Genomic DNA, 250807 nt, shown 5'->3' with positions numbered 1-250807 from the left:
GATCAAATTCAGGTCTCCCACATAGCAGGTGGATTCTTTACCAGCTGAGCCACAAGGGAAGCCCAAGAATACTGCCCATCTGATGGAGAAGTCATCTCTTTTTCATATTTTTTTCACTTAAAATTTTTTTAAATTGGAGGATACCATATAACAATGCAAATCAGCTATAAATATGTATATAAACACATATATTTATAGCCTCCCTCTTGAGCCTCTTCCCCCATCCTCTTCCACCCCTCTAGGTCGTCACAGGGTGTCAGGCTAGGCCCCCTGTGTCTAACCCAGTTTTTATTATCTCAGTTTTATTATCTCACTCCTCAGCTTAAAAACTTCTAAGGGTTTTGTTTCCGCAACAAATCCAAACTCCTTCACTTGGCTCATGGGTTCTCGGTGTCCTGCCCCTTTACTATCTGTCCACCCCATCTCTAGCTTCATTCTGTGCTTCAGCGTTGCGCAGTCTCTCAGTGTGTTGCAAACCCTTGTTTCTTAAACCTTCCTCCCTCCCTCTTTCATCATTGACTCTCAGTAGTCAAACATGTTAACCATTTAAGGCCCTCTGCCTTCTCCCTGGAAAAGCATGTCTTATTAACCTGGGCAGACATGGTTGCCCTTGCCCTGCCCATCACACACAGTTTGGGGCACTTCTAATATCTGTTTATGTTACAATCACTTGTGAAGGTGTCTCCCTTTTCTACTAGGGCAGAGCTGTCTGACATTTCTGACCCTCTAACTCAGTGCTTGGCATAAAGGGTGTTTCCCCAAATGAAATGCTGGTGGAGAGGGTCTGGGTTCTTGGAAAAAGGGCCATGGGAGTGTTGCCGATCAATCTTTGCTTAAGCACCCTCTACTCCCCCTTCAACCTCCCATTAAAATGCTTTCTAGAAACTTGTCTAGTGCACTTATGGGCCCTTATATCCACAAAAACAGCTTTACGCAAGCTGTCGTCAGTGGAGCCTTGGCTACCTTGAGAGGCTCTCTGCCCAGATAAGGTCACCGGCTCTGTCCCTAGCAAGGGGTAGGTGACTTTTCTTTCCCTTTCTGGCCACTCCCCTACACATCCCCAGGCTCCAGCCACAGGCCAGCCACTTCTGGGTCCCTTCCCTGAGCTTTCACTTCCCTGCATTCTTTGACTTGTCCTAGAACCATGTACATTTTGTCCTTTGCGCCTCAAAGACTCTGCCTGCTTCATGACAGAGTTGTATTCACCCCTCACTGCTCAGCTTAGGCAGAGGCTTCTTGCTGCTCTTTCTGACCTCACTACCTGACACAGAGCTCCCTCACAGGGCTGTCCTTTGTGACTTGTATACATTTTACAGATCAAAAAGTTAGATCCTAGCAGATGCACTATGAAATCAGAATTTCCAGGGGAGAGGCTTGTTGGCCTCTCTAGCTCAAACACAAGCCTGAGGTAGTTCTTTTTAGACACCTTAGGGAAACAACAGCTCTAAACCGATATCCTGATCCATAATAGTAACCTAAAGTTTGAAAATTTTACTAACCTAAAGTTTGAATTCCCCAATGGCAGGGCTTAGGAATGTGGCCCAGAGAGGAAATTGGGGTTTAGTTTTAACAAGAAATGAGCAGGGCTTGAAACAGACATATACCAAGCACTGTGAAAGCCCATAGAAGAATGAAAATGCCCTAGCTGCAATCAGGGAAGGCTACCTGGAAGAGGTGACCCATAAAACATAACTAGGACTTAAAACAAGGTGGGCTCCAGAAAAAGCACAGGACAGGAAGGAGTGTGTAAAGAAGGAGACAGCAGGCTTCTCGTTTTCCTTGACCTCATCCCTGTCCCCCAGCTTTGCTTTTCTCCCAGTCACATCTCTGAGCAGAGCCTATGGCCCCTGGTAGCCCTCAGGGCTCAGAACATTGTTGACCTTGGGGTGGAATCCTGGGACACCTTACTTTGTATCCAAGTGACACATACTTGTGAAATACAAACACATTTCTATCTGGCAAGGGCCGAGTCAATAAAACAACATCAAACATTTGCACAACAGTCTTTGAGTTTTCCAAGCAGTGACGCGATAGCTATTCCCTCTGGTTTTCATGTAATTTGTGTGCGCAGGGAAGTCCTGTGACCTGCTTAAGTTTAATAGGTATCAAGAGGTGAGGCTGGGCAGCACCGCCTCCCACTATCTTTGAGAACAGAAGCACTGTTGAGTAGCTGGTGCCTGGCACTTGGGGAAGAATCTATGGATGGTGAGCTGCAGAGCAGCGAGCAGACTGGCCCTTCACCCAGGATGCTCTAATCATAAGGCACCTGAGTAGCTTGTTACCAACACAGGCTCCTGGTGCCCGTCAAGACCTACTGGCTCAAACTCTCTCAAAAGAAGGGCTTCAGTTCAGTTCGGTTCAGTTCAGTTCAGTTGCTCAGTCGTGTCCAACTCTTTGCAACCCCATGAATCGCAGCACGCCAGGCCTCCCTGTTCGTCACCAACTCCCGGAGTTCACTCAGACTCACGTCCATCGAGTCGGTGATGCCATCCAGCCATCTCATCTTCTGTCGTCCCCTTTTCCTTCTGCCCCCAATCCCTCCCAGCATCAGTCTTTTCCAATGAGTCAACTCTTCGAGTTTCAGCTTTAGCATCATTCCTTCCAAAGAAATCCCAGGGCTGATCTCCTTTAGAATGGACTGGCTGGATCTCCTTGCAGTCCGAGGGTCTCTCAAGAATCTTCACCAGCATCACAGTTCAAAAGCATCAATTCTTCGGCGCTCAGCTTTCTTCACAGTCCAACTCTCACATCCATACATGACCACTGGAAAAACCATAGCCTTGACTAGACAGACCTTTGTTGGCAAAGTAATGTCTTTGCTTTTGAATATGCTATCTAGGTTGGTCATAACTTTCCTTCCAAGGAGTAAGCGTCTTTTAATTTCATGGCTGCATTCACCATCTGCACTGATTTTGGAGCCCCCCAAAATAAAGTCAGCCACTGTTTCCACTGTTTCCCCATCTATTTCCCATGAAGTGATGGGATGGGATGCCATGATCTCTGTTTTCTGAATGTTGAGCTTTAAGCCAACTTTTTCACTCTCCACTTTCACTTTCATCAAGAGGCTTTTTAGTTCCTTTTCACTTTCTGCCATAAGGGTGGTGTCATCTGCATATCTGAGGTTATTGATATTCCTCCCAGCAATCTTGATTCCAGCTTGTGCTTCTTCCAGCCCAGCATTTCTCATGATGTTCTCTGCATAGAAGTTAAATAAGCAGGGTGACAGTATACAGCCTTGACGTACACCTTTTCCTATTTGGAACCAGGCTGTTGTTCCGTGTCCAGTTCTAACTGTTGCTTCCTGACCTGCATATAGGTTTCTCAAGAGGCAGGTCAGGTGTTCTGGTATTCCCATCTCTTTCAGAATTTTCCACAGTTTATTGTGATCCACACAGTCAAAGGCTTTGGCATAGTCAATAAAGCAGATGTTTTTCTGGAACTCTCTTGCTTTTTCGATGATCCAGCAGATGTTGGCAATTTGATCTCTGGTTCCTCTGCCTTTTCTAAAACCAGCTTGAACATCTGGAAGTTCACGGTTTGCGTATTGCTGAAGCCTGGCTTGGAGAATTTTGAGCATTACTTTACTAGCGTGTGAGATGAATGCAATTGTGCGGTAGTTTGAGCATTCTTTGGCATTGCCTTTCTTTGGGATTGGAATGAAAACTGACCTTTTCCAGTCCTGTGGCCACTGCAGAGTTTTCCAGATTTGCTGGCATATTGAGGGCAGCACTTTCACAGCATCATCTTTCAGGATTTGAAATAGCTCAACTGGAATGCCATCACCTCCACTAGCTTTGTCCGCAGTGATGCTTTCTAAGGCCTACTTGACTTCACATTCCAGGATGTCTGGCTCTAGGTGAGTGATCACACCATCGTGATTATCTTGGTCCTGAAGATCTTTTTTGTACAGTTCTTCTGTGTATTCTTGCCACCTCTTCTTAATATCTAATGCTTCTGTTAGGTCCATACCATTTCTGTCCTTTATCGAGGCCATCTTTGCATGAAATGTTCCTTTGGTATCTCTAATTTTCTTGAAGAGATCTCTAGTCTTTCCCGTTCTGTTGTTTTCCTCTATTTCTTTGCATTGATCGCTGAGGAAGGCTTTCTTATCTCTCCTTGCTATTCTTTGGAACTCTGCATTCAGATGCTTATATCTTTCCTTTTCTCCTTTGCTTTTCGCTTCTCTTCTTTTCACAGCTATTTGTAAGGCCTCCCTAGACAGCCATTTTGCTTTTTTGCATTTCTTTTCCATAGGGATGGTCTTGATCCCTGTCTCCTGTACAATGTCACGAACCTCAGTTCATAGTTCATCAGGCACTCTATCAGATCTAGTCCCTTAAATCTATTTCTCACTTCCACTGTATAATCATAAAGGATTTGATTTAGGTAATACCTGAATGGTCTAGTGGTTTTCCCTACTTTCTTCAATTTAAGTCTGAATTTGGCAATAAGGAGTTCATGGTCTGAGCCACAGTCAGCTCCTGGTCTTATTTTTGCTGACTATATAGTGCTTCTCCTTCTTTGGCTGCAAAGAATATAATCAATCTGATTTTGGTGTTGACCATCTGGTGATGTCCATGTGTAGAGTCTTCTCTTGTGTTGTTGGAAGAGGGTGTTTGTTATGACCAGTGCGTTCTCTTGGCAAAACTCTATTAGCCTTTGCCCTGCTTCATTCCATATTCCAAGGCCAAATTTGCCTGTTACTCCAGGTGTTTCTTTGGAGAAGGCAATGGCACCCCACTCCAGTACTCTTGCCTGGAAAATCCCATGGATGGAGGAGCCTGGAAGGCTGCAGTCCATGGGGTCGCTGAGGGTCGGACACAACTGAGCGACTTCACTTTCACTTTTCACTTTCATGCATTGGAGAAGGAAATGGCAACCCACTCCAGTGTTCTTGCCTGGAGAATCCCAGGGATGGGGGAGCCTGGTGGGCTGCTGTCTGTGGGGTCGCACAGAGTTGGACACGACTGACGTGACTCAGCAGCAGCCAGGTGTTTCTTGACTTCCTACTTTTGCATTCCAGTCCCCTCTAATGAATGGCACCCCACTCCAGTACTCTTGCCTGGAAAATCCCATGGACGGAAGAGCCTGGTAGGCTGCAGTCCATGGGGTCGCTAAGAGTCGGACACGACTGAGCAACTTCACTTTCACTTTTCACTTTCATGCATTGGAGAAGGAAATGGCAACCCACTCCAGTGTTCTTGCCTGGAGAATCCCAGGGACGGGGAGCCTGGTGGGCTGCCGTCTATGGGGTCGCACAGAGTCGGACACGACTGAAGCAACTTAGCAGCAGCAGCAGCAGCAGCCCCTCTAATGAAAAGGACATCTTTTTTGGGTGTTAGTTCTAAAAGGTCTTGTAGGTCTTCATAGAACCGTTCAACTTCAGCTTCTTCAGCATTACTGGTTGGGGCATAGACTTGGATTACTGTGATATTGAATGGTTTGCCTTGGAAACGAACAGAGATCATTCTGTCGTTTTTGAGATTGCATCCAAGTACTTAGAAAAGAAGGGCTTAGGAATTTGTATTTTACAAGAGGCCTGAGTGAACTATATGAGGCAAAGGTGGGACCCACTGAAGTAGATGTGGCATGTTGCAAGATCAGCAGACCCAGGTCTGAGTCCTAGACCTACACACCTACAGACCAGGTGTGCACAACGTGTAGGGCACACACAGTAAGCCCCCGTATATGGGAACTGTTATCATTGTTATGTCATTTAACAAATACTTATTAAGCACCTACTATGTGTCAGGAGCTCTCCTAGACCTCTGCTTGTGTGGTCCACATTCTAGTGGGTGGAGACAGATAAATAATGAACATGATATGTGTTTAATAAACAGTCAACACACTGCATGGATTTGATGCTTAAACAGTAAAGACAATAAATGTGATATGATAATTAGTTAAATGGTAAACACAACAGCTGCTTATTATTTAAATAATATAGTATGTTAGCATTAATTCAAATACATAAAGATGGGACAGCAGAAGATGCAGAGGTAGAGAATGAAGAGAGCAATTTTGGACTTCAATCCGGATAGGAAAATGATCTTGAGCACTGATCCTTCATGATGTTCAGTGGTGCTGGGGCACTTTTCATTTGTAAAGTGGGCTCCTCTGTCACCTCCTACAGGAAGCCTTTCTAGAACCCCAGACCCTCTTTCCTTTGAATTCTGTGGCTGTATTGAACGCTGCCTTTGCTGAAAGCACACCTTGTTCTCATCCTAGCTGATGCTGTCTGTAGGTTGACGAAAGCTAAGACATGTGAACGGTGTTTATCCAACACTGCGTGTAATCTTTGCAGTAACCCCGTGAGGTCACTTCTCATGCCACTTTACCATGGAGAAAATGGAAGCTTCTTACACCTTGCTCAGGTCGCACAGCTGGAAAGCACAAGAGACTGGGCTTCAGTTTCTGTCTGTGTAACAGGCCAATTGACATGGAGCTGCCTTCCCGTCCCGCTGAGACTGGCTGCAATGTTGAAGAGAACCACATGAGGGCGCCAAAACCACACTGGTGACATCCTGCCTCCCAGTCAGCATGGTCCCTTCAAAATTGTCCTCCAAAGCCAGAGATTATACTAGTAACGGCAGGCTGGGACGCTCCCACTCAGGAGGGAGCAAGAGACAAGGAACCGGCTCACACACTGTCCTAGAAAAACCCCCACCCCTACCCCAGTCTTCCCAGAGCTGCTGCACCAGCCAAGGTAACGCTCTGCGCTGGCCACCCTCAAACACCCATGGCATGGGGCGATGGACTCACTGTGTGCTCTGAGCGGCCTCCTATCCCTCTCTGAACCTCAGTCTCTGGCCCTCGATGCTGGTCCCTGTGCAGAAATGCAGGGGGGCAGGCGCCAGGTCGCCCACCATTTCCTGTCGACTAGTTAAGGAACATGTTACCTGGACTCACCTTGCTCCTGCTCACCAGCTCTTCCCAGGCCCTGTTTTATTCTCAATGTTTGTTAAACTGAACCAAAACAGAAATTTAAAAACTCCCCCAAACATGAAATGGGCATTTAGAAGTGACCATCAGAGACATTTTCTCCTCTCTTCTGGAAATATCCCTGGTTTCAGAGCACTGGTGTTTGCCAGTGTTGGGCCCGGGAACATGCCAGGGCTTTGCCCTCCCTTGAACATGGGCCTCCTACAGCAAGCCGTGTGTGTGTGTGTGTGTGTGTGTGTGTGTGTGTGTGTGTGTGTGGTGGGGAGGGGTGTGCTCTGATAGGCTCAGGAGTTGGACCTGAGGATTGGAATGTGGAATCAAGGCCTGAGACCTGGGGGAGCAGTGGTGGAGGAAGCAGCCTGATGGGGGACAGAGGGCCACACCCTCGGGAGGGAGGGAGAGAGAGGCAGGGAGTTCCCCGGGGCCAGGTCGGGGTGGGGCTCCACTCCAGAGCAGGCTTCCAGGCGAGCTGGGGTCGGGGGTATGGGGTGGGGAGGTCCCTGTGCCTCCTCAGGTGCTGACCTGTGAGGGAGGAAGGAGCTCGGGCTGCAGACCCTCCTGGGCCTCCGTGTCTCAGGCTGCGTAAGGACATCATCATGATCATGACAGGGGAACAAACAATGGCAGACTGTATGCCAGTCGTATCCTACCTGCCTCTCCCCGGAACGCAGAAAGTGCAAGTGTTAGTTGCTCAGTTGTGTCCGACTCTGTGACCCCATGGATTGTAGCCCGCCAGGCTCCTCTATCCATGAAATTCTCTAAGAATACTGGAGAGGGTTGCTACTCCCTTCTCCAGGTGATCTTCCTAATCCAGGGATCAAACCCAGGTCTCTTGCATTGCAGGCAGATTCTTTACTGCCCAAGTCACCAGGTAAGGCCTCAACGGGCCAGCACCTCCCAGTCTTCAGGAAAACCAAGAATGGCTTCCTGCCACAAGCGATGAACGCCCCTCTCCTTGCCTCCACAGGATGAAGCCCTCAGAGGCCCAGAGACCTCGCCATCTCCTACTATGCAGGCTGTGCTACACTGTGACCCCCCAACCTGTTACCTCTGCTGGGAGTACCAGGCTTTCAGGCTCCCGACTCATCCTCCAAGGCACAACTTTCCTGACCGCTGCAAACAGACTCAATCCCCCCTCATCTGCCCCCACCCTGGCCCGCCTCTATTGCATCACGTGGAGTTGCCTGTTTTCCTCCACACTGGAAACTTCCTGAGGGCAGGGCTTGGGCTCTGTTCTCCTCTGTAGCCACTAGGCTCAAGGACTCAACAAATGTTTGCTGAACAAATTAATTTGTTTTCACTTAACGAGCTCATTAGGGCTCTAGCTTCCTCCTAATTATGAAGCAGGAAGTTTCCTTTTTTTCCATAACGATCCATCTTTGGGGAATGATGGCAGAACTTCAACTTCGGCAAGAAGAAGGCAATCAAACTAGACCCCTGGCACACGTTTGCATTTGAAAGAAAGAAAACATGCAGGCTCAGTGAGGTACAGTTTAAACAAAACACGTGTATATTAAAAGCTTCACATTAAATATACATTATCATACAGTTCATCACACAGAATTAGATCTTTACAGGACACTTTCAGCAGGAGGGGGTGGTCACAAGGCTCCTGGCAGTGACACAACAGCCCCGAGGAGAAGGGGAGAGACTGGGGGCTGTCCATGCCCAGGGGGTGCCTGAGTGTGTCTCTGTGGGGTTCTGGAAGGTTCTCCTGCATCTGGGCTCTGGGTTGTGCTCGTTCCATTGGACAACTTGCCCCATTTGTCTCTGTCAGTAATCGCTGGTGGAAGGTAAAAGACGTGGCAGCTTGCCGGATGATCATCTGATCCCGCCAGGACCCTTCACGGGCATCGATGGGCCGCTCTAATCGCCAGCCTGCCCTCTCTGCCCGTTTCTGCAGGCACTGTCCTTGGGGTCTGTGAGAGCACATGGGAAGCCTGGCTGTCTGTCCCTGCTGGGCCCTTGATCAAGTGACATCAACTGCTGCCCTGAGCGTGTATTGGAGAGCTGATCAGAGCTCGGTGTTCTGAATCTTAAAAAGGCAATCTCCGGGGCCTGTGACTGCAGAAGCAGAGCATCCACCAAGGGCTCCACCTGTTGTTCCCAGGCCCCTGCTGGAAGTTACGTCAAGATGGCCCTCTGCCTGCCCACCAGAGCCGCTCTGGGAGGGGAGGCACAGCTCAGCTGGGATTGGCCCAGCCTTCGGAAGAGGGGCCTTTTCACCTCTTTCTTTAGAAGCGCTGCTCTGTGAGCCTGTCTCCTGACAGGCAGGTGGGCCCTCTCTCCCCACAAAGCCTCCTTTCTTTCTGGGCCGCCATCTTGTTCTGGAGGGGCTGCCCAAAAGGCCTTGACTCCTTGGTGCTCAAGGACATTACTGCTGAAGTGGTTGGGGCATTATGGTCAATAATGAAGCCAGCAATGGAGGGAAAGAAAAGGGAAAAAAACCCCAACAGTCCTGTGGCTCTGAGCAACGCAGCCTGTTAGGGGTTGGAGGCTGTGCTCTGAGACAAAATGCTGAGGCGGGATATTGTGTGGCAGGGAGCTTTTTTTTCCCTCTAAGAAATCCAGCTCATTTTCCCCCTCATTAATTGGCAGCAGATGAAAAAAAAAAAAAAAAAAGCCAAAACAAAACCCAAACCAACGCCAATAACCTGAATGTGAGTGTTTCTGAAAGGGAAAAGCTGTTTCAATTGTTAGATGTCCAAGAAAACATGAATACACGCCGCCAGAGGAAATGGTCACAATTAGAGGAAGAAGAGGGAGAGGTTCATAAAATTAAGGAAAAAAATTCCTTTTAGTGGCTCCCATCCTGTAAACTGGCTCCTCTGCCGACCTCAGTCCCCAAGGGGAGCTGGAGGTTGGGCCTCCCAGGGAAACTTCAGGAAGATGGAGGCAGGGCCCAGGAATCCCTTAAAAGAGTAAAGGCAAGAACAGAGGATGAAGCAGCCCTGTTTTTCCCTCAGACCATGGGGCAGAGCCTTTTCTGAGGAGAAGTCTGTTCAGTGAGAATGGTCGTGGGCTCCTGTACTACCTGACCTGTGGTTCTTAGGAAGGGCCCTGTAGGAAATCTGGATTTGCTGGTGGAGGAAGGGCTACTGTGAGGTTCATCCCAACGGCCTACTCCGCGGGCTACCTCCCTGTCTCCAATCTCTAACTGGGTCCTAGGGATCCACTCTCCTTTGGCACCTCTGTTTGGACAAGTGCCAACTTCACTCATTTTCTCACTCACTAGGAAAAAAAAAAAGAGGAAAGCGTGAATCACTTTAGGTACTGTAGCCTCAAAGGATGTTTTGGAAACAGCAAAGGAAAGGTCAGGATTGAGGTGCTGGAGACTAGGCCCAGGTCACAGGCAATGAGGCAACCATGAGGTGGATGGACCTGTGGGATTCATGGATGGGGGGGGCTGGGGCTGCCCGGACTGAGACAAGGACTCAGGAGACTGACCGGATTGGCTAAACTGGGCAGGAAGCAGATGCTAAGGGAACAGCTTTAGCCATAGCCTGCTAAAATCCACCAGACACCTAAAGGGACACAGCTGGCTTCTAGTCCTGCTTTGCACTGGCTTAACGGGCAACCAGGGCAAGTCCTCTCCTCTCATGAGGCCTCCATCTCCTATCTGAACAGTGAGTCAGGAGCATCTCGAAGGCCTGGCAGGGCTGGTGATGTTCAAGCTGAATTCAGCCCCCTCCTACTTGGGACGATGGTGACCAGACTTCCATTCCTCTCAGCCCACTGGCAGGCTGGACGACATGGGCTTGGTGAAGGTGCTGAAACTCGTGATGTATCTGGACCCCTTGTACCTCCTTCAGTAGGTGAAAGCCATGCCTTTCATGCTATTCCATGAGCTTCTTTTGTTTCTTCCATTGCATTTAACTGTGGTATGGGGGTGGGTGGGTCAGAGGAAAAGGAAAATTAAGAGTAACTGAGCGTCTGCTCTGTCAAGAAGGATCCAGCTCCTGTGAAGGGCAGGGGCAAGATGGCGGTGGAGTGTGGGTGTGTGTGCAGATGTTCCTATCTGTGTGGAGGTAGTGCAGATGACCAAGAGGGCTCCATGTCCCCCGAGAGGTCAGGATTTGCCTTCCTCCAGGAGCAAGGTGGCAGCAAGAGACAAAGAACTGGCCCAAGAGTTTCCTCTGCTTGTGGACTGTGTGAACTTGGACAAATCACTCTCCTTCTCTGAGCCTCCCTTTCCCCACATGTGAAGTGCTCATGGGGTAGCACTGACCCCAGTTAATGGTGAGAGCACTTTATAGACCGCCGGGTGCTGTGCACCTGTGGGGTTAACACAGATTTGCCATCACAGGGTGGCTGTATGCAGAAGAGGGAACGTGGATGCTGGGTCAACATTTGAGGCTACCACTGCTGGAGCCTGAATGCCCCTTCTTGTAGGTTGACTCTCAAGGGGGCAAAGAAAACCCCTCTGCCCTGAGCTGGGGGCTCTGCCTCCTTCCCATGTGCCCAGAGGAGTTGCACCTTGCTCTGGGAATGAAACTCGCAGGTAAGGACTTGCCCCCCTCACTGCAATGTATTAAAAAAAAAAGGGATAAGAATATATATTAAATGACTATTTTATTTACATACCCTATTCATAAATAATTGAATCCTTTTTTGACTGCACAATGATCCCTTGGAGATCTCCTAATGATTACACTGAGTGACTAGAAGTGGATTAGTGGGCTTACATCTGTGTGTGGTCGTGTTCTTCCACCAATATGCTCGCGCGCGCGCACACACACACACACACACACACACACACACTGACACGCACACACCAGAAGGGAGGTGGGACTCCGGGGCCTTCTGAGCTCTTAAAACACCAGTACTTGGCTCCCAGCACCAGGGGGGCCCCGGTGGGGAAAATTGCGGCCCGGTACACAGGTGTGAATTCCTGACGGCTGGAGAACAAAGAGCCGCGACCCGGGAGCTGCCGCCCCGCCCCTCGGAGCTGCTCTCCTTTGTTCATCCTGGAAGGCATCTCTTTGGATTTGCAAATATTTTAATTCACAGAAACTCGAGGAGGGGGGTGGGGGGTGGGGGCTGGGGTGGCGCACTGGCTGTCCTTCAGTCTTTATCCAGGCCTTCTCCAGCCCCCCGCGAGTGGCGACAGCATTCTAAGACATGCAGTGGTGTGCTAGTACCATACACACGACACAAACTGGACACGGCTGGCAACAGCGGCCGGGGGCCACCGGCTCCACGTCTGCGCCCCGGCTCGGCGGGGCGGGGCTCACAGGGTCCGCACAGCCACGGGGTAGAGGAGGGACAAGTGCTCGGCGCCTTTGATGGGCAGCTTCCTGGTGGTGTAGTAGTGGATGACCTCTGGGACACTGTCGAACGGGGGGCTGTTCTGACCCAGGACGTATTTCTCTTTGGTTTTGGCCAGTTTCATGTGCATGAAGCCTTGGTTGCTCCTGTGAACAAAGCGCAGAGGTTGTTAGGATCCGCAGAATGAGGAAGGCCGAGGCCGCCACGCTGCTCGGGAGGAGGGAGGGGGTGGGAGGGCCGAGGGTCCCTCAGGAGAGCAGTTCCCAGAGAGCCTCTCGCTTCTGCTCTGAACCAGTTTGTCATGAATTCACACTCATTACCCGAGAGAGCTCTCCCTCTGGCCAACCTCCTGTTGAGGTGTGGAAGACTCCTTGCTGCCTGGGACAGACAAGAAACAGCCCTGAGCTGCCCCGCTCCCAGCCAGGAATGGGGCCCAGGCCCAGCTGAAATGTGGCCTCACCCGAGAGCCTTTCAATCCTAGCAGCAGACACGGCTGCAGGAGAGTCGTCAAAACTCAGAAGATTCGAGGGACTTCCTCAGGAAAACAAGCAAACCCCCAAACTTGGCTCCTCTCCCTATTACTGTGCAGAGAATTTAAGCCTTGCCTGGCAGGCACCGTGCTTAAATCCCCAATGCCCTGACAAGTGGGCAGGGCAGCGGTTAGCACCCCCAGTTTACAGTGTGGCAGGATGACAGGTGAATTGTTTACAATCTCCCTTCAGTAATAGGGAACTGTCAGCAGGAAGGGGCTGCTCAGCCTGAGACTACATTTCCCAGCCTCCCTTGCATCCCCTGCTGTCATGTGACTAGTTGTAGCCAATGGAATGTGGGGAGAACGTGTGCTCCCCAGCTTTGCCCCAACACTGGCAGTCTCCTCTTGGTGCTTCCTCTCTCTGCTCAGTAAACCCTGCCTGCCTCCTCCAAGGCCCAGCCTGAATGTCTCCTCTGCCAGGAAGTCTTCCAAGTTCCCGCTGGCAGAGCGCCTTCCTTCCTCCAACTGCACCGAGGATATAATGCCTCCATCAGCACTTGCCTTCCTGAACTGTAATTACTTATCCATCTTCTCGATTCCCTTGGGAGCTCCAGAGCAGGGTGCAGGCTCTGTGCCCACCGTGCTTGGCATCTGCTGAAACGGGCAGTGGGTGGGTTCCTCGGAGATCAAAGCAGAGCCCTGAGCCTGTGACATGCATGCTGGGTGGGGCGCCACTTCCGCCTGGCCCAAGTGGACTTCTCCCACCTCCCACTGAGGACTCTGACCACATCGGGTCACTAACCCCCAGTCAACCCACCTTTGCTCAGACTGCCCTTTCCCTGCTCACTCAGCTCCAAGCCTGGCCTAGCCACCACACCTGTGGGTGCCTGGTTTCCAAAACGGTCTAAATTTACTGTGTCGCTTAGTGAGAAAGCTGGGGCTCTGACCTCCTGCGCCTTCTCCAGAGCCCATCCTTTGTGAGCAGCCCTAGGGGCCGGCTTCCAGGAGACCGAGCCCATCCCAGGCGAGGCTGAGAGCGCTGTGTGGACGCAGGTGTGCAGCCTCCAGCCCTTCTGAGCTTTGGTTCTCGTTTCAGCTGCTCCCACATCTCTTCCATCCAGGACTGGGTTCTCCTCCCTTACCGGTGCCTGCTCTATTAATGCATCAATTTGGACTCCAGGACCATTTTCAAATGGGCAGAGCAAATGCTTAATGAAGTGCAGGCACTGAGTAATACATCTGCTCATAATAATGTATTTAGAGATGTCACCCTCAGCTTAAAGGAAATCGTTCGGAGAGCAATTATGTTTCAAGAGAGAATAATTCCTGTAAAGAACTGAAATTTAAATCAAGATTTTTTAAGGCTGACAATGTTCTAATTACAGAGCCTGTGGCAAGCTTTGCTCCTCAGTGAAGGGTCATTTCACTGGAGAATTACCTCATCTGAGAAGCAGGAGGCGCACTTGCTTAAGCCGGCGCATGCTTTAAAATACGAGCAACTCCCTCTGAGCCCAAGACTCAGCTACCTGCTACCCACCTCCGTGGAGAGACGGCAAATCTGTGCTGGCCTAGAAGAGTCTGTAACTGCTTGAATTCAGGGCCGAAATTGTATGGCTAATAAAACTAGGGACAGTTAAGAAGCCTTGTAGTCTTGGAGGCCACGTGCTCAGTTTTACCTGGAGAAGGGGTGGGTGGGTATGGGGGCAACAGGGCTGGAGCAGAGGTGAGTGACCTGGGTGGGTGGGTGTGGCCTCAGACACGTCATGCCCTCTGCCTGGGTGATATTTTGGGCTTTACAGCTGGTGCTGCAAAGCACAGGATGTGTTAGATCTCAACAACTAGCTGTGAGCTGGCCTGAACGCCAAAGCTTCCATGGCATTGTGGGTATGAGGTCGCTAGGGGAACTGATTTAGTATCTAAGGAGGTTAAAGAAAATAACTCATATGGGTTAACAGGATATTTTCACACCAGTTGTTGTGAAAACATTCAGTGAGGGAAGTGGGCAGGGATGCTGGCAACAGGACAGAGCCAGAGAAGGAAGCTGAAGCTCTTCTGTTCCCAGATCGAAGGCTCTCAAGGTTACCACATACTAGGAACTCCACACTGATGTCTCCATCTCAACAGACATGGGCAGGCACTGGGACCTCCCTGCAGTCCTTCCTGACTCTCCAGGCCCACTGGTTTTTCCTCTGATGCTGGTATTTCAGTACATACTAGTTTATAACCCTGAGCTGGGCTATGCTGAGGGGGCGGGCGGTCACAAAGTTCAGAGCTCAAGGCAGAGAACTCAGGCCTGTGACCCTGGAATCCAGGGCCTGACTATCCCCCGCAGAGGGAGAAAGGCCCAGGAGCTGGCCCTCAGGCTGGAGTTCTTGCAGGAACGGCCCTTCCCCTTGGGCTCATGCACTGCACCCTCTATTTCTCTGGACCTCAGGCTCTCCTTGGGCCCTACTGGGCTCTGTCTCTACCCACACTGGACCCACGGTAAGGCTAACTGCATGGCCTCTGAGGGCTCTTCTAGACTTAAGGTCCTAGATTCCACGTCTATGAGCATCATCTGCTGCCCATGAGGTGAGGGCTTCCTGCAGGAAGGGATCAAGTCAGCCTCATGCCCCCTCCACTGCTGCTCTTGGCCTCCAGTCCCACTCTCACAGGGCGTTGGCCTGGATGGCTCTCAGGGCTGATGTTTCCTGGGCACTTCCTGTGAGCCAGGCCATGTGCCCAGCACTGAAGCTCCAGACGGGAGGTAGCTGACTGGGGGTCACGTAGCCATCAGCTGCTGTTGCTTCCCTCCCTGGGGGCCTTTCCCAGAACCCATGCTCCTGACCTCAGCGCCATAAGCTCCAAGAGAGGGCCCAACCTAGTCCCCAACACTCCCCATGAGGCCAGCCGGGGGGCGGGTGAGAGACATCAGACTCTGAGCAGGTGACTTCTTGACTGCCAGCCTCAGTTCCCACGGCACCCACCCTGCCGGTAACAGTGGATCAGAGCAGCACAGGGGCTGGCAGTAAATGGCCGTCCCGGGGACCAAGGATGGTGTGTCCTGACCGGTGCAGTCCCCTGCCCGGAGGGACCATCATAGAGTTGGTGGGCCCCGAGAGGTGAGCGGGGCTTTCTTTCTGAGACAATCTGTCAAATCCCAACTTAACACAAACGATGGGCAGAGCCTTGTCAACACACACGCAGGAGGTGTGCTGCAGAGATATATCCTGATCGGTCACAAGGTCCCTATGAGTGAGATGCCACCTAACGACAGCTGAAGATTTAAAAACGGCTGCCAGGGATGATTTTAATAACTGCCAACTCAGAGGAGGAAATCCAGCACAAGATTAAAATTTTCGGAGAATGGAGGGTACATCAGATACCCAGCATGCACAGGGATGTGTGGGGCTTTAGGAGCAGGAAGTAGCCTAGGCACCATGCATCCAGGGCCGGGTTCCAGGCCTGGCCACCTCCCCGTCATGGCTTCTGAGAAAGCATGGGTCCCCGGGGAGCTCAGACAGGCTGCCACCTCCTGCCAAGCTCCTGCGTCAGTCCTGTCTCCTTTGATAGGACATCCTATGAGAGCTAAGTCACAATTAGGGGTGTCTCCAGCGGGTGACCTGTCTAATGAGTCTTGTAAGGCTGGTGGAGGCTGGGGATGCTGGGGCTGTCAGGGTGTTCAGATCGCTCATTACCATCACAAAAAGCACCTCCTTGTAACCGGGATTATCAAACGTGCCTGGCGCGTCAGGCCTAATAACAGGCCCCACCTCGTCTCATAATCATGGGCTTTAATAAAACATCACTCAGCCCGCAGCTGCTGGCCCGAGCAGGGTGCGAGGCCTCACCTCACGCTTTTAGACCTAATTGCTTGATGCATATTTCATGAAGAATCTTGGGTAATAGTTATGTTAAATCGCTTCTTTTCATGATGAAATGACTTAAAAAATACTTGATATAATATTTATGTGGGAGAAGTCGAGGAAATTGTCCTTTGGGATTAGTGTGTAGGACCTGGTTACAGGAATCCACGCTCAGAGGTGTGATCTTAGGTCTATCTCTTTTGAAAGGTAGTTGGGGAGATGTTCTCTTCATGGAGATGCTCCAGCACATTGTCCCTCAGCTCAAGACCATCCAGGGCTGTCCTTGGGACCCTGCAGAATAAAGGCTGAACCCCACCGTGCACCGAGCTGCTGCTACCGGCTATCTCATTTAAGCCTGCAGCAAGGCTGACACTTTGCTTGGTGTAACTACCGTTGTTGACAGATGGGGAAACCAAGGCTGAAGGAGGCTGTGTGCCTCCATGGGCACCTTGGGGCTCACACGACAGGTACTTCCTGTGGCAATGCTGCCTCCACAAGCAGATGGCTCTGATTCAGCACATCTGCTCTCTGACCTCCAGGGAGATGTCTACAGAGAAAAGTGTCTACAGAGAAGACGTTTTTCCTCCTCATCACACCTCTGAGCAAGCCTCTCCAGAAACACTTGTGAGTGTCTGCAGAGAAGCATGCTCCAAGGAGCTGCTGTGGGAGAAATCACCCAGACCTCCAGTGATGGGGGCCTTCAGGGGAAAGGCACTGGGGTGACATCTCCTGAGGACTTTGCCCGTGCAGGCTGGACCTGCACAAGCTTTGAACTTCCCTCTTGGGGCCTGGGAGCCTGGCAGAACAAATGTGCACAACATGATTGCCACTGCTGCCCTTGGTTGGTGACTGGACCAACCTGTGGCTTCACAAAGAAGCTGGGAGTGCTGACATTATCTGCAAGAACCCCAAGGGCCAGAGGGAGAAGCAATCTGCCTGAATCGAAGGGAGAGGACACCAGGGCATTCTGAGTCCTTACAGCCATGTGGTGGGGTTCTCCAGCTGTGCCATGCATGGGTGGGGGGCATGAAGGCCCCTTCCAGCTGAGACGTTGTAGGGGTCGAGGGAGCTGGGGGAAGGGGTTTACAAGGTCACACGCCTTCTGAAATCGCCTTCATGGGGACAAGCCAAAGACACATGCACCAAGTTATAGAGCACAAACATCTAAATGTGAACACTGCTGAGCCAAATGACTTGATTTACAACCAAATAATCAGACTTTCAATAAATGCATTGGCAGCGACTAGCCTCCCCAAGAAGCCCAGGCATTTCTCAAGCTCTAAGTTGGTGGCTCAGGGTAAGATCTTCAGTAAATCATGATGAAAAGCCATCTCCAGGGGGAAGGAGCGGAGAAGGCAATGGCACCCCACTCCAGGACTCTCGCCTGGAAAATCCCATGGATGGAGGAGCCTGGTGGGCTACAGGCCATGGGGTCACTAAGAGTCGGACATGACTGAGCGACTTCACTTTCACTTTCATGCATTGGAGAAGGAAATGGCAACCCACTCCAGTATTCTTGCCTGGAGAATCCCAGGGACGGGGGAGCCTGGTGGGCTACAGTCTATGGGGTCGCACAGAGTTGGACACGACTTAAGTGACTTAGCACCAGCAGCAGCAGCAGGGGGAAGGAGAGCTGGCCGATGCCTTTTGCAGCAAGGGTTGTTTTGTGCCACAAAATGCAGCAGGTGGGTCAGAACGAACCCATCGGGGGCAATTTTCTCAGGAGTAGACTAACAAAGTGTCAGACAGGAGGACTGCAATGATCCAGACAGCTGAGGAAGTGAGCCTCACATCGCTGGAGGTGTGTGACTGGGATGGTAATGTGCTTGATGACTTTTGTAATTCTTCTGGTTGGTGTCCCTACATAAGCTTCAGCAAGAGCACACGAAAACTACAAGGGGAGATGTGCATGCAGAGCGAAGGGTGATATGTGAAATGTTTCAGAGTTTTAGGAAGAGGAAAGAGGACTTTCCTAGGAATACAAAGACCCTTTTGTGTTTGAAGCACATGGGGTTGATGGTGATGGCTGGACTGAAGTCAGATGCCTGGGTCCAAACTCTGACCCCACTTATGTCATTGGCTGGGCAGGTCCCCTCTCCCTGGGCCTCAGCATGCTTGTCTGGAAAAGGTAGAGGGGGTTCCTCCAGCGCTGAAGTTCTCAAGCCAGTGAGAGACGTCATAGGGGCATGGGAGCTGCAGCAGCACTGCCAGTGGGACTGGTATACTCACACAGGGATAGCCAGTTTCCGGGCTTGGGGACAGCACAGTGGCAAAAGCAGGCTTTTTAGCATCTGTGCCAATGGGATAGATGCCAATGGCCTGGGGGGTTGGGGGGGGTGTCTCCTTCTACAGGACAAGCCCCTCTCTACCCATACTCTCCTTGGGGCACTGATTATCAACGGGGCAAGTTTACCTCCTTCCTGGGGACACTTGACAATGTCTGGAGACAGGGGAGCCGCTGGCATCTCTAGGTGGAGGTCAAGCATGCTGCAGAGGACAGAGCCACAGCATAGAATAACCCAGCCCAAACTTCAACAGCGGCAACTCACGGGTCACCAGTGCCTCAAATCCTTCATGTGTGAAGTGGGACTAACAAGAATAGATGTGAGGCAGAAGCGAGAATGTGTCTGTGAAGGAAGCAATAACACCTGATAAAGGTTAGTTGTCCGGCTCCTCATTCAAGGGCTGAAGATGTGGCACAGAATTTGCCAAAGGGATGCACAGGCTCCAGGCTGTTTGCAAGGACCAAGCGCCCCCCAACCCCCCGTCACTCCAACCAGCAGGTGCAGGGGGAACATGAAGCACCTGAAGGCGGGTCCAGAACAGGGGTCGGGCAGGTGCTGGACAAGGGCAGTTGTTGAGGCAAGCACCAGCTGCCGCGGAGAGGACTTGGAGGGCACAGTGGTTTTCATAGGCAAAAGGGGAGCTGGAAACCTGAGGCCGAGCCAGGTGATGCGGAGAGGGAGATGAGGGGAGCACTCCGGGGTGAGGAAGGTCAGACGACGGCAAAGGGATCACTGCCTGCAGGTCCAGAGGGACCCAGACCTGAGTCTCCCAGGTCTGAGAGTCTCCCAGACTGCCACTTCTGAGCTGTGCCTCTCTGAGCCTCAGTTTCCTCAACTGGAGCTTTCACTGCCCACGCGCAAGGACTGTCCTGAGGTCCCAGCTGGGTGGGGCATGGCTTTGTTTGCATCCACACACTGCAGGAGCCCTCATAGAAGGTGCTGCCCAGGCTGAGCACTAAGTGTGCCCCCGCTCTGCCTGGTCTGCCGTTCGTGGCCGTGTTGGCGGCAGGCCCACCTCCTGTATCGGGGCAGCCTGCCTGGCTGAAGTGGGAGGTCTGGGTTCTGGCCCCAGCTCTGTCACCAGATGACAGTGGGCATGGTGTTTACATCCCTGAGATAGATTTTCCCAAACATCGAGTGGTATTTCTCAACACTCTCAAAAGCTCATTGTTATACACCGGGGTCCATGTGAAAACAGAATGGGAATGATGAGGAAAGAGCCTTCTCTCCTTAAAAAATGCTGGTCTAAGGCAGTACTGTGGGTAGTGCTTTGCAGTCAACATTTCTGATGGACACAAGATGCCAAGCAGAGGCTTTTGAGGCCATGTCTTTCCCTGACTTTACTTTACAGATGACATGAGACCCAGAAAGGGGTGGAGGTTTGCTCCCATTCTCCAGTGAACCCAATATGACCCCCACCTTGTGCCATCAGCCATAGGGCACTACCCATAGCTTCTGTATGCTCTGAGAAGGCAGTGATGCTATACAAGGTGCAGGGTGGAAGTGGGCATGCAGAGAGCGGGAGAGACAGCAATCCACCTATACCCCAGTTCTCACCTTCGTCCTTAAAGCAAGGTGCTTACCCTCATTATCCTATGGACCCAACTCCTTTCCTGGTGGGGCTTTCCTCACTAACTGAGCAACTGATTCATTAGCACAGCAAAGAAGGGGACTCGCCCACAAAGCATCTGATCCAACTCACAGTTTTACTTAAAAAAACAAAAACAAGTAAAGAAGGAAAATCCAGAAGGGTCTTTAAAAACTGCAGACTAAAACAGATCTATTTGCTCAACAGCCCTGCCTCTAAGCTGAGGATCCATTCTTTCTCCCTGGAATTTCAAAGGCACACACGTGACTCTAAGCCAACGTGGCCCTGGCCAAAAGCCTTTTGCAAATCATGTGAAAGACAGTGATCGGTGGTTTTCAGTGGAAAAGCTCCCAATAAGCCTTGGGGATCTGGGCCACAGTCTCTTCATCTGTGAAATGGGGAGATCTTTATGACGTTCCCTAACCTCACTGAGAGCAAGGGAAAAGAGCCTTGAGCAGTAAGTCGAGACCTGGTCCCACCCCTGGTTCTCGCCCTCTTGGGCCTTGGTTTTCCCATCTACACAACAAAGGGAGAGGCCGAGGTGATCACTGAGGTCCCACAAACTTATAAAACTTTGAAACTTAGCACATAGAAGATGCTCACACCATGTGATCAGGAAAGAATGACTTCAGATATTAAACAAAACGATTGACCTTCACTGCAGATGCCCCAAGAGTTCCAGGGCTGGAAGAGAAGTGCAGGTTTCTCAAACACAGAGTTTCTTCAAATGTGCCCCGGAATGCCTACATCAAGGTCCCCAGGGATTTTGCTAAGCCTGTGGCTTCCTGGGCTTCTCTGGAACTAGAATCAGCCTTTAACACGCTCTTCAAGAGATTCTGATGCACATTCAAGTTTGAGAGCCACCATTCTAGTCCTTATCTGGTGATGCAAAGTCCACATTCACATCTCACATCCAGCATTTTCTTTTTGCTCACCTACAGCGCTGGGCTAGCTCACTCCTTGCAGGGACAACCTTTTTCAACCTTTGATGGCTCTCCCCATGAGAAAGTCCTTCTATGTTCTGAGCTGAATTGTGACTTAGCACAGTCCTGCAGGCCATAGCTGCTCCACCTGCCCTGGGAAGGCTCGCCTGAAGAGCGGGGTATAGAGCAGGTACAGACCTGAGGCTGCTCCTCTCTCCAGCTGTCCTCAGAGGGCAGAAGCTCCTATCCTTTCCCATTCTGGTCCCCCCTGCTGCTCACAATCTCTCACATGCTGGGGCTGCAACTGGACAGTGTCTCCCGTGGGTCTATCCCACTTGGCCGTTAGTCCCACTGTCTGGACATGATTCCATCACCACATGCACACCCCAAGCCTTCGCTGCACTTCCTTCTGGTGTCTACTGACCTCCAGAGTCCACTCTGTCTTCCTCCTCCTCCTGATCCCAAAAGACAGGATCTCATTGGCTTTAGAGTGTTAGTGGGTCAGACAACATGCACCTCTTGACCCAAACCAAAAAGGGCACCAGCCCAAGAACACAAAGAAGCAAATGCCCACTGGCTGTAGCCACACTTGGAAGGTTTGCAAATGTAATTTTGAAAGGTCACTGTCAGCCCTTCGTAATTTGGGCTCTGGAGGGCGAATCCTCTCATGTTGGGCATCCATTCTGGCAGCTTCTCGACAACCTCTGTCCACAGGGTAGAGCGTTCTCTCAAAATTAAATTGCTGGCTCTTTGCTCCCTAATGAAATTGATTTCTGCCTTGATACACAACAAAGCTTTCATTTTATTATTTGGCTAGGGTTTGACCACATTAATTACAGTTTTTTTTCAGCATGGCTGCAAGTAATTGAGTTCCCAAAAGTGACTGACTATTGGAACTGATGGCTTTTTAAAAGCATAACTACCACAGAAGTCAAACGGTCAACTCTCATTTTGTCACAGAAGATTTCTGGGGGGTAAGATTGGAACAATTCAGGACAGGAAGAAGCATTTTTCTGGTTTGAAAATCTGAACTCAAAATGGGATTATGCTCACATTTGGAGACTGCTTTTGAGATGCGGGTGTGCCCGGCACATACTACCTCACGCATTTGCTGCCTCAGTGGTTTGATCATCACTTGTGTCAGAACTCATAAATTGCCCCAAGTTTTTAATCATTGTTATTGGCACAAGTCTACCTACCTTAGAGGATACGCTGTGGAAGCCTCTTCGAATCAGTTTCTAACACCAGGTACCAGGGATTGCAAAGTGCCTACCTGGTCCTGTGTAAATGCGTTTTCCCCCGGGAGGCTGTGTTCAGCCAGGGCGGGCTATACACCTTAGTGTCAGGTGGAAATGATGGGCACACAGCTACTCTGAGCAAGTTGAGGGGTGGGAAAGAATTGTACAAGACAGAAAGGACCAGAAATGCAGAAAGCTGCGGGGAGAAAGAAAGAGAGCTGACCAGGACTTCAGAGTTTATAAGGCGCATCTTTGTCCACCTGGGCCAAATGTTTAGTCGCCTTGGCCAAGGGGGGCTGACATGGTGGGGACAACTGAAAACTCAAGTTGCACCACAGGAAGAGGGGACACTGCAGAGACCTCTCCTCTAATGCCAAACCTAATCATCCTTCTCTCTTGCTGTTACTTCCCAATACGTTATCATCCTTCTAGGCCCTGCTCACACGCCACCTCCTCCAGGAAGCCTTCCAAGATGCCACCAGTCAGACTCACTTTCTTCTTCCCTTATTTATTCCCTGCCACACTTCCCTCTACCACAGCCCTCACCTATTCTTGTCCCTCTGTCTCCCTATCCAGCTGGAGGCCTGGTGCCCAGCGGGAATGCAGCAGTGACACCTAGGCTGCTGACCTGTCACCCCTGCCCTGAAAGTCTGTGCTGAGAATGTGACAGGCTGATCCCCAAACCGCCTGGAGCTGTGAGCAGCGTGTGGATTTTCAAAAGGAAAATAGCAAAAAAAAAAAAAAAAAAAAGTTCTAATTAAAGCATTTCTAATAAGCCAGCTTTGCCAAAACCAATTGTTTCTTATATTCCTCCTGGGTGAAGCGATCCTTTTTTTAAAAAGGCATTTATAGTGGCAGAAAGCACCCTAGGCTGGAAGGAGGTCGGCGGCTGCTCACTGTTGGGGGTGGGTGTGCTCAGCAAAGGACGGGTTTGAGGCACAAAATATGTGCATATGTGAGTGTGACACACGCTCAGACACAGCAAAACATCATTTTTATAGCTTTAGAATTTGAACTGTGGGAGCAAAGATGAGAGCTATAAAATCTGACATCCCATTTTATAAATCTGCCGCAAATACCAAGAACGTTTATGGAGAAAATGAGAGAAGAAAATATAGTGCTATGGGGCTTCAGAAGGGTAATAACCCTGGATGGGAGTCGAGACATCTGGGCTCCACCAGCAACTCGCTGCGGGACCTTGGGAAGGTCCTTTTCTCTTCCTGCGCCTGTTTCTCTCATCCGAAAGCCAGGGTTTTGACCTGGATGATTCAAGACTCTTCTGGTTGCAAGGGCCTGAGGGTGTGGGGAACAGGAAACCTTGAGATTTTACTGAATGAAGCTGGGTGCTTCAAGCCCCACCAGATGCCTCAAGGAGAGAGCTGGTTATATTTCCTCTGGGGAACATCCAGCTATTTACTTAGCTATTAGCAAAGTAAGACCCCCAGTTCTTCCCCGGGGAAGGCACAAGTTTCTATAAATAACCCCACCTGCATTTATACAGCCACTCGGGAATTTACAAAGAGATCTCCCTTCCGCTGTGTCCCTGAGCCTCAGGGGTGAGGCTCAGAGACATGAAATAATTCGCTGGGTAACCCCCACAGCCGGTGGAAGCAGTGGGATTCAGGCCCTGGTCCCCTGGCCCCTGACTGAGTCCTTCTCCATGTTTCTGTCCCTTCTCTGATGGCAGGTACGAGGTCTGTAATCTGTCACCACGGCCTGGGCCTGTAGTACCCACGTGTCCTCCCAAGTTCCCAAACAAGCCATTCCCAGATGGCTTTTGCAAAAATATTGTTAAATAAATCCTATTAACAAGATGTTAGAAATGTGACTGGAAAGAAATGTTTTTCACATTTTGAGACCAGTGCTTCAGAAAGGAAGCTGTCCCAGGGCATGAGAGGCTTCCTGGCAATGAATGGGCATTTGGAACCACCCCCCGCCCCACCCTGCTCCCCCTCTGCCACCCGGCAGGCGAGCCACACAGGCAGATTTATGTGGCTGATACAAGATAATTAAAAACCAGCTGGAAATGTAATCGGGGTGGCTCAGACACTGCACTAGGGAGCTCTCGGGGGAGTAAAGGGCAATGCTGTGTGCCTGGCTGGGAGGGGAGACGTGGCAGGTCAGGAAGGGAAATCCCAACCCATCAGTGGGCACCTTGGGCGCTGCCAGGTTGGCAGGTGCTCTGGACAACAGGCTGGCAGTGTGAGTGCAGGCACCTCTTGCCTCTGGGTTTGGGGCAGCAATTGGGGCAGGGATGAAAACTCGTCTTGAGTTATGATGAGTTTCCTGGGTTTTTCAAAACTGAGAGTTCCAGGTCTGTGTTGCAGCTGGCGGAGCCACCACTTACCCGGCCGTTCAGAAATCGGAACGAGGCCCCAGGCTCCTTGCTCTTTCTCATCCTCTTCGATTCTACCAAGACATGACCTCTGTTTACTCCCACTGCCTGAGTCCTTCGCTGAACTGTTGCAGCCTCCTCAGCAGCCAGCCCTCCATCCTGACCTGCCTTCCAGATTCAGCGACCATCAGTTGGGGCTTCTGAAAACCTCTGTCTCTAAAGTTCACTATTTTCATTTCATCTCCTACACAGAACGTTTGAGGAGCCTATTGTTTTGCCTACAGCAGTAGCTCCTAATTGCACCATTTCCTTTAAACCTTTTAGAGAAGGCGAAAACATGCTGTCCACTAATTGAGCAGAAAGTTCATTTTCCCTCCATCAGCCCTGAAAGGATGTGAAACCCTCCGTGTAGCAAGAGCAAAGATGCAGACACTCCCCTCCAACTTGCTCTTTGTCTCAGGCTGACACAAATGCTGCCCAATCTCAGGGCCTGGCTGAGAAGCTAGGAGGCAGACAAGCGTCTCCCTCTCTCTGGCCTTAGTTCTGCATGCCTGTTGAGGTGGTCATCATCTTCAGGAGCTGATGAGGAACTGGCAGATCAGAGAGGTTAAGTGACTTACTCAAGGTCACACAGTCATCAAGAGGGCAGCCTGGATTTAACATGAGCTCTCAGCTCTCAGTGATTTGTCTCAGTCATAGTAGCGCAGGATTTTCTCAAGTGGCAGCCTGTATGAACTCTGAGATCCTATCACCGTAAAGGGGAGTGGATGTGGGCATGGACAGTCAGGGCAGGGGACTGAACCACACCCAGCTCTTTTCTCAATAACCTATGGCTGTAACAAAGTCTGTAACAAAGACAGTGAGCTAAGTGGCAGAGCTGAGGTTCAAAAGCCCATGCCAGACTGATCCAGAGCTCATGTCTTCTGCTACACTGAGCTGCCTCTATTCTGGGGAGATGGGGAGGATGTTAGTGATTGGATCTACTGAAAACTGGGTTGGAAAGTAGGCAGCTTCTCTCCTCCTGGTCTGCTGTTTCCTCAGCATGGGCAGCTCCTTACTCTGCCCACTCCCAACTGTCTCAGCCCTCCTCATTCCCCAAGGCCCAGGTCAAAGCCCTTCCTTACCCCACCCTCTCCTGCCATCGCTGTCTGCCTGGAATCAGCCAGCTACCTTGTGCCAGTTTGCCTGACCCCCGCCTCTCTTTCTTTGGTATCCCCCCTCCTCCAGCCCTCACACCCACCTGGCAGCTCAGAGAGGTACAAAGTAAGGGGGGCATGGGGGCAAACAGCCAGGAAACTAGGGCCCCGGTCATCGGAGCTGGGCAGTGCCCCAGGCGGTACATACCTGCCTTTCTTGAAGCCCTCAAGGGCAGGCTGGGGAGGAGGGCAAGTGGGTAGGGAAGCCTACCTGTGGGGCAAGAGTCCCACATTCTAGGGCAGGAGGTCATGCTGGGTAGGGAAGCCCAAAATGGCTTGGAAGCCTCCACTGTGGTCTGGGAGACCACTCTGGGGGCTCACCCATGGGAGCAGCCATTGTGGAGCTAAGAGGACAAAGCCTCAGACGCCCACTCAACAAGGGGTGCTCAGATGGCAGAAGGAACTGGAGTCCGTGCTCCCTCTGATGATCGAAGGGTGAGCAGTCTTTCCTCGTTCCCCCACCTCTCCCCACCCCACAAACTGTTATTATTTCTTGCTCCTGGCTGTCAGCAGCAACAAACTAAGATTAATCACTTGCTCGCCTGCCTAGACCCAGACATGCCTACTGTTTGAAAACTCTCTCCTTTACCATATAAATCAATGAAGGGAGAGGAGAAGGAAAAACAACCCTAACAGAAATGTGCCCCCCGCACCCCTGGAACACAGCCCATCGTCTGCTCTGGCCCCGCCACACGCACCACCCTCCCAGGAAGCGTCTGTTGGGTGAAGACTGGCTGCCCAGCAGTCAGCACAACCTCCCAGCTCCAGGTGGGAACCTGAAGGGCCTCGTTTGGCAATCAGACCAGGAGGCATTTTCTTGATAAATCGTTCCGCCCCCTCCTCCCCACCTGAAGAAGGAGGTGGGGCCTTCCCACTGTCCTTAGGACGGAGCAGAAAGAGAAGCTCGTCCTGACCATGGGGACCTTGACCTGGAAGCAAATTTATGAATCAAACGCTGGACCCTCTTTCTATGGGCACTGGGGGTGGGGACAAAGACACCGGCACAAGTCATCCAGAGGCAGCTACAGCCCAGACACACCCCCAGGGTGTGCGACCCGGTGCAGCCTCGTCCACCATGCTGGCTCCGTGGCAATTTCTAAAGGCTCTGGGAAAGCTGGGAGGAGTGGAGACTGCATATACCAAGTACTTGCTGTCGGTCGGGCCTGCTAGGCTGCGTTAATTTTTATAAGAAGTTCATGAGAGTGGCCTACATAGCTTTCCAAGTGATGATCAGGGAGGTAAATTCATGTGGCTAGAATCACACAGCAGTTAAGAGTGGAGCAAGGATTCGAATCCATGTATCTCACTGGTTGCAGAGCCCATGCTTTTCACTCTTATATCTTTACTTTTTTAAAAAAACAAATTTTGGCCACACTATGCAGCATGTGGGATCTTAGTTTCCGACCAGGGATTGAACCCGAACCCTTGCATTGGAGGTGCAGAATCTTAACCACTGGACTGCTAGGGAAGTCCCTCCCTCTACATCTTTAAAAGTGATCTCCCACGGGACTCCCGCCCACTTCTTGGACTGTGCTAGCTTTGGTGGCATGTCTGTGGACATGCGAGGGCACAGGGAAGCAGAGTGATGTTCCACCCAGTTCATGAATGGTTCTAGAGCACAGCTCTGGGGACATGACTGCAACCCTGCTCAAAACCCTCAGGAATGCTCCCTGATGTACAGGATAGAGCCCCAATTCCTCAGCTGGATGACCAGTGCCACCTTTCTCCTTGGCTCCTGCCAATGTTACTTGTTATTCTCACACAAGCTCTGCATTTTCCTGTCTCTGTGCCATCTTCTCTGCCTGGCTGTCCTCTCTGCCCTGTCCACAGGGCAGCCTTCCAACACCCTCTCTTCTGGTTCCTTCCCTCTTTCACGGACCTGAGCACTTTCTGCCTTGAAAAGTGAAAAAGTGAAAGTGTTAGTCACTCAGTCATGTCTGACTCTTTGCAACCTTATGGACTGTAGCCCACCAGGCTCCTCTGCCCATGGAATTCTCCAGGCAAGAATACTGGAGTGGGTAGCCATTCCCTTCTCCAGGGGGTCTTCCAGACCCAGGGATTGAGCCCAGGTCTCCTGTCATCTGAGCCATCAGGGGAAGCCCACTTTCTGCCTTAGGTAGCCTTAAACATGTTCCGTGAGTATCTGAGTTACCAGTATAAATGCCACTTCTTCCCCACTTGGGCTATGAACTCCTGGAGACTGGAGCCCAGTAATTGACAAGAAACTGAAGGGACAGAGCTTATGGGCTGAGGAAGACTCTTGAGAGATTGGGGCTGAGTTGCAATCTGATGGAAAGGTCAGAAATGTCTCTTGAGGTCAGAATCTGGGCCACGTTTGCAAGGTTGTTGCGCAGTTTGCCTGTGGGGATTTGAAAGCTGAAGGCACCTTTCGAGGCCTCCCTGGGGCTGTGTACCCTACTGGGGATGGCAGCTCAGGGCCTAAAGAGAGCTGGGCTGGGCCCAGGTCAAAGCAGCAGGGGCATCTCTGCTGAGGCCAGGAGGGTCACTCTGTCTGTCCCTGTTCCCAAGCATAAGAGGAGGCCCTGGTGCTCTCCTACGTCCCAGCTGTAAACCCTCCAGTCTTTGAAGTCCTGTTTCCCTCATCTTGTCCAGATTCCTTTGTAAAAACTCATGAAACTAGAACTTGCAAAGAGTCATTCATAGTCCAAAGTGCCTAAAGAACCCTTTTAATGAGGTTTTGTTTTTTTTTTTTTTTAAATCCCTTTCTCCCACTGCTTGCCTTTCCAGACAGGAAACTGTGTAAGAGGGTGATGTTTTCTTGCCAACTTCTAAGAGCTCAACCTTTTGCTTTCCTGAGGCTAGAGTGAGTGTACCAGGGGTCAGTGGTGTGTGCTGGCGGCCAGTGGCCCAGTGCCCTGCTGGGTCAGGCTGGAGATGGGAAGACGGAGAGGTCTGCAGAAGGGGTTGAGGACAATGTTGAAAAGTGACAAGGCAGGACCTCTGTGAGACTGCGTCATGGTGGGGGCCGCTGCCACGGAGGGATGTGAGAAACTGAGGAAGGCAGGCACAGTCTTGGATTACCATGGGTGCAGGGAAAAGCTTTTGGTGAAGGGGCAGGTGGGTGGCTGCTTGGCCTGGTCCAGGGATCTGACTGGTCCCCACAGTGGGATGCAGACACCATCTCTATTGTCTGTGTGGTCACTTGCAGCTGGGTAGCTGGGTCAGTCGTGAGTCCCCTCTGGGTCTTGGCCTCCTTGGCCACAAAGCCAAGGGACTGGACCAGCTGGGCATCTAAGGTCACTAGAGGCTCGACACTGATGATGAGGGTGGTGATGTCTGCCCTGACCACCCCATAGGGCTGTCCCGACATCAATATGCAGGTTTTCTAAAACTGTGAAGTACTGCGAGTACTCAGGGTGGAAGTGAGGTTTAAGCACATGGCTGGATGCCTGAGGGTGGCCCCATCACTAAGAATTGAGTATCAGCTCCTCTGCGGGGCTTGAGCCCTGCCTAGGCTCTTCTGCATCTCCAGGGCTTTGTCTGGCGTGTCCCCTCTACCTGAGATGCCCACCAACTGTCCCTTCCTAGGGAATACCTACCCTCTCCTTAAGGTTCAATGTACCTCTGCCCTGCCGCTTTTCCAGACCCTCCCACCCTTATGCCAGCTCCGGCCCCCAAGCCCTCTGCAAGCAACAAGGCCCAGACTGGGAGCTCTGCTGCCTAGGCCAGACTGTCCTCACCTCTGCTCCCGCCTCTGCACAGCCTTGTGCCTGGTACCCAGGGCTCTGATAAATATCTGCCAAGGGACAGATGGATGAGCTCTGTCCTCTGGCGTGGAGGGGTGGAGAGCCCTGTCCTCTGGGGCCACAGACCCCAAACTCTCTCTCTTCCCCAGAACACCCTCACAGCAGGACCCAAGGCTCACATGATAACATAGCCAGAATTCCAATGTCAATATGCACTGCAATCCTGATAATGCCACTCCCCACCCCGCCCCTGCCAGGCAGCCTTCAGCATCAAAGAGACCCCAAACCTCCATGGTGGCTGGCAAAGCTGGCACCTGCCCCAAGCAGCTGGGACATTCAGTACCAGGGCAGTTCCATTTGGGGTTGAGGTGATGAATGCCAGGTGTCTCTCCCTGATTGGCAGCCTGGCTGGTTACTAGGGCTGCTCTGGAAAACAAGCCCAACTTCCCTTAGTAGGTTGCCCTGGCCCAACCCTCCTCCCCAGCCTCCTTTGAGGGAAAGCTGACCAGGTAAGACCACCCCTCTGGCGTTTGGGATCTAATGGCTCTAGACAAGCATGCAAAACTAAACCCTCTACCTTGGCATCCGTGGGCAGAGACCAGTCATCCAGACTGCACTTCCTGATAATGAGAACAGACAGGACGGGTGCAGGAAGACAAACCCGGGCTTGATGGCAGAGTGCTCTGGTCGAGGTCCCAGCACAGGCCCCCCCTGAGCTGTGCCCCCCACCTTCTCCCCTTGCCTGGGAGGTGCAGGGGATCCGGCTACAGTAAGCCAGGGGAAATCTGGAGAGCCAGGGACACTGATGGGCCTCTCTGTCTATATGGAGAACAGCATTGCCTCTCGTGCACAGGTGAGGACACAGGCTCAGAAAGGTGACACGGCTGCCGAGGCCACGAGGTCAGGGAATGGGAAAGCCCGGCCCCTGGACTGTAAGCCTGTGACAGAGCAGGAGGGTCGGGGAAGGGAGCAAACCTGGGACGAAAAGGGAACTACGCCCTTAGAACCGTGACACGCACACTCTTCTGAAGACCCACCTGTGAGCCAGCATTTGCCTCTGTCCGCATGACGGATGGCACGGGCTCAGGATGCTGGGGAGTGGACCCTTCGGGCCCTGCTGGTGTGAGTAGTTCCCACCCCTGGTTCAAGATCCCTCGTGTGCTCCCAGTGAATAAACAGAAGCGAAATGGGTCCCTGACACGTGCAGGAATGACTGGGCTGGAGTGGGGCGCCCCCACCCCCTCCTCTGTGCCTTCAGCCAGTTCTCTAGGGAAGACGCCTCTGGCCTGGTCCCAGATGACGGAATTCCAGGAAGAGTGAAATACACTGAGGAACTCAGAGACGGCCAGTGTGATGAGTGTGTGGAAGACCAGGGAGTGGGCAGTCTATCCGGGTCAGCAAGGAAGGATGGATGGTGATATGGAGTCCCATCTCTGATGTCACTCATCTCTCTCACCTCCTGCAGCCCAGAAAGGCACAGTTCACCTTGAGGCAGGAAGGTGAAGATCTGGAAGCATCATTCATGGGCACCCGGTTGCTAGGTTACCTCGAACAGTGGGGGCGGGAAGAGGCAGCATGGAGCAGTAGGGAGTTCAAGACCCCTGACCCTGGCAGCACAGCAGCTGTGTGCACCTCTCCCTGCTGTTGCCCTCTCCCCTAGGCAGGGACAGCCCTTTGACTTTGGCCGCCATCAGCCCAGCTACAGTTTAGCATACTGAATTCTCCTTGGCTGTAATAAAACCGGCCTGATTCTAAGCTGTCAGGCCTGACGGTGGACAATGAAGTATCCATGTGTCGCTTGCCCTGAGTGCCCTCCCAGAGGCTCAGAAATCCCCTCGACATCCTCCCTGGCAAAGCAGTTGTCCAGCTCCTGGTTGCACATCCCCAGTGATGAGACACTCACCACCTTCTGAGGCAGCTCTGATTCCTGATAGGCTTGAAGGGTTAGAGAACCGTACCTCTTGCTGACCTGGAATCCACCTGCCCATAACGCCCCATCTACCACTTCTGCCCTGATGTCCTTGAGAGACCTGTGGTTCCTCCATGTCCCCACACATCCTCCCTTCTCCAGGCAGACTTCCGGTGCCTCTGTTTCCGGCCCAGGCTCCGCTCTGCAGTTTGTCACGGTCCCTTGCAGGTGGGGTCAGTCATGAGCAGAGAGCCCAGGCCAGTCTCTCTCTGCTTGTGTGCACCGACCCTACTGACCTCATAGCTGGCCTGCACAGGGCTCTCCTGATGCGTCCTGGCAGTTCTCTCTGCATCACCTGGCCTCGAATAACAGCAAGCTGAGTAGAAAGAAAGCAGGCAGCTGCTTGCTTTCTGGTGGTCTGCGCTGGCTGACCATTGCTCCCAGTGGTCTGTGCTGGCTGAAGGACCTGGGTTTATATCTCAGTTCTGTCATTAACTCTTTAAATCCCTCCTCTCTCCCAGTCTCACTTTTCCTATCTGTAAAATGGGTTTTAGTCAATATGTTGGCTTCCATCCAGCAATAGCACTGAAGGATGAAACCCTCAATCAAAAAACCCTTTTCTTATTTCAGGGTCACCTATCCTGAAAGCAACATCTTGTGGATCACAAAGACCCAATAGTTTACAAAGCAACTGCAGGTGATCATGTCAGCAAGATTCTTCCTGGCTCTCTGTGGGGTTCCTTACAACCTTCGTGCGACACAGAAAACAGAGGCTTTCCCAACAGTAGCCAAGAACATAAGGAAAAGGTGGTTCCCACGGGTGCAGCAGGAGCAGTGGGGCGTCAAACACCGGGCCTTGAGTGCTGACCCAGCCCGCCTCGGGTCAGCCCTGGTCCCTCTCTGAGCCTCAGCTTCCTCATCTGCACAATGGGGACAAGATGTTTCTCCTCAAAGGGCTGTTGTGAGGTTTGAAGGAGGGACGAGGCACGCTAAGTGCTTCTACAGTCCCTGGCTCACGGCAGATGTGGAAGCTATTCTTGGATATTTAATATAAATCCTAGGAAAATGCCCCTCCTCTTCAAGGGAGGCAGAAATGGAGAATATAAAAACTTCTCTGTGTCCCAGAAGAATTAGATCAAATTGGAAAAGCAAGGCGTGAAATAACTCATGCTGGAAGTTTCCCCGGGGGGACACTGGCGGGTCTTTCTGCCTCAGACAGCCGGGCCGGATCGCACATCACGGGAGGCTGCCAAGGGCCAGGGGTGGCCGAGGTTACTCACTTCAGGGAGAGGGAGTAGTCATGCCTGCTGGTCTGGCTGTTCCGGACAAGGTAGCTACACTCCTTACAGAGGCGCAGCAGGTTCTCAGCGTCGCCCCTGCTGATGGCTCCGTGATACCATCTGCGGAGAAGAGATGGGGTCAGAGTTCAGCAGGGATAGACCCCCACCATTGACATCCTGAAACCCATCTGCCCCGAGGAGGCTCAGCCCCACTGGAGGGCGGCTGTGGCATCCTGGGCCTCGTCACTAGGCCGCGTCCCTGTGCGTGCAGATGTCACGTGTGCCTGTGCGCGCGCGTGTTCAGTCACTCATTAGACATGCACAGTGCCTGCTGCATGCAGGTCTTGGGGAGAGTGTGGTACGCAAACCTGGCCTCCACACCGTGAGGCACACAGTCTAGTGTGGATGCCACGAAGGACACGGAGCAGGGTCACCTGGCTTGGAGCTGGCGGGAGGGACTGCTGTCTTAAGCAGCAGCAAGGGAAGCCTTCTGCAGGGGGTGACATTTCAGTATGGGCCTGAAGGAGCTGAGGGAAGATGCCACAAAGGAAGAAGCTGGAAAACAGCCTATTTGGCAGAAGAAAGGCAGCCAAAGCAGGATGCCTGGCATGTTTTGGAAACAACAAGAAGGCCAGTGACGGCTAGAGTGAGACAAAGGGGCGGTGTGGGCGCTGAGGCCTCAGAGGCCCCGTGGCAGGGCTGGGTTGGGGGCCTTGTGTACAAGGGGACTCTGGTCTCTCTGAGAGACACAGAAGCCATCAGAGGGTGCTGACAGGCGGGACACATGCTGGCTCTGAGACATCTGCGGGACAGAGGGCCGGTGCTCGTCACTCAGGAAAGCAGGCGGTGGGGTGGGGTGGCCAAACCAGTGCTCCCGCCAAGTGCATCTGGCATCGACCGGGCACGTGGGAACCCCAGCCGTTCTGCTTCCGGGCAGCACGTGGTGAGTGGCAGAATCTCATGGGAGGGGCGCCATGGCAGATGCCTGGCTAAGGCCTCGAGTGCAAGACCAAAGGGGGACGTGGGTTTTCAAGATTGGAAAAGTTGAACTTTAAGTTTCAGTGGCAGAGTGAAGATCCTAGGACGCTGGTCAGTAGGTGTACTCAGAACAGGTCTCTACTTACTTACATTATGGTCTCTGAGGGATCGGGTCAGTGGGAAGATGGCCAGAGATGTGGTTAGGAAGGGAACCAGAGGTGCCAGTGGTCAAGGATAGATCATGCTTTGGCCGCGGAGGCACAGACCTGGCTCTGCCACTGGCCAGTTGGGAGTCTGGGGCAAGAGGCTAAATCTGAGTGCATCTCAGTTTCCTAACTTAGGGTCACTCTATTCCTGTTTGGGGGTTGTGAGGATTAAACAGAATGATGCACTGAAGGGCTGATGGAGAGCCTGCAATGGGGTGAGTTTCAGCAACTGGCAGCTACCAGCATCAGCCAAAAGAGAAGTGAACTTGCAGACAGCCAAAGGTCACTTCCCCAACTACCAGTATTTCAGGCTGCTGCTGTGTAGACTGCATTTAATTTTATACCTCCCCCAGGTGTATGGCAATGGCACCCCACTCTAGTACTCTTGCCTGGAAAATCCCATCGACAGAGGGGCCTGGTGGGCTGCAGTCCATGGGGTCACTAGGAGTCGGACATGACTGAGCGACTTCACTTTCACTTTTCACTTTCATGCATTGGAGAAGGAAATGGCAACCTACTCCAGTGTTCTTGCCTGGAGAATCCCAGGGACGGGGGAGCCTGGTGGGCTGCCATCTATGGGGTTGCACAGAGTCAGACACGACTGAAGCGACTTAGCAGCAGCAGCAGCAGCAGGTGTATGGAGGAGCCTGCCTCTGGGACCTGGCCCAGGAGTGCCCTGTGAACAGTACCCGTGAGAGTTCTGGTGCAGACGTCCTGTGTGGAGAAAAGCATCACACTGCCTTTCTCTGCACGTTCTGCCATTTATAAGGCAGTGTTCTAAACAGTTAGCAGCAGTGAAGATGACATAATTATAACCTAAAAAAAAAAAACCCAACTCAACCAGCTCTAGGAAAGCAAGGACTGCAGAGTGAGAGAGACGTGAGTATCCCCATCCAATGAGCTTGTGACAGAGTCACTGATGGCCCAAGAGGTGACCACTCACAGGTCAGACCCGGGGCTGGACATCTGGAGGGGGACTCGCTGAGGGAAAAGGCGAGAGGAAGTGTACACTGCAGACCCACCTTCCTGTCTATACTTAAACAGAAATTAAGAGGATGTGACGCTAGGAACTGCATGGGTTGCCATAATTACAACACTCCCAGAGATGTGACAGGCCAGTGTATGTTTAAGAAAAGATATGTGAGACGTGGTTAGACAAGGATGGAGCTGACTTTAGAGATGAGAGTTAACAGTTTGGCCAAGGTTGTTTTCCAGGAAATTTCACCTGTGTAACACAGCCCCAGTGAGCTGACAAAATGCTGTTCTATTAGCCAAGCAAGTTTCAGCTATTTGAAGCACAGCCGTCCTCAGGGAAGGCCAAGAAGTAGTCTCCAGGGAGGCGCTGCCTGAGTCCAACTCCCAGAGCACAGGACAAGTGGCTCTAAGAAAGGCGGTGGCAGATGGGCCTCGGGGGTTCTGGATCCTCGTTAAGGGTGATCCCTGGTGGGTAAACAGGATAAGCTGCTGGTTCCTTCCCCAGCTGCTCCAGCCATTCCACATGTAGAGAAAGGCAGGAGACTTGGGGTAGAGGATCAAAGGAGAAACAGGAGGAGTTGGGGAGAGAAGAGGCAAAGGACACTCAACTGGGGGATGGGGAGAGGGCAGACTGTCAGGATGAGGATGGCTACCAGGAGACAGGATGGGCCTGGCTGGCAACCCCTGGGCCCAAGGAGGACCTGCCTGAACTGAAAAGAGAATCCAGGCAGGAGGCCATCTTGGGGATGCACTGGACTTTGTAGAGCTGGCCACTCAGGCCTGAACCATGGGAATTAAGATTAATTAATTAATCTTAATTAATTAATCTCCAACACCCATGAGATCATCCAGTTATTTACTCACCACTTACTATATCCTTGTTCTCAAAGGACTGATGCAGGCAGATAGAAAGTCAACCAACAGATTCAGGAAACAATTTCAGATAGTGACAACTGCTATATAGGAACGCTGGGTTTGTGATAAGGCAGTGACTGGGGTGAGGGAGGTACCTACTATGGAATGAATGGACAGGGGGGCAACCCCGAGGAGATGACATTTGACCTGAGAATCTGCACTGAGAAGGAGCCAATCATGTGAAGAGCCAAAGAAAACACGTTCACTGCAGAGGCAGCACCAAGTGCAAAGGTCCAGAAGCAGGAATGAGCTTGGGGTGTTCACAGAGCAAAAAGGTAGCAAGAACAGTTCAGTGCTGTGACTGTGGGAAGTGGGACAGGATGCGGGTGAACAGGAGGCGGGGCCCAGTTCCCCGAGGCCGTGTGGGCCACAGGAAGAAGTCTGATTTCATTGTAAGCATAGGGAAGGCAATGAGAGTTTTAAATAGAGATGTTAAGAGATACTTGCTCTGGACAATTTTACAAAAGGGTAGACAGGCTACCCTGAAGAATGGCCAGAGGGGAAGTGAAGCAGGAGACAGGCGAGGAGGCTTCTGCAGTGGTCCAGATGGGAGGACCTGAGATGACAGGAATGGATGGATTCGGGATGTGTTTGGATGGAAAACTGGAAGTTAGTAACGTACTAGATGCTGGTGTGACACCAATAAAGGAATCACGATGACTTCAGGACTGTGGCTTGGGCAACGTGGTAGATGTGATGCTGTTGGGGTGGGGTGGGGACGGTGGGCAAACTGGGGAGCAGCGGGTGTCCAGGAGATCAGGAGTCCGGTTTTGAACGTGTTAAATTTAAGATGCCCATTCGTCAGCCAAGTGGAGATGCCAAGAAGGCAGCTGGCTGTAGGAGTTAGGAGTTCTGGGAGAGGTGTGGGCTGGGGATGCGAACTGGTGACTCACCACCAGCATCCTGAGGAGACTACCCAGGGAGAGCACGTAGCTGGAAGCCGAGCCCTGGACAGTATAACCTTCAGGTCAGCTTGAGGTGAGGAGCTGGCAGGGGAGGCAGAGGAAAACCGGGAGCAGAGGGCGTCTTAGAAGGAGGGAGCCGTCTAATGTGCTGGCTGCCACAGGGGTCAGAAGAGGTCAGCTGGTTACCCAGGCAGAAAAGGGAAGCAGATTGGGGTGGATGAGAGAATGGGAGGTAATGGAAGGGAGAGCGAATGCACTGACAGCTCTGTGGGGACTCTGTTCACCGAGGGGACAGCTACCTATTCACCAAGCACCTATTATGTGCCAGGCACCAATCTAGGCACTGGGCACGCAATGGTGACCCAGACAAGTTCCTGCCCTCATGGAGGTTACATTCCCAACAGGGGCTGGGGTCAGATGGGGATGTGTAGTCAAGATTTATTTATTTATTTGTTTTAAGAAGTTCATAAAGAAGGCTGAGCACCTAAGAATTGATGTTTTAGAACTGTGGTGCTGGAGAAGACTCTTGAAAGTCCCTTGGAGAGCAAGGAGATCAAACCAGTCAATCCTAAAGGAAATCAAGCCTGAATATTCACTGGAAGGACTGATGCTAAACCTGAAGCTCCAAAACTCTGGCCACCTGATGTAAAGAGCTGACTCACTGGAAGAAACCCTGAATGCTGGGAAAGACTGAGGGCAGGAGAAGGGGGTGACAGAGGATGAGATGGTTGGATGGCATCATCGATTCAGTGGACAAGAGTTTGAGCAAGCTCCAGGAAATGGTGAAGAACAGGGAACTCTGGAGTGCTGCAGTCCATGGGGTCACAAAGAGTTGGACATGACTGAGTGACTGAACAACACCACCAAGAAGTTCATGACTAGGACACGTTCAAGTGCTGATGGTAATAATGCTGAATGGAGCGGGCGGTGTGCTGCCTCTAGGAGGCTGGGGAGCAGTCAGCCCTTAGTACCTGAGCAGCCTTTCCACTGTCCCAGGAGGGCCAGCGAGTAGTTTGGGTGCCTGGGCAGAAGTGTGACTGCCCATCCCTAACAACCCTCTAAGACTGGGGCACCTGCTCAGTGCGCCTACCTTCCCTCTCCCCTGCACTAGGGTGGGGAGAAGTCGGGAATTGGAAGTGCCTACTAAATTCCGAGGCAGCATCAGCCTGGGTGGGATACAGTGAACCTCTCGGCCTGGGTCCTGGGTCCTGGGTCCTCGGGCTCTGCTGGAAGTGGGATCTTACCTAAGCCCACCACCCTACCTCTTGGGTGATGAGGCAGGCCTCTAGCAAGCTGGAATAATCCCAGGGAGATGAGATGATGGGGAGGAAAAGCCAGCCATGACTCTGGATTTGGCTGAGGGCCTTTTGGGTGGGAACAGGAAAGGAAAGGCAGACCTGCCCTCACGGGGCTCATGAAGTTCCATCTGGGTGTGGGCAGAGGGGAGGTTGGGCCGCTGACCACAGGCAGACCTGGGTCAGGATGCACGCTGAATAGCTCCCAGGCTTCTCTGGATTATATTTTGTTTGTTGATTAAAAAGCGCACAGTCTGATCAGAAATAAGCAAAACCTGCCACCCAATCTGTGTGGCTGTGAGACGTAAGAGATTAACACGACACCTGCTGGAGCCTACCCCTCCCCCCTCCCCCCATGTGCTCTGTGCAGCAGGCGCAGGGCTGTCACAAAGGAGGCTGCAGCACACGCTTAAAAAAGGGCACACGAGCGCATGACATCATTCGGAAAACTCTGCATCCTGCTCAGCGAGGGAGCATTTCCTGTGAGGGATGCACTGCCGGCCGGGCGAGACCAGAATCCCCTGGGTGGAGACTAATATAGTGCATGATGCACTCGACAAGGTCTCACAAGGAACCCGCTGGGTGTCAGCTAATCTCCTGGCCTTACTGAGTGCCTACTCTGCGCCGGTCACGTGCTAAGGGTGAGGGAAAATTACATACAAGAGGGAAGTGAGAGGAAGGTGTGGGGTCAAGTCACAGAATTCAAATCCTGCCTCAGCACTCTGAGCCAGGAGATCCTAGCCAAGGCTCCACATCTCTTGGGGTCCCGATTTTCTCATTTTGCAGTAAGATGATAATCCCACTTACCCCACATTTACTTGTGAAGAGGGCAATACACCTGATGGTATGAGCATGGGATCCAGGATGTGCTTTGTTAAGTTCCAGGAGACACTTACTCTAGGGCAGGTATGTGGAACAATTCACAAAGTGAGTGGCAATTCTGGGAGGTGGGATTTTATCCTGGAGGCGATGGGGAACCATGGAAGGTTTCAGAGCAGAGCAGGGACCCAAGACCCCATCAGAGAAAGGAGATGACCATCTCGGTCAAGAGGATGGAGACAACACTGACCAGAATGTTGCGGAGAAGCAGGGGGGCAAGGGGCAGCAGGGATGGGACTCGAATGCTGATTAAAGCTGGGAACTCTCTGGGGGAAACCCAAATCAAGAGTGCCAAGGTCTTGCCCAACTAAGATCAAGCAGATGTGGGGCAAAAAGATCATTCCTGCTATAAACTAAAGCTAATAGGCAGCAGGATTTAGCATGTGTATGTGTTAGTTAGTTGTGCCCAACTCTTTGCAACCCCATGGACTGTAGCCTCTGTCCATGGAATTCTCCAGGCCAGAGTACTGGAGTGGGGAGCTATTCTTTTCTTCAGGGGATCTTCCCAATCCAGGGATCGAACCCAGGTCCTGTATGGCAGGCAGATTCTTTACCACCTGAGCTTCCAGGGATGTGGGGCAAAAACATCACTCCTGCTATAAAATAAAGCTAATATGCAATCAGGCAGGAGGGTTTAATATACATTTAGCTTTTTAAAAGCTCACTTGCTGCATGATGAAACTAGAAAGGAGGATACAAAAGTAAGCAGAACACCATGTGGACGATCCCACTGTCCTTCCTACTAGCCATCCGAAGGCAGGCAGGTGATACAGAGGAGAGAGAGGAAGCACAGGGCCAGGAGTCAGGAGAGGTGGGCTTTAATCCTGGCCGGACAGACTTGACAGCGGCCTCGGCCTTCTATGAGCATCGACAGTGACTCCGTGAACTGGTCACTGAGACTGAGCTTTGCTCCCTGAGGACTTACATTTGCTTCTCCAGTGGCACAGCAGGATCCACTCTCTCTCCCAGGATCCCACAGAACTCAGGGCTCCCATGTTTGATGGGCTTGAAGCCCCCTCCGGGAGCTCGAAGCTGGCGCCGCCGGTCCCGGGAAGGTGAGGGGGATGACTGCCGCTTCTCGCTGCCATTAAACTGGGCTGTGGGGGAGAGAGAAACAGCACGGTTACCTGGTTACCCAGAGCTCAGCCCAACAAGTCACTGGCGGCACATAGTGGGGCCAGGAAATCAGCATGGTTGGTTGATGATTTACAATTTGCAGGCAGAAGAGCTCCAGGCAATGAACAGACATGGCTCAAAAGTTGTGGGCTTCCCAAACCAGGATGTGAGGAGCCATCACAATCAGATGGTGCAATCGAGGGGCTGGTTGAATCTCCAGAGGCCACTGAGCTCAGCCTTATCCCCAAAGGAACCCTCCCGCAACCTCCATCAAAGGGGCCATGGTACTCCCAGAGGGGGCTCTGCTCCCTAGACAGTTGTCAGGGGCAAAGTTTTTCTTTTTTTTGTGCCAAAAACCTGCCTCCAAGTGGCTCCTCTCCTCCTCCATTCTCCTACCTTCCCCCCTGACACAGGGCTGCACTGGCCACATCTGCCCCCTTCCTCCTGGGACAACCAGAGAGTTCCAGTCGAGGGGTGTGTTGCATCACAGCTGTCTGCTCCTCTATACTCACCCCACCATGTGGGCCCTCCACACAGCCAGCCCCGTCCTGGACTAGCCCCCAGGTGAGGCTGGAGTAGTGCCCAGCACAGTGGGATGGGCCCTCCAATGTGCCTTCTTTCCAGCCCTGGACCTGCAGGAGCATCCCTTCACCCCATGGGCTGGGGAGGTACCTTTGGAGGGCAGGACCCTGAAGACACCCCACAAAGAGTGGAAAATACTGAGCTAAAACTGGAGTTACCAGGACATCCCTGGTGGCCCAGTGGTTAAGAATTCACCTTCCAATGCAGGGGATGCAGGTTTGATCCCTAGTCAGGGAACTAAGCTTCCCACATTCCTCGGGGCAACTAAGCCTGCATTCTGCAACTACTGAGCCCATGTGCTCTGGAGCCCTTGTGCCACAATGAAAGATCCTGCATACCGCAACTAAATAAATATTTAAAAACCAACAAAATTGGAGTTGCCAGAAGTGTTGGTAGAGACCAGCAGTCCACCTTGCAAGTCATGTCTATGGGCTTCCGGTTGCCTCATCTGAAAACTAGGGATGATGACCGTACCCAACTCGTGGGGCTGTTGTGAGGAGTCTGCCAGGGGATGAACAGCCATCTTAGCAGAGCGCCTGATGTGTAGCTAGTCTGTGCTCAGTAAATGCTATCATAAAGGGTTGTTTTCATTACTATTATCATGCCTACTCAATATGGACACATACTAAGTACTTCACAGAAGCCTCCGAACTGCCCTAAGTCCCCCTCTGAAGTTGGCCATGACCTGCTGTGTGCCTTGGCTAAGCCACTCCACTTCTCTGAAGCCCTATTTCTTATCATACTGACTGCTGTGGGAATCAGATGAGGGATTACATTTGATTGGCCCAACATATACTGAGTGCTGAGTAAACTGGGCCAGGGCCTGCGGAACCGTGTACCCAAGGCCACATCCAGCTACAGGCCCACAGACACACAATGCTGGAAATCTCCCCAGCCCCACCCAGCAAGCACGGACGTGGCGAGTCATCCTCCGACCCCAGCTACACAGCAATCAACCTCATGTTCACGGAAGGTGGTGGGAAACTCCTGCCCTGACGGTGGTGATGTGCGGTCTATGGACCACTGAGGATGGTGAATGAACTCGTTGTGCGTCTCAGCCACGGAGCCAGATCATCCATCAGGGCAGCGAAGCATTTCCATCCCTCTGAGACAGGCTGCTCTATTAATCACTACAGAAAACAGCTGGGAGGGGGGTTCCTGCCAACGGAAGGCTCGAGACAGGTTGGACCCACGTGTTTGGTCACTCTCGTGACTGCAGCAGGGTCTGGCAGGCTGTCCCTTCTAGACTCCTGTTCACGTGGGCCAGGCTTAGTTCACAGTTGGGGAAAACAGCACTGAGCAAAACAGAAATCCCCACTTCTGGAGTTCAGGGTCTGAGAGACAACAAGTAAAGTAAGTCAGATCCACAACATACCGGCTGGGGCTAAGTGCTCAGGAGAAAAGGAAAGCAGGACAAGGCAGGCCTCTCAAAGCACAGCATCTGAACAAATGCCTGGAGGAAGGGGGCAGAGCAGCGTGGACGTCTGGGGGAAGGACATTCTGGGGAGAAGGAAGAACAGATTCAAGGCCCTTGACTTTAGGAATGGGCTGAGGGTGACTGAGAAACAACACAGCCCAGGGCAACTGGAGTGGATTGAACTGGGTGGGATTTGAGGCCCAGGGGAGTGGGAAGGAGCAGGACCACATGGTTGGGGGTTTTGTGGACCCTGAGAAGGACTTTGGTTTTATTCTGAGAAAAATGAAGAGCCATTCTGACTTCTGATGGGGAAAGCTTTCGACCTGGTACTCTTTAACAGGACTGCTGGGCTGAAAAGGGACAGAGAATGTGGGTCTATGGGAACTCTCCATAATTTCATCTCTATTTTGCTGTGAACCTAAGACTACTCTTAAAAAAACAAAAGTTTGTTAAAAAGAGAGAGAGAGTGAGATGGACGAGGAGCAAAGCCAAGCAGTGAGTAAACTCCTGTAGGATGGGCTGGCATTGGAGAGGTGGATGGAAGTGACTGAGAATCGGACTTGTATATGTCTTCAGAATGGAGGGAGAGAGAGACAGAGGGTCAAGGTCACTACTGGCTTTAGGCCTGAGCATTGGAGGATGGGGCTGGCAAGTCCAGGTGAAGAAGGCTCACAGAAAACCCTAAGCTCTGTGAGAAAACACGACAGAGGCCAAGCCCCAACCTCCAGACGCCCACAGCCTACGATGCCAGGACTGGGGCAGAGTGAGGACCCGCCTGGAGGCTCCCTGCCCTCTTCTCTGGCTACAGTTCTGTCCTGTGTCCAACCACGGGGACAGACAGCCAGGTGGCAATGACCTCAAGGCCCTTTTAGGGGACAGGTCCTGCGGTTGGATATCTGAGAAACAAACATCCTCCTCCATCCAGCTGATGAGCTGAGCTTTCACAGTGGTGATAAAGGGGTGATGTTCAGAGCGGGGGCCCCCACACACATGTCACCACGGGCCTTCCCCCGGCTTCCCAGTAGCCCAGCTCCCCAGTCAGAGCTTGCAGGGAGCCACACCAGCCCTCAGGGCAACCGATCAAATGGGGTACCGTCCTGGGAGGGGGTGTGAGAGAGAGGTAAAGCAAGTTCTGACCTGAGCCACCTAACTTGCAAAGCCCTGGATGGGTGACGTTGGGCAGGGGCAAGCACTGGGATCAGGTAGACAGATGAGGGTCTGGTCACCTTTCTAAAGAGCTGGGACTTGATCCTATGAGTGGGTTGAATCAAGGAATGCCATCCTTCAGACTGGGCTTTAAAGACCTCTCTGACTGCTGATGGAGAGAGGGTTGAAGGGTGACCCTGGAGGCAGAGAGATAGGGAAGGTGATGGAGGCTGAATCCCTCAGTGATGACAGGGACATTGGAGATGACTCCAACAGGACTTGACTACTCACGGGGCAAGTTGGGGAAGACTCCTGTGCAATACCGCACTGCGATGGAGATCGGGGCACAGTGGGAGGTGGGGTCAGGGAGAACGGGACCAGTGTGCACTTTCCCATGAAGCCTCCCGTCTGCTAACTTTCTGGTTTGGAGGAATGGAGAGAATGGAGACAGGGACAGTGCAGCAGGCCTCTGGCCCCAAGTGGTGAACGGTGCCCCAGGGGTAGCAGAGTGGGGGTGTGGGAAGGGGTAGGTGGGAGACAAGGTTCTAGGCTTAGTTCTGCCAGAGGCAGATAAGAGTGAGGGACTAGATGAACTGTAAGGCACTTTCACCCAGGACAATCTGGGTGCTCCACTGGCTAAATCGGAATCTGGGAATTTCTGCCAGTATAAAATCCTACTACACACCTCCTGGCCCAGAAGGTAAGAAGAGAGGCATGGAGCATGCAACATGATCATGGAAGGAACGCAGGTTCTCAAGACCAACAACCTGGCAACCTATCTAGTCTCAGGTCTCACCATGCCGCCCTCCAGGCTGTGTTCTTTGTGTGAATCATTAGAACTCTTGCCTTTCTCCTCATCCACCTGACTGACTCCACTTGTTCTTTAGGAGTCACCTCTTCCAGGAAGCCCTCCCTGGCTTCACCCCCTTCCCAGACTCACCTTGATCTCAGCCTCAGTTCAGTTCAGTAGCTCAGTTGTGTCTGACTATTTGTGACCCCATGGACTGCAACATGCCAGGCTTTCCTATGTATCACCAACTCCTGGAGCTTATTCAAACTCATGTCCATTGAGTCGGTGATGCCATCCAACCCTCTCATCCTCTATTGACCCCTTCTCCGGGCTTCAATCTTTCCCGGCATCAGGGTCTTTTCCAATGAGTCAGTTCTTTGCATCAGGTGGCCAAAATATTGGGAGGTTCAGCTTCAGCATCAGTGCCTCCAACGAATGTTCAGGACTGATTTCCTTTAGGATCAACTGGTTGGATCTCCTTGCAGTACAAGAGACTCTCAAGAGTCTTCTCCAACACCACAGTTCAAAAGCATCAATTCTTCGGTGCTCAGCTTTCTTTATAGTCCAACTCTCACATCCATTTATGACTACTGGAAAAACCATAGCTTTGACTAGATGGACCTTTGTTGGCAAAGTAATGTCTCTGCTTTTTAATATGCTGTCTAGGTTGGTCATAGCTTTTCTTCCAAGGAAAAAGTGTCTTTTAATTTCATGTCTGCAGTGATTTGGGAGCCCAAGAAAATAAAGTCTCTCACTGCCATTGTTTCCCCATCTATTTGCCATAAAGTGATGGGACCGAATGCCGTGATCTTAGTTTTCTGATCTCAGCCTATGGTACCCTAATGGCCAGTTTCTTTGTTTGGCTCCCCATGAGCCCCTCAAGAGCAGGGGCTACACCATATTTTCCCCCATTCCCCCAGCCTTAGTACCTGACCACAACATAATAGGTGCTCAAAGAATGACTGAATGAAGAAACTTAATGAGCTGCTGTTTCATTTTACTGGGGAAAAATATCAGTTTTCATACCAGATAAATTGGATAAAACCTAATAACGGCCCAGTCAACACTGCTATTCCCCACTGAATTAATTTATACATTCGCTTGCAAGCTTAATAATATAGGCATATATTTTAGAGGGAACAGGTGGTGATGAATGACAGGCTTAATTAGGCAAATCATTCCACCTAAAATAAAAATATACAAACTCCAAGCGCAGTGATTCAGCAGCACAAGGGAAAAAAAAATGTTAAGAACAAAAGCTCCAAACACAACTGCTTTCATTCCTTCTAATTAAGTTTCTCTTTAATCTGCAATTTTAAAAGGCAATTCTTTTAATTTAGTGATTTTCTGTAAAAGATAAAGGAAGACACAGCCCTCAAAAGAATATCTGCATTTAGAGAAAAAATATACCACCCCTGTCCATTGTTAGAATGACAGTATCTAATTAATTCCACCTATAGGCAATTAGAAACGGAAGTCAGGGTTCTGCTGGAGGGAGGGGAGACTCAGGCGGGCAGGACCAGGCCTCTGGAGCCCTTCGTATTTGGTGCGATGACGGGACCAGAGCCCTGGTGGCAGTGGGAGAGGTGGTCCAGTTAACGGCTCCACCAGCCTCTGTCTCCAAGGCAGGTGAGGTGGCCCTTCATGATGCCCTAGATGTCCTTCCAAAGCTCTGATCTGATGAGATCTTTAAGACCCAGCTCAGATCTCCTGGGAGGCCTTTCCTCCACCCAGGTTAGCCTTTGCTGTTGGTGGTCCCCTTCCTACTTGTATTATAGATGTTATATCAATTAGTCCTGAAGTTGGGTCAGTGTTAACAAGCACCCATGCTAGCTCTAACCCTCACGACAACCCTGCCATCCTATGGGTGAAGGGAGGGGGTTACCATCTGGGTCTCAGAGCAAAGTGACAGGGCCGGCCAGGCAGGCATTACATTTCCCTCATTTAGTCTTTGAAATGACCACCAACTGTATGATGTCTAGAAGCTTCCAAGGTCTGGCACAAAAGCCTGCCTTCCACAAAACCTCCCCATCCCGCCTTCTGAGAACTTCCCTCCTCCAGTACAGCTCACAGCACTCCACCCTTCTCTTGTAGTTCAGCAAGCCCCCAGCCACTCCTCCCCTGGCAGCCCATGGGGTTCTCTGGGGGACAATACCTATGACTTATTTTCCTCTCCAATATCTTGTCAGCCCCTAAACTGAATACAGTGCTTGGCATAGAGGTGGTACTTAGTAAATGTTTGCTTAGATGAAATAAATATGTTCCTTCTAGATCTGGCTCCTTCCTGTTTATCATTCAGGGCTAGCCAAAGAGATCAGGTTCCCAAATTCCCATAAGCCTGTAAAGCACAGCTCTCTGGGTCCAGAAACCCTTGCTAGCTCCTAGGTCCCCAGGACAGGAAAGGACAGAGAACTCACTCTGGTGCTTGAGGCCCTTGGTGACTTGGTGACAACCCTTCCGGGTTTCACACCCACCCCTCGGCTCCGGTCACAAAGAATAGCTGGTCCCCCATCCCTCATCTCCCTGCTTCCAGGCTTCTGCTCTGCTGTGTCTGCCCTGGAGAATCCCTTTCTTCACTATCTCTGAGTGCAAAAATCCTAGCCATTTTTCAAAGTTCAGCTTTAATGCTGCCTCCTGGGGGCAACTTTTGTCAAGACCACCCAAGGTGGAAGGCTTCCCCTATGGCGCTAGTGGTAAAGAACTTGCCTGCCAATGAAGGAGACAAAAGCAACATGGGTTCGATCCCTGGGTGGGGAAGATCCCCTGGAGGAGGGCATGGCAACCCACTCCAGCATTCTTGCCTGGAGAGTCCCATGGACAGAGGAGCCTGGTGTCACAAAGAGTCAGACAGGACTGAAGCAACGTACACGTACGCATGCCCCGGGAGAAAGGAATGCCTTTCTCCTTTCCTGAACCCCGCCTCCCTGTCTAAGGCATTGTCTGATATGATGCAGTCCATATGATACATACATAGGTGTCTTCTCAGAACCAGATGGAGATGAGGCCTCGTGCCTTAGCCTCTCCTGAAGTTCTCTGTGCCTGACACGCAGTCCATGGGCTGCAACAAGGCCAGAGGACAGAAGAACCGCAGCAGCTCAGCGTCATGGAGAGGGTATGGACTCTGCAGTTAGGAAGATCCAGCTTTGAATCTTGCCTCTGCCACTACTGTGTGACTTTGCGTAAGTTTTCAAACCTCTCTGAGCCTTAGCTGCCACTTCTATAAAACAGGGCTGACAAGGCCTATACCATAAAGGATTATGGAGGTGATTAGTAAGAGAGGACATACCAAAGCCCAGGCAGGGCCCCTGTACATGGTGGTCCCTTCTCCCCATGGCCACATCCATGCTCAGAGCAGCTCCTTTTCATTTACTCAGGAGGATTGAGTGCCTTGTATCAGAAACCACTTTCTCCAGCCTGCGCTGAAATTCTTAAGGTGGAGGCTCCAAGAAGACAAGACATGTTCTGTTTTTTTAAAGCTGAATTCCCAGTGCCTAGGATAGTGCCTGATGTCAATGCTTAGACTCTATTGAGTGAATGAATCTCCACCCAAATTTATGGTCAGCAGGTCCAAAAAAAAACCTCATTCATCAATCAAGAAAGGAAACTTAGGAGCTGGACTCCCTCCTCAAATCATTTTAAAATAGTTTTGAAAAATGACTTGACCTTTACTGAGCGCTTCCTGTTCACAGGCAGGCATATGTGAGGACCTGATGTGACATTCTCTGACCCTCACAACAAAATAAGGAGGTTGGTGGGATTTTATGTTTTTATGAACGGGGCCTGGACCGGGCAAGTAGACTGCCCAGCAGAGAGGAGCAGGCCATCATGCCAGGCAGGGGGCGCCAGCCCCCAGCCCCTGACGCTCTGCTTTGGGATGAAAGCCTGGGCAGCCTCCCCTCACCTAGGGGTGCTCTAGGAGTGCCTTTCTCTAGGCCAGGCAGGGAGAGAAGACTTGACAGCCTGCCAAACATCCCTGAGTCCTCCGGGCTGACCATGAGTATGGATGTTGGCCCCTAAGGATGATTCACAGGGAATTGGAAGGAAGTGAAGGGGACCTAGGGCCTTGGGTCCCCAGGTGGGGCCTGTGGATCAGTGGCTGCATCTTTTTGGCTGGCCTCCGGCCTCCCCAGTTCTCTAGCACAGGACAGAGTCCCTTACGCAGGGGCAACAAGGATTAGAGAACTGAAAACAAAACTCTGTGCACAGAGCTTTCATGTGCTGAAGAGGCCTTTTAAGGCCCCATGAGGATGAGGAGGGAACAAATACGGGGCTGACAGGAGAGGCCTGACGGTGTTCCAGGTCTGGTGTTTGTTCATGGATATCCTATTACTTTGAAAACACAAGGGCAGAGAGACCAGAACGAAGGTGCACGCAGCACCCTTTCCACACAGTCTAGGGTGCTGATTCCTGCACACTGCTGGCCTTGGCTCTGGCCGGTTTTTGGTAGAGGGCACAGGTGTGGAGTGGGGAGGGCAGGGGTGAAGAGGCATATAAGGGGCTGCAGCCCAGGCAGTCGTGAGCCCCCAAGAGGGGGCAAGGAGGGAGACCCTGCATTGATTTGGGGAGGTGGGGCCCCCATGACCAGAGTCTATGGAAGCTTTCATGACAATGCACAAGCGCTCCTACTTGACTAAAACTCTGTTCCCAACAATGGTCCTCTGCTGCTTCAACTTTCTAAACATATGTTCTGCATCATCTCGCTTGTTCCTCATAGACAAGCATTAGAATTTCCATCTTACAGGTGGAGAAACTAAGGCCCAGAGAGATGAAGCCCCCTTCTCCCCTGCAGTTCAAGAGCAGGCCTCACTCTCTCCTCTCCCCAGGGAGTGAAGGCTGTACCTGCAGATAGGTTGTGAGACAATGGGCAGCTCAGCACATGTTTGGCTGGCTCTTTTAGGATCACCAATAACAGGCCTCTGTGTTCCCCTCACAGGTACATGCAGGCCCCAGGACACCGTGCTGCCATATCTCAAGGGCAGTGCCTGAGAACAGAAGTTCCTCATTATAAGAGGGGGTAGTGGTGACTTCCCGAGAAGCAGGGCATGGGGAAGCCGGTGAGGTAGGCGCCTGGAAGCCGCCTGGGCTCCAGGAATGCCATCTGGGTTCCAGGAATGCTGTCCATGCATGTACACCCAAGCCTGGACTGGGGAAGGAGGGCCTGGCACGAGTGAGCATGCCTTTATCCTCCTAGTCTGCACCCCAAAAGGGAAACATGGATGTGGCTGCCCGGTGCAAAGACCCCACCCCGAGGGCTGCTGCTTGGCTGCAGGAAAAGTAGGGATAAATCCTGATGAAAATGACAAAATGACCTAAATGCAGAGGCCTTTACAGCTGCCAAAGCAAGCCATCTCCACCATCATAACTCATTTTAGAAATGAGAAATGACCAGCTGCGAAAGGGACTGTTCCATGTCAACAGCTAGACTTGAACTTGGAATCCTAGGGGCCTCTAACAAGTTCAGCACAAATCCTATCTACAGTGTAACAGGTTCTCAAAAACAGTAGTGATGATAAAGATACCAAAAGCCAGCGTCCACCGAACACTCACTGTGCCCCCGACTTCTGGCACCGATTCAAATTACCACCTGGTTTTACAGATGACGAAACAGGCCGTTTGACCCAGGTCACCCTGCTAGCAAGTGACAGCCCAGGGGCTTAAATCTAGACCCTGCAGCTCTGCTAGCTCTGGGCTGGGCTCCCTGTCAGATGGAGAATGCCCACTCAGATCTAATGCAGTGTGTCTCCTAACACTTTCACCTGCAGACACCCAGAGACACTTAGAATCAGTCCTGGGGCCTGGGAGAGGGACTTCCCCCATCCACAAGCCTCAGAGGATGTGCAGGAAGCAGGCTGGGCACGTGTAGAAACGAGTCTTCCCTCCCAGGAACCCCCAAACCTCAACCCAGCTGCTCATTATGTTTCTGCTGCTGCCTATCCATAGATGGAATTACAGGAGAGGAACGACAGGAGGGGACAGGTGCCTGGCTCTCAGGGCCCTGCTTGCCACCTACTGGCACACCAGTCTCCCCACCCACAACCTGGCAGGCAGATTCGCGGGCCAATCCTCCAACATTCAGGGACACACTCTCGGCTTCTAGTTCAGACCAAGGGCAGCAACCACAGCCATCACCAGCCACTCACAAATGCCCCTATTTTGTGCAGGCCCCTCTTCCTCATTTGAAGAGAAAACAGGTGTACAGCTTGAAAAAGTGATGTGAAAACATACCATCTCTGTCTGAGCAGGCTGTGTGATACCCCTCAAGAGAACTTGGGGTTGGTTTTCCTGAGACCTAATTTACTCAATAATTTAATAAATACTTGTGTGTTCGTTACCTGCCAGGCACTGATCTAAGGTGGGGACCTATGTGTCAACAAGGCCCGCTGAGTCTCTGACCTCACAGAACTTAAAACCTCTATCCACATGAAGACCTCTGTCTTGCCAAGCAGAAGAGAGAGCAAAGACATTCTACTAAACCTTTGGGGTTTTTTCCACACAGGAGACAAAGGCACTTGAAGAAGAAACATTTCTATCAACATAATTAGCAGGCAAGCCAAAGCTATGAAACACCAGTGTTTTTCTTTTCTTTTTTTTTTAAGGTTACTAAATGAATTCATTCATATGTCAAACAGAAAAACCAACTGGAAAAACCTGTCCCTCGGTAACATATCAGCCAAAGGAAGTGAGTGATCCCAGTTCTCTGTTTAAACCCTCCCCCTCCTCTCTGCAGACCTGCTGTTCACACGTGTTAAACATTAATTACAACTGTTACTCATTACATAGCATAAAGCTCGGAGTACCAACACAATTGTTAATTTCCTCCCAGGCCCAAGGCATTCTGGGAAGCTGAGCAGGGGGCAGGAAGCATTGCTGGAGCCCCACTGGGGCCAATGGTGAGGAGGTGGCATGCGCAGGGTGCACCAGGTGAGGGTGGCAGATTCCCCGTGGACTCTTCTGCCGAGGCTGAGCCTGTTTATTCTCAGCACATGAGCATGAGTCACAGGCTTGGTGGGAATAGCGAGCCTGGAGCAGGTGCTGACGCAATCACTGTCAGCACCACCACCTTCGGAGCTCTTGTGCTTCACGGTGACAAGTTACCAGCCCAGTACGGAGTGGGTGCAGCGGCTTCTGCCTTAAGAAAAGCCACCTCACCCCAGCACAGGTAAAGGGAAGGTTCAGACCTGCTCGTGACATACTCACAATGTCAATGCAGCAGTGGGGAGAGTGCCTGACTCGACTTCATTAGCTGCGTGGACAGGCTGCTCACCGTCTCTGAGCCCGAATGGTGCCATCTGTGTGATGACAGTGAAACCACACCATCCCTTCCCTTGCAGGACTTCATAGGGTTAACCCACGCCAGCCTCGTAACCGGGGCTCACTGTCTATTAACTTCCTGCCCCTCCTCCATCACCCCCTTACCTTCATGAGATTATCTTAAATTAGCCAACTGAGCTGGCTTAGGGATGACTCACAGATGTTTAGGAAATAGACATACCTGGGACCTTACTTTCCCCTTCCTCTGCCCTTTGAGCCTCACTTGATGAGGCTGGGAAAATGTCAAAACTCAAGAGGGTGCCTGCCAAAGGGGTGACCAACACAGCAATAGCACCCCTTCAGCTGACAGTGACAAGGGAGTACCTGGCTGTTCCAGAATAAACCAGTGCACATCCACAGAGGATGTGGAGGGAGCACAGAGGGGCCCCAGCCCAAACTGGGACGCGGGTGGGGAAGGGAGTCATGTCAAGGGAGGCTTCCTGGGGGAGGTGGCACTGACACACCAAGCCAAGCTGTGATACCCCTTTCCTACCCCCTCCCTGAGCCCAGCGCCTAACATATAGTAAGTACCGAGTGTGCTGTAGGTTCTCAAAGTGGGGTCCCCAGATCAGCAGCCTCAGCAACACCTGGGATCCTGTTTGAGAGGCAGATTCTCCAGCCTCATCCCTGGAACCTACTGGATCAGGAGCTCTGGGGGTGGGACCCTGTAATCTGTTTGACGCTTCTTGCCGGTGACTCTGCCACATGCTCTGAGCAAACCAACCAACGAACGAACATGTCACAGCTAGAATCGAGAGGGGTTTGGGGGAGACTGGCAGTGGGGACCCTCTCATACCTGGGGACCAGTGGTCTAGTCCTCAGGAGGGACTGAATAAAGGATGGAAGAACTGGGTGGTTCACGGTGAGAACTGTTGCTGGAATCGAGAAGGGAGTATCTCCTACAGAAGTGTTGTTTTCCACACTATCCATACCTCTCATTGCCTGCAGTAACTGGGAATGAATTTCATAAATGGGCCCTCTGTGCCCCCAAAGTAGCTTTTTATGCAGTACTGTTTTAATATATAAAATTAAATTTTACTGAATACAGCAAGCCTTCCCTGAGCACCAGTAACCATTCTCTCAGGCATGACCCTTTAGAGTTTATGAAGTCTTTTCAGCCAATCTTCTCCCTTGATCACCACAGAGATCCAGCGTGATAGTTTGTGACAATCCCTGTTTTACAGACGGGAAAACCGAAGCTCAGGAGGCTGAGAGCCTGTCTGAGATCCCACAGCTGGTGAGTGGTGGAGCTGGCATGTAAACTTGGGATTGTCTGACTCCTACTACTGTCCCAGTGGCTCCTGACACCAAGACACTGTGTTGAGCTTTCAAGGGCAGAGAAATTGGCCAAGGAGCTTAGTAAGGAAGACAGATAAGTACTCAAAATAAGTATATTCAGCATTGAGTCATGTCTGTCTTCTCTTTTCGCTAGAAGGCAGGCCCATTGCTGGCTGAAACCAGGACATTGCTTTAAAAGTAACTTCAATGGGGACAAATCTCCAGACAGTGAGTTAAAAACAAAATGCCTCTGTTTCTCTGAAAGATCTTTTTTTTTCATTTGACTGTGCCAGGTCTTAGCTGCAGCACGTGGATCTTTGATTTTCATTGTGGCATGCAAAATCTTTAGTTGTGGCAAATGGGATCTAGCTCCCTGACCAGGGATCAAACTGGGGCCCCCTGAATTGGGAGCAGGAAGTTTTACCCACTGGACCACCATGGTAGTCCCTCTCTGAAATATCTTAAGGGTGCCCTTCACCCACTCTCTTGCTGCCCAGCACCTTTAGTAAGCACTCTGATCACTTGCTTCTTCTCGGAGGCAACGGCAATCATTAAAAAAGTAGCTTTTAACTGAACCCACTGAATTAAAAAGAAATGTTGATCCATCCTCTGTGTATGGCCCAATTGGCTCTGCCATGAGGTCTCCAGCAGTTCCTGTTCCCTCCCTGGGCCTCAGTTTCCTTGGCTGGACAAGGAGTGGGATGCTGTGGTATGGGGACCCCTCCCTGTGCAGAGCGGGGGCAGAGGATGACCAACCCATGGGATGGCTCTGGTCATCCCCGTGCAGTCACGAACCTTCTAGAACTTGGGCTGTCACAGGCTCCTCAGCTGGAACCATTTCGAGTGGAAACCTACACCCCAGGCACATATCCTACTCGCTGTAGACACAAGGAGAAATTGGTGATGTTGCCAACAAGGTCATATAGTCAAAGCTATGATTTTTCCAGTAGTCATAAATGAATGTGAGAGTTGGACCATTAAAGAAAGCCGAGCGCTAAAGAATTGATGCTTTTCAACTGTGGTGTTGGAGAAGACACTTGAGCGTCCCTTGGACAGCAAGGAGATCAAACCACTCAATCCTAAAGGAAATCAGTCTTGAATATTCATTGGAAGGACTGATGCTGAAGCTGAAACTCCAAAACTTTGGCCACCTGATGCGAAGAACTGACTCATTTGAAAAAACCCTGATGCTGGGAAAGATTGAAGGTAGGAGGAGAAGGGGACGACAGAGGATGAAATGGTTGGATGGCATCACCAACTTGATGGACGTGAGTTTGAGCAAACTCCAGGAGATGGTTAAGGACAGGGAAGCCTGGTGTGCTGCAGTCCATGGGGTTGGAAAGAGTGGGACACAACTGAGGGACTGAACAACAACCCAGGGGCTCTGGGAGGATGAGGGCTCTAGCACATTACATGCAGTATCTTGCGTGGTGTCAGAGAATTGAGACATCAACAGGGTAAGGGCTTGGATTCTAAGTGGGACTTTATAGGTTCAAATTCTGGCTCTGCAGCTGACTAGCTATAGGATCCTGGGCAACTGTTTCTTCTCTTTGGACTTCAATTTCTGTATCTGTAAAAGGACAAAACTAAGATCCCAGGAGGTGGTTGGGAGGATGAAATGAGATAATACACGCAAAAGTGTTCTGTAAATACCAGCACTACCAGTACAGTGCTCTGTAAGCCTCACCAGGACCCTCTGCAGCAGACACGTTTCCCCAGAGAGAGCACGGAGGCCCCAGGAGAGGTTCTATCCCTGTCCTTCCAGGGGCCCCCACAGATGTGGAGACTCCACATCCATGCCCCTCCCGCCCCCCAGAGCCCAAGTCTGCTTCTCTAGGTTACCCACCCAGTCCTCAGCCCTCTCCCCGTGTGGCCACCTCCTGGGTAGGCTCTGTCCATCTTACAAAGCCCAGGGGCTGGTCAGACCATCTGCACCAAGCTGTGCCACCCGAGACAGCATGGAATCACTCAGGGTACTTCTCTTGCCCCACGCTGGGCAGGGAGTTGCATCAGTGAGGGGTTGGACCTGCTGCCTATAAAGTCTCTGGGGGGTGAGTCAAAGCAGCGGGGGGAACCGAGTCCAGCCAGCTCTGAAGGCAGGGGAGTCTGCTGGGTGGGCAGGGGGCTGACAGCCTGATTGTAAAACTGATAAGGCATCCGTTTTAGAGGTTGGGATCAACCCCCAACCTCAGGCCAGGCGTGTATGCTGAGACTCCGGTGCTGGGTGCATGGGGGCAGGGATCCTGGCTGAGGCTATCAGCAGCTTCCCATAGGGAGGGCAGGCAGGAAACCTCCTTCACCTGCTATAGAACTCTGAGCGAAGGGAAGACTATCATTCCCAGGAAGTGAGGACCACCTCAAACCCTGCAATAGCTGTTTTCACGACAACCAGGAAGTGATAATCGAGACTTCCCGAAAGGCTGCCCTGGCTGAGAAGGCCACCTTCTGTGGGAAATGCCGAAGCACCCCTTACAAGAGCCTCCTTTCATGACTGCAATGCAGGACAGCACTGTGAAGGGCAGAAAGCACTTTTGCTTCATAGACTGAATCACAGAGGTAGTTCAAAGGGCTCCCCTTCCCTCAGCCTCCGGCCAGCATGCTGGAGTCCTGATGAAATGAAGCATGGAAGGAGCCTTGAAGTGGGGGGTTGCAGGCAAAGCCCTCCTGATACCAATGCGGCCTCACTCAAGCTTCTGCTGGCCAATCTCAGTGACAGGAAGCTCATGATACACTTTCAGGTGTATCTGAAATTCTTACCACTCACCGGGACCGTATATCCCTATGGCTCCTCCTTGGTAGGCCCACCTCTGCCCTTTGGGGGTGCCCATACTGTACACCTTTGGAAATCTGAAAACACTGCCCGGGTTCCTTCATGCAAGCTAAACAGGCAGAATCAGAATATAAGGGATGGAAAGAGATGATGACAGTTTTGCCCAGTGGATTTTTAGCCCAGTTGCAGATCCTGTCCCCAGGCTCCTGGGGCCCATCACAGCACCCAAGGGCCCAGAGAACTGGGCGGGGCACTTCAAACAGGGGTTGTGAAAAGGAGGACGAGGCCCAGCTCAGCACTGCCTTGCTCCCTGACACCACCAATGACGTGCTAAAGCATGTGCTGCACACTCTACTCATTCAGGCAGGAGATGGGAGCCACCTTTGTTCCTGAGCAGCCACCCTTCCTGGTTTAGAAATGGGACTCTGGCAGCACTTCAGCAACCCAGTCGAGCTGTTTCCACTCGTTCTGGTTACCCGAGAGGTGGTGCATCCACTTCACTCCACCTACACGGTGGGCTAGGAAACAGGAGGGTGCTCCTCACCTGACAACTTCTGTCTAGATGTGGGGAGGGGATCTGGTCAAAGACTCAAGACTGGTGCTCACAGCATCCCTTCAGCCAAGGGAAACAACTTCCTTCTATGCCCCAGAAATCAGAACTGAGCCAAAAGCTTCTTGGGGAAAGCACAATCAGTATCCAGGGCTTCCCTGGGGGCTAAGCAGTAAATCCACCTGCAATGCAGGAGATTCGATCCCTGGGTCGAATCCTGGGTCGGGAAGATCCCCTGGAGCAGGGCATGGCAACTCACTCCAGTATTCTTGCCTGGAGAAGCCCATGGACAGAGGAGTCTGGTGGGCTACAGTCCATGGGGTCTCAAAGAGTCAGACATGACTGAGTGCCTTAGCACACACCCACAATGAGTATCCACTCCAGAGCAGGACACACAGTTGATGAGGTAAGTGACTTGATGAGACACAGGTGGGGACAGGATTCTGCATCTGCCTCCTAACAGCAGCCTAAGAAGTTGACCTACAATGACACATGTGATAGCAACTCAGCAACAGAAAACCAAATCCAGAATGGAGACCTGTGGCCCAGAAACTTATGTGGGGACCAGTTCTGAGACCTTGTGATCCTTTGTGAAATGTATAGTAGTTCTAAAACCAGCTTTGGGCAGAATTGGGCAAGTTCTGGCCTGAGAGCCTTCTGAAGAGATGATGTCGTGTGGGGTAAGTGCTTTTCATTTTAACAAGCCTGAGAATCCCCTGGGGGTCTTTTGAAACTTATTGACTCTGCAGGTCTGGGGGCTTCCCTGATGACTCAGATGGTAAAGAATGTGCTTCCAAAACAGGAGACCCAGGTTTGATCCCTGGGTTGGGAAGGCCTCCTGGAGAAGTGAATGGCTACCTACTGCAGTATTCTTTCTTGGAGAATCCCATGTACAGAGGAGCCTAGCAGCTACAGTCCATAAGGTTGCAAAGAGTCAGACATGACTGAGCGACTAACACTTTCAATTTCTGCAGGTCTGGTCTGGGGCCTGAGACTCTGCATTTCTCACCAGTTCCCAGGTGATGTGATGCTTCTGGTCCAGGGACCACATTTTGAGCAGTAAAGCACCAGACTAGACCAAAACATCAGAGGTAACATGACCTGCAAGGTGGTCAGTCCAGGAGAGGGTGAGATGCCACAGCTGCCTGCAGTGTCATCTCTTGCCATGGCCCCTTGGTGTCTAGAACAGTTGTTACATGAAACGTTTAGCCCTTTAATCAAACTGGTGTTTGCGAAGAGCCACCTCTGGAACAGCATCAGTCCCATTCTAGCTTCTCCCACACCCAGGATCAACCATGCCAGGGGACAGTCCTTGGCTTTCACTGTGCCCAGAGTAGGAAAGGCTGTGAAATGCACTGGAGAGATGTGAGGTGACCAAAGACCTTTCAGTTACCCAATTACTCTCAGCCCTGGCTTTTGGCTGGCACACACCACCTGCCAGACGGGCCCAGCACCCATAGCACTGACTATATGGTGAAAGAACTGCCCCACCAGGGTCACGAGCAGGAAGCTCTGCAGGCCTAGAGAGGCAGCAAGGAAGCCCGTGGGATGCGTGGATGTGCCAGGAGGGCTCAGAGTGATGGCAAAGGAAGTGCAAGACTTTCCCAGATAGGACACAGCTGGGAAGGGCACTTAGCAGAAGGCAGAGATTGCACAGAGTGCTACATCCAGGGAACTGAGCCATACATGCTAGAGTAGTCAGAACCTCAACTGAGGGAATCAAGACAAGTGGAGGGCAGAAGCCTCACTTCTGAGCCCCAGAAAGGGAGGAAGGGTCCAGTTGTGCTTGAAAATGGGAGATTCTAAACAAAATGAATGTTAAGAATAAAAACTCTTCCTTTATGACCTTCAATGTGATAAGAGTTAGTCACTCCATGTTTCTTTGTTCATATGCCAAAACTCTTAGAAGCATAGAAATTTTTTGCATCTGACTTTCCCCTTTTAACATTAAACATAAGCATTTTCCGAGGCTGCTATACATAATATACTCTTGTCAACGTCACTTTGTAGTGGCTACTCAATATTCCATTTAATCAATGCCCAATGCCGAACATCCAGGTCGTTCCCCATCTCTCATGATCATCATGCCTTTTTCTGTGCTTTCGATCATAAGTTTGGATCCTAAGGACTGAGATTAGGATCAAAGGGTGTGAACATAGCTGAAGACAGGTGACACATATGACATACTGCTTTTCAGAAGGCTGTGGGAGCAGAGAGGCACCTGAATCATTCAAGGGGCTCCGGGCCAGGGGCGAGGTCAGCCCCTGAGGTCAGGACGTGCCCACAGCCTGTGCTCTGTGAACGGGCTTGTGCTGAATGAAGCTGGAACAGGAAATGCAGTGGCCCTGGATGTATGCAGGCCGTCGTAGCTGCACGACAGACTGATTTTCTTCTAGTCTTTAAAATTTCCTTCCAAAATCTTGGCTTCAGTGAACTAGAGCATTACCAACAGGACCAAGACAGAGTCAGACAATGAGATCATCTGGGCTGTCTAGATCCTGGCCTCCAGGATCTTCCTCATCTTTAAAGGACCCAGCTGCACTAGAAACCCTGTGGCTTACCTGAGCAGGCAGGGACCCATGCATTTACTCCCTTTACACAGGTGAGTGCCATGCAGGTGAGCAGCCTCCTCTGAGTGGGGCCGCTGGCTCCTTACCTGCCAGAGCTGGGATAGTGACCCGGTTCCACTCCCATGGCTGATCGTACTCGTCAGCGGGCCTGTCGTCATCCTGGGGCAGCTTGCTCTCCCGCAGCCGGGGGCTGATCGTGCTCTCTGAGTCCGAGTCCACGCTTTGGCCCTCGGGTTCATAAGGGGTGTCGTATAACTGGATGCCTTTGTGCTGCGACCGGACGCTTTCCTGCCTCTGAAATTCTGCAGTCGAAAAGGAAGGAAGCAGAAATGTAAAGTGTGCACAGCACATGCCTCCTCACCTGGGATCTGCCGGATGATACACATGGGAATTCAGAGCCACCAGCCAGGGAGATGGGGACTGCACAGAACAGACCCCTCATTGCATTTAACCGCTGCCCTCCCCTTGAGGGCAGTGTCTCTGCTTCATGGCTCAAGGCTTCCTCACAAAGATATCAGGTTCTGGACCAAACAACAGAACCAGAATGCTCCCTGTCACTATCCGCTATCTTCAAGGGCAGAGTCCACACACGAGTGTGATGTCCTGGGTGTGTTCCAACACCAGCCCAGGACACACAGAGCTCTCAGCAACCCCCCGCTTACAGATGGGGGGGTGGTCTTCCCACTAGGGCAGCTCCCTGGTCTCTGGACTTATCATTCTCCGCCTATAAGATGAGGAAAATGAAAGTGAAAGTCGCTCTGTTGTGTCTGACTTTTTGAAACCCCATGGACTATACAGTTCATAGGATTCTCCAGGCCAGAATCCTGAAGTGGGTAGCATTTTCCTTCTCCAGGGGGTCTTCCCGACCTAGGAATTGAACCAGGGTCTCCTGCATGGCATAGGCGGATTCTTTACCAGCTGAACTACCAGGGATAAGATGAGGAGACTGGGCCAAATGGCCCTCAAGTTTCCACACAGCTCACATATCCATTTACAGACCTGCGAAGCCAAGAACCACCTCCAGAGAACCCAGGGTCGCTGATTTCTCCCCTACAAAGCCCCATGAGTGACCCTTTCCCTGCATTTCTACTTCCCTCAGGGCCTGCCTGTCTCCTAACATGCTGAATACAGCCAAGACACTGGAGAGCAGAGGTCCAGTTTCACTTCTGAATAAGGAAGGAAAGCTCTTAATCTTCTGGAGAGGATGCCAGGGCCCGGCTCCAGTGTGGGCTGAGCAGCGGCCGCCCATCGAGATGAGGCCTCACACAGGGCACGATCCTTTCAGTGACTGCTGACTCCTGAGAGGACAGTGGCAGCTGAATGAAAAATGCCAGGATGCTATACTCAGGCTCCTCCTCATCAAAAAAGGGGGCATTTTTCTGGCTTTGATAATAAACACCCCCTGTGTGCAGGGGGACAGGAGGGGTTGCTGAGGCTGCTCTCGGCAAGCAGAGAGGTTTGCTAATTTAGGCAAACCTAAATTAGCATAATACTGTTTTCAGGAAGGGGTCTCCTGCAGGGCCAGCGAGGGATGAGGCAGGAGAGATGACATTTGAACTGACAGCTCTGACAAGTGGAGGGATAGGACGAGGGACAGGATTCCCTGTGCTAGGACCAGGGCAAGCCCAGGCAGCACAGCTGGAGAAAAGGTGCTCACTACCCACTTTCTTGTTTTATTTGTAAGATATATATATATAGCATTTGCCATTTAACCATTCTTAAGTGTGCAACTCAGTGATATGAAGTACATTCACACTGTCATGCAGCTATCACCACCATCCATCTCCAGAACTTTCTCATCATCCTAAACTGAAACTGTCCCCCACTAACCCCTCCATTCCCCCTCCCCCAGCCCCTGGCAACCATCATTCCCCTTTCTGTCTCTGTGAATCTGACTACCTGGGTACCTCATACAGTGGAGTCATATAAGGTACTTGGCTGGGGACACTTGGTCTTCTTTGACAGTCTTATTTCACTTACCACAATGACACATTGTAGCATGTGTCAGAAGTCCATTTCTTTTTAAGGCTGAATAATAGTGCATTATATGTCTGTTTGGGGCTTCCCAGGGGGCACTAGTGGTAAAGAACCCGCCTGCCAATGCAGGAGACTACGAGAGATGGCAGTTCAATCCCTGGGTCAGGGAGATCCCCTGGAGCAGGGTATGGCAACTCACTGCAGTATTTTTGCCTGAAGAATCCCATGACAGAGGAGCCTGATGGGCTACAGTCTGTGGGATCGCAAAGAGTCAGACATGACTAAAGTAACTTAGCATGCATGCAAATGTTTATTTACTGCCTACTTCTGCTGGAGCACCAGGTCCAAGGAGGTGGGAAGAGGGGAGATAGGGCTTGACACAGAAGTGGTGAGGGTTTTGAGAGTGAGCCGTTCAAATGGAGTTATGAGGCGTTCTCCAAATCAGAATTCCAGCACCACAGGGACACAACAGGAACCCATGGGAGTCACACATCTTGAAGAGCAGTTGACAAAACACATAGATGATGTCAGCCCTTCCTAGGAACAGCATTCTTTAGACTAGGCTTCATGATTCAATACCAGCTCATAGGGCCGACAAAAACTCCACCCTGTGCATAGCACCCGATACAACAGAAACTAACTGATGCTGGGCAGTGACCTTTAGTGTTTTAAATTAAACAGCGCTATGGTGATATCTTTCAGTGTCACATCTTCTGGCCTTTTAATACTCATAAAGAAAGCTGAGCACTGGAAAATTGATGCTTTTGAACTGTGGTGTTGGAGAAAACTCTTGAGAGTCCCTTGGACAGCAAGGAGATCAAACCACTCAATCCTAAAGGAAATCAATCCTGAATATTCATTGGAAGGACTGATGTTGAGGCTGAGGCTCCAATACTTTGGCCACCTGATGTGAAGAGCTGACTCACTGGAAAAGACCCAGATGCTGGGAAAGATTGAAGGCAGGAGGATAAGGGGCGATAGAGGATGAGATGGTTGGATGGCATCACTGACTCAATGGACATGAGTTTGAGCAAGCTCTGGGAGATGGTGAAGGACAGGGAAGCCTGGTGTGCTGCAGTCCATGGGGCTGCAAAGAGTTGGACACGACTGAGCGACTGAACAACATCAACACCAGGTGGTATCTCCCAAACTTCACTGAGTTACATCCCAACTTCATGATTTTGCCATTTTCTAGTACCACCTGGGTTATTATTTACCATTTTTATTGATGTTGCCTCATTTTTTAGAGTAAATAAATCCACTTAAAAAGGAAACTTTTAATTACCACCCCATAAACCATAACCTTTTACCAAAAAACAGATGATAAACATAAAAAGAACGAACAAGAACAAAGCCAGCTAGGTAGGTACATCTCCCAAAGCCCAAGGCTTGCTTTCTCTCTGCTGAAAAGGTGAACAGCAAGCACTGGAGAGCTGATGGGGCATGCAAGCAGCAAACCAAGATACCGTCTTTGGCAAATAAGAACAACTTTCTCTTTTTAGAAAGAAAGAAAATGAAAAGTGAAAACCTCACTATGTGGCCACCTAAAATCCTGTCTCCTCTGAGATGTCCCATACTTTGGCAACACATGGCTTTACTGGGTCCCTTGAGTAAAGTGGGATGATTTATTAGTTTTAAGGATGATACTTTCATTTTTATGGGGGAGTAAGAGAGGAAGAGGTTTCCCAGGTGGCGCTAAAGGTAAAGAACTCGCCTGCCAATGCAGGAAACATATGAGACCCGGGTTTGTCCCTGGGTTGGGAAGATCCCCTGGAGAAGGGAATGGTAACCCACTCCAGTATTCTTGCTGGGAGAATCCCACAGACAGAGGAGCCTGGAGGGCTATGGTCCACGGGGTCACAAAGAGTCAGACATGACTGAGCGACTTAGTACACAAGAGGAGAAGAGAAGAGTTATAAGAGGCAGGACTTGGCCACTTTCAGGCAAAAACCAACTGGAAAGTACTGGAGACAACTTTGTAAATTACGAAATCTATCAAGCTATTTGAGCAGTGTTTTGTGGGGTTGTCATTATCCGCATCACTGCCATCCTGGTTCTAAAGACTGCAGTTTCGCTTCCTGTCTTTGGAAAATTCCAAGGGCTTGGGACATTGGGAATGCAGCTGACAGGGACTGACCTAGGAAAACCACCTTCCACTTCGTCTTCTTTCACAAGGAGGATTGACAACCAGTAATATGTGCTCTACAGTATCCAAAGCACTTCGCATGAAAATTCGCCATTTAATCTTGGGCCTCAGAGCAACTCACGGATGCTCTGTGGGCCGCCAGTAATCATGAACATCCTTGCTCATTTTCTGTCTTAGAGTGCAGCTGCAAACAGATATTTCATGAACATGGGTGGGATAAATGAACAACAACTGACAGCCAGAAACTCCTCTTTACCCCAAATTCCAATTAATTTATGAAAGTCTCTGACTGCAGGGTTAAGGTACCTGGAACAACATGAAAAATGAATATAGTCTAGTGTTACACAATATTCAGAAGAGATGGATATTCTACATAAACACCAGCCTAAAAGGAAAACATGTGCAGGGAACAGATTAGCTATTAAATCAGAGGGACTCATGCATACACCTCTCAGACAGGATTTATTGTTCCGAAAGCATCTGTGCCTTACCAAAGCTGGGTTAGTAATGGCATGCAGTCAGGGCAGAGGATGTTAGAATGGTAATCATTAAAACGAGCTTCCCCCTGTATTACATGGTGAATTCAAATTTTCATTAAGGCTCCAACAATAGGGAGCAGTTAAGTAAATTATGGCACGCTAACTGGATGGAATATTAAGCAGTCATTAAAATGATAAATCTGAAGATTATGTAGCTACATGGAAAATTGTGCATGAAATTATGCTAAGTAAAAAAGTGAAATACAAGACTGTTTATGTGTTGAGCAGACCCTATCTCGTGGGTTTTTTAAACAAGTCCTGGGCAATGTGAACAAAGCCCCAAAGGAATTCTACTCCTTGTTTAGGAATTGCTGGATACTGCCATCACACATTTTGCCCATAATATCTAAACTCTGATGACAGCTATGTTGTAAGAACTGATACACGTGAATAAAGTGTGGAAAATCTGATACTGCGTTTAGAGGGAGGAATTATTGCATAATAATTTTTGAAAGTTTTAAATAATGAATAAGGATGCTAGTAAAGAGAAAATGTAATTAAGAGAATCTCACATGAAAGTCAATGTGATTTTAAGCAGGTTGGGTTTATAGGAGCTGTGTGTTTCAGAAGCAGCTGCTTTTGCCTGAGAAAACACCCATGTAGGGAGCATCTCTGCTCCTATTTAGGAAACATCTCCTCTCCTCTTTCCAAGAGTCCCAGGAAGTCAAGTGCTGTGGTACCATGCCAGCCCGTCACTGTCCCCTGCCTAATGACCAGGCCCACCCTCCTTATTACTCTGACTGATCTGTGACGGTCCAGAGACTGATCTAGTAGGGAGCTGTAACCATATGTTTTAACTCACGAGTTATCTGGACATCACCATCTATAAACTCATGAAAATGACCTTTAATATTGGGTGGCAGGCTGTGATTTTATGCCTCTTAGGCAGGGAGCAGAAACATTAAATTGACAGGGCAGGGATTTCTGCTGACCTCTGGAGCAGAAAGGTTTTCAAGTGCAACTACATATGGAGGAAGCACACACACACACAAAGAGCACTTTCTTTAGAATCAGAGACTGTTGAGGAAGGCACCCCGAGCACATTCACCATGGACATAGAGTCCAGAGGGTGAGGCTGGTGTGCTGGCTAAGGACTGTAGCCCTGAGAGGCAAGGAGGGCCGGGGGTTCATCTGAGTGAGGAGCCTAGGACAGAGCTTGGTGCAAACCAGGGGCCTCCTAACTGGCTCTGAGAGTTTTGAGTTCCCCAAGTCCATGGGCAACAAGTTACACTTTGCTCTGGTGCTTACCACTTCTGTGCCTCCCCCTCACAGCTTTTTGTTTGCATGTTTTTATTTTATTTCCTTTGTCTGTCGGAAAGCTCAGAATTAATTCTGATGCTTAATTGCAATGGCTCGATTAGCTTAGATATGGGTGGATTCGGGTTCACCTGCCCTTCCTTCTAGAATGTGTATCTTGATATCTATTATAGCAGCCTCATTATATACATTTCTTTGTATTACGCACAGCCTCAAATCTGTATTTTGAAAGCAGGTGGATATACATCTAACGAAAAAGACTAGAAGAAAAAAAATTTCTTTATCTCTTGACCTTCCTTTCAGGAACAGATACAAAAGGGCAGGGCTTGACTTCATCTTTCGGAAACAGTCTAAAAAAATCAGCGCACATTGCTGGTGTACCCAACCTTCTCCAGGAGCATGGGTATCCTCCTGTCCTCACACCCAGTCAGGCATCTACTGAATGCCCAGCACGTGAGCAGATCGAGACGAAGCAGAACAGTCCTGGTCTTCAGGACTTGGTCCTCGGGGACAGAGGGTCAGAGCCCCCTACACAGACAGAGGTGGCTTAGTGTCCTCAACAGGGGGCAGATGTGACCCTACAACTTAGTTGGGGGAAATCTGGGAAGGCGTTAACGAATTTAGACATAAGGGCATGCATGGTAGTGTGGCAGGGAAAATGGGTGTTTGATGAAGGACAGAAGCAGGGGCACAGCAGCTGGAACCACGAGGTGAACATGGGGAAGGCGGGCCGTCCAGGGGATCAGGCGGAGAGGAAGCGGAGGCAGGTGGAAGTGGTTCTGGGTGGCCTTGAATGCTATAGGACGGCACCCCCAGGACTGTCTGAGGAGAGGTGCCCTAGAACCTCTGGGCAGGGTGGAGATGGGTGGGGAGAGGCCGGCACAGACGTGCAGAAGCTGAGCTGGAAATGACAGATGCTGGCCTGCAGGCCCCTCATCTCTAATTTTGCCAGCTGGTTTGTCTGAGAATCCACACCAGATCCCAAATCATAGGGTAGCAGAGCTCAACAGAAATATGTGGCCAAGGAGGCCTCCATTCCCAGGCCCCACCATCATCTCTCAGCCCAAGAAACCTCTATTCAGTCAGTGGTGGGCATGCCCGGCCCTCAGGCCTCCATGGTCTAGGGCTGTATAATCAGGACAGTGCAACTGCCACTGCCCGGGGCTGCCCCACACCAGCCACCTGGGAGACAAAGTCCAGGCTCCAGATAATGGACAGGTTCAACAGCACAGTGTGCTGGCTGAAACCACGGATACCCCCAGACGGCTGGGGCTCAAGTTCTGACCCCAGTGGGGGACCCAGAGCAAGCTGCCCCAGTTTCCTCATCTCTGGGGCAGGGGCAATAATATCCGGATGTTATAAGGATTAAACGAATCCATGCACCTTCAGTGTTTAGGACAGTGCCTGGTCCACAGAAGGTGCTCTGGGAATGTTGATTTCATTTCAGTTACCACTACCGGGGCATCTCTGGAATACCATGCCAAGACCCCTCCTTCTCTGAGATCACCCTTCATCCCCCAGAGCTACAGAAGTCCTGCTTACAAACTCTAACAGGCAACCCTGCACTGGAAATGGAAGGGTTTCATCACCCACCTATGAACCTTTCCTTTCTGGATCGACAGCTTCCGATTTTAGCTGCTGCTTTGGCAATCTCTTGTTTCCACATGGGAGCTTTGCTCTCAGATCCACTCTTGCACAGAACACAAAACACACAGGGAAAGGCTCTGTGCCCAGGAGTCTAATGACTACATTTTAAAACGTCTTTTTATTTTATATTGGAGTATAGCCAACTAACAATGTTGTGATAGTTTCAGGTGGACAGCAACAGGACTTGGCCATACATGCACATGTCTTCTTTCACACCCAAACTCCTCACCCATCCAGGCTGCCACATAACATTGAGCAGAATTCCCTGTGCTATACAGTAGGTCCTTGTTGGTTATCCATTTTAAATATAGCAGTGTGTAAACGTCCATTCTAAACTCCCTAACTATCCCTTCCTCCCATCCTTCCCTTACCGGCAACCACAAGTTCATTCTCCAAGTCTGTGAGTCTGTTTCTGTTTCGTAAATAAGTTCTTTTTGTATCATTTCTTTTTAGATTCCCCATATAAGGGATGTCATACGCTATTTCTCCTTCTCTAATGACTACAGTTTATAGATGGGGAACCTGAGGCCTGGGGAAGGCATGAAGCTCTTGGTCCTCTAATTCCTAGACCAGGCTCTTCTTCCTGCCTTTCCTGCTTCCTCACACCTCTTTTATCAGACTGTCTTGGTTGTAATCTTCTGGAGGAAGGGGCAACTTCCTTGGTCAGATCTGAGGTGTTAAAAGTCACACCCAGCACCACAGCCTGAGTGAGGCGTTCCACAGGAGGGGCGGGCGGCTGTTCCCAATTAGACACACAGCCCAAACCCAGCCAAGTTCCGGGCACCACATCAAAGGGAAGGCAGGTGACGCTCTCCTCATCTAAACCGTTACAACATCTGCTAGAGAAAGACCCTCCTCCTAACCAGGGGTCTTCAGGGCTGGGCCTGAATTCAGGGGTCGCCTGGAGACTGAAGTGACAGCATGGGGCAGCAGGGGTCCTCGGGGTGGACGCCACCAGGCAGCAAGGGCAGGGCAGCTGGGAGACAGATCCTGGACACAAACCCAACACAACGCAGGCAGAGGCCCCGCCCCCTCCTCCATCGAGTCTGGTTTCCGGAGCTGTCGAAAAGCCAGGAGACTGACTAATTGGTGTTCCCTTACCATCTCTTTTCCAGGCATGCACAGAAATACCCCAGAAAAAGGGTGAGCTCTGTGGAGCAGAGGTGTGGAAAAAGAACAATGGTCAAAGCAGCAGGAGCAGTGTGGGCCTGTCACTGCCTGGCGGAACCCGCACTGCCCGCTCTTGGACGCTCAGCCCAAGCTTGAGGGGAAGGCCCTGGTCTGAGTCAGGGAGCTGGGTCTGCTCCCTTCCCCCGGTCATCTGTACAGGGATGGGGGTCTCCCCTGAAGGGCCCTGTTCTGGGGTCCCTGGAGGGAGACAGGCTTGCACACCTGGCAACACCGACTGTGCTTTGCTCACAATTTAAAAGGCCATGCAGGCCTCTCTGCAGGGCTCTCGGGAGCTGCCAGCAATTACGGCTGGCCCCTCAGCCCTGCCCGTCACTCTGTGCTCTTCCGGTGACTGCCTTTGTGTGCAGAGACCTCTTTGAGCTGTATCGCCATCCCCTGTGGAGACTCACTGAGGTGAACTGGCCACTCCGGGGTCCCGGCTGCTCCGGGGCTCAATCAGTACGTGAAGGAGGGCCCATGTAGAGCAGCAGCCTCCTCAGGAGACAGCTCTCTTGCTGCCGTGTCGGCGGAAGATCCACATTCATAAGCAAGCGGGGAACCTGTCTGCTTTTCTTCCTCAGACCCATCATCGAGTCCTCACTGGGTGCCAAGGTGGACCCCAGGCCGGTGCTGAGCACTCACATGGTATGAGACAAGGCCCCTCAACTCCAAAGAACCCATGGCTCAGCAGGAGAACCAGGACACCAGCAACCATAAGCACCGAGTGAAAAACCATGACAAATTACAGAACGCCTGCTCATGCCGGGCACCGTCCTGGGTGCTGGCTGCATGGCCTTCCTCAGCCCCAGGAGACAAGAGACATGGGCGACTGGCAGCCTCAGAGCCTCCACAGGGGCCAGCCCAGTTCTAGAGTGGCAGATGCTAGCAGTCCATGGAAGGAGAAAGCAAAGGCAGTCCCAGAGATTTCAAGAATCCTTAGGGAGGAGGTGGCACTTAAGAGGAGCTCAAGTCTTAGTGCAAAGAGGCCCCTCAAGGGCCACAGAAGCCAAGGGACCTCCCTGGGATCACAGACATCAAATGGGGAACCCAGGGTAGAATGTGTGTGTGAGTACTCAGTTGTGTCTGACTCTTTGTGACCCTATGGATGATAGCCCACCAGGCTCCTCTGTCCATGGGATTCCTTAGGCAAGAATACTGGAGTGGGTTGCCATGCCCTCCTCCTCGGGGATCTTCCCAACCCAGGGATCGAACCCACATCTCCTATGGCTCCTACACTGCAGGTGGATTCTTTACCACTGAACCACTGGGGAAGCCCCTCAGGGAAAAATGTGCTCAAGGAAAGGAGGAAGATTCGGACAGGCGAAGACAGGGCCTCAGGAGAAAGGGCAACGGGGGCAGGGTGAACACAGGCCAAGCCATGGATGGAGCAGAGATGGAGAGATTGTGAGGCAGAATCAGAGACTGTGAGCTATCTGAGCCCAGGGCTCCGGAGGAAAGGATGTGGGGCGTGGCTAGAAAAGGAAACTGGGGCTGGGCTATGGAGGGCCCCGAATGCCAGGAGGAGGGGTAGGAAACTGGAAAATGTGGCCAGCAGTCTTCATCAGGTTTGCGCTTTCAGGGGGGAAAAAAAAGCCTTTATAGAAGCTGGCAGGAAACACCAGGGCGTGGTCATCAGCTGCTGCTGACCTGAAGGTCTGACCCTCCAAACAATTAGGGCTCTACACGTTCAAAAAGTGGAGGATGCCCAGGGCTCCAGAAGGAAAAATACACTCCAGTGAACGGTTCCCTAAAGGGGAAAAGCAAGCATTTCCACTGGGCTAACAGGCAGAGGTTGGGGTGGAATAAGCACCTTCAGGTCAACCTTGAGGGGTGGGCGTCTGCTGACCCCTGTGCTGTGGACACAGGCTGGGGCCCCCCGGGGACTGCCAGGGGCCTCAGACATTAGCCAGACGTGATCCAGCCATGTGTCTTTTGAGTACTGATGGACTGTACTTACAGAGAGGGCTTGCCAGCCCCTCTGGTGTGATCTTCCAGTCTGCTGGGCATGGCGTGGTCTCAGCTTCTAGAGAGGCCTCAGGCCATAGTCTAATGAGATAAAGCCATGGGGGACAGGCTTTCATGCCAGACCAGCTGGGCTACAGCCCTCACCAAGCACCATCATTTACCCTTTCTCAGGGAACCTCCCAGAGTGAGCCTTGGAGGAGCCATGACCACGCCCAAGCCCCCTCCCTACCTCCCTGATGTGAAATCTGCAACTCAGATAGGCTGTGTGGTTCAGCCAAGGTCTGGGAGACTCAACCCTCAGTAGTATACTTGAAGAGTGCTTAGTGTGTGTGATGTACCAGGGTCTGTGCTAAGCGCGGTGCCTCCAGGTTCTCATTCAATTCTCACACTTCTGTACAGGGGTGATGGCGGTATTACCACTTTACACTTGCTCACACAGCAAGCCAGTGATGGAGGCAGCCTGGCTCCAAAGCTCATGCTTTTAACTATGCAGCTATCTATGTCACCTCTCCAACACTAGTTGGTACTCCCTCCCCTCCACCAGGTACAAAATAATACAAACATGTTTGGGTCTGCAGGGGAAGAAAGAAAGCACTGGAAGAAGCGAGTCCTAGCTCCAGCTAACTTGCTCCTGGCTTCACCATGCTGAGTGATGCCAGGCAAGTTACTTCTTCCTTCTGGTTACCAGTTTGCTTTTTAGTCAGGGGGACTCAAGTCATCCTGGATTTTATCTGACAGGTCAACACACAGGTGCCTATAGGAATTGTTAGGAAAGCAAAGGGTGATACCAGGAGGAAGAGAGCTGGCCATTGAGGAGGTATTAATAAACACATTCTAGATCTTTAGAGGGGTGGCCAACGCATGCGGCTGGTCCCAGGCTGGCTTGATCTAAGCAAGTGGTTACAAACTGGCAATGGTTGCAGGGTGCCAGCCTCCCAGGGCAGAGCCAGAGCCCCCTACCAAGCATGACCCTTCACTCCATCTGTATCTAACAGCCCCTCTTGCCACGTGTCAGGTTTGCAGCCAAATTGGTCAAACCCCACACGCACCCATCTGGTGGAGGCGGCAGTCCTGGGGCTGGTCATGGCTCATGCTGGGGGATGTTGCTGGCGTTGTGCCCCATGCCCAGCACAGCTGTCTGGCCGGAAGCAACTTGCTGAGATCTGGCACACTCTCTGCCCCAGCCTTCCTTGCTTTTGGAACTGCTTCAAGAGAGGAACTAATGTCCCTGGGGACTTGTAGACAACCTCAGCCTTCTGGATGGTGATGATGAGGTTGCCGGCCTAGGACCAGCCGGGCCCTCTGCTCACTGGCTGTGTGACCCCGGTCTGCTGCCTCATCCACTGGGGTCTAAGATTTCCTGCAGGTGAGGCAGAAGCCAGTAAAGGAGATGGTCTCGGAGAACTTTTTGCCTCCAGAGTCCTCAGTCTGATTCTATGAAGACTGGATGTTCACACAGGCTTCTTGCTCCACTGCTGTGGCTCCAGCACGTGAAGGAAGAGGGGACATACACAAGAGCACCCATCCTACAGTGGGCAGGTTCCCTGACCTTGGCATCCCAACCACCTTCCAGCAAACCCCTCCCAAATTCAAGCCCAATATGCAGTTAGAATCCTCTGCAGGGAGAAGCTCTACCAACACAAAGTTGTGTTTTCCTGCCTGTGATTAATTTTATGTGTCAACTTGAGTGGGCCACAGGGTACCCAGATACCTGGTCAAACATTATTCTGGGTATTTTGGGAAAGGTCTTTTTGCATGAGATTAACATTTAAATCTCTATGTAAAGCAGATTGCTCTCCCTAACATAGTGGGCCTTGTCCAATCAGTTAATGATCCAAATAGGGAAAGAAAAAAACAAACAAACCAACCCTCTGATGATACAGGGAATTCTTTCTGCCTGACAGCATTTGTACTGAGACATCAACTTTTTTTCTGCATTTAGACTCGTACTGAAATACTGGTTCTGCCTGGGTCTCGAGCCTGTTGGCTTTTGAGACCCAGGAACCACACCATCAGCTCTCCTGCTTCTCAGGCCTTCAGACTTGGACTGGAACTAAACCACTGGTGCTGTGGGATCTTCAGCTTGCTCACTCACCTTGGGACTTGCCAGCCTCTATAATCACATGAACCAGTTCCTTGTAATAAACCTCTCTTATTGGCCTGATTCTCTGGAGAACCCTAACTTACACCTCTACGAAGAGTCCTTTCTCGCATGTCTACCATGTCATCCTAGTACGGGCTGCTTGTCTGCTCCCTTTCTCAAACAGATCCTGCAAAGACTCCGTATCAAAACAGAGAGCCAGGTCCTTATCACAATGCAGAGGGGGCCTGCACTTTTTCTGACCCTGAAGAACTAGGGCGGCAGCCAAGCATCAGCTTCCTAAGAGGAATACGCAGTGCCACGAAATTCCACCCTCAGGAGACCTCACAGTAGCAAAGTCCTCACAAGACTGGTGATCTCGGCAGAGCTCCCTACTTGGCCCAGGAATGACCACCTGCCAAGAGCCAACCCAAACTTAACAAAAAAGACCAACAGCAAGATTCCCTCATTCCATATAGAACTTTCTGATCTGCAGAGCCCTTTGTGCTATTTGGTTCTTATGACCTTCTGACTATAGACAGATTTTAATGGTCAGAGCCAGCATCCGCATTTAACAGGGCAAACAGGAAACCCAGAATCAAAGTGATTTGCCAAAGTCAGAGTGAGAAATCTACATGATTCCTACTCTACTCGTCTTTCCGACTTTACAATTTCATCTTGTACTTCATGGCACAAAAAAAAACCCCAATGAAGTGTTTTTGTTTTGTTTGAAAGAGGAGTGGGGAAGGGGAAAGTGTGTGTGAGGTGCTACACATCAGAATTAGGAACCCGAAAGCTACCACCATTGAGAACTGCCTTCAAGCGGCTCTTTCCTGTCGAGAGCTATCACAGATTACGCCATCCATACGACCATCTCAAGAATTTTTGGAAGGAAACATCTGGATAATGAATGCTTCATACCGGGAAATGCAAGAACAGCCCCTCTTGGGGCCCTAAAAAGGTGTCCTGAGGAGACTGCATACTGTGTGAAAGTTGCCATCAACACCCGGAACGTGAGAACAGAGGCGCTGTGTGATGCTGAGTGGAGACAGCCTTCTCCCTGCTGGTGGCCTTTCCCAACCAGCTCCCCGCTGGGAGTCCCCAAGCCCCAGTTCCTAGTTTCTGTTTGGGTTGGGACCCCACGTATTGAAGCTTCACTGTGTGTCAAAGAACCCTTACTGTCACTAGCACTTCCCTTCAAGGAGCCAGGAAGGTGCTCATCACTCCCACACGCCCTCAATGTTACTGGTGAGGGTCCCTCAGCCCAGGGACCCTGAGACCCTACCACAGTTCTAGCCATCTGCACACTCAGCCCTCACGCCCATTGCAGCTTCTGAGGGCTGAGTTCAAGTCCAACCCATCCTGACACATCCTCTGCGGGCCCTTTAACACAGAAGGAGGTTCTACAGACCCTCAGTAAATACCGGTGGAAAGAACAACGTGCAGTCTTTTGCAAATTCAGAATTTAGCACAGTGAAAAATATTTTTAAAACATCTGTTTACCTTAGGAAGGGAACTACACTCGTAGACTGTTGGAGGGAGTATAAACTGGAAATGACCTTTCCAGAGGTAAAACTGGTGAATCTGACAGAAATTAAATATCCTTAGGCCTCAAGTTCCACTTCTGAAAATCAATTCTACAGAAATACCCACAAGCAGAAATAAATGCACATGGCTGTTTGCTGCAGAATGTAAGAACAAAAAACTACACGAGTTAAAAGTATATAACTAGGGGAACAACTAAATATGCTGTGTTACAGTCACATTATAGAACCAGTCAAAAGGTTCTAACCAGTCTAAAAGGTTCAGACTAATGATCTTGGACAAGATCTGTGATGCAAAATGATGTCTAGCAGGATAGCATTTGTGTAGGAAAAGAATTGCTGGTACTATGTAGAGATGTGTATTTTTGTAAGCCAGTGGGAAAAGGGCTAAAGGAATACAAAACAAATTATTAATGATAATTCTTGTCTCTGAAGAGACAGTTCAGTTTTTATTTTCTATATGTCTATATGTTTTTCCTACCAGAGCACATGGTTTTTTAATGGAATAGTTAAAAAATCTTTTTAAAGGAAATTTCACGTGCAAACATGGCACTTTATTATTATTGTTTGTGACAGCACTTGCTGAGGGTCTACTTTGAACCAGGCCTGGTGCCAGCAGCTTTATGGTAATTGCAGGACAGATGGGGAAACTGAGACTGCACCAGGAAGAACAGGTAAGTGAGGTCAGGGGCGGGACTAGGACTTGTCACATGTGCCTTCATCAGAGTCCATGCACGCTGTCCTTCTCGTTCCCTGCTGTTTCCGGGAAGCACCACATCTGCAGAATTCCTTCACCTCCTACTTAACATTCCTGTGGAACAGGCTTCCAATCAACAGCTTCTGCTTCTGTAACTGTTTTTAAACAATTACCAGTTCGTGTCATGTTTACACATTTGAAGTTTAGGAAATAAGAGTTTGGAGGAGATCATGTTTTGGTTTCTAACACGAAGATGTACATTTTAATTATAACACAGCTCCCAGCTATGCCCCGGTCATCTGGGGAGGCACTCCATGTTTAAAGACACATTAAAGAACTGTAGTTACAGCCTCGGCAACCACAAACAATGAAAGCTTTCCTAAAACAGAGCTACAAGGGCAGGCCTGATCACTATTTGGGACCCGTGGTTTCACTGCAAAGGGCCTCCACCCTCTTAGGGGCTTGTTATCTTTTCTTCCAAGTGATGAGTCAAGGTGATAATTCCCTTCAACCAACACTGCTCGGCAAGTGTTGGACCAAAATCAACCTGGGATGTGTAATAGCAAGCAGCTGCCCTTTTTGGGGGAACAGATACTCAGGGAAGCAGGTCTAGACCTCGACGCCCAGCTGCAAAAAGAGGGTGCCTTCTGAAAGATGGCTCCTTGCCAAAGGCATCAGAAGGGATTACAAGCAGCCTGACAAGTGCTTATCCAGAGGAGTGACACAGGATTCCAGCTCCTGCAACACAAGAAAGGTGCTTCGGGAAGTGCAGTGAGATCCTGATAGCAGAAATCCACACGGCAAGTGGGCGAGGGTGAAGGTCTAGACACAACAACCTGCTTCACTGGTTCATTCTTTCACTTGCTCACTCTCCCTACAGAGCCCCTGTGTCACTGGTTTATAGAGAAATGATCAGTCAAGCCTGGTCCTTGTCCTAAAGAAGCTCACAACCTAAAGTACAGTCTTCTCTGGGGTTCTGTAGTTATGTGTCTCACCTGCTAAGTACCACCAGGCTAAGAGGATCACACTTCAGTGGAGAGGCAACGGGGAGCCATCAAAGTCTTCTGAGGCAGCTAAGAGGTGGGCAGAGCCTCAGGTCTGCCCCACCTCACCTTATCCTGTGCCAGGAGGCTGGGCTAGTCAGCCCAGGGGTGTCGTTTCCTCAAGTGTTAGATTGCATTCTCACTGCTGCCTTGCCACTGCGTGCAGGGGGGCATGAACTAAATGATGACAACATATCATATCAACCATGGGTCCTACTGCAAGTGTTATCTGCGGGGTGCCTATGAGCCAGAATCAAATGCTACAGGTGCCGGAGATGGAAACAGGGTCTGGGGAGCACTACGTGTGTGTGTACTTACATGTGCAAATATCCATGCATACACACACACCTACACACACGCACAGTCATGTGCTCACACGCTAGGCCCTCTAGCAGTCCAGCAGGCCCCACGCCACTCTGGTCAGTAGGTTTTCTCTGCAGAGGTGGGGTGGGGGTGGAGTGCAGAGGTCCAAAGTATTTCCTATCAAGGGCACACGGGGTGAGTGATAGGTGAAGAGACTCTCAATAAAATGACAAGCAGCAGCCCATGTGACAAGAGATATTCTAGGCTTGCTGAAGACTATTCTTCTTCCTTTTTCCTGGAACAAAACAAGGCTTAGCACTTGCTTTTGGATTAAGTCTTAGGACCCAGTGAATGAGAACTGGAGTTGGGGGGTGGAGCCAGAAAGAAAGCCTATTTGAGTGTGTAATAAATTCAAAGAAAAAACAAATTACAGGAAGAAAAATGAACCAAGTTAAAAATAAGATAGTTCCAATGTTATTGCTAGACAGAAAATATAACCCCTGTTAGGCAGGGAAGCCAAAGTGGTATGAAAGAGAAAATATAAAGTTCCCACCTAAAAATAACTGGCAGACTAACACAGACTCACCGTTGAGAAATACAGAATTCCTGAAATGAGCCCGAGATTGCAGTCCCACTCGGTAGGGAGGGGTTGCCACAGTCTGGAATTTAAAGTTCTCTTCCAACTATGAAGCTGGCAATAGAGGACAGAGATCAGCTCAAGAGCATTCCTATCTGTTGGCTCAAAGACTCGCAGAAAACTCAGATAAGCTGGTGGGCAAGAGGCAGAACTTGGGCTGAAGGTCAAAAGCCTGGCAGAGCTCATGGCCAGTTAGACCCTGGGCTCCTTGCAGCTTCCACATCTGTAAAGTGACTCAACACTAAGTGCTGACTGACCTCGCTTGTTCATTTATTTACTAAATCACCCCTTTCCATACTGTTCCTTCCTTAAGGCGATGGCACCCCACTCCAGTACTGTTGCCTGGAAAATCCCATGCACAGAGGAGCCTGGTAGGCTGCAGTCCATGGGGTCGAGAAGAGTCGGACACGACTGAGCGACTTCACTTTCACTTTCTTGCATTGGAGAAGGAAATGGCAACCCACTCCAGTGTTCTTGCCTGGAGAATCCCAGGGACGGGGGAGCCTGGTGGGCTGCTGTCTATGGGGTCGCACAGAGTCGGACACGACTGAAGCGACTTAGCAGCAGCAGCAGCATGGTTGTATAATAGCAACCCAGTAGCACAGAGAGTAGAAAGCGTCTATGGGATCTGGACGTGACTCTTATGTTCAGGCCACTTCCAAGCTGTGTGCCCTGGTGAGTCTTCCAACCTCTCTGGGCCTCCAGCTCCTCAAGAGCCAGAAGACGTCACTCAACCCAATGAGTTACGAGGGAAGAGTACTGTGCGTGAAAACAGTATTGTCTTCCGCCTTCCCTGTCTTCTAGCGTGCTTCAAACCTCGACACTCCTGGAATGAATGCAAATGATTAGCCTCCCACTTCCCGCAACAATGCAGGTGCGTGGTGCATGCATGCTCAGTCATGTCCGACCCTTTGTGATCCCACAGACTGTAGCTCGCCAACCTTCTCTGTCCGTGGGATTTTCCCAGAAAGAATACTGGAGTGGGTTGCCATTCCCTTCTCCAGGGGATCTTCCTGACCCAGGGCTCGAACCTTCATCTCCTACATTTCAGGCAGATTCTTTACTGTCTGAGCCACTGAAGAAGCCCAATAATGCAAGTACTAAACTCTATGAGACCAACCAGTTGTATCCATTTTGGAACTAGACTGAGCAGTCTTAGGTTCAAGACCTGGTTTTGCCATTTATCAGCTCACAGCCTTTGGGGCTCGACTTGCCCCAGTAGAGCCTCGGCATCCTCTGTTGTGGAGTAGGGAAAATATTAATATCAACTCCACAGGGCTGTTACAAAATAAAACCAGACAAAGGATATAAAGACAGCTTATAAACCATAAAACTCTATGCAGACGTTACAGATTAGAGCAGCATATACAGACGTGTGCACACATACACAGCCTTGTTTCTGCCTGACATCTGGTATAAATGACTCGCCATTCCATCAGTTTACATCCACAAGAACACGTCCCATTTCATTTTTCTTTTGTAATTTCAGCCATGTGCCAGGCCTCTCACTGGTGCTGAACAAACAGAATCAACTTCTACCTCACTATTCAATATTTTCCATTTTTATCCCCCAAAGGAAGACCCCTACCATGTGTGGCAAGATTCTGAAATGACATGATCTGATTCCAGGGTTTAGAAACATGACACATTTTTTGGCCTGGCACCTATCACTGAACAATTCAGAAACACTCCAGGGAAAGGAGTGCCTCGATGTTACAGAGAAAGGCCCCAGTAACTGGAACCAACGCTTTCTTCCTGAGTGTTTCATTAAGTACATCATCTGCTCACGTTTGGCGCTTTTCCACTGGCTAGGAACCTACAAAAACTGATGTGGTATGACAGCTGAGTTGGTGCTGCCAGACAAGCTTCCTCACTGGCTCGGAAATGGGGGTGGGGGGCGGCGAGAGGGGAAGGAGCTGGGAGGGGTGGGAGTGGCAGCTGTCACATTACACGCTTGCACTTCAGATTTCTCTCACATCCCCCGACAGAAGCACCGCCACATGACCTCTAGGGCTCCATGCTCATCCATCCCGGAGAGACAAAGAGGCCGTGCCTCACCAGGGATGTCCATCCTCCCGAGGCACTTCTCAGCCCGTCTTCAGGGCAAGCTCTCCTCTAGCTCTGGGCCTGGTACTTCAACCATCTGCCCACCACTGACTCTGAAAAGGTCTGCTGTTCAGTCTTCCTGCCAATTCAGTGGGCTGACCACTGCATCCTTCAGCCGGTTTGTAAAAACGCTCCCATGAAGGCAGTGGTCACTGTGTGTTCCGAGCCTGAGGATCGGCCTCAGCAGGCCTTGGGGATCCTGCTGAGGTGCCTTCGGTTACCTAAGTCCATGTTCTGTCACCCAAGTTCATGAAAATCTCATTCATCCTCACTCAGAGGAAGACTCCGTCCTCCTGGCCTGCTTTCCTCACTGACAAGGTTGGGGACATTAATAGTGGGAGTGACATTGTGGGGGGCAGGGAAGGGGAAACAGAGAGAAGGGTGCTTGAATTTTTCTCATCCACTCTATAAGGAAGATCGCTGCCATAGGACCCTCCACGGCACTCCCTTACATCTGCCAGAAAGAACGGCTCAAGACCAATTATTCTAAGAGCCAAATCATCATCCCAGGCAGACGTCTTTCAACATCCAACTGGCTCGCGTCCAAAAAGTCTATACAATAGGTCAAATCATTCTGTTTCCTGGGGGTTTAATTTGCAACTAATTCCTCTTGCAGGGTTCACCAGAAAGCTCCCTGTTTGAAACGAGATGTGCCGGGTACTTTGTGGAGATTGTTCTATGTGGTGGGCAATCTGACATCGCTGTTTTGAAAAATGCCCGAGCTGGAATGACCGCAGCCATTCTGTGTGCCTGCAACCAGCCATGGCCACAGGTGGGAGCAGACGCAGGGTGGGCCACCTGTCCACAGGCTTGATTGGCTGGCTCAGTTTTCAGGGGGATCTGAAGCCCACCTCTGCCCTCATGCCCTAGAAGAGCTTCCCAGGTTCTTGTCTGCACTGACAGCTTTTGAGCTCAGCTGGGGCTCCCAGGGGAAGTCTGCTCAGGAGGGAGAAGGAGCACGTTGGGAAGAACAGCCTTGAAGGCTAACTAACTGCATGGAGGGTCCCTAACCCAGGCCCCGTGGCCTGGCTGTGTGATTACGTGCATCGGGGCCAAGATGGCAGAAGCCTGCTTTAAGGACTTTAATAGTGCAGCAGTTCTTTAAAAAATATTTGGCACGTCAGCTAACACTTAGGTGAGAGTCTGAAACATTCATTTCTACAAACACCAGCTGGCTCCCCATCCTCTGAACGCTGGGCACGTCCAGAATCACAAAGTTAGCACATGCACTTTGTCAGGCCTGCTCCCTACCCCATGCCCCCCACCAATAGTCACCTCTCCTTTAGGCTCCCCGAGGCCTTCCAGACCAGGTTGAGCTCACCTTCTTCAAGTGCTGCCCTTGGATACCTCGGGGAGGCATTCTGCCCCTCTGCTGCCCACTCCGGCACTGATGACCCAGCCTATTCACGCGTCAATCAATGCAAGGCCTCAAGACATTTCTTCCAGCGCTGGTTTTAACTGCCACAGGATTCTGTGTCCCCAGCTTCTTATCCTAGACTTAGTTTTCCGACTTGACCTCAGTTTTAAAGCAGAGGCTCAATGGGCTCAATCTGTGTGCCCCAAGGAGCCCACTGACCACCTGGTCCCAGTAGGTGCTCAACTGATACAGGGGATAGATAAGCTGATGGCTGGGGGTGGATAAAGGGTGGGTTACAGTTAACTCCCAACAGTCACTGAGGTAAAGCCCAAACTCCTTTCAGGGGTTCAGAAAGCCTCCTGGAACCTGGCCATCAAGCACCTGCCAGCTGCCCATCTTCCCACATGCTCTCCACAAGCCTTGAAGCTGCAGCCACACCAGCCACTCAGGACTGCTCTCTTCACTCCCAGGGTGGCACAGGCTGTCTCTCCCCCTCCCCCACATAGCACCCACCTCTGAGCTTCCTCAGGGCCCAGCTAAGCACCCATGAAACCACTGGTGGGTCCTCTCCTCCCAGCTGGCTCATCTGTCAAGACTTGGGTCAAGCTTCACCTCTTGGGAAGCCTTTCCTGCCTCTTTCCCTTGGAACCCGAGAGATCGTGCCATCTGGCGAGGACTGCCACCCAACGAAGTGAAGTCCAAGACACGTCGGTGCCTCCCAGGGTCTCATTTATGTCAGTGCTGCAAAATGACTGGTGCAAGGACGAAATGCTCCTGAAGTCCTGCCAGCCCCCGCCCCACCCCCCGCCACAGCCATCTTTTTGTGGCTGACCCTAGAGGCCCAGAGGGCAATGTCTGATGCCACCGTCCTTTGGCCCCTCTAAGGCCCACAAGCCCTCAGGATGGTTTCTGCCTGGTATCCACGCAGCATAACAAAACCAACATGGTCAGGAGACAGGGAAGCCATCTTGCCACATTTCGCTGGGGCAGAGCTTTTTTCCCTTGTAAAGTGATGCTCCGCTCACCTGCCTTCTTGCAAAGGGGATTTAGTGTTCCTGTTGCTCTGAGATCTCACCACTACGGTTTCAAGGCACTAGTGACCAGCAGCGGGCTGCTCGGTGGGACGAGGAGGCAGTAGGGCCAAGGTCAGACCAGACTGTCACCCCACCAGCCTGGACCTCCAGACCACAAACGGCTCCATAAACTGTAAACTTCCCTGAGCCGCAGACACTCCGGGGACCCGTGATATCTCCCCAGAGTGAGGCCAACTGTTTTCTGCATCGCCTGTTTTCATATTCAGGAGAGTGTGTGCTCCGACAGCCCCAAAGTCATTATTTGTGTGCGAGTGCTCATTTTTCAGGGACAAACAGGAGCTCTAAGAACCCAACTGACGATTACGTTTGCAGCATCACACCAACTTCAAAGGCAAGCCTCAGACGTGTGCAGAGGAAAGGCCTGTTTTCATCCCATTTTGACAAGCCCTTCCCGAGTGCAGGGTCCCACGCCAGACTCTGAGGGATGACTCAGGCCTGGTCCAGGCTGCTGGAGGAAAGAAGGGCTCAGTTGGGACCCAGAGCAAGAATAGGAAAGGGGGAGTGGAGGCACTGTTTGGGTTCCGGGGTTGGGGGGCGGGGGACGCGGGGCAGGGAGCCAGGGGTGGCTCCTGGAAGAAGGAGGTTAAGGTGAGAGCTGATGCAGGAGAGCAGAGGTGTTGCCTGGAGTCTGGGGTCCCTGGGAGGGGCTGCGTGCAGAGGGAGGCATGGCTTGTGGAAGACCTGGAAAGCCTGGGTCTGTGGGGCTCAGTCAAGGTGTTTGAACAGGGGAGTAACATCATCGGGCCATGTCCAGGGAAACCATCTGGAGACAGCAAGAAGGAGGGATCTGGGAAGGGTGTGTGGGCAGGCTTGCCTGTGGCCCCTCACTTGATCCTCGACAGGTCCTTCCTCTCCCTGAGAGCTCCCCTGATGTGTGCCCTGGGGACACGTGGGACTCAGGAGCTCAAATGCCCCTCCTCTTTACGGGATGATGTATGTGTAAAATGACAACCTTTTAAAATGTATATTTTAAAAGATTTTTTTAAAAAGTAGGCATGGTGAAATCTGCTCCATTTGGAAGCAGGCTTCTCTGGAAAGATAGCCCCCAGGATCTCTGGTGTGGCTTGAGCTCTGGTCTGCAGGGTGAAACAGGCCATGTGGAGGTCTGGTGGTGACTGGTGACAGAGAACAAAGGCTGCAGCCCTGCCTGCAGTGCCCAGGAGGGCATCTGTGCGGAGTGTCGAGTGCCAGGGCCAGGGGGCTCTGTGGAATTCCACTCTGTCTTATTGCTGCTACTGCCACCACCAATGGAGATTAGCACTTTAATCTCCTCGTGACCAGGTCAGAGCTTTGACTTTAGAGATGGGAAAACTGAGGCCCACAGGGGCAGTGCCTTGCCCATGCTTAAACCACGCTGTGGAGCTGGGATGAGCTCCAGAGTCCTTCAGCTCACGATCCCCCACCAAACCACAAAACGCCTCTACCCTGGCCCTGTCTAATCCAGTCACTCACAGATTTCTAGCTCTGTGAAACTAACAGGCTGAGTCTGCAAGGCTGTTCCCCTGCCACTGACAACTGCCAGAGGAGGGGTTTCTGCTCCTCTCTGCAGCTCCCAGTGCTCAGGACTTGCAAGGGGGATGGTGGGGATGTCAATAAGATACCAGAATGGATGTCCATGCCCCTGCAGCAGAGGCAGAAAAAGAAGGAGGCAAGAAGTCAAGGAGCGTAATGCTGCTGGAAGACCAGACCAGAGTGCCAGGAATTGAAAGAGACCTCAGGCTAAAGTGAAGCCTCTCAAACCATGGGACCATCTGTCCCAGAGTCATGGAGCCAGCTATTAAAAGGCAGATTCCTGGGCCCCAGCGAGAGTGTATATTGGTGCAAGGCCTGGGAATCTGCATGTGCAACATCTACCTCCCCTGGCTTCCCCATGTTGACTATGACACAAACTGACGTTGGAAGGCCCTGAACTCACATCTTCAAGGCGGCCTGCCCCTCCTCTTGACCCAGGGTGGCGGGCAGGGTGTTGGACTGACACTCTTCATGTTTCAGAGATCAGCAGAGATGAGGGGCCTCTTGGCCTCCGGAGAGCAGACCTGGGGGCAGAGAGCGTGGGTGGGTGTTCCATGGAGCCTTCATGTCTCCTGCACGCTCCTGCCCTGGTGGACCTGCTCTGAGGCAAGCGGGATGCTGTCTGCAACATAGGGCTAACCTGTCATCTGGGGACTCTAGCATGGCTTGTCCTCCAGAGTCACTGCAGGCTGCCCTCATAACACCCCTCTAATGTGCAAGGTACTCTGGGCCAGAATGGCTTCTCTTGCCCCGAGTGCCCCAGAGGACCAGGGGTGAAGAAGCTCCTGAAATGAATCACGGAAACTGGACTGTGTGTGCGGAAGCCAGGCTTATGGTCAGGTACTGGGCTCCGGTCCTGGTTTCCTGTGTGTTTTTAGGAAAGTGCCTTAACCTCTCTGAGTCTTCATAGCCCCGCCTACATAACAGGGATAAACACCACATGTCCTGTCCTGTCTACCTCCCCAGGGTGACATGAGAATTAAAGGAGCATGGATATGTGCAGGTCAACAACACAAGGGCTATTGTTAGGTGGTTTTTTGCTATTCTTTTTTTAAGCATTAGGAAAAAGGTGTGTTCTTTTCTTCTAACGCTAGAGATCAAGTCAATGTGAGGTAAGCTGGCATTTTTTTTTTCAGCAGTAGGCTGCCACCTGGCTGGCCACTTTCTCCAGGAAAAGAAACCAGGGGTCCTTGTAGACAACTCTGAATGGGCCTTTCATAATTCTGGAATCCCAAGTGCGTGTGTGCTGTTTATGTCAGTACTTATAAAGGGAAATGGAACCACCCTTGTCAGGAGAGGAGATAATCGTCCAGTATGTCTCCCTGGCAGAGGCACTGTTGTGTAATTAAAGATGATAATTATAGCTCCGCGTCTAGTGTCAAACCCAGGGCTCTTTCCAGACGCAACTGAGCCTCTCCTCGTGCTGTGTGAGCAAAAACACACAGGCTGTGGATGGGAGGGCCCAGGCAGCCCTGTCCCGGAGCCTTGGGCGGCTCCTGTGTGGCCAGTGCTTCCGGTGTGACCTGGAAACTTTGTCCAGGACAGCGGGGTCCTCTGCAGTCCAGCCTCACTGCAGGATGAGAACAGGTGTCTGGGGACATGGTCCCCAGACCTAAGAGCAGGAAGGAGGGCAGGCTGGCTCCAGAGGGAACCCAGGTTGGTTCCCTTGGAGGGCACATACTCACTGGCACAGAGCTCTCCCCTGGTGCCCACCAACAGTCCTCCGAACGCTGCCTTGAGCACTCAGTCTCCTCCTCTGTCCATGGGATTCTCCAGGCAAGAATACTGTTGTGGATTGCCATGCCCTGCTCCAGGGATCGAACCTGGGTCTCCTGCATTGCACGCAGATTATCTGGGCTTCCCAGGTGGCGTTAGTGGTAAAGAACCCACCCACCAATGCAGGAGACACAGAGACTCAGGTTTGGTTGGTTTGGTTGCATGGAACCCTTGGGCTTCACAGCCTCCCCAGGACCTGGTGCCCACAGCCTGGAGTCCATTGGAAGTAGCGCTTCATCTGAAATCTGCCATCCGTTTCTAGCTGACTTTGACCTGAACTCTGCGTGGTGTTATTGGAGACCGAGGTGACTCCTTGGTCTCAGCCTCAGAAAGAGAGTCTGCCCTTCTCCTGGGAATGTTCAGGACTGAGGCAGGGTAAGAGACTGGGGCCCAGAGGGCAGCCGGCAACTTTCTCTTTGCACTGAGAGCTTCGGGATTTACAGCAAATCTTTGTCCAGATGAAAATTAGTTTCAAGTCTAGGGGGCACACAGGCTGTGTGTATTAATAACAAACAAACCCTTCCTCCTAATTTCTGGGTGCAAATTATGAAAATCATAAGAACATTGCCTAGTTTCCTTTGAGGCTCAACTCAACAAGATTCCTTTGCACGAAAGCCTAGGCAAAGCTTTGGTAGAGGTGGGTTGCTGAGCTGGGGTGGAGGTGGGTTGAAGGCGGGGTAGAGGTTGGGGAGCCAAGAGCCAAGGCGACTGCCTTGGGTGGGTGTCTTTCACAATTCAGAGGCCTCCCTGCTGCCTGTGGGCCAGTCCTGCAGCTCCTCCTTCCAGGCCTCCTTGGCACCTGGGCTCAGCCACGCCCCTGCTGCCTCTACTCCCACCACGCTTCCCAGCCCAGCCACCAGGTAGGGGAGTCTGTCCTAACCCATGCCACCCCCCAGCCCAAGCAGACCAGTCCATGCCCTCCTCTGTAGTCGCCAGGGATGCACGTCTATGCCCACATCTCACATCCTCAACCACTGACGCAGTTCCATGGCACGGGCCACCTCCCCCTGGAATGGCCTTCCAGGGGGCAGGCCCAGGTGCCTCCGAACTCCCAGGACTACAGGAACTCCACAGGTGCTGGGCAAAACCCTCTCCTCAGCTTTACCCTGAAGGGCGGGGCTGCCCCTCCTCTACCTTATCGGTGCTGACACCACCCACCCTACCCTCCAACCAACCCTCCCCCTTCCCCCAAGAGCAGCTGGGCCAGCACTAACCCTTTTCCTAGCAGACTGTCCGCAGAAGCAGCTCTGAGCTAGGGAGTGGGAATAAAGCCCTAGAAGAGGCCAGGGAAGGCGGCGGCGGGGCTGGGAGGTGCGGGGTTGGTGTGGTCCACTGGCTGTTTTCCAGTTCTGCTGGCTTGTGCAGTTGTGTCTGGAGCACTGCAGCCCCCACTTTCAGGTGTCTGCTTCTTGTCACTGACGGGGGTGGGAACTGACCCCCACAGATCCATCCAGTCTGACCTGAAAACTGTCCATCCCTCTCCACCAACCTCAGCCCAGGGTCCTCCACCTGCCCCCCACCCCTGCCTGGCTTCTGGAACACAGCTCCCAGGATGCCAGAAATCTCCCTCATGGCCCCTGGTTGTTACTCAAGGTTTTGCTTCTGGGCTTCCTAGCCAGTAAAATGGAAACAGCCCCAGGTACTGCCTCCCTGGGCCTTAGAGAGGGTGAGGAGGGTGCTCTGCAGGACAAGGTTCCTGATGGAAGGCTGACCGGTCAGTTCTGAATTAGAATGAAGCTGGTGGGTGGGATGGGAGGGCTTCGGGGGAGGGCGAGCCTGAGCTGGCAGTCTGGGCTGGGGTCAGAAGGTGAGGCAGAGCATGAGCAAAGCACTGAGTTAGAGTTGGAGCCCAGTGAAGAAAAGACGGACAGGAGCAGACTCTCCCCCATCTGGCACTGTGCCAGGTCCGCTGGCTGGCAGGGTCAGGTGGGTGAGGCCAAAGATGTCCCTGCTTCGGCAAGCAGGATGCTGGTGCTGAAGAAAGGTGTGAGGAAGGCTGGTCATGTGAGGGAGACCAGGGTTCAGACACTCGGGCGCCCAGCTAGACGGGGAGGGGGAGGGGCAGCTGGTGACACCCTGAGCCAAGGGAGGGTGACAAGGGCAGTGCAGAATGAAAGGCCTCCCAATCTGGAGGACACTGCGGTTGGGGCCTGGGGACACAAGTGTCTGTGCTGGTCCCCGCATACAGACCCAAGGCCTGGGAGTGAATCTACAGAGGCACAGGCAGCGGGCTGAGCCCAGGATCAGAGAGAGGGACAGGAGGGGGACCCAGTGACCAGGACCAAGGGGTGAGCTGGCCAGGGCGTGAGACCCAGCTCTGGACCTGGAAGCCTACAAACTTGGAGGGAGAGTTTACCAACTGTTTCACAACATTCCACCCAAACCAGCACATTCTGACCTGGGGACATTCTTCAACAGAAAGTTCCAGGCCAGTATCTCAAGCACTGGGTGCCAATAGTCTGACAACAAGACTTCCAAGCCCTGTGGTCCCTGTGGTCCCTGCCCTCCAGGGGCCCCCAGCCCAGCAGATAAATTACAAAGCAATGTGGTAAGCTCTGTATCAGTGCGATTGCACAAAGAGTGATTGTGGAGCCCACAGAGGGGCTCAGGCCCCAGGAGGTGACCCCTTCTCCAGTACATCACTTTTCAGGTCGCCAGGTACAATTAGAAGCATGCATTCTGGAAAGGAGGGAAATGAGACATTTTATTTATTTGTGCTCACACTGCCAGTTTCAAAAAAGGACCAAAAAGGAGGCAGAGTACCATGAAAACACACAGACCAAGCTAGGTGAGAGTTGAAAGGCAGGATTCCCCAGGAGGAAGAAGAAGGGTAAGGAGGTGGAGGAGGAATAGATCTCGGGCACCTGCCAAGTTGTCCCACAGACAGAAAGTTTGCATCAAAAAAAAAATGCAAACCCATTGTTACTCAGCATCCTTCCCTCGCGCGGCCAGGCACTGACCCTGCAGGGAGAGGGGGCCTGGAATTGGGCACAATTCCAGGGAGCCTCCATGACTCAGCTTTCCCATCTGCAAGATGAAAATAATGGCACTGCTTCCTCCCGGGTGCCTTAAGGAGATTCTCGGCATAATCTATAAAAGAGCCCTTTATTTTTTTTTTTTTTAAATATGGAACGCTTCACGAATTTGCGTGTCATCCTTGCACAGGGGCCATGCTAATCTTCTCTGTATCGTTCCAATTTTAGTATATGTGCTGCCGAAGCGAGCACAAAAGAGCCCTTTAAATACAGCACTCTGTCACTGTTACAAACTTGCAGAAAGCCAAGCTGAGCCCTAGTTAGAGGAGGGTACAATTAATTAGTCAAATAATAGGGTGTGAGGGCAAATCACTAATCTCCCTCTTCAGGCTTTTGGAGGGGCAGAAACTCCGGTGGGCGGTCTCCTTGGGTAGGCCCTGTCAAGCAGCTCTAAACACATGGAACGCAAAGGTGCCACATCTGAACCCACTGAATCTTCCCCCGAGAAACTTCCTCCCCTTCTTGGATATGACAGGCCCCATTGGGTAACTGACACGCTCATCCTCCCACTCCCCAGGATCCCAGCTCCTCCCTCCCTCTCACCCACTGCACCCGACGGGCAAGCTCTTCTATCCCATCCACCTGCTCCCACCCACAGCACCCCACAGCCCCGGCCCTGGCTCCAGCCTCAGCCCCCTGGCCTGGATGACTGTTGCAGCCACAGGACCAAAGAACCAGTTGCCCTGCCTCTTGCTTCTCTTTGCTCTAATCCATCCTCCGCACCCAGGTGGCGTGACTTCCTAAACAGCTTCCTAACCTGCCCAGGATGGGTGGTGTTTCCCCACAGCCTCCGTGCTCTGCCCACACCCGAGGTGTGCTGCTGGGTGGATAGGGGATGAAGGAGCTTTGCTGCCTGGCATCTACTTCTGGACAGCACTCCCATCAGTCTCTGTGCCTTCAGATCTTTTAATGTCTCTCTGGAATTCGAAAGGGCAAGAGGCAGGGGTGGGGAGGTTAGCTCCTTAATTTCACATTCCCATTCCTTCATTTCCACCTTTGGGAGGATGCCTATTTCTCTCAGAGATGCCAGGAGACTGAGAGGAATTAGGTGCTGCGTTCCTGGGGTCTGGAACCTCACGCCTATGAGGCTGGTGCCAGCACACAGGATGGGGCTTGCTGCTCTGAGAAAATTCATGACAACCCCTAGAGTTCGTGCTCCTGCCCTGAGGCCAAGAAGAGAGAGGAACACAGCAGCCAGCCCCTGAGCCAGAGCTGTGCTCCTCTAACCCCAAAGACAGCACTGAGACCATCCTGCCTCCTGAAGGTGGCCAGGGCTCTGGAGACAAGTCTCCATTCTGCCCTTGACTCTGAGAAAGCCGTTGAGCTGCAGTGCCCAGAGGCCGCGGAGTGTCTGCGAAACAGACCTCCCAGGACCAGAGTTCCCAGAAATGAGTTTATGGGAATCACGGTTACGTAACACTCCCCTTTGATCCTGCACCCAGAGCGAAAGCCTCACAAGAACAGGGCCTCGGCTTGTTCACCACTCAACCCCTAGAGCACAGAATGGTGCCAACACACAGTGGATGCCTGCAAACATCCATCCAATGAACACACGCATCGCACATGGCTCCCTGACTCAGCCCTTGTGACTTCAGACAGTGGTTTCTTGGCAAAATAGAAAAAATTGTTTATAGCAAGTAGCTGTTTACTGTTTGCTTTCTTCCCATTCATTGATTCTTCACCTAGACTTGTTTCCTGGGCTCATTCATTCACCTGGTAAATAGGTACTGGGCCCAGAGATGTGAGGATGGGTAACACCCAGTCCTCGCCTTCAAAGAGCTCTCAGCCAGGGAGGGAGCAGAGGGAGGAGGCACCACTGGAGACCCCAGGGCGCCCCGCAGCACGGAGACAGAACTGATCTCCAGGGTAGAACAAGGCACCAAGCGTCTCCTGCCCGACTCCCACCCAAGGTCAAGCCAGCTCCTTCTCTCCCCACCCCCCAACCAACTCAGCAACTGGTTAAACTGGGACTTCCAGATCTGTCACCCTTCAAGGAGGATGTGATGTCTCTGGGCTCCTGAGGGGGCCCCAGCATGTCTGTCACCCAGCCCCTCGTCCCTGGAATTAATTAACAGCCTTACACATTCAATGACTATTTACTGAGTCCCAACTTTGTGCCACATACAACTTTAGCTACTGAGGTTACAGCAGGAACATAGCGGACATTTCTGCCCTTGTGAAACCCACATCTTAGTGGCAGACAGACTATAAATGGATGAAGTGTGTTAAATAGCAGAGTTAAGGAACAAAGTCAAGCAGAGAAGGAGAGGCAAGAAGTGTTGCAGATGGGTTGAAATTTAAAGTAAGTGGCCAGGGAAGGCCTCAATGGGAAGACGGTTTCGAGTCAAGATGTCAAATGTGGCTCTGCTTAGCGCCCCCTTGCCGTGCAACCCACCCTGGTCTTCAGGAGCCCTTCCCACCCCTTCCTGTATTCTCTTTTCAGTGTCATTCTGCTTGGCCTGTTTCATACTACAGACACCAGTGTTTGAGTCCTTGTCAAGCTCCCCATGCCACCAGGGGCCCCTGGAGGGCAGGGGCCGGGGTCTGGCACACAGCAGGAATGCCATCAGTGACTGTCAGCTGTCCATGGCCTGTCCCAGTCCTGTCAGAACTTTCCTGAAAAGCTGAACACGCTCAATGTCAAGGGTCAAAAGGGCAAGGGGCACTTGGGGTAAGAGAAGAGGAAGTGACTGCCAGTGTGGGCCTGCTGGTCACCACGGGAACCTGAACTTCCTGCTGTCCTCCTCAGCAGCTCCTCTCCCCACCCGGCCTTCCCAGTCCTGGAGCTCAGCAGGTAAGCAGCACTGGGTGTGTGTGAGCTGTGCTGTTTCTCAAGAACATGAAAGTCATTGGGTGACTAATCCAAAATCTATTTACACTTGATTATCTCTTTCCTGTCTGGTAGGTAAGTCATTCTGGTAAATGATAGACCAGCCAGGGAACTCTGCACAGTCCATGACCAAGCCTTCTATCTGTCAGGCAGGAGAGTGCCTGGGCAGGTTTCCAAACATTTCAAAACCAGGGCAGGAGCCCTGTGTTAGAAGTCAGGAGACCTGCTCTCACACAGCTTGTGGCTGTGTGACTCTGGCCAGCTTGTGCCCCTCTCTGGGCCTCATGTGGAAAGAGGATGCTCGGCAGAAAGACTGCTCTTTAAGGGGAGTGCCATCTGCCATCCCCCAGCCGGTGGAGACCTGTGACGCTCCCCCTCCCCAGGACAGGTTGGAGCCTGAGGCAACTAGGAGAGCAGGCAGACGGAAAGGAGCACGGGGCTTGTACAGGGTGAGGGGAACGAAGGGTGTGGAGACTGTTCGGATAGCCGGGCTGTGGAGGAGGCCAGGTGAGAAGGAGAGACGGGTGCACAGACATCCTGGGAGCAGAGTCCACTGCTCCACGGTGCTGCAGAGCTAGGAAGGGCCTGGGCTCAGGGGCCCAGACAGAAAGGCCCTTTACTTGCCCACTACTAAAAGGACAGGAAAATAGTGTTGCCTCAGGCTATTATACAGAGAATAGATAAACAACAAGGTCCCACTGTGTAGCGTAGGGAACTGTATTCACTACCTTGTGATAAACCATAATGGAAAAGAATATTTAAAAAAGAATGTATAGGTGTGTATAACTGAATCACTTTGCTGTGCAGCAGAACTTAACACGCTGTAAATCAACTATACTTCAATTAAAAAAAAAAAAAAGGGATTGCCTCAAGTGGGAGGGCAGGGACGACAGTGAACATGTAAGGAGGGCAGGAATCTCAGGCAGGAGGCGGCCCCTCTCTCTGATGGCCAGGCAAGACTCAGAGGGCGCCTTCTCTGAGAAGCATTTGCTAGTGTTTGGGGATTTCATTCTGGGATTCAAGACTAACAGCTCCAGGAATGGCATCTGGAGGTGGCCATCCAGAGGGTACAGACTTGAAGCTCCTGGGACGGTGCCACGCCAGCTCTTCCTCACAACCTGGCAAGACCTGGGCTGCTGCTACGAGGAGGGCAGTGGCGGCAAGGTGTGGGTGGGATTGTCAGGCCTGCCCAGGACAGCCAGAGAAGCCCACTGTGACCACAAAGGCAGGAAACCTAAGGGCTTATAAAGACCCTCATTGAGCCTAGGGAAGAAGGCAGCATCTGGTTTTTCAGATGAGGCAACTGAGGCCCAGAGAGGGGAAGCAACCTGCCTCAGGTCACACAGTACACCAGAGCAGAGCCAGGGCTAGAGTCCACATTCCTGCCTCCTCCCTCCAGAAACAGGCCGCCACTGGAATACAGAGACTTGAAAGTGGTACAACCATCATTCTCTCAGAAAGCACACTGCCACTGGAAGAGGCCACGCCAGAGGATAAGAAGATATGAAAGGATGACCCCACCTGCACCTCCACCTTTAAAATCAGTGACCTCCCTGGCAGTCCAGGGGCCAGACTCCCACACTTCCATTGCAGGGGGCACGGGTTCGATCCCTGGTCCCGAATGCCATGGCCAAAAATAAAAGTAATCAAATCAAATCAGTAACTGGCTTTACCTGGAGAGTGCCCATGAGCACATGGAGTTTAAAAGGGCATAAGGCAAGTCGTGAGCAGCAGGGCTCTGTGTGAAATGGTTTTCTTTTAATTTCCTCTTATTATGCTATAAAGTTGATTTTATAATAAAAACATGCTAAGGACTTTTAAATGTATAATTGCTTACATATTAAAAATTATATGAAATGCTTTCAACTAATGCTTATATGATTCATCCTGTGAGATGACACTTTGAACAATTTTATATAGGATGGGGGGTGGGTGGGGGGAGTCACACCTCAAAATGAGGCCTAAGTAACTGTAAAATTCCCAGTTATTTTTGCAGACCCTCTGGGAGTCCAGGACAGATGTGAGTGCATTTTAGCTAAAGGCAGGGGCTCCAGGGGGTGCTGCTTTTCCTGGTTCTGCTGCTTACTTAACCTTTCTGAGACTCAGTGCTCTCATCTGTAAAATGGGGATGATAGTAGTACTTAAATCTCATAGGTTCCTTGGGAGGACTAAATGAGCGCGTCAGGGAAAGGGTTTGGAGCAGCGCCTGACACAGAGGAGAGCCCTCTAAAAAAACAAACTCCCATCTTCCTTGTCACCACCATCACCGTGGGCATCTCTGAGAATTCCTGGGGTTGAAGGCCTGGGGAGGAAGGATCCCGGGTGAGAAATATTTTGTGCCTTTAGGGTAACAAGGGCCTGATGATCTCATCCATCTTTACATGCTCTTGCCCCGTGCTTTTCCTATCAGGATCCTATCAGAAGCCTCATCTCCTGCCACTCCTCTCGGGCAGAGAGTTCCCACACCTCCATGCCTTTGTTCAAGCTCTTCCCTCTGCCTGGCTGCCAGGCCCAGCTCTCACCCCCACCATTCTCACCTCCCACCCACCTGGGATGGCCCAACAGGAAGCTGCTGTCTCTGCTCTGAACTCTTGGAGGTTTACAGCTCACCTCCACGCACCAACCAGCCCTGGGGTCCATGTCTGTCTCCATGCTTCACAGATATTCCCAGAGGCAGAGGCGGTATTTGCCTAGGCTACATGGTCCAGATGCCTACACAGCAGGGCTTGGCAAAGGCTCTGGGTACCAAAGTACTGCAGAGGACCTGGGAACCAATTGCTCCAGCGTCCTGCTTGTTTGGCCACCCACCTCCAAATGGGTTGGAGTTAGAAATGCAACCTACTCCAGCATTCTTGCCTGGGAAATCCCATAACAGAGAAGCTTGGCGGGCTACAGTCCATAGCATTGCAGAATCGGACATGACTGAGCAACTGAGTATGCATGCATGCACTCCAAATGGGCAGGGCCCCGATGGGGACTGGTCAGAGAATTCAGCAGCACAGAAAACCACGTGAAGGACCAAACAGGCCCTCTGCCCCCAACATCAACGATCTCAAGCACATGTACGAAGTTTGTTCCTCCACCCAAGACTCACATCAGTGTTACATGCCTTGTTTTACAATGCGGTCCCCAACACGCTAAGCACCCTGGCCCACACAGTCACCCCAGTGGGCCTGACTCAGCCCAACACCCTTCCCTCTGCATCAGTAGGTGTCTCTGTGCATCTGGAGCTCTCAAGTCCCAGCATCAAGCCTCAGGGAAGAAGGAGAGAATGAATGGGCTGCAAAGCAGGGTTTTGGAGAGGGGTGGCATGATTCTACCAGCTCAGTGGGAGGTTTGGCCTGGGGACACTAAAGGTAGACACAGGGGCAGGATGGACATCAAGAAGTGGTATATCCTTCCTCTTCAGCGCACACATGGAAAAGGTCAAGACCAGAACCTGACCTCAAGGGATGGGCCAAGGAATAAGAAAAGGGGAACCAGGACTGAACAGTTGCTGTGAGTCAGGCTGGCACTGAGAAAGGAAGCTGCCAGCCCTAACCAGATCCTCTCCTATTCAGAGCTGGTCTCAGGTGCTCCCTTTGTGGGACTGGTCCTAGGTGTCTAATGACAGGGCAGGGCACAGTGAATCAGGACACCCTGGAGCTCAGGGCTGGCACAGGCCTAAGAGGTAGCTTGAACCAACCACACATCTGAGACTTCACTACTTTCATGTCCTCTCCCAGTGCTGGTTGTCTTGCCTCTGCTTGGATGCCTCTAGGGATGGGCAACTCAGTACTTCACAAAGTAGCTTCATATTTAACCAGAATGTTTTAAAAAGTCTCAAAAGGATCATGACCTTTTTGAGCTTCAGTTTCCTCACCTATAAAAAGGAAAGCTGGGACTGGGTTACTAGCTTTCCAGGGGGGTTCCATAGAGCCCTAGGTGTTAACTCCTTAACACCTAGGTGTTATCTCCAGAGCTGCTGTTGGGGTGAGAGAGGTGATCAGGACAAAAAGTGAGGTCCAGGCATACATGGGTTCTGAGGCTCCATGGAGACCTGACCTCCATTTTGGAGCCACAACCTAAATCCCATGGATGACACTAGGGGAGCCGACGGGAGAGGGTGAGCTGAAGCAGACAAGAGGGAAGTGGGTAAGAGGAGCCCCTGGAAAAACAAGCATGCTTCTCCATGCACTCCATCCCAGCTACAGCCAATGGGGTGGCCTGAGTTCTCCGTTCACCAAATCATACCTCCCACAAGCTCTCTACCGCTTGCTGCGTGGTGCCAAGACTGCGGAGAACAAAACCTTGCCAGTTAATCATAGGCCCCCTACTCCACATGGGCCATGATGATGAGGCTGAAAATCAAGCTGGACAGACCCTACGTAGCTGTTAAACAGGGTGTTGGCAGACAGCACCCCCAACTGACTACCTGGCTATGTTGCCTTGGAGCAATTACTTAATATCTCTGTGCCTTAGTTTATCAGGGGAATGGGCACCTACACTTCAAAGAGTAATGGTGAAGATCTGACAAGAATTCAGACCAAGTGCTATAAACAAGTATGAGAGAACTTGGCAATGGCTACCACTGCTGCTGCTGTTATTACTGATCTATCCTTCCTTAAACCGGGAAAAAGAGAATCACAGAACGTGCTACCCAGGGTCAAAACAGCTAGTTCACAGCCAAAAGCGGCTACAAGTACTAGTGACTGTCCACTCTAAGGCACCTGCTTCTCAGTGAGAAACTGAGGCCCACTTGGTGGCAAGTGACCATCCCAGATCTGCTTGACATCAGCCTGGTCTCCTTTCAGACCAATATAGAGAGGCACGCCATCTCAGGCACAGAGGCTGTGCTCATCCCAAGAGCATTATTCTTACATACCAAAGAGACCTGCCCCGTTACTAGAAGCTACGTGCACTCACACACATAAATATTACAGCATCAAAAAAAGAAAGGTCACCCTAAAAGGTCGAACGTAAACTTGTTCTGTGCCACCCCTTGCTCGGCTGCCATCCCTGGCACCCACCTCTGTCACCTCCCCTCCCATGCGAGCTTCACGGCAGCTCAATGAGCTACTTCCTGGAACACTTACACGGTGCTGGCTAACGCAGCCCCCAGCCCCGCCATCAGTCACTGCGGTGATGGTGATGTTACACACAAGGAATTCCAAGTCAAAGGAGCTGCTGCAAGGTCATTACACCCAGAAAATGTCCAGTTTAATCACCTATTTCCTTAAAAACATAAAAACGTGGGTAAATTTGAGCATAGTCTCCAAGGTACGAACAAAGCACGGAGCAGAAAATAGAAGGATGCTTCTTTGGAGAGAGAATGCCTGAGATCTGAACAGGTTTCTGGTAAACTCAAACTGCCCTGCATTGGGCCTTGCCCCTGTGGGTGTGCCTCATTAAAAAGCCAAAGTCCCTCAGGACAATTCCACCTGGCAAATCAGCTCCTCACCGCTGCGGTCCACGGCAGCACCCAGGAGGAGCCCGGCTCCACTCCAGAGACGCTGAGCAATTGCAGACTCTCCCCAAAGTCTGGCTCGCAGCAGATGCTCCCACCCACCCTTGTCAGCTCCCCGCCCCCATGTTCTGAAGATGCAGGTCTGGATCTGTAATGCCTTCTCCCTTTTTTGCAGGTGGGACCCCAGGGAAGTGACTTGTCCAGAGCCTCCATCACCTGTGAAATGAGACAACACTTCCTTTGCAAGGACATGGTGAGGCTTAATGAGTATGTATGTCAGAGCACCCACAAAGGCTCCTCTGCCAAGAGAGATCAGGAAGATGGGAGAGGGCATAAGAGGTGGCCCTCGGGAGTCTGACCAGTTGCTTCCTGACTCAGCCCTTCACAAAGCAGCCTGGTGTTCTGGAGCCTACACAGGTAGCCAGAGAATTGCTTTCCATGAGCAGGAAGAACATGAGGCAGAGTCCTGGAAGCAGGGCCTGGACTGATACTCAGATTCTTCAACAATTATCCTAGAGGGTCTCCACAGCCCGAGAGAAACATTCAACTCAGGCCCAGCATGTGCTAAGAGCTCAGTAACTGGTGCTTCCTTTCCCTTTCTCCTCCTCCTCCCCCTCCTTCTTCTTCTCTTCAATATGTTCTTTTATTTTTTATTTTACTTTTTGGCCACACCACATGCAGGATCTTAGTTCCCCAATCAGCGGAAGCACAGAGTCTTAACCATTGGACTGCCAGGGAAGTCCCTCCCTTCCTCCTTTAAATTCAGAAGGAATCAGGAGAACGTGCTCAAAAACATGAACACCAAATAAACAATAAGAGGGTCACAGAAGGAGGCACCTGAATCCCAAACCCTAAGACATATGGGGCACCGACTCAACAGGCTCAGAATTCAGGGCCACCTGCCTGTGGTCTGCAGTACATGGTGCCCCTGCTCACATCACTGTCCTGCTCAGGGTCAGAGCAGGCCAACCCACGAGCGTTCTTCCATGCCTGGACCATCCTCCTGAACCAGGGGGACCCTCATGGAGGGGTTCTCCCCTGCTTGTGATCTCCCTACCACCCGCCCATGCCTGGGGTCTGTCAAGATGGCTGCTATCTGATATCTCTTAATTCTTTAAAGATGCTCTGGAACTTCCCTGGTGGTCCAGTGGCTATGATTCTGTGCTCCTCAAGGCAGGCGGCCCAGTTCGATCCTTGGTCTGGGAACTAGATCCCACATGCTGCAACTAAGGATCTCGCATCCTGCAACAAAGACTGAAGATCCCGCATGCCACAATTAAGACCCGGTGCAGCCAAATAACCATTTTTTTTTTTTTTTTAAGATGTTCCAAGTATTATTCTGGTGAAAACAGACCCCCCCAGGATACCACATACCCGGCCACATTCTTCTGGGCCCCACACTGCTGCTCTGACAGGTTTCATTATCAAGGGCCAATAGGAAAACAGTTATAGGAGGAAAGTCTCTGTGTTTCCTATAAACCTGCCACAAAGACCATGGTGCTTTAAGCTGCTTCCTGTCCTAAAACAAAGATTTTCTTGGATGGGGGCAGGGATAACTTTGTCCCTAAAGACCTAGTCTGCCCCCTTCTACTAAGTAATAAAAGCAAGGTAACCCTGCCTGTTTCTCTTATTGCCCTGGATGCTAGGAAGCTCCAAGCTTTCCACCTCAAAAGCTGTATCTTTTTTGAATTAGAAATTCCTAAGGGAAACTCCCCCCACCTCCCCACTTACTTCTTGATGAATTCTTGATGAATTGTACTTAGTACCCTACTATCTCTGGACAGTCACTGTGCCCTGCCGGGTTCTTCCTGAGGTCAGTGAAACCTGAACAGATAACCTGTGGTAAAGATTCAACACAGTGCCACCCCCCCAACCACCACCTCCAAAGTACACACCTTCCCCTGCAGAGGCTGGCCGGTGACCATGTGACCCATCCACCTCCCCGCGGAGTTGCAAGTGTCTGTGCTTACCAGTCATGATCCTCTGGGCCTCATAGGGCTCCATGTAGCCTGCGCTCTCTCCCTTTCCTGTTTTGCTTTTGAGATCATTCTTGGCATCAAAGGGGTCCGAGTAGTCATCAGCGATGGTCACCTGTAGAGAAGACGGCAAGGGTGTGAGTCCACCTGGGGCTTTCTACTTCACTTCTGTTCACAGCCAGGCTTTGCTTCAACAAATATAAACCGAGTCTGTGCCAGGTGGGCAAGGAAGGGGAGGTGGAGGCAGGAGTCTGAACTGGTGCCCACCAGCAGGGAGCTCTGATTCTTGCAGGGGTAACAGGGAACCCACGTTGCTGTGCTCCATCCTAAGGGAGGGTCCTGGGCCTGCACAGGTAGGATGGCTGCTCCAGGCACAGTGAAGTGAGAACAGAAGCACAGAGGCAAGAACCTGGAGGGCGTCTTCGGGGGATGTGACTTGCTTAGAGTAATGGAATGAATGTAGAGGGAGGAAAGTTGGAAAGGAGCTCGCAGAAAGCCCAGAAATGCTGACATGCTCCTGGTGCTGGCTGAGGCATAGAAGAGTTTGTCTCGAGATAATTATGTCCAGCGTTCCACTTTCCCAAATCTGGAACACAACCATGCCTTGGGTAATCAGACAACAATTCGGTGAGATCAACGCTCTGCAAAGATGACTGAGGCCCCAGCCGGGCCCAGTGAAAACACAAGAGCAGCTAGGGGATGGCCAGACAGACTGCTAAGGGCAGCGAGGGCCTTGGAAGCCACATATCAGAAGACTCTCCTGTGACAGATGAGGAAACTGAGGTCTAGAGCGGGCGGGGGCTGAACCGAGACCCTTGGCTGGTTCCTCTGCCTCCTTCCTGGACTCCTCATTTGTCTGTATTCCAGAAAACAACGAAAGTTCCACAACAAACAGAGCAGTCACCTGGAGCCAGGTGGTGGGGGCAGCCAGGGGAGTCCCCGAGATCATAAAAAAATCTGAGTTTTGAATACTTCAAAGCTTTCTCTTTTCCCAGGAGAAAGGTAAAAATTCCCAGTTGCATGCTAAAAGCAAACACAGCAACTTTTCTTCTCATTGGAGGTGCCCCCTTGGGGCACCCTCACCAGAGGGGAAAGCACAGGTCCCTTTTCAACGCATCCTCGCTCCACCAAAACTCACTGTGACTTGGGCTCCTTTGGTCCCACATCTAGCAAAGGGCAAGTCCTCAGCCTCCCAGCCAGGGCCACCCAGCTGCCTCTTTTGGGAGGAGGGGGGCAGGTTAGCCTGTCTCTCAACCCTTGGGGTTTCATGAATTGTTATTTAAATTGTAGGTTTAATTAGAAACCACAGGAGCCTCCACTCTCACCCAGCTCCTGGAATGTAAGGCATTTGAGGGGCCTGTAAACCCAGGGGAAGGGAAAAATCCCCCTTTGTCTGCCGGGTAAGTGGCAGTTTGTGGCAGCAGCCCTGGCCGGGTGAGCAGAGTGACCTCCAGCTGCCCGGAATGTGATGCCCACGTTAGGACCGCGGGCAGCTGCCCTGTCACCAGCATGTGGCCAGGACGGCCGGCGGGAGGCATTGCACACAGCAGTCACTGCTCCCTGAACAAGGGCAGGCTTATCCGTGAAAGACCCAGGGCTGGAGCACCATCTGAGCATGTGCAGGGCCCGCTGCCACCGCTCCGAAGCGGCTGTGGGTCAGGCTCTAGTCCCAGTGGAGGCGCTTCCAGATGCTGACATTGTAATTGTGGCCTTTCTGGGGACTCCCTGAGCTCAAATGACACGGGCAGGGAGAGATGGGGGAGAGGAGCGGTAGGGCCTTTCATGTCTTCCATATGATATTTCTACTCTACCATTTGCAGAACACATTAGGGAGAAAATTAGACACGTGAACCACTGTCCTACAGAACAGCTCAGATGCAGATCTGGGGTGCATAGGGTTTTGTGTCTCAGAATTCAAATGATGAACCTGCTGTGGATGACATGTAATCTCATTTCTCTCGTCCTCGCCTTCCTTGCAGTCTCTTTTCTTCGTGAACACCCTCCGACTATTCTGCAACGAGGAAGGGAGCAAATATTTCCCTAAGAGAACAAAATCACTTTGGGGGGATTAGCTGGGGAGGGTGCTTGGCTGCGTAATCTAGAAATCAACATTCCAGCTCCTCCCGGAAGTGCTCAGTAATTTGCAAACACGGAGGCAAGAAGGATACAAACCAAATCTTTGTTCGCCCTGGGACAGGAGCTCTGGGAGGCCTTCGGTTCAGCAGGCGCTATCTGTATTTTCTAATTAAAATGAGATCTGAGCTCAGGCTGTCATGGGGGCCCTCAGGCTGCCTGCCCTGCTTGCTTCCGTTTCAATAAGAATTTACAAATCCCGAAACCAGGGAAAGCTCCTGGTCTCTGCTGACATATGGTTCTAGTTATACCTGCTGACAGTTTGAAAATCCTTCCGTTTACAAAAAAACAGTTTAGAATTCTGTTAGTTTAAGAAGCAAATCGGAAGGTTCCTAAAAATGTATAATATTTAATCAATTTCCTTTCAAACTTCAAAGTAAGGTTGGTAGAGGGGAGGGAATTTGAGGTTTAAGCAACGTGAAACTCGGCAAACACTAACTGAGCTGTCTGACCTTTCACAAAATCTTGTCCTGGTTTTTGGAGTAAAAATTTAACCAAGAGTTAGGAGAGTTGAGTAGGAAGCTTAGCCATGCAATGTGCCACCGGCCTCAAGGGTGGCCACTATCCAAGCTGCCCAGGGACACCACGCTTTGCTTTAAAATGCCCCTGTTAGTGGACAAATACCTTAAATCTAATTAAACAGTTCAAGCAAAAGGGAGCCAACCGGGACCCCTCTGTAGGTCAGGCCACTCAGGTATACAAGAAGCTTTCCGTGATTTTGATCTTGAATAGGCAAACACCCAACAGGGCACTGGACCCTTCAGATGGCCAGTTTGCCTTACACAGGCAGGTGCAGAGCTGAGAGGGGAAGCCAGGCCACTGGGCCCACCACTCCCCAGGGAGGAGAGCAGCAGAAGGACGGCTGTTGAGTGTGGCTGCCTAACTAGATGTGGCTGCCTAACACATCGTCTTTCATGGTTTTGGCCTCCTGGGATGGGTGTACTGCCTGCCCCTCTCTGAGATAAGAAGCCAGGTATGGCTAAAAGCCAGGCAAGCCTTTTCTTGCTTTCAAACAAAATTGGAGAGTCCCAGGTTAGCCAGTGGCCCTGAAGGACTTTCATAGGTTTATAAAGCGGTGAAACTGGAGCGGGGCGGGAGCGAGGCGGGGAGGGTGGGTGCTGTCCTCAAGAGCCCTGTCCCAACCTCCCATTTTTGTACATGGCCTACAGCAGTCCCTGGCGGCTCAGACAGTAAAGAATCTGCCTGGAGTGTGGGAGACCCAGGTTCGATCCCTGGGTGGGGAAGAATCCCTGGAGAAGGAAATGGCAACCCACTCCAGTATTCCTGTCTGGAAAATCCCATGAACGGAGTCTGGCAGGCTACAGTCCATGGGGTTGTGAAGAGTTGGACACAACTGAGCAACTTCACTTTCCTTGCCTTTCCACAGCAGTCCAGAGGATTCTAGAATCCCAGCACACTCAGTGCCCCTCTGACAGGGCTCTGGAGTTAGCTCCACAGGCCTCCTTTCTGCTTTGCACACACTGCTGGGTGGAACTGGTCCATCCCTGACAGCAGTCTGAAGCCTGGGTCTTTGCGAGGATTTAGTTTCATGATGGGAGGTAGTCTTTCAATTCACCCCCAAAGGGAAGCACTAGAGGAAAGTGGGGGCCTCCACTTGGGCACAGGCCCACGTGCTTTAACGAGACAGTGGCACTTGTATGGAGAACCGGGTCCTCTCTCTCCACAGGCTCTGGGTGGAAAGGTAAATGGTAGAGCCACTGTGAAGGCTAACTTTGGGCAGAATCCACTAAACTCCAAAAAAGCACGTGGTTTGACCCAACAGTTTCACTTCTCTGTATTTAGTCCCAAATGTGCACAAGGGAGACTTGGGAAAGGATGTTCACTAAAGCAAGTAATAAAGAGAAACTTCAAGAACCTTCTATGTCCATCAATAGGCGAATTGCTAAATAAACCGTGCCAGTTTCTACTAAGGAATATTATGTTTTAGATTAAAAAAAAAAAAAAAAGCAGTCACTCTAATGCTATTGCACCAACACTGCTCCATGATATAGCTTTGAATGGAAAGAAAGCAGGTTGTAGAATGATAAATACAAGATGATACCTATTTATGAAAATTAAACAGAAACTTGTATCTCTATTTAATGTAACAAAAATGTCTGGGGAGACAGACTCTTCAAACTGACAATTCCTCTGGGAGGAGGGAGGGACTAGGATGGGGTGATGAGAGAAAATAAAAGGAGACTTGTCTGTAATATTAATACATTTTTCAAACAAGAAAAACTTATTACTCAATTATATGAAAAACTAAATTTTCCAAAGCACTCCTCTTCACAGGTTATTTTTGGTAGAGGAGATAAACTACTTCTTAAACTAGCCTGAAGATAGGCGTGGCCTGGAATCCTTGTTTTATAAAACCCAGATTCTTAGCCCTAATAACTTGTATATTTAATAAGTAACCCAGGTGATTCTTATGAGTAAAGTTTGGGAAACCTTAAGTTAGAGCCAGCCCCCTCGCCCACCAATCTAAAGCTAAGCCTCTCGATATGACTTTGGAATTCCACTTTTCCCAGATGTTTCTCAGCCTTGTTCAATAAAGTGAAGCAAGAAGTCAGTGTAAAATGCAGCTCTCTCTTGCTTTCTTCCCTGGGGGTCAAGTGGAGTAAGAGATGATCCAACACGCCTTGATCCATCTCCAGGATCCAAGACGCGGGAGTGATGGCATCCTCTGTGCAATCCTGAGGGCTGGTCAGATTGAGCAACATGCCTGAGCTGGGGGGAGGCCAGATACTGCCCTGCCCCCTGAGGGGAGCCAGGGCTGAAGCTGGGCCTGGCTGTGAAGATGGGCAATGCTCTCTGTTCAAAGCATAGATCCTATCAGAACAAGACTGCTGTTCAAACTCTCCAGGAAGGTTACCTGGCTCCAGGGAGGGCTGGTGGGACTGTGGAGAAGAGCTGAAATGTACAGGTATCCCTGCTAAAAGCACTCAAGCCTACTGAAAAGAAGGGACACGAGACGGGCAGCTCTACCTTCCGGGACGGGGTGGCCTGTGCTGTCCCCACTGACCCACAGGCACCTCCTCCAAGCCATACAGGCACCTCCTATGCTCTGCTGCCTGTGAGAACTGGCAGCATCGGGCTGCCCCAGCTCAGCCACTTGCGGGATGAGGCAAGACCAGTTTCCACCACCCTCCGCTGCTTTCCTCTTCCTGGAAAGTGAGGGGGCGGCAACCCATGAGGCTCTGTGTCCTTTCCAGGCATGTGGCTTTTGTCTGCTCTACTCTAAAGCAAACTGCGTGTGAACACACCTGGGAATGTTCTACATGGTCCCAGTTGGACCATTCCTTATCAATTTATTCTTAAAACTGTGCTAGCTTTCTTCATGGTTTGGGGGTCATGGATCTCTTTGGGAATCTGATAACTGATAAAGTTGTTGCTCCCTCCATCACATTCATATATGCCTGCAAAGTGTCAGGCACTTCTCAAAAAGGTCAGGAGCCCCAGATTAAATGACTAAGCCTCCCCACTGCCTTCGGACCATTTTAAAGAACAACTAAGGGGCTTCCCTGATGGCTCAGTGGTAAAAAAAACCCGCCTGCCAATGCAGAAGACATGGGTTCGATCCCTGATCTGGGAAGATCCACATGCAACTAAGTCTGTGCCACAACTACTGAGTCTGTTCTCTGGAAGCCTGGGGACAGCAGCTACTGAGCCCATGAGCTGCAACTACTGAAGTCCGAGTGCCCCGGAGCCCGTGCTCTGCCGTAAGATAAGCCACCGCCATGAGAAGCCCGCTTACTGCGACAAAGAGTAGCCCCAACTCGTGGCAATTAAAGAAAAGCCCATGTCGCACAGAAGACCCCAAAAATCAATCAATCAATTTTATTTTATTTATTAATAAAGCCAAAATAAATAAATAAGAGAGGTTCAACATCCCTGGCTGAAAATACAGGCCAGAGTATGACTGGCCTGCCTTTGGACTGTGCAGGGGCAGAGGGGCCATGGACAGCCTGGGGTTCTGTGTCTTGGCTTTCCAGCTTGAAACCCAGGAGCCCTCCCCTCCACTCTGGGGGTCAGGAGGGCTCCTTGAAGGTAAGTGAACAGCATGCATGGCAGCAGCAGCCAGTGGCTCCCTGTTTATGCCCCCATCAGGGGACTGGCAGGCTGGAGTCCTGGTCTTCCTCTGGGGCCCACCGTGACAAGCCTGACATCCTCAAGAGGGAGACTCAGTTGCCATGCTTACCAAGAGATGGCATTAACAGAACAGGGATTTGGGGGCCTGGAGAGGGCTTCCAATGATGAGGGGCTGCCTGGAGAAGAGGAGGTAGACAGATGCTCCACACAGACCCAGACTATACAGGAGTAAGCTCGATGAGTCAGGAAGGACATCTAACAGCCAGTGAAAGGAACAGCTGCCTGGGAACTGGAGCTCCTGCCATTCAGGTGCCCAAGAGAAGCTCTAAGGTGGCTGTCTGGTTTGGGTAGAGGTCAGAAAACTGGATACCACCTGTCTGTGCTCTGTTTGTTAGTGCAGCTTCAGCTGCTCCACAGCAGAACACCGGCTTCAAGGAATACCTAGCTGGGTGGCTGTCTGCACAACCCCAACTGTGACCAAGATGGGTGGTATTTCCAAAGCCCCAGCAGCAGGCCAGAACTGTGCAAAAACACAGAAAAAAGAGTGGCTCCACAGAAGGGACCCCCACCAAGCAGAAATGTCCCAGACAGAGCATTCTGGCCCGAGCCGACTCTCCTTCACCCTTGTGGGTTAACTTTGACTAAGCTTCTTTTTATCTCTCCAAGCTCCAGCAGTTCTTCCGTGAAACAGGGCAAAACTATTTGCTTTCTCAACTTTATGTGAGTTTCGCGAAGAGCAAATAATCTCATGACTTGGGGACATGTCAGTAGTTTATAAAGAATAGGCTATGGTGGCACCTCCTGGGAGCCCGGGATCAAGCTGGGGTCTCTGTCCATGGGAAGCTGAAAATCTAGTCCGAAAGACAAAACAAAGACCCAAGAAGAAACCCCAGAAAAGGCCCCAGTGATGATTACAGAGAGAAAATTGGCTGCAATTAGGCATGACAACAGCTGTCACATTTCTCAACCACAAAAAGAAAAATGTTTGTGAACGATCCTTTTTTTCGCCTTTTATGCTTTGCGGAGGATGCACCTAGTCCAGGGACTTGGTTAAGAGGTAGAGAACCTCCAGGCCACCTTCCATGTGCTGAGATGGCAGCGTGCTCTGGGTCTATGCCCACGCCCAGGGCTCCTAGGGGTCCACAAAACAGGCTGCAACACACACAGGGTTGTGGGGACACCCCGCCCCCCATGCGGAGATACAGGCAAGCAGTCCCTGCACGCCACTCCTTGTCCCTGGCTTTGACCATCATAGACCACCTCTACCTACAGGCACACCAATAAATCATTTCTGACATGGTAAGAAAATTAATTTGGGGAAGATTAATTAGCTACATTCAGGCGTTCAGCTGAAATTCCTGGAAATCAGATGGTGGGGAGAGTGCTTTTCCGCACCGACCTAGGACAGATTCCCTTTCTCTCCTCTAAGGTCTGACTCAGCCACGCAGAGTCATCTCGAAGTGCTAGGCCCCTCTTTCACTGACGGAGGTCGAGGGTTCTGCCCATAAGGCTGCAGGGGCGGGAGCTCACAACCCTACGGTTCAGTCATTCAGGACAGTTGTCACTATCCAAGCAGCCGCCATCCGTTTCTTGGGTGTTTTGTGGTAAACGCTTCTTTACAGACCAGCCAGTTAGCTGGCCCGCAAGTCAGGAGGCGGTGGTCTCCACTGGTCTTTCCAGTCCTGCCCCTCCCAAGGCCACAGCTGCTTGCCTAGACACCTGCAGGCTCCAACTTGTCAGGAAAAATGCATTCCAAATTACAGCCTTCGTCAGCGCCTCTCCAGCCCTGCTTGCTCGCCTCCCCCCTCCTCTCACATGCACACCTCACCCTCCTTCAGTTTCACCCCATGGAGAAGGCTGTGGGTCCTGGGTGGGAGGTTGTTGGAGTGGAGCCTGGCCTGGCCCTCTGTTCATTTACCCCAGAACCTTGCTGTTATGTGGTAGGGACCGGCTTCTCAGCATCTCTCAAGCAGTGGGAGGTTCTATTTTGAACTCAGAGATAGCTCAGTCTTAGTATTTTTTCATTGCTTTTAGCCAGAACCTACAGACAGAGAATCCAGTGCCTCCCTCCTGAGGACAGAAGCACCTGGGGGTCTGCAGAGTCACTACATGTGGGGTCAGAGTTCAGAGGGCCTCGGGAGACAATCTAGTCCAGTGGGTTTCAAACTTTTATGTGTAAAAATTGTGCAGAGGAAATCTCACACGGAACCCCAACATTTTCTACTTTCCATAGCCTGAAAAGCACGAATGCACTGGGGAGCAGGAGGTCTTGGGGAATGGGGAGTGAAGGTCAGTGCCAGAAATAGATAACCAAATGTTTCTTCACTCCCAGCTCCACACGATTCCCGTGATACCTGGATGCCTATCTAATTTTTCTCTTAAAGTCTTTCTTAAAAATTTTGGGGCATATTCACCACAATCATGCCCCAGGAAAAACACACTAGCTCCTCTCACAAGAACCTTCATCCATCCCCACAGACAGTTCCTTGTGGGAGGCAGCCCCAGGCCAGGCTCAGTCCACCTGGGGATACCCACTGGGCATCACTTTGTCCTCCCCTGAGCTCTGGCTCAGCACGGCCCAGCCCTCCTGCAAACCCCAACCACCTGCACCCACCTTCCCAGATAGTCCTCTCTCCCAAGCTTCCTGCTCAAGAGGGGAAGTGCTCCTGCTCAAGTGCCCCTCCTGGGTTTGGGGCTACTGCCTAGAAAGCACTCTGAGACCAGACCCAGGACAGGAAGGCTAAGATGGGGATTTTCTTCTTCCCTGGCAGGGCTCTCTAGACTTTCCATCATCAGGAGCAGGGACAGGGGACGGTTCTGAAAGTCAGGCACCTCTCGGGGCCTTAGGCCCCTCGTCTATAAAATGACAGCGGGGTGGGGATAAAATGATCCCATCTGAGTGATATACTTACAACGGGGCTGGCACATGGCGAGTCCTGAGAAATGTCAGTTCTGATGATCATCATCTCAACCCATCATCCAGCCTGATGGAGTCCCTCCTCTTACTGAGGAGGAAACTGAGGCCTGGGGAGGGAGGGGGAGGGTCTTGCAAGTCACCTGGATGCCCAGTAACAGAATGCTCATTAGCAGGGTGACAGAACCAGACTCCTGGCAAATCCCAGCCGCACAAAAACCTAAGTCGTTTGGTGACCTACATACATATTTATAGCCGCCCGCTTCCAAAATGGGTTTTAGATGGCTGAATTGGAGTCATTTTTTGGTCCCATCCGCTGTTCCCTTCCCAAGGAAGGATCAGGCATGCCCGTGGGGCTTTCTCACGGTAACAGGAGGCTGTGTCCAATAAGAACAACTTCTCCAGTGGACTCAGAAGAAAAGTATGTAAAGCAAACGCAGTGTGCAAAGGAAAAGTATGTAAAGTAAAGAAGCCAAAGCCTTTCCCGAGGTCTCGGGCACTTCTGAAAACCCCTGGAAACCAGGCCTCCATGCTCCACGCAGGGCCCAGGAGAGAGCAGGAGTGGAGAACAAGGGGGCTTCTCCCACCAGCCTTTGCTCTGTGCTCACAGCTGGATCAAGGGGAGACGGGGCCCAGGCTGGCACAGCGCATTTCAATAATCAGCAACAGTGGTGCAGGACCGTACTAAGTGAAGGGTCATTCTCTCTGAATGCAGCCCATTAGGATGATTCATGCACTTTTCCAACCTGGGAGCCGCAAAGCAGGCCAGGCCCCAGCGCCTCTAAGATGTGAGCACTAAACAGCGGCCCCTCCGCCACCCCCGAGTCACCGCCTTTTTATGGAGGACACGCAGCATCGGCCATAATTACCACCACCATATTTGCAAGTTTCCAATTATATTCAGCTTAATAGTGGGTGCTCAATAAACGGTGATTCACTTTTGAAAACAATGCCATGTTCTCAAATCCTTCAGCAACCAAGCCTCAATTAACTCTTTCTCTCGGGCAGTCCTCTAAGTTAAGCAGCTGTCCCTGAAGCCCAAAGCACTTTTTCTTACATGTACTTGGCCCCTCCTAAGGTATGGGAAAGTTACCAGGGACAGAACATTGCAATGTCATATCTGTCTCTGTTACCCTGTACTCATGATGTGCTCTTTGCTGGGAGGCAGACTCGGGCGGGTCCTTCCATAAGGCAATCAGCCCCTGGGCACAGCAGGGCCCTCACAAGATGCGCTGGGCAGGAGCAAGGGTGGGCGGGGATGTACAGGGCGGTACTGAATTCAGGGACCCGAGCTTCAGTGCTTTCTGGCTTCTCCCCAGGTGTGGCAGTCTGGGCATGTCTCTTCCTCTTCTCTGAGCCTGAGCTCTCGCCCCTTCACTGTGAAAACATCTTCCTCCAGGGGTGGGAAGAAACTGAGTCAACGGACCGAGGGATAACACCATACTGGCATGGGCGAAAGCAGTAGAGAACCGGGAAAGGATGCTGTTCCCACCTGAGATGCCACAGGCCAGGTATTTTAGTCTGGGTTCTCCCAGATGCAGAACCAGAAGCCAGGAGTCAGGTGCAAGTGGTATATTTGGGAGCTGACACTTAGGAGGGATGGGGAAACGGGTCAGGGAGGGACAGCAGCAGGAAAGCTGGGTAATCAAGTCAGCTACCAAGGTGAACCACCCAAACTCCACCCAATTTGGAAACTTTTGAACACTGTCTACATAAACCTACTGCTCAGAATCATTTTACCAAGGTGAGGAGGACAGGGGAACCAGACACCAGCTAACTCTGGGAGGGCCCTTTGGAAGCTGTTCTTGAGCCCTGACTTCTGGGCTGCCTCACGAGTGTGGGAAGGATGATCACCCCATTGCAGGTCCTGCACAAAGCCTCGGGGAGAGATGCAGGTACAAGCTAGCTGGAGGAGGCTGGACTGGTGAGCAGGAAGGAGGAGGAGGCTGACAGCATCCGCTGCCGAGGGCCAAGAAGAGCCTCACACTTGCTGAGTTTACACGTAGCTGCAGCAACAGGCGGGCCCATCAGATGGCCCCAGACTCCTGTCCCACTTGGCCCCTAGCCTGCCCACACCGCTGTTCTCAGAATTTCAGGTTCCTCATCCACGCAATGGGAAGAAGGATCTCCAGGTCCCATCCCCTCCAAGCATTCTGAGCAGAGAATAATGGCTTTAAAAAGGTGGTGGAAACTGTACAGACTCATGGAAGCAGGCCGTCCCTGGAAGCCAGCTTCCCTAGCACAGGCAGTGTTCCCACACAAAGGCCCTGGGTCATTTTCTCCTGGGCGAGGGCCACCGTTCCAGAGAACAAGTAACCAGCACCTGGACAAAACCAAATGGGGACCATGATGGGCCACTAGTCCCTTCAGAGGCCTGCAAAGTCACCTGGCAGCTTGAGGGAGGGCTGAAGCTCCAGTGCAGTGGGTGGGCTGGTAGAACACGTGAGCACCTGGAAAGGCCTTGGGGGCCACAGACCCCAGCAGGGTGAGCCTGTGTGCAGAGGGGCCACAGCCCCCCTTGACTGGCTGATGGAGCACCAGACCACTCCGGGACCCACACTTCATCCACCCTGTAGCTGAGGACGCTGGCAGCCCGTGCCGGCGCCTGACCCCACAGGCAGAGAAGTGAGTGGCCTGCAGTAACACTGTTCTCAGCAGAGTCTAAAAATGCACCTCCTTGGTGCAGACATCTATGGCCCAGACCACAACCAAAAGTGCAGAAGGAGAAAATTCTGAACCGGCAGCTGGAGTTCTGACTTGTTCCAGGATGAGGTGAGCCGCTTGAGGACCCCTACTATGCAGCCAACAAAAGAGGGTAACAGAATCTTTTCAAAATTTATTTTTGATTGATTTATTTTGGCTGTGCCGGGAGGTCTTAGTGGCAGCATGCGGGATCTTTGATCTTTGTTGCAGCATGCAGGATCCAGTTTCCTGACCAAGGAACCAAGGCACCCTGCATTGGGAGTGTGGAGTCTTAGCCACTGAATACCATGGAAGTCCCCAGAATCTTTACTGGTTAAAAAAAAGCCTTATCCTTGGCACTTCAGCAACTGACAAAAATCTGATTTCAACATAGAAACTAGGAAGATTCAATTTTTCTAAAATATAACACCAAAAAAAAAAAAAAAAAAAGAGAGAGAGAGTGAGAGAAAGAAAGACATATATTTAAGTACATAAAAAAAAAAAAAAAAAAAGGACTGCAGGACTTCCCTGGCTAGTGGTCCGGTGGTTAAGACTCCAAGTTTCCAATGTAAGGAGTACAGGTTTGATTCCTGGTCTGGAACTAAGATCCTACATTCTGTGTGGATCAGCCCCCCAAAAAGGGGGGGGACTGGAAGGAAATACAGTAAAATAAGCACATGTGGGCATTGCACACTTGCTCCCTCCATCCCATCACCCATGGCTCTACAAGACTTCTCTCTGATTAGGCCCTCTAGAGCCCGGGGGGTGGACTCGTGGACTTAGGACCACTGAGTTGTCCAGGCTCATGGACACATTTTCCCCATTCTCTTTGCTCCTGGATCCCCTACCCAGAGGCACCAGATTTGTAAATATGTGAGTGATTTCAGGGAGAAGGCACTGGAACCCCACTCCAGTACTCTTGCCTGGAAAATCCCATGGATGGAGGAGCCTGGTAGGCTGTAGTGCATGGGGCTGCAAAGAGTCGGACATGACTGAGCAACTTCACTTTCACTTTTCACTTTCATGCACTGGAGAAGGAAACGGCAACCCATTACAGTGTTCTTCCCTGGAGAATCCCAGGGACGGAGGAGCCTGGTAGGCTGCTGTCTATGGGGTCGCACAGAGTCGGACATGACTGAAGTGACTTAGCAGCAGCAGCAGAGTGATTTCAGACCTGCAGCCTTTGACCTGAGAACCCCAAGGTGAAGCCACAGTGCCCAAAGCTTTCAACACAGGGTGGTTCTATTGGCTCTGCCCATCTACATTCCAATGCTCAGTCCCAGCCTGGCATAAAGGGGGCCAAGTAAATGCTAGATGGGTCAATGAGCTAATGAATCGATGGAGGGTTTGTTGGGCCATTCCTCTCCAGGGGGAAGCCTGAGTTCATGCCTATAAGGGGCCCCTTATGCTTAGGGTACTAGAAACAAGCATATTTTCACTCAAGCACCTGTACACTTTCTGGCTGGGCCATCAACAGGCTGCATGACCTTAGGCAAGCTACACAACTTACACTCTGTCCCGAGTTTCCTCATTTATAAAGTGGGAATAATACAAAGATGTACCTTAGGAGATTGTTACAAGAATTGTGTCTTAAATATTTGTCAAATGCTTGGAATCATGCACATAACACAAGGTAGACATCATTTAAGTGTTTAGTAAATAAAATAAGTAAATATATACACACACGCCTAGCATACGCACCTGCACTCAGACGTGAATGTACAGGCATGCCCATAAAGGCACAACGTCCCCAGCCCCCCACATGCTCCAGGAGGCCAAGGACCTCAGTTTTTTGTTTTTTTCCAGATAAGCTGTAAGGGTCAGACGTGCCCTCTACCACAGCCAATGGTCAAAGAGAGAAGGGCTCTGGTCTGCCCTAAACCAAAAAAAAAAAAAATCCAATGAGCAAAGTCCAGTCAGGGCACTGACCGACAGCCGTGGCTGTGAACCTTGACCTTGCATGTCGGCTCAGCTATCTGCCTGAGCCAGGCTCCTGTGACAGGTGACCCCAGCCCCCCTGGTCCTCAGTGATGTACAGTATCTCTCCCTGGAGATATGGCACCACCAGAACAAACACTAGCAGGTGGGATGGCAGGAAAAGCCCTGGTCACCAGTCCACCTGTCCAGCCTTCTTCCTCCAGGTTTATAAGGCGTATTTCAGTTTTTTCAACACTGTTTTAAAAAATCAAGCCCTCCTTTGGATTTCAATGGTCTGGGATACATCCACTACTTAAGGGGGTTTGCTTTTCCCACCACTTACTCCAAGGGCACATTCAAGACCACAGAGACCTGGTCTCTATGAAATGCCAACACGGTGCAGGACAGTAACCTCATGAATCAAGCCGGAAGTGGCCTTAATTACTGGTGCACATTGTAAAATCTCCTTCCAAACAAGGTCATAAATCCCTTACCACTGGAAATGTTCTATCCTTAAAGAGAGGCAAAGGTTTCTTGAACAGACTTATCAATTTCAGAATAGTAAACTTTGATCCACTGTATGAATCAAGCGATCGCGGAGGCTGAGTGCCTCTCTGACAAGGCACCATCAGGAGATATCCCCAACATGATATCCCATCATCAGCTTTCTCGCTTCACACACTTCTCTGCCAGGAAGTGAGACCCCGCTCGACTCCCTGGGACGACCGCCTGGAAATGAGGTCTGCTGGTGCCAGGACCTGAGAACCTAAACCAGACCCTCCAAGAGCCTGAGGGTGCTCGAGGGTGAGAACTGTCAAGAGGCTCGGACATGATGCTGAGGATGGAGGGAACACCCACTGTCGGGCAAGACTGAGATTTTAACACTGTCTTACTTCATCCTCCTAATTATATTGTTTTCAGATGAGATAAATCAAAGCCCAGAGAGATTTCCTAGTTTCTCCAAGGCCTCAGAGCACACGAAGTGTTGCAGGTTTCAACTCTGGCCAGCCTCCCTTCCAGTCTTTGGCTCTTCTGTGACACCCACAGCCTGCCGCCTGAGTTTCAAAAATCCTGGGTTCCTTCCCGACAGCAGAATGAAATCTCTGAAGGGAGGTTTGAAAGAAAGAAGAGGAAGCTCTGCCAATTTGGCTCAGATACACACCAAATTGGGCAAGGGCCACCCCGACACTCCCTCATCAGCTGGGTGCTGGAAGTCTCCCTTCCTCTTCTTCGGCCTCCCTGTGACTGGAACATACCTGCAACCTGCCAAGGCCACACCTGGGGAAGCACCGCTTCCGCCTGGAGCCATGCTCTGTGGCGGGCTTCTAGCAATTACTTCCCTCCATTGCTTACTGCCTCCTCCATCCTGCCCAGGATCCCACCTCCTCCTACTCCCCACAACCTACCACCAAAAATAGTGCAGGCATGTCCTTACACTAGAGGCAATGAGCTCCAGCGTTGTTCTGAAGGTGTTCACAGCAGCTGTGAGGCAGTAGAAAGATGGGGTCCCACTTCTGCACACAGAAGCATCAGTCAGCACAGGATGGGGATGAGAGCCAGAAGGTGAACCTGAACACAGGCCCCTGCTTCATTAACAAGAATTAATAAAGGGCTGTATTAACTTTGCCAACAAAGGTCTGTCTAGTCAAAGCTATGGTTTTTCCAGTAGTCATGTATGAATGTGAGAGTTGGACTATAAAGAAAGCTGAGCGCCAAAGAATTGATGCTTTTGAACTGTGGTGTTGGAGGAAACTCTCTTAGAGTCCCTTGGACTGCAAGGAGATCAAACCACTCAATCCTAAAGGAAATCACTCCTACATGTTCATTGGAAGGACTGATGCTGAAGCTGAAACTCCAATACTTTGGCCACCTGATGCGAAGAACTGACTCATTAGAAAAGATCCTGATGCTGGGAAAGATTGAAGGCGGAAGGAGAAGGGGACGACAGAGGATGAGATGGCTGGATGGCATCACCGACTCGATGGACATGAGCTTGAGCTAGCTCTAGGAGCTGGTGATGGACAGGGAAGCCTAGGATGCTGCAGTCCATGGGGTCACAAAGAGTTGGACATGACTAAACGATGAACAGTTTGGAGAGAAGGATACGAACCCCAGAAGGATGTACTCCCTGGGGACATTTAAACCATCACCCCAGCCAACCAGCCAATCTGAAAGGGCTCCACTTGAGTGGTGGACCTGAGTGGTCCACCTGAGTGGTCTGGCCCCACTTGCCCTCTCCACAGTTCCGTCATGCCCATCCTCTGATCTGTGAGCAACAGGTCTAAACGGATGGCCCTGAGCTCCCCATCATTCTGGATCCCCTAATTGGAGCTGTCCTGACCTGGCGGCGCTGGCTTAGGGACCAGCTTGAGTGAGCTGCTGCCGCTTTCCCAGCACCCCTGGCCAGCTGTGTCAGCTTGGTGAGTAAGGCAGGGAGGGCCCTCAAAGGCTGCCCACAGCCCCTTCCACCCAAGAAAAAATTTGCTCTAAAATATCGACACCCTCCCCAGAACTGCCTCCCGGATTTAAAAAGGGGAGAGGTTGCTTGGCTTTAAAAAGGAAATTGGATTCCCATTCATGAACTTCCCACACCAGGACACCTAACAGGTAAAACGGGTTCTGCCATTGATTAATGAGCTGGGGTAATAATGGGGCTCACCCTTTTGCCATTAAGAATATTAACCTCGTTCCTGGCCCAGGGATGTCATAAATCCAGGGCCCACGGAGCTCTGTCACAACCACACTACACATCTGCCAGGTGAGGGGGCTGGGTGCATGTCTCTAACCTCCAGGGTAAGCCAGGAAGGGACAGAGCCCTTTGGGAAGCCCACAGACACTCCACCAGGCCAGATGTGGGCAGAAGGAGAAATAATGCCATAACTTGCCATAGATATGCAAGAACCCAGGAGTCTCAGCTGCCTGGGACCTTTATTAAGGTGATGCTGTGCTCGCATGGTCTAATGGCTTCTCAAAAGCCAAGCTGCCCACTGGGGGCATTGACAGTGGTGTGACCTTATGACTTCCACCACCAGGGAGGAACTGTCTCCTTCCATTCTGCACAAATCTGAGGGATGCTGGAAAATCACGTCCAGCTCTGGGCCCTGCACTTTAATTAAGAGCTGCCACCAGGATGATAAAGAGCCCGGACTCCATGTCTCATGAGCATAATTAAAGAGACTGAGAAGTGTGTATGTTCTAGATAAGATTTAGGGGCATGTGTGCGCAGTGCAGGATGGATAGTTAATTCCTGGAACCAGATGTAGACATGTTCTGTGGGGCCAGAGATGACAGAATGAGGACCAACTGGTGGAGGTTACAGAAAAGATTTCAACTCAAGGTTAGGAAGACTGATCAAACACAGCTGTTCAAAATAGCACAGGGTTATTTTAGGAGGCAGTGAGCTGCCTGCCATAGGGATCTCTGGGCAGATCTCTGCATGAGCCAGCAGGAGGACCTCGACTAAGACCCTCTGCCACTGGAATCTCTGCTCCTTCTGCGATTTTTATGACACCCCAACGCAGGGCACTGGGGGTGGCAGAGGCAGCAGTTGGTCCAATCTTTTAGAAGTATAACCCCTTCTCTCACTTCCTCAAGAAGCCCCCCAGCTTGAGAGCCCAAAGGGTGCTGCTCTGCAGTACAACTGGCTCATTTCCTAAAAGTATGTGAGGGTGGGAAGATACACAAGCCTGCCCGCTGAGAGAGAGCATCACCATCCAGGAAAGAGATGAGACATATCTCCAGATTGGGACCAGGTCACTCAGTGGGGGACGGTCTCAGCCTAAGCTAATCAGGGCCTCTTCTTCCAACTGATGGGCTGGGACTGACCCAGGCCACTTCTGTTTTGGAATTCAGCAATGCCTGTGGTGATCTAGAAGGGGATAGAAGGACAGTGTCTGCCCTCAAAGAGGGGAAGAGTCTAGCGAGAGATGTCAGCAAATTTCTTCTCTAAAGAGCCAAACAGTAGATAATATTTTGATTAGCAGGACATACAGTTTCTGTGGCAACAACTCTACTCAATTGCCACTGTAATGCAAAAGCAGCCATATGTACAACTAAATAAATGTGCACGGCTGGGTGCCAATAAAACTTTATTTCAAAAAATAGGCAGCAGTTGGATTTGGCCCAAGGGCTGCAGTGTGCCCACCTCTGGGCTAGTCCTATGGTTCTCAACAGGCTGTGCATTAGAATCCCTTGAGGAGTTTTCACAAAGCACCAATGCCTAGGTTCTGCCCCAAATAACATTGAAATGGTGTAAGGTGGGGTCTGGGGTCAGTGTTCTCTAAAAGCTCCCCCAGATGATGGTACCATGCAGTCAAGACTGAGAATCACTGATCTCTAGCAGAAGAGAAGTATGTGAAATCCCACTATAATCTCACAATAATCCATAGGATTTCACAAACCCAGCCCAGGTGAAGTGACTAGCTCAGGCTCATAAGTGAGTCAAGAGGCAAGGAATCCCAGCCCATGAGCTTTCCCCAGCACACAGCACACAGCATGGGCTCACACCCCCAGCCTAGTGCTTGGGATGCAGGTGCTTTCTAGCACACGACCCACAATTCCAGGAAGACAAGACCCTGCAGACAGAAATCAATACCAAACACGTTCGCAAGACACACTCTAATGATGAAACCGGGCTCTCTCCCCAGACCAGCCTCGATGACCTCGGACTAACAGGGGAAGAGAAATTCCCAAACAACTCGTTTGTCTGTTTTTGAGAAGCAGCATTTTAACCAAATTTTAAACAGTTTATTAGCATCTGGGAAGAACAAAAGGGGACTATAAAAACTGTGTTTCCTCAACCCTAACAAGCGCAGCCACAGGAAACTCTTTACCAATGACACCACTGAGGACCTGCCAAAACGTGCTGCCTGCCTGGAGCTCTACCCACGCAGGACTGGGGCACAAGGAACCCCCAGAGCCCTGGGGAATGTTACAAAAGCTTGGATGAGGCTGGGCGGCCACTGGCAGCGATGATCTCAGCATCGACAGTGCAAACGTGCTTGGTAGATGGGGCAAACCCAGGCATCCCTGGCCTTGCAGCAGCTCTGTGGGTGGCCAGAGAGCCTCTGAGCCCCAGACCTCCCCCTTCCACTAAGTCATGGGGTCAGTCAGGGGCTGGAGACAGCAAGGATGGGACAAGCATGATCATAAGACAATAAATACTGAGAGCAGAGACCAGGGACTATGTGCAGCTCTTCTCATGTTCCCAACAACTCCTGTGGAGCAGATTCACACGTTGTCCCCATTTTGCAGATGGAAAAACTGAGCAACCAAGTAGCTGAGTAATGTGTCCACAGTCACCATGGCAGCAGGTTAGAGTCAGAATTCAAACCCAGCTCCTCTGTCCCAGATTCTGGCTCTCAATGTTATGCTCCAAGGACTTAAAAGAGACTCCACTAAGGCAACTCTTTTCCTGCCGAGGTGATGAATCACAACCAGAGAGAGTAAGGGGCTGGCATGGGGCCAGACATGGGGGGCTGGGGCAAAACCAGTTCCATGTACCACCCTTTCTCTCTGTAGAGAAGGGTCCTGCCAGTTTCTCCGAGGATGGGCTCACTAAGTTGCTGAGGGCCTGCAGAACTGGAGAAAAAGTCAGCTTGAGGGCTCCTGTCTGCCAGCCTGTGTGAAATAAAGCCTGTGAGGAGACCCCACATGACTCAGAATCTTCTGTTCCACCTGCGTGGTACAGAGGCCTGCTTGTCAGCCCCTCACTGTCCACCATCGTCCACACTCAACTGCAGGAGTCACCAGCCAGCTTCCCAGTCATGGCTCTCTGCCCCAGTGCCCTCCAAGGACGCTCCATTCTCCAGTTACTGCACGTTCAAACTCTACCTAGGCTCCAAGGCACAGTCCTGGAGAACATGAGCTCTGGAGTTATAGCTGAGCTCGCATCCTAGCTGTGTCACTTTGGGAAGCTTGTTCAACCTCTCTGGGCCTCAGTTTCTTCATCTAGGAAGTGAGGAGGATAATGGAGCCCACCTCAGGCTCGCAGCAGTTCATCATGGTTCAACCTGCACGTACCTTCCTCCGAGAAACTCCCCCTCCATGGTTAGACGTGAGCTTGCCCTCCTCTGAGCCCCCTAGTTCTGTCTGTACCCCCACTCAGCCCCCAGGGCTGACTCTGGGGCAGGTCCCGTGCTGGGCTCTGGGACAAGCAGAGTGAGACACTACTTCAGTCCTCCAGGAGTTCGCAGACCAGTCTGGGGGACAGACGCAGGCTCGCAAATAGCTGTGAGGGCTAAGAAGTGACATTTCACATCCTATGACACTGTAACAAGAACTTTTTTTTTTTTTTTTAATCTGGCTCACTTCCCACTGACTAAAGGCAGTTTCACTGATGAGCTGTATAAGAGTTTTAAAAAATCAGGTCAAATCACAATTGGAGAATTCCAAATGGCTCCCAGAATTTCCCCCTTCGCTTACTTCACAGTCTGGATTTAGCCATTCAGGTCCCTCCTTCTCCACCTCTGTACCCCCCATATATGTGTGCCCAGGCCCAAGCGTTCTACGCACACTAGGGCTTGGATGCCACAGAACAGGGTGGGTGCATAGGCACCAGGCTTGAACGGATCTCCAGACTCAAGAGTGGCGTTGTTCTATTATAAAGCAACGGACCCAGGAGTCCCAGTAACCAACACTATTTCTATGTGCACTGCACTTTACAGTACATGGCAGAATGTCACTTGCTCTTCCCACGAAGTCATCTTGCCATGATTACTAAGACCTCCTGAACTGGGGTTCTAGGTCAAGGTTTATGCCTACTTATCTTTCTGGTACCTGTGTTTAACACAGCACCCAGCACATACTAAGGTGCTCAATAAGTAAAAAAAAATTTACAAGCGGGAAAACTGGTTCAGAGAGATTAAGAAACTTGCTCAAGGTCACACAGGAAAGGAAAACAGCCAATCTGCCCAAGGGCAAGGAGAAGCTGAGTGTAACAAAGCAGGACAGTGGGCAAGGGGCCATCCACCAGAGGCGGGTGAATGAAAGGTAGAGTGGAAAAAGGCAGATGAAGCTCCAGGAAGGGAGTGTCTGACCAAGAGAGAACAAAGACAGGCCCTGGGAGCAGGATGAGAGGGGCCAGAGGAAGTGAGGGGATGGAAGTTTCTGAGACAGACTGTCAGCCGTGAAGAACAAGTTTCCGAACTCCTGAAGCTTATCAGGCAGGCCGGGCTGACAGGAGGGTGTGACAGCCCTGGACGATACAGCACAGGAAAGGGTTCTTTATAGTTGGCTTTATTCTTTTGAAAAATGTGAATAATTTGTTATTAGAATGATGAAAAGCTATCTTAAGATAAAGTGCTCTATCAAATGTCAGGCCATTTAGACCTCCAATACAGTCCCCAAACCAGGCAATGGGAGTCTTTAAAAATTTCAAAACTATTCCTGGCTTGTCACTGCATCTAAATAAGAAAATGAACAAGCTAGGCTCTTTTACCCAAAAAAAAAAAAAAGGTACACTTTAAATGATAAGCCCAAGAGAAAGCCAAGTGCAAGACTTTATTATAGCCCTGGAATCACTCTGTCATCAGCCTATTTGTGCTACTGCAGATATCAAGGCTTTAAGATCCAAAGAAAGGGGGTCATGGCCCCTGGGCCAAAGACTCCATCGTATTTTTGCGGCCCAGAGGTGTGTGAATGAATGGATTCCATGATTCTTGGCTCAAACCTCCTGATTTTACAATCCCCTGTCCCTCCCCCATCTACAGAGCTGAGGTCACAAAGCCACAAAGTTCCCTTGTAATGCTACTTCCTGTAGATGCCCAGTCTGGCTTTCTGAACAACCTCTTTAATTTGACCGTACAACCCACAGTTGTCCAGAAATGACTTTGATACAAGAAACATCTCAGGCAAGCTCAGGCACCTCGCGAGTCCAAGACGTCTCTGGCTTGGGGCCTGCCATCAACCACTCGCCCTGGCAGGGGCTATGCCCATCAACTTGGTTCCAATAGCCCAAGAGCCCCACCCCTCCCCTGCCCAACCCCAGGGTAGCTCAGGGCTGACTGGAGCGGGAGCGAGGGAAGAGGAGGAGGAATTCCACCCGTGGCTCCTGACAGAGGCTCTGGCCTTGCCCTGCTCTCCACAATCCCTGGGCCACATTCTTACTCTGAGCCAGAAAGGCTGATTGGGGTTCTGAGGTCACGTTCTAATGCTGCACCACAGACAGGAGTGTTGATAGCAGGCTGAGCCTCACAGAGTGATTGTTCTCAGAGGACAAGACTTATTATCTGTCCTCAGAAATTCCACCCTCTCCTCTCCTCTGAGTTCTCTCCTTGGAGGCTTAGCTCCCTCAGAGAAATGCAAAGAGTGACTGAACTTCCAGGTTCCGAAAGGCAGAGAGAGCCAGGAGAGATTGTGGTTCCCACCTGGGCCGCCAGCTGGCAATGTGACTGACCTGGGTGAGGCTCAGCTACTTCTCAGGGAAAACAGAAACCATGGTCACCTGAGGGCTGTCTCAGGTGGGAATGAGACCACGTGTGAAGCCACACAATGATTGGTAAGGCTGTTCTCACCGAAGCTGACTGCAGAAGGGTGGCCTGAGACGTACATTAGCACCTACGGAGTGGGAGGAGGGTGGAGATGGGGATGCAGAGGGTACTGGCCCACAGGCTCCAGCCACTCTGCTTAAGGAGGTGAGATACGGTCACCAGAGGGAGCGGGCAGGCAGGCGGTACTGGTGGGGGTCAGGTGGCCTCCTGGAGGAGGCGCATCTCCTGTGGGCTCAGGCGGGAATGACTGCACTTGAGGTAGGTGGATCAGTGGTAAGGCATCTGGAGGGGGCGTGGAAGTGAGGGAAGGAAGAGTAAAGTGACCAGGCTACACTGCTGAAGAGGTTGTACGGTGGGCGTATAACAAAGACACGTAGAAACGGAGTTTGGGGTGGGGGGGAGTGGATTGAGGGCTCCGCTTTGGGGCTTTACTGTAAACAGAACGTGTTAACATTCTGAAGCAGAGGGGTACCAGCAAGGGGAGGGGTGATGGAGTGTGCAAGCCGGGAGGGGGATGCAGCTGTCCCAGGGAAAGGAGACAGTTTGATGTAGAAGATTCCTGCTCCACAGGTGCTTAGCGGGCAGTTAACTTCCGGAGGACCTGGCACTTGGGAGACTGGAACAGATGAGAGCCTATGACATTTATCCTCACTCAAAACCTCTCTTAGAACCTCCAGCCAGGGATGAAAGGCCTAAGTACAGTCATCACCAGGTTCACTGTTTTCTATACAATCAGAAATAAGCCCTTCATGCCTGATACCCAGAAAGCCCTTTTCGCTAATCAGGAACCTTCATTTGCCTTTGTCCACAAAGGCTCTATTTGCACTCTTTCCCCTCACCATGCATACAGGTGAATCCATCACCCAGCCAGGAGCTCTGTACAGGGGAGGGGCAGTCACATCACCACACACACACCTGTGAGGCAAGTCAGGTCATCACAAGCAAGGCCCAGAAGTATGACCCATGGTGGGGGCTGGGGGGGTGGGGGAGCAGAATAAAGAGACCGTGTCCATGTTCTGCCAAGAGGCAAGATCTGAGCTGAACCTGTATTTGCCAGATGGGATGGAGTGGTGGGAGGGAAGATGGGCATGCTAGCCTTGGAATAGCCAGGGGCAAAGCTCAGAGGGGTAAAAATTCAGTGAGTTTAGGTAAGGATGTTCCTGGCATATCAGGAAAAGGACTGGGGGACCACCTTGTAGGAGGCCTTGAATGCCAGGTTAAAGCAGCTCCACATTACACCAAAGGCAATGGGAAGCCACTGGAGGTTCTGAGAAGCCAATGACCAGGTAGGAATCGTGCTTTTACTGGAGTGACACAATGTCAGCTGTCCCCCATAACGGGGTGGTAGGTGGGGCTGGTACGGGATGCGCCAAGGACAGCAGAGGAGACAGAGTTATGGCAGGAGCCAGCTAACTGCCAAAACGTAGCCGGCTGAAGTCGGCTTGCAAACATACTTGTTAAAAATAGTGCTTTGGGCCTTCGTGGAAACAACCTCATTCTATACCTATTTCCTTTCTCGTTCTTGAATATTCTCCAGAGTGTCTGAATACGCATCTCATGAGGAAGTCATTAGCAGAGGCTCAGTCTGTTCTAATTATAAAACAGGCAAGGAGTCTGCTGAGGCCAATGAGGGGCTCATGCCCACGTCTGGCCTCACAGAGACACTAGGGCATGGGGTTAGAGCAGGCCCGGGGGTAGCACCATCAGGGCTCAAATGCCACGTCTGTCCTCTGCTGGGTTGTTACGCACGTTACTCAAATTCCTGTGCCTCAGTTTCTACTCACTGGGGATAATAAAAGTACCTACTGGGAACTTCCCTGGTGGCCCACGGTTAAGAGTCCACCTGCCAACGCAGCAGACACAGGTTCTATCCCCAGTCAGGGAACTAGATCCCACATGACGCCAAACAACTTAGCCTGTGCTCTGCAACAAGAGAAGACACCGCAATGAGAAGCTTGTGTAACGAAGAGTAGCCCCAGCTTGTAGCAACTAGAGAAAGCCCGCTTGCAGCAACTTGAAGAACCAGCGCAGCCAAAAAAAAAAAAGTACTCACTGACAAGGTTTGTCACAAGAATGAAGCAAAAAAAAAAAAAAGCTTAACACAGCACCTGGCACACAGTAGGAACTTAACATGTATTAAGTGAAGCCAAAAATCACCCACCATCTTCAGCTGTCTAACTGCAAACCTCATCTCCTAACTGTGCCAATGCCCTTAAATTACTGAGGACTGTGCTGAGTGGTGAGTAATACGCTGGGCTGGGAGTGGGGAGGCCCAGCCCTATTCGGGGTAGGGTGGGGGGGCCTCCCTGACCTTGGCGGGTGGTGCTTCAAGCAGTTCACTTCCCCATCCCTAAAATGGGCACTGGAAATCCCCATCCCTACCTCCCATGCCCTCTGTCTCCTGGAGCAGCTGAGACAATACCAGTGTGAGGGCCCAGGGCAAACCAAGTGCCCGTGTGAGGGTCAGCACTCCCCTGCTCCACAGGAGTGGCCCTTCCGTCTTGCCCATCTGCTGGCTTGCCTCAGGAGTCACTGTGACAGGCTTTCTCAAGGCCAGCCCAAGCAAGCAGATGTCACAGCCAGAACAGCAGGGGCTCATTTCCAGCCTGGCCAAGCATGGGCTTTCCTGGGGTGAACAGGCCCAGCCTAGATGTCCAATTCCTGCTAATTCTCACCATGGGCCAGGCCCTGGGTTTTCCCTATGTCCCTGAGTGACAGAGACGCAGCCAGGGGTCCCTCAAACCCATTACTACACTACAGAACCGCCTGGCTAATTCTGGCCAGGCCCTCAGAGCCACTCAGAGGCCCCCATCGACCAGATAACCCACAGCCCTACCTGTTCCAACTGTGTGCTCCAGCCCCATGACTTTCCCACCAGACCCTAGCTGTACTTGCTGACTTCCACGACTTTGGTCAAGCTGTACCTTCTGCCTATAGTTCTTCTCAATCTTCCTGCAGCCACTTTTCAGGGCCAGACTGGAGCCTCCCTCGCACGCCCCCCAGTATCAATGCCCCTGTGACGCTGATAGTTTTGCTGTGTGGTGGAACGCTCTGTGCCTGTGGCCCTGCCCCCCAGCCTCTCTACCTACTCCACAATGCCCTGTTCTGCATACTTCACCATGCCCACACCAGGGGGCTCACCCAGTACACAGGTAGGGACCTGAACCACTGAAACAGCCCGCTATGAACAAGGTAACGGTTCTGCACACTTAGATTTCAGGGACTGATGTCTTTTTTATTTTTTTCAATTGGAGGACAATTGCTTTACAATATTGTGTTGGCCTCTACCACACATCAACATGAATTAGCCACAGGTATACATATGTTCCCTTCCTCCCGAACACCGCCCCCCTCATCTGCCTCCCCGCCCTGCCCCTCTAGGTTGTCACAGAGCACTGGGCTGAGCTTCCTGTGTGTGTCACCCAGCAAATTCCCACTTGCTATCTGTTTTACATATGGTAATGTATATGTTTCCACGCTCTTCGGTCAAGTTGTCCCACCCTCTCCTTCCCCCAATGTGTTCACAAGTCTGTTCTTTATGTCTGCAGGACTGATGTCTTAACTGCATTTCCCAAGCTAAAAACAATGAGTTGCATCTTTCCTGGAAAAGTGGTCTCTGGGGGATGAGGGAGTGAGAGCACTTAGCTGTGGGGCCAGCTGCCTTCAGAAGGGAGAAGCCCAAGGTGACCCAGCTTGGGAATCCAGAGCTGGACGAGCAGAAAGAAATCAAGAGGCCATGGTACTCCCTGCTCCCCTGCCACAGGAACCATCAACTGAGTCAGCAAGTCCTGGGAAGAGCCGGTCGGCTGCCTTTAATCCTCCCAGAACACGCTAGCATCAGGGAAAGCTCAGAGGGGCAGACCTTGCGTCAGGGCCGCAGCCCCTGTGCTGGAGCCAGCAAGCCAAGGCGGTGACATGGAGAGGCAGGCAAGTCCTGGCTCCGCCTGGCAGCCCACTTCAACCTGCCACTACCCATGAATTACAGGGAGGAGGCTGTGGCCAACTGGCTTCAAGGCCGGCCCTGCCTCTCAGGCACAAGGAAGCGCTTTGTGCAGCCCAACACCTCATTATCTGGCATCTTGGCCACACCGGAAAGGGCAAATAATGGGGTAAGCGTGACACATGTTGCACAGATGCCCCTCCCTGCACAAACCTGTCTTTGAGTCCCCACTGCCTACAGAGCAAGGGCTCAATTAACTCCTTAGTAAGGCATTTGTGGCCCTTCCATCTGGCCACAACAAATCCTTCCAGAAAAACCTCCTTCTAGTCTAATTCACTTATTCATTCAAAAAATATTTGTTGAGCACCTAGGTGCTGGGCACGATGCTGAAAGAGCTGAAGGATCCCTAAATCCTACCGCCCTGAGCCTGTGCAGATCACATGCAGGTCCCCAGCTGAGAGCTCTGCCTATGGAAGGTGCTCAAGGTTAGCTACCTGTTATGATCATCACCCCTACCTGTCCCTGAGGAGGGAGGAAGCTGCTCTTCCCACATGCCCACCTACCTGCCCTCCAGTGTCACCACCACACCAGAAAGGTGGGCACAAAAGTTACTCTGACTGTTGGAGGCCCACCAGGTGCCATAATTTACAGTGTGCTGGCTGCTCTGGGGGGCACTGGGCTTTGGGGGTTTCCCTGTGCTGGAGTCACAGGAGGTTGGAGACTCTGAGGGGTTTGGAGCACACTGGATCCTCAATCAACCTCACTGAGGCCACTTATCTGACATGCATTTCTGGGTTCCTCCAGGTCGGGCCCTGTGTAAGGTGCTCCCACTGAGAAGGATGAAGAAGGTAAAGGTTAAAGGTACACAACAGGTGAGGGGCATGGAGGTAAAGTCCTGGTGGAAGGCAAGTGGCTTCCAACCAGCTAGCCAGGAGTCATGGAACAAGAGGGAACCTTTCACAGAGGTAAGGGTCAGCTTGAACATCAAGCTATGAGTAAAGACATGGAAGCTATGGAGACTGTTTAAGCCATGACATGTCTGGAGTCACTTTTGAAAGACAGAAGATGAAGGACTCATCTGGGGCTTCCCAGGCAGCGCTAGTGGTAAAGAACCCTCCTGCCAATGCAGAAGACATAAAGAGATTTGACCCCGGGTTGGGAAGATCCCTGGAGAAGGAAATGGCAATCCACTCCAGTATTCTTGGCCTGGAAAATCCCATGGACAGAAGAGCTTGGCGGGCTACAGGCCATAGGGTCGCAAAGAGTCAAATACAACTGAAGCGACTTAAAACAAAGGAGTGGCCAGAAAAGTCAAGACTCAAGCACTGTGGAATGTCAGGGATGGAATTTTTCTTCTGACAGCATTTGAAAAACCTGTAAGAGTAAGCAACTGGACACCCCATCAGTTTCTTACATCTTTATAAAGAGCCAGACAATACAACACGAGATCTCACACAGGACTACACAGTTGGAGGGGAAAGTAATACACTTTTAAAAGACATACTTTTTGACATGAGAATGTGGGCTACTTCTGTGCAACTAAATATTGATGAAAGCTCTCATAGCATCTTTAGGTCAGAGACAGCTTGCAAGAAATCCACGAGTATGGGGAGGAGCGGTGGGTGGGGAACTTCCATACAATCAGGAGGTCAAAACATGTACAAAACACAGAAGGAACAAGTCAACATGGGCTGTGATTATGAAGAGATGTGCCTAACATTTTATGCCAGAGGTCGGCAAAGTTTCTCTTTATTTATTTGTTTGACTTCGCTGGGTCTTAGTTGCAACACATGGAATTTTTTATCTTCACTGCAGCAAGTGGAATCTTTTTTTTTTAGTTGTGGCATGGGAGATCTTTTAGTTGAGACATATGGGATGGGATCTAGTTCCCTGACCAGGGATGGAGCCCAGGCTCCCTGCATGGGGAGGAGGTGGCGGGGGTGGCCACTGGACCACCAGGGAAGTCCCTGCAAAGTTTTGTTTTTATGAATACAGTTTTATCGAAACACAGCCATGCCCATTCATTTGTATATTATCTACGGGCACTTTCTAACAAAGAAAAAACTGAGAAGCTGCATGTTGTCCCTCAAGCCTCAAATACTTACCACCTGGCCCTTCACAGAAAGTTTGCTCTGCGTGGGAATGGACACATGCAAGCAAGAACAAGAGCCCCCCACCCCTACCCTGGGAGGAACAACCTTGTCCCCAAAGCCCCTCTGGGCTCCTCTCTGAGTAGGGCCCCTGGTGAAGGCCACACACTTCTCTGAACATCTTAGGGTGGTAAATCTTCCATCCTTTAGAGTGTATTTGATTTTTGGAAACTGCCCAAGGCTCTTCAAACCAATTCAGGTGAAAAGGTGGGTGATCACGCCAAGGAATGAAACACGAGAGCTTGCCAAGGGCAGGACGCGTGCCTTAAACACTGGGTGAAATGAAATGGTAGTGAGAAATGTGGTTTCATTATAAAGTTGCATAACTTTATTTCTTGTGTCTCGTTAATTGGGGACAACAGTCATCTGATGTTCGGGCCTCAGCCAGATAGTAAAAGACCTCTTACAAGACCAACCGCATTCCACAGGCATCTGCAGTCTGGGATGGCTGTCCTGAGAAGTCTTTTACTTCTCCTAAAAAGACCAAGCCTGGTAACAGAGAATGCTTGGCCATTACAAATGGAGACACTGTTGCCCAGAGAGGAGATGGGACTTGTCCAAGCCACCCAGCCATGGAGCCTCAAGGTTTAATTCATCCAGAATAGTTAGAGTGCTTCAAGTTCTGAGTTAAAAGTTTAAATCAAAAATGTGTACATGCTGAACCCCTGGTCTCCAATGAGACAGGAATGTCAATAAAAACATGGAAATTTGACAGGCCTTGGCCATATTTCCTGACCTGAGTCTGTTTTCTTATACAAAAAATGGACAATAATCTCCTTGAAGAGTTCCTGGAAGGATTACAGTTTAGTGATGCACCTAAAACACTCAGCAGAGTACAACATACAACGGGTTCTCAATACAAAGTAGCTCAGAATCTCTGATGCAAGGGCAAGTGCAATGGCAGCAACATTCCACCATCTTTATCCACAGTGGGTGGGCACACACACCCTCCCATACAGCAAACTCCAAGACTGCACAGCTTCAGTGGGCACCTGCCCATGCATGGCCTCATTTGGCTCGCCTCCAGCAAGGCAGTTTACAGGGGGAAACTGCCATCTGCCTCTGGAGGAGCCATGTTCCCAGCTCGAGGGAACCGTTCCCTCTTTCAGGGACTAACTCCCATCAGCAGGACCACAGTTGTAAACACAGCACAGACAAACAGGAACCAAGAAACCAGAGCAGATGAAGAGCAGGTAACTCTGGCTTTTGGAGGAGGCCAGGATCGATGTCTTCTGAAGGGGCAAGGGAAAATCCCCACACCTCCCCTGGTGAAATAATGCCAGTAAATCCCTCCACGCTGGCCTCTCTCCTCACGTGTAACAGCCAAACATGCCAGCGGGAGCGAAGCAAGAGAGGGTATGCATCGCGGCTTCCGGTGCCTGGCTGCGCAGTTCTGATAACAGGGCTCTGCCCAGGCGAGGGCTGTGACCACAGACACAGACAGACGATGTCCTGATCGGCACCAAGGGCCAGCGCTGGCACCATCCAGCAAGACTGGTGAGCTTATATAACAAAGGGCTTGTCATCACTTCCTGTGAGCCTCATCGCCCACATTCCAACACAATGAGACGCTCTCTCTGCCCTGGCTTTGAAGTTCAACAGCTCATTCACAAGGCTGGGCAGAGCTCTGCTGGGAGGCAGAGAGCCTGCACTGGCTCACCTTCCCATTCCCCTTGCCCTTGCCATGTCGTTAGTTTATCTGGGGAAAAAATGTGCCTTTGTGATTAGTGTTTGTTTTCAAAAACTGAAAAATATCCAACCTTATATGACAACTACTATTCACACTTGGGTCTATTTACTTCTGGCCCTTTTTCTACCTTTGTAAGTGGGAATGGAGTAGAAGGAGAATACAAGTATTTGGTTTTTTAATATCCTACTTTGAAAAAGTCTTCTGTGGTGAGCCTTTCCTCCACAGAAAGGTCTTTGACCCTTTGCAGTTGAGTTACTCAACCCAGCTTTGGATAGCCACATTCCTTTCCACCATATGCGTGTGCCTTTCCCACAGCTGGATATTTAGGTGATTTCTACTCTTTCGTTTTTCCAAATGCTGTAGGATACTGGTAGCTAAATCACTGTGACTCTCTCCCTAGGGTAAACTCCTAGTGAGGCCACAAAGTAGCAGCTTCTCAGCTTCTCTGTGTTCTTCCCTCAGTTTCCCATCACTCTTTCTGACCGGGAACCAAGTCTATAACATTTTTGAGGCAACTATGATTTATAAGGTCCTTGTGTATGTGTGCGCACAGGCTAAGTTGCTTCAGTCATGTCTGACTCTTCTGTGAGCCCACCAGACTCTTCTGTCCATGGGATACTCCAGGCAAGAATACTGGAGTGAGTTGCCATTTCCTCCTCCAGGGGATTTCCCCACCCAGGGATCGCACCTGCATCTCTTACATCTCCTGTATTGGCAGGGCAGTTCTTTACCACTAGTGCCATCCAGGAAGCTCCATAACATCCTTTTCAGTTCAATTCAGTTCAGTTGCTCAGTTGTGTCCGACTCTTTGCGACCCCATGAATTGCAGCACACCAGGCTTCCCTGTCCATCACCAACTCCTGGAGTTCACTCAAACTCATGTCCATCGAGTCAGTGATGCCATCCAGCCATCTCATCCTCTGTCATCCCCTTCTCCTCCTGCCCCCAATCCCTCCCAGCATCAGAGTCTTTTCCAATAGTCAACTCTTCGCATGATGTGGCCAAAGTATTGGAGTTTCAGCTTTAGCATCAGTCCTTCCAATGAACACCCAGGACTGATCTCCTTTTGGATGGACTGGTTGGATCTCCTTGCAGTCCAAGGGACTCTCAAGAGTCTTCTCCAACACCACAGTCCTTTTACACTGGGCTTACTGACTGACCTCATGATAGGGATGAACACCCTCATTTAAAGATGGAAAAAGGGCTCAGGGAGATGAAATGACTTGCCCAAGGTCATAGGCCCTCAACTTGAACCCAGACTAAGCCTGAGCAGCCACTGCTCCTTCACTGCTCCACACCACTTCTCTCAGGCCCCCAGGCCAGCGTGACAGCAGGCATGACAGGCGTAGTTTACAACTGAGTGCACAGTGATCTACAATACACACAGCTTGCTACAAATCCCAGGGTCCACCTGTCTATGCTTGTCAGTCTTGACCACCCAACCACAGATCAAAGAAGGGAAACATCCATAGTTCTTCGACCACAGGGTTCAAGCGGTCTTTTGTTCAGCAATGGGGAAGGTTCATTTTTACCACTAAAGAACTAATGAGTAGAAAATGGCTACTAGTGGCTGCAGGGATAAACTTGATAATGGCAATCCAACTCACTTCTTCCTGATTTTCAGCCGTGAATGCAAGATGACCTTAGATTTAACATTCAAACAAATCTTTGAAATTCATAAACGCAGATCTTCTAAAGAAGCCTGGCTTCTTCCTAGGAGGGACGCTCTGATTTCCCTTCTCAAATTTTCTTAAAGAAAAGTCTGGGGAGCACAGGATGGCATGAATTTATTTCATTTCAGTACCCTTTGCAGATGTAAAATCTCTTTCCTACCTATCTGCAATGTCCCAGACAAAATGATCCTCTGATTGAATGAAGGCATACAACTGATATTTACTTGCAGGATAAGAAACGTTTGAGCACAGACAGAGCTACGTCTGCTGAACTTGAAAAAAACTGCAGTGCTCCAAAGTACCTGCTATGTTGTAGAAAAATAGGTAAAACCAGAAGAAACCATCAAAAGCCACAGGCGTTATGATATTTTCTGGAATAACCATTCCCCAAAGGATCTGACATGTATTAAAAAAAAAGGCATTTCTAGGAGAGGAATTAAATAGTTGTGGTGTTGTTGTTTAGTCACTAAGTCATGTCCTACTCTTTTGTGACAACATGGACTGCAGTCCACCGGGCTCCTCTGTCTATAGGATTTCCCAGGCAAGAATACTGGAGTGGGTTGTCATTTCCTTCTTCAGGGGATGTTCCCAATCAAGGGATCAAATCCTTGTCTCCTGCATTGGCAGGTGGATTCTTTACCACTCAGCCACCAGGGAAGCCCAGTACTTTCCAACGGAAAAAAAAAAAAAACATGAAGAATGTTCCCTCACTCCCATCCACTGATTTCTTACTTCCAAACTCCTTATCCAGGGCTCCTCTGTAAGCTGTCACTATGCAATTTCTGCTTTCTCTGGAGGTTTCATGTCTGATCATTTAAAGGACTCTGAATACAAAGGGTTTGCCTGGATGGAAAAGAGTTCCTCAGCTTTTTAAAAATCAGGCTCACTTCTGCCTCAGTCTGTGTGTGATAAAGAACCAGAATCGAGGGTGCAGACAAAATTCGACCCCAGACACAGGCCTGGGGTGGGGCTCTGCACTTTGGCAACGCCAGGCCCAAGGCCTGCACGTCTGATCCGGGCCTTGACAGTGTTGTCAGCTGTCCTGCGGGTGATTCGGAAGTGATGACACCGATTCCCACCATCTTGTCACTTCACAGTCACGCCACAGATGGCTTTCAGACGGATCCTGAGCCCTGCAGAAGTTCAGTGAGCAGGAGCCGAGTGACAGCTGAATTCCCCAAGCGTGTGCCCCAAGCATGTGGCAAGAGCCCCCTGAGCTGGCCTGATGGCACATTATTCCTAGATCTTATTTACAAAGCATCTCTTCGGGAATTGGGAAGCATGTTCTGGGCCAGAGGGGCCCTCAGATTCAGCAGTGAATGAGAGAGGAATTGGCCAGGGATCCTCAGGGGGCCCTTCAACTGAGACCAGCAACATCTTCATCTTCAACAAGGCTAATGTTTCTTCCCCCCAGGAACTCAAAGGCTCCTGAGCACTTACTGCTTCTCAGATCTCCTCCCATGGGGGACGTCCTCTGAAGGTCAGCATCCCAGCGGCAGCCAGAGTGCTGGTGCTCCCGTGTCCCTTTTGCATTCCTTTCTTCTAAAGGCTCTAACTGAACCAGCAGCAGCTTTACTGTGGCTCCTTTGACCTGCTATAGTGTTTGCCTGGACATCCTGGGATGCCTCCAGCTCCCCCGCAACCCCTCCCCTCAGGGGCTGCCATCAGATGGGAGAGCTGAATTTTGGTTTCAAGGTCAGGTGACTAGCTCTGCAGTGCCCCAGAACAAACACTGAGCACTCCCCTACCTCCTTCACCATGCACAACTTCCCTCAACAAGTAGCTGAGGTGCTGCCTGGTTCATATAAGATCTCTACCCACCCAACTTTCTGGAAAGGCATGCGTGGAGATGCACCTCTGTTCCTGACCCAGGCCCCGGGACGCACAACCCATTTGACTCTGACAGAATGTGCACAAACACTCTGCTGGCCTGGGTTATTTACAAACTCCACAGAGGGCACATCCCAGCTACTGATGACAGTGATTCAAAGACTCTATTCCCTAGACTCAGTTGATTTCCTTCCATTGACCATTGTCATCTGAGAGCCCCTTGAAGCATCAGTCACAGTAGTTCATGGCTGAAGGATGCAGACTGGGGCCAGGCCCTTGCTGCCTCTGCCTAAAGCATTTGATGTCCTCTTAACAGGGCTTCAGAGAAGGCAATGGCACCCCACTCCAGTACTCTTGCCTGGAAAATCCCATGGATGGAGGAGCCTGGTAGGCTGTAGTCCATGGGGTCGCTAAGAGTCGGACACGACTGAGCGACTTCACTTTCACTTTTCACTTTCATGCATTGGAGAAGGAAATGGCAACCCACTCCAGTGTTCTTGCCTGGAGAATCCCAGGGGCGGGGGAGCCTGGTGGGCTGCCATCTATGGGGTCACACAGAGTCAGACACGACTGAAGCGACTTAGCAGCAGTAACAGGGCTTCCCACCCTTAGACCCCACACTCACCCTCTCTAATCTGTCCTCTCTAATTCATCTTCTTAAGATACGAATGTCACCTCCCTGGCTCAGATGGTAAAGAATCTGCCTGCAATGCAGGAGACCCGGGTTTGATCCCTGGGTCTGGGTTGGGAAGATCCCCTGGAGAAGGGAATGGCTACCCACTCCAGTATTCTTGCCTGGAAGATTCCATGGACAGTGGAGCCTGGTGGGCTACAGTCCATGGGGTTGCAAAGAGTCAGACACGACTGAGCGACTAACACTTTTCAAGAAGCAGACAGATAGGTCTCCCTGAAGCAGAGATCGGATCTTATGCTCCACCATCTTTCACTACCCACAGAGGATAGGCCCAACTCTGCTGCCCAGCCCTTCAGGCTTTCTGACACCTGGCTTCATCTCTCTCTTGTATCTTTTCTGTCTTCTCACAGCCTCTTCTTTATTCACTGTGGACCACTCACAAGACCCCTCCCAGGAAGTCCTCACATCCACCAGTCTCTAAATATCCAGATCCTCTGTATCCAAGAAGGCCTGCCTCATGCGCCCCCTCCTCCATGAAGTCTTTCTGATGCTCCTTTGGCAGCATTATCCTGAGAAGACACATGCAGAGTACCAGATGCTTTATCATCAGTAGAGTTACAGCTTTCAAGTGGTCTGGTGTCATGGTTTTGGGACCACCAAATAATACAAGAACTGACCTCTGTCACTGTTCTCTATAACTGTGTAGCACAGAGGTTATGGGCAGACAGAAGCCAGACTAACTTCCTGGGCTGGACACCTCCATCTGCAGCTCTGCCCATTACTAGCTATGCCACCTATGACAAGGTACTTATAAAAAAAAAACAAAAAACACATCTGTTTGCCCCAGTTTCTCCATCTATAAAATGGGACTCTTAATAGAACTTGCATTCTGGGGTGTGTCACGAAGTTCAGTAAGTTAATATTCGTAAGCACTTAGAAAGGAGTGGTAATCCAGGTAGATCCAGGTAGTTATTACTTCTACTGTCCCACTACAGGGAATCATGGGTCAACCACAAACTATCAAGGACAGGGTCACTTTTTGAGGACAACCTCACCAGGCCAGAAAGGGAAGTCCCACTAGCTTGACTGTGGGTGTCGGAAGCCCAGAGTTTGAGGCTGGGCTCAGGTCCAGAACAGTTTGTGGCCCAAAGAATTCATAAAGTTCTTTCCACACGCCAAGCATTGTGCTTAGCCATTTAAACAAATAATTTTATTATGACCTTATGTATTGCCCCTGAACCTTATCTCCAGAATGTTACCTCATCTGTAAAAAGGCGATTCTAATAGGACCACCTCAAAGACCAGCCCTGAGGATCACGCACAGAAACTGTTCCACAGGTGCGAGGCACAGGGTGAGCAGTCAGGAAACACCACCTATTATTATCACACCCACGTCAGGACAGATGGGGCATTCCAGGCCTGAAGAAACTAATCACTTGTCCCAAAGTACTAAGCTTCTGAGACCAGGAGCCACGATTAGCCCAGACTTCTGACCCCACAGCCAGTACTCATTTCACATCGCCACAGCAGACATCACTAGGGTCCTGCCGTGCTTGAATCAACAGCTCCGGGCACCTGTGGTGGGTAGTGTCACTGGTTACCTCCACAAAAGGCGAAGAACCCGGACCAAGAATACTGGGCCCCCAGCACCACCCCACTCTCACCTGGGCAGCTGCTGCTCTGCTTGCTGTTTGCTCAGCACTGAGGTCCTGATGGCAAGATGCCCCTGGCCCCTGCTCCCCGGGAACATACTCCTGCCTGCTGCTTTATTGTTCTCTTTGCCTTAAGAACCACCCCCCACCAACACCCCCGCCCCACTGCCCTGCTCCTAATGCACCTGGGAATCGAATCCAACCATGCTCCACATTCAGTCACACTACGGCATGATTAACTCCTCAGTGTCGACCTCAGCCCACCCACTCAGAACCCGCTCTTCGGCCTGCCACTTCCTGCCCAGGAAGCTCCCGGACTGGGGTCCACCAACGCCCTCCACACTTGTGATGCTAAAGGGTACTGGCCCTCAGCAGTTGGTGTCCTGGCTGGGAATCCGGCTCTGTGGGGAAATAGTACAGCCTGCAGCTTCCGTCTGCCTTTGAAGATACGATCACACATCTGAGGGTCGTCATGTGGAAGACATAAGGTTAGACTGGTTCTGCTTGACCTCAAAGAGCCCAAGTAAAACAATAGCAGAATCCACAGAGAGAAACAAGTCAGCCAGCAGAGTGCCCATAAACACCAGGTACTCAACAAACCTGTACTAAATTGGAGGGGATAGCAGAAAAAACTTGAAGGCCCAGCTGTGCAAAGGAGTGTCTGGTTATGTGACAAATCCTCTCATCACTGCACATTTTCAGGCACAGGTGTAGGAGGGTTGGACTGGGTGATCTCCAAGCTCCCTGGGAACCCCAAACCAAGTCTAGGATAGTAACTTGCAACTTTAGCTCCACGGCAGAATCATTGGGGGACCTTTCAAAACTACTGATGTCCAGGTTCTGTCCCCAGAAACTGTGGGGTCATTAGTTTGGGGTGGAGCCCAAGCGACTAAAACTTTTGAGAAATGCTCTCCCGGTGATTCTAATAGGCTCAGGGCTGGTCTAGGTAGAGCCTGTTGACGTGGTGACACCCAGCATAGTGAATCAGGCAGATACTCTCAACTCCTCAGAACCATAGAGATGTTATTCCGTGTTCAAAAATCTGCATTTTTTTCCCCTTGATTTATTCACCATGAACGCTCCTGGGTTTAATCTGTTCTGTCAACACCAATACATTAATGTCACAAACCCCAAGGCAGACACTGCAGAATGGATTATCCTGACACTGGCCTGAGCCAGGAAAAGAAGAACATGCCACAGAGATTGGGAAAGGTTCTCTCACTAACTGAAGACATAAGGACTTCTGGGTTGAGGGGACAGAAAAGGCTGGGGGTGGGGAAAGAACTCTGTAAATTCATGTTACTTGCACTGGAGTTGGGTGGGTGTGAAAAAAAATTTAATTGACTAAAATAATATAGTCCCCCCACGCCACATCTTTAAGTTCTCCCCATCCTTCCAGTGTGAGCTCGGCTACTTAAGGTCTGTGCTAAAAAATGCCTGCTGCATGAACGACTGAATGGCATACACTTTTCTCACAAACATCACCACTGTGTAAAAGCTGAAACGGACACACTCAAATAAGGCTGCACAGGCAGGGCAGACAGTAAGTGGCTGCCCCAAAATACATCTAGGCAGCCAGCCCCCTGGTCCTTGAGGGGGAAACTGACTCCAACAGAGGTGAGGTGAAGGTTTCCTGGCCTCATCCCAGAAAAGCTCTGGCATCAGATCTGGCATCCAAAGTGAAAGTTCTGGCATCGGATCCAGCACCCAAAGTAAAGTGCTATTACCCGGTTACTTTCCTAAGGTGTCAGGAGTTGAATGTGTAATAAGTGCACGGGTATCTACAGATGAAAAGTGTCATTTTATAAAGACAGGTGAAATCATCATTATCATAATAGTTGATGAGAACATAACACAGTCAGCGTTGAGACGGAGTCAAAATATTGAAATCTAAAAAGGCAACCCGAAGAAATACAGAGAGCTGATAGAGCAAGCACGGAGGAGAGGATGTCCAGAGACAGACTGGTCATTCAGAAAAATAAAATTACCTACCTTGTACTCTGAAATCAAACTCCAGATTAAAATGTCAATGTTAAAAAAAGAGAGAAACCATCAAAGTACTAGAAGAAAGTACACTGGAGTACAGAAAACTTCTGTAAGCAGCACACTGGCTACACGGTGTTAAGCATCAAAATGATCCAGGAATAGAAAACAAATAATTCAGTGTAAACAACCAAAGCAATCACTGGATACAGGGCTGAATGGCAAATCACAAACTTGTAAAAAATATCCTGCAATCTAAGTGGCAGGCAAGGGACTGCCATCCTTAATCCACAAAGAGCTCGTATAAATCAATAAAATGATAAACCCTATGGCAGAAACGATGGACAGATAGAAACACACAGTTTTGGAAAAGAGACACCCGTGGTAAACATGCATATGCACTAGTAACCCAAGAAGCTGCAAATTAAACTAAACTGCATTACAGTAAAGCAGGCAAAACTTGTAAGGCCTTTCTAGAATACAATTTGAAAGCCTGTATCAAAATGTTTATCTTTCTACTCAATTCTCCTCTGGGAATCAATCCCAGGGAAATAATCACAGACTTATTTATGCAAAGAATTAAGTTACAAAGATGTTCATTACAGCACTGTTAAATTAGTGAAAACTAGGAAGAGCCTAAATAGGCAAATAGAATACTATACAGACATTAAATTATTGCTGTTGAATGTTTAAAACAATGTAGACATCTTTCCATGTCATTAAGTGAAAAGTAGATAGATACACACAATATTGATTTTTGTGAAGGAAAATACATACACACATAAAGCACTGAAAAAGGTTAAATGGAAAAACAGTGAAATGTTAAAGCTGTTTCTTTGAATTGTAGAACTGAAGTTGGTTTCTATTTTAGTCTTGCTTATCTGCATTTTCTATACCAAACCTTGTCTTAGTTTTGTTGAAGGGGGAAGAAAAAAGTTAACACAGAGTTAAAACAGTTAACATTGGTGGTGGTTTAGTCACTAGGTCATGTCCGACTCTTGAGACCCCAGACTCCTCTATCCATGGGATTTCCCAGGCAAGACTACTGGAGTGGGCTGCCATTTCCTTCTCCAGGGGATTGTCCCAACCCGGTGATCGAACCCACGTTCTCCTGCAATGCAGGCGGATTCTTTACTGCTGAGCCACTGAAATTTATTTTAAAAATCCAAGTTTACTGTTCTGAGGAACTGCCCAGAACACAGGCAACTGGCATCTGCCCCCCACAGGAGGGCAGGTAGGGGCCGCATCATTCTGAGAATGCCACGCAGGCCCCAAACCACATGCATGGCTTTGGAATGCACTGGGGGGATTACAAGGCTGTCTGGCTTTCTGAGAGTGCAAGTCCCAGAAAGCAGAGAAGCTTCACTTTGAAGAACTTTTGGGACATTTTTATTTTTAGAATTTAGCCATGGCCTGGAGAAGCCAGGAAAGTTCCATTCCTCCTACTTCTGTTTGCCTCTCCCCGATAGCCCACGTTCTGGTGAGCCCCAGACAAGAAAGAACTTTCCCAGCAATCACAACTACCCTGCATTGAAATGTTCTGCTGAGCAAAACAGGCACGCTCCAGCCTCATATTCACCCTGTCATCCTGCCCTAGTGCCGAGCTCATTGGAGAAGGAAATGGCAACCCACTCCAGTGTTCTTGCCTGGAGAATCCCAGGGACAGGGGAGCCTAGTAGGCTGCCGTCTATGGGGTCGCACAGAGTCGGACACGACTGAAACTACTTCGCAGCAGCAGTGCCGAGCTCAGGCAGACAACACGGCAGGTGGCCTCCTTGTTCAGAGAATTGGGGCAATTTTCAACCAGGAGAGGTGGCCCTTTACACCCAAGCCCCTGCCTCCTCCTTTTATCACGAGCAATTCCACTAGGCAATCTGGAGGCTCTGGCCACAGCTGCTTGAATCCAGCAGGGCTCTCTTCCCTATCTCAGTCACTGCAGACAGGACCCCTTCTGTCTGGGATGCCCCATGTGCACCCTCCTCTGGACCCAGCTCCCAGATGACTTCCTCTTCCTGGTGGTTCTTCCCAGCCCCTGACAGAGGCTACTATGCTTCAGAGCATTTATGGCTCTTAATCCCGGACTCACTTGCTGCATCAACTCTGGCTGGACTGTGACTGCACCGCCGGGGTCCTATTCGTCTTGGCTAATGGCAATTCATCCTTCTAAACGCTCAAGTTAAAACCTGGAGTCATCGGCGACTCTCCTCCCCCATCAGATCTCATACTTCCTCTGTCAGGAAACCCTTTAGGACGTGTCCTGAATCCAGTCTCCTCTCATCACCTATCACCAGCGCCCCAGTTCCTGTGGCTGAAGGTCACCTTAGTTGGCCCTCTAGCTGGTCTCCTTCTATCTATTCTCCACGAGGCTGCCAGAGTGATCCTTTTGAACCCCAAAAGCCAGATCATGTCATTGCTCTGTTTAGAACCTCCACTGACTTTCCATCTCACTCAGAGTTAAAGCGAGAAACCCTTTTAGCGCCTCCAAGACCCAAAGCTCTCAGCCTCCCCATCCCAACTCATCTCAGACCTCTCATCTCCCCACTTCCTCCCCACCTGCTCCACTCAGTCATGCGATCTCCCTGAAGCAGCCAGGCGTGCTCCTGCCTTGGACTTGTGCCCTGACTGTTCACTCTGCCTGGAATGTACTTCTCTCTGCGAGCCGTGTGAATCATACCATCACACCCTTTAGCAAAGCCTTCTGAGCATCCATTTGAAAGCAGTTCTCCACCCCAAACTCAGGCCCACCCCAGATTTATTCTTCTCTACACTCTACCCGACATACTATATTTGCTTGAATCCTCTCCTGAGAGGGCAAACTCAGGGGAACATGAATGTTTATGTTTTGTCCATACTGTAGCCCCAGCATCTAAATAGAACAATACCCAGCAGGTAACCTACTCTCACGGAGAAGGCGATGGCACCCCACTCCAGTACTCTTGCCTGGAAAATCCCATGGACGGAGGAGCCTGGTAGGCTGCAGTCCATGGGGTCTCGAAGAGTCGGACACGACTGAGCGACTTCACTTTCACTTTTCACTTTCCTACATTGGAGAAGGAAATGGCAACCCGCTCCAGTGTTCTTGCCTGGAGAATCCCAGGGACGGGGGAGCCTGGTGGGCTGCTGTCATGGGGTCGCACAGAGTCGGACACGACTGAAGAAGTGACTTAGCAGCAGCAGCAACCTACTCTCAACAATGTCTGTTGAATGAAGAGAAAGGACCTGACGTGGCCTCTCATGGCCCAGCTGAGGACTTGGAGTCCAGCCTGTAAGTGAAGGCCCAGCAGTGCACCAGAAGTACCCATCTCCCCACCAACCCACCCACCTATCAAATCATTTTTCCACTCACTGGCCTCCGGAAACCCCTTTCTGACCATTACTCTAAAGTTTTGCTTGGAAAACTCAGGGCCTGAGTCATTCTCCAGGGCTCTGACTAATTCTCGCTCCATCCCTTGAACCCACCTCCAAGATCCTCCCTCTACAGCATAATGGGAAATCCAGAGAGTTCCCCTTGGAGAAAATGGAAAGGAACTGAATGATTTAGAGGAAAATTCAATTCTTCCTAGCTCATCAGTTGAGAAAGCGCAAACTCTCAGGAAGCCAGTGCCTCCGAAAGTGAAACATTAATAGAAATATTACTGGAAAATACCAGACAGGAAGAGAAGGAAAATTCCATTGTGGAAGCAAGATCCTCTGTCGACGTTCCTTAATGGTCTCAATAACTTGCTTCAGAATCAAAACAGAAAGAACCGGAAATCCATCAGGCTGTCACCCTTCCTCTGGACTGGAGCTTTGGCCAAAACATCTCCACATCACCCCGGCACAAAGGGCATTAGACTCAGAACACAAGGTCAACAGCCTGGCCGCTGTGTTGGCTAGTACCTGCTGTGAGGCAGGGCAAGCTCCATTCCTTCTGGGACCCTCAATATTCCATCTGTAAAATGGGGGTTACAGCACCTTCCTCAAAGAGTGACTCTGACAATTAAGTTAATTATGGGTGTGAAAGATTCTTTTAAGCTTTGGAATACTTATGCAAATGTAGGAATCTGTAGGTCCTACAATGCTAACAGAGGAGATTTTTATAAGAGTTTAAGTCTAGCCACAAATAAGGCAGAGAAAATTAAGGCATGAGATTGTGCAGCCTGAGGTGCTATGGCACAGTGGTTCAAAACAAAGACCCTAAATCTGGTTTCAAGGCTCACCTCTGCCATTTACTGGCAAGGTGACCTTAGATAAGTTACTTAACCTCTCTGCCTCAGCTCTCTCATATGTAAAAGGGGAATGACAGTAGCATCTACTCAAAGGACTTTGGTGAGCAGTATGACTAATTCTGCTCTTGTGGAACGCTCCTTCAACTCGAGTGACTACTCTTTCATGATTCAAGTGCCTCCTCCTCCAAGAAGCCTTCCCTGCTTCCCTCAGTTGAAATGAACCTCCTCCTGACCCTGCTTCTCCTTTAGTTCCACGGAGTCAAGGCTCTGCTCAGGACAGCTTCTGTGCCAGGATGGCTCCCAGCTCACCCACACCACTCTGTTTACAGATAAACTGCCACACAGAGCTGTGTGGTCCCAGTGTCCTCACCAGAAGATAAGCTACTTGTGGGCAGGCACTACCCCTCCCCTGGCTTGTCCCTGTTACGCACAAAGCTTCTGACAGTGGCCTGCATATGGCAATTTCCCAGTCAACACAAGCCAAGCAAGGTATAAGGCAGGCAGGGTGGCAGACACCACTGGCAGCCTGTCTCCATCCTGCAAGAACAGCCCCTCCGCTCAGAGAGTGGGCGGAGATGCCACCATCAGCCAGCCAGCAACCCAGCTTTCTGCTTCAAAGCCACAAATCCCAATTTATTTTCTAGGGCACCGCCTGACCTCTCCCTTTGCCACAGGCCACTACCACTTGGCTCTCCCATCCCAAGAGGAGAAAGTCAACCCCAAGTGAAACTGTCCAAGGGAGCGCCTGACCACAGGCATGTTCAGCTTTGCTCAAATGACCAGAGGAACACACACCTTTTCAAGTTTGCCTTTTAACCCCTACTTTATGGGTCAGAAATGCTTTGGGGTTGGGGAGAGGACGATATCAAGGCTTGGGGGTTAAGTCTAGGGAAATCAGTTATGTTCTGAGGTGGTCAGATTAGAAGACAGTCATCTGATTTCCTTCGAGGACACTTAGGTTCTTTGTTGACAAGGGCCAAGATATTGGGGTTTTGTGGGGTTTTTTTTCCCCTTAAAAGAGCACACATGCAGTCTCACCAATCCTTCATTGAGAAGACATGACAGTTACAAGACACACGTTTTGTGCAGCTGTCCCTTGGGAAGTGCCAACTCTGAGCATGGAATTTCTCTATGAAATAACTCGGGTGTTGCATTAACATCTCATTTAGGGAACTCAGAGTGAGATGAGGGAAGGGGAGAGAAAAGCTGGCTCAGGGGCCCCTTTGGGGACCACCAAAGCCCAGACTGAAAGAGATGGGAATTGGGAGGGTGGTATAAGAAGAGGAACATTAAGGGGAAGAGGAGACATACAATGCACATTTCAGTAAATATCAGAGCTTTACTATCTCTATCTAAATCACTGAAAGGAGTTGAACAAATTGATAAAAAGCATACAGGCTTGTAATTCAGACGGAACAGGTGTAATCCTGGCCCTGTCACTTAGTAGTTTTGTGACATTAAGCAAATCAATACCTCTAAGCCTCAGTTTCTTTATCTGTGAAATGGGGCAATAGTACCCATGGTAGAGCAATAGCACTAAACTCCCTGATTAATGGCCCGCCTGTATCCCTACCCTCTGCCACAGGACTTCACAGCTTCCCTTCTCTCCCTGAATACTGACTGGCCTTATAACTTGCTTTGGTCAACAGAAAGCAGCAGAAGGAACAGTAGGCCAGTTTCTAACTTCAAGAAACTGTATGGGCTTCTGCAATTTCTTGGAACCCTGCCACTATCATATGAACAAGGCTAACTTGCTGGAAGATGAGAGATCACATGGAACAGAGCCGAACTGAGGCAGCCAAGGCCATCCTAAACCAAACACGTAAGACAGCCCAGCTAGGACTGGCAGGGCTACATACCCACTCCACACTGACCATAGATGCCTGAGTGAGCCAACTGAGGCCAGAAAAACTACTCAGTTGACTTGTGGGTTCATGGATAATAATAAAGACTTAACATTTAAATCAGGGGTTGGAAATTGCAGACCACAGGCCAGCTGCCTATTTTTGTTAATAAAGTTTTATTGGAACACAGCTATAATCTTTAGTTTATATATTGTCTGTATGCTTTCAAGCTACAATGGCAGAGTTGAATAGTTGTGATGGGGGCTGTCTGGCTTACAAGCTAAAATTACTCACTAACTGATTCTTTTGCTAACCTCTGCTTTACAACCACCGACTTTGGAGTAACTTGTGATGCAGTGATAGCTAACAGATACAGTACCTAAACCCCTTCTAGGGTGACTGTGAAGATTAAATGATCAATTAAGTGGTCAGCCTGAAGCCTGGAGAATATATTTCTTTTCTGAGGAATCGATGGGAAAAACTGGATCTGATATGCAGCATTTCTCTCATACTACTTTCAAGGGACAGGACTTCAAAGTGTTCCAAGCCAAACCACAGCTACCAAGCTTGGTCCTTACTTTTTCAATCAATTACTTTCTAAGAACTGGAGAATGTGGCTATTAACCAAATGGAAAATGACTCTCAGCTCATGCTTCACCCTGGCTTCAATGAAGCTACACATCAATGATTTGATGTGAAAAGGACACAAAGACCCCAATTCCCAACTCCTCCAAAAGATACATGAGACATTCTCTTGTTTCGCAGCTCCAACCTCTCTCTACAATTCCCCCACCACACCCACCTTTCAGAGCCTCCATCCATTCTCTTGGCACCAGCTTCTACCTGGAGAAGCTCAAATGCCACCACCTCATGAAAGCCCTCCTTGAATTCATAGAGAGAGTTGTAAATTCCTCTCAGCCCTCTGCACACACTGCTGTTCTGGCATGCCTCATGCTGTGACACTGCCTTATTACCCAACTGTCTCCCAGACTAGACCTTAAAAAGCTCATGTTCAACTGCAGACTGAGAAGCTTCCCTCAACTCGCCACCACTTATTCTCTGTGAGGTCCTCCCTGCCTCGTATGCTGCTCAGAAACTGTTCCTGAGTATTTAAAAAAAAAAAAATTTGAACATGATATTATTTATTTCTTTGGAAGCATGTTATTTAACTCAACTCTGTGGATGCTGACAAAATACAAAGTGTTGGTACACATCGGCATGTATTTAAACTTGGGAAACTGATGTCATGGTGCATCTCGACTTTCTCAGTTGCAGTAGAAACATTTACTTAATTATGATAAAAGAAACAAGACTTCAGCAGAAAACCTAAGTGGATAACACTTGTCTGGCTGCACATAAGGAGATCTGCCAAGTTACTGGCCTCTTTGTCATCATTATTTTTTTTTATAAAGACAACCTGAGGGAATAATATTTCCACCTACTAAAGTTTTGTATTTTCTTTCCAGGAGCTCAAGTCCTCACTGTCTCTCACTGGGACTATATTGTAATTGCCTCCCAACTCCAAACCCATCAACCCCAGCCTGGGATGCTCCTCAACCATGGCTCTGAGTCTATTCTTTTCCTGATTCAACAGTCTTCCAGGCTTTCCCTGTGGGGTCCAAACTCAGGCCTCCACCTATCTCACACTGTCATCTCTCATTTCCCAAGTGAGGCCCACTGCAAGGAAGCTTTCATTTCCAAAAACACTCTCCACATTAAGGTTTTATATATGTACATGCACACACACACCAACACACAGACATACATGCATGCACACACAGATGCATGTACACAGCACATACACCTAAGGGCTCCCATAGGCTGCAGTCAGCCTTCCTTGCGCTGAAATTCCACTTCCATCCCTAGATCCAACTCAAAGCTGCCTCCTAGGTGAAGATCTCACTAAATTCCCAAAGACAAAAACACTGGGAAACAAATGATGAAAAGGTGACGGGTGTCAGCAACCTTCAGAGGCTTAGGCCAAAAATTACTGCCAAGTCTTTTTGCAGCCTTTATTCCTTCCTCCTAGCTTGTCCTTGTACTGAGAGATCTCTGAGTGCAAAATATGTGCTGGGTAAAAGCTGGTTAAATTGAAAACAGACTCTCTTCCACGTGATTCTAAAAGGGAAACTACCCTAAACTGGAGACTGGCTGGTAGCAGGGTATATGTAGCCAGGTGTGCATGTGCCCCGGGATTCACCTAGGAGAACAGTGTCAGAAGGGGGCACAGGTACTGAGGGGGGCAGAAGGGCCCCCAAGATAAAGGTGGGTGGGAGGTGGCAATGGAGGCCCTGAAAGGAGGATTTGTGGACACAGCTCCTAGTCCCACGCCACAGTAACTTCCCAACATAGGCTGATATTAAAACACAGGTCCCCACACAGCTGGGGCATTCAACAGCCCTATGGGTACTTGTTCTATTCCCTAACAACTGATAAGAGGAAGCTGGGCCAGAGATTAAGTGGGCTGGAAGTACGTTTTCCTGGATCCATGGGTGAGGGGCAGAAGGTGGACTCTAGTGTGTTCAGGGCTGGACCTGCAGTGTCCCTGGCTTCCAAAAGCTGTCTGGCTGCAAATAATGTGAAAACCAGGCTACCGCCTGGCTGCTTGACCAGGAACACAGGGTAGGTATTGGCCCGGGACTAGGTGGCAGCTCCACAGAGATCAGAGATGAAGAGGGCACCCGGAGTCTCTGCATCCCAAAGCAGCTCCAACCAGAAGACCCAGAGGGAGGGTTATGAAGCCACTGTTGCGTAGGTGTGGTCCCAGGATCAGCTGCAAAAGATCACCTGAGAATTTGTTAAAGATACACCTTCTCAGGCCCCATGTGTTTTAACCAGTCCTCCAGGTGCTGGTTTGAGAACCACTGCATAGTATGACCCTCCCTGTTTCTTCCTCTTACTCGCTAGAAAGAATATCTGGCAGTTGCAATCCCTCTGACTCTGAAGATGGCAACAACCTCTTAAAAGATCAAAGGGCTCAAAGTCACAATCTAGTAGGTGAAGTGCACTCCAGAGAGATCTTTTTTAAAGAAACCATATCTGCTCATATGATTCAACAGCTAAATCTCCTTGCTGTGCTTAGGTTACAAGGTTCTCCCCGACCTGGGACCTCCTGCCCCTCTGGGGTCCTGCCCAACTCTAACCTTTCAATTCCTGCCACAAGGCCTTTACCTTCAATCCCCTAAAGCAGGTTCTCTTCTGCAGCCAACCATAACAGTGGTCCTCCCTGGCCACCTCCCATTAAGCTCTGCCATCACAGCACTCATCATGTACACCGCAGCCTGAACCACAGTAGTCACTGGACCCTGCTCCAGGGCCCAGCAGAGGGGAGCAAAGAAGAACTGTAAGAAACATCTGGTGGAACAAAGCCAAGTTTTCAACACACTTAACACTCCAGCTATTAAACTTAGTGTTCCTCAGTATTTGAAATAGTCTTATTTATAGTTAGGAAAAAACATTTACTAAAGTTTTGAAAACCATAAAGAAAGATTCTAGTGAGTAGGCAGAACCACAAGCAGCAGGAGAGAAAGGAGATTTGCCCACCTGGGAGGTGGTCATGGAATAACAAGGGAATGGTGGGATCTCTCTGGAGAGAGGCTAGGCTATCCTTCCATTTTCAGAGACTCCAGGTTCTCCCAGATCAGCACCTAGCCAAGCCTGGGCCACACAGAAGGCAGCAGGGAGCCTCTCTGCTGTTTCCCTTACAGATGGACCACAAACCCATAATCCTGGGGGCTCCCAGGGAAACCTCCTCTGCCCCCAAGGCAGCACCAAGGTGGCCACCCAGCTCCTAGCTCTTGTCATTTAGGTGTGGCACCCCAAGTGCTTAGGAAGCCCAGAGTCCATGCAGATGCATCCCCAGACTGGCCCCAGAGGGAAGTGGAATCCGTAAGTTACCCATGCTGCCTTCAACAGACCCAGCAGGAGGTATGCTAGGGGGACCTGGGACCCTGGGGAGAGGAAGTCAGGCAGAAAAATTCAGGAGGGGCACCAGTTTACTTCTCCTGCCTGGAAAACAAAAAGTTCCCTTCCCAAGCACCATCTGGGAAGTAGGGGCCTGTCTCCCTCCTGTCTGGAAATCCAGTCCTAAAAAAAACGCAGACTCTATCAGTTTCCCCCAGCCCACATCTGGGTGAAAAGTTTACCTTTGGGAGAAAGCAGGGCGGTGCCGGGGAAGGAGAGGGACAGCAGTCTGATAGCCATCACAGGGCACTGGGCCTCAGATGTAATGAAAGCACTGCCTTCCACCAGAAGTAGACAGAACAAGTATTATTTTATGGGGGAAAGGAGGGTGTCACAGGAGTGTGAAGGGGGAGGAGAGGGCCCAGTCTGGCTGTAATTAACTAGACTGCTCCAAAGGTCCGGGGGATCAAGATAGTCTCATCTGTTAGGGAGGAGAGTGTACAAAATCGTCCCCCTCATCCTTGGGGCTATAAAGGGTAAGGTCAGGAAGGAAGATGAGGATGGGAGGGGTGGTCTCCTTCCAGCTGGCCTGGTAGGCGGACCCCTCCCGGGCCAGGCTGGAGGAACTGACAGGTCGAAGTGGAGCGCTCTTGTAAACCAGCGCACTTCAACCGGAAAAGCACGCGTGGGGGTTGGGGGGTGGGGGGCGTGTTTCGCTGTACAGCTCAAGTACAAAAGGCTGCCCCATTTGGAAACCTGGCGCGGGGGGTGGGGCAGGGCAGGGCATTTAGAGGGGATTTACATATATCCGTTCAGAGACAGCCGGTCTGGATCTGCCATCGAAAATGTGTAATATCCGGCGGGTCCCTTCCCAGCTCTAGACCTCAGTTCCCATCTATAAAGTCAGGGGCGGGTGGAACGGGGGTAGACAAGAATAAACACTCTTCTAAATACGTGGAGAAGGAAATGGCAACCCACTCCAGTATTCTTGCCTGGAAAATCCCATGGACGGAGGAGCCTGGCGGGCTACAGTCCATGGGGTCGCAGAGTCAGACATGACTGAGCCACTTACACTTTAAATACGTAAGGGCTCTGACTCTCTGACTTTCCTCCTCGAGGGGCTGGTTGGCTGTTTCTTGGACCAGGCTGGGCAGAGAGCTCTCTGGTCAGGATACTTCCAAAGAGGGCACCTGGCTGTGGGTTCAGATTGAGGACCTTCGGGGAGCAGCAGCGTTAAGAGGCTGTGTCAGGAGGCCAATGACTGGGGACAAAGCGCGTGCAAGGAGGCAGGATTTGGTAGCATCGTGGGAGGCCTGACCTCGGGTCCTAGCCCGAAGTGGATGTAGGAACTCGAAACTAGAGCGGTGCCTCAGTTTCCCCGTGCGCACAGTGGCTCTGGAACCTCTACTGAGGCCAAGGGCGCCTTACCTTGTCCTTCTTGCCGGCACCGCTCTCCTCCGCGGCCGAGGCGCCGCACTTGTTGAGCAGTTTCTTGCCTCCGCAGGCCGTTGGGCTCCAGGTACGGCCGCCGGAGCAGGCGCCCCCTGGGGGGTCCCCGGCACAGCCCGCGGCGCTCTCCACCTTAATAAGGCGATGCTTCGGGGAGATGTAGCGCACTTCGGCCGGGGTGGCGGGCCGCCGCTCGCTGCTGCTGCGGTAGAGGTGCGGGGAGCCAGAGGACGAGGACGAGGACGCGGCGGCGCCCGCGCCGGAGGAGGCGCAGCAGCAGCCCGCGGCGCCCGACGCGGACGAAGCGGAAAAGGCGCGCTGGCTCCCACCCGGTTCCCCGCCGCCGCAGTAGTCCAGGCGGCACATGGCGCGCAATTTGCGCAGCGACGAGCCGGGCCCGTTGTAGGGGTCCTCAAAGTCGCGCTCCTTCTGTGCGCGGTAGGCGCGGATCAGGTCGCTCGTGCTACCGCTGTCGTCGGGCAGCGATCCCGACGAGGCCGAGAAGCAGGAGGCGGCGGCGGTACCGCAGGACGCGGAGGCAGCCGCGGGGGCCTGCGGCACGGCCTGGGGGGGCTGCGAGGGCCGCTCGCCTCGGCGTCGCTGCTCGCGGTAGTCGGGCCGCGGCGGTTGCGGGGGGCTCTTGGTCTTGCTGTTGCCCAAGCTGAAGTACTTGTTCAGCCACTTGGCCATGGCGAGAGGCCGCCTAGGGCCGCGGCGCGGGAGCCGGGTCCGCCGCCGCGGCCATTCGGGGGGCAGCGATGCCGCCCAGGTCCCTTGGCGCCCCGGCCCCGGCCCCAGCGAGGGGCGTCCGGGGCGCCCGCTCCCGACGCCAAGTTCAAGTTCTCTCCGCTGCCTCCTGCCGGCCGCTCCCCGGCTCCGGCAGCTGCAGCACCGCCCTCCGCCTCCGCCGCGCGCCGCCGGGGCTTTGGATCTCCTGCCCCTTGCGGGCGCGTCTCATGGGATCCCCGCCGCGGCCCCACGGATAGCGAAAGGCCCGGGCGACCCCCCGCTCCTCAGACGCTCTGGCCGTGCGCTCTGCCACGGAGCGCGCTCCTGTCCCGTCGGAACCGCAGCCTCCGCCTCGGCCGGAATCCGCGGCTGCTGCGGGAACTTGTCGGGGTCCTCGGCACCCCCCCCGCCCCGACTTCTTCCTTCCCCTGAGCGCTGGAGCGAGCTCGGCCCTCGGCCGGCGAGCAATCGGGCCGGAGAGCAAGCGAGCGATGGAGGGAGGGAGGCAGCCGGCGCCCGCCCGAGCCCGCGCGCCCGTGCCCGTCCCGGCGGCGCCTGCCGCTGCCGCTGTCGCCGCCTCCCGAACCGCCGCGTGTGTGACACTCGGGCAGCCAGAGCCCGCCCCGCCCCGCGGCCCCGCCCTCTCCGGGCCCGCGCGCGCCCCGCCCCCAGCCCGCCCTCTCAGACCCCGCCCCGCCCACCCCCACGCGCCCGGCAGCCAGACCTCGGCCCTGGCCCCGCCCTCTAGCGCCCCGGTTCTGGACAGCAGCAGCTCTCCCCTTCAGCACGCGCCACCTCCTGCGGCCGCCTCGGCGCCAGCCCCCGGGTCGCGCCTCAGGGCGCCGGGGTCCCGCGGCGCAGCCGGCCCCGCCTCGCTTGCAGCCCGCCACCGCCTTGGGCGAGAGATTTCCAGCCTAAACCTGCAGCGCGTAGAAGCCAAACCTTCCCCACCCCGGCACCCGAGCGTTGTGTTCTCCAGGGATCCCCACTTTAGGGGACAAGGGGCATTTTTAGTCTACGGCGTGACCCTCTTAAAGGAAATGTGGTGCCGAGACCCTTAGGAACAGGGTGTCTATTTTCTGCTTAAACGGACGAAGACTTCGGTTCAACCCTCTGTGCCAGACCATCGGAGGATTATTTATGCAAATGAGCGCTTTAGCCATCCGGACGACGAATGCGACCTGGATCGTCTGCAGGGGCCTGGCCCCTCAACAATTGGAAAGCCAAGCTAAGGGGAGATCGGAATGTTTGCTTACCTTTTCACCTCTGAGGAAGTCTTGGCTTTTACCCTGATCAGTGTCAACCTGGCAGAGCTAGCTGTGGGAATGTTTAATGCCTAAAATTGTAGGAGCTAGCAACACTCCATTTAATCCAGGGCCCTCATTTTACTGATGGAGAAATTGAGGCTCGGAAGAAGGTTACTCAGGTGGGTCTGGATGTCAGTTCCTGGTCTGGTGGTGCCAAAATTGTGTCATTTCCACTCGTCTCTACTTTGCAATTTAAGATCGTCCTCTGATTATTAAAATGAGGAAACTGAGGCTGAGGGAGGAGCACAGTTCGCTCAGGAAGGCTTTTCCTGAGAGGAGCATATGTTCTGTGGAGACAAAAGAGTTAACTGCCTCTAGAGCCGGTGCTCCTTTGAATTTGGCTGATCAAGCCCCAGACTATGACATACAGTTAAGGTGTAAGACTGAGAAATTCTCAAAGAATGCTGATTTATTAGGATGATAGTCCAAATCATTATCTCCACTTGCAACCTGCATATTACAGATGGGCTTTGGGGAAATCTGTTTCCTGTATCCTGCAGGAAAAGCAGGACCTTTTAGGGCAGGGAGCAAGGTCAGTGGCTTCTCTGGCCAGGACTGGAGGTGGAGGTCAAACTCGCAGTTTGAGGCTCTTGGGTAGGTAGGGCCTCTTCCCCTGCCTAAGGCCACAGTGGGGAAGTGGCAAAACCAGGAGTCCAACTGGGATCTTACTCTGAAGCCTGAGCTCTGTCCACTCGGCCACCCACAGTAATCCAATGGAATTGACGGCAAACTGTCCCTTCAGGATCAGGCTATTCACTCTTCCCTCTGGTGAGACAGGACTATAATCATCTATGAGCCAGTTAAATTTTACAAACCCAATATATGACACACAGCCATATATTACCAACTACACAGCCCCTTCATTGCCTGAGATCTACTTATTTGGAATTTCATAGGAAATAATCTAGGATGTAGGATGTGTGTGTATGGTGTCTGGGGATGGTGGGAGGACCCAGAAGTTGACCTGGACTAAAATGTTTATTTTAAATGTCCCTAGATTTAACTATCTCAAATTACCCTTTAAATCATTCCTCTACTTTATAAGCACTTAATTATCCTGCAAGTAAGGGAAGCTCGAAGAGAAAACCTGAAAGGTGAGGATATCCTCACTGTGAATCCCAGCTTTCAACCAACCACAAATCCTCTCCTACTCCCTCCCTTCCTATCTCTGCTTCCAGGTTTAGGAAGGAGGAATGGTCAGATGCTGGTAACAGGCCAGGCCACCCTGGGCAAGACAGGCTTCTCCAGGATCTAGAAACTTGTTCCGTGCATGTGGGTTGCATATGGAAGAATTATCTCTGCCTTTTCCAAAAGTTTAGGAAGAGAAGTTATATTTCACAACTTATTTTTTCCATTTCACTTTCAGTGGGCCATGGGGTCAGACCCACTTTTCCATGTGATGTCTCTGCTGGGGTATAATTTGCAAGCCAAAATTATTGTAATGCTATAGTATTATGCCAAAAACTTCCAGAGCACTTGTGTATCTGCTTAGCCCCTACACATTCTGTATATAATTAACCCTCCTCAGCATCCCTACAATCTGGTATTATTCCCAGTTTACAGATGGGGTAACTGGCCTAAAGTAGTATTTATTTCAAGCAGGCAAAAAAAACCACATGGGTGTTTTTCTTTGGGAACTAATAGCGACATCTTACAAAACTCAGAGTCAGAAATAATCACTGTGAAAAGAAACAGAAAATTTCCTGAAATATGATGTTGGAGAAGTACTGTGTCAAATGGCTAGAGGAGAGGGGAACTTGTAAGAAAAGGATCAGAGCACTACAGATGGTTAAGCTAGATAGACTCTTTTTAGAAAGCCAGTGACCCCATTTCACAGGGAGAAACCTGGGACCAATGAAGAGAAGAGATTGAATCAGGAGGCACGACTGGGATTGACACCCAGTCTCTTTGGTATCACAAATTTAACCCTATGCTTGTCATTCTTGTCCTTTTGTCCTTTAAATCCCCCTGCCTGCCTCCTTGTCCCCAATATTCTTATTGGAGGGGTTGGGTATGTTCCTGTTTCTGTTTCTGCCCTGTTTCAATTTCTCAGTTTTCTCTGCACCATCAATATCTGGAGGTGTGCTCTGCCATTGGTAAAGGCCTGGAAAAATGGTGCCACCAACCCAACAGATTCTTCTACTTTTTCAGTTCATTTCATCAAATGTTGCTGTGTACCAGCCCAGGAGTCTGAGCTAGAAGCATGGATTCCAGAGTCATGAATCCTCAGTGAACATCTGAAACAAATCCCTGTCATTCTTGACACCTTTTTTTTTTTTACTCCTGCTCCATCCAACCATCAGCAAAGAATATGCAGAATCCTACCATGTTTTACCACCTCCACTGCTTCCATCCTGGTCCAACTCCTTTATCTCTTGACCAAATCATTGCAAGTATCTCTCACCCATTTCCCTGTTTCTTTCTCAGAACAGCAGCCAGTAATCCCATTAAAAATGAATCTGGGGAGTTCCCTGGTGGCCCATTGGCTAAGACTCCATACTCCCAATGCAGGGAGCCTGGGTTTGATCCCTGGTCAGGGATCCCACATGCAGTAACTAAAAGATCCTGCATGCTGCAACTAAGACTTGGCACAGTCAAATAAGTAAATAAAAATAAATATTAAAATTTAAATATTAAATATTTAAATAAATATTAAAATTTAAAAATGTATAAAAAAATGAATCTGATTATATCTCTCTTCTCTTCAATGAGTAATGAGTTTATGTGCTCAGTCATGTCCAACTCTTTGCAACTCCATGACTGTAGCCCACCAGGCTCCTCTGTCTGTGTGATTTCCCAGGCAAGAATAGTGGAGTGGGTTGCCTTTTCCTTCTCCAGGGGATCTTCCCAACCCAAGGATTAAACCCATGTCTCTTGCATGCAGGCATTCTTGACCCGCTGAGCCATTGGGAAAGTCCTCCCCTCAAACCTCTCATCAAATCCCCATTTCCCTAAGAATAAATGTCAAAATCCTTATAGTGGCCCATAAGACCTCAGATGACCTAGTTCTCTTAAATTCCTGACTTCATCTTCTACTGTCCTCTCTCTTGCCCCAAACAGGCAGCCTCTTTGATATTTCTTGAACCTCTCTCAGGTTGGGCCTTTGCACTACATCTCTGCCTGGAATGCTTCCTCCAGCTGGCCCCTGGTTCAACATTTGCTCCCTTCTGGTCTTTATTTAAATGACAGTTGCTGTGAGACCTCCCCTAGGTACCATATCCAGAGTTGTCCCCACTCAACACTTTCTATCCTCATCTCTGCTTTATTTTTCTGAGTATTACTCATTCCCTTCTCACATACAACATATTTGATGTACCTTTCTTGTTTATTCTTTATTTTCCCCCACAATGGGGAAGGCATCTTTGCTTTTTGTTCTCTGTATAACTTCCGTGTCCAGAACAGGGTCTGACACAAGTAGACTTGTGATAAATATTTGCGGAATGAATGAATGAACGTGAGTGGTTGATTGTGGCGGGTAGAATGGCAGAGGGCTAAAAGTACATTATCTCTCTGCCTCAGTCCTGGTGCTCCTGGCTTGGGCTTTGGTCTGGAGGTGGGAGCATGTCTGACTTGCTGCATTTTTAAAGCAAAAATGCTGGAGTGTTCTGTTCCCAGATGATGTCTCCTCCTTGGAGGAAGCAGAACGAGATTCGTCCCTGTTTTCCCAGCATCTGCAGGGGCCTCCAGGAAGGTTGTGGAGTCCAGGTAGCCCTTTCCACACAAGTCCCAGTCATCCTGACACACAAGCCTGTCCGTGGTGTCGCTGAGCCGGCTCTGTTGTTCTCTCCACCTCAGGTACAACTAATCTTAGGAATCTCATTCCTGGGTGAAAGATAATCCTCTGTATCTAGATTAAAGGCTGTGTTTTGACCATTACTGCGCATTGAACATTGAGCCGACAGTTTAATTGAGCTGTTTACGCCGCTGCCTTGATCTCTTCCCAGAGAATTTACAACTAATTCCAAATGTCTCTGAATTAAGTGGGCCTCTCCCAACGTTCTCTGCCTGTTGTTTGCCTGTGCCAAATCCCACTTGTCCTTGTGTTACCCAATTATGGTCTCTCGCTCATAGCTGTATCTGGCCGGGACCACTTCCAGCCCGCTTCCTCCCTGAGATGGCCATTAGTGACATGCCCTGAGAATGACTATACCCCGGGACAGCCTCTGTGGTATCTGCAGCAGTAGAAAGGGGGGTGTAGGTGAAGACTGGGACAGTAGCAGAGAGGACATAAATCAGACTCAACCCTTTGAAGTCACCTCTAGGCAACTGGTAATAACCCCCTAACAAGAGAAGGGTGTAAATGTCTTTAGCACAGTTCAGTGTGATGGAAGGAAAAGAATTCTAGATGGAGGTCAAGACTCCTGATTTCTTAGGCTGGCTCTCTTCTGACTTCCTATATGACCTCTGGGGCCTTGGTGTTACTATTTATACAATGGAAGCTGGCAGATCATTGTTTCTCATTCTGTGTCATGGAGCATCTAAGGGCAGAGTTGCCAGAATTAGAAAAAAACAAAATAGCAATCACAAAAATGGACATCTATGCGATATTTGGAATACTCCTATAGTAAAATATTATTTATTGTTTATTTAGAATTAAAATTTAACTGTGAAATGAAAGTCACTCAGTTGTGTCTGAAGACTCTTTGTGATCCCATTGACTGTAACCCACCAGGCTTCTCTGTCCCATGGAATTCCTCAGGCAAGAATATTGAAGTGGGTTGCCATTCCCTTCTCCAGGGGAGCTTCCTGACCCAGGGATTGAACCTGGGTCTCCAGCATTGCAGGCAGATTCTTTACCATCTGAGCCACAGGGGAAGCCCCAAATTTAACTGAGTGTTCTATATTTTATCTGGTGATCTGAGATAAGTGTGCCCACAGAAGATAAAGGGGGCTCCCCATGCCTAGTGCAGCCTCTACTGATGAAATGGACCAGAGCAGACTTCTCAACTCATGCTGAATAGAATCACCTACAAATCTTATACAGTGCCTGATGTCCAATCTGCTGTTGTTTAGTCCCTATGTCGTGTCTGACTCTTTTGCGACCCCATAGACTGTAGCCTGCCAGGCTCTTCTGTCCGTGGGATTTTCCAAACAAAGAATACTGCCATTTCCTTCAGGGAATCTACCCGATTCCTGAATCTATGCTTCTCCCGCTTTACAGGCAAATTCTTTACCACTGAGCCACCAGGGAAGCTCCACTGACAATGTCTATATTTCAGACCAGTTAAATCAGAATTCTGAGGGTGAACTCAGGCATTAGTCTATCTTTTTTTTAACTCCCCAGACGAGTCCAACGTACAACCGAGTTTGAAAACCACTGAACTGGAGCAAGGTTTCTTAAAATGAGGTCCCTGGAGCTTTTCTGGTGGTCCAGTGGTTAAGAATCCACCTTCCAATGCAGCAGAGACATTTTAGATCCCTGGTTAGGGAACTAAGATCCCACATTACACAAGGCAACTAACCCTATGCACTGCAACCAGAGAAAGCCCACGTGCTGCAATAAAGACCCAAGGCAGCCAAAAAAAAAAAAAAAGGCTGACGTCCTTGGACCAGCATGAGCCTCACCTGAGAACCTATTAGAAATACAAACTCTGATTTGCAGAACTTCAGAATCAGAAACTGGGTGTTGTGGCACAGCAAGCCCTCCAGGACCTCTGCTGTAACTGAAGTTTTAGAGCCAGTTCAAAAGTTCCTTTGATGACAGTAGGGCACCTGATCAGCAAGTGGGTGCTAGGAAACTGAATTAGTTGAATTGCTTTGCAGTGATGCATCTTAATGGAGAAACTGCCTGAGCTCTGGCAATTGCAGCCTAAATTATGGCGTTTGCAACCTACCAAATACAGTGACTGTTTCAGTCTCAAACTTTGGTATGACAGCAGTCTTGGAGGCTACCACACCTGGCAGCATGTCAGGTTGGGCCAGGAAATGCCATCAGTGGGCCGGAGAAGTCTGAGGGCATAAAATTCTGGGTCAGGGAGAAGAGGCTTGGAGCCTGTGGACAACGAGGAAGCAAAAAGTGTGACAGAAAAGAACCAGACAGGGTCAGAGAGGCCGGAGGTCAGTCCGGGTCCCAGGGAGGCCTTGAGACACAAGGATAGCTCCAGGGCTGGTTAGACTCAGGCACTGCTTCTGCAAGGAGCCAGGGCCAGGGCAGGCCAGAGCTGAGCTCACCCGGAGGAGGTGGGGAAGGACTGCTGGTTTTGCTTTGTGTTAAGAAGCAAGTGATGATTCAGACCAGGACAGCATTTTTCTGCTGCCGGGGAAGACTAAAGTATAGCCCACAAGCCCCGGCAGGCCTTTGTCTCTCTCTGTAGGTCCCGCAGTCCCTGGTTGATCTGTTTTGGGGGTGCCAGGTGTCCAGGATGTGTGACTCTCATGTCCTGGAGAGAATTCTGGAGGGCAAGGAACAGGGGCTGTGTGCAATGTATTGCTGCCCACTCCCAGGGTTCGCTCGGAGAAGGCAATGGCACCCCACTCCAGTATTCTTGCCTGGAAAATCCCATGGACGGAGGAACCTGGTGGGCTGCAGTCCATGGGGTTGCTAAGACTTGGACACGACTGAGCGACTTCACTTTCACTTTTCACTTTCATGCATTGGAGAAGGAAATGGCAGCCCACTCCAGTGTTCTTGCCTGGAGAATCCCAGGGACGAGGGAGCCTGATGGGCTGCCGTCTATGGGGTCGCGCAGAGTCGGACATGACTGAAGCGACTTAGCAGCAGCAGCAGCAGCCCAGGGTTCGCTGACATCAGGCAAACATTAGGCCCTGAGCAACTGTGTGTGGAATTGAATCCAATAGAGATTCAACAAAGCCGGGGGTCTTAAATATGAATTATCACCTTGGGCCTTAATAAACCACACTGATGAGGAGCCACAGACATCCCACATGCAAAAGGGCACTTGTCACCCCTGGAGTATCATTGCAGACTCTCCTCCCAGCTGGCTGCCTGCCTTTCTCACTTCTCTCTGCTCAGCACCCTTCCTATACGAGGCCCCGCTCCACCACACTGCAGGGAACGTTTGAAAAACAAGGCATACAGGCAGAAAACACTGAAACCGCCCAGGTGACACTTACCTGGGTTCTAATGCCAACGACTTTGTGTGCCAAACTCTAAACCTGAGGTCTTTAATCTGATTCTCCTTATCTCCATAATATACTTCGGAGTTCCTGAAAAGGTACGTGCATGTGTGCGTGCTAAGTTGCTTCAGTTGTGTCCAACTCTTTGCAACCCCATGGACTGTAAAAGGTATGATATTACTTTAAGTCCTACAGTTGGGAAAGGGATTTATTTCTTCAATGTTAAACTGCACACACACATGTTCTTCTGATGCAATTTTCATCCTTTCACTTTGATTGTAATATTTAAAGACAAACTTTAAAAGTCACTTTCTTTCCATGCATAATTTTCTCCTGCTACATTTTATTTTTTTCTGGAATGAAAGCGGTTGCCATGCTGCCGTGTGAGACTTCCCTAGGGGGTGCATTGTTCTTAGCCAGAGCCAAGAAAGAGTTAAAGTTGTAAAGGACAGTCTGTCTTCTGTCTCAGTTTGAGGGTGGGGTGGGGGTGGAGACTACCCAATTGTCTGTCCTTCTTTTCCCCTCCCTGGGGCTGAGTGCAGGATGTTGAATCTCCCAAAATAACTCGGACCCTGTGAGTAAATGCCTGCCCAGAGCCTGCTTGGAATAGAAGATTCTCAGGGTCAGAGAAGAGCTTTCCCAGTTAAATAATCTGATCTCCTGGCTGGAAGAGAGAAGGGCCCAGCACCTTCCAAACCAGATGTCCACTACCAAGTCGTCACTGGACCACAGGAAAACCAGGTGACCGCTGTCAACTCTTTCTCCCAGGTGGCATCCCACAGAGGACTGTCCCCAAGGAGAGGCCTGCAAGGCCAGTGGGAGACGTCCCATCAGATCCTGGGCAGAATCTAAGTGAGCCTCTACATCACTGGAATTCCTGGAGATTTGGGGGTTTACATGACACTGTAGGGTCACCACTTACTGCACATGCCCAGAAGTGGCAACTGTTGGTTTTTGCGGCTTCCCAGAGTCACAGTGAGTGGACGGGCTCCTTCTGTCTGGGCCTTGAGCCCCCTCTGATCCCTCTCGTCCCAGAGTTCAGACAGTGAAGGACTCAGAACAGCATGTCATTCTTATACTTTGAGTCTGGAGCTAGCAAAGCCCAGAGAGAAACATTGCTTTCCTTAGTGTCCTGCTTTTATCTTTATGCACAACTCCATTCATATTTCTGTTTGTTCCCGTTTGTGGACGTTTTTGTGGCAGACATAAACTTTTAATGTTATTATTAGGCTCTAACCACAGGAATCCACTTCTCCAGTGGATCAATTTAGCTATAAAGTGGCACGTTCACCGTGGCCACGATGTGGGTCAGAGGAGCTTAAACTCTTAAATGTGCCTCAGGGTCACCTAGAAACTGTCTTAGAATTAGAATGTGCGCTGGCAACACACTGGCGAGAAGCTGACTCAGAGCCTCAGGGGCCCAAGAATCTGCATTTTTATATGAACCGCAGCCGATTCTGCTCAGATGGGCCAACTGTCCCACTTTGAGAAGCTCATGGCTAGTCTCTGAGTTCTGATCCACAGTGTAAACCAGCAAATCGTGGGTAGAGGCATTTTTGACTTTTGTCTCCAAGATGCGATGTTCAGAGGATTGGACTGCCTGTCTCTCATGCAATAAATGTCCCTGCAGGGTGCCATGTCACCTCAACTGTGCATTCTACAGGACACACAGTTGTTCTTATTTATACTGAGCAAATCTCCCTCAGTGGCCAGTATAATGGATTCCAAGAACTGGGGCTTAGGTAGGAGGTAGGGAGGAGAACAAATGTGAACACAGAACACAAGAGGATGCTGTGCCCAGCTGAGGACCTGAGGACTTAGGGGTCCAGGGCCAGTAAGTGCTGGACTCAGGTATGTTTGACTTAAAGCCCTCCTTTTTTCTATTCCTTGGTTGTTGTTGTTGTTTTAACTGAAATGGGTGCATTTTCAAACTTTTTCAACTCTTTTTTGGAAAAATTTCAAACTACAGAAAAATTGCAAGAATAGTACAATCAACTCCACAGACCCTTTAATTGTTAAGATTTTGTTGCATCTGCACTCTATCTACTGTTGACAGAAACACAAAAACCAAAACCGCTTGACATGAGAGCTGTAAGTTCAGTTTCATTTGGGGACTTAATGAGGACTATATCCCCGGAGATAGCTTCTCAGATAGCTCTGAGGAACTGCTCTGAAGAGGTTGTTGGTGGTGAGGGGTGTAGGGGGGAGGTCATAGGATTTTGATGAAGAGGATGCATGCAATTGAGGACACATCTCTGCAGAAGGTTGCTGCTGGTCACAAGGAGCAAATGTCTCCATCAAGGATTAGAGTGCTTTTCTAGCTATGAGAAGATGTAGGAAATCAGGTTCATAAAATTTCCTCCTGAAAATATCTCACTCTCTGAAGGCCTGTTCTACCAGTTTTCCAAGATCAGAGTGTCTCATTCCTGATCTCCATGCTGAGCTCCTTTCAGGGTGTGTTAAAGGTCAGTGACTGCAGTGGCTAGTAACTTCATTCTTGTAGAGCCAGATGGTGAGCAACATTTTTTAGTTGTATCTGTCCATGCATCTGTACATCCGTCTATCAGTTATGCTAATCCATTTGAGAATGACTTGGAAGTATTTGATTTACTCTCAAATACTTCAGCTCAACTCCAAAGAGCAACGGCATTCTTCCACAAAACTACAATAAAATGATCCCACTTGGGAAGTTTAACATTAACACATTACTATTTGATATCTGGTTTACTTTAACAATTGTTTATAAAATGTGCTTTATAGTATTTTTTTTTATTTATTTAAGCATCCAATTCAGGATCATTCATTGTATTGAGCTGTTGCATTTCTTTAGTATCTTCTCGTCTAGAGCTTGGCTTTCCAGTCATTATTTTTTGTCTTTTATAACACTGACATGTTTTAAGAGACCAGGCCAGTTGTTTTGCTGAAATCCCTCCATTTGGATTTGTCACATTGCTTCCTCATGATTACAATCTTCTTAAGGCTTCATGTCAGGGGGACAAAGGCTTTGCCCTTTTGATTATTCTCCACTGCCTCTCACCAGGTGAGGGTCAAAGTTGGCCTTTTGTGCTGTTATAAGGACCAACATTGGAAGAAAAGCAGCATAGCGTGGTGGAAATGAGTGCAGGCCTCGATGAACAATAGAACTGAGTTCAAGTCCTGGTTCTGGCCTCTAGCTGATTTACCTTGACGTATCTGTCAATATTCCTGGCCCTTGTTTTTCTCAATTGTAAATAGTTCCTGCCTTGCAGGGTTTTATCTAACATAAATGAAAAATTTAGCAGGTTATCTGATGTATAATGAACTATAATTTTATAAATGGCAGCTATTATTAAGTCCTTAAATGTGACACACCAAAATACCTTATTTCCTTTTTCAACACATCTTTCAGATGCACCTTTTTTGTGCTTTCACCTCTCTCCCATTTTAGGGCATCTCTGTTGTCACTGTCTCCTTTCGGTGCCCACACCCTAACTTGTCCCGTAGATGCCACCACTGCTTGCCCTATAGTGTGGCCCTTGTCCTCATATTCGCCTGACTCCCTGTTCCCTCAGTGCCTGAAGTCTGCATGTCTGGCATTCAGTGCCTCCCATCAGCTCACCTCATTCCACCCACCTGAACTTGCCTCCCACTAGTTTTCACAGGGAAATGTGGCTGCTCTTGATTGACTGCTAGCAAATTCTTCCTCTCCTCTGTCATCAGAGTTATAGATCCTACCCTACGCTCCACCCTTGGGGTGTATGCTTGTATCAGTTAGGATATGGTCATAAACAGGAACTGCTCAAGGTATTTTAAGAAGGAGAGGACTTAATAAAGGACATTAGGTCCTTAAAAAATCATTAGAAAGTCTGGGCAAAGGTCAAGGAAGGCCACTAGCTTTTACAGACAGGAATTTGAAGGAACTCAGGAAACCATTAGGAATGATCATAGCTGCCTCCCATCTTGAGGCCTGAGATTTTCAGGAAAATACTTAGAGACCACTGCAAAATGTCATGTCTGCCTAAGCCCAAAGTTTGACAGTGCCAGAGGAGGGAAAATCTGGCTTCTGCCTTATTTTGCCTTTCACATCTTGATAAGTGCTTCTTCTTGAAGAACTGCTATCTCTGAAGGCAGGGATTCTGGGATGTACCCCTCCCAGGCTTCTAGCCCCTTGATAAAGGGAAGAGCATAGAAGGGTCAGGCTTCCCTGGTGGCTCAGCTGGTAAAGAATCCACCTGCAGTATGGGAGACCTGGGTTTGATCCCTGGGTTGGGAAGATCCCCTGGAGAAGGGAATGGCTACCCACTCCAGTATTCTTGCCTGGAGAATCCCATGGACTATATATCCATGGGGTCACAAAGAGTCGGATGGGACTGAGTGGCTTTCACTTCACTTTATAGAAGGGTTATTTCCTCCATCACTGGGCCAATGGAAGTCTCCCCTGGGGACTCTTCTGATGGAACTAGTGGGGAAGACTTCTAGGGTCACAACTAGAAGTACATGAAACTGGTTACCTTGAAGGCCATTGTCCCTGACTTTTAGAGGAAACCAAGCTACGGAGAAGGCAATGGCACCCCACTCCAGTACTCTTGCCTGGAAAATCCCATGGACAGAGGAGCCTGGTGAGCTGCAGTCCATGGGGTCGCGAAGAGTCGGACACGACTGAGTGACTTCACTTTCACTTTTCACTTTCATGCATTGGAGGAGGAAATGGCAACCCACTCCAGTGTTCTTGCCTGGAGAATCCCAGGGACGGGGAGCCTGATGGGCTGCCGTCTATGGGGTCTCACAGAGTCGGACATGACTGAAGTGACTTAGCAGCAGCAGCAGCAGCAAGCTACGGTAGAAGAGAATAAGGCCCTCAAAGAGTGGAAACGGAGTGAAAAGTGGAAAACATAGGTGCGGATGGAGGGAGAGGGAGAAGAACAGGAGGAGAGAGGAGAGAGAGCAGTGGCTGCGAAAGCCGATGACACTGGGACACTGTGTCAGCGCTGGGCTTGGCCATACCCTTTGCCACTGCTGTCCATGTTCGTCTCAATCATTTCAGTTCAGAAATTTCCTTTTTGTCTAAGCTAATTTATGTTGCTGTTACTTGCAACCAATAGGGTCCTAATGAATAGCAGAAAAGAGATTAGTGAACATTACAGAGTCAGAGGGCAATGTATGCTCTGCAAAGTGGTAGAAAAGTGCTAACAGCACCCAAATAAGATAATAAGAGAGTTTATCTCTCTTTAGTCTTTTATCTTGGAAATATTGTTTTAGCCATAATTTTTTTCTTGGCTGTTACTTCCAGAATACTCTTCTTTTTTTCCTTCTTGTGATGCTATGATTTATAATAAGAAATATATATATATATTTGGTCTTTGTCCTGTTCCTGCCACAGAGCTCCTAAAACCCTTGGAATATCTTTAAGTGTTAAGAGCACAAAAGTAAAATGGGTATCTTTTGTTATTCTGAAAAAGCTCCTTTCAACCACATCAGAGTTTATGTTAATGAGGTGACTTTTGAAAAGCTCCTCTGGCTGGGGACTGGTTGCCAGAGGGACTAACCAGGTGATTAGAGCATTGAAATTTTCAGCATCCCCTTCCTGAAAGGTGAGAAGGGCTGGAGGTTGAATTAATTGTCAATGACAAGAAAATGGCAACCCACTTTAGTATTCTTGCCTGGGTAATCCCATGGGCAGAGGAGCCTGGTGGGCTATAGTACATGGGGTTGCAAAAGAGTGGGACACAATTTATTGGCTAAACAACAACAGCAATATTTAATCAGTCATGCCTATGTAGTGAAAACGCCTTAAAAACTTGAAAGAATAGGGTTTGGAAAGCTTCTGGGTTAGTGAACACATTTGCAAAGGCTAGTGTCCTGGAGAAGGCATGGAAGCTCTGTGCCCCTTCCCACATAGGCACAGTGTCCTGGAGAAGGCATGAAAGCTCTGTGCCCCTTGCCCTATGTCTCTTCCATCTGGCTGTTCCTGAGTTATAATATTCTTTTACAACAAACCAGTAATCTAGTAGCTCCTGAGTTCTATTTGCTGTTTCTAGCAAATTAATCAAACCTGAGGAGGGGTATTGGGAACCTCCAAGTTATGACTGGTCTGTCAGAAGCACAAGTAACTGGACTTGCAATTGGCCATCTGAGGGGTTGTTCAGTCACTCAGTCATGTCTGCCTCTTTGCCACCCCATGGACCGTAGCATGCCAGGCTTCCCTGTCCATCTGAAGGGGGAGGGGTTCAATTCTGTGGGACTAAGCACTTAATTTGTGGGATCTGATGGTGTCTCCTGGTAGAGTCAGAACTGAGTTAAATTGCTGGATACCCAGTTGTCACAAAATTGCTTGATGTTTGGAAAACCCACACATCTGGTGCCAGAAGTAGTGTAGTGGTAAAATGAGGTTAAAGGAGACACATAAGAGTATTTTCCTTTATTTTATTTTTGGCTGTACTGTGCAGCTTGCAGGATCTCAGTTCCCCAACCAGGGATTGAACGTGGGCCATGTCAGTGAAAGCCCAGAATCTAAAGCATTAGGCCACTGGGGAACTCCCAGGAGTGTTGTTTCTTTATACTTTTGTTTCTGAAATACTTCCTGTCTTCTAAACATTAGTTCAAATCTGCTATCTCCAGGGAGTCCTCAACTATTCGACCTCATTTCTGAATTCTTGAAGTTCTTGGCACAGAATAGTTGAACATTAAATTATTAAAAATTTTCTGTGTGTTTTGACTCTTTTTATTGATTCTGAACTCCTCAAGGTCATGGGCTACATCTCACATCCATTCTGCAATCCTCCATCTCTAGGCTTATCACCATTGACCTGTGCTCAACTAATACCAGGGAGTTGATGGAGTGATTGGACTGATTGCTCAATGAGGATGCTGAAGTTCCCATGGGCAATAGACTGGAAGAGTAGGCGTGGAGGAGATGAATCCTGTCCAGGTGCCAGCCATCCAGGAATAAACAAGCGTTTCCAGAAAGAGTAATCAAGCTGACTCAAAAGTACTTGGCACACAGGTGTGGACCTTGAGTCCCAAGCAGCGCACCTCTTGTGGTGGCCACAAGGGGGCGGCAGAGGGCACAGTCCAGGTATCAAGCTGTAGATAATGGCGCCTGGTCAGCTAACAGCCCTGCTGGGAAGGAGATATTGGTCTAGGTGATTTGCACAGGATAAAGTGGGCTTCTTATTAGAAGACCTGAAAGCAAGGTGCCTAGACCAAGCTGGGAAAGCCAGAGGATGAACAAGTGGTTGGCAGACATCAATAACTAAGAATACGAGCTGAATTCTCCAAAATCAAAGCAGTGAGTGATCTTCAAAGATATCTAGATATTCTGCTAAAGATCCAGGGATTACCTCAGTGTTTTGGCAGAGGAAAAAGGACATCCAGGCATGTTATCATGGACAAGAAAAAGTCCAGGGGCAAGGGGAGGTAGTAGAGTCTCATCTCAAAGCCCCTAATTCCTTAGCACCTGGTGAATGCTATTGCTGTGTGACCTATGGGATGATCCACCCCTCTCTGAGCCTCCAGTATCTCTTCCTATACAAAGAAGATTGGTGTCTAGAGATTCAGAGACTGGCCCTGGTTTTGCACTGGTCTCTACCACGGCCAGGGATCCTTCTAGTTTAGATGGTCTCTGGATTTACAAGAACAAAGAAGTTCAGTTGCCTACAAAAACCTTTATTACCGTGTCTGTGGTTACTTGTTCTCTTTAAACATTTTGATGGGCCCCATGGGACCAAGGCTGTTTCAGTACCTTTGTAGGAGCCAAGCAGTCTAACCTTCAGAGGCACCACCCCATGTCATAGTACATACCAAAATTCCCTCAATATTCCACTACGAATGCAATTATTTTGCTTTAAAATAGTCTTGAGGGCATTTTTAATAATTCTGTTTTCAAGATTCTTTTGCCCATTTAATTTTCAGTGACTGTGATTTCTGAGAAATCATTAGGGCAGTTTTAGGGATTCCTTGAAGTAAAATAATCCATTAATTGTTTTCAAATACTGTATAATATTTCTACAGATACCAAGTTGAACAATTTAGGGAGTTGACATAATAACTGTATTTCATGGACATGTAGTTAAATTTCAATTTTGGAATTTTCATTTTGTATCTTGGAGTTGATGAGAATGTTTGTGATGTGCAAGGATTCTTCTAGGGCCTTAAAAGGCTTGCATGTCCTCAATCCTGTGTCTGTGGCACCTGATGAATAAAACCCTCCTGCCTGCAGCAGCTGAGACAGGGTTGGGGGTGGGGGTGGCTTCTTTCAGTGATTGCGTTTTGTCTTGTGTCTTCTGGCCTGGGAGCCTGAGCACGCTTTGAGTGCCTTGACGAGAAAAGGACGCCTCCTCCCACTTCCCTTTAATCTCAGAAATTTCACTGTTACCGTTTCTTTCAGCCTAGTCAGATAGGCAGGCTCCAAGGTGGCAAAGTCTCCCTGCTCAGGGATTTTTGTAGAGCGGCACCTCCCAGCCCTCCCAGACAGACCACATTCAAGCCAAACACCATCCCCATTGTCAATGCTTCCACAGAAGTAGTTATCTCACAAATGGCAATATCTCGCCAGAGAATTTGTTTTCTCTTGCTGATAATTTCTCTCCATAAACATTTTTGAGAGAGATGAATAGGTGTACCTTTCTGGAACAGTGGGCAGATGCTGGGGCGTGAAATGACTTTGTGAGGCATGTTTTATGGATGAGGGAGGGGACAGTCCTGAGAACCATTTTTGTTTCCCCAGCCTCCAACTTGGTTGCGGATGGCCAGGTTCCTCTTCTGCAGGTGGTGATTCTCTTCGCTCCACTGCTGCGCACCTGAAAATTTAAAGGCCCAGCTTCGGTGGAAGCTACAGAGAGAGACTCCCAAAGTGTTGGCACAAAAGGCCAGTAACACTCTGGGTCCACCATGGAGCCCTCGGTCCTCTTGGGACATTTCACAGCCAGGCGTACAGTCTACAGATACTCTGTTATGCTGGTATTAAAAGTTTTTTCCTGTCTCTTTTTTTTTCTGTCTCTAACAGCAATGAGGGGAATGAATTCTTTTCCATCATAGAGTTAATGAATCTCAAATGAAAAAAAAAAGAAGACATGATCTCAGAAAAATAAGGAAACTAACATAAAAACAGCAAACCCTGTGACCTTTAACAAAATGAACAAATGTGGGATTTTTCCATCCTCTCTGTCTGGGAGATGGGGAGGGTGATTGTTATTAACAAAGTGGCACCAAATGATTCACCAACAGTTCACCAGAGTCTCTCTGGAGCCCGGAGTCAAGAATGCCAAGTGACTCAGGAAGGTGGCAGACCACACACGGGTGAGGTGGGGACACAGCATACATAGGCCCAGGGCACAGGCTTCCAAAGGGCTTATTTTCTCCCCAGGGTCAGGATGCCAGATTCAGCCAAAATAATATATGGCGCCCAGTTATATTTGAATTTCAGGTAACAAATAGTTTTTTAGTATATTTGTGACATCCTTGTGCTAAAAATTTTAATGTTTATCTGAAATTCAAATTTAACTGAGAATTCTTAGTTTTCCCTGGCAACCCTACCTCAGGGACACAATACTTCTCTTCATTTCCCAAGTACGTACCTATTTCTAGGTTCAAGCTCCGCTAGGAAGAGTCTCTCTCCAGCTCAACGTCTTGAATTTTGTGCTGTCTTACAGTGTTCAGTTCAAAGACCACACTTCTATGAAGACTTTCCCGCTAAATCAGCTCCTCCTTCCTCTCTGTCCCCTTGCCCCAGATTTTATTTCCTATTTTGGTTTATTTTCAGTTGCTTGTAAGTCTGTTTCTCCCACTTGATGGGGAACAACTCAAGGGTACTTGGTCTAGATTCTTTTTTCTCATGGCCCCAGTATAAACTTTATATAGTAGGTAGTCTGAATATTTGATGAGTGAACGACCGTATCTAACATACTGTGAGTGCTGACCATACGTGCCAGGCTTGGGTCTCAGCATTTTACATGGACGTAAGTCCTTTTCTCTTTGAGTAGCCCTTTGAGGTAGGCATTATTTTTATTTTTACTTTAGAGATGGAGAACTGGAGGCACAGAGAGGATCATACAGCTAGAAAGGGGCAAAGCTGGGATTTGAACCCAGATTGTATAACTCCAGAGTCTGTGCTTATAACCTCTACGACATACTGAATGATTAGATGAACAGAAGAATGTGTGGAAGAGCAAGTGAAGGAATGCACAAGCAGAGGCAGCAAACAGGTATTAAAAATCTGGAAGACAGAACAGGTGGGATCAAAGTGGGTGATGAAGAGCAGAGGCTGGAGGGGTTGGAGAGATATCAAGAAACTGCGAACGAACCTTGATGAATCAGTGACTTGCACTCGGAAGGCAGTGTGCAATCCACAGTGGGTGGGGCTAATTTCTTCCTGTTTCTGCTTTGGAAATCAGTTCTTTCCCATGCTTTCCATATCTCTGCAGGGGCCTGACTGTAAGTCTTTTTCTGCTGCACAGCCCACTTCCCAGCGTGGAACCTACCCTCTTCTGTCTTAGGAGGCTCAGCCCAGACAAGTTCTGAGGCCAATCCTTTCTCCTCCCCCTACCCCACCCCTCCGGGGCTCTCAGCTGGAAGTCAACAGACTCTTCATTCTTGGGCTCCAGTCCCTCCGTGTCTGGTGCACCTCTGCCTGGCTCTTGCCTAAGTGTGGCCTGTGTGTTACACGGAGGAACCGACAATCCAAGAAGGGTGATGGTGAACTCGAATGAGCGCACTGCCCAGGTTATTATAGTGATGTAATAACCTTTCCTCGTCAAGTCTGTGGACACGGTAGATAGTAACTTGCTAATGCCTTCAACCTAGTTATTTATTTATTTTCACAGTGGCTTTTTAAAAATAAAGGTTCTAGTATTTTATTTATTTATTTTTATATATTTTCTTGGCCATGCCACATGGCACATGGGATCTTTGTTCCCTAACTGGAGATCCACCCCCATGCTCCCAGCTTTGGGATACAGAGTCTTAATCACTGGATTTCCAGGGAAGTCCTTAGTCTTTTTCTTTTTCTTTTATTTATTTATTTAATTTCAGCTTTATTTGTTTTTTACTTTACAATATTGTATTGGTTTGGCCATACATTGACATGAATCCGCCATGGGTGTACATGTGTTCCCCATCCTGAACCCCCCTCCCAGTCTTTTTGTTTTTAGTTGTGGTTAAAAAACAACAACACATAACATAAAATTTACCATCTTAACCATTTTTAAGTGTACAGTTCAGTAGAGTTAAATATATTCACACTGATATGAAACTGATCTTTAGAACTTTTTCATCTTGTGAAATTGAAGCTCTATACACATTAAATAACTTTCTTTCTCCCTCTCCCCCCCAGACCCTGTTAACTACCATTTTATTTCTATGTCTATGAAATTTACTTCTCTACATACCTTTTTTTTTAAGATAGCCATTAAAAAAAAAAGATTTATTTATTTATTTTTCGGCTGTGGTGGTTCTTCACTGCTGGGAATGCTTTCTCTAGCTGTGGTGAGCGAGGGCTGCTTTGCATTGCCGAGCACAGGCTCCTTTTGCGGGGAGCAGGGCTCTAGCACACACAGGCTTCAGTAGTTCCAGCCCACGGGCTAAGTAGTTGCAGCGCACAGGGTTCGTTTCTCCGAGGCATGTGGGACCTTCCTGGGCCGGGGATTGAGTCATTATCTCTTGCGTTGCAAGGCAGATTCTTAACCATTGGACCATCCGGGAAGCCCTAGATACCTCTTATAAGTGGAATTGTGCAGAATTTGTCTTTTTGTGACTGGCTTACTTCACTTACAGAATGTCCTCAAGCTTCATCCATGTTGTAGCCTGTGTCTGAATTCCCTTTTTTTGTTTTCAAGGCTGAAGAATATCCCATTGTATGTATGAACCACATTTTGTTTATCCACATATTCTGTTGAAAGGCATTTAGGTTGCTTCTCTATCTTGGCTTTTGTGTATAATAATGAATAATAGGTGTACAAACATTTATTCCAGTCCCTGCTTTCAACTGTTTTAGATATATATCCAGAATTTGGATTGCTGGATCATATCATAGTTCTATTTTTAATTTCTTCAAGAAACTCTATACTGTTTTCCATAGCTGTTGCACCCATCCCATCAACAGGGCTCCAGTTTCTTTAATCTTTATCAACACTTGTTGTTTTCTGTTTTGTTTTTTGATAGTAGCCATCTTAATGGGTACAAGGTTGCCTGGAACCTAGTCTTTATTAGGAGGCTGTGTTTCTGAAGTGCCTGAGGACATTATTCACTGGCACTGAGCAACGGGGAAAACAGCACAGAGCTCTGGGCAGACGACCTGATAACCTGCAGATAGAGCATATCATAAATTCACCAAAGACTTTGTGACTCTGGGAAAGTTATGCAAGCTCTTAATTTCTATCTGCCCACTGGGGACGAGGCTTTCTTGATGACTTAGCCTCCTCCCTCCTTTCCCCAATGTTTGCTCCAGGAAAAGACAGGAAGTGAGAGATGGGAAATGACTCGTAAGATAAGCACCTTCATCTCAGCTGCCGTCACCCTGAGTGCATTTTTTCCTGTCTTTTTTTTATAAAAACAAGTCATAATTATTTTTTTTTAAATTAGCTCAGAAAAGCCTTAGAATCAAGGAAGTATTTATCCATCCCTTCATCACTTGGAGGCAACCCCTGATAATATTTCAATCTGTTTCTTGTGTTTTTTTTTTTCCTAAATGAGGCAAACTTCTTTAATCTTTGAAAGTCCCTCTTTTCCTAGAGATGAGCACCTCATTTTCACAGCAATCAAAAGCGAAGTTAACTGAGCTCTCAATTTCTTAAATATATCTTTCTTTGTGTTATTTCACGTCTTAAATGTGTCACTTTGAGTGAAAGGCAATTAATTACAGTGGAAACGCTGCTTAGAGACGTCTTATGAAATTGTGTTAATACGTGTAGAGAGAGGGAAAGGAAGGGGAGAGGGAGCTGATGGGCAAAACGACTAGTCTAGTTAAATGGATAATTTCCTTCCCTTTCAAGTTTCAGAGTGGAGGGTCTCTTTATTTAGGAAAGGATCAGAAAGTTATTACGTTTGTCCCAATTTGTCAAAATCAGTAAAACGCCAGCGGAAAAGCAAAGTTGATCAACCAGTAAAAAGGTAACAAACAACAAAAAATATTTTAAAAAGAACACGATCCGTTCAGGAAAAAAATCTGAAGATATAAAAAAGATGTAGTGTGGGACTTCCCTGGTGGGCCAATGGTTGAGACTCTTCACGTTCAGTGCAGGGGACAAGATTTCAGTCCCTGGCCAGGGAACTAAGTTCCCACATGCCATATGGTGTGGCCAAAAAAAGGAAAAAAAAAAAAAAGGAAGGAAGGAAAAAGGTGGAATGTGGGAGAGCCTGGAAGGTAAGGCACTTTGTTAGGAATTTTTGACCTCAGGAAATTGTGCTTGAGGATCTTCTGGGCTGGTGTTGTCTAAAGGAATTGGGCTGAGGCACTATAGGAGACCTAGAAGTTCCTATCTTGGTAGCTTGGCCTGCCTGGGACCACTGAGGATCGCAGACCTGACTCCTAGGCTGGTAGAATAATGCGTGAGAGGAGTTCAGTACCAGGCACAGAGGAAGTACTCAAGAACCGTTCTGTGTAATTGCTGTTATCTGGGGTGGAGGAGGAAGTGAGCTTTTGGATCTTCTTGGCAATGTGCTAGGGGTCAGAAAGTGTCATACTTGGAAGGCAGGCAATGGTGGCGAGCGGCCTGGTCCTTTATCTTCTTTCTGCATACGTGTGTGTTAAGTTGCTTCAGTCATGTCCGACTCTTTGCGACCCTATGAAATGTAGTCCATCAGGCTCCTCTGTCCGTGGGGATTCTCCAGGCAAGAATACTGGAGTGGGTTGCCATGCCCCCTTCCAGGGGATCTTCCCTACCCAGCAATTGAACTTGCCTCTCTTACATATCCTGCATTGAAAGGCAGGTTCTTTACCACCTGAGCCACCTGGGAAGCTCAACTTCTAATTCCTCTTTAATCTAGGCTTCCGGGTCCTGGTTGGGAAAGGCATGTGTGCATATATGTGTGTGTTGGGCATGTAGGATGAGGAAGGCTCCAGGAAGTGGAAGAGTCAACTAATATAATTAAGCTATACACCAGACACCACATTCTAAGTGTTAAAAAGCCAAAAGGCACCAATCTTGCAAGAGAGGTTAGGTAACTTGACTGCACGTTTAGACCAGGCTCGTCTGTCAGAACCTAAAGCTTGAGCAGAGAGAGACATTCTCTCCATTTTCCATTTTAGAGAGATTTTCTCCACTAAGTTTCAAGAGTTCAAGTCTAACCTTGCCGTGGGTAAGGTTGCAAGAGGCAGAAGTTTTCCCATTTGGGGAAAATCAGATTTGGGGAAATCAGAGGCTGTCCAGCTTGGGATGTTGAGGTTTTCTGCCAGTGACAAGAAACCGCACCATCACTGGCTCCCATTAGCACTGAGGGCCTCTCCCCAAAGGGGCTGAGTGGGCTGTCCTGATACAGGCGTGCCAGAAACCTCCTCCTGGGCCATGTGGGAAACCAGGCAGCCCACAGCCCCTGCCTGGTCTGATGCAAGCCCTGGGTAGAAGGGAAGCAAGCTCCAGCGTGCAGGCCAACCCTGGCACACAGTGGGGCAGCGGGCAAATAGCCATCCTTGGCGCCACTGGAGCCAAATTTCTGGCTAAGTGGGCTTCAGTTTCCACACGCTGGTACAGCATAGGAGCCTGGGAGTGTAACTTTGCCATCAACCATGATGCTGAGCCAAAGAGACCCCAGAGAGTTAGCACAGTGGGTGGAAGGTATGGCACGGACACCGGGCTCTCGGGGACCCAGCCCTTCCTTGGGGAGTGTGTTATACCATCCACCCCCAGGACCTGCTATGATGGGGTATGTCACACGCCATCCCAGGGTGGAGGTGGGCTTTCATCACCTGTGCTACCTGTGAAATCTTAGAATTTAGACTAGGAAGGCTTTTGTAATGATCTCCCATTCTTGTTCAGCCTGAATCAGGAAAGGAGGTGAACTATAATTAATAGATCTTTTTTTTTTTTAAGAAATCAAGACATTTTATAGTGTGCTTTAGAAAGATTTACATTCAAAATGATTGTAGTTCTTAATTTATATCCAAACCAATGATAATTATTAATATTTTGGCCAATGGAAAGCTTCAGTTATCAGCAAATTTCATTTAAGTGGAATGGAGAGTATCAGATTTTGCTGGGTTAATGGTAAGAGTCACATTTACTGAATGTTTACCATATCTCAGGCCCTACTTTAAGTGCTTTACTTGCATTAACTCCTTTGATCCAGGTAATAGCCCTGTGCAATGGTATACATAGTCTTGCTTTACGAAGGAGGAAACTGAAACACAGAGGAGTTTAGTAACTTATTCAAGGTCACACAGCTCATAAGTGGCATACTTGGATTTGAACCCAAGGAGTCTGGCTTCTGAGCCTGTGCTCTTAAAGCACTGTTCTAAAGTATCCCAAATAATAAAGACTTTTCTTTGGACATTTACTAAGTGGTCATTTACGTAAAGTTTTCATGGGAATTTTCACAGCAACAGTTCAGGGGTCAAAACAAATTGGGAAGACCAGAAACTTGACATCTTAATCCCTTCCTGCCTCCCATGCAATATTACAAATGAGAAAATGAAAGCCCAGAGAGATGTTAGTGACCTATCTAAGACTGTACCATGAAATCTAACTGGAAGTTAGAACTTAACATCCAAGCTGGGTATTTCCCAACATACCATTCTTGGTGATTTTTTTTTTTTTACCCCCCCGACCAGGCACTGAACTTGTGCCCCTTACAGTAGAAGCATGGAGTCCTAATCACTGAAAGCAGGGAACCAACCAGGGAATTCCTTATCGTTCTTCTGAATGATTTCTATGTCAGTTTCTTAGAGTTCTGAATTCTGCCCCGACCCCCTCTTTTTCTCTCCTCTCTTTCACAGCCCAAGTTCTTGTCAACCAGAAAGTGTCTATGCTTTCCTCTCCTGTACACATAATCCCTGGTTCTGATTCCATTACAAACACTCCTGGGCTCCCCCATGTCTGTCCTGCCTGTTTTGCAGGGGCTGTGTCTGAAGGAAGAATACAGGGTCTATTTTCCTCTTAAAGTCAGGGTTGAAACAGAGTGGCCAGGAAAGGAACTTCAAGCGGTAAGCTCCAGACCACATGATTAGGTGATGGACACCAGGGCCTGGGGACAACGGCCACACCCATCACCCCATCAGCTCCTCCCTCAGCTATTTATCAAATCACTAACTATGCTGAGATGCCCCGAACTCAAAAGTACTATAAGAAACAAAGATTTAAGTGTCATGGCTAGATGCTGGAAATACTGAAAGAGTTCTAAATTAGTAATCAGGAAGCCTGGCTTCCAGGCTTGGCTTTTCCACTAACCAGCGGTGTGGCTTTGGGCAAGTTGACATGCCTCTCTGGGCTTCTTGTTTCTCATATGTTACATGGGTTAATGAGCTGCTTGTCCAACTTCACAGGATTTCTGTGAAGCTAGACTAAGAGAACAACAGTGCTTTGGAGATGACAATACAGTGTGAAGATGCAAGGAATTATTGTTGTTACACTGAACTAGATCCAAACGGCCCAATGCTCCGGATTCCCTGCCCTGATGAAAAATAGTGGCACGAAAGACTTTATTCACTCTCATCTACCATATAGGGACTCGTTCCCTGGAAGGGATTTGGGAAGTAGAAAAACAGAGCCCAGTCTGGGGTTGCGTCCAACTCCACGGATTAGTTCTTTGGGATACCGTGCCAGGAGTCAGGAGCCAGGGCTCTGGACACCACCTGTGTGCCCCATGAGGCTCTTAGCCTCTCTGTGTCTTGGCTGGTTCTGAAACTCTGATGCTACATTGTCAGTTTGAATTCAGGGAGTTGGATCAACTCTAGGATCTGGGGAAGGAGGAAAATGGAAAAATATGCCTAGTAAGTGCCAGGTCCTTCCCACGTTATCTGTCCCCTTTCATTCACTCAGCCCCTGATTGTGCCAGACTCTGTGCTAGAGGCTGGGATCAGCTGTCAGTAATCAAGACAGACCCAGCTTTCTGGCAATTCTGATGAAGCAAAAGAGACAAGCATAAAGCCAAAGTTCACATAAATATAGAGAGAAAATTGTGAGAAAGGATAAGAAGGAAAATAACTGTTGGGGAGACCAAACCAGCCCATTGTGGAGCTGAACTTGACAGAAAACAAGAAGATGGCCAGCTAGAAGGGGACAAAAGAATATGCCAAGGGAACAGGTGTGAAGGTCCTTAGGTTGAAAGGAGCATGGCATGGCCCAGAGACGGAGGGGCACGGCAAGTGTGACCAAGGAGCAGTGAGCACGGGGTGGACTGTTGTTGGTGTGGATGCTCAGAAGCTGACCAAGCCCTTTCTTATAGGCCATGGTCAGAAGCAGGGGTCTTGATCCAATTTTTGAATGTGAGCTCTGCTGACCTAGGTCTTCTGAATACAATTAAAATTTCTTGTTTTCTGGACAATCTGACTGATCACATTCAACAAATTTAATAAACATTCACTGTCCTGTGCCCTAGAAAGATAGGACAAAACAGAAGCTTTGTCTCTGCCCCTTGTGTTGCCATCTGGAGCTCAGGCTGGGTACAGGGCAGCGGGACAGGGCTACTTTATTAAGTAGCCATAAAGCAAGAGAGTCCGAGATGAGTGCCACAAAGGAGGTGCAAGGTCTAAGGTTCAATGAATAGAGCTGACAGGTACTTGTCATGTTAATGGCCACATCTTTGAAGTGCTTGTCACACCCATTGGGAGAGTTTCCAGGAAAAAGTACAATTTCAACTGAGCCTTGGACAATGGTAGGACTTAATATTTTTTTCCAGTTTAAAAATAATATGTACTTCTTAAAGACAATTTGAGAAATGCATAGACGAGTAAAGAAGATAATTATAACCACATTTAATCTGGAGAAACCATTGTAAACGTTTTAGTGAGTAACCTTCAAGGCTTCTTACCTGCGTTTTAACAATGCTGAAAACATCATGTAGCTATAACTTGGCAGCAGTCCCTTTTTTCATTTTATGTGTCAAGTCTTTTCCTATGTCATTAAATATTCTTCAAAAACATGATATGGAATGGCTGTTCAGTATTCAATTTTTTGGATTTGTGTAACCAATTCATTATCATCGGATATTTTGGTAGTTTCTAAATTTGTTGCTACTATGAATAATGCTGCAGTGAGCATCCTCAAACATGAAACCTATGACAGCACCTGGGTATTCCCTTAGGGCAGATCCTGAGGAATAGAATTCCTGAGGGAAAAGGCTGTGAAGATTTCTCTGGCTTTGGATTCATACTCCCACCAGTAACATAAGAGCTTTCCTATCTCACTGCACATTTGCCAACACTAGTTTCTGATTTAAATCCTTACCATTTTGACTCGGGAGGGAGAGGAGCTGTGTTCTCTTGCTGTTTGAGATGATCCTGACCTTAGCCAGCAGAGGAGGGGGAGTCGAGAGGTGGGGACGAACACGGAACAGTTTGAGGGAAGTCCTGGTAGGTCTCCTCCCCAAGCAGCTCTTCAGAAGCGTCTGGAGTGTAAGGGAATCACACAAAGGTTGCCTTGCTATTAACTCCTCCTCTGCTCTCTGTGGCCCGTGAATCAGGATATTTCACCCAGAGGACAGGTGACTGCCTGAGACACTATTTGTCCCAGGATGCACCCAGAAGGAAGTTCATCTTGCCCATACTGCTCCCCTATAGAACAGATCCCCCACCCCCAAATTTCCCCAGCGAGGGGAGAGTCTACTTTCAATCTCCATAAAAAGTGAAATAAGGTGAGGTGGGATGTGGGAGTAAAATTTTTTTGGCAAATGCCTTCAAATTTAGGACTGTATTTATAGACTCCTAGAGGAGCATAAATTAGTTCAACTCTTTTGGAGAGCAACTTGGTAATCAAATTGTAAAGTATGAGTACTCTTGAACTCAATCATTTTACTTTAAGAATGTGTCTGAGGAAATAAGGGGCTTCCCTGGTGGCTCGGTGGTAAAGAATCTGCCTGAGAACGTAGGAGACATGGGTTTGATACCTGAGTTGGGAAGATTCCCTGGAGAAGGAAAAGGCTACCCACTCCAGTATTCTTGCCTGGAGAATCCCATGGACAGAGGATGGCAGGCTACAGTCCACGGTGTTGCAAAAGAGTCGTATCTGTTCAGTTTAGTTTATTTGCTCCGTCGTGTCCGACTCTTTGTGACCCCATGGACTGCAGCATGTCAGGTCTCCCTATCCAACACCAACTCCTGGAGTTTACTCAAACTCATGTCCATTGAGTCGGTAATACTAGCCAACCATCTCATCCTCTGTTGCCCCCTTCTCCTCCCGCCTTCAATCTTTCACAGCATCAGGGTCTTTTTCAATGAGTCGGCTCTTCGCATCAGGTGGCCAAAGCATTGGAGTTTCAGCTTCAACATCAGTCCTTCCAATGAACACCCAGGGCTGATCTCCTTTAGGATGGACTGGTTGGGTCTCCTTGCATGCAAGGGACTCTCAAGAGTCTTCTCCAACACCACAATTCAAAAGTATCAGTTCTTTGGTGCTCAACTTTCTCTATAGTCCAACTCTCACATCCATACTTGACCACTGGAAAAACCATAGCTTTGACTAAATGGATCTTTGTTGGCAAAGTAATGTCTCTGCTTTTTAATATGCCATCCAGCTTGGTCATAACTTTTCTTCCAAGGAACAAGTGTCTTTTAATTTCATGACTGCGGTCACCATCTGCAGTGATTTTGGAGCCCCTCAAAATAAAATCTCTCACTGTTTCCACTGTTTCCCCATCTATTTGCCATGAAGTGATGGGACCGGATGCCATAATCTTAGTATTTTTCTGAATGTTGAGTTTTAAGCCAACTTTTTCACTCTCCTCTTTCACTTTCATCAAGAGGCTCTTTAGTTCCTCTTCACTTTCTGCCATAAGGGTGGTGTCATCTGCATATCTGAGGTTACTGATATTTCTCCCAGCAATCTTGATTCCAGCTTGTGCTTCATCCAGTCCAGCATTTCTCATGATGTACTCTGCATATAAGTTAAATAAGCAGGAGTACAGCCTTGATGTACTCCTTTTCCTATTTGGAACCAGTCTGTTGTTCCATGTCCAGTTCTAACTGTTGTTTCTTGAGCTGCATACAGACTTCTCATGAGGCAGGTCAGGTGGCCCAGTTCCCATCTCTTTAAGGATTTTTCACAGTTTGTTGTGATTCGCACAGTCAAAGGCTTTGGCGTAGTCAATAAAGCAGAAGTAGATATTTTTCTAGAACTCTTTTGCTTTTTTGATGATCCAGTGGATGTTGGCAATTTGATTTCTGATTCCTCTGCCTTTTCTAAATCCAGCTTGAACATCTGGAAGTTCATGGTTCATGCACTGTTGAAGCCTGGCTTGGAGAATTTTGAGCATTACTTTGCTAGCATAAATTTGTGTGGTAGTTTGAGCATTCTTTAGCATTGCCTTTCTTAGGGATTGGAATGAAAACTAACATTTTCCAGTTCTGTGGCCACTGATGAGTTTTCCAAATTTGCTGGCATATTGAATGCAGCACTTTCACAGCATCATCTTTTAGGATTTGAAATAACTCAACTGGAATTCCATCACCTCCACTAGCTTTGTTCGTAGTGATGCTTCCTAAGACACACTTGACTTTGAATTCCAGGATGTCTGGCTCTAGGTGAGTGATCACACCATCGTGATTATCTGGATTGTGAAGATCTTTTTTGTATAGTTCTTCTCTGTATTCTTGCCACCTCTTCTTAGTATCTTCTGCTTCTGTTAGGTCCATACCATTTCTCTTCTTTATTGTGCCCATCTTTGCATGAAATGTTCCCTTGGTATCTCTAATTTTCTTGAAGAGATCTCTAGTCTTTCCCATTCTGTTGTTTTCCTCTATTTCTTTGCATTGATCACTGAAGAATACTTACTTATCTCTTCTTGCTCTTCTTTGGAACTCTGTATTCAAATGGGTATATCTTTCCTTTTCTCCTCTGCCTTTCACTTCTCTTCTTTTCACAGCTATTTTTAAGGCCTCCTCAGACAACCATTTTGCCTTTTTGCATGTCTTTTTCTTAGGGATGGTCTTGATCACTGCCTTCTGTACAATGTCATGAACCTCCATCCATAGTTCTTCAGGCACTCTGTCTATCAGATCTAATCCCTTGAATCTATTTGTCACTTCCACTGTATAATTGTAAGGGATTTGTTTAGGTTATACCTGAAGGGAATGGCAAACCACTTCAGTATTCTTGCCTTGAGAACCCCATGAAAAGTATGAAAAGAGTTGTATACGGCTTAGCAACTAAACAACTTAACGACAGGAACAACTGAGAAAACAAATAGATAAGAATGCAAAAACGAGTGCATAGGCTTGGGCATGGAAGGAGGTACTGTTGATATTCATGAAAACAACCTGAGTGGGTATCTTCTCCATGCCTAAGAAATAGAGACATTTACGTGAGAAATTTCATGCGAGTCTGAGTTAAAGAAGGGGCTAATGCCAGCTAAGAAAAAAACTATCTGGAGACTATCTGCAGGATCCCCTGCCCAACACCCAAGAGGTGCCCCTCCTCCCAGCATGGCACCTAATACGGTAGTCACACAATTCAGGAAGGGTACCAGGCTGGCTCACTTCAATCTGCGCCCATAAACAGGGAGAATAAGTCATTCTGCCAGGAAGGTGAGGGTCCTGTTAGGCTACAGTCCCTCCCGGTCCCTCTCAAGCTGCTAACATGACCAATAGGAGAGCAGTTCGTTCATCCTGAACTGAAACATTCCAATAGGGAATGGAATACCCCCTTATCAGGTGTCTTTCATGAGGTTAAAAACAATCCTAATCAGGGGACCAATTAGACTAAATGTCTATTCTGGAAAGAGATACATCACAAAGAATGAAAGAAAAAAAATATTTAACTTCAAACGACAGCAGGCTTTGAGAGGACATCATTTATTCATTAGAAAAAGCATGCAGGGACCCCCACCCTGTGCTACAGTGAACAAAGCAGGCACAGTCCCTGTCCTCATGGAGCTTGCTTCATGGGGGGCAGTAGGTAACAAACAAAGAAGCAAGACATACGTGGTGGCTATGTGGAGTGCCTGAACAGAGACCTGATGTGACCTGATTGCAGGCAAGGGTGCTGTAGGCAGAGGGCATGAGTCTTGGAACAAAACAGGGGCCAGTGTGGCTTCTGTGCGGGGCAGGGAGAGTAGTGCGGGCTGGGGGTGGGGTAGGGTGGGTCACGAAAGGTCTGATTCAATCTGAAAGCAACTGGCAATTATTTGTTCAGCTGCTCAGTCATGTCCAACTCTTTTTGACCCCATGGACTGCAGCACGCCAGGCTTCCTTGTCCTTCACTATCTCCCTGAGTTTGCTCAAACCCATGTCCAAGGAATCGGTGATGCTATCCGACCATCTCATCCTCTGTCGCCCCCTTCTCCTGCCCTCAATCTTTTCTAGCATCAGGGTCTTTTCCAATGAGTCAGCTTTTCGAATCAGGTGGCCACAGTATTGGAGCTTCTGCTTCAGCATCAGTCCTTCCAATGAATATTCAGGATTGATTTCTTTTCGGATTGACCAGTTTGACCTCCTTGCTCTCCAGGGGACTCTCAAGAGTCTTCTCCAGCACCACAGTTTGAAAGTATCAATTCTTCAGCACTCAGCCTTCTTTATGGTCCAACTTTCATATCTATACATGACAACTGGAAAAACCATAGCTTTGACTATACAGACTTTTGCCAGCAAAGTAATGTCTCTGCCTTTTAAGACACTGTAGTTGTAAATAGGAGAAGAAACAGATGACTTTTTTTGCTGACCCTTTCCAATTGGGCACAACAAGGGTCTTCCTGTCTGGTGTCATCCAAGCCCATAGAATGAGAGGAAGTTCAGTTCAGATGCAAAATTTTATTCTTTTCTTTTTCAAATTTATCCTTTAATTGAAGGAAAATTGCTTTACAGTGTTGTGGTAGTTTCTGCCATACAAGAATGCAGTTCAGCCATAACTATACATATATCACCGCCCTCCCCTCGGCACTCCCTCTAGGTCTGCACACAGCTCCAGGCTGAACTCCCTGTGTTATATAGCAACTTCTCACCAGCTATTTGTTCTAGTCAAGTAATGGACAGCTGCAAGCCTATATTCTAGAGTACATGCTTCCCCAACGGGCTGAAAGATGTCTAGGGGACTTTATCAGGTTATCAGTCAGTGGCGAGGGGGTGGAGTTCTCGTGAGGCAAGAGCAGCTATACTCCTCATGCTCCAGGTCTGAGTGCTGGGTGCAGCGTCTCTGCACATGGCTCGCTGCCTCCATTTTGAATTGAGTGTCGTGTGCAACTTCTGCATGTGGTCCTCCGTCGGCACAGCCATTTTGCACTCAGAACTTTGTTCTGAGGCATCAGGTGCAAGGTCTCTGCTGTCATCCTGTGAGCAAGTGAAACTAGACAAAGAACAAAGGAAAAAGGGGTTAGACTTTTTATCCAAATTCTAGGGGTTTTTTTGGACTGTGTTGCTCTGCATATGGGATCTTTGTTCCCCTGCCTGCAGCCACTGCTGCTAAGTCGCTTCAGTCCAACTCTGTGCGACCCCATAGACAGCAGCCCACCAGGCTCCCCCGTCCCTGGGATTCTCCAGGCAAGAACACTGGAGTGGGTTGCCATTTCCTTCTCCAATGCATGAAAGTGAAAAGTGAAAGTGAAGTCGCTCAGTCGTGTCCTACTCTTCGCGACCCCATGGAATGCAGCCTACCAGGCTCTTCCGTCCATGGGATTTTCCAGGCAAGAGTACTGGAGTGGCTTGCCATTGCCTTCTCCTACCAGGTATTAATTAAACCTGGGCGTAGTGCAGTGGGAATGTAGCATCCTAACCACTGGACCACCAAGGAATTTCCTGCAAATTTTATTATTTAATGGGCTTTGCCAGAGATAGTTTATGCTTATTGTTATTGTTGCTTTTTGAGTTTTGTTGTTTGTATTTTTAGTTTACTAAGTATTTTTTAAAAATTAAGATATAATTGATAAACTATAAAATTTACCCTTTAGAGTATAAGCTGGTGCAGCCATGGTGGAAAATAGTATGGAGGTTCCTTGGAAGACTAAAAATAGAATTACCATATGATTTATCAACTCTACCCCTGGGCCATATATGCAGACAAAACTATAATTCAAAAAGATAAATGCACCCTTATGTTCCATTCACCCCTTTGTTCATAGCAGTACTAGTCACAGTAATCAAGACATGGAAACAAATGTCTATTGACAGAGGAATGAATGAAGAAGATGAGGTTTATATATACAGTAGAATAATATTCAGCCATAAGAAAAGAATGAAATAATGCCATCTGCAGCAACATGGATGCAACTAGAGATTATCATACTAAGTGAAGTAAGTCAGAAAGAGAAAGACAAATACTGTATGATATCACTTACACGTGGAATCTAAATGAACGTATCTACAAAACAGGAACAGACTCACAGATACAGAGAACAGACTTGTGGTTTCCAAGAGGGAAGTGGGAGAGAGAGGGATGGAGGGGGAGTTAGGGGTTAGTAGATACAAGCTATTATATACATTTAGAATGGATAAGCAAGGTCCTCCTGTATAGTACAGGGAATGGCATCCTTTCTCCTGGGATAAATCGTAATAGTAAAGAAAAAACATTTTTTTAAAAGAAATACATATATATATATATGTATGTATGTATAATAACTGAGTTACTTTGCTGTACACCAGAAATTAGCACAACATTGTAAATCAACTATACATCAATAAAAATTTTGAAAAATTCACGCTTTAAAAGTGTGCAGATGTTTCTATCGTATCACATATTTGTGAAGCCATCCCCATTGTTTATTTCTAGCACATTTTCATCACCCTAAAAAGAAACTTCATATCCACTCACATAACTCTCAATATCCCACTCCTGTCAGCCCTTAGCAAACACTAATCTACATTTTGTCCCTATGAATTTACCTATTCTGAATATTTCCCAGAAACAGAATGATACAGTATGTGACTTTTCTGACTGGCTTCCTCCATTTAACATGATACCAAGTTCATCCATGTTGTAGCTCGTATCAGTACTTCATTCCTTTTTATGGCCAAATAATACTGCAGTGTATAGATATACCACATTTCTCCTTTTCTCAATTGATGGATATTTGGGTTGTTTCCACATCTGGGCAGTTATGAAGAATGCTGCTATGAGCATCATGTATGAGTCTTTGAATGAAGAATATATGAACATATGGTTTCCCTGAATAAGTGTTCCTTGGATTGCTGTAAGACTTTAATTTTCAGAGTTCAGAAAAAGTTGATTTTGACAATTTTTGCCAATTTTGACAATTCTGTCAAACTGTGTGTATGGAGAGGATTTTTGGAGATCCTTACTCTGCCATTTTGCCAATGTCACCCTGAATCACTTCATTTTAAACCCTATATTAGTATTTGATGAATCAAAATAAACTGAATTTTAAAGGTAAGTGACCCCAAAGGTTGTCTTCTAAGACCTGCCTCTGTTTTTAAATTTATTGTTTCTGATGGGCCAAATGTTGAGTGAAATAAGAGGCCAACTAAGCGAGTTAGACCTTCAGTCAGCCTCTGGGTAGGGCTTCAGGGCTGGGAACAGTGCAATTGTGTTTCTTGATGAGATGGCCGTTCCCGCAGAGCAAGCTGCTGCCATGGGGATGAGCGCCCTTGGCCAGTGGGAGGAGGCTGGCTTGTGGCTCTAACTGGCTGTAGGACCTTGTTCCAGGCTTCAAGCCCCCAGCTTTATGATTTACTGTGATCGGGGGTCCCCAGAAGCCACAAGGATGCTCCACTCTGGGAAGGCCAAATATTTCCAAGTTTTTATGGCAACTCTTGGGGACTCTTGGTTGTTAAATGGGGACTCTTGGTTGCACATGAGGACACTTTTGCACATCATAACTTCTGTAGAATTTCCTGTTCAGATAGATTTGGGGTATTGTCTGGCAGCAGCAGGATGTATAAGTTGACTTCTGTAAGTTGACCTCTGTTGTTCCTTGGGGATGAGGTATGGTCACTTCTCTTGGGTTGGCAGGAAAGCAGATTATTCATGCCCATGTGGAAGATGGAGGAGCTGAGGCCAGAGCAGGGCCAGACTATTTCAGCTGCCTCGAAGTCCTCAAAAGGGCTTGGCTGGAGCTCTTTGTGTTCCAGTTTCCAACTGGTTTTTCCTGTAGATGGCCCCATGGCAGGGTGGAGTTTATCCAGGTCAATATCAAGTCTTACTCTTGGAGATAAAAATCCAATTGCAGAATTCTGGCTCAGTAGAGATAAATGAGAGAAGGGCCAGGTGAGGGAGTTGATGGAGATGAGTGGGAAATATGAGGGGCTACCCTTGCGGGCCAAGTGGATCTCAGGATGTGCTAATGAAATAATGTCTAGAAGGAGGGATGTTAAATTTCTACATACTCTGGGTTGCATCATACTTCCCTGGGGTTTTGTGTCCTGGTGTATGTCTAAGGTAGGGAGGGCATCCTGGGAACTATATTGTGTTAGAACAAGTGAAGTATTAGAAGCTGTCTAGCTAAAGGACAGATTCAAGGAACATGGTCTGTAGATCTCTAATGGGCTGTCCTGGGGCAGAGAAAGCCAGTTAGAGAGACCCCCTTGAGGCCCGAGTTGGGTTCAATGGGGGAAGTTGCAGGGAGGTAGCCTTAAGCTCAGCATTGAAAAGACCTCTGTAACAGGTTGAGTGTCCACATAGGTAAGCGTGGGTTCAAGTCTGTAGGCAGTAATCCCCCAGTCAGCCCAAAGGGGCCAGAACAAGAGAGTTCTAGAAAGTGTTCTGTACCACATCTGAAATAATGTTCTCTTAAAAACATGTTGTGGAGAAGGCAATGGCACCCGACTCTAGTACTCTTGCCTGGAAAATCCCATGGGCGGAAGAGCCTGGTAGGCTGCAGTCCATGGGGTCGCAAAGAGTCGGAACGACTGAGCGACTTCACTTTCACTTTTCACTTTCATGCATTGGAGAAGGAAATGGCAACCCACTCCAGTGTTCTTGCCTGGAGAATCCCAGGGACGGGGGAGCCTGGTGGGCTGCTGTCTATGGGGTCGCACAGAGTCAGACACGACTGAAGCTACTTAGCAGCAGCAGCAGCAGCAAAAACATGTTGAAGCTGGGCATGGTCATTGTACCTTCAGATCTAGCCTTCCTACATTCCAGATCTCCAAAGGCATGTCCCTAACCCCTCCCCGCCACCCCCATCCCCCTCCAGTTTAGCATCAATCAGAAACCAGGCATTCTCCTAGACTTCTCCCCTTCTCCCACTCACGTCAATAGATCAGTCAATCACCAGATTCTGACAGAGACAACCTCAGGCTAGCTCTTGCATCTGGCCACCTTTCTCTATCCCACTGCTGCTGTCTTAACTCAGATTTTTACCATTTCTTGTCCCGTCCTTTGTTACAGATTCGTATCTGTTCAGGGGTAATCTTAACTGATGATCCTTAAATGCAGTCTGATCATTTTAGCACTTTGAAATATTTACCATCTCTCCATACTCTCAGGATAAAGCATAAACAGTTTAACACGATATTCAACCCACCTTTCTGGGATCACTCTTCTCCAGGTGCTTCATGCTCCAGCCACATGTCATGACCACCCGGCCTTTGTTTATATCAGCTTTTTGTATAAAGTTCTCTTTCCTGGCTTTTTTTTTTTTTGCTTGTTTGTTTTTTAGGTTTTCAGAAAGATTGATCAGAAAGTGCAGAGTTCTCACACACACACAACCCCCTCCAGTTTCCCCTGTTATTTACATCTTGTGTTAGTGTAATATATTTCCCCACAACTAAGGAACCAATGTTGATACATTATTATTAAGTCCATAGTTTACATTAGGGTTCACTCTTTGTGCTGTACATTCTGACAAATGCATGATGACATGTTTCCACTATTACTATATCATACAGAACAATTTCACTGCCCTAAAAAGCCCCTGTACTCTTCCCTTTAATCCCTCAAAACCAGGTCAAAATCTATCCATCTTTTAGGATCTTATGTAGATACTACCTCCTCCAGGAAACTTTCACTAATTCTGTCGACTGAAAATATTTACTCTCTTCTCTTAATAATCAGTAGCATATATGGCACATCTTTTCCATCCTGGGTGCTATACCAATCCTCTCTCTCTCTTCCATATACCAACTCTGCTGGATAGATTCTAACTTCCAGATGAAGAAACAGAGGCTCCTTTATTGAAATGACGTGCTTAAGACCTTACAACTAGCAAGTATGAAGACTGAGATGTGAACCCAGGTCTGTTTGCCTCCAGACCCACCAAGAGGCCTTTTCAAGTCCTTGACCTCATTCACTGTTTGGTTTCCACCCTGGACTGAGAATTTGAGTTCAGGTGCAATCTCTGGGTCCTTAGAATCCAGCATAGAGCCTAAAACAGATCAAGGTTTTAAGGTAAATGTGAACAGATTGAAAAGTATTTTGTTCATCGGAATTCAAAAATCCAGAGTCTTTGGTCTGTCTGCAGGAAAAATTTGCCCCATTCACTCCAGCAAACACTCTGGGCTGAGCCTCTTGAGTGAACCTGTTAATTCCAGTGACAATCACCTGAAGTTGTGTGTGAGTCTGTTAGTGCAGGAGGATCCCTCTCCCCTACTCCTAGGACACTCTTAGGAGGGAAATGGACTCCTTTCATCTCAGCCTGGAGAGGGCTGGAGAGGCCCAGCCTTCCTGCTGGGCTCTGCTGGAGATGGGCCAGGCCCCGAGTGTGCTCACGTGTGTGCACTTGAACTCCAGCATCTTCTCTTCTTCACGATCACACCACCAGATGCGTAGTTCTCTCTGCGAATGCAATTTATATGTCTGAACATGAACGGAGGATTTGTGAGCCTTCAAGGCTGGGGCTTTGGAAATTACCTCGGCAGGCCAGGGCTGCTGGGTGGAGACCTAGGGTTTTAGGAGACTTTGGGGGAATTATTTTCAAAGGTGCTGAGGCTCCTCCTGGCCGGAGGAAGGGCCATCCCCATTCCACATCCTCCCCCAGGCCCTTCCTAGGGTCCGTTTTGAAACAAACCCAATAAGACTTTCTGGTTTAACGGTGATCACGAGGGAGCTACACAACGTGGCAGAACAAAGGCTCATTTAACAGGTCAGCTGGGCAGGGAGTGAGGGGAAACGGGAGCGGGTCGAGCCTGGGCTCCCGTCCAGTATTGGGCACTCACTAGCTGGAAGCGTCAGTAAAGTTTTAAATCTCCGCCTCAGCACCTACCTGAGGAAGTTGAGAGGGATAAATAATGTACACCAGGAGGCTGTCTCATTTTGCAAAAAGACGCAGGCTTTTGTATCTGCCAAATTTGTATGGTCTCAGGCAAGCTATTTCACCTCTCAGAGTCTCCTTTCTGTTATTTGTAAATTTGGAAATAATAATGGTTACCCTGCAGGGTTGTTTTTTATTATTATTGTATTTAATTTTTCGGCTGCAGCACATGGGATCCTAGTTCCCTGACCAGGAATCACACCTGCACCCTTGTGTTGTAAGTGCAGAGTCTTAATAACCACTGGACCACCAAGGAGGTCCACTGCAGCATTGCTTTGAGGGACTAAATGAGATAGTATGTAGAAGTGCCCAGAGCAGCGCTGGTACCTAATAAGGGTTCAGCATCAGCTGCCTTCTCTCCCTTTGGCATGTCAGTCACGCTCTCCCACCCACTCCAGGGCCTCAGCCACCACCTCTGTCTGAAGTGCTCCTCACTCACCTAACACAGTGCTCCAACCCCCATCATCTCTCTTGACTGACAATCCTGAGTCGATTTTCTCCCCACTTGCGGGGACCTTATTGCCTTCTGTTCTGCCTACAAAAGGCTTTTTCTGAACCGTTTTGACCATGTCTTTTTCCTGCTTATAAAACCTCTTACGACTTCCCTTTGTCTACACGATAAAACCTAACCTCCTTTCCACCTTTCACCTTTCCAGTCTTGCTTTATCTTGCTTTAAGTAGATGTCATACTGCTGTATCAGGTCCAGTGACTGTGGCTCCCTGTTTTAAGCATCTGTTATCCCTGTTTCTTGGGTGTCATTGATCTTTCTCCCTCCCAAGTTGAGGATGGTTTCTGTACTGAATTTTGAAGATGATGATTTCTTGACCTAGTTTAAGAAAGTATTCTATGGAAAAACAAAATAGCAATTTTTTTCTTTATACCTCAGAAGCCACCTGAGTTTTGCCATGGATTTATTCACTGTTTTCCTATGAGCCAGCTGTAGAAAGATCAGAACATCCCATTTCTTTGTAATTTCCCTGTGCTGAGTAGCAGGCCTGGAAAATGATAGATGCCTAAAATTGATCAGGGTAATCGATGCTACGTGAAGTATTTACACATGATGGATGTATTATCTGCCAGATGTGAGTCTTGGCAACGGCTTGCTTGTTTATAAAACCCCAGAGATCTCATTTGTATTAGTGACTAATGTTTGCACATGGAGCTGTTTGCAGTGTTTTAGAAATGACTATTTATTCGACATGCCCACCTTTCTCCTTTACTTTCCCATTTATCACAAGCCTTGCTGCTCTTTCCTACATAACAAAATTAGGGTTTTCTTCAACCTTCTTTCTCCTTGACCTTGCTGATATATGGGGGTGTTTTCACTTTGCATTTCCAACTGGGCTTCCATTTCCCCTCTCCCTCTAATTAAAAACTTATGTGTTGTTGGTGTTATCTCCTGAGGCTCTGACTACTCATTACCCATTACTGTACCTACAAATAAACTCTAACACCCCTCATATGGCATTTAGAATCCTCCCCAACCTGGCCTCTGCTGATCTTTCCAGCTGTATGTCTTACTGAGGATCCCAGCATTGGACAGGGATATTCTTGTAAGTGACAGAAACACAGCCTGCCTGACCAGCTTATTCCCACAGAAGTATTTATTGAAAGATCCCTGTCTATGAAGAAAGATCTGCCTGAATGAGCGCAGTTCTAGGAATCTCAAAGACAGAAACCAGGGTCTCCAAGACTGTCATTACCTACCATAACGCCATTTCTGCTTCCTCTCATTTTTGCTTGTCTTACGTGTCATTCTCTCCTGCAGATAGGTTTTCCTATACCTGGCAAGCAATAAGGCCACTGTCAGCTGAACTCCTCAATCGGGAAAGTATACCTTTTCCCAGTTGCCCTGGGGGAGGAACTCTGAGTGGCCTGCCTTGGGCCCCTTATATTCCTGGGTGAGTCTCACTAGCTGGGGCATGAGGGGTGATAACTGGCCCAGCTCGCATTGCTGGCCTGACTCTGAGGCCAGGAGGGCAGTGCTGGCTCCTAGACAAAGGGAGTGGGAGGGTGCACTGGGCACACAGAACTCCATGGCTGCTGTTGCTGCTGCTAAGTCGCTTCAGTCATGTCCAACTCTGTGCGACCCCATAGACAGCAGCCCACCAGGCTCCCCCGTCCCTGGGATTCTCCAGGCAAGAACACTGGAGTGGGTTGCCATTTCCTTCTCCAATGCATGAAAGTGAAAAGTGAAAGTGAAGTCGCTCAGTCGTGTCCGACCCTCAGCGACCCCATGGACTGCAGCCTTCCAGGCTCCTCCATCCATGGGATTTTTCCAGGCAAGAGTACTGGAGTGGGGTGCCTACCATTCCTATTTCCTGGACTAGCCACGGTGTGTGTTCCATTCAGTAACAACCAGCGCCCTGTGCCAGGTTCCTAGCCCTCTGTCACCTGAGCTCACAGTCTGGTGGAGGAAACAAATACTCAACAGGTCATTACAATGCAGAGTGTAGTGTGCGGCGATAGAGACAGACTCAGAATGCTGTCAGAGCACAGGCGGGAGGCCTTGGACTCAACCTGTCTCAGTCAAGGAGAATTCTTTTGGAAGAGTGACAGGAGCCTGAGAATACCAGATTCTTACAGAACAGCAGGAGGCAGTGAGGTAATGAGGGAGGGAAGGGCATTCCAGGTGAACAACTGCGTGAGGGCCCAGAAGTAGAAGGGATTTGGGAAGGAGGAGCTGTGGTGATGGTGAGGGGGCGGGGGTTGGGAAAAGCGGGTAAGGCTCTTAAATGCTCACTTCTGGCTTTGTCTCCCCTTCTGCCCCTGAACTGAACTCCAACTTTCGCCTTCAAGACGAACCTCTAAAGCTGTCCTGTCTTTGAATCTGGAGGTAGTGAACTACAGCTTATCACAGCTTCCTCGGGGACTCTGCAGTGTCTCAGGCGCCTCTCTGCTAGACTTCTGTTCTGCCTCCTTTCAGTCATTTATTTACATATCTGAGGTCCTTTATCGCATCAAAAGACCCTTGGATGCAGTAACCATGCCCTAAATGTCCTTCTCTCTCACACAGCATGGCTTAGCACAGGTCCTTGTTCATTATCCAAAAAATAATTCTTGAATTGTGATCACTTGGCTAATTGGGCATTTTCCCGCCTTGGGATCAACTAGCAAAATTCTATTGGCTTCATGTGAGTAGAAAGAATCTTTAAAATTATCTATCAACATTTTATCAGCATAGCCAGTGTTTTTTTCCTTTGCCAAAACAAAAAGAGCTTTATAGATTTTAGTGATTATAAAGTTGATACATATGCATACATATAATGTAAGTAATACATAAAAGCGTTAGAATAAATTTAAAACTACACAAGATTCCATCTCCCAAAGGCAACCACTGTTGATATTTCAGATAACAACTTTCCAGACATTTCTCTATAAATCCAGCGGTAATTAACATATCACTTTGTAAGAAGGTAGTTCAAAATACAACATAAGCTAAGTTTCAGAGTTATAAGTTTAAAATAATTTAATGGTTGAGTAAAATGTTTTTTTCTAGATTATCTAAATGAATTCTTGATGTTCTCTGAGGGATTAAGCAACCACTCAATATTTGTTTTGGAAAGTTCTACCTGCTCTTTCTCATTGAAGTATAATTTACATACCATAACATTCACCCTTTTAAAGTGTATAATTCAGTAGATTTTAGCAGGCTCACAGACTGCACAACTCTCACCAGAACATTTCATCATCCCCTATACCCTTTAGGCCATCACTCTCCATTCATCTCTCGCTTTAGCCCCTGGCAACCACTAGTCTCTCTATCTCTATGGATTTGCCTATTTTGGACATGTCATAGAAATGGAATCCTATAATGTGCTGTATTTGGTGTCTAGTTTCTATCATGTAGCATAAGTGTTCAAGGTTCATTGCATTCTAACAAGAGTCAGTAATTCAGTCCTTTTTAAGGCTGAACAATATCATATTGTATAGATATACCATATTTTGCTTATCCATTCATCAGTTGATGGACATTTGAGTTGTTTCTACTTTTTGGCTATTATGAATAACATTGTAGTGAACATTCATGTAAAAGTTTTTATCTGAACATATGTTTTCACTTCTCTAGGTAGTATACCCAGGAGTAGAGTATATGGTCATATGGTAACTCTTTGCATAATGATTTAAGAAACTGCCAAACTATTTTCTAAGGCAGTTGTATCCTTTTACATTCCCACTATCTATGTATAAGTTTATGATTTCTCTACACCCTCAACAACAGTTGTTATCGTCTGTCTTTTCTATTATGACCATTCTAGTGGTCATAATAGAAAAGACAGTGGGTATGAGGGGCTTCTCCAGTGGCTCAGCTGGTAAAGAACCTGCCTGCCAAAGCAAGAGATGCAAGAGATGTGGGTTTGATTCCTGTGTCAAGAAGATCCCTTGGAGGAGGAAATAGCAACCCACTTCAGTATTCTTGGGGGCTTCCCTGGTGACTCAGTTGGTAAAGAATCTGCCTGCAATGCAGAAGACCTGAGTTCAATCCCTGGGTGGGGAAGATCCCCTGGAGAAGGGAATGGCAACACACTCCACTATTCTTGCCTGGGAAATCCCTGGACAGAGGGGCTTCAGTTCAGTTCAGTTCAATCACTCAGTCCAGTCCGACTCTTTGCAACCCCATGAATCGCAGCACGCCAGGCCTCCCTGTCCATCACCATCTCCCGGAGTTCACTCAAACTCATGTCCATCGAGTCGGTGATGCCATCCAGCCATCTCATCCTCTGTCGTCCCCCTTTCCTCCTGCCCCCAGTCCCTCCCAGCATCACAGTCTTCTCCAATGAGTTAATTCTTCGCACGAGGTGGCCAAAGTACTGGAGTTTCAGCCTCAGCATCATTCCTTCCAAAGAACACCCAGGGCTGATCTCCTTCAGAATGGACTGGTTGGATCTCCTTGCAGTCCAAGGGACTCTCAAGAGTCTTCTCCAACACCACAGTTCAAAAGCATCAATTCTTCGGCGCTCAGCTTTCTTCACAGTCCAACTCTCTTCACAGTCCATACGTGACCACTGGAAAAACCATAGCCTTGACCAGAGGGGCTTGGCAGGCTACAATCCATGGGGTTGCAGAGAGTCAACATGATTGAGCCATTAACACCTTCACTTTGGGAGTACTCTGGGGGCTCAGATGGTAAAGAATTTGCCTGCATTGTGGGAGACCCAGGTTTGAACCCTGGGTTGGGAAAATCCCCTGGGGAAGGAATGGCAACCCACTCCAGTATTCTTGCCTTGAGCATTTAATGGACAGAGGAGTTTAGTGGGCTACAGTCCATGGGATCGCAAAGAGTCGGACACGACTGAGTAGCTAACACACTCAGTATTCTTGCCTGGAAAATTCCATGGACCAGAGGAGCCTGGCAGGCTACATTCCACCAGGCCACAAAGAGTAGGACACAACTGAATGCATGTGAGTGCTCAAATACACACGCACACACACACACACACACAGAGTGAGTATGAAGTAGTATTTCACTGTAGTTTTGATTTGCATTTCCCTGATAATAATATTCATGTGTTTATTGGCAATTTATATATCTTCTTTAGAGAAAGGTTTATTTCTTCAAGTCCTTTATCCACTTTTTGTTTGGGATATTTATCTTTTTATTGCTGAGTTTTAAAAGTTCTTTAAAAATTCTGGATACTAGACCTTTATCAGATACAGGATTTGCAAATATTTTCTCCCATTCTGTGGCTTATCTCTTTAGTTTCTTGATACTATCCTTTGAGAAGCAAACATTTTTAAGTTTGATGAATTCTAATTTGTTATTTTTCTTTTGTGGCTTGTGTTTTAGGTGCCATTCTAAGCAATCACTATCTAATACAAGGTCATGAAGATATACACCCATATTTTATTATAATTGTTTTATTGTTTTAGCTTTTACATTTAGATATTTAGTCCATTATGAGTTAATTTTTGTATGTGGTATGAGAGAGAGGTCCAACTTCATTCTCTTACATTTGGAGATCTTGTTCGAGGACCATTTGTTGAGAAAACTATTTTTTTCCCCATTGAACTGTCCTGAGGAAAATCAACTGATTATAAATATACGGGTTTATATCTGAACTCTCAATTCTATTCTATTGATCAATAGGTCTACCCTTATACTAGATCCAAGTCGTCTTGATTAGTATAGCTTTGTAATAAATTTTAAAATTAGGAAGTATAAGTCCTCTAACATTTTTCTTCCTTTGCAAAATTGTTTTGTCTGTTCTGGATCTCTTACATTTCTCTATGAATTTAAGGATTAGATAGTTTCTTAAAAACAAACAAACAATCCAGCTAGATTTTGGTAGGGATTGAGTTGAATCTATAGATTAATTTGAAGAATATTGCTATTTTAAGTTCATGAACATGAGATTCTTTGTATTTATTTAGCTCTTGATTTCTTTTAATGATGTTTTAGAATTTCAGTGTGTGGATCTTAAATTTCTGTCTTGAATTTATTCCTAAATGGTTTATTCTTTCAGTACAACTGCACATGGAATTGTTTTCTGAATTTCATTTTTGGATTCTTCATTGCTAGTATACAGAAACAGAACAGTATTTTGTATATTGATCTTGTATCCCACAATCTTGCTGAATTTATTAGTCTAAAAGTGTGTGTCTGTGAATGTCTTAAGATTTTCTTTATATAAGACCAGCCATCTGGTAGTTTTACTTCTTTCTTTCCAGTCTGGATGTCTTTTATTTCTTATTCTTGCCTAATCGCCCTGGCTAAAAACTCCATTACAATGCTGGGAAATATTAAGAGAAAATCCTTATTTTGAGAGAAGGCTTTCAGGCTCTCACCATGAAGACTTTTTCTCATTTTAATGTTTGGCAATTTCTTCAGATAAAAATCCTATTTCCTAAAAGTTTTCAGATTATCTGCATTTAAAATGTCTGGAGAGGCGGATCTCATGGAGGCAGCTAGTGCGAGGCTGTGGAGCTGCCCAGACTAGCAAATAATACAGTCAAGATGGCTAAAGGTGATCCCAAGAAACCAAAGGCAAGATGTCTGCTCATGCCTTCTTTGTGCAGACATGCAGAGAGGAACATAAGAAGAAAAACCCAGAGGTCCCTGTCAATTTTGCTGAATTTTCCAAGAAATGCTCTGAGAGGTGGAAGACCACATCAGGGAAAGAGAAGTCGAAATTCGATGAAATGGCAAAGGCAGATAAAGTGCGATATGATCAGGAAATGAAGGATTACGGATCAGCTAAGGGAGGCAGGAAGAAGAAGGACCCTAATGCCCCCAAGAGACCACCGTCTGGATTTTTCCTATTCTGCTCTGAATTCCACCCCAAGATCAAGTCTACAAACCCTGGCTTCTCTATTGGAGATGTGGCAAAGAAGCTGGGTGAGATGTGGAATAACTTAAAGTGACAGTGAGAAGCAGCCATACATCAACAAGGCAGCGGAAGCTGAAGTATGAGAAGGATGTCGCCGACTCTAAGTCTAAAGGGAAGTTTGATGGTGCCAAGGGTCCTGCTAAAGTTGCCCGGAAAAAGGTGGAAGAGGAAGATGAAGAAGAGGAGGAGGAGGGAGAGGGTGAATTAAAACAAACAAACAAACCTGTTGATCTGTCTCCTTGTGAATACCTTAGAGTAGGGAGTGCCTTGATTGACACACTTCTCATCCAAGAGGTGTCTGTTGCCCTCATTATGTTTAATTACCCAGTTGGATCATGATCATTTGTAGTCTCTCAAGGTGCTCTAGCAATTGTCAGTGGTTTACATTAAGTGGCCACGGGTGTCCAGAGCACCTGGAAACTGTTTCAAAGTTGTGCATATTTCCAAACATTTTTAAGGTGAAAAGGCTCTTGTGTTCTCCTCACTCTGTGCACATTGCTGTTGGTGTGACAAGGCATTTAAAGATGTTTCTGGCATTAAAAAAAAAATTTCTAAGGTGGTGTGTTAATTCTATGGTCATTGGCTAGAAATCCCGAGTTCCCAACAGTACATATCTAAAGTCTGTAAAAAGAACAAAGCAACCGAGACACACTCTTGATGCTCCTTGCTTGGTATGGAGGCTGTGGGGGCAATGCCTTCTGGAGGGGCGGTAGCTCAGGGCCTGCACTGTGGGGCTGGACCTGTGGACACTGCAGTGGGCATCCATTTAGCTTCAGGTTGTCTTGTTTTTGTATACGGTGACATAGCATCCTGCTGCCATTCTTAGCTGTGGAAAAGGCTGGGGGGGGGTGGGGGGGTGGTGGCGGTGGTCAGCAAGCATGAGAAGTGTTTTGGATCCTTTTTAGTTGAAGTGCGGTAGTTTTAAACTGGTGTGTGTGTGTGTGTTTTTAAACAAACTGTAGAGCTGTTCATTGTCAGCAAAGCCAAGAGCCGCTGCACCAGTGGAAGTTCAAGAACCTTCTGTACTAAACACGATCTGCAATGTTGTTATTTTTTTTTTTTGTATGTTTAGAATGTTGAAATGTTTTTGAAGCTAAATAAACAGTATTACATTTAAAAATAAATAAATAAATGTCTGGAATCTCGAGGCTATAGCCTTGGTACTGCTGCTGCTCTCGCTCCAGGGTCTGCTTGATGACTGCCTCCTACGAGCAGTGCCGCCCCCCACCCTGCCCCCGCCGCCGGTCCTTGATGCAGCTCTGTAACTCAATCTGCTGCAGCTCGCTACTGAATCGATTCAAATACCTTTCAGTTAATTCACAAGCATCTCTCTTTGAATATCCCACTTTTTTGAGGTTCAAGATGGTTTCGAAACCACTGCAGTTTTTCACCAATAAGGTTGAGATCCAACACCTTTTCATTCTTCAGTTTTCCCTTTTTTTTCTTGTTTGTGGGCCTTTGAGTTGCTTTTTTACTGTATGTATGGATGACTTTTTTCTTGTCTTACACTTTTTCCCTTTGGTGCTTTAGGCTAAAAGAAATGTAAGTTAAAACTTCTGGATTTATTTGGTGGTTCAGTGATCGAGAATCCGCCTGCCAATGCAGGGACACTGTAAAAATACCTGCTGCAGGAAGATTCTACAGGCCCCGGGGCAACTAAGCCCACAAGTGGCAACTATTTAAGCCCCTGGACCTAGAGCCTGTGCTCGTGGTAAAGTCCTCATGGTGAGGGACCGCTAGATCTCCAACTCACATGCCTGCACTCATCTTCCGTGGCAGCGGCAGTTCACAAGGTGACTCGCTCTTTTTTAATTCACTTTAAAAAAATTTCTCTTCTTCAGTTGAATCATCTCAATTGACCTAACTGCAAGTTTGCTGATTCTTACTTCTGCCTGCTCAATTCCGCTGTTGAGTTCCTTTAGTAAATGTTTTTATTTTGGTTATAGTGTTAATACTTTTCAACCTCAAATTTCGATTTGGTGTGTCTTTATAATTTCTATCTCTTTATTGTTATTCTCTATTTGCTGAGACATTATTCTCATTCTTTTATTTAATTCTTTAGATATTGTTTCTTTGCCTTCTTTGAACATAATTGTGTGTGTGTGTGTTAGTTGCTTAGTCGTGTCCGACTCTTTGCAACCCCATAGACTGTAGCCTACCAGGCTCCTCCATCCATGGAATTTTCCAGGCAAGAGTACTGGAGTGGGTTGCCATTTCCTTCTCCATGAACATAATTAAAAAGCTAAGTTAAAATAACTGGGTTTCCTCAGGTAGAGTTTCTATTGATTGCTTTTCAATTGAAGCATATTGTATCATATGCTTCACTATATGACACAGTCTCTCTTTTTCTTTGCATATCTTCTATTTTTTTGTTGTTATTGGAAACTGGACATACCTAATAAAACAAAAAGCAACTCTGGAAATCAGATTTTCCCCCCATCCTCAGAATTTGTTTCTGCTATTCCCTGGAGTGTGTCAGGGCATGTTTCCTGATATGCCTTTGTATATCTGATTGTTTTAGCCCTGCCCTAACTAGAGCTCTCATTTGCATTCTGACTCTCCCTTCTGAGTCTTACAGGCAACCCAGGCACCTACAAATATTGGGATTTATTGTTACCCAAGATTCCTCTGTGGTCACAGCACATTTTCACACGAGACACTTTGGATTAACTTCAAGATTTGTCTGGACATTTGGCTGAAAACTTCCTCCAGCTTTGGCTTCTGTGACAAAGACTCTATTTATTCTCCCTCTACCTCTTTCTGCTCCTCTTTGACTCTTTACTGGGCTCATCGTCTTGCTTGGGGTTTGCCATACTCTCACTTTTCTCTTTCTCCTCTCTCCAAATGTATCTAGTCTTCTTCAACTCTCTCCTCTCTGTAGCTCTTCCATGATGAAGTTGGAATGCAGTGATAATGAGAGTAAGCTTTGGAGTCAACCAGACCTGGGTTTGATATCTGGCTTGGACATTTACAAGCTGGGGAATCTTGGACAAGTTTATTTACAGCTCCATTTCTCAGTTTCTCATCTATCCAATAAGGATAATAATTATACTGCCTCAAGGAGTTTCATGAGGCTTAAAACCTTCATGTGCTCATGATAGAGTAAGTGCTCAAAAAATTAGCTTTGGGGTTCTACCGTCACTTAGACTCAGTCTATCCAAACCAAGCTCATAATTTCACTCCAAATAAACCCTTCTGTCTTCCATGCTCTCCAGCCCTCTAGTCTCCTCACTTTGTGAGTCACCTGTAATCTGGACTTGTTCACTAAGATGATGACTTCCCACATGAATCTAATATCACCAGAGCTTTTGAATGCCCGGTTTTTTGTTTTCTTTATTCTTGGAGCATCATTCACTTAATCCTGCTAACTTTTCTTTCAAAATATCCCTCTCCCTATCTTTTCTTTCTGCCTTCACTGACTGCTCTAGCTCCACCCTCATTGAACTCTGAGTGGAGTGATACTCCCTGATACCACAGCTTCCTATCTGCCTCACAGGAGCTAGATTCCAGGCAGCTTCCTGTGGTCCCTGTGACTCTTGTCCTTTTTTCTGGCAAGGTGGAGCCACACACTAGCCAGAGAAACTATGGGAGGGGGTTAACTGTGGGATTTGAAGGCAGGAGTTCTTGATTCTAGACAAAGCTCCGCCATGGACTTACTAGAGAACCCAGGCAAGCCCTTCATGTTCTTTGGATCTTGGTTTCCCAATCCATGCAGTGGGGATGCAGAATTGAACTGTTTTGAGTGCTCCTGCCAGCTCTGATGTATGCTGATTTATCACATGTGATTTCTTTCACACGCCAGGCTCGTTCATGGGGCTTCTGAGATATTGTTCTTCATTCTTTCTCTACTTTGATAGACTTGTCTTCTAAGGCAAACTCTCCTTTGCCAAGTTTTATGCAGACCTCATTTCCTGCCCCTGACTCACTGTTGGCTTCTTCCCCTACCCTGTAGCCTAGGGTGTGTATGCTAATACACAAATTTACTCTGATTGTTGGCGCAGCTTCTACTTCTGTTGTCACTTGGTCTTTCCAGAGAACCTCTGCATTATGCCTCTCCTATTCCATCCAGCTGCTACACTGATACATACAGGACTTCCCTGGTGGCTCAGACGGTAAAGTGTCTGCCTACAATCCGGGAGACCTGGGTTTGATCCCTGGGTTGGGAAGATCCCCTGGAGTAGGAAATGGCAACCCACTCCAGCATTCTTGCCTGGAAAATCCCATGGACAGAGGAACATGGTAGGCTACGGTCCAAGGGGTTGCAAAGAGTAGGACACGACTGCATGACTTCACTTTCACTTTCGCTACACTCATGGCCTGTGGGCTCTTTCTAAAGCATAAATTGGAACTTGTCACCACCTTGCTGAAAAACCTTCTGTGGCTCCGTACATCCCCAGAATAAAGTTTATTTCCTGAACCTCCTTTCGTAGGTTCCCACGCTCCTCTACAGTCTGAACCCAGCTGTTTCTCTGTTCAGTTGTTTCTGAAGGAATGATCCTTCCAACTTTTACTCTCTGTTCCCTCTGCCTGGACTGCACCTTTTCCCAATCCAAAGAAGGATTGCATACTTCTTTGTCTGTTGAAATCCTGCTTACCCATCAGGTCTCAGATCAGCTATCACTTTCTTGTGAAGCCTTTCATGATGTCTTTATTCAAAGCAAAGCCCTATTGCTTTCGGATCCCCCCAGGATGTTACTCATCCAGTAGAGAAGAATCACTTTCTTCTTCATATTATAATAAAAGCAAAGACAGTGTCTGTTTTAGGACAGGTGCTTGGCAGATATGGTCTTCACTGGTGACTCAGACAGTAAAGAATTCACCTGCAATGCAGGAGACCTGGGTTCAATCCCTGGTTTGGGAGGATCCCCTGGAGAAGGGAATGGCAACCCACCTCAGTATTCTTGCCTGGAGAATCCCATGGACAGTGAAGCCTGGAGGGCTACAGTCCATGAGGTTAACAAAGAGTAGGAGATGACTGAACAACTAAGCACACACACACTTGGCAGGTAGGTAGTGCTCAGTAAACATTTGTTGAAAAAGTGAATAATTTTTCTCAGGTTATCTGGCTTTAGACTCACTCCCCAATCAGGCTACTTGAGAGGCCACCTCCAATTTGTCTATCATAGAAAGATCTTCCCAAAGGGCAGCTTGGTTTATCTGCTGCCGAACCCAACTCCTGTTCATCCACATTTAAACAAAGGAACAGGAGGAAGCAAGGATTAGTGCAAGATCCGCATCACTGAGTGCAGAGACACCTACTAGCATGGGGAACTCTGGTGGAATTCTCTGCCAGTGTGCACAAAAGCAAGTGGTTGATGATGTCCACAGCCAGGATTTGCATTGGTTGAGCTGGGGAATCTGAACATTTGGATCCTTCCAAATACTAGGTTGTCAGAGCTAGAGCTGGCCTTCGAGATCACCATGTCCAAATAGATGCAGAAGCTAAAGCCCCATGAAGGCTTCCCTAGGTCACACAGCAGGTTGGAGCAGGGCTGAGAAAGAAACCCAGGGCTCTCACTCCTAGGTCTGAGCTCCTCCCTCTCCACCAGGCTGTGAAGTTTTGTAAGAATTGTTGTAACTCTTGAATGTCTTATTTCATGAACAGGGATTTTCTTAGAGCTGGATTAATATGACCTTGAAATGGGCACCAATGCTTTAAATTGCAAGAGCAGAAACACTCATGGATGAGTAAGAGAAAGAGAGAGGGAGAGGGAGAGAGAGAGAGAAGAAGGGTGGGAGAGAAGAGGCAGACAGAGAGAAATACAGAGGGAATGAGACGTGGACAAAGAAAGAGACAGAGACAGAAAGAGAGAGAAATGAAAATGATCAATGATCGACAGGCAAAGAGGCCAAAAGAGAGTCAGAAAGAGACAGTGTGTGAGACAGAGGAAGCAGAGATGGTATGCTAACAGAGTCCTCCCTCTATTCTGCCTATCTCCTCCCTCTACCCAGCCCTGGGAAATGCTTCAAAGGTGAATACAGCTGTTTTCACTTTGGGTTCTCTGAGGCTCATAGGATGACATGGCCCCAGACATCCTAAGACTTTTTTGTTGGGAGCTGCAGCTTCAGCTCTTTGGGTGGCATATGCATATGAGGTGAGGATTCAAGAAAAGTGTTGGGGTTTATCCAGTAGCTTCTTCCAGGTTTCCTGGGGCTGCAGAAAGAGCTCAGTGGAGCAGGGATGTCAAGAACTCTGGCTCTGGTTTGGGTTTGGCACTGCCTGGCTGGGTGTCTTGAGGTTTTCAACCCAGGCTTTGGACCAGCTGATCCCAGAGGCCTTCAGGTTATAAAATTCATGACTGAGCCTTTGGATTTAAAGATAAATGGTTCTAGCTCTTCTTGGATGCTCAGCCATTACTTTGGAATTGTGTTTGCCATCAAGGATGTGAAAAGAGAAGGATTATACATCTAAGGAGACAGACTCCACATGTTGATACCTCCAACAACAACAATAACAACAACAAAATCTTCTTGGTAGAAATGTTAAGTTACAGACCATCAGAGCTGGAGGAGCACCAGACACATCTTTATTAATTTATTCATTGCTCAGATGGGAGAGAGAGACACAGAAAGCCATTACCGAAGTAGAAGCTACAACTTAGATCTACTGGTTCCCAGCCATGTCCCAGGTGTCAGACTAAATGTTGAGTGGCAGGGGGTGGGGAGTTGGGAGAACACAACTGGGGTTTCATTGGCAATGAGAATAGCCAAGGTGCCAGAAACATCCCCAGATTTTGGGTTGGGCAGCACTTCTTTACCCTTCCCACTCCACACTTTAAGTTAGGTCGTTATTCAGAACTTGTTGTATAGTCCCACATCATTGCTCTAGGAGCTGAGAGGCAACTGGCTGCACACTTACCCTTCATTCACAAAGAACTCCGACTCACAGCTCCTCTGTCTCAAAGCCTTGCCAACTGTTTCAGCACTATCTTGGAGGAGGTTGCTTCAAGCTTTGGAGAGTGCTTGACAGTGGCTGAAGAAGGTAGCAGATGGGATAGTTGGGAAGGTGAAAGGGATGTTAAAAAGATGAAGGTCATTAAAACCTTATTTACATTACACACCACAAATCACCAAGGGATGGACCTGACTTCCAAAGGCATGCTGGGGCTATCTTTTTCTTCATTCCCTTACTTATTCATATACTTACTCATTTATTCAGTAACAAACCAACCAGTCATTATTGATGTACATGTCCAGGAGTGTTGATGGTGGTGGAGGTGGGTGGCATTGGTGGTGGTTGGTAGTGGTAAGGGGTGCTTTTACCGGTGGGTGGTATTGTTGAATGTTAGCAATTGTGGAGGCACTGATGTTGTGGTGGTAGTGGGTGGTAGTGATAGGTTGGTAGTGTTGGTAATGATGGGTGCTGGTGATGAGAGATGGGTGTTATTTGTGGGGGTGTATTGATGGGCAGTGGCGATGGCAGTGTTGTTGATGGGGTAACAGTGGTGGTGCCGAGTGGGTTATGCTGGTGGTGAGGGGGTAGTAGTGACAGGTGTGTTTTAGGATAAAGGTATTTTTAATGGGGGTAATGGTAATAGAGATTTGTTGTTTATGACGATCATGGTTTTGGAGATGGTGATTGTGATGGTGTTTTTTAAAAATAATTTAAAAACCTTGTTTATTTTGGCTATGCTGGGTCTTCATTGCTGTGCAGGCTTTCCTCTGGTTGTGGTGAGCAGGGGCTACTCTCTAGTTGCCGAGCTTGGGCTTCTCATTGCAGTGGCTTCTCTTGTTGCTGGGCATGGGCTCTTGGGCATGCAGGCTTCAGCCTTTGTGATTTCCAGGCTCTAGAGCACAGGCTCAATAGTTGTAGCACATGGACTTAACTGCTTCTCAGCATGTGGGGTCTTCCTGGACCAAGGATTGAACCTGTGTCTCCTGAACTGGCAAGTGGATTCTTTACCACTACCAGAGAAGCTACCAGAGAAGCCTTGTGATGGTGTTTTTAATGATGATAATGAGGTGCTGTTTTGAGGGGTAGTGATGGTGTAGGCTGCTGTCCATGGGGTCGCTAAGAGTCAGACACAACTGAGTGACTTCACTTTCACTTTTCACTTTCATGCATTGGAGAAGGACATGGCAACCCACTCCAGTGTTCTTGCCTGGAGAATCCCAGGGACGGGGAAGCCTGGTGGGCTGCCGTCTATGGGGTCGCACAGAGTCGGACACGACTGAAGCGACTTAGCAGCAGCAGCAGCAGCAGATGGTGGGTGAGTGGTTGTGACTGTGGCAGTATTGTTGACGGAGGTTGTATTTTCTACTGCTGTCACAAGTTACCACAAATTTAGTGGCTTCACGCAGCACAGAATTATTGCCATATAGTTTTGTAGGTCAGAAATCCAATGTAGGGCTCCATAGGTTAAAATGAAGGTGTCAGCCAACTGAGTTCCTCTCTGGGGGCTTTGAGGGAAAAAATCTGTTTCTGGCCTTTTCCAGCTCTTAGAGAACACCTGCATTCCTTGGCACATGGCCCCCTTCTTCCCTCTTCAAGGCCAGCAATATCACAGCTCTCCGACCTTCCTTTTATTGTCAATCTCTAACCACAGCCAAGAAAGAGTCTCTGTTTTTATATACTCAGTGGTTAGATTGAACCCACACAGATAACCCAGGATAATTTCCCCATTTCTAGGTCCTTGTCCTTAATCACATCTACAAAGTTCTTTTGCTATGTAGAGTAATATATTTATAGGTCCCAGGGATTAGGCTGTGGACCTCTTTGGAGAGTAACTGTTCTATCATAGGACTTAGAGTCGTGGGGGTGGTGATGGTGGTAGTGATGATGATGCTGGTGGTGGTAACTCTGGTGGGTTTTGTTGATTGGGGTGTCAGTGATAGTGTAGTAATGGGGGTGGGTGACAGTGGTTGTAGTGATAGGGGAAGAGGTGATGGTGATGATGTTCATGGGCAGTGGGTGTGATAGTGTGGGCAGGTGGTGGGTGTGATAGTGTATTTTTGAAAAGGGGAATGGTGTGGTAACAATGCAGATATTGGAGGTGGCAAGCTGGGCAGTGGGGACAAATCACCCCGTTTGGTTCTCAGTGTACTTGTAGTCTGGTTGAGAAGAAGGTGTGACCTGGCTACAACACCATAACTGCAGATGTACAATGCTCAGGGATGTGGAGAGGGAAATGAAGAGCTTTGGGGCCTTGGAAGAGGTAGAAGTTTGTGCTGGTTAGGGCTTAGGAAGTTATTCCTGGATCCTGAAGTGTAAGTAGCCATAATTAAAGAAGAAATCTACATAAAATAATAGTTTTATTGCTTTTATATTTGTAATGACTGCTAATTCAACAGAACCAAGACATATAGAAAAGTACAAATAAGAAAATTTTAAATTAACCGAAGTCTCACTTCCTAGACATAATGATGGGGGAGACACGTCATTTTCACATTCGGAAATGGAGGTTTAGAGGTTCTGGACTCAGGACATTCCCTTCCAGGTGGAAGAAGCAGTATGAGTGATGGCCTGAAAGTGCCAGAAGGTAGGGGTTATTCCAGAGCAGCTGTGCCCATCAGCAGGCATGAGGATCCTGCCTTCCACTGGGGAAGAGAGAAGGCACATGGGGCAATAAAAGTGGACATCCTTCTGACAGAGTTGGACAGGGGTGGCTGGGGTGAGGGTGGAGCAGAATGGGCTCTCCCTCTCCCTGTCCTTCGTCCTGTGACCCGCCCGGGTGAGCAGATAAGCTTTGCGGATCATTGTGTTCTGTGTGTCACTCCCAGGAGCATATTGAAGTGTATCCAAGCAGGTTGCTGCAGCATCCCAGTGAGCAAGGGAGATCTGGAAAGGAACAAGATCGTAGTCCTTTTCTCTGCTCCCTTTGCACCAACCCCTCCGCTTTTGTGCCCATAAACAGAGCCTCCCAGATTCCCTGACATTTCTGTTTATTTGTGGATCTGTATGATGTCAAAGGAACATGCTTAGCAATGACCTTGGGGAAAAAGATCTCTCTGGGTCCTACTGAGATTAAGGGTTACTTGGAAGTTTTCAGTGCGGTTTGAGAGCAAAAATGTGTCAAAATTTTAAGAGCCTTTAAAAAAATTATACATTTCTTTTAAATTATTTTTGAGAGGACAGCATCATGTGGCATGTGGGACCTTAGTTCTCTGGCCAGGGATCAAACCCACATCTCCTGCACAGAGTCTTAACCACTGGACCCCAAGGAAATCCCTTAAGAGCCTTTTAAGGGTGATCAATACCAGATCTTTCCAGCCCTTCCATCCGTGTTATTTTATAAGTTGTGACAACCTTTTGTCAAGCAATATCTTCAGTGAAAATCCAACATGGAGAAGCCTCCAACAGAAAGGAGGCTTCTCTGGTTGAAGCAAAGGAAGAATTTCTTGCCTAGCTGAATCCTCGATCAACTCAACCCCAGCCAAGGATTGAAGTGTGAGATGGGGATGATCACATTTGTCTTTCAGGGCTGTAGGAGGATAGAATGTGATAATGCATGTAAAGCTCCCAGGATGATGTATGTAGAGCTTCTTGGCACTGTTCTAAGGCCTCCGCATGATATCTCATTTGGTGCTCCAAAAACAAACTCTTCCAAGGCAATATTATTATCCTACCATTTTATACATGAGGAAAATATATCACAGAGAGGGTATGATTTGCCCAAGGTCACGCAGGTCCCAAGTAGCAGAGCTGGCATCTGATGCAGGCACCATTGTGCCAAGACCCACAACCAGCAGGGCCCTCTCCATTGCTGAAATCTCAGTTGTCACATCTCACTCCCTGGCTACAGCTCCCCTCTGCCCTTGCTCTCCCACCTTAGGGACACTTATAGGTGCTTTTATATCCTTTCCAATTTCACCCCCTTCTATTAGCCCTTCTTATCTTCACTTTATCATCTCAAATGCTTAGATTCATACTGGCAACCTCATCTGCCTCTCTGAGCCCCAGACCTACTACCACATCTGGTGAAAATTCGACTTCACCTATCTGGAATGAGACAAAAATCTCTTTTGAGAGCTAGCTACTTTGGAACCTTAGAAGGACTGTCAAAGTATTCTTCCAGGTAAAATTGCTCCTTTGCTCAGAGAAGCTCTTTTAAGAGCCTTTAGGTGCGACACAGGTGGGTGGAGCTGGGGCTGTTCGGGGAGGTTACTCTCAGGTCAGGCCCTGTGTACCTCTAGGGGCCTACTCACAGTGCTTCTACATAAATGGGACTCAGCACATTGTGGAGCGTGTCCTGCTCCCTCCCGCCACCTGCACCCATAAGAGCCTTATCGGGAGAGATCACAAAGGATGCTTTTCAACACTACCTCTGGAATATGAGAGGAAGTTATACTCTTATCTTAAAATCCTCAACCATCTGTAAAATGGATTCCAGTGTCCTTACTCTGGACTCAAGGTCCTACAAAATCAGGTCCCTGCCTATCCCATAGGATCACACAGCTCCACCCACACCAACTTCCCGTCTCCCCGCAAACACCAAGCATAAGACAGCCTCAGCCTCTGCCTTTGCACCTGTGTCCCCTCTGCTGGGCCACAGACCCCTAGATCCCCAAACAGCCTGCTCCTTGATTTCATTGTCTTTGCTCAAATGTCACCTTCTCAGAAAGGCCTCCCGACCTGCCTAGCTAAAATTGCATACTGTCACTTTCTAACTCCTCACTCTGCTTATATGTCTCTCAAGCCCTGATCATTATCTGATGTCAAAGTATAATAAGAGTCAAAGACATGACTGTCACACAAGCATCCAGTGGGATGTGCCAGTGATTTATTTAACTCACAGTGAGGGTATCGACAGGATGACAAAATTGGTTCAAAGAAAGTATGAGAAACTGATATACGTGATCAATGGAGAAAGAGAGCTGGAATAAGTTTGCAAAGTTAAGATACTAAGTTGGTTAATGTCCTATAGCACAATGAAACTGCAACCTTCCTCCAGACAGAGGAAAGGGTACTTTCCCATTTGCATCTCTGCTGGACAAAAATCACTTGCTGCTTATCAATCTTCTTTAAGTTAGCATTTTACTTCTTAGAGTCTGGGTCCTAATCAATAGTAAATAGTAAGTCAAACAAAAGTTAATTTCCTAGAGCAGTGCTGTCCAAAAGGACTTTCTATTATGAAGGAAACATTCTGTTCAAAATAACTATGCCACCCAATATGATAGCCTCTCATGGGACTAGTCAGCTCTTGAAATGTGGCTGGTGTGACTGAGAAATAGAATTTTAATATTTAATTAAGTTAAATGAAATATCAATAAATTTAATCGATACATTAAATAAACCTTATGTCTTTGTATATACCAATGTAATATATAATAATGCAATATAAATAAAATATGATATAAATAATTTAATATGATATAAATATAAATTACATGTAAATATGTGATTTATTACATTAAATATATTTCATTAATTAATATAAAGTTAACAAGTTAAAATTAAATTTAGATGTCCACCATAAATTTTAGTGGCTACCCTATTGCCCAATTGGACAGCACATCCCTGAAAAGTCAGATGACATCTTGTTAGACAATGCTGTAGCTGAAAGGGAGTTATTTTTGTACTTTGAATAATTTTTATTAATTTTGACATCATATATTTGCTTTTGTCTTCTGTCCCTACTAGAAAGTAAGCTTCAAAATAGTGGGCACTTAGTGCTATTTTCTGTGTGTCCCCAGTACATAGGAGGGGTGCCCAGAGCATGGAAGTCAAGTAAATAAGTAAATGTAAGGAGGCTGGAGTCTTACCAGAAGCTGAAGCAATAAGGGACTCCCCATGGTATGTCTGGCTGATAAACTTTAGCAAGAGCGATGCCTGATGTTTAATTTTAAATTGTCTTCTTATTCCATAAAGTAATATCTTTTCATGACCCTCAGACCTTCAGTGAACTTACATGGCTCTAATGGTTAATGGTTTTGGGTGGAGGTGGGGATAAGGGCTATGGGGAGAGGGCCAGGCCTGGAGGCAGGTGATGACATGCTGGGGATAAGGAGGTGGTTGATTTGGGTGCAGACAGGTAGCACTAGAGTGGACAGAGGACTCCCCAGAGAAATGGGAGCGCCTCCTGGGGATCCTAAAAATACCAAGGAGAACCTCAGGCACCATGAAGTTAAAGAAAGATGAATCTAGTTACTTACTTTGCATGATGTATTAATATTAGAGTAAGTGACCTGTAGACCTGTGAACAGTTTACTCTGGCTTAGAGGGTAAAGCATCTGCCTGCAATGCAGGAGACCCAGGTTTGATCCCTGGGTCGAGAAGATCCCCTGGAGAAGAAAATAGCAACCCACTCCAGTATTCTTGCCTGGAAAGAATCGGACACGACTGAGCGACTTCACTTCACTTTTAAGTGACCTGTAGTAACAGATGTCTTACAATCGCAGTGATTGAACATCAGCAAGGTCTCAGGACAGGGTCCAGATCTTAGAGGACAAGGTCTAGTGGGAGTAGAACTAGACCTTGTAGTAGAACATCTATTTACATAGAGTGAAGGTATGGTTGATAAAATTCACAAATCACTTTTTCCATCTTTGGGCTGCCTTGGGGCCTACGTCTAAATGGGAAAGTGTTTACTCAGGGAATTTACATGGGGTCCGCCAGGAAGTTCTGATGCTCTGGGTGCAGAGAAGCTGGGAGACCACAGCTCCCCTTTCTTATGCCTCCCCTTTCTTGACCCCACGCATTCCTCCACTTTTGGCCAACCTGAGACCACACAGCTGACTCTTAGATCAGCTGAGTTGCCTGCTCTGCTGGCTTTCCTTTTCTGCCCAAACCCCTCTCGCCCCACTTTTCTGAGCCACCTAAAAGATGTGGCCTGTCTCCTGAGGATGGGAATGGTGGCAGGGTTGGCATGGGGAGGTGGCACAGGTCTCATCTGTAAGGCACCCTGGCTGCCCATGGATGGCTGAAGATTATAAATGGAATGAAAAGGACTGTTTCTCTCTCCTATTCAGGATGGTCATCAAATGCACTGGTACATGTGATTATGAAGTTATCAAGCTGCACCATCCCTTTAAGAATGAGACCTGGAATCATTACTGGAGCTCCTCCTAGAAAGACAGAAAGTCAGATATGGAGGGTTCTCACCTCTCATTATACAGAGACCTGGGCCTGGGGAGGGGATGGGACTGCAGGGGGGCCCACAGCAAACAGGGCAGAACTGGGCCATGAAGCAGGGACTCCTGTCTCCCAGCCAAGCACTTGTACTCCCTCCCCTAATCTCAAAGCCTCCCTCCAAGGTGCCTGTTTTATGGACTTGTCCCCTGGTCCTCCCTGCCCTTCTCCCTACCGTCAAAAGTGCCAAGATGAAGTGGGATAGGAGACACAGTAGAATGCAGAGAAATGCCTTTTTAGGCTGCAGGGGCTTCCATTCTGGGACTGGAGCTGAGAACTTGTTTATGAGGGCCTTATCTTTGGGTATGGGCCCCCCATGTCACTCTTCTGTCTGGACTGAGGGGCTTGGGTGGTGTGGCAAGTACTGGTTGCAGGCTGTGCCTGGGACTGGGATCCCAGCCTGCCACGTGGCTCCATACCCCTGATATCTGTGCTCTATACTCTCCTCCCTGCCTGGGAATTCCCTGTTACCTCTCCCTTTCCATGTAACAGGGAAATCCACCAACATCAGAGTTAGAAAGGTCCTGAGAAATCTTGCAGCCCCCCTCATTTTGCAGCTGGAGAAAGAGAGGGGAAGGGGTTTCTGCTTGGCTACATGGCCAGTCAGGGCAAAGCTGGGACTAGAGCCTGAGGTTTCTGAACCAGCCAAGAGTTATCTGGTGCTTTATGTTGCCTCCTGCTGATTATCTTGTCTTGTCTCATCTTGTCTCATCTCATTAAGGATGAGGGGCTAGAGAGGCAGCACTGAGATGGGATCCTTAAATTGACTTTTGAAAGCTCTTGGCTTGTATAGTGAGTGTATCATCTGAGACAAACCCTTCCCCATTCCCATGCCCTTACCCAAACTCCCTCCTGGTGGCTCCTCTGTTGGCCAGGCTGTCTGTGTGGGGTTTCAGGACAAAGACTGCACAGGAGAGGAGTGAGTAATAGTGAGTATGCTACTCCTCTGGGCTTGTGCTCTTGGAACAAAGGAGGATGGACAGGCAGCCCCCAGTTAGGATAGGTCCTTTGGGATTTCATGGAATTCTGTAGAAGGGAAGGTAGAGGGAAATTAGAGCAGGTGAAGAAGGAGCAGAGACATGGTTTAGGCCTCTTGTTGCCCCAGCCAGTTGAGGAGTTTAATGGCACCTCTTCCTATAGGAATTTCTCCAAGCTTGACTTCTGGATTCCCTAGGAGAGAGGCCAAACTCAGAATGTGCTTGGTTCGCTCAGTCAGGATGCTTTTGGTTATCACAGAAACCCAGTTCACATAGGTGTAGGACAAGGGGGAGAGGAGGTTATTGGGAAGAAGCTGGACTTTCCCAAACCACTAAATCATGAAAGTCCTTTCTCACCTCTTACAGGTTCACTTCAGGGACACGGGAACTTGAATGCAGCCAAGCCCCGCCTCCCATCTTTCATCTCCACGTATCTGTATGTCAGCCCTGTTCTCTAACAGCTTCTTCCATGTTAGGGGACACAGCACTGACCATTCTCCAGGGTCCCACGACTCAGAGCTTTGCTGTAAGGGACAGACAGCTCCTCTTTCTTTGGGTCCAGTTGGGGGAATCTCTAGGAGGACTTAAACCATCCTGGGGTCGGGGGAGAATCCATCGACGGCCTGAACCATTATGGTGCTGGGATCTGTCTTCAGAGAACACAAACCATGGTGAGCTAAGGGAACCTCCTTCCAGGAGCCTATACCAGTTGATTTTTTCTGAGTGTTTGTTGATGTTTCCTATAAGCCATACTCAGGTGAGGCTGAGCTGTGAGCAGCCTCAGATTCAGGGCCACTGCAGTTGAACCCAGTAACAAAGCAGAAGGCAGAAAGTGCTCCAGGGCTAAAAGAGACAGAGGTGGTGCTCTGGGTTGAGAGCAGTTTTAGAATCAGAGAGAGCAGAATACATAAAAACTTTGAGGAACCAGGAACCTCTAGTGTATGGGGCAGGTAGCATGAGATGAGGCTACAGAGTTTCAGATTTGACCTGGAGGCAAGTGGAGACTACAGAGGACAGGAAAGTGACAGGGTCAGACTTGCATGACTGCCTGATGTGGGTTAGTGATTTGTCTGGCATAGGGTTGCTGAGTGGCCTGTTTTGGGAACTCGCTTTCAGTGATGTGTAGAAAGAAGGGACTGAGGTTGAAATCAGAAGAGGAGGTGGGTTGCAGCCTTGGGCTTCTCCTAGGATGGCCTCAGCACTCCTGCACCATTATGGAAAAACTGTATTAGCATAATTGAGCACCTTTGTTCTGTTTCTCCAAGGAAAGGGAAAAGGAATTGCTCTGAGAAATTAAATTAATCAACCAAAGAAACTGCTTTTGGTCAGATTCTAATATCTCACTTAACTTTCCTTCCCTGGCCTTGGCTCTGCCATCAGTTTGTTGAGGTAGGCAGAGTTAGGTTCTGTCCTTTAGGGGCTGGAGTAATCTGAAGTTTTGGCCAGTCACTGTGGTGAGGGGGGAAGTCTTGGCGGCTTGGTTGGGTGACAGGAGAGCATCTGAGGCTCTGGGGATGGGGAGGGCAGGGAACGGTCAGACACATGGCCTCCCCTCATAGGGATTCAGGTGTCTGGGAGTCCCTCCTGGGTCAGAATAAACAGAGCATCTTCTTAGAGCATCAGTTGTCATCAGAGATTTTAGAAGAGAAAAATCATGTATCATTTTTATATTAAAGTCAGATGGATATATTATGGAGTAAAATGCACATTTTGAATACTTTAAAAATTTTTGGTAAAATACATGTGACATAAAATTGACTGCCTTCACCATTTTTAGATGTACAGTTCAGTAGTGTTAAGCATATTCATATTGTTGTGCAACTGATCTCTAGAACTCTTTTCATCTTGCAAAAAGGAAACTCTGTACCCATTAAATTAAAACTTCTCATCCTTCCCTCCCTGCAGCTCCTGGAAATCACTTCTGCTTGCTGCCTCTATGAGTCTGACTACTCTAGATACTCCAAATAAGTGGAATCATACAGTAATTGCCTTTTTATAAATGGCTTACTTCATTTAGCATAATATCCTCAAGTTCCCTCTGTGTTATAGCATGTGACAAGATTTCTTTCCTTTTAAGGTTGAATAACATCACATTGTGGGTTTCCCTGGTGGCTCAGGGGTAAAGAATCTGCCTGCCAATGCAGGAGACATGGCTTTGATTCCAGGGTGGGGAAGATCCCCTGGAGAAGGAAATGGCAAATCACTCCAGTCTTCTTCCCTGGGAAATCCCATGGACAGAGGAGTATGGTGGGCTACAGTCCATGGGGTATCAAAGGAGTCCAACACGACTTAGTGACTAAACAACAAGAACAACATCCCATAGTATGAATAGGCCACACTTTGTTTATCCATTTCTTCATCTATGGAATACTTGGGCTGCTTCTACCTTTTGTGAATATGCTACTATGAACATGGCTGTGCAAATATTTGAGATCTTTCTTTCAGTTCTTTTGAGTATATTCCCCAAAGTGGAATTGCTAAATCATATAGTAGTTCTATTTTTAATTTTTGAGGAACTACCATACTGATTTGCACACTGGCCGTATCATTTTACATTCTCATCTCAGTGCATAGGTCAGTTTCTCCACATCCCAGTCAACCCTTGTTATTTCTGGTTTCTTTTACATAGTAGCCATCCTAATGGGTGTGAGGTGGTACCTCATTATGGTCTTGTGCAGACATTTTTAAAAGGAAAAGAAACATCTTGCCTCTGATGGCTACTTTGAGCCTCACCCTCAGGGCCTGGGACTAGTGCATTCCAGTTCAGCCCTTAGGAACTTTCAGATCAGAGGCAGAGAGAGCATCCAGGCCTGGACGCAGCATGCTGTGTGGGTCTGCAGGAGTCGCTGCCCTTCCTCCTTCCCGCCTGCTGTCCATCTTGCTCTCGTAGCTTAGAGGACAGGATAGACCGCACGTAACTGTGATGCGCAGCAGGATGAATCCCTTTTGAGGAGAGTCAAAGCATTAGGCTCGGAGGATAGGGCAATCCCTCCCCTCTGGGGATATGCAGGGAACAGCTTTATGGAGAGGTGATATCAAGCTGAAGGTAGAGAGGATTTTGCAGGTAGAAGGAAGTGGCATTAGAGTTTCTCCTTTTATTAGGAGCAGGTTTGAAGGATTTCAGTGTCTCCACACCTTCTTGCCTTCCCCATCCCTGCTGGCCAAACTGCCCTTCCTGTAGGTCAGGGGAGCCAGTGTCTTCAGGCTCCTTCTCCAGCCCTCTCCTCCAATGTGGCATTTAGCCCTGCAGATCACTCTCTTTTTCTTGAAACTCTCTCCTTGGTTCCTCAACACCTGGCTCTTTCGATTTTTCTCCTCTTCTCAGACTGCTCCTCCCTGTCTTCTCTGATATTTCTTCTAGCTCCTGAAGTGTTTCTAAGTGCAAAGGCTTGGCAGCTTTCAGTATGATGGGCTTGTGCCAACCTGCCATCAGGATCCCAGAGCAGGGGCTGTCAGTGGTTGAAGGGGTGACCAGCCCGTGCATTTAGCCTTGATTCCTGGTGTCCCCGGAGGAGTCCCACTGTGTCCTGTTGCCTCTCCTGCCCTAGATAAAGTAGCAGCAGCAGCTCCTTTCTGGTTGAGTTCAATTGATTTAAGCTTACACAGGCACCTGGGCATCTGGTTAGGGGGACAGCAGTAGAGGACATCAGGCAAAAGCTTCAGGCGTCATTCTTGCATCTAGTCTTTTGAAGACAAAGATGAATCTTCCTGGCCCTGCCCTTCAAGAGGAGAGCCTGATTTGGTAAAAGGCAATGGCAGTCACTGTGATAGGCGGTGTGAGAGAGAGGTGCCCCATTTTAGTGGGAGCTGGAGGAAGAAGATATCCATCCAGCCTCAGGCAAGGCTTCAAGTAGACTTGACAGCCTCCCTGGAGAGATAAGCTCTGTGAACACACAGTAAAAAGGCAGTATGTTCTCAGAGGCATTAGAAAAACAAACGAATACTTTGGGTTTCAGAATAAGAAGATGTTTTCCCCTATTTGGTCATGAAGTTGTCACAAAGACATCCTGGATGAGACAGAGATTGAGCCACACCCTGGGAGAATGGAAGCAGAGAAGAGGTGGAAAAAGAAGGATGAGGTACAAGAGTCAGAAAGGCCCTAGGGGCAGGAACCTGTGCATTATGTCCAGGAAATGGCATGAATCTTGCATGACGGGAGCATTTTGGTGACGGAGATGCACAGAAGATTCTAGAAGAGAGGTGGGATGGGGTGGGAAGTGTGCAGTGAGTAGCAAGTCACTTCTAATGACAGAGTTGAGACTGCCATTAGCTAAAAGTATCAGGTTTGAGAAAAGTGAAATCCAATCTGTGTGGACTCATTAACAATGATTTCTAGGCCAGTGAAGTGGGAGCAAGTCTAACCTTTCGGAAAGCAGTTGCTTGAGGCATCAATGCACAGCTCCTGTTCAGTGGACCCTCAATCTTTCTAAGGATGCCATTTTAACCTAGTTTCCTGGAGCTTGTACAACTGAATATTTGATGTTTTAACAATTGAATCAGAAAACCTCAAACAGGGTAGAAAGAGCTGTCATTTTAAGCTTCCTGTTGGCTCAGTTTTTGCCTGGGTGTCTAGCGGCTGGAGAGGCTGAGAAAAGAGACACAGATGGAGGAGCAGGTCTGCTGGGGGAGCGGGAGGCATGTTTCGCTCTGGCCTGAGGTGCATGGTGATTCCCAAGTGGGGATTTCCAGCAGACTGTTGTGTTTATGAATGTGACGTCTCGGGTATAGATTTGGAAGCGTATTAGACAGGGTATTTCTAGTTGTGAGAGACATAATCCTAACTTTAACTACATGAAGCCAAAAAGGCATTTTTTTCCCTTTGCTCATGTAAGTAGAAAGTACAAAGGATGGTTGGCCCTGTTAGATGTGGCTGCATTTAGGGGTTCAACCATGTTGTTAGAGCTTTGTCTGTCTGTCCACATTCTCAGTTCTGCTGTCTCAGCCTCTTTCTGCAGGGAGCTTCTCTCTATCAGACAGGTTTTAGTATCACCAGTGGAAAGAGGCTAATTTCTTCCAGCAGCAAAGTCCTTTGGCCAGGACTAGGTATGAATAAGGGTACTAAGCACTGGGGCAGAGGGAGGAGTGATATTATGATTGGTATTTCCACTCTGGTCATGTGGAATGGGGAGAGAGGAATTCTCCAAAGCAGACATGGGGCACTGTTGCTGGGGATGCATGTGGGCCAACGAATGCTACGGCATCCATGGGCTCTGTCTGGACAGCTTCATTGCACAGGTGGTAATTCTGAAGCTAGAGGAGTGGATGAGATCATCTTGGGAGACTGTGAAGAGACAAGAGAAGACAACTAAGGCTCAACCTGCCCAAGTTCAGGGTAACGTTAGAGGCAGAAGACTGGCCCTTAAGAGTCTTCCAGGAGCCAGGACAGGCAGTAAGGGTCTGCTGCTACTGCTGCTAAGTCGCTTCAGGGCAGCCCACCAGGCTCTGCCGTCCCTGGGATTCTCCAGGCAAGAACACTGGAGTGGGTTGCCATTTCCTTCTCCATTGCGTGAAAGTGAAGAGTGAAAGTGAAGTCGCTCAGTCGTGTCTGACTCTTAGCGACCCCATGGACTGCAGCCTACCAGGCTCCTCGGTTCATGGGATTTTCCAGGCAAGAGTACTGGAGTGGGGTGCCATTGCCTTCTCTGAGTAAGGGTCTAGATCAACGCAAACCCCAAGAGGAGACATTTCAAGGAGGAAACAAGGATTGGATTCACTGCAGATAGCTCCAGCAAATCAGCAGTGGAAAAGTGTCCATGATTTAGCAATTAAGCCACTGATGAGCTTGGAAAAAAGCTAAGGAGGGGTGGGGTAGAGCTTGGGGCTATGAAAGGAACTAGAGAGTGAGGGGAACCAGAGAGATTGGTGCATTTTTGCTTTGTTTTTGTCTTAATGAGGAGACACTTGATCTTTTGTTAGTGCTTAAGGGCAAAGACCCCACTCCAGTACTCTTGCCTGGAAAATCCCATGGACGGAGGAGCCTGGTAGGCTGTAGTCCATGGGGTTGCTGAGTCGGACACGACTGAGCGACTTCACTTTCACTCTTCACTTTCATGCTTTGGAGAAGGAAATGGCAACCCACTCCAGTGTTCTTGCCTGGAGAATCCCAGGGACGGGGAAGCCTGGTGGGCTGCTGTCTACGGGGTCGCACAGAGTTGGACATGACTGAAGCGACTTAGCAGCAGCAGCAGCAGCAGCAAGGGCAAAGAGTTGGACATGACTGAGCGACTGAACTGAACTGAACAGAAGGGAGGGGTTAAAGTTTGGGGACAGGGAGGAGATGCTGGAGGAGATGGGCAGGGCTGGAACTAAGGACAGAGGCAGCAGGATTGCCTTTGTCTCCAAAAGACCTCCTGCACACAGCCATGCTACAGGAGTGCACTATTTATCTTTTAAAAATTGTTTTGGTGACAATATTATATCATATGAATTTCCCATTTGCCTTACAGTATTTATACTTACCTTTTAAAATTAATTTTTTAATTACAAAAATAACATTTGTGTATGATAAAACAATTTACATAATTCAGAAAGGAATAAAGACGTAAAATAAAAGTCTTCATTTTCCTTCAGGCTGCCTTCCTCAAGGTAAGTGCTTTTTAAAGTTTTCTCAGGAATTCTTCCAAAAACTTTTCATGCATATGTAAGTGTATATGTGCATATATTTAAAAATAGACACGTGGGATCCTACAGTGCATTCTGTTCTGCCCCTTGCTTTTTTAACCCAATGATGTGTCTTAAAGATACTTCCTCACCAGCATATACTGAGATCACTCTTTGTTCCAGAAGCAGGATGGTGTTCTATTGTAGAGTGGAGCAGGGTCTGTTCAATCAGTTTTCCACCACATGAATTTACTGTTGTCTTCAATCTATCACCATTAGAAATAATATTTCAGTGTACATTTTTACTACAGGTATCTGTACACTGAAAGAACTATATTTGTCCATTAAATTCCTAGGAAATGAATTACTGGAGTATATGCACTAGTGGTAAAGACCCCGCCTGTCACAGGAGACGCAGGTTCAATCCCTGGGTTGGGAAGATGCCCTGGAGGAGGGCATGGCAACCCACTCCAGTATTCTTGCCTGGAGAATCCCATGGACAGAGGAGCCTGGTGGGCTGCAGTCCATGGGGTCATAAAGAGTCGGACACAACTGAAGCGATTTAGCAGGCACGTAGCATGCAGGCAGCACACATGCATAACAACATATACATTTAAAGAGAATGTATATTATTAAATGGGATTTTTGGAGTACACACGAGAATATACTTTTAAAAGAGTGACAAGGCTTCCCTGGTGGCTCAGTGGTAAGGAATCCGCCGCAATACAGGAGACACGGGCTCGACCCCTAGTGCAGGAGGATCCCACATGCCTCGGAAGTACTGGGCCCCTGCTCCACAACTATTGAGCCTGTGCTCTAGAGCCCAGGAACTGCAACTACTGAAGCCTGTGTGCCCTGGAGCCCATGCTCCACAGTAAGAGAGGCCACCACAATGAGAAGCCTGAGCACCACAGCTTGGGAGTGGCCCCTGCTCGCTGCAACTTGAGAAAAACCCGTGCAACAGTGAGGACCCAGCATAGCCAAAAATAAATGAATAAATTAAAAAAATTAAAAAGAATGATAATGACAAATAGGAATTATATAGATTAAAAAAAAATAATTAATTTATTTTTGGCTACGCTGGGTCTTTGTTGCCGCGCGGGCTACTCTCTAGTTGGCGGTGCTTGGGCTTCTCATCGTGGTGGCTTCTTTCGTTGCTGAGCACGGGCTCCAGGGCGTGTGGGCTTCAGGAGCTGTGTCACATACGCTCAGTAGTTGTGGCTTCCTGGCTCTAAGGCACAGGCTCAATATTGTGACGCATGGGCTTAGCTGCTCCGTAGCATGTGGGATCTTTCCGGATTAGGGATTGAACCCTTGTCTCTTGCATTGGCAGGTGGACTCTCCACCACTGAGCCACACAGGGAAGCCCTATAGATGTTAATATTTCAAAACTTGAGTCAAAGATACACAGATGTTTATTATATTCCTGTCTGTACTTTTCTGTGTGTTTGGATAGTGTACACACACACACACACAAATATTTATACTCCCATGAACAGTAAATGAGCATGCTTCCATTTTCTCAAGAGGACATTAACAAAATTTTTAATCTTTGCCAGTCTGAAAAATGAAAAATGGTATATCTCTATTGCTTTAATTGCATTTATTTAATGACGAGGGTAGCTGATCATTTTTCAATGAATTGCTTTTTCCATTTCTAATGAGTCACACTCCTTTAAGGCCTACAGAATATTTCATTGTATGTGTCCTAATTTACTTAACTATATTCTTATGAGTTATTTATGTTGTTTCCAAATGACTGTGAACATCTTTGTATATAAAGCTTTTTTCTCTTTTATTTTCTAGACTTTTTCCTTTAGTGTACCATTTCAGAAGATGAATTGCTGGGTCAATAATGTGGACATTTTTATGCTTCAATACATATTGTCAAATTGCTTTCTCAAGGGACAATATAATACATAGTACCCCCAATTTCATTATACTCTTATCAGATTGGGTTTGTTAATAAAAATTAATTTTTGCTAATTTTATAGGTAAAAATAGGATCTTAATTTATTTGCATTTTATATTACCAATGAAGTTTAATGTTTTCTTTATGTTTGTTAATTAAATGAATTTCACTTCTCCAAACAATCTGTCCTTTTTCTCGCTTCACTTGCTGGATAGCACATCCTTGTACAAAGAAAATGAAATTATGTGTTATCAGGGAAACCCTTATTTCCTCAGATTATCAAGTTAGCCTCTTGCATGAGAACACAGGGGAGGCAGTGGCTGGAAAGGCTTGGACTAGTGTGGCCTGAGCACTGCAGGGCCAGGACTCTAGGTATAGTGGGTGCAGAGAGAGAGGTGAGAAGGAATTTGTCGGTTAGGATAAAAATTCATGGTCAGCATAGAGAACATGCTGGACTCGGTGTTCTTCACCTCTGAGCTTCCCGGTGGAACTCTGGGTGGACTGGGTAGCCATGCCTGTGTTTCAGAATTCCAACCAGGTCATCGTTTCTGCTTGTTGAGCCCTTCTCCCAAGGCCAGTGCTGCGGAGTAGATAAAAGATTGGAATAAGGGAGGATTATGCAGAGTACATCATGAGAAACACTGGACTGGAAGAAACACAAGCTGGAATCAAGATTGCAGGGAGAAATATCAATAACCTCAGACATGCAGATGACACCATCCTTATGGCAGAAAGTGAAGAGGAACTCAAAAGCCTCTTGATGAAAGTGAAAGTGGAGAGTGAAAAAGTTGGCTTAAAGCTCAACATTCAGAAAACGAAGATCATGGCATCCGGTCCCATCACTTCATAGGAAATATATGGGGAAACAGTGGAAACAGTGTCAGACTTTATTTTTCTGGGCTCCAAAATCACTACTGATGGTGACTGCAGCCATGAAATTAAAAGACGCTTACTCCTTGGAAGGAAAGTTATGACCAACCTAGATAGCATATTCAAAAGCAAAGACATTACTTTGCCAAAAAAGGTCCGTCTAGTCAAGGCTACGGTTTTTCCTGTGGTCATGTATGGATGTGAGAGTTGGACTATGAAGAAGGCTGAGCACCGAAGAATTGATGCTTTTGAACTGTGGTGTTAGAGAAGGCTCTTGAGAGTCCCTTGGACTGCAAGGAGATCCAACCAGTCCATTCTGAAGGAGATCAGCCCTGGGATTTCTTTGGAAGGAATGATGCTAAAGCTGAAACTCCAGTACTTTGGCCACCTCATGCGAAGAGTTGACTCATTGGAAAAGACTCTGATGCTGGGAGGGATTGGGGGCAGGTGGAGAAGGGGACGACAGAGGATGAGATGGCTGGATGGCATCACTGACTCGATGGACATGAGTCTGAGTGAACTCTGGGAGTTGGTGATGGACAGGGAGGCCTGGCGTGCTGCGATTCATGGGGTCGAGAAGAGTTGGACACAATTGAGTGACTGATCTGATCTGATCTGATTGTTACTGTTACCAGTTATTGTGTGCCTTCCCCCAGCTTTATCCAGATAGTTATCTACTTATTTATACATATATATATTTTTAGAAGTTTATTTTATATTGAACTATAGTTGATTTATAATGTTGTATTAGTTTCAGATCAGACAGCTATTTATTGATAGTTTCACCATTATTGAACAATCTTTGTCAATTAATTTAATGTCTAGAGTTGCTTTAATTCTTCTTTTATCACTACTTTTTATATATAGAGATATTTTTATCAGCTTTCATATTTAGGTATATATATAAATTATATTTATATATCCATACCATTTTATTACTTCTTTTCATATCTGTGTGTGTGTATGTGTATGGTGTGTGTGTGTAGTCTCCCCAAAAGAGAGACTGTTCATATTCACTTTATTTTCCTTTTAGGATGTTAATTTTATTTATTTCCTAATAATCTTTATATATTAAAGTTATGAGATTGTCATTTTTAACTAACATTACTTCTAACTTTTTGCTTATCTTCCAATTTTATTTTTTTTCACTGTTTACTACTGAAATGTACACAGTATGTTATGTTTGATGAGTTTTGACAAATGCATATACCCGTGTAACCCACATTTCTATCAAAGTATAGAATATTTCTCTTACTCCAGAAGGTTTCGCATAACCCTTCCCAGTCAATGCTCAGCCCCGGCCTGCTCTGCCAAGGGCAACCACTATCACCATATATCAGTCTTGCTGTGCTAGCATTTCATGTGAAGGGAATAAGAAGTGTGTACTTTGCTGTCTGGCTTTTTTCACTCAACTTGAAATTTAGCCATGTTGTTACTGTTGATAACACTTTGTTCCTTTTTATTGCTTAGTGGTATTCCTTTGTATGAGTGGACCATGGTTTATTCATTCTCCTGTCCACTGACATTTGGGTTGTTTCTAATATTTAGCTATTATGAATAATGCCCCAATGAAAATCCTTGTACCAATCTTTTTATAGACATGTTTTTATTTTTCCTGGGTAAATATCTAAGAATGGAGTTGCTGGATTATATAATGTGTATATTTAACTTTTTTAGAAACTGCCAAACTTTTTTTCCAGAGTGATTATACCATTTTACATTCCTACCAGCAATACTTGAGGTGCTAGTTTCTCCACATCCTTGCCAATATTTGCTGTTATAAATCTTTAGTGGGTTAGTGGTGGCTTATAGTAATAATAAGTTTCACTTCCCTAATGACTTAGGTTATTGAACACTTTTTCATGAGCTTATTAGCCATTCATATAATAATAAATTTGACTTAGAGACTTAAAATTTAATGTAGTCAGGTTCATTCATTATTTTATGAATTTTAAAGCTTTTACATTCAGAAATTCTTTTAAAACACTACCAAATATTTTTATTTATATATCCTTTTACTACTTTATTGATGAAACACCTAAATGTTAAACTCTTTTTAATATACCTATAATTTTTTTAAGTTGAAAGGAAAGTATTTGTCCTTATATAATTAACCAACTGAACTATATATTAAATAATCACTTCCTTCTTTATCCCCTTATTTGATTTACTATATTTATCTTAAACCAATCTTTAAATATACTTGGATGTATTTCTGCGCTACTGTGTTACAGGTGCTTTTTCTATTCATAGTATACTTTTAACAATTGGAGTTTTAGAGTTTAATTATCAAGTGAGCAAGTTAACTTTCATTCCCCTTTATTTCATCAAAAGTTTCTTAGCAATTCCAATCCATTTATTTGTCTAATCTAACTGTGTTGTTGTTGTTTAGTCACTAAGTAATGTCCAACTCTTTTTCGACCTCATGGATTGTAAACTGCCAGGCTCCTCTGTCCATGGGATTTCCCAGGGAAGAATACTGGAGTGGGTTGCTGTTTTCCTTCTCCGGGGGATCTTCCCAACCCAGGGATCGAATCTGCAGTTCGTGCATTGTAGGTGGCTTCTTTAGCACTGAGCCACCAGGAAAACCCCTGAATCTAACTATAGCAGACTGAATAATAGCCTCTCAAAGATGTCTGTGTCCTAATCTTTGCAACCTGTGAATGTTACCCTACATGGCAAAGGGGATTTTGCAGATGTGATTAATTTAATGATCTTGCTATGGGAAGATTATCTTGGATTATCCAAATGGACTCAGTATAATCACAAGGCTTCTTATAAGAGGGAGACAGGAGTAGTGGAGAGAGAAGATGATGGGGACACAAGCCAAGAAATGTAGGCAGCCTCTAGAACCTGGAAGAGCTAAGGAGCAGATTATCTCTTGGAGCCTACAGAAGAAACAAGCCCTGCCAACATCTTGATTATTCCTTAAGCTTCACCTCAGTCTTCTGACCCTCCAGAACTGTAGGAGAATAAATTTGTCTTATTTTAAGTCCTTACATTTGTGGCAATTGCTATACCTGCAACAGGAAACTGATACACTAACTTAACATTCCTTTTAAAAACTAAGTTCTAATTGTTGTTCTTAGATTTGATTGGATTGTGTTTTTGTTTGGATTATATTAAGCAGAGACTTTAGTTTGGGAATGACTGACATTTTTAGACTATTCAGACCTGCTATGCAGACTGCTCCAGAAAGGTGCCCCCACAATTTCTACCCGTTGACTGCTATCTTTGTTTGGGTTCCCCAGAGGTAGACATGAATGCAAGCAGTAGGGAGAAGGGAAGGCAGGGGGGGAAGGCAGCCAATAGAGATTCATCAAATGTGCACCTCTGGGTTCCCTAAATATTTTTTATTTAATTAAATTAATTTATTTAATTTATTTTTTGATTGCGCTGAGTCTTCATTTCTGGGTGAGGGCTTTTTCTAGTTGTGACAAGCAGAGGCTATTCTCAAGTTGTGGTGTGTGGGCTTCTCATTGTGGTGGCTCCTCTTGTTGCAGAGCACAGGCTCTATAATGTGCAGGTTTGTGGACCTGCAGCATGTGGAATCTTCCAGGAGCAGGGATTGAACCCATGCCCCCTGCATTGGCAGGTGGATTCTTAACCACTGAACCACCAGGGAAGTCACCCCAAATCTTCTTGAGACAGCAAATGTACCACCTCAGCCTCGGGAATGGAGGGATATCAGGGTGAAGAAAGACCTTCAGACCTGGTGATAGCAGCAGATGGATACTGTCATCGTTGTTCTGTCGTTCAGTCGTGTCCAGCTCCTTGCGACCCCATGAACTGCAGCATGCCAGGCTTCCCTGTCCTTCACTATCTCCCAGAGTTTGCTCAAACTCATGTCCATAGTGACTGGCTATTAAGGCACTCACTTTTTTCCCTGGGGCCCAGCGTCCACACATTCCCTGCTCCCTCACATGGAGGCAAGGTTACAAAAGGGATCAAGCTGGCCTAACTCTGCACAGGACGTGATAGCCAGACAGCTTCCCAGGGGAGGTGAGCTGCTTGTCGAGTGCCTAAGTAGCTGTAGCAAATGATCCCTTCACCCTTCCCATTGTGATAAACATCTGGTTTCCGGTGTCAGTGTTTGCATCTCTTTTCCCAGGGGCTTATCCTACTGGCCAGAGCCCATGGGAGATCAGAAGTGCCAGAGAACTAAATTTCCTTGTCAGCAGCTTCCAACTAATGACAAGGGGGTTAGGTAGAGAACTCTGATCCCGAGTGCCCCAGCGAGTTGACACTGGACCATGCCCACTTATTGGCTGCCTTGCCTTCCCTGCCTTCAAAAGGTGCTTCCTGGGTTCATCTCCCAGATATGTATTTATGCCTGAATTCTTGTCTCATGGTCAACATCTGGGAAAATTCAAGTAGCACAGTAGGCAATGGACCTAACTGGCCAGAAGGGTGAGATGGAGGCATTCCAGGTGTGGGAATCAAAGGCAAGCCCCTTATAGCTGAGACATAGAGATTCTGAGCCTAGGGTGTCAGCTGAGAGGATTTTGACCTTCTTTACACTTGATGTTTTTATGGCTTCCCGACATGATATTTTTATGCCTCCATCATTTTGGTGCTTGGCTGGCTAGTCACTATGGCTGCTCTTTGGGGGTCTGGCTTGAGACTGGGATCCTAACAGTGGTTCTGGCTACGGGGCTAGCCCATTTGAAGGGTAAGAGTATATGGAAAGTCATTCAGTTTCATTGAGGCAGCAGGATCCACAGGCCACCTAGACTTCATTTTGGCAGGAGAGATAAAAACAAAGGCTTCTGGTAGAAAGAACTCTCCATTCTGGAGGATTTAATGCATTCCCAGGAGGAGAAAAACATCAGTGGAGAGTGAGCTAGTGCTCCAAGGAAGACGTTCCGCTAGGCCCTCCCTGGTAACCATGGGGATGGAGGAGAGTGGGAGCCAGGCAGGATCCATATCCCATAAAAATGTTGGCGGCTGGATTGCAAGATGAAGGGCCTGCAGATACCCTCTGACACCATATAATTTATGGGGTAATCAGAAGTCCTCCTGAAGGGCTGTGAGAGAAGAGGAGCTGTGATTCAGAGCTTTCGGGCCTTGAACATTTAATGAGGCACTGGGAGCCCATAAAGATTAAGATCAGAATGATTTGCCCATTTAGGGTGCTGATTTTATCTTAGCATTGCCCCTGAAGGATACCACATCTTCTCTGAAATGCCTGTAAGTCTGAATGTGGAAATCAACAGCCCAGAATTTGCGGGGTATCTTGTAAAGATATGGTCAGGGGATGCTGAACTCCTGGAATTTCTGGATGCTGAAACTCTTCATTTTGACACTGGATGCTGCCTACTGCCAAGAAATTGAGAGAACCTAAGAATCTCAAGCTGGAAAAGCCCTTACAGAAAAGGATGCTGAAGTCCAGAGAGGTCAGGTGACTGGTTTAAAATCACACAGTACACTAAGAACTGTTGGTACCAGCTATAAGATCAGGTGGAAGAAAAAAGAACCTTCAGTCTGTATAGGGGAAGTAGCTGGCATGATTCCTTTTTAGAAGGCAAAGAGCAGTCTACAATGTGCAAAAGGCACAAATAGTATCTTTTGGGGCTTTAAAGCTCAAACATTTAAATTGGTTTCCTAAGTGCAAAATATGTATTATAACATTTTCAGAATCTCTAATGGTTGGTTGAGCAATTAAGAGACAGCTTATTAATATACAGTGACTGACTCATGAAACTGATTTAAAATGGCATCTGTGTGCTTTTAAGCTGAGACGTTTCCAATGTCTGGAGACATAAGGGCCTGAAACAAGATGCTGCAGGAATATTCACGGAATCAAAGGATGAATGAGACTTGGCCCTCTGAAGGGGACCTGGCCCTGGTCAGGGAATCTTAATTTTTTTCCCTTTCTGATTCTAAAGTTTATTGTAGAAAATTGAAAAATATAGGAAAATATGTAAAAGGAAAAAAAAATCACCTATTAACCAGCCCTTTCAAATATTCCCAGAAATAACATTCTTAACATTATGATATATTTCCAACAAGCATTTTTTTTTGGTATACATGTATTTTTAAAAATTGTATTTAAAAATCTCAGCTTTAAGAGATTTGCATTTTGCCTTGATTCTAACTTACTGTTTAACAGTCTCCAAAGAGATTAATTTAGGTAGCTGCATTATATTCCATTGAAAGGTTGTGGTATAATTTATTAACCTCTTTCTAGGTCATTTCCAATTTTTCAATATTATAAATAACACAATGATAAACATCCTGGTGCATAAATCTTGGATGCTACCTCCGACTGAACTCAGAGTCCATTTCCAGTGATGGGAACTATCGGACAATCCTCACCCTCCCTGCATGTCTGGCCCCAGGGGCTTCAGCTCCAGTAGGAGAGAGATAGGGTGCCATGGGGGCACAGCTGACTGTACTGTACTAAGCTTGACACCATTAAGCACATACTTTTTATTATATTAATTATTTACATGCTTGATAAGGTAGCTCCTGCATTAGTTGCATTGCCCCAGGCTCTGTCCTGCCTTCTAGGAATAGCCCTGCCTGGTTGCACCATGTCTAGTGACCCCTGAGATCTGGGGTAGCTCCTCAGAGCCCCAAGGTCCTGCAGACCCAGTCTGAAACCTGCACCTTCTATCCATTCCAGGGATGCCACTGTTGACACCACTCATGCTGCTGTTACTTCTGCCAGCTGCTCTTGTCCCCTGAGTTCTCCCTGCTCACCAGGTACCATGCTCAGTGCTTTATGTGCATTAACTCACTCAGTCCTCACAGCCTTTTGGAGGTGGTGCCTGTCATCATCCCCATCTTACAGATGGGAAAACAGGTTCAAGGGTGTTAAGCCCCTTCCCCGAGGTTATAGTCCATTTGCCTCCAGAGCCCATGCTCCTATCAAGCACACATACTGCCTCTGCGAGCTCCTTTTGATGCCTCAACACACACAATAGTGGCAAGACCCTCCCACTATTGGCTTGTGCCCAGCCCTCTGCAACCCATTATCACATCCACTTGCACTACAAAGAAGACTGAGAATGGGGCCTGTTTAGGTTATGATGCTCGTTCCATCTGGGACAGCCATGGGTCTGAATGACTGGGTCTGAACAATAGTGTGAGTCAATAGCTGATAGACGCAGATCGCGTGTGTCTACCCTGACCCACCGTGAGCCCCGCTTGATGTTCACACTACCTCCCCTCTGTGGCAGAAAGCTATTGGCAGCTTTCTCCTTTCCTGCCATCTCAACCCAGGATCACAATGAACCCCCAAATAATTCCTGGCAAAGACTAACCAGGAATTGAATCTAGGGTTCTCAGAGAACTCTGGCCAGGGAGATCTGGGTCCAGCTCCACCACCTACTGCTTCTTGAGCCCAAGCTTCCTTGTCTATGAAACGTGAGGCTGACTACCCTCCTCCTCTTTATCAGGACTTTGGGGCTCAGAGAGATGCCCGACGAGAACATGTTTTGTGAACCTGGAATCTTGCACTTGTAGAAGGAAGCCCAGCTGTGGCTAATGGAATGAAGCTACAGGAAACGGTGTTCACAAATAGACGGAGTCCCGCAGATCTTTAGGGTAATACCAAGCCGCCCTCTTTGGGCTTGCAGAGCTTGGTGATGGGCCAGCGGTGACCCCTGTGCCCCTCTTTGACTTTAAGTCTCCTTATCTGAAAAATGGAGTCATCCTACCCACCCCAGACGAAAGTCGTGAGGATGAATGGAGACAACAGGCAGGAAGGTCTTAGCACTACCCCAGAACCTAGTAGGAACGCAGCAAGTGGGAGTCCTGACCTCTTCCTCCCCTTCTCTAAGATTCATTCCCAGATGGAAATGCCCAAGCAGGTGACAAGCCCCTGGGGCTGTGGGAACAGGTGTGAAGGTCAGTGGCCAGGCCCCCAGGCAGGCCCTGGTTTAGGCTGGGTGTAAAAGCAGCGGCTACACCAGGGCTGTGGCTACTATCCAGTGGGCCTGGGGGTTGGGGGGTGGGTGTCTGGAATGGGAGCCTGGAGCTCTTTTGTCTGTTGCTCCCCAAATCTCAGGAACTCTGAGAGATAAGGTATTAAATCTTCAAGATTTCTGCCTTCTAAACTCGGGAGAGGGGTGGGATGTGAAAAGGGAGAGAATATTTGGTTTCCTGTCCTGGTTCTGCCACTGACTCTGTGTGACCATGGGCAAGCCCCTCCCTTCTTTGGCACACAATTTCTGTACCTGTGAAACTGAGGTTTGGTTAAATGTGTGTTTAGCAGTTGTGACTCACAAATCTGTCTCCCGCACCTGGCTCCTAGAGATGCTTTGCCAGTGTCTAAGTCTTGGGTGTTAGTGGGGAAGGGATGGGCCTGCAGCTCACGGGTGCCCACTGGCCTGTGAGATCCCCAAGGATAGAGACTGTGTCTGATCCATCTCGTCCATGCCCTCCAGGGCCCTGGGGCTGCTCAGTCGTGTCTGGCTGATGAGGGAAGGAAGGCCTCCTGTGGCGGAGTGGAGGAAGGCTGGCCACCCAGTGTTGCCATCTGCCTGCCCTCCCCCATGACCAGTCAGGCTCCAAGTCTGGGGGTGGGGGTGGTAACTGTTGAGGGGACAGGCAGGTTTTATATGATTTCATAATTATTTCCCCGTGTAGCAGGGTTTGTCTGGGTGACACTAGACAAAGCACACAGGGTTTCTGTTACCAGCTTCCAGATCTGTCTACTTGGCCAGGCTGGGCTTCCAGAGGTCAGGGGCCTGTTGGATTCCTCTCTGTGTCCACAGTGTCTGTACACGGTCTAGTACAGAGGTGGTGCCCAGTGAATAGTCAGAGAACTTACTTCACGGCTGGACTCCCTCTGACTCCATTTAAACCTTCATTTGATAGCCCCTCACTAACTGTCAACAAGAGCCAAGTCCATGGTCAGGCTGTCCCGTGGCAGGACAGAGATAAACCTGACTCCTGATCCTCAAGGCACCCCCAGTGTAACTACGAAGAACTAAGTGAGCAACGTGCAGGAGGGGTAATGGAGGACAGGGCTCTGTGAGCACAGAGAGAGAGCACATGGCCTGGCACCTGAAACAAGCTTCTGAAACCACAAGCCCTGGAGCCAGCCTGTGTGTGTTCACATCCCAGTTCTGTCCTCTCTCAGCTCTGCAGCCTTGAACAAGCCATTTCATCTCTCTGGGTCTCAGTTTCCTCATCTGCCAAACTAGTACCACAAGTAGTGCCTTAGAACAGTGCTTGGCAGATAGTGAGTAGTCAATAAATATCAGCTGAAGGAAGACAACAAGCGGCCAGCACTTCTTAGGACAGGAGAGGGACTCAACCTTCTCCCCACAGTTACCAGGACTGTATGCTCCCTGGGTGTCTCTTCACAATTCTGCAACCCAGTTTTAACACTGGGTGTTAAAAGTGGGGCAAGGACTTGCCCTGGTGGCTCAGTAGTAAAGAATCTGCCTGCAGTGCAGGAGACCACGGTTTGATCCCTGGGTCGGGAAGACCCCCTGGAGGAGGGCATGGCAACCCACTCCAGTACTCTTGCCTGGAGAATCCAATGGACAGAGGAGCCTGGCGGGCTGCAGTCCATAGGGTCGCACAGAGTTGAACACGACTGAGTGACTCAGCAGCAGCAGCAGCAGTAGCATATAGCCAGTGGCAGAGCCATGACTGAATACATGAGCTCCTACCTCCCAGCCTGAAGGATCGTCCTCTTTTGCAGGTCACTTCCCTTGTAAAAACCCCATGTCTACACGCTTGGATTGATCCCTTAAGGCCCATGTGAAATGCAGCTGGATGCTCTTCAAAATTTGGCTCAAAAGGGAGTGTGCAAGCTGGCTTTCACTGATCATTGGACCAGCCAGAATCTTGCTGGTCTTCTAGGAATTTAAAAGAGTTTCTCTTTTTAAGTGAAGTGTTTTGGTTGGCTTTTTGCCATTTAAAAACATATCCAGGGAAGAGTGATCAAATAGCTTCTTTTTCCTATATATGTCATCTGAATAAGATGGAACCTGGACTGTCCTTTTTGAAAATTACCTGCTCTCCTTCTGCATCCCTTCTCTTCATGTTCTCTGCCAGATTTAAGGCCTTTGTGAGCATCTCTCCACCTGACTGCTCTTCCAGGATCCATTCATCCTCATCTCTTTTGGGTGTTACTGTATAACCACCTCTTCCCTGTATCCTGGCATATGGTTTTGTACTTCCCATTTCCTTCTCTACTGAACTGAGGTGTATTTAAGAAAATCTACTTATATCATTTCCCTATTCTAAACCTATGGCTTCCCAGAATCTTCAGGGAAGGGACCATAGTCCTTAGATTGTCATTTAAGGTCTTTGGTGATCTGGCCTCAGTTTACCTATTCAATTTCACTTCCCTTCTTCCTAGACACAAATTCTTTATCCCCTATAGATAAGTCATGCATGCATGCTAAGTTGTTTCCATTGTATCCAACTCTATACGACCCTATAGACTGGCCTGTAGCCTGCCAGGCTCCTCTTTCCATGGAATTCTCCAGGCAAGAATACTGGAGTTGGTTGCCATGCCCTCCTTCAGGGGATCTTCCCAAGCCAGGGATTGAACTTGCGTCTCTTGCATCGGCAGGTGGGTTCTTTACCACTAGCACCACTTGGGAAGCCCCAAAGAAAAGTCAGGGTGAAACTAATTACCCAAACCTCTGAGGCTAAGAAGATCGCTGTCACTGATGTCACGTTTCTGGCAATCAGGGCTTGTCTTAGTTTCCTGTGGCTGCCCTGACAAATTACCTCAAATTTAGTAGCTTAAGAAACAGAAATTTATGCTCTTAGAGTCCTAGAGTTAGGAATCTAACTTGCATCTTATCAGACTAACTCCCATTCTCTTGGGATGCTCCACGTCCCTGCCTCTTCCAGCTGCTGGTAGCTGTGGGCAATCCTTGACTTGTGGCTGCATCACTCCAAACTCTGCCTCCAAGGTCACGTTACCTTTTCCGGGTCAAACATCAAATCTTCCTCTGCTTCCCTCTCAGGAGCTTCCTTATGATCACATTTAGGGCCCACCTGGATAATCTTCTCAACTCAACACCCTTAACTTAATCACATCTGTGAAGCCCCTGTACCATATCAGGTGACATTCCCAAACTCTAGGATGAAGGCCTGGATATCTCTGGGCTCATTCCTCAGCCAACCACAGAGCTCAGAGGGAACCAGGCTGCATCTCAACAATTTTCTCATGGATGAGACAGACTTTTTTTCTGCCACTCTGAAGATTGTTACTTACTTGCTATGTGCAGTTTTCTCTCCTTTTAGCTTGGATTTTATGGGATGGAGGTGATAAGAATTATTTCTTTAAAGTGCACTGGATTGGATTTTGGCTACCACTGGGTATGCAACAATGGAATTATTGAGAAATTAATTGGTATCTTGTTTTGTTGACTCCTGTGGGCTTTGCAGAAGGAATGAAAGTATTTTCTCCCCAGGCTCTACCATAACTCTGTATATCTCTACCCAGGGAGGAAATGGTCTGTTTTTCCAAAGGTCTGGGCCTTTTCCTTCTTTAACCATTCACTGGGGAAGGAAGTAGGTTTCCTGGTGTTCTCTGGTCAGAGTAGAGAACTGGCCTCCTGGAGGTTAGCTGAGGATCTCCTTGAATGGGGATGGTTACCCTGGGGCATCTGAGGACAAGGTGTGAGGTTTGGCGCGCTGGGAGTTAGGTTACACTGTCTGCCTGTTTCCCTTCCTCCATTCTCTACCCTATGAAGGGTGGTGGAGTGGTGGGATTCTAATAGCCTGAAGAAGCCTGAATCTCACCACAACATGGCTCCTAGGGGTATGGCCTGGGGTGGAGATGTCCGCATGGAAGCTAGGAACCCCTGGAGTCTCAGCATAGACTGTCTCTCCACCTGATGGGTTTTCTTGGGGCAGAGGGGAGTAGGATGACCAGCAGAGTGACCTGGCTGGATGGCCGCACAGGCCTGAGCAAAAACACAGGCAGCCATGACCATGAGGGGCAGCAGCCCCAAGACCAGGACTAGTAAACCTGGGGGCTTCCTGTACCATCCAAGGGAGGTGGAGGGACTTCTTGTTGACCATGGACATGTGTAGGCAAATGGGCTTCAGTATAGAAAGCATGACATAGTCCCTGACCCCATGAGCCATGGAGCAAATCTCAGGCCTGTTATCCATGTGGGAGGTGAATGGGGCTAGCACGCTCCCTTTGAAGCAGAGTGGTGATTCATGCCGGTGCAGCAAACTAGAGTCAGATGCTGTCAGGCACAGCTGTGCTCTCCAGGGCCTCTCCGTTGGCTGGGGCCAATACAAACAGCTGTGAAGACATGGTGCAGAGTTTGTGATCCTGAGACTAGGACAAAGAGCTGGAGTGGGGGTGAGGGGTGGAGAGGCACGGGGCAAGGGCATGGTTATATCCCTAGCTGCTAAAATCAGAGAAGGCTTCCTGCAGGAGGGCCCATTTCTGCTGAACCTCAATGGAAGAGAATTTTGGCCCAGGAGAGACAGACTTGGGAAAATGATGTCCCAGATAGGGGACAGGAGTGGGGTGGGAGCCAGAGGGAGTATCCAGAGCATGGGCCACGTTACAGGGTGACATGAGGGAGCAGTCAGGGCAGGGGGTTGGGAGTTGGCTTTGGAGGGAAGTGGATGCCAAGCCAAGGAGGCAACAAAGGGAAGCGAGAGTGTTGTGACCAGTTCCAGCGATGACTAATGCTAAAGCTGGAAATAGCCTGGCGGGTGTCACTTTCTGGAGTGTGGCACTTGGGAAGTCACCCTCTAAGGCATAGCTGTGGTTACCTGGCTGTATGGCCTTCCTCACCCTGGCTGTCATCTATGAGGGACTCTCTCTTTCTAGGTTCTGTGCTATATACAAGTATCATTTCCTTCAATCCTCACAAAAATCCTATGAGATAGATACTAGTTCCATCCTCATTTAACATTTGAGGGCTTCCCTGGTGGCTCAGCGGTTAAAGTGTTTGCTTGGAATGCTGGAGATCCGGGTTCGATCCCTGGGTCAGAGAAGATTCCCTGGAGAAGGAATTGGCAACCCACTCCAGTATTCTTGCCTGAAGAATCCCATGGAGGGAGGAGCCTGGTAGGCTACAGTCCATGGGGTCGAAAAGAGTCGGACACGACTGAGCGACTTCACTTTCTTTCACTTTCAAGCAGAAAGAAGTCAAGTAACTTTCCCAAAGTCTCCCAGATCATTTTGGCAGGACGGTCGAGCTCCCAGGGAGCTTGGCATCAAGGTGCCAGGTCAGTCAACAGTACTAAGAACAAAGGTTCTGAGCAAGTACCTGCTCTGACCACTTTGAACAAATGGAGAAACCGAGGCTAGGTGGAGGCGGACCAAAGTCACCCAGTAATTAGAGGCAGAGCCGGAAACCCAGAGGCCCGGGCTTCTGGGCCAGAGGTCTCCTTCAGGAGTGGCCATGCCTGAGGATGCAGCAAACAGATAGGATGCCTGGACGTGGTGCTGGCCAGGGTCCAGCCCACCATCTTCTATCCATTCCTGGCCCTCAGCCACAGATATGTTTGTGAGCAGAGCCCACAGAGACTGCCTGGGGACACTACTTGTTGGTCTTAAGCTAGTTTGTGATTCAATTTTTCAAGATATTTATTATGTAATTATATGTATATATATATATGTCTGTACACACAGAAAGAAACCAGTATTTGCGATGTATATGTTCATGGCAAAGCATAATAGTAAGATTAGCACCTGCGACCCACTACTGCATTTGAAATCAGAATCTTCCTGGCCTTCTTGCATGTGTCTGGATGCATCTTCCCTGTCTTACCTCCTTGCTACCCCCAGGCGAGACCATGACCCAGATTTTGGTGTTTGTCATTTCCTTCCTATATTGTAGTAGTTTTAGCACACATGTATACATTCCAAAGCCATGTGTTATTTACTTTTGCCAGCATTTGAACTTCATAAAAGTAGCATTATAATCTATATTGTTGTTTAGTTGCTAAGTCGTGTCTGACTCTTTTGCGACCCCATGGACTGTAGCCTGCCAGGCTCCTCTGTCCATGGAATTTCCCAGGCAAGAATACTGGAATGGGTTGCCATTTCCTTCTCCAGGGGATCTTCTAGACCCAGGGGTTGAACCTACCTCTTCTGCATTGGCAAGTAGATTCTTTACCACTAAGCCACCAGGGAACCTCTATATTACCTTCTATGAATTCTTTTCTTTTTTTTTTTGAATTCTTTTCTAAACTCAATGTTTTTTCTAAAATCCATCTATATTGATGCACGTAGCTATAGTTAACTCATTTTCCCCACTGTATAATATTCTGTTTTATGGAATGCTGCATATTATTGATCTGTTCTTTTACTGTTGGGTATTTAGTTTGATTCTAGTAGTTTGCTATCATAAATAATGCTGCTATGACCTTTCTTGGACATGTCTCCCAGGGCACATGGAAGAGTTCCTAAAAGACATACCTTGGAGTGGGACTTCTGGATATATATAGTATGTGAACAGTTAACCCCATTAGCTAAAGCGAAATCAGCAAATGCTATCTGCCTGGTGTGCTTCCCTTTCTCTTTTACCTTGTGGTCTCCCTCTAGTGCCCCCTATTGGCAGAAGCTAAGAAGGTTCCAAATACCCAAGCCCAGCAAAAACAAGAGTCCCAGGTCCGGCATTACAATGCAGGATTTGGAGGAGTGGGGTTGGAGATGAAAGGCATAGCAACTAATTTAGAGATGTGTGATCACTGTGTTTAGCGGATAAAAAACAACAAGGCCAATGTGGCCCAAAGGTCGTCCGTTTAAAACCTCTTCAATGTAACCTGATCTTTGCTCATTTTTTCTGCCCTTGCCAAAAGGAATGGCTAATCTTTTCCCAAACATGATACCCTTCCACCTCCAAGCTTTTATTTCTATTTCTTTCCATCTCAGTTTCCCTCTTTGCCTGGATATCTTGCTCCTTGTTCTTCTTGGTGCTGAAAGCCCATAGCAAATGCTGTGTCCTTCGTGGCTTTTTCTCTGATCTCTCCAGTGGAGGTAATAAAAATATCCTTCCCTTGGGTTCCATGGCCTGGTGTCAGCCCTCTGTCTGGGCAACAAGCACCGTTTCACTCAGCATCACAGTTGTTTGGTTTGTGAGTCATCTCCTCACTCAGAATTTTTCTTAACATTAAAAACAGCAAGGCAGCATTATGATAATAGAGAAAATAATCACTTAATATTCTACTGCTGGCACAGTTTTTACCACTTCTGTGTATTCCTTTCTTGTTTTTCTGTCTGTGTGTTTTGAATAGGTAGCACACCTGTAACATCGTAGCTGACTTCTTTTTTATCCTTATTAGGTCAAAAAGCTTTTCTTTCCTTTGTTTCTATAGTCTTCATCACAGTTCCTAATAGCTGTGCATCATTCCAATGTGTGTTAATAACCTTTTGGCTCTAAGTGACAGAAACTCAGTCTAAATGGGCTTCAGCAGAAAGGGGATCTTCATGCAGAGTATACTGGGATCTCACGGTAACCAAGGGTAGGCTTCTGGCTGGACCCTGGGGACTCCCAGAAGAGGGTTGCAAATACCAGGAGGTGTTGTCCTACGTCTGTGTCAACTTCATTCTTTCTTCCTTCCCCAGCTGATCTGCTCTCTCTGATTTTCCTCCACATGGAAGGAAACATCCACACACCAGGCCCAAGCTTTACCTGTGATAGTCCAGCCAGCTTTTGAGACTGGTCCTTCTTTCTCAGGGGCAGACTCCGCTTGTATAGCTGCTGCTGCTGCTAAGTCACTTCAGTCGTGTCCGATTCTGTGCGACCCCATAGACAGCAGCCCACCAGGATCCCCCGTCCCTGGGATTCTCCAGGCAAGAACACTGGAATGGGTTGCCGTTTCCTTCTCCAATGCATGAAAGTGAAAAGTGAAAGTGAAGTCGTTCAGCCATGTCCAACTCTCAGTGATCCCATGGACTGCAGCCTACTAGGCTGTCCCTACTAGGGACACATTTTACCAAGGTCAGTCATACTTGAACAACCAGGTGGCTGGTGTAGAAAAGGGATCCTGGTAAGAGAATCCCATGGTGAGATTTTTATATTTCCTCCGGATAACTGCTACAGTAGTCATTGCATGTATTAGCATATACATTTTTTCCTTATTTTGAATTATTTTCTTTGGTCTAATTCTTAGAAGTGAGATGACCGGATCATAAAGTTCATACATTTTTATATATGATATTATTACCAATGGGATTTCAAAGAGTTATTCAATTTCACTCCCATTGTGTGAGAGAGCCATTTCTTTGTACCATTGAGAACATTGGGCATTATGACTGGAAATGGATTTTTTACTATTTTAATAATCATAAAAAGATATCTCTGTAATTTTTATTAGCATTTTTCTGGCTACTAGTGAGACTGAAGATTTCCCCATATATTTGTTTTATTAGAGCATATTCCCTTTTGTAAATTATCTTTTCCTAGTTTTTCCCATTTATCTAGTGGCATGTTAATTCTGTTCAATTTAATTGCTTCTTTTTTGTGTGTGTGCATTTCACTTCTTCTACCTTTTTCTACCTTTATGCATGGTCTAGCTTATATTATAGTTACTTGTCTGATCTTTCTTATTGGACTATGAGCTCCTGGTGGACAGAGCCAACCCTGAGCACTAGCCTAGCATGGAATCCTAGTAAAGCCCTCAGTGATGGCTAGTTGGATAAAATAAGCCTGTAGTTATGGTCTCCATTATGCAGAAGTAATTGTTCAGCCTGAGTGGTGAGCATATAGGTTACAAGGATGTAAGAAACATACGTTTCATTCATTTAGACTGAAGATCTGCTACATGCTATGATCTAGGATGCCTTGGAGCCACAAGACAGTGGAGAAGAGAATTAAACATCAATTAGACAGCTGTGAGAAATCCTACTTATCCTACAGAATTCCAGAGAGTTCTATGAGCTCTAATAGGGAAGGAGCATAGATCCAACATTAAAGCAAAATCAGCAAACTTTCTGTAAAGAGCTAGATAGTTTTAAAATTAATTTTATTGATTTGGCTTTGCCTGGTCTTAGTTGTGACATGTGGGATCTTTTATTAATAGATGTGACATGCAAACCCTTAGTGGCAGCACCTGGGATCTGTTTCCCTTACCAGGGAATGAACCCAGGCCCCCTGCATTGGAAGCGTGGAGTTTTAGCCACTGGACCACCAGAGAAGTCCCTCGATAGTTTATTTAAGGTCTTTCAGGCCATATACGGGCTTCCCAGGTGGCACAGTGATAAAGAATCTGCCTGCCAATGCAGGAGCCACAGGAGATGTGGGTTGGATCCCAGGGTCAGGAAGATCCCCTGGAGCAGGAAATGACAAACCACTGCAGTATTCTTGCCTGGGAAATCCCATGAACAAAGGAGTCTGGCAGGCTACAGTCCACTGGGTCACAGAGAGTCGGACACGACTGAGTACACGTGCACCGACAACACCATATACGGTTTCTGTCACGTAGCTTTCCTTGTGGTTTTCTTTCTTTCTTTCATAGCTCTTTAAAAATGTCAAAACAATTCTTAATTCAAGGCCATGCAGACACAGCTATAGGTTTGATTTGGTCTGCATGCAACTGCCAACCAGGTCCAGACTCCAGAGTTAAAGAGCACAATAGCTGGAAGAACCAACTTCCTCATTACTATATAGATGGGGAAACTGAGTCACAGAGGGCCCAGTGCCTGCCTGTGGTAAGATGGGCAGCTAAGGGCTTTGCTTGGACTTTGGCAAGGTCCTCTCTGCCTGTCTTCTGGGATAACCTGCTCCCTTCCTTACTTTTGTGCTGGGGCTGGTACTGTCCCCGGAGGTTAGAGGGCAGTCTGTTAACAGAGTAAGTACCCCTCCCTGAGGGATATCTCTTGTCCCTCCCGCCATGGGATTCTTTGACCCTATGTTTTCCCATTGAATTGGGGTTGAGGGTGACAGAAAAGATGAAATGGCAGCATGATTAATTAATGCATGTGTATCCTGAGGCTGAGAATTTTGTTGAGTATAGAAGTATGTCCCTTATTACAATTGATTTTTACAGGGAAGGTGACATTCTTTTCTCAACTGAATCATGTATGGGGCAGCAAATGCTAAATATAATTGCTTCTTCTCTCCTGAGATAACTCTCCTGATCAAGTACACGTAGCGACAGATGGGACCTGAAGCTGCTGGCTCAGTCTCCAGAGGTTTTGGCAGGCTGAGGGCCTCACTGGCCTCAGTGTTGGAGGGGCTGTGGGGCTGTGGGGCTGTGGGGCCTTCCCTGCCCTCCCCTCACTATGCAAAGGGAGACAGACCAGAGGGGCATCCTCCTGGAATTGCCCCTGGTGTTGTGTTACTCTAGGGCCACAGGCCTGGGCATCTGAGGTGTGCACTGCCTGAAAGGGCAGGCCTCGTGGGAACCAGCACCTGTTCAGCCACACATCTCTCCCGGGCTCCCATCTCTGCTATCAGTGGGCTGTTTCCTGCAAGTAACAGCTACCACCCTCCCCAACCCTGTGCTCTTACCATTCTACATAGGAACATCTTGATACTCCAGTTTGGGATGGGTAGAACTTGAAAGCATCGAGGAATGATTTGATTTGATAATCAGATCATGAGTTAGGGGGCTAAGGTTCATACTGCTTCTGCAGCATGACCTTGGGTGAATCTCAGCCTCTCTCTGGGTTTCAGTTTCCCCTTTGGTGCTAAGAGAGCACTGACTTTGTTTTTCTTTTTTACACTATTCCTGGCAGCCTTGCGATGAGGCTGACTGAGGATCAAGTTCAGCCCTGAGGACCACCAGAGTGCTCCTGGGACAAGGCTGCCCTTCCCCCATGTTGCCCTTCTCCTGCCTCCATGGTGTCTTTTGGCTTTTCTTCTGACTCCTCTCCTCCTACACTTCTGCCCCACTCATGATCCAGCAGGGCTCTCTCCCCTCCTGGCCTTTGCCCTCTTCCTAAAATGCCCTTCCTCCCCACTTCATAGGATAGCTCCTGCCAGCCTTGCTGGGGTATGCCCTCCTCTGGAAAGGAGCCTCCACCGAGTTCTTGCTCCTCCTCCCATGCTGGGTTGCAGTGATGGGTGTTGAGGGGAGGTTACCACCTCCCCAGGTTACCAGTCCCCAGCTCTGATTCCTCTTGGTACCCTTGTCATGGATCTGGACACCAGGCAGGGAGAAAGGGTAGACCTGATGGGGGCAGAGCAGGCACAGGGAGCAAAAATAGACAGTTTATGGAATGACTGAACTATGTTTTATTTTCTAGAGAAAGGAGGTGCTGGAGTCCTGTCTGCCTCCTTGCCTGCCTCTCTGCCCGCTCCTTCTCCTGGGTCCAGCACCCTAAGCTCCAGGGATCTAGGAATAGTGACTCATCTGAGGAGCCTGCATGCGGACATGAGAGCAATGGGAGGAGGCATCTCACAGGCTGGACAGCAGTACCTCTGGCCCCTCCTGACTGTGGTCAGCAGGTCACTGGGCACTCCTGACCACTCATAGCTGTTATCTTGTGCTGTTTCCCCTAACTTTTCCAGGAGGACCCAGCAGTAGGATCAGGACTCCAGTGGGAGAGAAAGGATTCTTTTGGGGGCCATGAGATAGAACGAGCCCTGGCCCTAGAGTTAGGGTTCAAGTTCAGCTCTGCCTTTGCTGGGTGACTTGGGCAAATCCTACCCTTCTCTGGGCCTCAGTCTCTCTTCTACACATTGAGGAGGTCAGAAGGGATGATATCTAAGACACCTCTCAACTGAAAAATGATGCAACTCACATCCTGCAAAGGAGGGTAGAGGTGGAAGGTACTCAGTGGCAAGATGACAAGCACTCTGGTGATTCACTTATCCTGAGGCTGTTCTGGGAACGAGTTGCCACAGATGAGCAGGAAGACGCAGCATAATTCCAGCAATCTGAATGGAAAGATGTGGAGATAGCCACATACTGGCCATGATAGCAACACGTGGCATTGTCATGCCTGGGAATGAACTTCTGACCGCTGCTGACATGGCACATCCATAACTGTCACTCAGGAGACGGGTCAGATGTAGTATTCAGGGCCTGGGTGTACATGTGAGTGCTTGTGAATATGTATGTGTTGGTGAGTGAGTTGGTGTGCCTGTGATGGTGGCCCTCTGTGTGGACATAGGCCACTGCTTGTGCTGAGAACTTGTGTGCATGAATGAATGTGAACTGAGTGTGTATGTGTATATTGAGGACAAAGCCTTTCAATTAGCTTGGCTCTATCCAGACACATCAAGATCTACTGTTTCTTTATTTTCACATACCTGTGTGCATGCACATATACACATACCACACCACACCACACACACACACACACACACACACACAGCTTGAAGGAGTCAGCTTCAAGCTGGTACAGACAAATCCCCAAATGCCTGTCTCAGAGTGGTAAGTCACTTTTGACATGAACCCATTTGCAGTCTAGGTTTTGAAATGCACAGGGAATAGATTCTCCTGAGATGGCCAATTTAATCAAATGATTGATGTGGAACAAACCACATGTTAACAGATTATTTCCCAGCTTGACCACTTATTCAAGACAGTAGCCAATAAACAGAGCTGATGTTAGAATTCTCTAGCTCATCTTTATCTTCTTTTCCTGCATTTTTTGGTTCTATTCTCTTCTTCCCTCCTTAAATATCTATCAAACTCCACATCATAAAGGGAATTGAATGGGATGGTTAAAAGTTTCTACTTAATTCTGTGGTTCACAAGAAACCCTTGGAGTTTTCTGGATGAGTGAGGAAAGGGTTCAGGGCTTTGGGCACTTGCTGTTTAGTGGTTTGGATCTTGGCCTTGAGGAGATGGTGACTGGCCTCCTTGAGACCTTTTTTAAGGTGATGGCCATGGTGATGGTGAGAACTGCTGAGACTTACATGGCTCCTGTGAGCTGGGCATCGTTTCAGTTGTTTCGAATCCATGAACTCCTTTACCTTCCGCAGCCCTCAGTGATAACTGCTGTTATTATCCACCCTTCCTGGATGTGAAAACTGAGGTCCAGAGCAGTTAGAAGACTTGCCCTTGGCCACACAGCTACCAAATCAAGCCAAGATTTGCATCAGGAAGTTGAGCTTCATAATGCACACCCTTTGCCATATACTCTCCTGTCTCTTAGGGTGCAGGGGGGACAGAGGGAAGAATTTGGGGGCATGAATAGGCCTTATGACTGCTGGGGTATGTGGGTAAGGGAGAGGGCAATTCTGACACACTCCCAGCTTTCTGGTTTGGGCCACAGAGGACGATGGAATGATTTGATTCAGTCTCTAAGGTTTCAGGGCCTGCCTTGGCCTTGGCCTAGCGCCGTGGACCTCAACTCCATTAAAGGTAGAGTGTCTGGACATCATTGTATCCTTTGTAGTTCCCTGGAAAAACTCAACACATTTATCATGCAAATGAGAACCAGAAACAGTTTACCTGTAGGAAACATGGCTCTGTTCTATGTGTGCAGAAACTGTAGTAAAAACCATACACTCATGGAAAAGTTGTTGAATTTGCAATTTTATTCTGTTTTCCATTAATATTCATTACTCTGTTTGCCATTTGTTCACTTGTTTTTGTTGAAAAAAATCTTTGCTCAAAAGTAGACAGGCAGTTGCAAGTGCTAGTTTTAAGAAAAATGTATCAAATGAAAACTTTTAATTCAGAAAATTCTCCCCATGAACTTAATGTTATTATCATTATTTAGAAACCATTGAGGAGATGACCCTTTCCAACGCCCAAAGCATTGAAGTTAGAAAACTGTGTCTAACTGTCTTATTTTCTGTAGAGAATGAACCCCTGGAAACAATCTCCTTAATTCCCTGGTCCTAACTCACTGTAGGTGCGAAGAAAGTTACATTAACAGTAACAATTTAAATTCTGCTGGTTCTTCAGTCTATCTCTTAAATTCTCTCCAGGTTGTTCCCTGAGTGTTTAACATGTGTTCCTACAACGGGATATAAATAAAGATGGTATATAAACTTTAAAGAAGTGCCTTTAAAAGTAGGGAGATTGTTCTCCTTTACTACTTTTTGCTGGCTGGAAGGTAGGTGTAATGGCTGGAGGTCCAACAGTCACATAGGATCATGAGTCAACTTTGGGAATACAGTGTAGAGTAACAAGTTGGAAGCAACATGGGTTCTTGATCTTGTGGCATGCCATACTAGCTCAGTATTTCTTATTGCTGGACTTCTCAAAAGCAAGAGAAGAATAAATGTTTATCTTGTATAAGACACTAATTTTAGGGTTTTTCTTTTCTGCAAAGCTGAACTTTAACTCAACCAATACTGATGCCAAAATGGAACTTATTATTCTCAGTCCTCCTGACCAGAGCCTCTCTGAGTCCATGTTGGAGGGAGGCAGTGTGTCTCTTCCCAGATCTGCTGCTTACTGTCTTACCTGGGCTCCACAGCAAAAGGTCTTCAGCTCCCCAGAGTAGCCCTTCTCCATACCTTCTTTTTCCCTCCTTGCAATGTGTTATTCTAGGCTTCTCATACTTCGGTGTACGTGGATCACCTGGGGATCTGTTAAAATGCAGATTCTGATTCAGTAGGTCTAGAGGTGGGGCCAGACAGTCTGCATTTCTAACACGTTTTCAGTTGGCATTACAGCTATTGGTCCAGACCAGGATTTGAGAACTAGAGCTGTTAGAATGCTCGGCTGTGAGCTGCTTGCAGGCGTGGAATCTCACCTATTTCCACAAGCTTGGTGCAAAGTAGACGCTCAGTGTGTGTAGAATGACTGACAATAATAGGCCATTAGTATGCAAGATGCCAAGAAATCCTGTGGAAAGGAAACTGACTCTCTGTTTACTATGCATATCTCAAATTTATTTTCACTGCAACCCTATTTTCAAAAATACCTATTGACGTGCCATGGAAATAGTGCTCTGAGAAACCCACTTTGACTGATCCTGTAGCTAGAGTGAGGCAATTTCCATATGGGACCCTTGTATCCAGAATTCTATTTGGGTGTCTGCTCCAGCAATTAGGAGAAACTGTTTCAGCTCAGACTCCCTGTATCCCTGAGGGCCTGCAAACTCCTAGAGGGGACATATTTGAATCCATTAAAGCATAGGTGCCTGGTGCTATTGCCACGGTGTTCATTTTTTCTCTTCCCCTGGCAGTGCCCAAAAGGCCTGTAATCCCCTCGGGGATATGGAGAGCTTGAGTTGTTTGCCAATTAGCATGTTCCTGCGGATTTGTACAAATGTCTTTGTTCCCAGGCTGAGGCAGGGAGGAAGTGCTGGGGAGAAAACTGAAGGAGTTTGAAGGTGGGGAAACTGGCTGAGTTTTCCTCCAGGGATGATGTTGACTAGGTGACGCCCTAGAGCTTTTTCCTGTAAAAGAACTGTCCTGGGCTCTGGCAGGTCTGTGTTGCCAGCTTCAAGGGACAGAAGGAAGCTAGGAGGTGGGGCTTTGTCATCCCTCTGTGGGAGCTTTCTCAGAGATGCAGGCCTGGCTGCCCAGGAGCCCCAGGAATAGTCCTGCAGCCCCCAAGGAGAGATTCACAGGAGCGAGTTGTGGGGTCTACAGAGCTGCACCCCTGAACTCGGGCACCCAGCGTTTCACCCTCATTTTGGATCTTAACATCAACTCTGGATCAATAAGGAAAAGCCTATTCACTGTTCTGTTACCTATGTCAAAAGATATGTCCCCTATGAAATAAAGTCATAGGAATAGAGAGACAGACATTCTTTAAAAACCGCAGAATGAGAATTTTTTTAAAAAAATTAAATGAAAAAGGAATTAATGAGAAAAGGAAACTCTGTGATAGAAACTAAAAATGTAATCACAGAATTAAAACTCACTATTAATCCCTTGGTGAGATTAAAGAACAGAGCTGGTGCCGTGAAATATTAAATCAGTGCTGTAGAGGTCAAGGTTGAAAACTCTCATCAAAAATTCAGAGGTAAAGATAAAGAAATTAAAATGACTAGAGGAAAGTTTATAGGTATGGAGACCAGAGAATAAAGCAGTGCCAAGCAGACGTTCCATGCTTGTGTGGGTGAGATTGGAGAGAAGCAATCATCCAGCAGACAAGAGAACGCCACACAAATCCTGGGTGTGCAGCTCAGAAGAGATCCACATATGCCAGGCAAACATCACTGAGATGGAACAATACCTAGACATCTCACAAAATGTTTGAAGGAGAAGGATTTTAAAAATCCTACAAGTATATGCATAGAGGAAGAAAAATCAGACAGGCTTCAGATTATTGTTGCCGTCAATTTCAATTGGGTACCTCTATACAGTTTTTAGAATAATAAAGAAAAAGATTGCAATACAATTGTTTGATACCCCACCATGGTTATTTAATGTTTGAAGTCTCAACAAAGATACTCTCAAACAGAGAACCTGAAAAAGTATTTAAAATTGTCAAGAGATGAAGCAGATTTAAGAACTGAGAGTGTTGAAGCCACTCCCTTGTACAAGCCACTCTCTTGTACTCCCTGTACAAAAGGACAGCGAACAAGTGCCTGTTTAACAAAGAAAAAATACAAGTTGTGAAAGTGGCACAAAGCAATGAAAGTTAAAAATATTCTCAAAAAGAGGCGAAGAGGACTCGGGAAGTAGATTTACTCTTGTCTGATATTTAGGAAAAATGTGGATTAAAGAATAGTTTTTAAAAAATTAAAAAGTTGAATTATAGACAGAATATATATGTCATATATATACGTAACAGAAAATACATTAAAATGTATAATAATGAGATGTAATGTAATATGTACATATGTTTACATACACGCGCGCACACACACACGCACACTCCCCCTCTCTCTCTGGAAGACAAAAAACAAAGACTACATGGTCCCACACCAAAGAGCAAGGAAGTATTACAATAATTTAGGTATTTCAAGATCTACTGTCTCAGTAACTTTCAAACAATCCAGTATTATTAATTATAGTAACTGCACTGCACATTGCATGCAGTGACTTACTTATTTTATAATAGAAGGTTGTGACTTTTGACAAGGAGAATAAATCTTAAAAGGTCTTATCAGAAAAAAGAGATTTTAATCATCTTTAGGTGATAATATAATATACTAAATAAATGTTACAACAATTAATGTAAAGGTATTACATTTCTGTAAGATAAAACTTTTCATGCTGTCTATAAGAGAAACTTTCAAAACAAAGTGAAACAGGAATTAAAAAGCAAATGGAATCCAAAATCCTTGGTATGTACCGAAAAGCTGAAAGCACGAACTAAGACTTATGTTCACAATAGTGAACACCGGGCGGGAACAACCCAAGTGTCCATCAATAGATGAATGAACAAACAACATGTGGTGTGTAAATATAAAAGAATATGATCTCTACTATAAAAAGGAGTGAAGTTCTGATACATGCTCCAACATGGATGAGGCTTGAATTCATTATGCTAACTGGAAGAAGCCAGACATAGAAGAACAAATACTGTATTATTCCATTTACATGCGTTACCTAGAATAAGCAAATTCATAGAGACAGAAGGTAGATTAGAGGTTGGCCAGTAGATTTGGTGTTGGTAGTGCCTGTAAGCTGGTTCCTGTGCCTCCATCATTCTTTGAATACTTCCTTACTTTCAAGCATGACAAGATGTTCCAGGCTCATTTGTACTTTCCCTTTCTAAACCCTGGACATTTCTCCAAGGAGTCCTTGTTCCTTTCAGTGAAGGCTAGTATTAAGAAGTCAAGATGTGAGTACTGGGTATGCTTATTGCTATTGGAGTGTTGCAGCTCCCACTGCCTTCATTGGAATTAGGAAATTAGCCTGGCCTCTCAACAGTGGGGTCCCAATGGCTCTCGCTTGGTTGAATGTGCTAGAAAAGGGGGGACATGCACCAAAGGAGCTTTTTTCTCAACTTCTCTCTATAAATGGAACAATTCTGACAAAAGCTTCCATTTGAGTCACCCTCCACCCAGGAGAAGATTAAAACCTCCTTGATCACTGTCGGCTATTGACAACTCCACTTACCTATCCTAAACCTGTTAAGCTCCATTAGGGGCCTTACACTTGCCTTGCCTAAACTCTTTTCTCTTCTAGTTGATGTTCACAGAGCTAAGGCACAGCAGGACCCAGGCCTCTTCCCAGAGGGAGTGGGATGTGGGGCAAGGGTGAGGGTCACCAGGGAGCTCATGTCCCTCGGCATGTCTTCATTCCAACCAGAGACCAAGAAAGGAAAGACATTCCAACTCTGGAGTTTCTGCTGCTCGCTCCCAGTGCAGGGAAGCTGCTGGCATATGGGTGCCTGCAGCACAGCCAGGGCTGGGAAGAAGCTCAGATATTGCAAATCCCGAGGGAAACGTGACTTCAGAGTTCTTTTCTAAGAAGCAGCCCTTTTGCTACCACAGGGAGGTACCTGCGGACAAAAATTATTTCTTTCATAGAAATAGTCCTTCTCAGTCTCCCTTTCTTATCACCAGAAAGAACTGAGTGATTCCCAGAGAGGGGAGGGCAGGAAGAGGAGTCCTGTGAACTGGGGAGCAGGGGATGCCCTTAAGCCTGAGTACCCCAGTAGTCATGATCCCCTTCCTCCCATACTTCTGAGGTCTTGGATGTGCTCCATGCCATGTCATCATTGATATGAACCTTCCCAACTGTGCCATTGCATGGGTCCGATGGTCACTGAGAATTTAGACATCTCACGCCTAGACAGGGACCTACTGTGCCTTAACAAACTGCTTTTCCTATATGCTGTAGCTGGGAGGGTCCTTCTCTCTCTCTCAATAACTTTATTAAAAGATAATTTGCATACCATTCAATTCACCTCTTAAAAGTGATTTGAGAAATAGCATTGAAACATGTACATTCAGTTCAGTTCAGTTCAGTCGCTCAGTCGTGTCTGACTCTTTGCCACCTCATGAATCGCAGCACGCCAGGCCTCCCTGTCCATCACCAACTCCTGGAGTTCACTCAGACTCACGTCCATCGAGTCAGTGATGCCATCCAGCCATCTCATCCTCTGTCCTCCCCTTCTCCTCCTGCCCCCAATCCCTCCCAGCATCAGAGTCTTTTCTAATGAGTCAACTCTTCGCATGAGGTGGCCAAAGTACTGGAGTTTCAGCTTTAGCATCATTCCTTCCAAAGAAATCCCAGGGCTGATCTCCTTCAGAATGGACTGGTTGGATCTCCTTGCAGTCCAAGGGATTCTCAAGAGTCTTCTCCAACACCACAGTTCAAAAGCATCAATTCTTTGGTGCTCAGCCTTCTTCACAGTCCAACTCTCACATCCATACATGACCACTGGAAAAACCATAGTCTTGACTAGACGGACCTTTGTTGGCAAAGTAATGTCTCTGCTTTTGAACATGCTATCTAGGTTGGTCATAATTTTCTTCCAAGGAGTAAGCATCTTTTAATTTTATGGCTGCAGTCACCATCTGCAGTGATTTTGGAGCCCCAAAAAATAAAGTCTGACATTACATTACCATATGTGAAATACATAACCAGTCCAAGTTCAATGCATGAAACAGGGCACTCAAAGCCGGTGCACTGGGACAACCCAGAAGAATGGGATGGGGAGGGGCGTGGGGGTAGTTCAGGACAGGGGGACACAAGTACACCCATGGCTGATTCATGTCAATGTATGGTAAAAACCACCACAATATTGTAAAGTAATTAGCCTTCAATTAAAATAAATAAATTAATTCTTTTTAAAAATGTGTACAATTCAATGGTTTTTTAGTAAATTCATAGATATATATAACTATTGCCATAGTCAATAAGAAACTCAGCCCTAAGAAACCACTAATCTACTCTGTTGCTGTAGATCTCCCTAGCATGGACTTTTAGATGAAAGGAATCTATAGTACACACAGTGTTTTGTGACTGGTTTCTTTCACTTAGTATTAGGTTTTCAAGGGTTGTCCTTGTTGAAGCCTGCATCGGCACTTCATTTCTTCCACATTCCTCTTGAGAGTAATAAGCAGGCCAAGTGTGGATCCATGGAATAGGGGACTATCTCCAGAGGCCCCCACATTCAGACTTGTGGTGAATGTGGCTCATTTCAGAGCATTTCATTTGCTTCCTTCTTAGGCTGTTGGTGGATCAAAGACCCTTAACTTCTCCCAGAAACATCCTGCCAGTCTGGTGCAGATTGTCTTTGTATTGTACATACAGGTTTCTGCTCAAGGCTACCATGGTTACCACCTTGATCTTGCCAAAGGATATTGGCTGGTTCCAGGTGTTTTGAATGTCCTCAGCCTACTATAACTCACCCTGGCAATGAAGAGAATCAAATAGTATGTGTAGGTGCCTGACCCTGGTGGGCTGTAGTTCATGGGGTCGCAAAGTGTCAGCAGTGTTTGAAGCAACTTAGCATATACCTGCGGAGAAGGCATTGGTACTCCACTCCAGTACCCTTGCCTGGAAAATCCCATGGATGGAGGAGCCTACAGTCCTCATGGAGGTGAGCTACAGTCCACGGGATTGCTAAGAGTTGGACACAACTGGGCGACTTCACTGTCACTTTTCACTTTCATGCATTGGAGAAGGAAATGGCAACCCACTCCAGTGTTCTTGCCTGGAAAATCCCAGGGATGGCGGATCCTGGTGGGCTGCCGTCTATGGGGTTGCACAGAGTCGGACACGACTGAAGCAACTTAGCAGCAGTAGCAGACACTTCCGAAGCTCTTCTGTGGGGTTCCAAGTCTTAAATTTTTCTTGGCAATCTTAGGTAAGGAAACATTCTTGACAGGCTTGGACTTGAACATAGGCTACCCACACTGTAACAGAGGTTTTAAACTTGTGATATGTTGGCCTGGACTTTTTAAAACTAGAAGTAACCAGAAAGCCACATGATCTGTCCAAATGTCAACATGGGGCAGGAAGAAGAGATTAGGCAGAATTTGTTTGAAAGTTAGTGAACGGACAGAAATGTTTATGCCCTGCTGACTTCAAACTGTTTGATAAACTGGTTCCAAACTTAAGATCCTAGAGGCAGAAATCCCAAATGAAATAGTGGTCAACCCAGTGGTATCTTATACTTAATCAGTTTTATTTTAAGAATGTAAAGAGGATTCAGATTGGTAAGTGCATTGATTCAACTGATCACAACAGGTCAAAAGTCTTGGCAGTAGTTTGGAAACCTGTTCACACAAGGCATTTTTATTCCTCTAGCACAAGCACCAAACAGAAGCCAATGGACACAGGTGATGTCTGTTTGCTGCTTTGATAACCTCAAAGATGCCATTTGATTTTGGGGGTGATGACAAAAGTGTTTCATGTGACTAAAAAGCCACCTTGCTTCATTCTGTAGCAGCAGAGGAAGTTCAGCTGCGGGTGAATGATTTCTTGAGTGTGGAAGAAAGTTCCAAAGTTAAGGTGACAAGAATTGCACTTGAAAAATTCTTCAGGCTCCATCTATAATTCTCAGTGGAGTTTTACAAGGTGCTTCCAAGACCAGGAAAGGGAAATTGCTGAATACTGTAAACAGCAATATATATATATATGTATATATATATCAGTTCAGTTCAGTTCAGTCACTCAGTCGTGTCTGACTCTTTGCCACCTCATGAATCGCAGCACGCCAGGCCTCCCTGTCCATCACCAACTCCTGGAGTTCACTCACACTCACGTCCATCGAGTCAGTGATGCCATCCAGCCATCTCATCCTCTGTTGTCCCCTTCTCCTCCTGCCCCCAATCCCTCCCAGCATCAGAGTCTTTTCTAATGAGTCAACTCTTCGCATGAGGTGGCCAAAGTACTGGAGCTTCAGCTTTAGCATCATTCCCTCCAAAGAAATCCCAGGGCTGATCTCCTTCAGAATGGACTGGTTGGATCTCCTTGCAGTCCAAGGGACTCTCAAGAGTCTTCTCCAACACCACAGTTCAAAAGCATCAACTCTTTGGTTCTCAGCTTTCTTCACAGTCCAACTCTCACATCCATACATGACTACTGGAAAAACCATAGCCTTGACTAGATGGACCTTTGTTGGCAAAGTAATGTCTCTGCTTCTGAATATGCTATCTAGGTTGGTCATAACTTTCCTTCCAAGGAGTAAACGTCTTTTAATTTCATGGCTGCAATCACCATCTGCAGTGATTTTGGAGCCCAGAAAAATAAAGTCTGACACTGTTTCCCCACCTATTTCCCATGAAGTGATGGGACCAGATGCCATGATCTGAGTTCTCTGAATGTTGAGCTTTAAGCCAACTTTTTCACTCTCCACTTTCACTTTCAACAAGAGGTTCTTTAATTCCTCTTCACTTTCTGCCATAAGGGTGGTGTCATCTGCATATCTGAGGTTATTGATATATTTCTCCCGGCAATCTGGATTCCAGCTTGTGTTTCTTCCAGCCCAACATTTCTCATGATGTATTCTGCATATAAGTTAAATAAGCAGGGTGACAATATACAGCCTTGACATACTCCTTTTCCTATTTGGAACCAGTCTGTTGTTCCATGTCCAGTTCTAACTGTTGCTTCCTGACCTGCATATAGGTTTCTCAAGAGGCAGGTCAGGTGGTCTGGTATGCCCATCTCTTTCAGAATTTTCCACAGTTTATTGTGATCCACACAGTCAAAGGCTTTGGCATAGTCAATAAAGCAGAAATAGATGTTTTTCTGGAACTCTCTTGCTTTTTCCATGATCCAGCGGATGTTGGCAATTTGATCTCTGGTTCTTCTGCCTTTTCTAAAACCAGCTTGAACATCTGGAAGTTCACGGTTCACATATTGCTGAAGCCTGGCTTGGAGAATTTTGAGCATTACTTTACTAGCATGTGAGATGAATGCAATTGTACAGTAGTTTGAGCATTCTTTGGCATTGCCTTTCTTTGGGATTGGAATGAAAACTGACCTTTTCCATTGCTGTGGCCACTGCTGAGTTTTCCAAATTTGCTGGCATATTGAGTGCAGCACTTTCACAGCATCATCTTTCAGGATTTGGAATAGCTCCACTGGAATTCCATCACCTCCACTAGCTTTGTTCATAGTGATGCTTTCTAAGGCCCACTTGACTTCACATTCCAGGATGTCTGGCTCTAGGTCAGTGATCACACCATTGTGATTATCTGGGTCGTGAAGATCTTTTTTGTACAGTTCTTCTGTGTATTCTTGCCACCTCTTCTTAATATCTTCTGCTTCTGTTAGGTCCATACCATTTCTGTCCTTTATCAAGCCTATCTTTGCATGAAATGTGCCCTTGGTATCTCTAATTTTCTTGAAGAGATCTATCTATACACACACACACACACACACATATATTTACTGCAATATATATATAAAATCCAGTGAATGTGAGGCCAGAGGTTATCAGGGCAAACACGGACATGGCTTCTAGACATCTCAAGGCCACAAGTGATTTTGCTGCTTGATTTATAGACAGTTCTATTGTGATATAATTTACATACAATATCACCAGTTGTAAGTGCAGAATTCAATGGGCTTTTGACAAATATTTTCAGGTGTGTGATCATGACCATGATCAAGGTATAAGACTTTTCTGTGCCCCCAAATTTCCTGGTGTTTCTTTACAGTCAGTTGCCTTTGCACAACTTCAGTCATGAGAAGCTGCTGATGCATTTTCTAGTTGTCTCTGCTATGGGTCTCCGGACCTCCCTCGGAACATCTCTGCCATCTTCAGCATTCTTTTTTTTTTTTTTTTAAACTTTACATAATTGTATTAGTTTTGCCAAATATCAAAATGAATCCGCCACAGGTATACATGTGTTCCCCATCCTGAACCCTCCTCCCTCCTCCCTCCCCATACCATCCCTCTGGGTCGTCCCAGTGCACTAGCCCCAAGCATCCAGTATCGTGCATCGAACCTGGACTGGCATCTCGTTTCATACATGATATTTTACATGTTTCAATGCCATTCTCCCAAATCTTCCCACCCTCTCCCTCTCCCACAGAGTCCATAAGACTGTTCTATACATCAGTGTCTCTTTTGCTGTCTCATACACAGGGTTATTGTTACCATCTTTCTAAATTCCATATATATGCGTTAGTATACTGTATTGGTGTTTTTCCTTCTGGCTTACTTCACTCTGTATAATAGGCTCCAGTTTCATCCACCTCATTAGAACTGATTCAAGTGTATTCTTTTTAATGGCTGAGTAATACTCCATTGTGTATATGTACCATAGCTTTCTTATCCATTCATCTGCTGATGGACATCTAGGTTGCTTCCATGTCCTGGCTATTATAAACAGTGCTGCGATGAACATTGGGGTACACGTGTCTCTTTCCCTTCTGTTTTCCTTAGTGTGTATGCCCAGCAGTGGGATTACTGGATCATAAGGCAGTTCTATTTCCAGTTTTTTAAGGAATCTCCGCACTGTTCTCCATAGTGGCTGTACTAGTTTGCATTCCCACCCACAGTGTAAGAGGGTTCCCTTTTCTCCACACCCTCTCCAGCATTTATTACTTGTAGACTTTTGGATCGCAGCCATTCTGACTGGTGTGAAATGGTACCTCATAGTGGTTTTGATTTGCATTTCTCTGATAATGAGTGATGTTGAGCATCTTTTCATGTGTTTGTTAGCCATCTGTATGTCTTCTTTGGAGAAATGTCTATTTAGTTCTTTGGCCCATTTTTTGATTGGGTCATTACTGCAGATTCTAAGTGCCTCCACCTCCTTGAACTCTGATCTGTTCTTCAACTCAATAGGCTTGCTGGTCTCAGTTTTGATCCCCCTCCCTGTGCTGTGGCTTGGAAATTCCCTCTGGGCAGACAGCTAGGACAGGTGTAGCCTCATAGGTGGTTTTTCCTGAGGCCAAAATCACAGTCCTGTATCCTGTGTGATATGTGTATGAGACATTTTTACCTGGTTTTTAGTTGTTTAGCCTAGGATGGCAATTTCTTAAGCTATTAATTCTTCACGAGCAGAAGTGGGACTGCTTTGACTCATAGTTTACTGTTTGCACAATGATCTCATGTTACCTGGAGTCACCAGAAGGTACAGTCAGGCTGATGGCCACTCCCTTGTGGCAGGTGTACAGTTTCAGCTAAAATGGAAAAATTGTGTTTCCAGTTTGGAATCCATTGCCTCCTCAAGGCATGAAGAAGTATACAGATATGTTTTAATTTTGCCCTAAAGAATAACGGCAATAGAACAATAGCTATCATCCAGCAAGCATTTATTATGTGCCAGGCACCACGCTAAGCACGTTTAATATCCTAATTTAATCCTCAAACACTGTGAATTAGGTACCACCTTTATTCTCTTTCACAGATGAGGAAACTGCGTGTGTGTGGTAATGGTTTGGGACACACTAGAGGCCACCTGGGCTTTCCAGGTGGTGCTAGTGGTAAAGAACCTGCCTGCCAATGCAGGAGACTCGGCAGACGTGAGTTCAATCCCTGGGTCGGGCAGATTCCCCTGGAGAAGGGAATGGCAACCCACTCCAGTATTCTTGCCTGGAGAATCCCATGGGCAGAGGAGCCTGGCAGGCTACCGCCCGTAGTGTCGCAAAGAGTCAGACATGACTGAAGCGACTTAGCGCACATGCAAATGCCACCTATTCCGTCTTCTTGACTAAAATAAAATTTCCAATCATTGACCCCCCAGAACTGTAAAAGACATTATATAAAGAAGAATTAAGAGAACTAAACAGAAGTGGTTGGATTTTTTCACTTGTATCTCAAATAATTCTGTTTTTGCCACTAATGACCCAGAGGTCCCATTTGATGCTTTAGTAGATAATACTCCTTCACATCTGCAGCCAGTTAAAAATTGGGTCAAAGACACTTATTTAAAGTCACCAAAGTTGTCAAAAATAAACCCCACTAGACCTTATTACTTGTACTAATGTTAGGTCAGGTCATAAAAGGAACATGAAAGGTAAAGACTAAAAATGTCACCCTAGCCAATGCCTTCTGGAAATTTGCCAATGCAGGGACCAACCCCAAAGAGACCTAGACTACTATCTCTATGTACAAAGAAAAACCCTATCACAGGCGTTATTAAAATATGAGAATTGATGGAGCAATTTTGATGTTGGTAAAAAATTATGACACTAAAAATATTTTCAAATATCCTTGTGAAAGGGACCATAATTTTCTCATGTATTAATTATAAATTAAGCACTATCAGTCTCTGTCTCAATTCTTAATGAGTATTTTTATCTGAGTTCATTTTTATTGAATCTCCCATGGGAGAAGAATGCTGGATCTACAGATATTTGACCAGGGCCCATTTATCATGGGCCATTTGCTGTGGCCATAAATTTTGTGGTTGAATGACAATGAGTGAAGAAGGAGTAGAGCAAGAAGTGGATTGAGGTTGAGAAATAGGATAGGATTAAAGGTGGGTTTACACAGAAAACAGTTTGTACATTTTGATACAGTTCAAAATGACCTGGTAAAAGTACCATGTTGAAATGTTTTTTGAATGAAAATAGCAACATTAAAATGGACTGCTTCACTTATATGCCCATCAAAACCCTCACCTCAGCTCAGAAGATTCACAAGCACAACACACATTGTTTTGGCTTTTTCTGCAAACCCTAAAAGCTGTGATTGGAATCCTGGGTTGTGAGACCAATGTGCTGAACCAAGATCCTGAGCTAGTGAGTGAACCTAGCTGGGCACTTAATTCCCACTGAGGTTTTGATGTCCTCAGTTTATCACTTAGGGAATGACTCCACCTAAGTGATACACACTTTGTTTTGTTTTGGGTTTGTTATGTGTGTATGTGTGCCCATGTATGTAATAAATGGAGATAAACAAAACTTTAATGAAATCTGCAAAAGGCAACCAATTAGTAATGGTGATATGGAACAAATGAGAACAGTAAATACTAGTGTCATGTTGGAAATGTAATTCCAGAAATCATGAGCCTACATATCTGAGTTCATTATTTTGGTGATTCAGAAGTATTTTGGAAAGTG

General features: G+C 48.3%; 1 protein-coding gene, 1 non-coding gene and 2 pseudogenes across 2 annotated transcripts; 1 reads left to right on the top strand and 3 right to left on the bottom strand.

The window, feature by feature from the left end:
• Nucleotides 1–8442: 8442 nt before the first annotated feature.
• SHB (SH2 domain containing adaptor protein B) lies at nucleotides 8443–146721 on the bottom strand. Its single transcript, XM_005905968.2, has 6 exons — nucleotides 145971–146721; nucleotides 96803–96923; nucleotides 58758–58973; nucleotides 40067–40238; nucleotides 32989–33108; nucleotides 8443–12356 (listed from the first exon to the last, which is right to left on the bottom strand). The coding sequence occupies exons 1-6, from the start codon at nucleotides 146679–146681 to the stop codon at nucleotides 12173–12175; spliced, it is 1524 nt and encodes a 507-aa protein (XP_005906030.2). The 5' UTR covers nucleotides 146682–146721; the 3' UTR covers nucleotides 8443–12172.
• On the bottom strand, nucleotides 86642–86748 carry LOC138989059 (U6 spliceosomal RNA). Its single transcript, XR_011465293.1, has one exon. It is a non-coding gene; the product is annotated as a U6 spliceosomal RNA (small nuclear RNA).
• Nucleotides 146722–147501: 780 nt separating the features above from the next.
• On the bottom strand, nucleotides 147502–194975 carry LOC102268288 (translation machinery-associated protein 16-like; annotated as a pseudogene).
• On the top strand, nucleotides 191317–192028 carry LOC138988937 (high mobility group protein B3 pseudogene; annotated as a pseudogene).
• Nucleotides 194976–250807: the final 55832 nt, after the last annotated feature.

This window comes from Bos mutus, chromosome 8 (genome assembly GCF_027580195.1).
Source record: "Bos mutus isolate GX-2022 chromosome 8, NWIPB_WYAK_1.1, whole genome shotgun sequence".
Taxonomy (NCBI): Eukaryota; Metazoa; Chordata; class Mammalia; order Artiodactyla; family Bovidae; genus Bos; species Bos mutus.
This window is presented reverse-complemented; position numbering and strand designations above follow the sequence as displayed.

Excerpts from the sequence above, each read along its gene's own strand:
- SHB (XM_005905968.2), bottom strand. The coding sequence starts at position 146,681 with ATGGCCAAGTGGCTGAACAAGTACTTCAGCTTGGGCAACAGCAAGACC. Across the intron at positions 96,924-145,970 it reads GTGCCGGCAAGAAGGACAAG|GTGACCATCGCTGATGACTA; the intron begins GTAAGGCGCCCT and ends TCTTCTCTACAG. Across the intron at positions 33,109-40,066 it reads GTGCCACTGGAGAAGCAAAT|ATGGTATCACGGAGCCATCA; the intron begins GTAAGTCCTCAG and ends TCTTCTCCGCAG.